General features: G+C 51.4%; 1 protein-coding gene across 2 annotated transcripts; it reads right to left on the bottom strand.

The window, feature by feature from the left end:
* Positions 1-47,809: 47,809 nt before the first annotated feature.
* On the bottom strand, positions 47,810-275,563 carry IGSF21 (immunoglobin superfamily member 21). 2 transcript variants are annotated; one of them, XM_037000178.2, is made up of 10 exons: positions 275,158-275,563; positions 173,355-173,467; positions 118,018-118,139; positions 79,440-79,558; positions 58,928-59,043; positions 55,781-56,255; positions 49,675-49,760; positions 49,199-49,391; positions 48,778-48,816; positions 47,810-48,035 (listed from the first exon to the last, which is right to left on the bottom strand). In XM_037000178.2, exons 1-10 carry the CDS (start codon positions 275,225-275,227, stop codon positions 47,962-47,964), a joined length of 1,407 nt encoding a protein of 468 aa, XP_036856073.1. In that variant the 5' UTR covers positions 275,228-275,563; the 3' UTR covers positions 47,810-47,961. The 2 variants fall into 2 exon arrangements, with proteins under 2 accessions (XP_036856073.1, XP_073089398.1); XM_073233297.1 differs by lacking the exon at positions 275,158-275,563 and adding an exon at positions 274,971-275,013.
* Positions 275,564-284,971: the final 9,408 nt, after the last annotated feature.

Genomic DNA, 284,971 nt, shown 5'->3' with positions numbered 1-284,971 from the left:
GTGCCTCATTTTTTTCTTCTCAGAATTGTACCGTAAACATTTCCTTTGCTACTTCAAGTTCCCTATAAGCATTTGGCAGCACAATCTTCATCAGTCTGAGTGAGTTTATTTAACCAATCTGCTGTACTTGGATATTTAACATATTTCCTTTTTTTTTTCAACGTCCCCTGAGAAGTAAGGTGGATGTAGCAGCTTCCTCTGAGTTTATAATGATGCACGGCAGCACATCTGCCTCATGCCAAACAGCCCTCAGATGGGGAAGGGAGAGGCAGAAGATAGAGCTGAGCAGAGGCTGGGTGCCTCCTCGCCCTCTTCCCACTGAGTCCTCTCAATGACGGTGGGAGGTAGACACTCCTCTCCCCACTTCACAGTGCGGAAAACCAAGCTTAGGGGGTTGATGGGCTACATCATAGTCTTAAAGCTGAGCAGAGCCAGAATGCTCAGGTCAGCCTGACTCCCAGGTCCATGTTCCTCTCTCTGCCCCTTGCTCTCCCTCCTGAGTGTGGCCAGAGGACCACAGCTCTACTAAATGAGATGACTGTTGTCCCTTCCCCTCAAATGGTGGCATAAAAACGCTGCTGCTCTGTAGGGGGGCATTTGACTGGAGAACTTGACTGCTAACAGCAGTGGTTCCCAGCATTTTGTCTGGGGGAGACTTGAATTCCCAAGGGAAGAATACTTCCATGGGTGTTTGCTCTTATTCTAACGCCCCTCCCATTTGCACCCTCCCAGAGGGTACCTCTAGGTTTAACCTCGAACTGACTCTAATTCATTATATATATTTTAGCAAAGCAATTAGTTTGCCTTCTGTTCATAGCCAATAGCTTGGGGAAGCCTCCTAGTGGATGTGTGGCAATACCCAGGTTGAGAACAGTTGGTTCAGAACACAGATGCGAACCGGGAAGAACATTATAAGATATCTTGGAGCTGCCACAAATAGCCCTTGAAAATCCCACATTAAAGTTCCTGCCTCTGGATCCAAGGAGAGACCCTCAGGGGACCTGGTTTTCTTCTCCTTCCTGGGCATACGGATGACTACATTTCCCAGTCACCCTTGCACTCAGGCAGGGTCATCTGACTTGAATGTGAGCAGATGTACCATATGCCACCTCTAGGCCAAGGCATTCAAAAGTAGGTGTGAATTCTCCACATTGTCTCTTGCCCTGCCATGGAAGCCACATGTGGGGACAGCAGCATCAGAAAGTGGTGGCACCTCCATCAGCTTGGGTCCATGAGTGACTCTGGAGCAGAGCTACCTGCCAATGTGCATTAGACATATAACATCAAAGAGAAATAAACCTTTGCTGTGTTTGGTCCCTTAGAATCGGGGATATTTGTTACTGCAGCATAACTTAGACCCATCCTGACTAAGGACGTCCCTAGCACAGGGCCTGGCCCTTGGCAGATGCTCATGCTTTTTCCTGGTCCTCTCCCTTAGTGGCTCAGGTAGGCATAAGCCACATGCCAGAATAGAAAGTGCAGGCATAGCGGAAAAAGATTTCACTGACCTAGAAAAATCTTTTTGCCCTATAACAGTCTTCTGCAGATCTCAAGGGCTGTCCATTCTTGAGTTCTCAGTTAAGCAAGAAGGAAGTGTTCTTGGTTAATAAGCTCTTATAGATCATTTTAAGGAAACATCCTGAGAGGGTTCTATGGAGGTGATTATCTAAATTGTCTTCTCAGAAATACTCTTTCCTAACTTCTCTTATAGAGTTAAGTCAACTCTTTGATGACTTAGTCCACTGCCAGCTGAAGGTGCTATTCCAAGAACTATATAGAATCAGAGGCTTTGGATCCTAGATAGTCAGTGCTGAGAGTTTGCTTAAAGATTATTCCTAGGGATTGGAAATAGTGTTTGGGATGGCTAAGCTTTATGTGTCAACATGACTAGGCTGTCATGCCCAGTTGTTTGGCCAAACACTAGTCTAGATGTTGCTGTGAAGGTGTCTTGTAGGTGTAATTAACATCTACAATCAGTTATCTTCAATTGCAAGAGATATTCTCCAACATGGTTTAATTGTAGATGGGCATCACCCAATTGGTTGAAAGCAAGAGCAAACACTAAAGTTTCTTGGAGAAGTAACTCTGCCTCAAGACTGTAACATATAAACCCCGCATGAGTTTCCAGCCTGCTGGCCTGCCCTATAAATTTCACATTTGCCAGCCCTCTCAACTACATGAGCCAATTCCTTAAAATAAATCTCTCTATGAATCTTTATCTATGCATCCATATGTACATGTATATCTATGCCTATATCTATATATTATTGGTTCTGTTTCTATGGAGACCGTGACTGCTACACAGTTAATCTCTCATGCCAGTTTGTAGTAATGGCTGCTTGAAGGCTGTGTGGAGAGGGATTCTGAGGCCACATCTAAGCTGATTGAGTAAGAATAAGATGAATGCTAGAGTAGAGGATGTTTTCCGTCTTGTAAATTGTTGGATCTCCAGTGTCTAGGGTACCACCCACTACAGAGGCGATACCATGTGATACATTTGTTGAATGAATGAATGATCTTTTACCAAGATCTGCTGTGAACACAGCAATGGCAGAAGCTCCAAGAGGATTTTGTGCAGCAAAGGTCATACAGCTAATGAACGGGTGGCATGTTCAAGTGTTAAACACACATTTCTGCCTTTCTCGCCCCAAACTCTCCATTATCCTGTTTGACTAGGGATTTGAAGAGGAACAGAAAGTTATCAGGAGAGCAGAATCATCTGCTGGAAAAAGAGGCTCCATCCCTTACTTGCCAGGAATGACTTTGAAGACAGACTTATAGGGCTCCGCAGAGACTGAATTTACTGCTCACGCCTCTGTGCACAAAGCCCTCTGCCCTCCTGGAAGCCTTCCCTGGCTGCCTTCTGCACCCCCTGGGTCCCAGGATCCCACCAGGACCTGGCTCTTTGCACTGGTCAATTTTAAACCTGAAGCGGTTCCTTGCAATCATTGGATGCATCCTGGGGTATCCCCCTCCCACCAAGTGTGTGCACAGGGCAGGCAAACTCATTTCAATATTAGCTGAAGTAAAAGAGGATTAAGCAGTGATATCTGTGATGGGGGAAAAATAAGTTCATTGAATGCACTAAAAAGCCAATTAGAAATGACTTCTGGATCCTCCACTGGTTTTGAATGATCTTCGCCTGGATTCCCATCTGCCTGCATGGATTATCTATATCTGCATGAATGGTGTGCATTGTTCCTGGAAGGACTGGGGTAGTGGGAATATGATGTTAGGCTTGGCTTCCCTGCCAGGGCAGGGCCTGGCTGGGTGGGGAGAGGTCAGCCTATTGGCAGCTGGAATGTATCTGACGGTTTGGACGGTGGGAGGGAAATCAGGAGCCTTTGATGGAGCTCCAGGTGCAGCAGCGGAAAGCATTGATTGGGAGGGAGAAGGCATCTGTTCTGAAAGGCAGGCTGGGGGGAAGGAAAAGTGGCAATCAGGTCATGAATGCCAAACTCCAGGCTGGTGTTCACCAGGGGGCAAGGCGGCGGGGAAGGCAGGGGAGGGACAGGCTGAATTTCTCAGAGCAGATTAACACCCTTGCCACCACTGTGGGGAGTCCACTGATGGTCTGGTGACTCAGTTGGTACTTACTTGTTTTTCTGGTGCTCACACATTCTCTTTCTTCCAAGTGTCTATTCACTTATGACACTGGGGCAGGCAGTGCATTAGGCACTGAAGATACAAGAGTAAACGAGAGATGTTGTCATCTCTGCTCTCAGGGATGACGGAGTAAATAGTTACTCAGTATTATAGATGATGGGTTCTTACCTGAAACGTGATACCTGGGGGATCCACAGGGCAAAGCATGTCAGTCTGACCTGAGAGAGATGGTCAGAAAGGATTCCTGGAATTGGTGATGTTTAAACTCAGACCTAAAGGATGCTATGGATAGTAATAATCATAACAGCAGATTTTCCATGAGCACTTACTATGTGCTGAACAGCATTCTAAGCACTCTATGTACATTTTCGCATTTCATTTCCAAAACAATTCTATTGCTACCTTTGCCTCTCAGACAAGAAAACTGACATAGAGGGAGATAACCCACCATGGTTACAGACTAAGAAGTGAGGGATGCTGAAGCGGAGGTGAAGGTTGGGAAGAGAGGGAGGAGATGCAGGGATATGGTGCTTTAAGCAGAGGAAATAGCTTCTGCAAAATCGTGGAGGTGAGAGGGAGCTGGGCTGGAGCAGAGAGTGCAAGGAGGGGCGTGGTGAGCAGGGAGACTAGGGCAGACCCTGATGGCTCCTACCTTGAAGGGGTGACAGTCTGGGAGAGGCAGGGAGAGGAGTAAGTCCAAGAGATGAATGTCCCTTGAGAAGACAGTAGCCTAGGTACACGGAGCTGGGACATCCCAAGGTCTGAGCTGATGTGAATGTCCCTAGAGCCCAGGCCCCCTGGGGAAGGGAGGACTCAGAGACCCTGGGAATATGATGGAGAATCCCACTGTCCAAGCAGGTGCATGCTGGGGGATGGCTCAGGCAGGGCTCCTGGTGGTGTTGTGTCATTAGAGGGGTCCTGCCAATTCTCTGTGTCCCAAAAAGTGAGAAGCACTAGACATGCTCCTGTGCTGGGACTAAGCAGACCCCAGGAGGGTTGCTTTAGAGCCTGCACTAAAAGCCCTGGAGTCAGAGGGGCTTGGGTTCAAAGCCAGGTTTCCCCATATGGGGCTTTGGGGATCTTGGGCATATAACCCAACCTCTCTGGGCAGATGCTCCCCCAGCTGTAACGTGGGGATGGTGACGCTGTAGTAGATCTTGTTGGCTGCCTCCTCAGCACCCATTACCCATTCTTCCTTCCACAGGGCACTCTTATCTTGTTCAAGTACTCATCTCTATAGGGGCAGGAGACCCTATCCCCAGGGTTGGGCATGGCTGATTCTCCTAAGAGCCATGAGATATGGTCATGGTTCCCAGTGACTGGTTAGAAGTCCAGGCTTAGGCCAACCAGCACATGGCATTGAATGGGTGGCCCAGGCACATCGGAGGATGCATCGCATTTGGGGAGGGAGGGTGGTGGAGTCTCTCTCTCTCTCCTACTGGGCAGGAACCAGGAGCCTCTTGCTCCCATTGCTGTGGGCAGCCACCTCACGCCTATGAAAGAAACCCATCTGAAGAGAAATCCCAAACTCAGTGAAGGTCTGTGCTGAGACAACTACAGAGAAATTGAGCCAGAGCCCTGATCCTACAGTACCTGAAGCCCATGGAACCTCTGGCCCCTGTTATGTGAAAACAAAAAAGTCCACATTGGTTAAGCCAGACCGAGTCTGGTTTCTGTCACTGTAGCCAAATGAATGTAAAAGCGTTTTCATTTGTGTTTTCACGCACTCAGTCAACAAGTATTTATTGGACATCTGTTAAGAGCTGGACAGCGCACCAAGCAGCATTCAGTGGGGAAAAGGGTTCCCGCTGGAACTGAGCTTACTCTCTGGTTGGGAGAGGCGGACGGGAAATGAACAATGAAATGGCAAAATACGAGTAACCAGGGACATGAAGGCCACAAGACAAGGTGAGTCCAAGAGACTGAGGGGCATTTTGGCAAGGGGACCATCGCCGTTCAGAGAGAATTATCAGAAAAGGGTGTCAGAGGAAGCAAGAGTCAAGCTGCAAGCTCCTGAGAAGGAGCCTGCAGGAGCCCAATCAAAGAAAGCCTTGTAGGCCATACTGAGGGGTTGGGATTTTTATTCTGGGGACGTGGGAAGCCATTGGAATTTTTGAACAGAGGAATGGCATGCTCTGAGTTGCATTTGTAGTAAGAAATCCCCAGGGCTGCCCCGGGGAGAAAAGCCTCTACCTGTAGGGAACGCTGGAGGCAGGCGGACCAGTCAGGAGGTTATTGCAGTAACTGACAGCAGCAGAGGAGACAAGAGGTGGACAGAACACCCAGGATGTATTTGGAGGCGCAAAGAACGCATTTCCGGGTGGATTGAATGGAGGAGGTAGGAGAAGAGATGAACCAAGTCCTGGGGGTTTTGGCTTGAGCAGTGGGGCGGAGGTGAGGGCAGCAGCACAAGAAACCGGTCTGCTGTGCATATATAAAGGGGACATCTCTGCGTGAACAGGCAGAAATGAGCAGGCCCTGCATGCTTTCAGTCTGTCGGAGAGCTCTGGCTGTGCCTGTTCAGGTCCTTTGAGCCCCACCTCTGAGGTGGGTTCTGCAGGAGGCAGACCGATTCGTTGGGTCTTTGTGACGAGGGATGAGAAGAAAGAGAGGAGAAGGACCAGGAATACCAGGAATCCTCCAGGGAATGAGGGTGGTAGGAGTTCAGAATTGCTGTGGTCTATGTGTGCTGTTGATAGAGAAACACGAACAAAGGACTTGAGCTATTTTGAAATTACTTTCTGGTTCCTGTGGCCATGAGGCTGGACACGGAGGCTGCTGTTTTATTGGGGTTACTTGCATAAGCCAGCAGCAAGTGCTCACTGTTATTATTAAGGATTCTTCCCAACCCTGAAATGGGGAGACGCACAGAGCCAACTCCCAGGGAGCCCACACCTCTCTCCCCTTGCAGGTGGGGGGAGGTCTGGGCTGACAGTTCTGAAGGAGACCCCATCCTGTTCTGCAAAGCCCTGACCTCCCCCACTCCCTGGGCCCTGGGGAAATGTTGGGACACCCCCCTCCCCACCACACACACAAAGCAAGCCTGACCTCACCATATATATTAAGAGATTGTCACCAGGAGACAATTTTTTTTTTCCTGTGGGTTAAGATGAGGACCCCAGACCAGCAATGGGGGTCGGAGGGACGAGGACTGCAGGCTTGTGTGTATTTAATGGGCAGCACCAGGAGTAAAGTGAGGCAAATGTAAAATGTAAATAGGCAGGCCCTCCAAAGGGCCCTAACTGGGGAGTGACTGCTTCCCTAAGTTTTGCATACCAGGTGTCTGCATGCCCCACCCTAGTCCCAGCCATGTTAATGGGGGAAGGGAGGCACAAAGAAATAGGCTTGTACCATGGCTCTACTTGTTTTTCTCCACTGGACCTGGGGATGGCCTGCATCTCTGAGAACTTTAGTTTGTTCATCTGCAGAATGGGGGGTGAGGATGGACTTCACAGGGTCCTTGCAATAGGTGCTAGCAATGTTGGCTCCTTTCTTTACTTCATGGGGGGCCCAGGCAGTGATGCAGAGAAATGTGAGATTGGAATTATTCCCCCATTAGAAATTTGGGAAACAGGCACAGAGACGTTAATGAATTGGCCTTGGTGTGCACAGCCTGGGGATGGCACAGCAGGGCTTTGCATCCACACTCGTAGCAACTATCTTGTGAAACTTCTCTTGCTGAGGCAGAGATGGGGAGAGTGGAGTCTGAGGGGTTATGCTAGGCAGAAGGAGGCTTTGGAGGTGGTGAGGGAGGGGTCCCCTAGCAAGAGATCTGTGATATGACAGGTGCCCTTCTGACCAGGCCACCACTTCCCTAAGGTAGGCTGGGACATTTTGTTTTAAATTTCATTATTTTTCAGGGATGGTGACGCCAAGGGATCAGGAGGTGGCTGCTGTTGGAAGGACAGCAGTGACTCAGAGGTCCCCAGAGGGGGGGCGCACACCCTGCAGGCCACGTGAGGAAGTGCCAGGGTCGGTCAGGGGAAAGATGGGCAACAGCCTTTGCTGTGGATTCTAGGGGAAGGAATGGGCGAGGCCAGAAGCAGGCTGAGCAGGTTTAGGACTGGCTAGTTTGGATAATTTCAGTGGGCTCTGGAGTGTAGGAACGCCCCTGGTGGCCTGGTATCTGGCCCCAGGGTGACTAGAGCAGGGGTGAAATGTGAGAACTCCACGAAGCAGGTGGCTGGCGCCTGTGGGCTCTGGACCAGCTGCTTTGCTTAGGAAAGTCACTCTTGAAAAAGGGAGTTGTTTCCTATCTCTAAGAATCCGCTGGCCCTGGGAGGACCTGTGGCTCCCCAGACAGCAAGGCCCCCAAGTGTCAAAGCATCAAGAAAATAAGAAAACTAGAGAAAGTAATAAAATACAGTTAGTGCATGTTTCTGAGCTGGGAGGCACTGGCTGTCTGGGGAGTTGGAGAAGGATGACAGTGTGCTCTAGAGACACCTGTCTAGGCCTTCAGAGTTGCCAAGCATCAGTGAGGCTGAGCGCCACACGGCACGGGGGCAGGCAGGCATTCAGCACCAGCAGAGGCAGCCAAGGAGACTGGGCACGGAGGCTCCCAGGCTGCTGGGCCCGGCCAGTCGCAGCTGGGCCACCCCCTCCCAGGGGGACCCCGGCCATCAGCTTCCTAACCCTCAAATCCAGGTCAGCGTTGCGGTCGTGGTTCTGGAGTCCAGACCAGACTGCTGGGTTCAATTTTTAACTCTGCCACTTATCGGGTGGGTGACCTTGAGTAAGTTATTAAACCTTTCTGTGCCTTATCCATAAAATGGAGATAACTTGAGTATCAGCCTCATAGGTAGCTGTAATGATCACATCAGTTAACGCATGTAAGGCATTTGATGTATACGTGGGATATAGGCTCACAGCAGCCACACACTTTGGTGATCGTCATTATTAGCCGAGCAAACGGCTCTCCCCTGAATTGAATATTCACAGTTGCACCACCTGTTGGGGGCTGGTGAGAATTAAATTTGGCAACATTCAACCAGGCACAGAGCAAGCATTCAGTATGTGGTAACTAAGTTTGTTGTTATCACACTTACACCTTACAGTGATTGTTGCCATGGCAATAATGAAAGCAGTCTTTGTTCCTCTGTCACAGAGGAAGATGAAAGGCTCAGTGGGCAGTGCACCCCGGAACAGCCCAGGGGTTGACACCTGCCTTTCCCTCCAGCAGGGCCCACTTCACGGAGAGTTCTCCTCCCCCCTCCCCCCACCTCACCCTCTGGGAGGGCGGGGAGGCCAAAGGGCAGGCGGCGAGCATGTGCTCAGGGATGGAGGCCTTAGCACATAGCCCTTCTCTTTGGTTCCCTTCTCTTCCCTTCTTCCCTTTTCATTCTCTCTTTTCAGTTGTTTTTAGTTTATCTGTTTGCAAAGCTTATATATTTTCAATTTTAAAAATCTAAATTCAAAAAGGCCTCAGAAAGAAAAAGAATTCCCTGGAGTCCCATCACCCCGAAAAAGTGACCACCATTCCAACCCTTCTCCTTTGCCTACACACACATACAGACACACACACACACACACACACACACGCAGGCACATAATTGTATAGAAATTGAACCCAATTAAACACTCTATTTTGCCATTCGCTTTGATTCAGCATCAGTGAGTGGATGCATGCATCACCCCTGTTAGTGACACTGCAGGGTTTCTTGGCTGGGCTGATTTCGTCCATCTGTGATTGATAGACATGAGGGTGTTCCACTTTTTCTACTGTCAACAATGTTCATGAAATATTTTGCACATAGGATTTTGCCCACAGTTGGTTTGGCACTGATTCTTAGGAGTAGGATTCCTGAGTCAGTTTGACCTATTCATTCATTCATTCATTCATTCATTCATTCATTCATTCATTCAGGGTGTTCTGAGCACCTGGGACATGCTAAGCACTATCTGAGGCTCTCGAGTCCCAGCAGCAAAGAAAGCAGGCCAAGGTGCTAACAGGTGACAGACAATATGCAAAGCAAATGATCTGTAACATTTGGACATACATTGTCAGATTTGTCCTCCAGAAAGTTGGTGCCAATTGATAGGTCTACCAATAGTGAGAAAGGGTGCCACTCTGCCCTGAATTCATACTAGACAGTGCTGAATTCCCCCCATAAATCTGAGAGCTAAGAAAATAAGAAACCCTTGCCAACTGTGTAAAATACTAACAGTTCCTGAGTACGTATCTGTTAACCAAAAGCCATTTTTAAAGCTATCATTTACTGATAGCTGACTACATAGTGGCACTGGTCTATGGTAGGTACTATTATTATTCCTATCTGACAGATGAAAAAACCGAGGCACAGGATTATGTGGCCAGACAGTGTTGGACAGGGATTTGAACACAGGGCTCAGAGTTTAAAGTTGAAACCACTTCATAAAGTACCTCTCACCACACTGTGTGGGACCGACAGCTTTTCATATGTTGACTGGCTATTTCTAGTGAATTTTTTAGCCAATTGCCTATTCATGCCCCTCATTTTCTTATTAACATAGAACTTTCCAGTGCCTCTGTTCTAATCAGTAAATGAGGATCAGAATGTCCACCTGGCTAGGGAATGGAGGGAATTTAGGGGAGATGGAGGAGAAAACACACAGCCCAGCTCCTGGAACAGAAGAGTCTCAACACATGTGCTTTAGAAAACAATAAAAGAAAGCAAAACACTCTGTAAACAACAGTCTCTTTGCCAACAGAAGGGATTACTATTCAGCAAGTGGAGGCAGGAGACTTAGAGTCCTTCCTGGGGAGGCGTGGAAGTCACCCACGTTTGGCCCTTGATTAGCCCAGTGAGCTGAGGCTGGGCTGGGATTGTGGGGGTCGCTCACGAAGAGTCAGGCAGGCTGGGGTGGGTGTCTGCCTCCCAAAGAGGAAATGCCTCTGCTGGGCAGCCAGAGCGGGCTCTGGGTGAAGACCTCAACCTCCAGGACCTTAGAGTCGGGGTGGCCCTAGGGCTGAGGCACTTCTGCATGCACAGGCTGGCAGTGGACAGGAAGCTGCTCCAGGGGTGGGGACCGAGACCTCCCACACACAGCTGCTGAGACAGTGGGCTCAGGGCGGGGACTGGGGCTGGGAGTGGTCGCTGCTCCATTACTTACAAGCACCAGGAAGATGACAGTGAACAGAGGCGAGGCCCCCGCCTGCAGGCCCTGACTTCCAGGGGCCTGCAGGAAGAGCCTCTGCCTGCCCGGAGGAGGATGAGTTGGACTGGGGAGTCTAGACCAGGCACAGGGAGTGAGGGTCTGGACCATGGGGGCAGCAGGAGTGGAGAGATGAGGCCGGAGTGAGAGTTCAAGGGCATAGAACCAACTGGAGTCAGAATGGAGAAGGGGCGAAGGCAAATGTTCAGGCTCTCAGCTTGGGCCCTGGGGGAAGATTGGCTGATGCTGGCGCGGATGGCAGAGGGTACGGGGGAGATGGTGAGAGTGTGTAGTTTGGAGAATCCGCAGGGCTGTTGCCTGGGTGTGGACAGTGAGCAAGAGGGAGGCCCCTGCAAGGACTCTGGGCTCTGGCCTTGCTGCCGGGTGGAGGAATGCCCTTTTACTGAGACAGGACGTGGGGAGGTGGAGCAGGGAGAAGCTGTTGGGTGGAAGGCATCTGGGACCCAGAGCTCCTGCATTTGGCTTCTCCATGCAGCTTGAGCTTCCCGGCAGAGCAGTTAGGCTCCATGCATGCAGACTGAGTGCTGGAGCCAGTGTCCCCACCCAGAGGGGGGAGCTGCTGCTCCTTTGCTGATCTGGCTTAGAAAGTCACGAGGCGTCACGTTCCACTGTACTCTGGTAGTTGAAGTAGTTACAAAACTGCCCAGACTCAAGGGCTTGGGTGGGGACATACAGACCCTGCCTCTTGATGGGATGAATGTCAAGGAATTGGCAGTCAAGTTTCATAACCCCAGGAGGACTTACCACATTGGGCTGTTGTGGAGATTACATTAATTAGCTAATACATCGAAAGCACATGGAGCACAGCCTGGCATCAAAGGAGAGCTCAGTAAATGCTGCCATTAGGACGATTGCCATTGTTATTATTAGATACCCCTAGAATCTGCTAGCCTATATAGGGGAGGAAACAGGCTTAAAGTCTGGTGCTGGGTGGGGAATCTCTCCTGCGTCCTTGAGCTTAAAGGTCTCACTGCCCAGTGATTCCCTTCCAGACCCCTCCCCAGTTTGTTTCTGCCCTTGGTCTTTTCTCCCTCTCCCCTACTCCCAGTCCTGAGGCAAAGGTGCTCGGGGCACCATCCCTGGCTGATGCGCTCAATTACAGGGGTGCCCACAGTCCTGCAGCCCTGTTGCTACTAATTTAGCGTCAATAAAACCCAGCCATTATTAGCAACTCGTCCAGCAGGTAGGTGGTGCCGCTCCAATTCCGGCAAATGAAGCTTCCTCCCCGTGGCTGTTCTTGGAGGTGGACCGTTATTTGTCGTGGGCCTCCTGGGCCTCTGAGAGGAAGGTGCGCTGGGACCCCGACCTGCACCTGGGGCTTCCATGGGGTTGGAAGGGCTCCCCCGGGGAGTGTGGGCAGCGCTGGTTTTCATGTTGGCTCCCAGCCGGAGAAGCCAGGCTCCTGGCAGTGGCTGCCAGCAGGTACCATGTGTCCCTGTTACTCAGTTATGAGGGAGCCTGGACTTTGTATCTGAGTCTCAGCTTTACAGTTCATGAGCTGGGTGACCCTGGTCAGGTTCTTATCCCCTCTCAACCTCGATTTCCCCATCTGTGAAAGGGAAAGGACAATCGCTGCCTGGGGTGCTTACTAAGAACATAGACTTCCGTTCCCCACCTTGTGCTGAATGAATCAGCCTCCTGATATCCTGAGGATGAGGCCCAGGGCCTGGTCAGTGAGGGGCTCGGCAAATTATCAGCTCCCTAACCTAAGCCTTGTCTCATCCGTGTGCCAGAGGGTGTGTCTAACAGTACCTACCATGGGTTGCGTAAAAATCATTTTAAAAATGGGAAAGTTCATAGCCCAGTGCCAGGCACCCAGTAAGTGCCCTGCACATGGTGGCTGCATCTCTTACCAGCATTAGGAGGCATCTGGGTGGGCTCCGGGAAGGAAGGGAACTTGCAAGGCATCCCAAGATATGCGGCTGGGGAAGTCCTAGAAAGCCAGAGGGCAGGTGCCCACGGAAGGAGGGGGCCCTCTTTTCCTGTAAATCTAGGTTCAGTTCATTTGGGAATTTGAATATCAGCTGTTGATTAGTTACATGGTGAGGGCAGGTCCCCTCTTCTCTTGGGACCACACCTTATTTGTGCAGCCATCGGCTGACCTCAAAGTGGTTCCATCATCTCAAATCTCAAGCAGGACTAATGCCTCCACAGGATCCCACCCTCCCCCGAGCCTGGCCCTGGGACCTGGCCTGGGCCTCTGCCTTCCACCTACCCCTTCACGCAGAGCAGATGACGATTGAGGCATGTGATGCCTTCAGTACGAACCCCAGCCCTGCGACTCCTTAAGCTGTGTGCCTCTCTGAGCCTTGGTCTTGGTCACCACCAAGCTTAAATGCCAATAATCATTCCTAGCCTCCCAGCAACTCAGGCTGTCGTGGGCCCCATCCCACAGCGGTTGCAGACCCGCTTAGCAAACGGTCAAGTCCCTTAGGGTGAAGTTCCATAGCAGGGACCCATGGAGTAGATGGGCAAGGTGAGGAATCTCATAGCAGAGGCCGCTTAGCAAACTGACAGTGAGCAGCTCCTTTGCCCTGAGGAACTCCCACCCCACGGAAGCAGGAGGCTGGCTCTCCTGGCCCTCTCCCAGGGTCTGCACACACAGCACCCCCAGGAATCACTAACCTGGCAGGTGGGGTCCAGAAGAGCTGGGAGTGACCTCCCAAGAGGCTGATCAGAGGGAAGGAGGAGAGAGAGAGAACCCTGAACAGTGGCCAGAGAGGCCGGTGGGCAGTGGGGACACAGCCGTCCCTGAGCCCCTTGCCCCCTCACAGGAGCCCATGCCAAGTCCAGTGCTCTAGCAAGTGTCCCATGCGAATGTGAACATTCCATAGGGTAACCAGCTTGTCCCAGTTGGTCTGGGGCCGTCCAGGTTTTAAAACTGAGCATCCTGTGTCCCAGGTAAGCAGGAACGGTTGTCATGCTAATATCAGAGCACTTGGGCTAAAAGCATGATTCAGAAGCCAGCCTCCTTGGGTTTGAGTCCCAGCTCTGCTGCTTGCCAACTGTGTGCTTTGGGCAAGTTATTTACATTTTCTGTGGTTCAGGTCCTTATCTGCAGGTGGGGTGACATACCCCACCTCGAGGAGATCCTGTGTGTTTGGCTAGATCATGCAAGTAGAGCACTTAGCATGGGGTCTGGCATCCAGCAGCTGCTATGAAATGTCAGCCATTGTCATCGCTCAAGTTCCCTTCTCCCAGGGGGAGGTGATGCACCTGTGAACTCACTCCCCTTGCCCAGCATGCACAGGGGGTGGGGGGTGGGGGTGGGGAGGGGCAGGCCCTGTAGCCGGGGTCCAGGGATGAGGTTGCCCTGGTCCTGCCCTCAGCAGGGAGCGGAGAACTGTGTGAGAATAATGACCACAGCTCACAATCAATACTTGCCAGGTCGGGTATAAAAACAAAGGCTTGTTCATTGAATCATTCACTGACAACAGGTGAATTTTATGGCATGTAAATTATACCTCAATAAAGCTCTGAAAATAAAACCAAACCAAAACCAATAAACAAACGCTCTGGAGGCCTTTCAGAACAGGAGGCACTACTGGCTCTGGGAAGAGGTGGCATTTGAACTGGATCTCCAGGAAGGGGGGAATTTGGACATGGGAGATGATTGGAGGCAGGGACACTGCAGAATGGGCTGGGTGTGTGGGCTGATACCCTCATTCTGCTCCTCTCAAGCTGTGTGGCCTTGGGCAAATGGTTTTACATCTCTGAGCCCCAGTTTCTCTTATCTGTCAAATAGAAAGGGTGTGTGGGGAGTGCCCAGAACAGTCCCATAGAGCACCAGACACAAAGGCAGCAGTTTTTCAGGGACAGGGTAGACAGAATGGTCTGTGTGGAAGGTCTTTTGTTCAGTCAACAAACTTTCAGGCTGTGTGCCTGCGCATGCCTCACGGAGCTTACATTCTAATGGGCACTCAGCAAAGAGGACCAAACGGAGAAGTGCAAGCATTTGGGATTGGCTGGGGCCCAGGGCTGTTTGGGGGAGTAAAGGGAATAATGTGCAGAGAAGCTGAGCCTTAGCGGAAGGCTTTGCAAACCTTGCTAAATAGCTTCGTGCCTCTGCTTGCACTGGGGAAGCAGTGAAGAGTGGAGTAGAGGAAGATTTGTAATCAGCTCAAGGCAGGCTCCCTTCCTTCCTCCCTCCTTCCTTCCCCAAGTGCTTCTGTGCTAGTCCTGGGGTACGAGATGCTGTCTGTCTCTGTGATGCTCACTCCTAATGGGGGAGGCAGACATTAATCAAATAATTCCTCAAAGAAATGTGAAATCTGTGAAATTGCGACTCTGATGAGCCCTAAGAGGAGAGAGGTCTGGTGCCTCAAGAATTCCTAAGAGTAGGGGAGGATCAGGGATCTGAAGGATGGACCTGAGTACAGAGCCAAGGAGGCCAGGGAAAGGAGACCAGGTAGCGGGCACAGCACACGCCAAGGCGCTGTGGCAGGACAGTCATGGTGAACACGAAGGCCTGGAGGGCCGGGTGCATGACAGGAGATGGGGTTGGGGGAGTCACATGATTTGGGCTCTTGGAGACCACATCTGGGGTTTTGCTTTCCTCCTGAGAGGGCCAGGGCATCTTGGAGGATCTAGCAGGTGGATGATGTGATCAGATGTGCCTTTACGAAGATCATTAATGCGGTGGGGAGAACAGAGTGGCGGAGTAGAAGCAAGACATCTTAGCTTGGGATTACACAAAAGCAGAGTGGAGATAAGAACCCGGGCAGGTAGTTTACCTGGGAGGATCTCTGGGAGGCGTGGCAGACCAGGGAGCAGGAGACAGGATTGTTAAGATGGTGCTCCAGGCAACAGGGCTGCCCTCCGCTGGGACCTCCTGAGAACTGAACCCCAGGATGAGAGGCAGGAGGCCAGAAGTATCTGTTACCTGCCAGGGAGCTCTGACATCACCCAGGTGAGAGAAGAAGGGGGTACGGGCTAGGGCAGTGGCCACGAAGGGGGAAAGTGGGTGGACCCCCACAACGCTCAGCAGTTAAGTCACCAGGTCGTGGGGATGGATTTGGTTGAAGGCAGTGCCCTTCATTGAGGAAGACAGTCCTGCGGGAGGGTGCGGAGGATGGGCATGGTCGGGAGTTCGGGAGGAGTTGGAGGTGCCTTTGAGACAGGTGCCAGAGGAAGTGCTGGGAAAGCAGTTAAAGATATGGATGGGGAGCTCCGGGGAGAGGTCCAGGCTGGAGCCTTAAGTGTGTGAGTCACTGGAGGCGAGGCGGTAATTGCAGCCATAGGTGAGCATGAGATCACCTGGGGAGAGAAGGCCCCTCTGGACGCAGAGGGGGGCTCCCGAGGGGGGAGAGAGTAAGGACGTGCCGACCACGCCCACCTGCAGTCCCCGCCCTCCCCGACCGCCCCTGCCTGCCTCTCAGAAGGGAGTGACATTTCAGCACTTGTGATTCTAATTGAATTTAATTGTCTCCCCCAAGTTGTGCTAGAACCTTTCAAAGTCCCCTGAAATTAGGGAACATTGATAACACCACTCCTAGGGGTTTTAATCTGTGTCCTCCCTGAGAACGGTGATTAATTTTTTACAAGCTAATCATATCTCTTAGGCGGGCTGTCAGCAGAGGGCCTGTCATCCCTCATCAATAATGAAGCGATCCCCGCTCCCGCTTCCCCAGCAGCCTCCTGCATAATTCACCAGGAGGACTTCAAACAAAGAAGCTGGGGCTGGGCCTTTTAATCGGCGTCCTTAGTAATTATCCACAGGTGCTGGGGTGGGTGGGCGGGGCAGGGGGAGGGGCAGACACATAAAAGCTGATTGATGAGCCCACATCTGGTCCTCTTTTCAGCGTGCTCCTATGGGCCTCCATCTTCTCCACCCAGCTTGCCCGCCTCCTCCAATGATCTCATCTGTCCCTCTCCCATTGTTCCCTGCCCGGCAACGTCCCCTCCTTTCTTGTGGTCTGTGACACAGCTTCACATCCAGGTTCTGCCCTTTGGCCACACAGCCAAAGTCCCTTGAGATGCTGTGGGTCCCATTTGATAGATGAGTAAACTGAGGCCTGAAGAGGGGCAGCAACTTGCTCAAAGTCACAGACAAGTCAGTGGCTGTCAGAGGGAGACTTACAATTTGGGGTCCCCAGACCTGTGCTCTGTCCCCCAAGCCATAGGCCAAGTGAGGGGCTGGGCCTTCCCATCCCTGCCTTTTTAGTGACTCTACACTTGGAGGCTAAAGAGGAATCTGTTATTTTCTTCACCATCTACCCAAGCTCAGACGTCTCCTCAGGGGATGTACTGCCCCATGTGCACAGCTGGCCCTGACTTCTGTCACCCTTTATGATCCTTCTCAGAGGCCAAAGGTCAAAAGTAAACAGTAGCCAGAGATAAGCGAGCTGGGAGGGTGAGGAGATGCAGAAACAGAAGCAAACAGAATCGGAAACCACTTGTCCTTTCTCCTCTTTGATGTCATCGAACAGGACTGTGCCCATTCAGATTCCTGAGACAAGGGGAGGCCTGCTGCCTGAAGATCCCCCATGGGAACATGATTTCTTGCATCTAAGCCTTGAGCAAATGCTCCCTGAGGGCCAGTAGCTAAGATGTCATCCAAAGAAGAGAAGAGACTTCCGGATCCCCACTTAGCAGGCTGGCCGGAAGTGCACGTCCAGTACACTTTCTGGGAAGTCCGCCCCCATTCTGGGAAGGAAGACCCTTCCTCAGGATGGATCCCTCTGTGGTCACAGCTCCAGCAACTGAGCAGGTCCCACAGCTCCCCAGTTCCCTTTTGGTGAGCCCCAAACCTGGGCCTCTGGCCTGACCTTGTGCCAAAGCAATGGCCAGGCCTGCTCCCTGGGGACCCAACTCAACATGTCAAAGAACTTGATCCATCACTCTTCTTGCTCGTCACCCCCTGTTCCTTTGTCCCATTTCTGAGTCATCACTACGGGGACCAGAGGTCCTGATTTGCTCAAGACAAGAGTTCATTTTAAAACTGGGACAGTCAGAAGCAAACAGGATGAGTTGGTCATCCTAGCAGGCTTTTCTTCCACGAGCCCAGATTGGGGACCAGCATTACAGAGAAGCAGTGCTGGGGTGCGGGAGGGGCAGCACCCTCCCTGGGCTTGTAGCCCAGCCGCACCTCCCCGGGCCTACTGGCCTTGGTCCCTAATGCTACTGAGCCACAGTTGACTCATCTGAAATGTAAGTGATGACAATAAAAAAAGCAAGATTGCTTGGAGGAAGGAGTGAGATTCTGTATGAAGCTGACTCAGCACAGCGCTTGGCTTGTAGCGAGAGCTCAGTAAATAGTCACTCTCTTGACAAATGTCCCTGATGCCCTCTGTTTCCCTGCCTATCACATTGTTGCCAAATCTTGCCAAATTCATCATATCCTTTGCAACTTCCCATGGCCCCCTTCTCCTATAGATGCCACCAGGGTCAGCCTCTAAGGACAACTGCCCTTGCCCTGACACTCCCTGGCACTCTCAAGCCATCCCCCCTCACGACTCCCTCCCCTACCCACCCCTCAAAGCCCATTATAAGGGCTGCCTTTTCCAAGATTTTGCCCCTAGCACAGGAATTCTGAGTCCCCTTGAGCCCCCCACAGTATGTGTGTAGTCTCTGCCTTTCTTAGGGCACCTGGCACTTTCTGAGCATAGAGTAATTAATAATAACTATTGCTGATATTTGTAAAGTTCTTGCTATCCACCAGGTGCTGTTCCTGGTTCTTTGACTTATATTCACTCCAGTATCTTGAGATGCAAGACCCTATGAAGTACAAGTGACTATTACACCCATTTAGATCCAGAAGCAGAAGCCCAGAGAGGTCAAGTCATTTGTCAAAAGTCACACAGGAGCAAGTGGCAGAGCCTGAAGAAGTGGTTAGGAGCGTGGATTTGGGAATCAGACAGACCCATGTTCAAATCTTGATGCCGGTACCTTCCTGGCCAGTGACCTCCACAGCACTTCCACGTCCCTGAATCTCAATTTCCCTCCTTAAAAATGAGGACCCTAAAACCTACCTCATAGGGTCTTGGGAGGATGCAGTGGTTTATTCTCTGCCTGACACATAGTAGGAGCCCAAGAACATGCTCCCGATTGCTATTAGCTCGACTTGAATGAAAGGTTCTTACTTGCTTTCAACTCAATGAGTATTTCCAGGCTCTTTGTTCAGAGAACCCAGGTGATGCCACTCAATACAGAGCTGGCCTTGCTAAGGCTAGGGATTGAGTCCTGGCTCCTGGACGTCCCAGCTGTGTGTGTGTGTGTGTGTGTGTGTGACCATGACAAGCTCATGCTGCCTTGGGCCAGAGGTTAACATCTGCACATCCAACCAGGCCAGGAGAGGCAATGAAGGATGAGGGAAAGTGGGGCATCAACTTGCCCTCCATCACTGTGGGCCTGTCCCCTGTCCTCCCCCAGCCCAGCTCCAGCGGGTGCCTTGCAGCCACCCTCAGATTAAACAGGGCCTGAGATGGCCCAGCCTATGGGGAGCAACTGGGGGCTGGTGACTTTAATGCTTTCAGCTCTGTGGTTCCGGGCTTGACGCTGCATTTGCATTTAAATGGAGGTTTGGAAGTCTGTAAATCTCCATTTCCCAACTGCGGAGGCCTAATGGTAGTTTAATCATGTTTAGATGAACCCCCTGGAGCACTGGGGGTTGGTGCATCTTAAATCCTTGCACAGAGACAAAGATCAAATGAGAAGTGTTCAGGCAAGGTTCTTTCCTCACTGCTTGGCCTGCTGGGCCAGTGCTGCCTGGGGAGATTTGGTGCTCATCCACCTGGGCAGGCCCCTTCCAAGAAGGCCTCTGAGATTGAGCAGAAGAAACTGTCACCCAAAACAAAGAGGAGAAGCGGTGGCTGAGACATGGCTTCAGGGAGACCTGGACTGGAAGGCTGACCTGCCCCTGCATAACTGTGGTAGTGGGCAGGTCCCTCAGCTGTTCTGGGCATCTCCATTCACACCTAGAATCTGAGGATAGTATACTCCCAAGTCATGTATGTAAAGTAGCTGGCCCACAGTAGAGGTTTTTCAAACAGTAGTCAATATAACTCCAAATTGCTCTTAAACTTGACAAAGATTGGCCTATGGGGACCCCCTTTAAGGTGAGTTAGTGAGGGAGCTTATGTAAAATGCCACCTCCCCACCCTCTGAATTCTCATTCAACCCCAGGAGTTTTGAGAAAAGGAACTTTACCTCTAGGTAAGAGTTAATGACATGAACTTGGCCCCTTCAGCATCTTCTGTGTCATGTCTTTGCCACTGGCACCAGCTGTAAAGACTTGTCCTACTATGTATACATGAACTCAGGTGGCACCTTGCAGCCAGTGCCAGGGACTGTGTCCTATGTGCTCGAAATAGTAATGGCTGATGTTCCTGTGGCCCCCGATGAGTATAGAGCCTCGTACCATTAACATGACATGGCCATGTCCACTATCTAGTGAGGTCTTATGAGAAGCCTATTATACACATATCATTATCCACTCTTTATGGATGAAGATACAGGCTCAGAGAGGGAGAGATGCTTTCTCTAGGTCACACAGCTGGGAAGTGGAGCTCAAACCCTAATGTGCTTACCCAGCCTCCAGGGCTGCTTCCTGGGTCCTGTGGCCCCTTACACAGGAGCTCCCCTTGAGGGTACTTTCTGGAATGTCTGGGTTTGAAACACACCTTGCACCTCCACCCCTTAGAGCCAATTGATTCTAATTGTGAGGAGGAAGGAGGGATTTTCATCTCCTGATTGCTTTGGTCTTTGACGGTCGTCCCCCCAGGGCCCGTATGAAAACTCCGGCACAGTAACCACTGGAGTGGGGTGACCCACTGGCCTAAGGATGCTCAACCACTGTCCACCCCTGAACCTCATCCAGAGCCTTCAGAGGCACTTGGTCAGTCCTGGGCATTTCCTGGTCTGTGCTGGTAGCTGTGACAGGAGCAGGATACACCTGACCTGGCGCTAGATCCCAGGCCTTGGGACAGGGCTGGTGACCTTTCCAAGGTGGCATTTCCAGCCTCCCTTTGTCCCCTCAAATTCCAAGCTGGGCCTGCCAGCAGCAACCAGGTCATTCTGGAGCCCGGATAGGAAAGTCTCTAATTTCAGAGGAGTTGTTCAAATGCTTGCCTTAGAAAGGACCAAGGCCTGACCTCTGGCCCTGCCCCCCGCCCTGCCCCCGCTACCCAGGAAGGGCTGGGGGATGGTGCTGGAGGTGGAGACGGGTGTGAGTGAAGGCGGTGCTTCTCTCACCCTCCTCCCACCACCCAACCCCGCAGGGATCTAGACTTTTTCCAGACTCCGCCCACAGAGTCGGCCCCAGTTACTCTTTCGGCCTGACGCGGCCCGTTCAATTTTCTAGCTCAGGTGAAGCCCAACTCTTTGAAGGAGCTTCCCCAGTGGAAATTTAATTCCTTCTGCCGGGACTTCATAGCACTTGGTCTGTACCTGTTTCTGCAGCCCCTGCCTGGAGCCCACAGGAGGGCTGAGGGCCAGGACCAGCAGGTGGGTTCCAGGGCACCCACCCCCAGTTCAAGCAAAGCAGACAGCTCTGACTCTACCCTGAATTTGAGGATTTGGTTTTAGCTTTTCTTTCTTTTTATATGACTTAATCTTTAAAAAGCAGTTTTAGGTCCAAGGAAAATTGACAGTAGGTACACAGACTTCCCATGTGCCCCTGCCCCCACTGTGCACAGGCTCCCTCTGCAGAGTGGGACGTTGGTAATAATAGCTGGTGAACGTACACTGATGCGTCATGACCACCCAAAGTCCATAGTTTCTCTTGGGGTCACTCTTAGTGGTGTATATTCTGTGGACGAACGTGTAATGACATGTCTCCATCATGCAGATTATCAGACAGATGAGTTTCACTGCCCTAAACATCCTTTGAGATCTGCCTGTTCATCCCCCACTCCCCCAAACCCTGGCAACAACTGGTCTTTTTACTGGCTCCAGAGTTTTGACTTTTCCAATATGTCATATAGTTGGAATCATACAACTTTTCAGATTGGCTTCTTTGACTTAGCAATATGCACTTAAATTTCCTTTGACTTCTCGTGGCTTGCTAACTCATTTCTTTCTAGTGCTTAATAGTATTCCATTGTCTGGATATACCACAGTATCTTTATCCATCACCTACCAAAGAACACCTTGGATGCTTCCAAGTTTTGGCAGTTAGGAGTAAAGCTGCTCTAAATGTCCTGTGCAGGTTTTTGTGCGGACATAAATTTTCAGCTCCTTTGGGTACATACTAAGGGCACGATTGCTGGATCGTAAGAGTCCTCCAAAGTGGCTGTACGACTTTGCATTCCCACCAGCAATGAATGAGACTTCCTGTTGCTCCGTGTTCTCATCAGCATTTGGTGGTGTCAGTGGTCATTCTAATAGGCATGTAGCAATATCTCATTGTTTAGTTTTTCTTTAAATCTGATTTTTAGGAACTGCATGGTTTCCAAAGTTCCTTCTGCTCAGGAAATCTGTGATCAGAGTCCCCAGGCGGGGTGGGATTCCTGACAGCCAGGGACAGACTCACCTCTTTCCAGCCCTTGGCAGTCTCTTGGGCACATCGGGGCTCTGGGAGTGTTTTCTGAATTAGACTGACCTAATTCTGTTGTTTTGGGTATGATACAGTCCTTATGAAGGGCTGAACCCACTCAAAGGAGCTGGTGCCTGGAGAATTTTTCCTAAACAAGAAGGAAAATACTCCGCTCTTACCTCTTCCCATGTAGGACTGAGGCCCTCGCCGCAGAACAGAGATACAGTGCAGCAGGACGCCCTTGAACCTCAGGGTTTGACAGGCTGGGGTTTGAATCCTGGCTCCTCCACCCACTAATCAAGAGACCATAGGCAAGTTTTTGCCTCTTGGTGCCTCAGTTTCCCCATCTGTAGAATGGGAAGATAATAGTATGAAGACTCAGTGAAATAATACACACAGAGCCCTTAGCGCAGAGACCGGCAAGTACTCAATTACTGCCAGTTGATGTTATTATTGCCATCCTCTGATTGAGGATCTCTTGGGGACTGAAGACACAGAACAGTGTGACGGGCACAGTACCTTCTCCCTGTTGCTGCCCTGGCTTCAGCACTCCCATGCTTCAGGGGGAGGGGACTGTGGCCATTTGGATAGGTATGTTTCCTGAAGGAACACTGGTCCCAGAGGGTGTTCACTGGTCAGAGGATGCCTCTGGGGTCAGACGAGTTTGCAGACAGCTGGCTCATCTTTCTTTACTGTAGGGTTTCTCAGGCACCTGTGCAGCTTCTAGAAGGGATGCAAGTGTGCAGTGCTTCCCAAACTCCCTTGGCCGTGGAACCTTCTTATACTGGGGGCATCTCATCAAACCAGATGAGACTTTTAGGGAGGCTGGTGCTGGGGATTAGGAGCAGGCTTTACCTTGGCACTTCAAACCCATCATGATGTGACTCCTGCCAGCCTTCTCTCCATAGTCTCCTCGTTCTCCGTGACAGGCCCCCCCGTGTCCTGGCCACAGCAGGCTGCTTGGCTGATTCTGAATATGCTAGCTACAGCCTCGCCTGAGGACCTTCTACTCACTGCTCTATCATCCCTTCCTCTGTTTGTCCAGCGAAACCTGACTGAAGTCAGATGTGGCCTCCTCTGCGAAGCCTGTCTTAACCTCTGTGGGTGGAGCCAGACACTGCAAGACCCCCACCTCACCCTGTTCACCTTTTCAAGCCCTTATTCCTTCAATAGTTTATGTAAGTGTTTATCTTCTTTATTAGGTCATGGGCCACTCCAGGGCAGGGACCCTCTCTCATTCCTGGCCTGGCAGGTAGGCCTGGAGGCCTGGCACAGAATAAGTGCCCAACAAACAGGAGATGTTACTTGGACGTGTGCAGTAGTATTCAGGGACACTGTCTAGCTTAGTAGTTAAAGGCACAGTCATTGGTATCAGACAGACCTGGGCTTGAATCTCAGCCTTACCCTTTATTAATTTTATAAACTTCCAATAGTTATTTAACTTCTCTAAGCCCAGTTCCATCGTCTGTGAAATAAAGGAAAGGGCTCACCTCCTACATTGGGTTGCTGTGATCTGTTGTACATGAAGCAGCTGACACAGAGCAAGGGATCAGTAACTGGGGGTGTGTCAAACAAATAGGTCCTTGGGCTCTGGGTGGAGGAATGAACACTTCCCTGTGTCTTCAGCAAATTTAATATGTGCTTCCAGGTTCTCACCTGTGAAACAGAGATGGTGGTACTACCATAGGGTTGTGAGGGTTAATTCATTAATTTATCTAGACATAGTAAGCTCTCAATAAATGTGAGATGCTATATTCTCATTGTGTCTGTTAAAGCTCCAGGTGACAAACTCGATACCCAGCTTCCCCCCTTGCCAGTGGTAGACAGTGTCCTGCCCTGCCCTGAACAGGCCTGAAGGGCAGAGTGCCCTGCCGCTGCTTCTGTCCTCTCCGGGGGTTACCTCCACATCTCCGGCGCGTCCTCTCCACCAGCTGCCTCCTCCCTCCCTCCAGTCCATAGCGAACCACTCCCAGCTCCATGGTCCCCACTATCAGCTCAGCGCAGCAGCCCTGACGCAGCTGACTGGGAATTGGTTTTATTTCTCTGCCTGGCCCCCACCTCCGAAAAAGCAATTAAACTGGTGTTTACCCGAGTGGGTGGCTGGGTCTGCCATTTGCCCGTCCTATCCTTTCCAGCTGCCCAACTTTCGGGCTGCTTAGCTTCATCTGGGATGGGAGGTTTACGTAATTAGTAAAAAATGAAACTCTGAAGTGGGGTGTTGGGTTGGTTTCAGGCCAGCAAACTGTGAGCACAGCTCTGGGACCCAGATGGACCTGGAAGGGCTGGTGGGTGGGTAGCGGTTCTTCCCTAACCTGGAGGTGCCTTTGCAGGGTCTTGTCTTGCTGTCCCTGCTGGGCATGGCAGTCCTCATCCCTGACCCAAGTTGGTCCACCCCAGAGGCCTGGCCAAGGCTCAGGGAGGCCCTAGTTGTCTGCTGGTCACCCCCGTCTCTTCATACAGCTTTCAGTGGCTCCCCTTTGCCCCGACCACCATGTTCCCACCTCATCCTGTCTGCTTCCCCTTGGGAGGCCTGTGCGGCAGAACTGAACACATGCCTAGGATTCTAACTCCTGGCTGTGCCACGCCGCCCCCCCCCCCCTGCTTAGGTATCCCCAAAGCTGATCTTGAGACAAGGACTTGGGTGCAGGTAATTTACTGGGGAGGGGATTTCAGGAAGCTCAATGAGAGAGTGGGGAAATCGAGCCAGGGAAGAGAGAACAATTTCTAAAAGATGTTTCAGTGAGTAGGTTACAACCATGGACAGCTGGACTCAGGACATCTGGGGACCCTTGAGACTGAACAGGACACACCTTAGAACTGTCCCGCTGTGGGCTGAGGAAGCTGGCGCACTTATTAACTGGGATAGATGGCTCTTTAATAGCCTCCATGAGCCTTACCTCCCTGTGTCTATGCGCTGGCAGAGGCCCCTCCCAAACTGATGCTGGGCTGGGCCATGTGGCTGCCTTTGACCACTGGGACATCAAGCACCCATGGGAGCAGTGGCTTGATAAGCACTTGACGTTAGGGCTGTTCCTCTGGGAACACTGGCCCCCCTGCGGCAGGCTGGGCTGCCCTGACTGAGGCCCTGTGGAGGAGACAGGGACACCCCTGCCCACAGGTGTACCTAACTGCCACTTTTCCTGTCCAGGGCAGCTGCCTAATGATGGCAACTGCATGAGTGACCCCAGGTGAGTTGGGCAGGAGACATTCCAGCTGAGCCCAGCCCAATTGCAGAATCATCAGCAAACAAATAATTGTTGTGTTAAGCTGCCTAGTTTGGGGTCCTTTATTACATAGCAATAGGTAACTGGTTCATCCACCAGCTGCCATCCTTCAACGTGGTGAGTTGTTCTGGGAGCACACAGTTCCAGACACTCCTCGTCGACCCCGCACAGAGGCTCCCGTGGCCAGAGAAAGCTTCAGGCAGAGAGATGTCCTGTTTGCGGCAGGATGTCACCTCTGTATGAGAACTGCCCCAGGGAGCTGCTGGCACCATCCGGGTGGGCTGCAGTGCAGGGCCAGAGCGCTGACAGCACCTGCTACACCGTGGCTGCAAAGGACCAGAGAGGCTGCCTTGTGGAAGGTGCCCCTTCAGAAATATTCAGCTCCACCAGGAAGGGGACCGTATTCCCACCACCTAGAACAACAGTGTATACAAATGCCATAAATGTCTGTTGGATGAATGAATGAATGAAGTGTAGGCTGAGTTGAAGCTGAGATGAAATTAACCTGGTGAAGAGGGGAGCAGGAGATTTCCAGGCAGGAAGAGCAGCACGTGCCAGGCCAGTGGGGCTGGAGCCAAGGAGGGTACAGTGGGTCAGATCTGGGGGAGACAAGGCAGGACTTTGGAGACCTAGATGGCTCCCCAGTGGGGGGGCTTCATCAGGTTTGCTCTAAAAGACCACTCTGAAGGCTCTGTGGAGAGAGCCCTGGAGGGGCTGGGAGGGAGGCAGAAGACCAGGGAGAAGGTCACTGCATGGACCTGGTGGAGGTGATGGTGCTTGGAAACAGGCAGAAGTAGACGGATGGAGAGACAGTTAGGGGGCAATGGGCGGGCCTCCATTAAAGGAGTAGGAGCTCGTGAGCCGCCAGCCCTGACCACCTTTGCTGCTGCCTCGGCTCGGCTCCCCGATTCATCTTCCGCCCCCGGCATTGCTTCTGGGTCCCCGGGGTGCTTTTTTCTGACTTCGATTATGACGCATCACACTATGTAGTCAGCTTTTACTAGTGCAGGGCTCGTGGTAGCTGCACAGGAAATACCTCCCTCCTAGGCACCTTGATTCCTTCCTTCCTCCCTCCCTCCCTCCCTCCCTTCCTTTCTTCCTTCCTTCTCTCTCCACATCCTATTCCCCTTCTGCGTTCCCTGAACGCCCACCCAGGTCTCCTGCAATATTAAACCACCTCCCTGCCCAAGCAAAGAGGTGGTGTGGGAAAGAGGAAAGAAAAGCAGTATTTGGGCTCAGGTGGATCTGAGTTTAGATCTAGCTCAGCCGCCTACCAGCTGCGAGGCTCTGTCTGCCCAAGCCTCAGTTTCCTCAGCTGTAAGATGGTAGATACCCCTTACAGGACTGGCCTCAGGAGGGGCAATAGTGTACATAGTACATAGTACATGCTCAGTGAAAGAAGCCTGCTTTAGACTTGACCCCAATCCCAGGCTGAGGCAGATCTCATGGGACATGGAGGAAGCAGACCACGCAGCTCTCTGTCCCCTTGTGACGTGTGCAGCCTGGTGTCTCGAGGTGGTGGAGTGTCTCCTTATTAAATGAGGAGGTAGATGACGAGGCTGCTCTCCGCCACCTGGCTTGCGTCCCATTTTCACTCTTTCGTTTGTGAAGCCAGTTAGGAAGAGGAGTCTTTTTTTTTTTTTTAAACTGGAAATATTCTACAGGACTCTTTGAAATGTTCAGAGAAGTGGCTTTTTAAAATAAAAGAGAAGATAAAGGAAGCTATCCCAGTCCTTGGGTCACATAGGAATTGTGTGGCCCCAAACACTGTTTGAAATGACAACCGTCACCATTATCCAGGGACACCCTTTGTTGTAGAGAGAATCCTAGGGTTTGTTTTAAGGGGTTTGCCCCCCAAGTCCTCTCTGGAGAGCATTTCCAAGGGTCTGTGCATTTTACATCCATTAGACTTTCACTTGTCAAATCAGGAATTCAAGAAAAGCAGCCTCCCATGCTTCACAGAGAACGTTATGTGAGGACGATTTGATAAAGATGAAAGTGTTCTGAAAATGTAAGGTATTATTAGTAGTGGCTGTGACCCCAAGAGGGGATGTGATTCTCCCAAGGTCATGAAGCAAGTCGGTGGAGGAGCTAGAAAAAGAAGCAGTGCCTCCTTTTCGTCCTGAGGCTGGGCACCGTGTCCTGCTTTACTCACATCGTACCCACAGCGTCGAGAACAAGCCCCAGCACACAGCAAGCTCACCAGGAACGTTGTTCAGTGAACAGAGGAAGGGTGAGCGGTGCTCCAACGGTCCCGGGAGCAGGAAGGAGCCGTGTGACCCGTCCCTCCAGCACGTTCCAGTTCCATAATGGGCATCCTGGATGGGCCTTCTTGTCTAGATTTTCCTCTGGCCTCCCTCCCCACAGAGCACCCCTTATCCCCTCCCCTGTGGGAGATGGTGATTGAATCCCACTTCTTCAGCCTTCCCTGTACTCAGGCCTTTGGCGTGTGACTTTGAAGTTTCTCCCATTAAAAGGCAAAAGACATTTCCTACCCTCTGGCCTTGAGGTGAGCTATCCAACTTGCATTGGCCAGTAGCATGTGGAGGAAAGGACAGTGAGCCTTATTCTGAGTTTAGACCTTGAGGGGCTCTGCACGGTTCTGTTTGCTCTCTTGGTCATCTGCCAAAATCCCAAGAAGAACATGCCCAAGCTAGCCAGCTGGCCCGAGAGGAGGATGAGAGACATGGGCGGGCAGAGCTGTCCAGGTTGAACCAACCCCGTGAAGCCCAGGCCACCATTGCAGAGCTCCCAGCCGACCTACGGATGAGGGAACTTAAGTCAGGGCTTCTTGCTGTTCATCACTGAGGTTTGCTGGCTGTTTCTTACACAGCATAATTGAGGTCATAGTTCACTGATACATCACCCAAACCTCCAAGTCTTCCCCAGCCTGGGTTGGTACTTATCTTTTCTTGGAAGCCTTCCCTGACCTCCCCAGCCTGCTTACATTCATTAATGCATCAGTTCATTCATTTACTACATGCTTACTCTCTGTCAAGACCAATGCTAGAAGCTGGGAGGAACAAAGAGATATAATCCCATCCCCTGAGGATCTCTAGTCTAGTGGGGAAGATGCATGCCAACAGATGTCATTGTTATTGCTCTAATTATTAATGTTCCTAATATGTTAGCTACCATTTCTTGAACATTTCCCGCATGGGGCACTTTGTATACACTACTTCCTGCAATCTTCACAATTCTAGGAGACTATTTTGTACTCTTTTTACAGCTAAAGGTCCCGAAGGTCAGAGAAATTAATTTATGTGCCCCAAACAATAGGTCGATAAAGGAGCAGGGAGTTCATCCAGAGTCAGTCTGATTGCTGGGCCTGTTTGGCTTCTGTGACAAATGTGGTGCCTGTGTACCCAGGGGTGGTGCTGTGGCAGAGAGAGAGACTGGCTCTGCTCAGGTTGGCTGGGAAAGACGAACAGGAGCTAGCCAGGTAGAGAAGGGAGGGCCCAGAGGTGCAGGACTGGGTACAGGCACAGGCCTGGAGTTAGGAGATCAGATGCTCCAGGCCTGGGAGCTGAGGAGGGTTGGGGTAGAGGCAGAAAGAGCCCCCTGTGTCCGTCACCTGGGGAGCTTGTTGATGGCAGGTTCCTGGGCCTCTCTCCTGGACAGCTTAGGGTGCAGACCAGGCCCCTGCCTTTCTGGTTTGGCTTCCCAGGTGAATCTGCTGCTCCTTCCAATTTATAAGCCTCTGTCTGGCCAGGAGCCTTCCTGCCTGACTGATGTCAACCCTACAGGCACACTCTCCCCTCTCCCTTTGACCTCTTGCGACTCCTTGTCATCATCTCCCAGACTGGCATGGATTGACCCCCTGATTTTGTCCCAGGAGCGGCTTATCTGTAGTCAGACTGGGTCCTTGAAGGCAACCCAGGAGGACTGTGCTTTTTTTTAATCCTGACGTATTAGTCCCCAGGACAGGTGGCCAGCAAGATTTGTCAACTGATTGCAGTAGTTAGGGAGTTAGGAAAGAAGCTTTGGAAACCCTTACAAAGGGCCTAGATTCTGTATAAATAAGCTTCATCATCATAAAATATAATTACAAACACATCCCTGCTTGTGGCTTTAAGTGCATTTCACCTGTGACTTCATTTCATCCTTGTGGCGACCCTGTAAGGTGTGTATTAGTTTCTCCATCAATGAAATGGGGATGAAGAGGCTCAGTGAAGATGGGTCACCTGCAAGGTCTCAGATGGAGCTGGTAAACCGAAGACCAGGGTCCTTATTCTCTAGAGCTTCCCTCTTTGGCGGCTCCAGAGTGGGGACTCCAAAATGAGGAATGTTCGAGAAGCCCTTGAGGTTGGCTGCAGTCAGCCCTGAAACACCACTGTCTGGGTCAATGGATAGCAGGCTGGACACCTAACAACCAGGGTCAGAGCTCTGGGTTGGAGGCCTGCCTTTGTCCATAAGCAGCTAGGGCATCTCGACAAGCCCCTCCCTGTTTCCTGCCTCAGTTCCCTAATCTGGGATAAAGAAGATGATTCTATTTTCCATGTTGACCTTGCAAAGTGTAGGAGTGATGTTCACACTCTTCAGGAGCACCTGGCAATCAGAGAAGAAGTCTGTAGTCTTTGTCCCTTTGCTGTCTGGGGTATCCCCACCCCACCACCCTGGTCCTTGTCTGGCAAGCTCAGTGATAGGGGCACCACCTGCTTGCATGCTCTGTGCCATAAGCACTGAGCCACCAACTGCCAAGGGCATCAGCCCTGACCATCTGCCTGGCTCACCACAGTCTTTCGAGAGACAAGGGCTGATGCTCATAGGAGGATGGGCAACCATCTGCCTTTATTATGTCAGTAACCTCTGGGTGGCCACACAGACACAGACCATCCTGTGCTCTTTGCACAGGGTGTGATGGGAGATGCTATCATAGGTTTGTGGCCACTGTCCCCTTTGTTTGCTGAGCCTCTTTGTAGGCATTGACTCAGTTTCTCTCTTGGCACAATCCCTTTGCATTCTCCGCTTCTACTGGGGAGCCAGGCAGCAGGTTCTCTGTCTTCCCTGAATTGAATCTCAGGCCAAGCCCAGGAGGCAAAAAAACTCAATGTCGGTTTCACAGAGGTGAGGATTTTTGTCTGTTTGGCTGACCGCTGCATCCCTTGATAGAAGAGTGTCTGGCATATAGTAGGTGCTCAATGAATATTCATCAGATGAATCAATGAATCAGTGTGGCTGTGAAATAAAAAAAGGTGTCAGTGCTGTTACCCACTAGCCTATGACAAGCTGAGAAGACAACTTAGACTCATTAGGCAGAGAATTGGGAAGAATTTTGGCATGCATAGGGGTCAAACTGCCATCCGGTGTGGATGCAAAGCCTGCTGTGCCATGGCTGTCTTGGGACAGTTGCACATTTCCATCAGCTGCCATTAGCACCTTGAGAACAGTGTTCGTTTGCCAGAGATGACCTTTGCTTGCCCCTGCCCCCCCAGCCTGGGCAGGGGGGGCACACCTCGGGCCCCCAGACATGGGTGGGCCTCCTCTTGCTTGCTGCGTCTGAGGCTTGAAGAGGCGCCATCTCAGACCCCAACTTCCCTCTCATCAGTCCTGTTTCCTTGACAGCTAATTAGATCCCTCTTCCCTGAGCCTTCCCATCTGCCAGCTTCCAGGCTGTGATTAGGGAAGGCAGTCCTGCCCTAGCCGGGATGGAGTGCAGCCAGGACACTGAGGCAGACACATTAAAACAGCTTCAGGCCCAGGCTTGGATGCTCCTTTGGAAGAGGAACAAGATGGAAGATGGTGGACACGGTGTCCCAGAGACCTCTCCAAAGTTTTCCGGTCTAATTCCCTGCTCTACGGACCTCCCCAGAAAGCCACAGGAGACATTTTCAGAGAAGGTGGCTCCCTAGGCAACCCTTTCCTCAATGAAATGTCCACCATAGAACCAGTTAGTGGGGTTTTTCAAAGTGAGGTCTGCAGACCTGTGGTCTCAGAACTACCCCAAAATCCCCAGGCCTCCTGCCCAGACCCACTGGATCAGAATTAATGAATTGGGTGGCTCAGAATCTGCATAGGAATACTTCCTAGGTTGGGGGCCCCATACCTCCTCCAGGGGTGATGGTTCATTAGGCGGACCTATAGGACTCGGCATATAGTCATACGCATGGCCTGACAGACCATGAAATCAGCAAAGGGAAAAGGCAGACGGGGGAGTCTGGAGGAAAAGATGGAGTGTCACACATAACACACTGAGGTTCTGCAGCAACAAGCTGTGACAGCACATGTAAATGCTGTCTACCAAGGAAGATTGGTAGACATCAAAACTCTGCCTGGGTTTTTACTGGGGTGGGGGGGGGTTATGCAGGTACCTTCTGCCTGGCACATTCTAAAATTCCAGACTCCCAGAAGAAAAGCAGGTGTTCAGCATAAAACACATCATTTGCACAAACAATTCAGGTACAGAGAACCTCTCTTATCAGCTAGAGTCAGAGGTGCCCTCCCCAAACCTGCCATGCCAATGCTTGTCTGCATCACCCACTTCCTCCTAAGGGCCTCACCTGTCTGGCGGGTGAAGCTGGGTCGGTCAGCTCCTTCTGTGTTTACTGTGTGACTCATAATCAATCTGAACCTGATAACCAGAGTGGCAACAGGAAGGGAAAGTTTCCTCCCAAGGATATTAAACTCACTTCTCAGGTAACCTCTTCCTCAAGTAAGCAGAAAGGAGGAGACCCTCTTTTTTAAGGGTCAAGACAAGAGACAAGAGACAAGACCCCTGCCTAGGCTGCCGGGGCAGAATTTGACCTTGGCAGGAAGGTAGTGAGGGAAAAGGAGAGAGGCAGCAGTGGGGGGCAGTGCTTCAGACACAGAGGATTTGGGTTCCAAACCGCCCGCCCCATTAGTGCCTTCCCCTGGGCAGGATCCCAGAGCCCAGGCCTCCCTCTGCACAACTGGGGCACTTGGGTGGGAGTGATGGGGCCACCTAACTGAGCAAGACCCAGGTCCTGCCTTTGAGGGCAGAGGCCAGAGTTGTAGATGGGAGAGCTGGCCAGGGTCAAGATCTTGGGACACCAGGAGGGAAGTTCCTGCTCTGTCATCGGTGGGACCTGACACCTTGGACAAATCAAGTCACGTCACTGAGGTCCAGTTGCTTCCTGTTTAAGATGGGGTTCTAATGCTTAAGATTTAACGGAAGGTTGTAAAAATTAAAAAGGACTACAGAATTTTTATTAAAAAGAAAAGGTGTAATAAATAGTTTTCATAGAGCTTTGTTTATGTTCAGCTTTGTAAATGATGTATCTCTCCTCTTTTCTCCCACAAAGCCTTGTAGACAGTGTGGAACCCCAGGAATCCCATGAGCAGATCCCACCCACCTGCCATCGGCCCTTGGGCAGAGGAAAGAACGCTTTGTTCACATTTGGGTTGGCTTTGTCACTAGTTTGCCTGCTGACCCAGCAAGTCTGTCTCCCGCCCTGGGCCTCAGTTTTCCCCATCTGAGAAATGGGCACAGTAATACTCCTACCCCCTCGTGACCACTGCAGGGACTTGTCTTTTTCATCTTGTTCCAGGACTGCCCCCGAGACACATCTGTGTCCTGAAGACCTTGGATCAACATTTCCCTAAGGAGCATGGAGAATGCTGTCTTGGGTGGGCCTTACTTGGAGACTCGTGGGGCACATTAGCATCGTAAGGCTCTGAGAAGTCCTGCAGTAAGGAATTTTGTCAAGCTGTGTTCTCAGGACCCAGCTTTGGGTAGAAGACCCAACAGCATCCTACAGAGCAGTCAGTGGCATTCTCTTGATGGCTGTCAGGCTAGGCGGACCCAGACAAGCAGAGTCCCAGTTATACTCACCCAACACAGATCTACCACCTCCCCAGGTTGGTGGCATGCTGTCTCTTCACCCCTAGCCTCAGTCTGATTTGGGAGATGACCTTGAGGCAGGAATTGCACTCATCAGCCCCAGCTCCTCCAGCTGTTCTTTTGTTCCCAGTTGTCTGAAAGTCCCTGAAAATGTTGCTTGACCCCAAAATCAAAAGACGTGATAAACCAGGTTAATCTTACGGCCCGTGGCAATGAGCAGGAGTCCATTCTAGTGGGTTGGTTGGATAAATGAATTAATTTTGTCCAAGCTCCAAGTGTCTTGAGCACTTTGGTGCTGAGGGTGTACATGTGTGTTGGGGGGGAAGTGATCGTGGCATGGAATATGTTCCAGGTCTTCAGGGACCTGAGAAATGAGAGCTACATACTCAGCACAGCAATTAATGGTGCTGATAACATCAGAGGGTCAGTCCCAGCCAGGGAGCATGGCAGGTGGTGCGGTGCTCCCTGGAAAACCCCACATCGCAGCTTTGCTGTTTGGGAGCTGGGAGAGGGGCTGGTTAAGGACCCCGGTGCCTCATCCTGTGGCAGGGCAAAGCAGTCCAGGGCAGCAGAGGTAAGGATAGGTGTCCTTCTGAGTGGCTTAAGCATGAGTAGGGACAAGGGCAGGGCTTTTGAGGGAGACAGCATTGCGTTTGAACCTCAGCTGAGTCCTGAATGAGCTGTGTGTCATTGAGCAGGTCTCTTGCTTCTCTGAGCCTCAGTTTCTTCATCTGCAAATGGAGACAACAATCTCTCTCACTCTCTGAATAATGAATGGATGACTTGAACTAAGTGCCTGGAAATATCTGGCACATAACAAGTGCTTTATGAATGCCACTTCTCTCTTCCTTTGGACAAATTCAGAGACTGGCAGAGGCTTTTTTTTTTTAACTTTTAATCGTAGTATACCATACACATGGAAAAGCACATAAATCTTTTTGTTTGTTTTTTTCATTTAAAACTTAATTCAACTCTTCTGGGTCTGGGAATATTACAAAACCTTAAAATAAGCCTAAAGTATCTTGCTTTCATTTTTTTATAGCATTAAAATATTTTGCAACAATGTACCTGTTGAGAAGTTGAAATAATGTAACTCATGAGAAGTTGCAAAAATAGTACAGCATCCCCATGTACTCTTCAGCCAGCTTTTCCCAATGGCATCTTACGGAACCACAGAACATTGTCAAAACGAGGACGTTGACATTGGTACAATATTGTTAAACTATAAAGTACATACATCTTAGGCGTGCAGTTCAACGGGTTTTCACAACTGAACGTGGCCCTGAAATCGGCACCCAGATTATGAACAAGAACATGACCAACACCACAGAAGGGACCCCTCCTGCCCACTCCTGGCTCCCCACCTCCTTCCAGAGTAACTGTGGTGGGTCCTGACTTCCACAGCACAGATTCCCTTTGCCTGTTCCTGAACTTCGAATGCATGTATGTGTTCCTTTGTATCCAGTATCTCCATGCAGCTCCATGTCCGGGGGCTTCATCCACACCGTGGCGTGTGGTTATAGTCGGCTCATTCCCACTGCTATGCAGACAGGGAGTTTTACAAAAGGCACGACCCTGTGTGACCATGAAACAGAGCCCCCAGCCCTGTCCCCAGGGAGGTCCTTTGCTGCCTTATTTCAGGGGAGCCGGGGGAGGTGGCCTTGTGGTCTCTCCGTCACAGGGGTATTCTTATAAGCTAAGTTGTGTCCTCCCCAGATTGGCTGGGAATTAGTTAAAGTCCTAACCCCCAGGACTTCAGACGTGACTGCATTTGAGAAAGTCTTTTAAGAGGCAAATTAAGTTAAAATGAGGTCATTAGGATGAGCGCTAATGCAATGGGACTTGTGTCCTTGTACGAAGAGACTAGGACATAGACAAGTGCGGAGGGAAGACAACGTGTGGATACCAGAGAAGGTGGCCACCTGTGCACCAAGGAAAGAGTCCTTAGAAGGACTCAGCCCTGCGGACACTTTGGCCTCTCCTTCCGGAGCTGTGAGGGGGTCAGGGTCTGTCGCTGAAGCCGCCTAGTCCGCGGTCCTTGGTTTGGCAGCCCCCCGACACCAGAACAGGCGTCTACACCCTGGCTGTCCTCTCCCTGTTTGGTGACCACAAGCCGCTGGGCTAGTGCCTGTGGATGACTGGTCTGGGGGCGGCCTCCTCTGAGCACGGTCTCCCCGTCTGTCCCCAGGCCTCATACAAACTGTGCCCAGGGGAGGACTAAGGGGTTCCTTTATGGAAGTCCCTGCTCAACAGAAGGCTGGAGGAGTGGGAGCCACTCCAGTGCTCCCTCAACCACATGAGGGGGGCAGGGCCACTCCGTTGAGGCCTCCGGAGGGTCCCCTGCAGGGCTCTTTCTAGCTCTCCTGTCTCCACCACGCTCCTTCCCCTGTCTTCTCTTGATACCTTCCCTGGGCTCTGATCCTCAGTGCACATGACTCTCTCTGGGCAGAAATCGGTCCAAGCACCAGAGCTCTCCAGGACGCCAGGAAGAACGTGCATCTCGGGCTTTCTGTGTGGCTCTGCTGGACCACCATGCCTCTCTGGGCTTCCCCTTCCTTCTGTGGGATTGAGGCCCCGGCAAAGCATTTGAAGATGTTGATTAGACATAAGGCTGGTGATGATAGACAGGGAGGGGGCATGTGCAGTGAGAGCAGGCTTTGTCCCCTCTCCCACACTGTACCAGGATTTTTGCTTCTGATCTTTCTCACGGATGGGTCCCCTGGTATATGAGTCAGCTATTGCTGTGGAACAAACCACCCAAAACCTCAGTGGAGTTTAGCATGAATCATTTATTTCCTATGCATGTTACCTGGGCTTTACCTGATGGAGGCCAGTCTTGGCCGGCCTTGGCTTCAAGCTGAGTGTTGGGCCCAGGTCTGCTCCATGCACATCTTACCCTCTTTGGACCTTGGTTCATGAAGGCGTGTTTTCCTGGTGAGGGTAGATGTACCAGAGAGGAAGCCTAGTGGGTAAGCATAGTTGAACCCCCTACTCATGGTTCATTAACATCCCACTGGCCAAAGCAGGTCACATGGCCATGGGCAACGTCAGAAGGGTATGGAAGGGGAAGTACATATCACCTAGGATGTAGTGGGGAGGGAAGGGCTATTTGCCATGCAACCGTCTAATCTACTACATTCTCTAAGCTTTTGCACGAAAGGAGGATTTATTTTTCCTCCTTAAAAAAACCACTGGGTGGGATGATTGCATCCAGCAAATCTCTCTGGAACATCAGGGACTTAGTCTGTATCTGGAATGTCCTTTAGCCTCCTTGCAGCTGATACCCACTGCCATAGCCCGCCTGGCCCGGGCTCTCCACTCTTCCCCTGCCTCCCCACTGGCAGAGGAGGACACTGGCCAGGCCTCACTGGGACCTGGGCAATGGCCCTCATTCTTCCCAGTTTCAGGTTGGTAGGAGAGAGAACTTAAAAAAAAAACACCCAAGTTCAGATGCTGATTGTGCCACTTAGGGGCTATGTGGCCTTTGGAAATTTCCTTAACCTGCTTAAGCCTCAGGTACCCTGTGTGCATAGTACTGGAACTTTTCTCTTGGAGTTCTTGTGAGGATTAAGTGCTAACAGGAAGGTAAAGTCCTTGGCCCGGGTGTAAGAGCTCAGTCATGTTTGCTGTTACTGTGTCAGGGGGTCTGTTAGGTGTGAGAATACAGTAGTTGTGTCCCCACATCAGGACTCACCGTGCCCTACAGATATGTGAGGCTAGTCTGGCACTCAGCCACCAAGCTAACCGGCCCGGGGGGCTGCCCAAACCACTTCCTGTCCTCCCAGCCCATGTATTGACCCTAGGGCACGGGACTGGGTCAACCACAGCCACATACGGCTTTCCAGGGATTCTGCCGCCCATCCAGGGATGAAGCCTCGAATGTCATGTCCACTTCTGGAGCTGCCCCTCTCCACAAGCATGGACCATCTGGTCCCAGCTTAGGATGAGAAAAGCTGCCCAGAGGCCACCTGGCGCGTACCTGAGTGCTGTGGGCAATGGGGCCTGCATGCCAGAGTGGGCAGCAAATCCATGTGCCGGGCCTGGCGCGGCTCAGACCTGCTGGCGCACTGCAGTAAAACCGCCTTCAACTTAATATATGCTAATTAGATTTTAATGGGATTCAGAATTCCAACAGTAGTGCAGTGTTAGCCATGGTAAGTTATAATCATATCTAATTGGTAATTCTAACATAACAAATTTCTTGGATAAATTATTCTTAGTTAATAGTCCCCCAGGAACAACCTTCCACACATGCACACGCACGCGCGCACACACACACACACACACACACTCACACACATACGTATTTTAGGGTAAATAGAGAAAAAAAGAACAAGGTAGAAGCGGGCTTACGGTGAAGCAGAGTTGTCATTTAAAACCCGAACTCCTTCAAGACCTCAGACAGAGCCTCCTACAAAAGCCCTTGGAGTTGTTAGAAGCCAGACGGAGCTCAGAGCACCCAAAGGCTGGCCATGGTGCCGTGTGCGAGGACCCAGAGCACTGTCTTTGAGGGGGGAGCGCTCCTTCTGACGGACTGCTCCCGTCCTCAGGAGGTGGCGACAGGAGGGGCCGCCAGGTGCAGGCTTCAGTCCCCATTCAGGCAGTGGACCCTACCCAGGGGGAGGCCTGCCCTGGAAGGCTCCTTCCACGGCCTGCAAGGCTGGTCTGCCCTGGGGTGCTTCCCTGGTACCCCAGAAGGAGAAAAAGGGGGGTGCCCGTGGCTGCATTAATATTTTCTATACCAGGCAGAAATCACTCAGTAACTTTAAAATACGGAATGGGGGTGAGCCACCCTGGTCTTCCCTTTGCCACTAGCCTGCTGTAACCCCCGGCCAGCTGCTCAGGGCCTGGCTGGTCCCAGCTGTGATATGAGGTCTCAACTCACATGCCTTTCAGCTTAACTGGAAGGAAGTGGCTTTTTCTCTGGCACTGGGTGAGCAGGGGCCACTGTGTGGCACACTGGTCCAGAGTGGTGTCACACAGCCTTCCCTGGGCATCCACCTAGTGTGCCCTCTCCTGTTTCTGCCGGGTCACTCTATGTCCCCTGAGGCTGCCCGTGGCCACAGGAGATGTGGCTCTCTGCCTGCATTCATCCCCCTTCTGGAAGCTGCTTAAAGCGCATGCTCCAGAGGGTGGGTGGTGCGGTGGCGGTGTCACCCCAGTTAGAGGGAGGCAGGAAGGAGGGCAAGAGGGGACTTGCCTTCACCTCCTCCCTGGACCCCCTTTGGTTTACAGCAGCCCCGCCCCTCTACCTCAAGGGCCCTCTCTCCATTCCTGCAGAATTTCAGAGTGGACCATGGGGATCCTGGGGACCACAGACTCAGTCTGGGAGATGTTCTTGCCCCACTCTTGTCATTAAAGCCCCCCTGGGGGCCCCCTGAGGTTTGCAAGGCTATGGCTTCCATGCACAGCTCCTGCGTCTCTCCACAGGGGACTTTTTCTGGCTTCAGGGGTGTGCTCAGCCCTCAGTAGCAATGGGTCACTGTCCTCCCCTAGCTGTGCAATTCTGGGCAAGTCCCTTCTCCCCTTTGAGGTCACTTCTTGTCCCACTTGTTAAGTGGGTGCAGTAGTACCTGTCTGATGCAGCTGTTGTGTGGACTGATTGAAGCACCCTTGTAAAGCATCTGAGTTAGTGGGTGTGAGTTTCTCTCCCCTTTGTCCTTCTCCTTCCCCATTCCCCTCCCTGTATGCTGGGATGATTGGGAGGCACAGGGTGACCTTGGCGGGAAGGGGAAGGAGTCCCAAGTGATCTCTTTTATCTAGTACTGAGAGGATGGAGATTAATGTTAGCATCTGGTGCCAAGTGAGTAATAATGACAGGTAGTATTTATTGAGCACATACTATATGCCAAACGTTTTTCTAAGTGCTTTATATATCCTCTCTCCCTCTTTAAGAAGTGGGTATGGTTATTATCTTCATCCCAAAGACAGACAGGCCACTAAGCACAGCGTGGTTATATAAATGGCCTGAGGTAACACAGCTAGTCAGCAGCCAAGTCAGAATTTGAATCCAGAAGACTTTGGCTGTACAGCTCACTTCCTTAAGCCCTTCGTGATATTGCCTCTTCAGCTGACCAGGCTGGGATCATTGGAATGTTTAGGAGAAACATCTACCCTGGTGATTTCAGGGTCAAGGGAGGAAAAGGAACTGAATTTACTGAGTTTTTGATCTGCCCCTGACACCATCCTTCTCACCCATGGAGGCCAAATTGCCTGGTGCATCCAACCTGGGTACAGATCTCTGCTCCAGGACTTATTTGCTGTGTGATCTTGAGAAAGTTACATAACCCCTCTGAGCCTCTGTTTCCTTATTTGTGAATGGACACAATGCATCTTCTACTGAAACACTCTTGCAAAAATCAAACAAGATGATGCCTGGGAAGACTTAGCACAGTGCCTGGCCCATAGAGGACATCTGGTACTTGGCAAATTCTTAAATACAGGAATGTTGATATTTATATAACTTCTGATGTATGGAAATGTTGATATTTAATTTGTTGCACACTTCCTTTAAGTTAACTGTAATTACCCCCATTTTATAATTGGGAAAACTCAGTTCAGAGAAGTTAAGCAACTTAAGATCCACAGTGGTGATAAGGCAAAGCTGCAGTTTGAGCGCTCAAAGCTTTCAACCCCAAAGTCTTTCAAAACCCTGGCTTTCACTGTTGATGGAGGGAGCTAGGAGCTGTCCTCTGCAGCTCAGTGGCTTCATTCTGCAGGGCTGCAGCATGCTCTGCCCACCCACCTTTCAGTCTTGATGAGTCTTAGTCCTAATGAAGCTCTTTCTGGGTCTGAGCTGGGAGCAGGCGCTCCTAATAGCCAACTGGGGCCTGGGTGCAGGCTCACCTCCAGGGTCAGGAGCCGGTACGCTAGGCCCTGGGGCACAGGGCTAATCACATATTCTCCCTCCTCACCTCCTCCCTGGACCCCCTTTGGTTTACAGCAGCCCCACCCCTCTACCTCAAGGGCCCTTTCTCCGTTCCTGCAGGATTTCAGAGTGGACCATGGGGATCCTGGGGACCACAGACTCAGTCTGGGAGATGTTCTTGCCCCACTCTTGTCATTAAAGCCCCCCTGGGGGCCCCCTGAGGTTTGCAAGGCTATGGCTTCCGTGCACAGCTCCTGCATCTCTCCACAGGGGACTTTTTCTGGCTGCAGGGGTGTGCTCAGCCCTCAGTAGGGTGGGCCAAAGTTGCTGGGGGTTTTAGTGTTCCAGCAATGGAGGATAACTATTCCAGCGTCCTTGCCTCTTAGTGGGGCCAGTCTGAGGTCTGGGGTGTGTACCTGCAGAACCTTCAGGGTGCCATCGGATAAAGCCTCAGTCACCCAAGGTGGTAAGGCACCCATGCTCACTCCGACCGGCCTCTCCTCCCTTCCCCATCCTGTCTGCCTGCTTCTCGCTGTGCCCTTGGGTCCCCTCTCAGATAAACTACTTACACCCAATCCTTGCCTCAGGGTCTGCTTTTAGGGGAACCCCAATTAAGGCCTTCAACCACTTCAGGCATCGGATTATCCATGCCTTGGTGCTGTGGAAAGATTGTGAGCTTTTTATCCAGGCAGATGTAGGCTCAGATATCAGAGCTGTGCTTGTAAGTGTGTGACCTTAAGCAAACGACCCCCATCTCTGAGCCTCTAGTGGCTCATCTACAATATAAGGAACATCTCTCTGTTCATAGAGCCAGTGAGATGGAGTGTCTGGCAAGCAGTTGGTGCTTAATGAATGCTTGTTTTTCTCAAGGCAGATGATCCCAACTGGTGTCTCTCTTGAGCCCCAGACGTGCTGGGCATAGTCACCGACACGTCCTTCCTTCCCCAAGCCCAGCCTGTCCAGCATCGAGCTTCTGCTGTCCCCGTGTTCTCATTCCTGGGTCTTTATTCTCTCTCTCCCACTGTGCAGGCCAAGGGCCTCTGGCTTGTTATCACTGCTCCCTCCCTCTGCTTCACACAACCACCATTGGAGGACTTGGGGATTCCTCTGAACCTGCCCACCTCCAGCCCTACTGCCAGGCGCTGCAATCTGCCATCAGACCTGCCTCCCAGCACAGAGCTGCCACACATCGTGCGTACTGCTAGTCCAGGGAGCACACTTTGCTTAGTGAGCGGTTAGGGCTCTCCCCTTCCGGTACTCTCCACTCTGCTTCTAAGCATTTCTGTGATTCTGATGCTCTCAGCCCAAGATCAAAGCTGTCAATGGCTCCCTATTGCATTGTTAAGGATAACAATAGCTAACACTTGTTGAGTACTTAGGAAGTGCCAGGCATTGTTCTAAAGGCTTTCCATATCTTCATTCAGTTCTCTGAGATAAACACCTTGAACACTGGCATACCTATTTTAGAGAAGAGGAAACCGAGGCATGGAGAGGTTAAGTAAAGTGCCCAAGTCACAGGGATAGTGATGGAGCCGGTCTTCAGACCCAGGCCAGGTCGGTGTGCGGGACCACCTCACTGGCTCTTCTTTCGGGAGGAGTCCCATCCCCTCAGGCTGGGATTTATGGGATTTGAGGAGGACTTCCCTGTGGCCCGAGAAGGAAGGTCCCTGAAAGACGTCACGTTTGAGAAGATGGGGTAAGGGTGCCAATTTAGGAAAGGACTTCTCCCAAATGCTTTTTGTCTGTGGCTTTGGGGACTCCAGGATAAATGGAATAAGAGGCAGGTGGGACTGGGAGGATGGAGTGGGGATGGCAGCTGCCTGGGGCAGGAGGAGGCGAAGGAGCAGGGGGAGGCAGGCAGGCAGGCAGCTGCCCGGTAGCTCAGCCCCAAGGTTGGAGCAGCTGGCAGCCTGGGGCTCTGCTGTGTGTGCTGACATTTAGGCCTGTCACTGATGATTGGGCCCATTTGAAAAAAATGCATGTATTTTGCACATCTATTTCCTTCCACCTGTCACTCAGGGCTGTCTTCAGGAGGCCGAGGGTTTAATCGCTGACTTAACAGCTTAAGTGCTTCGTGGAAAACACCCCCGACTCTGGTCCGGTCTGTGGCGCCACTGCCCAGGCTGGGCTGCAGTCTCTCTTGCTCCTTATCTGTCTCTCTTTTACTCTCCTAATTGTCTCTGTGTCTCATCCTTGTGAATATCATAAAACCTACACCCTTTCTGGGGTCAGGAGAGCAGCTCTGAAAACCCCAGGTCCCTGTCTGGGTGGGGCAACCAGAGCTTTGTGTAGGAGCCACAGTTCACTTCTGTGTATCTCCTCACAGAGAAGGGGCCACGTTCCGGACGGAGATGCCAGCTGCGATTACAGTCCCAGATGGAGTAGGGGGTCCCCAGATCCTTTCCTGCTTGGCCAATAGCCCTGCCAGGGTAGAAGTTTGAAGGGGTGAGTATCCCCCATCTGGGTAGGTGAGTGGGGGCAGAGGCACCCCGTGACTTGTCTCAGAGTCACGCCCTAAGGCTGAGGAGAACATGGTGACCCCAGACCTTGCTTCTCTGGCACGTGCACTGGCAAAGGGACCACCTGCAGCGCTGGCAGTGCCCTCCCCCAGGAAGAGGCAGCACTGGGTTGAGTGTGATGTGCCTCCCCCACTCTTTGGGACCTAAGTGATGGGGGGACCCCAGCTGTTCGCAGCTCAGGCGCCCAGGCTAGAGAAGGGTGGTCCCATCAGGTAGTGCCACACATGAGCTGGCTAAGTGGCCGCTGGGGCACCTCTTACTATGAGCCCCACTCTGAGAGCTCCTCTGACCAGGAGGGGGTGCTGCCACCCTGGCTGATATGCTGGGGGTGGAGTGGCCACTGGAGGCCCAGCAGGGGTCTCTGTGTCAGCCAGGCACAGGGGCCCAACGGAAGTTGACCAGCCCGAGGGGACTCTGCGGAGCCAGAGCACCACAGTGGGGTCTGTGCATGGTGGACATGGACTAGGGTTTGCTTACAGCTGGGAGGTGTGGGGCAAAGACAGCTTCCAAGGGGTCAGGACCCCGGATCAGCGGCCATGTGTTCAGCTGGTCTGCCTTTTTAAAGACAGGGTGTGCCTCAGGTGACAGTGCAGACTGGACCAGAAGAGGAGACCTTCTCCTCCCAGTGACCTGCACTGGCTGGGTAGGGTGGTGCACGAGAGACAGCAGAGGCAGCTGGACTGACCTGGACCCAAACTGTGAAGGTGGCAGAAAGGACTTTGATGTCCCTTCCTAACCTTCAAGGCTGGGCTGCAATGTCACCACCTCCTGGAAGCCTCCCCTGACCTCCCCAGGTAGAGCAATCTTGTACCCCTTTGTGACTCCATTGTGCTCTCTCGTACTTTTATTCCGATACTTACTATATGGGATCTCATTCTTTTTGCTCTCTAGTCCATCATTCCAGATGGATTAGGGGCTTGTCAATGATAGGCTCTGCCCATCTTGTCTTTGTGTCTCCCTGACTGGCATAAGCAGGGCCAGGGGGATGCTCCGAGTTGTCCAATGATGAGTAAGCAAGTAGACAAATAAAGGAAGAATCTGTCTCCCCTCTCAGGTGGGGCTCTGTCTTACTCATCCTTTCTTCCCTCCAAGAATCCTCAGGTTAAATAAACCACCCTTTCCAGCCTGCTCAGGGCACAAAGTCCTCAAATTCATAGCCCAAAGCAGACAGCCACCCACCCCCTGGGCATTCAGCTGGCTCCTCTGGGCGTTCCCTGCCACTTTATGCGGTTCATCCACTTGCCGCTGAGATATTAGTGCACTGCAGGGGTCAGTGGAGCCCAACGACCACACAGTTAATAGGGCAAAGCAATTCCAATTTCATGCCTACATGGGCTTTCCTCTATTAAGGCAAAGAGAGGGAACAAATCTTTTTTTATTCCTTCCAGAAAACAGGCAAAGGTATTACACAACAGAAGCTTAGGTAAGACTGCTGGCAGGCAGCAGAGGGGGCAGGTGGCTCATGTGAGACAGAACAGGGCTTTGGGGAAGAAGGAAGTAGGTTGAAGGGGAAGGTGGCACAATGTGGTTGTCACCTGCTGATCTGGCCTGGATGGTTGTACTGACGAATACCCGAGAGCCTTCAACCCTTGAAAATTATCTGCCTCAGTGTTGCTATCCACTAGAAAAATGCAAATATTTATTGAAGGCATGGATCATGTATTTGTTAGATTTTTAAAAGAGAGATTGCTGGGAGGAGTCATTTGGGCTTCCCAGTTGAAACGAGAGTATGTGACATGGTGGATGGGAAATGAAGATTCTAGAATGTCAAGTTCAGAATGTGGAGCTGTGCAGATTACAAAAATGGCCCTAATTCTGCCTCCTACCCTGTAGCCACACATGATGTCATGTGACTTTGTAGCCTTTCTTATCAAAAAAGCACAATCTGTTTCTCTACCCCTTGAATCTGGGCTGCCCTAATGACTGGCTTTGGCCACAAAATGAAGCAGCGGTGACAGAGTGCAAGTTCCCTGAGGCCAGAGGAGGCCTTCTGCGCTTGGGCTTTCTCTCTGGCTCCTCCCCTTCACTGGTCTAGCCTGCCGGAGGGTGGGACACTTTATGGGGCACAGCTGAGTCATTCAGCAAGCTACCTGACCCCAGCCAGCTCCCACCTGACCCACCAGCTGGCTGATGGCAGATGCAAGAGGGAGCCCCTCGTCAATTAACCAAACCTGGCCCAGGTCAGCAACTGACCACAGCCCAAGGAGAAGTAATAAAAGCTGTTATTTTTGTCACTATGTTTTGGGGATGTTCATTATACAGCATCAGTGCAGCAATAGATAGCTGTTCCAAGCGTCATATGATAGCAATCCTATTCAATCTGCAACATTCTTTGCACGGCTTGACCCATGGTGAATGATTAAGAAATATTTATTGAGTGAATTAGTGTGCTTTTGAAGGCACTGATAGAATTAGCCTTTTCCCTGAATATATATTATGTTGTCCTGCCCCTAAGCCTTTGCTTGTTCTGTTCTGTCTAGAATATTCTCCTCCATTCTCTGCCTGGCCAACCTCTGTTTTTCCTTTAAAGTTCTGCTCCTATGTCATCTTTTCTCTTTAGTCTCCCCTGACCCATTTCTCCTACCCCAACAGAATAAATCTCCCTCCTCAGCGCTCCACAGCACCAGCGAAGCTTCTGGACTGAACACCCTCACAGAGTGAGTTACCCGGGTTAGTTGATGTTCTCCCCTCACCGCCCTTGTGCGCTCCTTCAGGGAGGACAGCGTGTCTCTGCAGCCGGGTGCCTAGCACAGGGCTTGGCCCATAGTGGGTCCTTGCGGGAGAGGGTGTTGCTGATTCATTCATTCATTCACTCACTCAACAAATAGTTGTGAATGCCTGCCGCATGCCGGGCTCTGGGCTAAGTGCTGAGAATGTGAAGGATACAGATGTAGTCCCCACGCCCACAGGGTGACATTCCGGCCTAGAAGATGGGGAAGACTGTCCACATAAATATGCAAACTGGAAAAACATGAGAATGTGCTCTGCAGAGAATGAAGTTAAGGATAGCACTGCGGTCAGGCAGTTTCCTCCCAAGAGGTGGCAGTTAAGCTGCCACGGAAGTGGCAGAGAGGGGTCAGCCCTGCCAAGCTCCAGGGTAAGAGAATGCTGGGCAGAGGGAACAGGTGGAGCAAAAGCCCTGAGGCAGGAATGGGGTCAAAGAGTTTGAGCAATGGACAGGTGAGCGAAAGAAGCCAGATGCTTGTGAGGGAGACAGCCAACAGGCAGGGCCGCACCCATCTGACCTGCAGAGGGGTTTGGGCTTATTTCCTGGGTGACGGTACCTTAGTCTGTTTCGGCTGTTGTAACAAAACACCACAGACTGGGTGGCTTATAAACAACGGAAATTTATTTCTCACAGTCCTGGACTCTGGGAAGTCCAAGATCAGGGTGCCAACATGGCCAGGTTCTAATGAAGGCCCTCTTCCAGGCTGTAGGTTGCCAACTTCTTGGTGGGTCATCGCATGGTGGAAAGGGTCAGCGAGCTCTCTGGGGTCTCATTATGAGGGCACTGATCCCATTCATGAGGCCTCTACTCTGGACCTCAGCCCTCCCAGGGCCCCCGACCAATGCTAGCACATGGGGGGTTAGTGTTCAACAAGTGACTTTTTAGGGGGAAAACATTTAGTCTATACAGATGGTAAAGTACTGGAGGGTTCTGAGTTGGAGGACACCATGGAATGATTATATTTAAAAGGATCCCCTGGCTGCTGTGGGGGGACCACACTGTGGCAGGGACAGGCAAGAGGGACGTCTGAGGACTAGATGGGAGGCTGAGGTGGATATACTGGCAAGAGGTAGCTTTGGGTGGTGGCAGTGGAGGAAACGAGTACATTCAGGATGAATTTGGAGAGTGAAAAGCTGTTTGGATTGGATGTGGAAGGATGAATGAAGGATAAATGTTTGGTCAACTGGGTTGATGGTGGTACCATTTCCTGAGAGGGAGAAGGCCGGGGAAGGGGCATGGTGTGGAAGGGAGAATCAAAAGTCGAGTCTCAGATACATGAAGTTAGAAATGCATATTAGACATGCAATGTGGAGGGAGGTGCATTGTAAGAAGTTGGATATCTGAGTCTGGATTTCCAGGGAAAATCTAGGGAATCAGAAATTTGGGACTCAGTGTGCAAATTAGTTGAACTGGTCAGAGGCAAAGGGGCTGGAATGACAGCAAGGGACAGAGCCACTCTTAATTCCTGGCCCAGGGTGTCTAGGGCCCGTAGTTTTTTAGACATGGGTTCCACTTCCCTAGGACATATGCACAAAGGCCTCAGTGACCATCTCCTGGCTGGGAGGGGATGGGGAACCCAGGGCGCTCTAATGCAGCAGAGGTGGGTGAGGGTCATCCTGGGGCCTCCCAGCCCTCCTTCCTCTGGCTTCTTGGGCCTGGGCTTCCCCGTGGTATACACACTGTTTTGTTTTCATTGCTCCCTTTGTTCTTCCATGGTACATGGGAAGGCTGTATCTCCCAGTATCCCTTGCAGTTAGGTTGGGGCCATGTGACTACTCTGGCCAATGAGATGTGCGCAGAGGTGGTCTGTGGCACCACTATGGCTCTTAAAAACATCCTGTATGATGGTGTGAGCTTCCTATTGCTGTTGGAATAAACTGTCACAAACTCAGCAGCTTAGAACAATGCAAATATATGCCCTTAGAGTCCTGGAGGTCAGAAGTCTGAAATGAGTCCTATGGCACCAAAAGGGCTGTCAGGGTCAGTTCCTTCTTGAGGCTTTAGGGGAGAATCTCATGATGTGATTAATTTGTGGATCTTGAGGTGGGGGATTATCCTGGATTTTTCAAGTGGGCCCAGTGTAATCATAAGGGCCCCAAACCACTGCATTCTGTACATGAACATATCATGAATGTTTGTTGTCCCATGTCGCTGAGATTTGGGTTGGTTTGTTACACAGCAATGTTGTGGCAATAGCTGACTGTTATACTTGGCCCAGAGGAACCTTAGATTTCCTGAGTCCATGGCCACTTCCAATATCCACTGTCAGGATCTGGGTGAGACACTTCCCCGCTCGCCCAGGGGAGGAGCATGTCTTCCATGTCCTTTGTCACACCCGGTCCCCACACCAGCGCCTGTTCCAATGTTGGATGGCAGGGAATGCCTGGTTGCTGCTCTAGAATAAAGGAAGAATACAGAGCCACAGACCAAGGTGGGGGAAATTGTTCTGTTTTAATTAAACCGAGTGAAGAAGCCAAGACACATACAGAAAGAGACTAAGAACAGGACTGGAAATCGTTTAGAAAAGAAATGAAAACCGATCGCAGAGATGTCAGTGCTGGGTGGAGTGGTGGGCGCGGGGTCCCAGCCTTCACGTCAGCTCCAGGATCACTGTTAGGGCAAGCACCAAGGTGAGCCAGACACCAGCAGGGCCAGAAGCAGAACCTGTGCCAGGCAGCAGGGAGCAAGGTCAGGGCACGGCAGGGTGTGGGGCCTAGGAAGGGCAGAGCTACAGAGGCCCCGGCAAAGAGCCTAGGGTCAGCGTCAGGATACACTGGGCTCACATCCCAGCCCTGCCACCTGTCTCACCTAACTGTGCACGATCCCTTCCCTGTGTCAGGCCTGCCGGACCAAGAATAGCTCCCTGCTGGCCATCAGGACACTCCATTGGGGACTAGGAGTGGGGGCCTCTACTGTGAGCTGTGAGATTGGCTCAGTGTGGGGAGGGGATGCCTGGTGGGCTGGGAAGCAGTCTCTGGATCCCATGGGGTGGCGTCCCAGGGAGGGAGGTACAAAGGGCCCCAGTGGAGGCATCTCTCTGTGCTCCCAGCTGCCCTGCAGAGTGGTCCAAGGGCCCAGAACACAGCTCATGGTCAATGCTGGACAGGACGCTTTCTCTTGGGGCCAGGGAGGCTGAGCTCTCTGAGCTGAGGCAGCTGGAGTTACTATGGATGGGGTGGGCTCACTTGGTCCCTGAAACTCTCCACCAGTTCATGTGGGGTATTGAGTACCCTCTTTTGGCCTCAGTGTCCACTCCTGACCACCTTTGACCAAGACTGCCCACACTCCCTAGAGGACAATCACCTGCCTGAGGCTGGAAGGAGGGGAAGGGTCTGCAGATGGGTGGCTCGGGGGCCAGAGCTTTCTGGAGCCTGGAGAATCACTCACTCTGAGAGTGGAGACTTACCATTGGAGTCCTCTGTTCCTCTTGGAATATTTGGGTTTTCTGTCAGAAAGAATAGAAAGAGACCTAAAGAGTGGGTGGCACTGGGAACTCAGGAAAGGAGGTCCCCTTTGCCCAGCACCTGCTATGTGGTATCACACGCACTTTCTCAGGGCAGCCACACTGTGGGCTGGTTTAGTGTCAGATGGGGAAACTGAGGGAGGTAAAGTAGTTTGTCCAAGATTGCATAGCTGCTAAGTGGTAGATCTGGGATTTGAACCCAGAACTCTCTGATTTTAACCTCTGAACTACAGGGCCTCCCTGTGGGGTGCCCTCTCAGGGCAAATTCAGGGGACTCAGGCCGTTGCTGCTCCCTCCTGCTTGGGACAGCTCCGGGCAGGGCCCGCCCTGGCTATCCTCTGACCCCCAGCAGGGCAGGGCGTACCGAACACAATGAGCCGGGTGTGTGTGTCAGTGGCGCCCAGGGGGTTCTGGGCTGTGCAGCGGTACATGGAGCCATTAAGCTCGGCGGGAACCCGCTCCAACACAAGCTCCTTCCCGTCGAACTCGGTGCTGCCATCCAGGAGGCGGCTCCCGACCCGTGTCCACGTGAACATGGGCTCCGGGAAGACTTCGTTCTGTTGGCCAGAGCAGATGAGAGTCCGGTCACAGGAGGAACCTTTCGGCCAGAGCAGGAAGGGGTCAAAGTATGGCCTGGCCAGGGCTGGCAACGCACGCTCGAAGAGAAAGGCTCTAGGGCTGGAAAGAATGTCCCCCAAGCGCTATGTCCTCTCTGAGCCCTGGACGGGAGAGCCACAACGTGGGCTTCTCCAGCCAGGCCTCATCCAAACTGAACATGCTGCTATGGATGCTGGTGCCCCTCCCACCTCTCCCTGCCCAGATACTGAGAGACAGGCTGACCTGAAATCCGTGGACCAGAATCCTCACAGTGTCCCCGACCCGGGCTCTGCTGGGTGTCATCACGATTTGGGGTCCTTTGGGGGCCACTGCAGGGAGAGGAAGGTCAGGTCAGTCTGAGGGAGGGGCACTGAGCCAGGAAAGGAAGGGCAGGGGAGACCCAGTCCTTGGGATTGGCTGCCGCTGGGCTAGGAGCTACGTGGGGGCTCATTCATTCATTCACTCCTGCCTGCATTCATTCATACACGTTCCCTGAACCCCTGCAATGAGTCGCCCCTCTGGGACCTGGGGATTCAGTCATGTATAGAACATGACCCCTGCCCTGTGGGCTTCAGTCTCAGTGTGGAGTCAGGGAAACCCAAGGGAGGTGCTACCCGGCAGACGACTCAGCTGGGAATGGGGAGAGGCCCTCCTGCAGCCACGACTGCTCAAAGCACCCCAAAGGCCTTCCTGCACTAACCCTTGTGAGGTGGGGCTCTGCCGTACCTCCTCCACTGTACAGCTGAGTTAACTGAGGCCCAGAGAGGGCACGTGACTTGTCGAAGGTCACAAGGTGAGGAACGGCCAGACCGAAATTCGGGTCTCCTCCCTCTGGCTCGAGGGCTCCCTCTACCAGGCTCACCTCCCCCAGTGGGGTTTTTCTGGGATCTCTAGGTTGGAGGTGGGTGGGGGTACACAGGTGTGGGGGGACCATCTCCTTCCTTGAGGCTTTGTCTCCCTGTCCCTCTGTCTCACATCCTTGACTCGAGCCCCTTTCCATCTCTGAGCTTGGGAGACAAAATGCCCAAGGGCGTTGTTATCTTGTGAACAGAGCATCAGGATGGGAGAGCCGCCCGGGCCACTGAGTCCATCCCCGCAGGGTTCAGGCTGGGAAACTGAGGCCAGGGGAAGCAAAGGGGCTTATCCAAGGTCACCCCCAGAGCCCATTTCCTATTTTTCCTGACATTCAGGCCAAGAGTCTTTCCCCCAGATTCATTCATTCACTCAGCAAGTAATTACTGAGCCAATCACATGCCAGGCTTTGAAGCAGCCTTGGGGATGGTGGCAAGCACCGAGGGCCTGTGCCGGTAGGAGCTTGTAGCTGAGGAGGCATTCTACACACAAACAAGTGCGTATCAGAGAGTGACAGCAGCACACAGGGGATCAGGCACGGCGAGTGGTGGTCAAGGTGCCTCTTCCAAGATGGGGATGTTTCAGCTGAGACACCACCAGGAGGGTTCCAGGTGGAGGGAACAGCTCGGGCCTGGCCCTGAGGCCAAAGGTCAGGAGGGTAATGCAGGTGGAGGCCAGGGACAGGTCCTACAGTGCCTCCTGGGCTGGAGGAAGGCCTCAGGGTTCTGATCCTACGGCCATGCTCTGTGCCTTCGCTGTGAACATCTTCCAGGGGTGGCAGAAGGAGGTGAAGCTTTGTCCCCAGGCCCTGGGCCTGTTCTGGGATCTCCCACCCAGCCCTGCCCTCTCCCCAAGCCTCTTTTTCCCACTCAGAGCTCTCTCTGAACAGAAATCAGAGCAGCTGGCAGATGTAGGTGGCCTCCCAGGAACTGCCAAGTTCATTCTCTGAGAATGAAACCAAAGGACTATTAATTAAACCGCGAGCGAGACATCTGAAGTGCCACATGGGGCTGAGGGACGCGTCAGTGGGAAGAGCGGCCCTGCTTCAAGGGGAGGGAACAGCAGAGAAGGTGGGGGTGGCTTCCACTTCTGCACCTACCCCCCAGTGTGAGGAAGTGGGGCCTGGCCTGGGGAACAGAGACCAAGTTCCAGTCTAGCCTGTGTGCCCTCGGATGAGTCACTTCACCTGGCTTTCCCCAAATGCAAAATAGGAACAGTGATCACAACCCTTATGCACCCACCACACTGGCTTGCTAGGAATGTTGGGAGATGGTGGGTTTGAGGACTAGCATCTGTTGAGAATGAACTAAGTGCCAGGCCTTGTGCATGATCTTATTTTAAGTCCCAACCTTTCGCGATTGTCCCCATAAAGAAGCCAAGGCTTAAGAGGGTCAAGTAACTTTCTCGCCTTCTTCATTGACTCTCAAGTGCTGGGAAGGTCCATTTGCAGGTGGAAAGCCCTGTGTAGGGCAGTGTGTCCTCGGCTTGTCCGTCAGCTGTGTCCGGCTGCGATGGCACCATCCTGCTGCAGCCGGCAGAGGGCGCGGAAGGGCATTTGCATGCTGGAGAAGTGTGAGCCGGGGAGCAAGCAGGCAAACTTTCCCCTCTGGTCAGAGTCCTCCCCGCCCTGTTTTCTAAAGGGCCTACCTAATCTGCCCAGGCTGGGGCCTGGGCCTACTGAGCCCCTGTTGTAGGACTGTCATACCCATCCTGGTGCTTATGAGGCAGGTTACCAGGAAACCCATTTCCCAGGCCATAAAACAGTCCCCTGAGGAGGGCAGTGACTTGCCCAAGGTCACACAGCAAGGAAGCGGGAAGAGCAGGGCTTGGTGGCACATAGTTCTTCAGAGGGCAGCTGGGAGCCAGGGGAAGGAGGAGAGGGAGAGCTGCTTGCCTTCTGGACAGCCAGACCCCCTCTCCCTGCTACCTGATCTGCCCGCTCCTGGAGGCTCCTGCGTGCAGCTGCCCCTGAGGAAGACAGCAGGTCAGGTGAGGAGGGGCCTTCTCTGCCCTCACCTGTCCGAGATGGATTGTGGCAGCTGCCGACAGTCAAGCACCGTTGCAGCTGATGGGCCCTCTGATGGCCGCCCTCACTGCTGCACAGAGACGGTGCTTCCGCAAGCCCGGCCAGCTGCTGTCACCCTCTCTGCTCCCACCGCCACCCTGAAGCCCATTAGCAGCTCCTGGCAGTCAAATCCTGGCCTCCCTTGCCTGCCCCTAAAACAGACCATCGTGACTACCTGAAAGCAATGTTCTCAGCCCCTGGCCTTTCATTTCTCTCAACCCCTGGATACAGACACATAGCAGGAGCCCAGAGATGCACCCAGAGACAAGGCCGGGCCTTCTATTCTGACTGTGAGATCTTATGGAAAATCTCCTCTAGGCTTTCCCCAGGGATTCTGGATGTTCACCAAGACAGCCATTCACCCATATCCCTGCTCATCCATCCATCCATCCCTGCCTCCCTCCCTCCATCCATCCATCCTTCTACCCTTCCCATCCATCTACCCTTCCATGCATCCACCATCCATCTGTCCATCCACCTACCCATCCACTCAGCCACCTATTCATTCATCTGCCTTCTTCATCTAGTTCTTTATTGCACACCTAATCTGTGTTGGTCAGTATGCAGGGCAATATTGGAAATACAATGATGGACAATAACAGTAGCTTATTCTTGCTGAATATTTACTCTGTTATTATGCTAAACTTTTGTAGGCACTGCCTTATTTAATCTTCACAGCAGCTCAGAAAAGTATTAATTAATTAATAATTAAACAGGTATTTATTAAGTAGTATTTTAGGGATTGTTCTGAGCCCTGTACCATGTGAACAAAGAAGATATATATAGACCCTGCAGACAAACAACTTTAATTCCAGCAGGAGATCTAGGCATTAAGAAAATATCTATCTGCAGATGGAGATAAATGCAATGAGAGAGGACAAAGTAAGGTGGGGAGTTGCTGGGGCCGGGAGGAAGAGGCTATTTGAGACAGGGTGTTCAAGAAAGGGCCCTTTGACTAGAAGATTCAAGCAGAAATCTGAAGGAAGGGGGGATTGGACATATCTGGGTAAGATTATTCTAGGCAGAAAGGAAGGCTGGTGCAAAGTCAGAGCTGAGCATATTCAAGGAAGATTAAGGGGGACCTGTGGCTGGAGCAGATCAGGGAGATGGAGAAGTGATAGATGGGCACCATTAGGATGTGGTTTTAAATACGGTAGCAGTCACAGGGAGAAAGGCACTGTTCTTAAGAACACAATATGACGAATCTTAATAAATGTGAAAGCCTGTGTAACCGCCATCCCAATCAAACTCGAGAACATTCCCATCCTTCCAGAAGGTTCCCTCAGGCCGCCTACCAATCAGTTTCCACTCTCCATAGGTAAGCACTCGTCTGATTTCTGTCACCAGAGATTAGCTTTATGTTCTAGAAGTTCATATGCATAGAATCATGCAGTATGTCCTCTTTGCTGTCCGGCTTCTTTCACTCAGCATAAAGTTTTTGGGCTCTACCCATATTGTTGAGTGTACCAGTTCATTCATTCATTTGTATTGATGGGAAGTAGCCCATTGTATGAATGAACCATAAATTTGTTCATCCGTTTTCCTAATTATGGACATCTGGGCTACTTGTAGTTTTTATTGTTGTTGTTATGACTAAAGCTGCTATGAACATTCATGTCCCAATGTTTGTAGACATATATTTTCATTTCTCTTGGGTAAATCCTCGCTCCACTGCTTATGAGTTGATGGCTCAAGGAAAAGGACGCCACCCACCTGACCTCCAGAAGCCCCCTGGGCCCCCTGGTGCAGGCTGGGGTCCGAACCCTCGCCAGCCATTGCTCTCTGTCCTTGGTCATGAGGGCCTGGGTTAGGGGCCGTGGATGGTTCCGTAGTCCCTCACCACTGCAGGAGGCTCAGAGGCAAGCCCAGGCATCCTGAGCTCGGGGAGGGGCTGCTCAATGCTGCAGATCAAGGTCCAAAGGGTTGTGGGCAGAGAGAGCCAGAACTGGGTCATGGTGTCCATCTCCCTGCCCTAGTCAACCAGTCTAAGCACAAACTGGCTCAAGGGGTTTCTTGTGTTTCTGGCAGAGAAGATTCCACATGTCCCCTCTCCCTGCCTCCACTCGGGTGGGAGGAAATGCATAAGGGGGCACTGCTCTGGGGATGCCCTGGGTTGGTGCTGACAGAGGAGGAGGCAGGTCCAGAAGGGGGTTGGTTCTCAGGCTGAGCCTGGGTGTCCATTTTCCTGGCTGTGCCCACCTGCCACATACCCACAGGAGGCACGGTTTTCATTGTACTTAGAAGTGTGAGCTGGAGCAGTGTGCTCCCACATCCTGTGTGTTCCTGACCCCGATCCCACAAAGCATCCTCTACCTTCCCATATTCCTGACTCTGATCTAGCAAGCTTCACAACCTAGTAACTGTCCCCTGAGCTCATGGGTCTCTTATTTGATCCAGAAAACCTCCTTGACACTTCCTATGCTCCCAACTGTGACTAAGAAAACCCTCCCTGACCTTTCTGTGACCTGACTCAGTACCCTCCCTGAAGAGTCTCGCCTCTTGTGCGTTCTTTCACTCACCCAGCAAATCTCCCTATGACTTCCATGTTGCATTTTCAATCTTAAAAATCTCCTGTTTCTTCTTCTGCATCCGTGGATGTCTTGCTGCCCTTGTCTAGCCTGGATTAATACTTAGTCCATAGGCATACACCTGATCATCTGATCATCTACATTTGCCCTCTTACAGCACTAAACTATGTTTTCTACCTTTATCTTGCATCTACCTACCACTTTAGCATTTTATTAAAAATAAAAATAATAATAATAATAGGAGAAATGTGAGATCAACATATAAATCAAGTACAAAAATCAAACGAATATTCATATTTGACCTGATTGTTTATAGGTCATAATGCGTGATCAAAACCGAAAGTTTCTGTGATGACTGCCCTTGTACTGTTCACCATGTAAGAACTTATTCACTCTGTAAGAATTCGTTCACCATGTAAGAACTTGTTCGTTATGCTTCAGAAGATTGGAGACTGACGAGAATTAGGCTTGAGATGGATTAATGATTGTACATTGAGCATTGACCCCCCTATACTGAATTTTATTGTTGTTAACAACCATTTGATCAATAAATATGAGAGATGCCCTCTCAAAAAAAAAAAAAATCTCCTGTTTCTAACATTGATCTGCCAAAATTCTCTGATTTTTCCATATTCTTGATCCTGACTGACCAAACTCCCTGAATCTCTCGTGTTCCTGACCCTACCGAGCTAATGCCCCTGACCCCCGACTGCTCCTGTTCTCCAATCCAGCCCAGCAAACCTCCTGGAATGCCCCGACTTTGCTCCTGTACCTGACCCTGACCACTCTTTGCTCCATTTCCTTCCCATCTCCATGGTGACCAGCAGTCCAGGGATCCCATTCCAAGGCCCCCCACCATCCACCTCTTCAGGAGCCCTGCAGAATGGCACCCGCCAAGCCTTACCCAGCGTGACCTCTGCCTGCATGGGCATCGACAGTGCTGGGTGCTTGACCTCACAGCTGAAGAGGGCCTCATTGTCGATCTGTGGGTTGAGTGTCCAGGTGAGCAGGGCACGCACCTCCACGGTGCCATCGCTGCCCGGGCTGTGGCTGTGGCGCAGGAAGTAGACGGGCTCGGCACTGTGGACCCAGCGGGGGAACTCACGGCTCACCACCGTCTCTGGGATGTTCTCGGTGGTTGGCTGGAGAAGGGTGCTGGGATCTGGGGTCAGGCCTCGGGAGGGGCGCTCTGTGTAGGGACGCCCACCCTGGTTCTCTGCGTCCTGTAGGGACAGTGACCTCTGCATCTTGGTGTCATCCAGGTCACGGTGCAGGAGGCTGCGGAAGGGCCTGCTGTCCTGGAGGGGGCCATTGTTTGCAGCTGGTGGCTCCGACAGGGGCACTGCGTCAATGGGGTCCCCATCTCTTTTGAAATAAACCTGAAATTGCAAGGAGGGTGTGAGAATAGATCTTGGAGGAATGACCTCGACCTCCCAGTGGGCTCTCAGAGGAACTGGTCACAGGATTTGGGTCTTTCTGGAGCCTCCCCCTCCTAGTAGCCCTCCAGATGGGTCCCCCTTGGGTCCTTTCCCTCCAGCACCCAATCAGCCCGAGTCAGCTTGGCTCAGTGGCGACACGCAGCCCCTGGTGGCCGAGGCTGAGCCCATCTCCATGAGCTTCCAGAGGGTGAACCTCTGAGAACCTCAGTTCCTTTACTTGTAAAGGGGAATAAGAGCACCTACCTCATAGGGCTTTTGGATGCTTAAATGAAATGTGCAGAAACAGGGGTCCTCAACACAGCCGTGGCACTAAGAGGGCGGTCTGTGCCCACCTCAGGAGAGCATGTAGGCAAGACGAAGGGCACTGGACAGAAAATGCTGGCTGTCAGAGGAAGCCTGAGGAGGGGAGGCTCTCCGGGTGTGCATTTGTGAGGTCTGGGAGACCAGGGTGTATGTGTGCGAGGGAGCTAGGTGCAGGGATGAGGTGAGAGGCAAAGCCTTCTCACTTTCTCTGCTCATGGGGAATGCAAGTTTTGAAAGGCAACATTTAATTTAATTTGCTGTCTTTTTATTTTGGTACATGAGCCCAGAGGCCAGTGGGGATTGGGTGTATTTTTTAACAAATCAGATAAATAAATCAATGGGAAATGAGAGGGGAGGGCAGGAAGCAGCCCCCCCTGGGACACTGGTGCAGGTTGGGGGAGAAAGGAGGCTGGAGGGAGGAGAGGTGGGGGGTGGTAAGTGAAATGCAGGACGCGGAGGATCTGTCAAGAGTTTATAGCTCTTATGCACATAATAGCCTGCTTTGGGTTTCTTTCTTTCTTTCTTTCTTTCTTTTTGAAAAGTGCTTCAAAAGCAGGTTTGTAATTTATATCAAAGAATTCTTTCAAGTTCTGACGTCCCAGGCAAACGTAAGATGCCTGGAATGTGGGGAGATGAAGATCTTATATATATACACATATATATTTGAATATTTTATTGCTATGTCTTCATGGCAGGAGCAGGCAAGCTGGGGAAAGGGGTCTTCTCATGGCCCCAGGGCTGTGAGGAGCCTTTCTTTGTGCCCTGTGGAAAAAGTAGTTTTTCTTTGGAGAAAAGGACCAGCTTGTGTGATTTCAGCGAGGTCAGACCTCTTTATGGGCTCCAAAGAGGGAAGAACCAGGGGCCATGTCCTGCTCTCACCAATTGTTGGCTTTGAAGCTGCCTTTTCATCTGTGTCCTTGGGACTACAAGGTATGGGGGAAGGGACAGCGGCCTCAGTAAAGGCTTGTCTTTGCCCCCCGCCTACTGCCCCACCTGTGCATGTGCGCACCTGCCCTACTGCTTCACCTGTGCCTCCGTGCATCTGCTTACGGCCCACCTGTGTCCGCACACCTGCCCCCTCCCTCACTGGTGCCTGTGCACACCTGCCTACTGCCCCATCTGCACCTCTGTGCACTGCTTACTGCCCTGTACTGGGTCCCTGCACCTGTTCACTGCCCTGTCCTGGGCAGCTGGGTCTGTCTGGGCCTGGATCCTGGAGTGAGGCTGTCCTAGGTCCCCAGGCCATCCCACTTGGCCATGCCTGTGAGACAGTCGGAGTCTAGAATGCCTCGCCTCTCTGCCTTGAACCCTAACCCTCCCTATCCAGCACACCAGCTCCACCCCTCACTAATCCTAGTGATAGATGAAACTCACAGGGTCCAGCCCCAAAGCGTTGTTCAATGTCAACACTGGAAGGGTCCTTGGGAGCATGGAGCCCATAGGTTCTCAGTACAGATTCAAGAAGGGTTCCACAGAGGTGCTTTGGGGGTCACTAAGGGCAGTGTGCCCTCCCCTCCCTTTCAGACACTTTATACACGGGCTTCTGTGTGTTTCATTTAGATCAAATGGTCCTGTTATTTCTAAAACAGATGAAAAACTCTAATACTGTCCACCCCATAAACCTCCTTATAGAAACAGAAACAAGGAGAGATCTCACTCGGGTCATTCAGTGTGCATGGCAGGCCGGGGCCAGAACCCCATTCTCCAGGTCTGTGCCCTGACAGCCTACCCCGTCCCCACCCCTTGAAGTGGCCACTGTAACAGCTCATGCACTGGCCCCACAGACCTCAGAGCACTTAGGCCGGGTCTGAGGAGTTGGCCAAAACAGGGGTCCTTTCTGCCTTCCCTCTTTCCCTTCCTCCCTCCCCCCGCAATGGTCTTGGAGCCACAAGACATGAACTTGAGTCCCAGCTCTGTCAGGAACACCGCGGGTCACACTGGACATGGCCCTCCTGCTCTCCGAGCCTCACTTCTCCATCCTGCTCAATAACTGGGGTAGGGGTGTTCTCAGTGCCGGGCTCCCCTAAAGCCTCCTCCCACTGTGCTGTGCGAGGGTCACAGGGTCCAGGAGAAGTGGGTGTCCTCAGCTCCGGGAGACTGGCAGCAAGAGACACATGGACACCTGGGCAGGTCAGATGAGTGGACAGGGTCAGACCAAGGCAGCTGGGGCGGAGTTCCCTTCTGCAGACCTCTTTCCATCATTCTGTAGAGTGGGCGCCATGGTGACCCCTGCAGCTGGACCAGCCACGAGGTGGGGGCGGTGACCCAGCGGGGGCTAGGGAGGGACTGGGCACCCGAGGGGTACTCACCATTGGTGCTGGTTTCCCTCCAGACACGATGCAGACCAGTGTGAAGTTCTGGGCTTGGTAGCGGCTGAAGGGGGCTGGCATGTCAGCGGCCACCACTTCAATAGAGGTGGGAGGAGCTACCCAGAAGGGAAGTAGAAGAGAAGACAAAGGCTTAGCTGGAAGATTCAGGAAGAGTTCACTGATTATCTGAGATGAGCCAGGTCCCACGCTGGGGGCAGAGGGGGGAATGTGGTACAACTCCTGGGGACACCACAAACCTCAGCTACAGTGAGAATGATGTTCCTGCTGGACATACAGACGAGCACCCTGCTTCAAGGGCTCTGAGGCATGGCGGGGAAGCATGAATCAAGGGATCACACAGTTACGTGCGTCAGATACCAGGAGAAATAACTGAGTGTAAAGGGGGCCCTGCCCAAGCCTGTGGGAGTGACACTGTGCTGTGACCTGTAGAAATAAAAGGAGGCAGAGGACAAGTGTGGCAGGTGGAGGGAACAGCATGTGCGAAGGTCTGGCAGCATGTCAGCCTGGGCAGGGGTTTGGGAGGCAGGCTGTAGCTTTGGGGGTGCTAGGAGCCACGGATGTGCCCAGTGGGGCTGGGTGCTGTGCAGGGCACGGAACAGGGTGGCTGATGGTGGCTTACAGAACAGTGGTGTGCCGGGGCCAATCCTACCAGGCCTACCGACTGACTGGTGTTCCTACCAGTGCATGAGAGCAGATGGTGACGTTTTCAGGAGCTTTGTGAACCAACGTCCTGAAAAGGTTAAACTGAGCACAGTGGGCATCTTTACACCATGGAAACCAACCAATGCTACAAATCAGGGCTCTTTCATTTGTTTTCTTCCTTCCCCTGTCCCAGCCTCTGAGAGCAGGTTTACCAGCACACAACTGGTTATGAGTTTTTCCTGGTCCTGAGGGCCGTGGGGAGCCGTGGAAGGTTTTAAATGATCCAAGTTGCATTTTGAAGAGCCTGAACACACAGAGCATGACTTTAGGCTAGAGGGGCTAATGGCTCAGATGAGGGTGAGGGCAGAAGTGGGAGAAGTGAGTGACTCTGAGGGACATTAGAGCCGGGAGTCTTCTCTCATTGCTCTCTTTTGGGACGTTGGCTTATTTTGGTTGCTCCCCCCTCCCACCAGCTCACTTCTTTGCTGTCTTCGTGGGCCACCACTAGCTGGTATTACCAAAGCCAGCGGTCCCAGGCACACATGGAGCCAGCAGGCACTCCTGGGTGCAAATCCCGGCTAGGTCACCACCACCTCCATGTCCTTGGACAAGTTACCAAAACTGTGAGCCTTGAGTCCCCAGTCTGTGATATGGGAATGATACTCGGCAGACCTATTTGAAGGATGACCAGCTATTAGACAGGAAAGTGCGTAGCACATGGTGGGAACTCATTATTATTATTTCCTCAACCTCCTTGTAATCAGCATGACAGGAGCCAGAATCTTAGAACCTCATGTGGGAAAGGCTGTCAGTTCTGGCTTCTTCTCTGGCCCTGGGTCATGGGCAGGGGGGAAAGCAGAGGAAATGATGAGGTACGGGCCTTTCCTTCCTGCAGGGGGGTTTCACTCCACTTAGGTTTAATTAAATGCAACAAACATTTCCTGACACCTACTAGGTGCCGGGCACGATGCCAGGGGCTCGCAGTGATGGAAACAGATATGGCATTGAGAAGCTCCCAGTCTGGCGGGGGCGACAGACGCCTGGCAACTCTATTTTAAGGTCTAGTGACACAAAGCCAGGTATGAACCATTCATTCATTCAGCCAGCCCCTGCGTGCTGTTGGCAAGGGAAGCAGCACAGACAGGAAACAGTGGGGAACAATAGATGGAGAATTGTAATTAAGTGTACAATCGTTTGAAACATATGGTAAGTGGGGTAGGCATTCCAAGAGGGGAAAAATACACCAAAACACTTCGAACACCCAGAAGTTGCAGATACTGTGATTTAATTTTTCTAGAACTCGACTGAATATCTGGATTTCACAGCAAAAACCAACAGTGGCTAACACTTAACTTATTTAATCCTCACCATTAGGCTGTGAGGTGGGGTTAATTTATTCCCATTTTATAGATGGGGGAATTTAGGAGATAGAGTAATGTGCCCGGGTTCACGGCATCAGGATTTGAGCACAAGAGCCCAAGCTCTGACATGAAGCTGGACCACCTCAATCTTTGGAAAGAAAGAAGCTTTGATCTATTCTGAGCTCACTAGCACAAAGGACATGTTTTAGCCACCGGGAGCACTCATTTACCTGGCACATCTCAGCTTCCCGGAAGGCTTGTAATCCAGATCCCTTAGGAGCTGCTCCTGTGGGTGGCTTTACTTACTCAGTTGTCCCCAAGATTAAGGGACCACGCCAATTAGAGTTGAGCATAAAACTCTGGCTCTGCTCACGGTGGCATCTGTACAGATAGAAATATGCTCTCCAAGAATCCGAGAGGCTCAGAACTAAGCTGGGAGCATCTTTAAAACCCCTTGCCAATTCTTTCTTACTTTCATTGAACAAACAGGAATTGGCCACTAAACCCTTCCTTTCAGGGTTGCTTTGAGGAATAAATGAGATGAGGCTAATAAGATGCCTGGCACATAGTAAGTCTGCAGTGCAGTTCAGTAATGTAATGATTATTTGTATCACTTTTATGAGGCGGTAGTATGGGGCAGCGGTTGAGACCGTGGGCTCTAAATCAGACTACCCAGGGTTCAAAGACCAGCTGTAGCATTTCCTGGCTGTGTGACCTTGGATGAGTTCTTTAACCTCTCTGAAACTGTTTCTTTATCTGTAAAATGGAATTACAGAACACCTGTAAAGAGTCAATGAAGGGTACCTTAAAGTGCACCCAATACATGTCAGCTGCATTTATTAGGATTATTTTTTAACATTCCTTCTTTGAGGGCTCTTGCTACTGGCTGGTAGAATAAAACATGGTCTGTACCTTTGGGACATTCCTAGTATAATGAGGAGGTAAAAAAAAAAAATGCCCTGGCCTGCCACTGTCTACACAGGAAGCCACACACCCCACTTGGGTATTGAGCGTTTGAAATGTGGCTTTTTTTGAGTTCGTATGTGTTGTGTCAAATGCATACTAAATTTTGAAGACAATTTAAAAAGAATGTTAGGACAAACAAAAAAAGAACGTTAACTCTATCATTAATATTTTTTATTGGTCACATGTTGAAATAATAAACACATTATTAAAATTAATTTTGTCTTTAAAAACTTTTTTTAATGTGGCTATTAGAAAACTTAACAATTACCTATGTGCTTACATTATGTTTCCATTGAACAATGCTAACAGACCTTTGTTTTTATAGGTAAGCCTACAGCCGCACCGTAAGTCATTGACAGAGCCTGGACTGGCACCCAGGCCTTCCCAATCCTGGCCAGGGAATTTGCACAGCACGGTGCCCTCCTATCCCCCCACCCCAACACACACACACCTGTGTGTGCACACAGCCCCACTCTGGAGATCTGCACCCAAGTCACGCGCACCACCCACGCAGACCCTGATTGGGAGATGTGTTCCGTCCCTCGTTATATTTCCGAGCAGGTGTTAGCAATATGTACAGTTAATCAAGCTCATAAGACAATAACGGATTTCAGTTGTATGGACGATGACACGGCAGAGCTGCTAATATCAGCGCGGATGGCCCAGACTTCCCACACTTTCCCCACCAACATGTTCCTCAGTCGCTGTGTCCTCAGAAAATGTCACTCTGCATCTCGCCTCCTGTCTCCTGGTGGAGGGCTCTGAGTGCAGGCAGTCAGGGAGCCGTCTACACCCGGGAGTCCCTGGCTGCTTACAGATGCTTCCCTCCACACGTCACCTCACTGTCTCTTCCCTCCTCCTCTTTCCCTTATAGCAACTCCCCTGCCCCCGTGGCTTCTGCAGCCTCCCTTCACTCTTCTTCTTCCCTGCCCACCCCCCTCTCACCCCCATCCCTTGTCCCTTTCCCAGGCCTGGCCCCCTCCCCTTCCCTTCCCCATCTCTACCTATATCCCCATCTCTGTCACCATCCCCAACTCAATCCTCATGCCTGTCCCCATCCCTCCACCAACCCCAACCCCATCTCCATCCTTATCTTCTCGCCCATCCCTGTGACAATCTCTGCTCAAGGTCAAAGCAAGCCGTTCTCTTGCATGCCCGATGGCTGGGATGGACCCCATGGCTGCAGGAGCAGTGTCCTGTCAAAGACAGCCAGCCAGCTGCAGACACAGGCATAAAGTCCATGCGGCCAGCTTCCTGGACGCGAACAATCCCAAGTTCCAAGTTGGGCGCCAGAACGAACAGCACAAAGCAAGGTCGCCTGGCTGTGATCCAGGTGGCATATAGTGGCAGGGAATCATCAACAAAGACCCTCGGCTGGCCAATCTCTCTCCCACTCTTCTGTGACAGTGTCCAATGCCCCCACCATGTGTGCCTTGTCCCATGGACTTTGAGGGTGATTCATCAGATATGTCTGTGCTAGGGCAATGATCTTCTGGGGGGCGGGGCAGGGAGTTGCATCCACCTGCAGCATACACCCGGAGGACCCTCCTCAGCTGGAGAGACACCAAGCAGGCATATTTGGCTCGGGGAGGAGATAAATAATAGCAGTAGTAGTGGTTGTGGTAAGAACCTAGACACGGGCACAGCTTCTTTGCATTGTGTGCCTTGTATGACTGGCAGGGAGGAGTGTCCCATTCATTTTACAGGTCCACCACCACAGCCAAAGGCAACCACCATGAAGCTCCCCTGAATCTCCTGACCACAAGTCAAGTCAGTGGACGTCCCAGTTTATTTTTCACTTTGCCTTTAGGCAGAAAGATTTGCTGCTCGAAGTTCCTTTGACTGGTTTTGTCCAGAATCAGGAAAAGGTAAAGTGGCTTCCCACCTGACTTAGCTGCACAGGATGGCTAACCTCTATTACCCTGCTCTGCGGCCATCACGGGAAGCAGGGGTTGAAGTTATTTGAGACTCAACAGTTAACATCGACACAGTGAGGTAATGGTCGGGTGATCGGTTTTATGAAATTAACTCTGAAATATTGCCTGTCTTCATCTTGAAAGCAGAACTTTGTTTTGATCATCGTAACTCACTTTAGAGATAATGTGATGGCTCTTTGCTCTGTAAATCATCCTGTGGCCTTTGCAGTTGGGGAACACAAACCTGTTCTTTTATATAAACCCCAGCAGGCCTGTGGCAAATTGTATCTGTTAGAATTAAGTTCTCTGCCCACCATGAGGTCCACCCCAACTCCCGCCAGAGTACCGGCTGGAAGTCAGTACCAGGTTCCAGCCTGCGCTCCGCTACCAACATCCCATGGAACTTTGGGCAAATCAGTTGACCCACCAGGGCATCCATCTTCCCATCTATAAAATGGGTTCAATAAAACATCCCTGCAACCTTTCAACTCTCAGGATTTTTGAGAAGAGAAGCAAAGGAGAAAATGGGCATAAACCTTCTACAAGGATGGCAAAGTGCTGTGCAAAGAGAAAGGGATTATTTATTATGACCTCTTCCATTGCCCACACCCCTCCCTTGGTGGAGAGAGATGTATTGGGGAATTTCTTTCCCACCTAAGAGTAGTCATTGTCTGGAGGAAGGGATAATTCTCCTGTTCCTTGGGTACCACTTTAAGATGGCACTTAGCACACGCCCGCTCTGAGTGCCATTTATCATGGGGTGGTGATCAATTAGATTTTGGGGAGGGGTGAGGGAGGGAAAAGACAAGTTCAAAATTATATTATTTGCAAAAATCCATTCTTTCCCCTCAGCATGCCTGCTCTGTTTGGCTGCCTTCCTCTCAGTCAGCTCCTAGTCACTACACCATAGTTCAAGACAAAAAAAAAAAAAGAAAACCAGCCTTTTAATATAAAAGTGTCCATGTATGAATATAAATTTCCCTCCATGTTTCCTATTTTAATTTCTTTCCTTTTTCTTTTCTTTGGTCCCACATCTCTCTTTCTTTCCCACCCTTTCCACCAGTCAGTCTCTCTGCCTCTTCAAGATGCTGCTCAGAAGAGCACCTCCTCTGGGAAGGCAGCTCTGCTCCAGCCACGTGGAGCTGTCCGAGGGGTCTTCTTCACCTTGCTCACCTTCTTTGTGCCCTGCACAGACCAGTCCTGCTGGCCAGCTCCGCCTCATCCTTTAGGGCTGGCCTTAGGTGTTGCCTCCTCCAGGCAGCCTTCTAGGACTTTGCCAGACTGACTAAGGGCTTATCCTCCACTTTCCTGGAGCTTCCTACTCTCGTTGTACTCACAGGTGCTTGTCATTCTGTCCTAGGCCCATGTTTGTTTCTCCAGTACACCGTGTGCTCCCTAAAGTCGGGAGCTTTGTTTTTCTTCAACCTAACCTCGGAGCTAGAGCAGGCCTGCTACAGAGATTCAATTTCAATTCCTGTTCCCTCCTTCCCTCGCTTCTCCAAGCACAGGCAAGCACGCCATCTGTTTGTGGAAGGAATCCCACAAGACCCTGGAATGCTGTGGCCCCTGCCCCGACCTCTAGCCTCGTCTTGACCAGTGCCACCCTCCACCAGGCTCCAAACACACTGAGACTGTGGGGAGGAGTCCAGGGACACCCTAACTTGTTCCGACCCCAAGGCTTTGCATCTGTTGCGGCTTCTGCCTGAAGTCCTTCACCCAGCTTTTTGCTTGTCTGGGTCCTGCTCATCTTTGAAGTCTCAGCTCAAATGTCACCTCCTAATCTAAGCCTCCTTTTATTCTCTGTCACAGCCCTGTGTTATTTCTTCATGGAGCTCATCATACTGTATAATTATGTCACGTGTGGTTTGCATATGTCGTGTTTTTCTGACACCTCCTACTAGAATGTAAGCACCATGGTGGCAGGAAAGCTTCTTATCTATAGTCACATCCCCAGGGCCCGACACACAGGATTTGCTCAATAAATATCTGTCAAATGAAAGAATGAATGAGCTGGGGGAGGGACCCAAGGGTCCCACCCTCAAACCCTGCCCAGTTTGGAAGGACTGAAACCTCCAAGACCCCCATCTCCCAGCAGCAGCCTGAGGAGGCAGACCCCACCTGCCCACGGGAGGGGGTCTCCAGCAAGAAAAAGAGAGAGGGGAAAAAGCACAACTCTTTGGTTTATGGGAAAATTAAATATTGAACTGAGTAGTTAACAGCAGCCAAAGGAAAAAGAAACCTGACAAAAAGCCCCCAAATGGAGCCACCACCAGTGACGGGAGAGATAAACGCAGCGTCTGTGCTTATACGGGCTGCAATGGGCCCTTTTATGTGGCAGCTGCTGAGCCCAGCCCACCACCCCCTCAACTGGAAAGCTGTTAGGAACCCATGTGCTGATGCAATGGGAGGGTGGGCATTTGGGGTCTAGGTCATCGCCAGTGTGGGCGGCTGCTGCCCAGGACCCTCCCTGCCTGGAGATGGGGGCCTTTCTGAGTGGAGCGGGGTCAGGGGGAACCCAGCGCTGTGGGTGTAACTCATCCACCCGCCTTCCACTCCACAGGGAGCTGGCTGGCAGCGCCTCTCACCTGCCTCGCCCCTCCTCTGCCAGCTGCCGTGCTTTCGCGGTAGTGGAAGATAAAATTAACAACCCCAACTGGAGACTCTGGCTGACTGCTCTAGGGGAGCAGGGATTGCTGGGGGGAGGGTGGGGGCGCAGTGTGTGAGGCGGTGAAATTGGAGGCTGGGCAGAGTAGGAACCAACTGAGATTGCTGCTGCTGGAGAAATGAAATCCTGCACATGCATGTGAGCGCACGTGTACACATGCGCGCGCACACGCACACACGCACACATACTTAAAGGGGTAGTGGGGAGACCAGGCCACAGGTCGTGGTGTTGGATCTGGATTTGTATTCTAATGCTATTTTGTGAAAACCCAGTATTTCTCAAAGTGTGCTTCCCAAATCAGCAAGATTAGCCTTACCTGGGAGCTTGTTAGAAATGCAAATTCTTGAGCCCACTACAGACCTGTGAATTGGGCTGGGGTGGGGAGAGGGGGTGCAGCCACCTGGGTTTTATCAAGCTGTCCAAGAGATTCTAGTGCAAGTTTAGTGTGCAAGCCACTTTCTTGGCTTTTGTAAACTTCACTCTGCTCATCTCTAAATTAGGGATAACAAGACCCACTTGGTGGTGTTATGTGAGCTAAGGACTTTGTTCATAGTAGGTGCTCAGTAAACAGTAGGGAAAATTATCAGCGACTGGGAGGGCAAGGCTCAGGGAAATTCACTAGCAATGGGAAAGCCTCAGTCCAGCTTCTCCAGGACTCAGCAAGCAGAGCCCAGGTAGAACTCTCTGGAGACTCTCTGGCTCTCTGTGCTGACTGGGTCAAAGGACCTCAGATCCCCAAACCTCTGGCCCCCACAAATGATGCAGTTTTCTGTTCATGCCCTCACTGGCTGCTTGTCAATGTTCCCAGCTTTCTGATTGGCCACCTAGGCTGCCCCTGGGGGTTTACTGGCCGGAGGCAGCCTGTCCAGTAGCCTGTCTGCGGCCACCACGTGAGGCTGCCTCAGCCCTTCCATGCCATTGTAGTTTATGTGCCAGTAGAGCAAATGTATTCAGGCCCACGATAGGTACCATTTCTACAGAGATGAAATCTATGGGGTGTGACATGAATCTCTTTTAAATAGCAGCAAGCCTGCCTATTTGGAGGATGTTTTCAATGTATCCCAGAGGTATAAATTACACACATGGGTGATTTTGCCAGGTGCCATATACATAGCTTTACGAAAGAAGGCTCCGGAAGCATGCAGAAGTCTGGGGACACCCTAACAAGTGGGGAGGCATGTACAAGATTTAGGCTAAGGCAGTGGCACCCAGCTCGAGTTCTTACTGGTCAAGTTCAAGTTCAGGCTGCACTATATTGTCCCCACAAAAAGCAATGGGCTGGAGTCTGCAGACTGGAAGGAGCCCACCCCCTCTTCCCCACCTTGGAAAAGCTCTGTCCCTTCCAGCAGAGCTATAAGGCCTCCAAGCAGGGTGGCCTTGGTGTTCTGGGCTTAGACCAAGGCTCATGCTTCGCCTTGCCCACCCAGGGCCTGGGGCACCCAGTCCCCAGGCCAACACCCTCTGCTCACAGACAGTGTGTCCCTTAGGCAGCTGCTAGCTTCCTGGGCCTCACCGGCAGCGTGAGGGTAACCCGTTGGTGCTTGTGAGGACTGAAGTTGGAAGGGGCCACACCTGCTGACCTCCCAACAGAGCCCCCAAGTCCCTGCCCCCAGATTGGAGCCCTTCGGAGATTTCCCAGGGGGCTCTGCAGCTGGAGACTTTCCTGCCCTATCAGCATGTTAGGATTGATTTCCTGAGTCAGAGGACAAGTAATCATTTTTCTCATAAAGCAATTTCCAGGGGAGATGAGGTGGGAGGGGAGGAAGGAGCCATGAAGGAGCATTCTGTGGGAAGGGAATTGAGCTAAAGATAGTGGTTCATTCTGCCAAGCGGGGCCCCAGGGCAGGGCAGCCCAGGGCAGATCTCAGTGGGCATGCGCTGAGTTGATGTTTGCAGGGGTGCCTGGGGTAGAGGGGGTGGGGGATTTGTTCAGTGAGTTTCCTCCTTTGCACCCTGGGTCAAGTGCCCTCTAGGTGCTCAGGCACACGGCTGGTCGGGGTGATGGGGAGGGACAGCACTTGACCATCACTTCTGCTTCCTGGTGGTCCTCTGGGACAGCCTCCATGCTAAATGCTTTAGTGCATTAGAGCCTCACTTAACCCAGGAGGTAGGAATTATTCTCTATTCTACAGAGGCAGAAACACCGGTGTTCAAAGGCACTGGTCCACAGCTTCTCAGCCAGTAAGGACCAAGGCTAGGCCTTGGGCCCATGTCTGACTTAAGCCCTCAGGCCCCGCTTCTCATCTTCTGTGGGATCTTTCCCAGGGCCCCAGTTTTCTCTGTGATCTGGCAATGGGGCGATGGGGCTGGACTAGGTGATTCCTAAAATCTCTGCCACTGGAAAAGGGCCCTGTGTGGGGGAAACCTGGAGGGAAGCTACAGCGGGAGGGTCCAGGGTCAGAGAGAGGGGGCCTGGACTGACTGGTCAGCAGAGAAGGGCCCAGACTCTGATGGGGAGCCTCAGGGGTTGGTGTGCTCTTCTATAAAATGGAAATGACCACAGTCACTCTCTTACCAGCTGCTGAGAGATTTATATAACAGAATGCTCATAGAAAGACTGGTACAATGTCTGGCCATACTAAGCACTTGACTGGCGCTAGATTTTATTATTAAGCTTATTTGTATTCAGATTATCAGTCCTGTGGAGGTAGACTGAGTGAGGTATTCCTGCCTCATGTACCGATGGGGAAACTGAGTCCAGGGACACCCTGCAGGCTGGCAGCAGCGAGGACTGCTGACTCCAGGCCAAGCCAGCTCAGTGCGGTCTTGGTCTCAGTTTCCCCTTCTCTCCGTGAGGCGAGGGGATTACGTCCCTCTGCCCAGGAGTATGTCCAGGCAGCAGACCCTCTTCCAGGGGCGGGCTCCTTGCCTGCCCCTGCTGCCTGCCCTGCTTGTCCCGCTCTGGTTCAGCCGTGCTAACACCTGGAACCTCAGCCTCATGCCTGCTCCTTAAATCACTGGGCCTGAAGCGTGCAGTTCCAGCCACCACATATCACTTGTAATTAAGGGGCCTGTCCTGGGGAGGGGAAGTTTACCTTCTGCCGGAGCCACTAAATCCTGCTCCCAGGGGTGGAGAGGATAGAGCATCGCACTGTCCTACCACTTGTCAAGGTTAACGACGCACCTGCAGGCCTGCTCCGGCGAAGCCCAGGAGGCTGGGGCAGCCCTGCGACAAGGGCTGAGCCCTGGTCTCTGAGACACAGGAGGTCCAGGGAGCTGGTGGGGGCCTTGGGGGGCTGCGGCCACCTGCCTGGACAGTTCTGTGGAGAAGATGAATCTCTAAGCTCAGCTCGGGAGGACACAGTGGGCCATTCTGTGAGAGGCTGTATAGAGGCTCCTTAGCTAGGCAGTCAGATTTAAAAACCAGCTCTGCCACTCACTCCTGTGTGACTTTGGGCAAGTTACTAGCCTCTCTGGGCCTCAGTTTCTTCATTTATTAAAATGGGAAAAAGAGAAGTACCTACCTCCTAGTGTTGTGCAGATGAAGTGAATACATTTACAGTGCTCAGAACCACGTTTGGCACCCTGTAACTGCACCATCCACCACTATTACAGGATGCCCTGGCTGTCGCATATTAAAACGAACCTCTCTCAGTCCTTGCCCCATAGCAGGAACATAGTAGGTACTAATAAACCATTGGTTGAATCAAAGCCTTGTAGGTGTTGGGAGTGAATGAGCATATGGTCTGTTTCCCTCAGAGAAGGGCGGGTGACATCAGCTCTGTGGCCCTAGGGACAAGATGCACACAACAGTGTGTGCTGCTTGACAAAGCTGTCCACTCCTCCCAGCCACAGTCGTGGGTCAGAGAGGTCACCCGGCTTTCCAAAGCATGCCCAGTGTGTGGGTGTGCCTCAGAGGCCTGGTGTCCAGCCCAGATCCACGCTCGGTCCCCAAGGAGGAAGAGTGGGAGTCAGAGAACATTTGGGTTTATACTCTAGGCTTCCCTTTAGAAGCAGACTCAGTTATCTTTTCTGTGAAATGGGGATACTGATCTTGCTGACTTTCCAGATAGCTAGGAGCAGCCCACATATTCCATGCTATCTCTGTTGGGAGGGGTCCTGGTGTCTGGCCGAGGCTCCTATGGCTGCCACATTGCCCCACACTCAGAGGGGAGGGATGCCCCTCTGTATTCTGGGCAGCCTCGTGTCATGGGAAAATTGGGGGCTCTGGCTCCCAGGGGACCTGAGCTCAAATCCCAGCCCATTCACTGCTGTGGGCTGCTGGGCAAGTTCCCCGGGCTCTCTGAGTAGTTTGTGGTTTGTCCACTGTAAGGCAGCATAAGGCCTGCCTGGCAGAAGGTAGACTAGAGGGATGACTCGTGAGCTGTTGCTGAGCACACAGTGGGCTCCAGTCAAGGGCACACCTGTGCAGGGCCATGTTCAGAGAGGGAGGGATGGAGGATTCTCGAAGACAGTCCAGGAAGCGGTCAGCCGGCGTGGGCTTTGGGGCTGAATCTGGGAAGTGACTATCTTGGGAGATAACCTAGTTAGCTCCAAAGTGCTCCTCTGAGCCCTAAACCCATCTGTCTGGCCCCTCTCTGAACTGGCCCTCATCGGTGGCCTCAGCTAGCTGGGGCCTATGGGCAGGCAGTGGGTGGAGTGGGCATCCTCCCCTCCATCCCTGGCCAGGTCCAGGCACTCCAGACAGTGGTATGCAGTCTCTGAGCATGCTCTTAGATCTGTCTTGGAAGATCTTGACCCCTGTGACCTCAATCCCCTGGGCTGCAGCCTCGCCTCGGCATCCAGGCACAGTCAGTGGTCTCAAGCCCCCCACTGCCCAACTAGCTGCTCCCCTCAGAAGCTCCAGCAGGTGAGGAGGAGCTTGGCAGAGGTCCTAGGCCTGCAGCCCTGGCCTCTCCACCCTAGCGGCCTATTTCCTGTGATCACTGTCTGCTGGGGTGATCACACGGCTTCACCAGTATCTTCTCAGGTGACCATTTCCATCCAGTGCCAGGTTTTGCCATGTCCTCCACATCTGCTCCCATTTTCTACTTGGTCCCCATGTCTGTCCTGAAATACCCTACATGTCTAGGATCGCCGGCCCGGGGCCTGGGCTGGCTCCCATTGCCTCCCCTCCTCGAACTTCCTGACCTGCCCCCAGACCTGCCAGCAGACCCAGGCTGATGGTGCTTTCGACACGCACCATCTCACTGACTCCTCATGACAGTCCCAGGAAGTAGGAACCTACACTGCCCCAATTTCCAGATGAGGAAACTGAGGCTTGGAGAGATAAAGTCACAGCGAGGCAGTGGACTGGGTGGGACTGGACTTAGGGCTGCGGGCTCCATTCTTTCCTGATCTCCTTCCCCAGTGTCCAGCCTGGGAGACCAGAGCGGTCGCTGCCTGGCTTAAGGAGCTCCCAGTGAGCTGACGTCGCTTCCTGTGGCTCTCACCCTCCTTCCCTGGCCCACTGACATTTACAGGGTGAGGCCAGGGCAAAACGGCTGAGAAGTAAGAACAACTACCCTTTTCCTGAGTGCTCGTTGGGAGTTTGGGACACAGGCCTTTGTATTTCATGCCCCAGCAGGGAGGTGCTACTGTCACCCCCATCCGGCAGACAGGGGAATGGAGGTTCTAGGGCCTTAAACACCCTTCCCATGTAGCCTAGTGGCTAGGCCCTGAGTGGGGGGCCAGCCTGCCTGGGTCTGACTCCTAGGCCTATCCTTGCTAGACCTGTGGCCCTGGGCACATTTATAACCTCTCCATGTTCATGCTTGTGAAACGGGGAAGATAATAGTAGATCCTACCTTAGAGGACTGTTATGACAATTAAATAATTGAACAGGTGTAAAGCAGATATGCCTGGTGTATAGTAAATGCTCAGTAAACATTTGCTGCTTTTGCAGACCTGGGCTTCAAAATCACAATAGAATCCAAGGCCCATACTCTTAACCACTCCTCAACTCTCTATGGAAACACTGTTTCTAGTCAACCTACTTGAAGAGAGGGATGATTCTTCAGCTGGGGACAACTCAGACCTCCTATTTCCACTTGGAGGGCCTTGGGCACTTGCTGGCACTCATCCAGAGCCAGTGGGAAGGGGGCTGGGGGAGGGGAGAGGCCTCGGAGGTGGGCCTGCCCAGGTATTTGTTTGGGGCACAAGAGCAGCCAGGCCTGGTCTTCAGGACCCTCGGGACTTCTGGGGTGGGAGAGGAGCTTTGGGTTGGTACCCTGTCTCCCTTAGGGCCCTGGGATTCCTCTGCGCTCTGGCCTGGATCCCAACCAGCCCAAGCCTCCTCTGGACAGCAGCCTGTGCTCCCGGAGCCCGTGGCCACTGCAGTTGCCCGGGGGCAGCTCATGCAATTAGTTCCAGCCCAGCAGGTGTCTCATCTGCTCAGGATCCAAGACAGGGCACCGAGCTGACCATTTCCCACCCAGCAGGTATCCTGGGCGATGGAGACTCGCCTACGGTGACAGCTCTGAATCTCCTCTCCCTGCTACCCTTCCTTGGGACCCCAGGGATTCTGAGACCAGTGGCCTGCCTCCACTGACCTAATCTGCCCCCTGGACTGCCATATAGACAGGCTGTGCTCTGGTTCTGAATGGGAGACCCCCATTACCCCACAGCATCCTGCCCACAGGCAGGCTTCTTGAAAGGGGTTCTGCAAACGGAAGCCTGCTTCCCAATGTTGGCATCGCTCAAGAGGCAGATTTGTGTTTCTTCTGTTTGGCTCAGGCCTGTGGGAGATCATCAGGCCTTTAAGGGGTGCAGGGTCTTCCCTCAGCCCTCAGATCTCCCCAACCCACTGAGAGCCTAGAAATTTCTCTGTCCCAAGTCAAGAGAAGTCTTTGACACTCCAGTTATGAGAGTTGGAATATGATCCTGGGAATGTGCTCCTCTTCGTAGAATGGAGCACTGTGCTAGGAGTCCAGAAAATCCAGTTCAGGAATATGGTCTTAGAAAACAGAGCTCTAGATCTCTAGAGATCCTAGGTTCTGGCCTGGCCTCATAGACGTGGGCTCAGCCTCCAGCACCTCCCAGTATGCCCATAGTCTCCTTTCCTCTGGAGCCCACACCAGGCCCAGAGGGAGTTTCTCATGGTGGGAAAGCTCAAGGAACTGGCCACTGGAGGACTTCCTGTGGACTCTCACCCAAGCCACACAGCAGCGGAGCCACAGAGCCAGACTGGCGGTGGCCAGATGGCTTTAGAAAGCAGAAGTGCATCAGGACAGATACACAGATCAAAGGAATGGTAGAGAGAGAGTCCAGAAATAGACCCTCATGTTTATGGCCAATTGATTCTCAGCAAGGATGCCAAGGCAACTCGATGGGGGAAAGAAGAGTCTGTTAAAAAAAATAGTGCTGGGACAACTGGATATCCACATGCAAATGATGAAGGGAGACTCCTCCCCCACTGTGTACAAAAATTAACCCCAAATAGATCATGAACCTTAATGTAAGAGTTAAAACTGCTGAAACTCTTAGAAGAAAAACAGCGGAACACATCGTGACCTTGCGTCAGGCAAAACCTCCTGATATATGACACCAAAAGCACAAGCAAAAAAGAAAAAAATATATAAACTGGACTTGATCAAAGTGAAAGCCTTTTGTCCTTCAAGGGACACCATCAAGACAGTGACAAGACAACTCACCAAACGGGGGAATATATGCAAATTATATATCTGATAAGGCCCTCAAATCTGGAATAAAGAACTCTTATAGCTCAATGATAAAAAGACAAATAATTCAATTGAAAACGAGCGAAGGATCTGAAGACAGTTCTCCAAAGAAGATATCTAAATGGCCAAACCACGTGAAAAGATGCTCAACATCATTAGTCATTAGAGAAAAGGGCCAATCAAAACCACAATGAGAGGCACTTCACATTCTCTAGGATGGCTATAATCAAAAAGATAGCAAGTGTTGGTGAGGGTGTGAAGAACCTGGAGCCCTCAGCTGCTGCTGCTGGAAATGTAAAATGGTGCAGCTACTTTAGAAAACAGCTTAGTAGTTCCTCAAAAAGTTAAACATAGAGTTACCTTTGGATCCAGCAATTCTACTCCCAGGTACATGCCTTAAAGAATTGAAACTATATGTCCATACAAAACTAGCACAAGAATGTTCACAGTAGCATTATTTTCAGAGACCCAAAGCAGAAACAACCCAGATGTCGATTGATTGGTGAATGGATAAACAACATGTCATATATCATCCAATGGAATATTACGCAGCTGTGAAAGGAATGGAGTACTGAGACATGTTCCAATATGGATGAACCTCGAAAACATTATGCTAAGTGACAGAAAGTTACAAAAGACTGCATGTTGTGTAATCCCATTTATAAGAAATGTTCAGGGAAATCCACAGAGATTGAAAGTAGACTAGTGTTTGCTAACACTCAGGGGAGGGAAGCTAGGGTTGGGAATAACTGCTGACAGGCATTCTTTAGGGGGTAATGAAAATGTTCTAGAATTGGTTGCCCCTATTTAAAGTGGCATGGTGACTAGGCTAAAAACCCCTGAATTGTATACTTTAAATGAGTGAAGTATATGTTATCTGAATTACATCTCAATAAAACTGTTCTTAAAAAAAAAGCAAGGGAAAAAATCACCAGAGGCACTTAATAAAAATTCAGTAAAACAAACTGAAGAAAAGACAATCTATGCGAAGTTCCTTAACAACTGTTCTCTAGGGTGGGAGCTGTGGCCCCTGGCCCAGGCTTGGAAAGCATATTGTGTGGGGTTCCAAAATTCTACCTCCACCTGCCAACCTCACTTGGAAGCCTCTAGAATAGAGACAGGGATCCCAAGACAGAACACTTATTAATGCTTCTCGGTACTCTATGACTTCTAGTAGAGCAGCGTGGTTAAGCACACAGGATGCATTCGCTGGCTGGGTGGTCTAGGCAAGTGACGTGACCTCTCAGTTTCTTCATCCATCAAAGGGAAAATGGTAGTACTCGCTTTGCAAGAGGTTTTGTGATTGTTCAGTAAGTGAACTTATGAAAAGTTTATCAGGGTGCCTAGCATATTAGTAAATGCTCAGTGGAGGGTGATTCATGTGGATGGGAGCAGGGATTATGAGCGTCAGAGTCAGACGGTGAACTCTGCTCTGCCATCTCCTGGCTCAGGTACTGTTTGGGCTTGAATTGTGTCCCTGAGATATTTTGAAGGCCTCACCCCCAGTAACTGTGAATGTGACCTTATTTGGAAATCGTGTCTCTGCAGATGTAGCCAATTTAAAATGAGGTCACACTGGATTAGGGTGGGCCCTAATCCAATGTGCGGTGTCCTCAAAATGTGGACACAGAGACACAGACCCACAGAGGGAGATGCCATGTGAAGATGGAGGCAGAGGTGGTAGTGATGCATCTGTGAGCCAAGGACTGCTAAGGATTGCCAGCAACCACCAGAAGCTGGAAGGGGCAAGGAAGGGTTCTTCCATGGAGCTTTCAGAGAGAGCATGGCTCTGCAGGCATCTTGATTTCAAACTTCTAGCCTCCAAAACTGTGAGGGAATACATGTTTGTTGCTTCCAGTTGTTGATCATTTGTTATGGGCAGGCCTGGTGACTTAAGTTATCAAGCCCTGGTTTCTACATCTGTACCACAAGCTACCTCCCTGATGGAATGTAAGTTCCATCCTGCAAACACTTGGCCTTGTTCTCCACCATATCCTCGGCACCTAGACCTGTGCTTGGCGGGGGAAGATGCTGAATAAGTATCACTGAACCAGGTACGTGAAGGCATGAAGTCCTCATGGCTCTGACCTCACCTTCTAGGAGTGTCACCTTCTTAGAGAGGCCTTCTGACCATCTGGTTTAAAATAGCCCCTTTTCCCTCTGCTTGTCCTGGCCTCTGCTCTGCTTGACCACCCTCTGACGTGCCACAGGCTCTGGCTGTCTACCCCTACATGGCTGCCTTCCTGCACTGTAAGTTCCACGAGGACCAGGAATTTTGTTTGTCTCCCGAAGAAGAATTCCAATACATACAACAGCTCCTGAACATACTGGTCGCTTGATTAATACTTGTGACATAAATGAATGAATGAAGAACAAATGAAGAATGAGTGGATGAATGTGATTTAGAATGCCAATGTGTATGGACATCCAAGTCACCTTATAATTTATTTAAACAAAAAAGACATTCGGATACTGTTTTTACTAGAGAGTTCAATACTGGGCTGCCCATGTCACAAGTGGACGTTGACCTGGATTTGGACCCAGTCTGCTGGACTCCTAGTCAAAGGGTTTGAGTAGTGAGGGGGCCCTAGGTAGTCATAGATGGGAGAAGCACCCATGGGGTGGGGTGGGACACAGGAATGGAACAGTGGGGCGGGGATGGGCTCTCCTTCCTCTTAGACTCTAACGGGCCCTGGAAACAAAACCTGTCTTGAGTTTTTGCGTGCCAGGTGCTTGAAGCCCCACCCAACTGCCTCAAGTGTTTGAGTGCCAAGCATTCCTAGTTAGAGCTCAGTCTCACAGAGGCCCCCACTCCTCCACTCTGCACCCCAACACTGTGCTTGGTTGGTACTTGTGTTACTAATAGCCTTTGTGCCAAAGGTGGGAACATTTCCCTTGGATGTTCAGAGGTGCTGTTAGGAGCACCAGCTCCAGTCTTGGGCAGACCTGGCAGGACCCCCAACTCTGTCACTCATGTAGGTGGGCCCCTTAAATTCTCAGAGCCTCCATCAGAGCCCTTATCAGTAAAACAAGGGTGACAGCGCCTGCCTTGTAGGGCTCCCTCCCATGACAGTCACATGATTAACCGTGGGTTGAACGTTTATCACACAGTTCAGGGCACACAGCCTGTGCCTGATGGGAAATGGCCTTGATTATTAGCTATGGGCTGAAAGGGCTCCCTCCGTGTGGCACTGCTACGAGGGTGGCAGAGTAACTGGGTCTTTGGTCTTCTGGAGGAACCAGAAATGCAGCATTTTTTGGCTTTGGCTGGGTTGGGGGTGTCTGAGCTTCACATTTAATTGATTGTAACATCACCCCCTTAACATGCTCCCCCGCATAACCTGCACCCACAAGAAGAGCCTTCGCAATCTGTCCGTGACTGTGTATAATGCGTTCCTGGGGCCCAGCATGCAACTTTCAAATTGGCTTACAATTTATCTGCAGCTCAGATAAAAGCATTTTAATGACTGTGTGCAGCATGAACCCTCGGGGTCACCCATGGGGCTCCCAAATGTCCTTCCCCACCACAGAGCGGGGATGTTATAGGCGTGAAATTACAGCGACTCTTGCATTTTGATCTCTGCCCGGAGGCCCCTGGAAGCAGCGTGTTAGAATACGCTGGATGCAGCCATGGTGATGGCAGACGGGGTGCCCTGCTCTCCGGCAGAACTGCTCTGTGCTTCTGGTGCCCATGGGGCCCTGGGATGTGGCCAGCTTCTCGGCTCCCCCTTCCCCAGTGTCCTGGGAAGCTTCCCTTTGACCCCCAAATTGGGGAGGGGGCTTCTTTGCTCCACTGTTGGCTGCCATGATCCTTAGGGTCTCTGCGGCACAAAGGAGACCCCTGCTTTCCATGACCTCCACTCTCTTGGAGGGAGGGTCTTTGCGTGTGCATGGGCGACAAGAAAGTGTCCAAACAATGTCACAGACAGGCCAAAACAATAAGTAGATTGTGATTTTTGAAAACTGCCTTGAAATATATTTAAAGGAGAGGGTCATGGAGTTTGGGGGTGAAGGTAATGTGATTTTAAGCCTTCCTAATTGGGTTTACATTGTGCTCATGTTTAGCTGATACAATTAGTGTAAGAGACACTGTTTATTGAACATACAGAATGCGCCAGAGCCTGGGCTCAGAACATTCTGTTCTGTGGATTCTCTCATTGAACCCTCCCAAGCTGGGCCAAGTCACTTCAGGAGCTCTCTGAGCCTGGATCTGTGCAATGGGCACAACATAGTTCCTGCCCCCCAGGCTGATGTGGGCAACTGCAGTTAGGGAGATTTTCCTGGCAGCACCACCTCCCTGCCCTGGCCTGTTCCCCAGGCAGCTGAATCACACCACGTGCGACCACTGGGAATCAACGTCCCACTGGAGGTCTGGCCTTTGGAAGATTTCAATTTCTCCCAAAGCAGCAGCTTTCAACAGGGCCCTTGCGTTTACACTAGTTGCCTGAGTAGGCAAGCTTCGTTTCCCAGGTAAACATCATCTGATAAGAACACCGGAGAGCACTGGAGCCTGGAGCAGAGGCCATGTCCCTGGAATTCAGGTGGCCAAATCTGAGACTGTGCCTGACAAGAAGAACAGAGCCGGCAGGGCTTCTGAGGCCACTTGGAACAAGGCCCTTGTTTTTAGAAATGCAGCAACCGAGACTGGGGCTGGGGACACAGCCAGCCAGAGATAGGCACTAGCTTTATTATCCCCATTTTGCAGATACAGAAACGGAAGCAGGCATAGGGCATAGGGTCAGAACCCAGACACCCTAGCATCCAGTCTAGCGGACTTCCTGACTTATCATTTGGGGCTTCAGTGCCTCGGGAACAATCTCTGGGAGGCACAGGGAGGGAACACGTGGCCGGGTCAGAGTCATTCTCTCTGCAGCAGGCGTGCATTGCCGCTGACATCATCCCAGAATCCCCATGCAGCTCCTGAATTGTCCTCCCGGGGGGGCACCCACACCTACTGTACTTTCCCTGCGGGTGTTTCTGTGAATGTGGCTCTTGGCTTCAGCCTGGGAAAGGTGCCCACATAGCTGCTCCACACTGGATCACAGAGCCTGGAGCTAGGGGGTGCCATTGAATGATTCACTAAACCTGCATTCCACCCTCATCTCACAAAGTGGAAATTGAGGCCCAAAGACTGTGGCAGCATGGCCAGCCTCCTTGCCCCCTTGAGGGCAATGGTGGGGAAGAAGAGGGTCCACTGGCAGCACAACAGGCATTTTGGCAGGTGGTTCCCAGGAGAGCCCCTCTGTGCACATATGCATGAACACACACACACACACACACAGCTTCTCATTGTGAAGTCAGGCCCAGGGGCCCTGCACTTACCCATGACGTTGAGGAAGATGTTGCCTGATGCCAGCACCACCTTCTCTCTGGTAGCTCGGTCGTAGATGCCCACATGGCACTCGTAGGGACCATTGTCTGAGATGCGGACCTCGGGCAGCCTGCAGGGGGGCAGAGGGGCAGGATGAGGGCCCGTGGTCTGGAGCTGGAAGGCGTGGCACTCCAGGAAACTACTGCCAGTGCCCCACTGTTCAGCCTGTGCTCAACAGACACTCCTGGATTGACCACATGCTTGTGTGCTGTGCTGGGAGGGGGCACAGCATTTATGGATCGCCAACAGTATGCCAGGCCCTGCGCTTGACGCTTCAGACAGTGAAGGTGTGGGCTGTGTGTCCAGCTGGAGTCAAATCTGGACTCCTTCCGGCATCCATGAACTCAGGATGGTAATGGTGCCCATTCCCTGGGGGTACTGAGGATGCCATGGGTTAGGAGGTGCCTGACATGTGGTACAGGCATGTTGCTCAAACTGTTACTAACGCATTGCCTCACTCCTTCCTCACAGCTGCCGTCCACATGGCCCCATGTCATACACATGGAAACTGAGGCTGCAGAAGGGGCATAATTGCTCACTGACCCAATATGGCTAAAAACAGCCAGGATGTGAATTTGGATTCCTCTTTCTGCCCTGTGTCACTTTATGCCCAGTCTTGGGGACTTGAGAAGAAACATAGTAAAATTTCCATCTCCAAAGAACCCCCATCCCAATGGACAAAGAGCTGGGGAATCGGATCAGAACTCCAACTCATGTGGAAAATGGTGTGCATATCCCAGCACAGAGCAGGGAGTGGCTGGTTCTGCCTGCAGTAGTCAGGAGGGCCTCTTGGAGGAAGTGAGGGCAAGAGAGACCCCCTCAAACCTTCTGGTCATTTCCTCTGAAAGGCCAGAGAGTAAATACATCGGGTTGTGTTGCTCTTCTGGCCTCTCACAGCTACTGAACCCTGTAGAGCAAAAGCAGCTGCAGACAGTGCATAAGCGCATAAGCAAATAGGTGTGGCTGTGTTCCAATAAAACTTTATTTACAACCATTGAAATAAATGTCATATATTTTCATGTGCTATGAAATATTCTTCTTCTGTTTTTATTTTTTCCCCAACCACTTAAAAATGTGAAAAAATAAAAAACAATCTTAGTTTATAGGCTGGTAAAAAAAAAAAAAAAAAAAAACAAACTGGATTTCACCCACAGGCTGTAGTTAGACCATTCCTGTTCTAGAGCCTTCTACAGGCTCTACAGGGTCAGACCAGGCTGAAACTGGGTTAGTAGGAGGTTTTCTCTACCCATGGAAAATGCCAACATGGCAGCTCTTTCCTTGCTATTGCACTAAAGGAGGCCTGACTTGGTGTTAGAGGGAGCCGAGTTCAAATCCTACCCCAACTGTTGGTCCACGGTGTGACCTTGTACAAGCCCTGCTGTGTCTCTCTGAGCCTCTGTTTCCTTATCTGAAATACGGGGCTGATACTTCACAGGACTGCAGTGAGGATGAAACCCGACCCATCACGTGAAATGGATGAGGGATCATCGCTGACTGTCCCGTCATCCTGTGATGCCCAGTGGGAGGAGGAACGCCTGGCCGGTGGCATCTGGGCACTTGGAGTGGGAAGAACCTTGACCTGGAGTTACAGAGGCTTCGGTGCTGCTGTGCCAGGGAAATCTGTGTCCTCCAGCAAGGTCGGAGCTTCTCTGGGCCTAATCATGCTACGAGAGGGGAGCCTATTCTGGCCACAGCTTAGAGGGTGTGGGGTTTCTGTGTTTGGGTCTCAGGTCCTCACGCTGCAGCAGAAAGCTGGGAAGAAGGGAAGAAACTCATGTTCATTGAAACCCTAGCAATGCCAAGCACGGTGCCCTAGCCCCCAGCCGGCCGCACAGTCCTATGGGAGAGAACCCCCACCCCCGTGGCGGGCAGTGAGGGTGTGGTTAAGGGCACAGTCCGAGGGGGTGCATCCCAGCCTTGCAATCCAGGAAAGGGAGGTTCCTTCAGTCGGCTCTCCATTCCCATCCCTTCGTGGGCGCATTTCCCACTCTACTCGGCGAAGCCTCTTTTTCCCATCTGTTCCTGCTGAGCAATCTAACCTTAGATTCCTTCCTTTCTTCTGTGTTTCAGCTGTTCCCCCCCGCCCCACACCCCCACCATCTTTCACTTCCAGATCTTCTTCCTCATGACTCACTGTCTCCCTTCTCCTTCCTTCCCCCACCACACACCTGGGCTTTCCGCCTCTCTTCCCCCACCCTTGTCTCACTGAGCACCCAGCCCACCTCGTGCCCCCCTCCCCCGTCCTCCCACCACCGGCCATCATTAGCATAAACAAACGCCTCATTTACACAGACTGCACAGAGGTTGACATCTGGTCTACCCACTGTCATGAAAGGACTTAAAGAACATCGAGCTTTTCATCAGGGAAACTTCGTGGGGAAGATGCACCTCCCTCTCCTCATGCTCTCAGAAGAAGGAGCACGGTGACAGTGGAAACAGCAGGGAACCCTCTCCCTTCCGGGAATAATTTTCTTTGTTTATAACTCAGCTACACTAAAAAAATAGCCTCTACTGGGCACTGTTGCTGAGACAGTCACCTAGAGTGACATGTTTAGATGACACTCGTAGGTGTCAGTGATCGTGGCGACCTGCTTAAGTGACTTGTAGGTGACAGGTATGCAGGTGACATGCTCAGGTGACAGCTCCGTAAAGGAACAGGCTCAGGGGACACATGTAGCTGGCAGCTTCCCAGGTGATGTAATAAGATAATGATGATATGGTTGATACAGAGTTGGAAATATGCAGGTAACTGCCACATATGTGATATATGCAGATGCGTTTATGTGACAGCAACACAGGTGACATGTTTAGGCAACGACACTGATGACATGCTCAGGTGACAGTAACATAAATAGTGCAGGTGACACGTGTAGGTGACACACTACAGGTGGTACAGAGACAGCTCAGGGGACACCTGGACTGGTGCTTTCTGAAGAAGGTAACTTCCCATTTCTGCTGCGTTCCCTTGCTCCGCAAAAGATCTTGCCTTCCCCCATTGGCCCAAGTCACAGTTCTTGGGCCCCACCTTTGATAATCTGCCCAGTATAGTCAGCGACCAAGTCCTGGTGTTCCAGTTCCTAAATATATCCGCAACTATTCACTTTCCTCTCTCTCAGCTGCCGCTTTTCCTCACCTGGAATACACAGGTGGGTAGTTAACTACTTCTTGGGCCCCTGCTAATTCTCTGCTCATCCCTTTCTCCAGGAACCAGGATCTTTTCAAATGCAAATGAGATCAACAGTACTGCCCTACCAAGATCCCTTTCAAGTCTTCTCTGCTCTTAAAATAAAGACCAGAAACCCTGTCTTGGCCAATAAGGCCAGAGTACTTGGCTCCTGCCGCATCTCCAGCCACAGCCTTCCCCTTCCTCCAGCGGCAATGGAATCTTTCCATTCCCTTCATGAGCCAAGCGTCCCTCCGTGCTGGAAACCAGGCGCAGCCCCCACCCCACCACAGCCGACTCCAGTTCCCATCTGCAGATCCAACAGCTTCCAGGTCACAGCTTTGATTTGGACCAATCGCTTCATCCCAGCACGTGCCGTCAGCATTATCCTTCTAAAGTGCATCAAGCAGCCCAGAGACTCCCTTTCCCCAGCTGTGAGTGGCATTGATCTGCACGCTGGATAGAAGGCCTTGCGCAGATAGCAGGGCCCCAAGGGGGCCGGCGGGGGAGGAGACCAACTCTCAACAGCAATGGGCTGTGATCAATCAACTATTAATAACTGCAAAGGTTTCTGGGGAGATCAGTGTAATGCAGTTTAGCGGCTGGAGTTTACCAACACTGACAGCAGCTCTGAAAGGCAAGTAATTATGGTTTTGAAAAGCTGGGCGCAGAGATAGTGGAAGTCCCGTTGGCTGTCCCTGTGGCCCCTGTGGCTCAGGTGAGGCCATGCAAGGGCCGGTCACTAGGGTTTCTGCCAGGCCTGAGGTCAGGTCTATAGGCTGTCCACATTTAGCACAAGTATGTAGGCCTACTGGGTGCTAAGCCCCACGCTGAGCCTTGGTGGATGGGGTGGATCCAGGAAGGCGAAGGATTTGGATCCTGCCTCCGTGCCTTTGCCCACACTGTTACCTCCAGTTGGACCACTCTGCCCATCATGTCCACATGGCAGGCCTCTACACCCACCTTGCAAAGTTGGGCAGTTGAGTCTCACTTTCCCCATCTGTGATCACACCCCTCAGACAGTTGAGAAAATGACGTGGGATAATTCAAAGGCTTAGCACTGGGCTGGTATGCCGTGAGAGTCCAGTGGACCAGAATCACTAGAAACAGCGCAATCTGTAGGCTCTACATTCAGATGCCACCAAGACCAAGCAGGATGTCCTGACTGCCCACCCCCTGTGCAGACGGAGTTCCTCTCCACCTCCCCAGGGCTGCTGCTGTCTCAGGGCACCTACTTGTCCACATCATGATACACTGTTACTAATTTGTCTTCCCTCCCAGGGAAGTATTATGAGCTCCTTGAAGGTGAGCCTGGCCACATGGTAGGTGCTTAGGGAACATCCATTGCATGAATGAGGGTTGTGGAATCAGCCCAGGCCAGGAGTCAGGTGCCCTGGGCTCTGCACCTGACTAGCTGTGTGAGGTTGGATAAGGGCACTGGCTTCTCTGAGCTTTGTTTTCTCTATCTGATAAATGGGTATTATAAAACCTGCCTCGTGGGATTACAGCCTTTGGGGGAAGAACTGATATTTATAGAAATGTATAATGAGGCATTATGCTAAGCATTTTACCCTATCTCACTGAATCCTTGACATTATCCTGTTATAATGCAGCCTGTACAACATGCTCTAATATGTGCTGCATAGCAATAAGAATATTATAGCCCCCACTGTATAGATGTGGGAACTAAGGCACCCCAAGAAAAAGTAACATGACCGAGGAGGCCACAGAGGGAGCAGGTGGGTGCCCTGGTTCAAACACAAGCCCTGTGGACGTTAGAGCCTAAGAATTCTCTTTGGACCCGATCCCCACACCGCTCCTCAGATGTTCCTTTACCAGCAAATTAATTTGAGCTCACTGGTACTGGAATTTACCTCCCCTGCCCTTGAGTGCATTTCTGTTCTGAGCCTGGCCACCTCTCCAGGTAATGAGAGCCATCTGCTTCCTCTCTGCTGCTAGAAACAGAATGGACTTTTTTTTCCTCCTGAATGCCCTTCTTCCAGTTGCTGGTGAGCCCCTTAATTCTGGTGACTGGAGTGTGCTGAGGAAGTCATGTTCACATTCTCCACACCTGACACAGCTTTATAGCCTCTGATCAGTTTCCCCTTTCTGGCTTTGTCTTTCCACTGGGAAGAGTCCTAGATTCTCCCAGAATGGTGACTGTGGACTTGGGAGCAGAGGGCAGGGCTGGGAGAAAACAGAGATGGTTTTTGAGTTACTTTTCCAGCGCTGTTAGGGGATCAGTTGACCCAGCAGGTGACTTTTGCTGAGAACTGAAGCCTAATTCACGACCGTAGGCAAACGCACTTAGAAGAGAGCCTGGAGTACTATAGGGGCTTGTCAGATTCTTCCCCCCAATACTGTTAATTGATTACATTTTTAGAACAAATTATGACACGCCATTAGGCACAGGGAACAAGACAGAGTGGTGCTTTTAAAAAGAAATCCTATACAGGTGCTTTTTCTATCGAGACTGCATATATGCCTCTCTCCTTCGGAGAAGAAGTTGGCTGGACATTAATTAGGTTGCCCCAGGATCAAGGTCATCACAACACACATCAGTCTCATCCTGCCATGTCTTAGGGATGGTGCAAAGCATTATTTTGCTCCTACACTGTATATCTCCTGGGATCCTTGCCTTTAAAATAAAATGAGTTTATAGCCTTATCGAGGTATAATTGACAAAACAATCAACTGTGCATAAAGTTGGCACATTGGCTGAGGTTTGACATATGCATCACCATTGAAACCACTGCCATGATCTCGATGATGAACGTACCTACTGCCCCCAAATGTTTCCTTGTGCCCTGTTGTGATCCCCTGCCCCCACCTCCAGGTGACCACTGAAGTGCTTTTGGTCACTGTGGACCTCGTTTCCTAGGGTTTCACGTACACTGATTTCTCTATGAGAAAAATGTGCATGGCATTTGTGTGGGTGCTTCTGACCCTCTTCTAATCTCTCCGTTGAGGGGGGCTGCAGGACAGGCGACAGCTGGGCATTTCCTTTCTTCTGCTCTACTCAGCCCACTCCACCCGCAACCTTTCCACCTTTGTCTTTATTCTTGCCCCTTCTCCCTGCCTGAGGCCCCTGTCCTGTCTCTACCTTGTTGCCAGAGTGACCTGACCGCAGTGAAGATCTGGCCTGTCCTTTCCCAATTTAGAACCTTCCCGTGGCTTCCATCCACTAGAGGATCAATCCAGATCCAGAAAGGTGGAAGGGAAGGAGGCAGCGGGGAAAGAGGTGTGAGGCCTCACATCTCTTGCCAAAATTCAATAATTGAATCAGAAGACTTGGCGGGACCAAACTTTGATAATTTACCCTATTTAAAAAGCATTTTGTAATTCAAACATCTTCATTTATACACACAGAATCTCATTCTGGGCTAATGGAGACGATTCGGGTAGCGATTGGTCCTTTGAGGCCCTGCTTTAATGAAGAGATGAGAGAACCTTTTCATTTGTATTACCATTGTTTGCATGGAAACGGAGCTTCTAAGGGGCTGGGAAATAGTTCCTTCTTGCAAGTAGGTTAAACACCCCCCTGCAATCTTATTAGTTTAGCTCCTGCCTCAGCTCTGCTCCCTGTCATCCCTACTGGAAAGAGCTCAAGTGGGGAGTAATGAAGTTTTACTGTTCGTGCATCTGCCATGCTTGCCTGATTGGCTGCTCATTCCCTGGGGCTCGGACCTTGTCTCTCCCTCCCTCAAACACCTGCCTCCTCTCCAAGTTCAGGGCCATGCCCCTGTGATGCTGGGACAACGATTGCAGAATGCCCACTCTTCCTCTGCAGAGCCTTGCAGCAGAGCTAATAAAAATGGCCATAAAGTCTCTGGCAGCCATGGGTACTATTGGGATGTTTGCTATTAAGACATTTGGAAAAGGTTTTGCTGTTCTCTGAAAAAGGAGCAAGGGTGAGGTACCTGCCCTTCCCCCTTCCTCCCACCTGTGCAATTTGCAGAGCCGGGCTGGGAGCCTGTGGGCATCTAGGTCTGTTTCTCTGGCCTCGTGACCAGGTGTGCACCCACTCAGCCAGTCCCAGCTGCTGGTTCTCCCCAGCTGTCTTCACTGTGTCTTGCTTTTTCTTCACAGGCCCTGGGGGTCTGCAAGAACCCCCAGTACTAGGAAATGGGCTGATTACTTGTGGTAGCACTTGTGGCAACTGGCAGGCCTGGGAAAGCAGCGGGGGACAGGCAAGGAAGGGCTGGTCTAGACCTAGACCTCCTCTTGGGATGGGATCCTCTATAGGAGAGCCTGGAGGACCTTTGACTACACTCAAGAATCCCCTTGGGGATCTGGTTCAAATGCAGATTCTGGGAGGTCTCCCGCAGGCCCTGGGTTTCTAACAAGCTCTGAGGTGATGCTATTGCTGAGGTCAGCAAACCCCGAGCCTCAGGTCCTCCGCCCTTCTCCGCAATGCCTGCCCCAGGGGTCCATCCATTTGTTTAACCTTTCCCTCCCCCACCAGGCACACTGGCTGGTCCCCTTCCATTGGTTTCACCAAACTCCAAACATCAGAACTTAGAGCTTGGCAGGCCTTGACACATGGTATGTCCCTACTGAGTATTGTTAAAGAGAAATTATTTGAGGACAGAATTAGCAGCTCCGAAAGCGTCCTTTAAACCGTCAGGGGCTGCCACAACGCTGGCCACCCACAAACCGTGGCCTCCCTCACTCTTACTCTGCACTGATTCAATGTTGAATCCCACTCTGCCTTCCTGGACCACACCCAGAATCTGCTCCCTGCCCTCCGGCTTCTGAAACAGATGACGGGTTCTCAATCCTCCCGGGCCCCTGGAAACTTGCCGCTCAAGTTCACCCTAGAAAGTGGGAGCCAGGCCCTAGACTGAGATCAAAGACACATGATCTCATTCTGCTTGGATGAACTTGGCTCAAGTCGCCTGAGGTACCATGTTCATACATTCCTGGGGCTGGTGCTTGCGAAGAGAGAAGTTTCAACCCCACCGGGACAGGGACAGAGCACCCTGACACCCCGAAGTCCCCTTGCCTCCTTGGCCAGTCCCTGGATTTTCTTCCCCAGCAGGCCCTTCCCGGGAACGGTGCGGAGATGTCTCCCCTGGGCGTGTGTGGAGCCCCGGGGACTGCACCAACCAGAGATGCCGGCGGAGGAAGGAGGGTCTCCTCTGAGCTAAGGGACTTGCTCTATGGACACAGGTTGTATTACATGGAGGAGGCTAGGAGTTTTTCTCTTTTAATATCAGATCTCCCCAGCCAGCCTGGTCTTAACTAGGATCACCCAGCAAAGGCCCCCTGCAGGATGGCTTGGGGCTTGGTGGTATCCCTCATATGGGATGGGGTGGGGGACACACAGTAGGTGCTCTGAACTCCAGCTGTGGCTGCCACGTGCCAGAAGTCTCAGTAAGTTGAGGTGTCAACAAGCCAGAAACATGTGGTGCTTTTTATAGCAGAGTGCTGGGGAGTTTGGGCCCAGCTTCTCCTCTGGGCCAAGCAGGAGAGGAGAGGTCAGAATCCTTCCTTGGGGCTGGGAACCCACAGGTGGGCCCCGCACATGGCCAGCCATTCCTCTTGGCTGGGGAACCAGTCAAGGGTCTAACCAATGTAAATGTGGTAGGCTTGCTTGAGCAGCACCAATGAGAGGTGAGCAGGCTGTCTCAAATTGGGGAGTGGGGCATGGGGGGCCAGGGAGGGGAAGGATCTCTGGGCAGGGGCCTGTGGCCACTGGAAGAGCCCCCTTACCTAAGAGCTGAACACCTTTCCAGGCCTGAGAGTTTCGTTACCCTCCTCCCTGTGCGGTTTCCCCCTGCTTTCCAGAAACTGCCTGGACTCTTTTTCTCCCAGGGTCTTTAAAAAGCCATTAGCATGATTTTCATTCCCCTTTTAACCTGAAAATGGTTTCCATCATAAAACTGCTTGGTGGGTGCAAAAAATTTGTGGCTTCCAATCAAATGCAGGGCTGATAGGGAGGGATCTTGGAGAAGGGTGTGTGTGTGTGTGTGTGTGTGTATGTGTGTGCAAAAAATTTGTGGCTTCCAATCAAATGCAGGGCTGGTAGGGAGGGATCTTGGAGAAGGGTGTGTGTGTGTGTGTGTGTGTGTGTGTGTGTGTGTGCGCGTGCAAAAAATTTGTGGCTTCCAATCAAATGCAGGGCTGGTAGGGAGGGATCTTGGAGAAGGGTGTGTGTGTGTGTGTGTGTGTGTGTGTGCGTGCAAAAAATTTGTGGCTTCCAATCAAATGCAGGGCTGGTAGGGAGGGATCTTGGAGAAGGGTGTGTGTGTGTGTGTGTGTGTGTGTGTGTGTGTGTGTGTGTGTGTCCAGAACACACCATCCACCCTTTCTGCCCCACCACCCCCAGCTTCCCTCCTTTGGTCTTCCTGTGAGCATTAAAGCCTTAGAATTAGGACCCAGCTGCAGCTCTCTGGCCAGCCCCAGCCCCAGCCCCAGAGAAGGCCCCAGTCTGCCCCTCCGTTGCTTTTCCATGGGAAGGGGCTTACCTCCCACTTGCCTGCCCCTGAGCTGTGTCCTCCTGGGTTCAAGCATCTCACCCTGGAAAGGGACCCTTCCTGCTAGACTCATCCAAATCGAGCTCAGCCTGCCAGGACTGGGTGACCTCAGGCAGGTCACCTGACTCTCTGGACCTCTGCTTCTGCATCTGGGCTGTAGGGAGCCCTTTGTTCTGAGGCTCCAGTGTGGTCACTGTGAAAGGCCCCCTCACACCTTCCCAGAAGGGTGCTGCAGAGACGGCAGCCGTGATTTCCTAGTGGGGAAACGGGGTGGCCTATTTCCAGTGTCGGACTGCATCTTCCGATGATAAATTCCCATAGAAAAAACCCACAGAGGCCAGCCTGGCATCAGCCTTGATCACCTGAGCCCAGGAAGTTAGTAACCAGGGCCCTGGTTGATGACAGATTTGCGGTCACTGGCCCCTGCTGCTCCGGCCTCCTTGATGCCTGGTTGGTGGAAGATGGGGTCACTGTGCCATGCTGAGCCATCCATCCTGGCCCTTCCCTCCTTGTTCAGCTGCTTTCCTGAGCCTCAGGCCCTCACCCCCTCCCATCCTCCCTGCCCCTCTGTTGTCCCCATTCCCCTGCCTCTCTGGCCCTTCTGTGCTGACTGTGCCCTCCCCTCCCCCCTCCCCCTCCTCTCTGGGACTCCTTTCTGCAGTCTCTTGCTGCTGCCATGGAAACTACTTCCTCCTCCACATCCTGATTGATCCATTTAGCCCCTCATGGTCAGCCTGCACAACTCAGGGTCTGGGATAGGAGGCAGCCCAGGGTTCAGGATGTTCCTTCCACCTGTCTTTACCACCTGCCACCCCAGGCCCACCAGGCACAAGGTGTTGGCCATGTTTTCCCTGGAAAAAGACATTGGGTAGCGGGCAAAGGGAACCCAGATGAAGGAAGCTGGGAGGTGAGCCAAGTAGAAGCAAGGCCAAAAGGCTGAGGCATATGGCTGTGCTGTGTCCGTGTGGGTACCGTGTCTCCTAAAAGGAAGTCCTGCCTCTCTACCTGACAGTTGGAGAAGTTGGCATCATGAAGTTCTGTGCCTCTTGGAGTTGGCAGGGGAGGAAGGTATGGAAGGTGACTTTCCCAGGCTCCCTACACTTCTGGCACCAATGATCACTCTGATCTTGTTCAGTGAGCATAGCCGCACCCCTACTGTGTGCAAGGCCAGAAAGAGACTACTGGACCAAAAGATTCTAGAGGACCATGCATGCAGTGTTCATCTCTGCATGTCAGTGGTTCATTGAGCACCTGTGTGTGCAAGAGCCATGCTGGGCACACTGAACAGCGATCTCTTCCAACCTTCACATAAGTCCCTGAAATAAGAATAATAATAGTAATGAGTAATAGTAATAATAGAAGCTTCCTGTGTGCCTGATACTCAAGATTTAATATGCAGGAGTTGAGTGACCCGGGACAAGTTTAGTATCATGCCTTAGTTTCACCATCTGTAAAGCTAAATCTTTACAACCACCCCATGAGGTAAGTATTAGGTTCATCACCCTGATTTCACAGATGAGGAAACAGGCACGGGGACGTTGCCTAGAACTCAGCCAGAGCAGTTGGGGTTGGAGGCTGGCAGCTGGACCCCAGAGTTGATGAAACCGTGCTCAATGCCTTCCAAGGTGGGAGTGGCCCAGGCTTCCGCAAGGTTGCCCATCAGTGGCAAGATGGAAACAAACTCCTGAAGACTAGCAAGAGTTGTAAAGGGGAGGCAGAAATGAGTGGGTGCTCTGAAGCTAGGAAGGTGGCAGATTGTGGCTCTAGAGCAATGATTTTGGTCCTGGGCTTCCTGCCAGCTAAGGCAGCATGGAACCCAGGTGCATGGCCTGGCTGTGCCTTCTGGTGACCAAGAGCTGACCCTTTGTCTGCAGAGACTATGTTTTTCCTGGAAGCAAATTCCAGCAAGAATCTACCACATGGGTCCCTCTAACATGGGACCAGAGCAGCCCAGAGGCCAATTTCTTCAACCACTGTTTGACAAAAGGATCAGAAAAGAGGCTAAAGAGATGGTTCTTGACCCTTAGAAAAGCAGGTGGTATGCCAAAGCATTGCAATTGGGAAAAGCCTTATCTGCTGGGGCCTGTGCCAGCCTGGCCCTCTGGTGTGGCTGTCAATCAGCCAGCTTCCTGCAGGAGAGTGGGGAAATATCCTCAAAGTCTGAGACGGACACAGCAGCCAGCTGACATTCTATCATTTAGTGCCTACAGCTGCCCAGTGAGATCAAAATGATGAACATCTCCACACATTAGGAAACCAATGCCCAGAGAAGCCCAGCAATTTGTCTAAGGTCACGCAGCTGATGCCTGGAAGGGCTGGGGCATGAACTCAGGTCTGTCTGGCTCCAAGAGTCCATCAAGAGGACAGAACATCTGAGAGTAGCCTAGAGCTCACTCCCTCCTTTGCAATAGTCCTGGGGCCACTTCAGAGCAGCATCAATTACCCGGTGGAGTAAAGCAAACCTTTCCTTTTCTGCAAACCTGCAGCTGGGCCTGGGGCCCCGCAGGAGGCCTTTCCCAACCAGGTCAGCTGATGGGTGACCCAGGGCCGAACCTGATTCCCGCTGTTTCATCAAAGCTGAGCTAAAAACAGCCTTGCTTTGGCGATGGAAAATTGAAACTCCCAGCTTCCTCTTAAGGCTTTTAAACAGGTCAGCCCACCAAAAAATCCAATCCTTCAATCTGGAGTCTCTTAAAAAGTAGGGCAGGCCAATTATGTTTTACTGTCCTGAGCTACGTGGGGCTGAGAGTGGGTAAGGTCAGGCCAGGGCGCCTGGGGCTGCCAGCAGATGGGAGACAGAGGAGCCAGCCAGCCAGCCTTTCCCATCAGCCTCTTTGTCAAAACAAAATTAAAATGCTTGGACTCTTGCTGGCACTGAGATCCCATCCAAGGTAATAGGTATTTATCTTAGTGTATTCGGCTTTGGGCTCGATGCCACGAGGATGGGAAAGCTGGAAGGTTCTTTCCTGCTCTGTCTCACACACCTAGCACGGTGCCTTGCACATAGAAGACATTCAAGAAACAGCCGTTCGTTCATACATTCATTCACTACATTTTTACTGAGTACCTACTATGTGTCAGGGCCTGTCCTAGGACTTGGGATACAGCTGGGAACAATGCAGACAAAAATCCTTATGCAGCTGATGTTCTAGTTAAGGGAGACTAAACAAAGCAGGCTTTAAAAAAATATCATATTGGTGGCTAGATGTATATTTAGAAAAATAAAGACAGGACAGGGATGGAGTGAGCTGGGAGTGGAGGTGGGGGGTTAAATTTTAAATTTAAAGTTGCAAAGTGGTCAGGGGAGGAGACATCTAAGCAGAGTGAAGGAGACAAGTGAGTGAGCCACGTGGACATCTGGGGGAAGAATGGTTGTGACTGACAATCACTGAACTGACATTGTCACAAATCTTGCTAGGCACATTTACATCCATCATCTCCTTGTGATTCATTGGAACAACTTTATGAAATGTACAACAGTATGTAAATTACCAGTGCAGTAACAGAAGCTGAGACAAAGTCAAAGACAAGGTCTCCTCTTCACTGGCATATGTTCTGTGTAAGGAAGTTGAACAATTCAACAGCTGTTCTCTTTTCAGAGTAATAGAACCCCTGAGAGCTGGACGTACAACTAACTGCCTGAAATAAAGACTACATTTCCCAGCCACCCTTGCAGCAGGGCGTGGCCATGTGACTATATTCTGGCCAATAGGATATAAGTAGAGATGCTAAGTACAACTTCCTGAAGGATCCTTCAGGGAGGAAGTGTGTCCTTCTCTTTCCTTTTCCCTTTCTGCCTGGAATGTAGTCCCAAGGGCTGGAGCTGGGGCAACTTTTTTAGACTTCGAGGTCACCTTGAGAATGGAAGCTATGCACAGTGTAGCACCAAGAGTGAAGGAGTGTGAGTCCCTAACATCATGAACCCGCCCCCTCCCCCCTACCTCTGGACAGGCTATATGAATAATTGGGAAGAAGAAGAATAAACTTTTACCTAGTTTAAGATATATTTATATTGGCACTTTTGTTGTAGCCCAAACTAATTCTAACTGATATACTTTCAGACAATAGAGAGTGGCGTGGCCTGTGGGGAATGGAGATGTCATTCCCTGGTTTAAATCCAGTCAATATTTATGGTAATCAGTTGCTATAATTTGGGAATAACCTGTAAAGAGTTCACATCTTCAACTTTTCAAAGAAAAGCTAAAAATAGGGATTTGTATGTGAAATCTGATTTCCAAAATTTTGCCACTGATGTAATTTAAAAACTCTTTAAAAATGTTCCAAAAAATTCCATGTTGGTCAAACAGAACTTGCTTACTGTCTGGCTTTGGCCTGTGAGTTCCTAGTCTGTGAGTGAGGCCCCATGAGATGAAGGATTTACAAAAGAGGCTTAATGCGCAAGTGAGTGGCAGAGTGAGGACCATCAGGTGTCAGAGTTGATGCTGCCATGCACAAGCTGAGGTGGCAGCCACCTGCACAAGCAAGTCTCTGTGACTCACTGGGTTCAGGCTCTTGGAGCGAGCATTTTGGATTTTCACCAAGGTCAAAACAGAAACAGTTCTGTTTAACCAACGCCCCTCCCCCCCCATACCCACATCTCCCTTATCAATGGAGACAAAGACCTCAGAAGCGAGCAGTGGCTTGGCAGCTGGTGCATTTTAATGGATGCATCATTTTCAACCAAAGCTTCCACCATCTGTTCTTTCTGCTCATTGCCAATGTAAGGAGGAGATGTTTTCTTGGTTGTGGTGCCAGGAAGGTAAGAACGAGGAAGGGAGCAATGGTCTGGCCACCTGTGAGTCTGGGAGGGTGAGCCAGGGGCTTTCCCCTCATGCCCACAGAAATGTGACTCAGAAGTTGCATTGGCCCAGGCAAATGCCAGCAGCCAGGGGTGGTGTGGCCCACAGTCCTGGTTTGGGAAGATCCATCTAGAGACAACACCCTGGCTCTGAGCAAGCTCTTCCATCTACAGATGATTGTTCTTGCATCCTTCAGACCCACCTCTAGTGTCTGCGTGATATTGTGTGTGCGGACAGCAGTACTAAGAGTGTGGACTCCAGAGCCTGGCTTTGAATCCTGACTCCTCCACTAATTGTATGACCTTGAGCAAGCTACCCTACAGCCGGTGACTCCATTTCCCCACCTTAAGATTTGGGATAGTAATAATAGCTTTCCTATGGGCTCTAGGGAGGGTTAACTGAGATAATACATGGCATGCATTTAGAACAGTGCCTGCTCTGAAATTGCATTTCCATTTTTACTGCCATCATTAGGACTGGTCTTTACACCACCTTCCAATCCCCTGGCTCTCCCCTGCAGCTTTTTGAGAGGCCTGGTTGGGATATGGATTCATGCCCAGGGACTAGGTAGGGGAAGGAAAGGGACCAGGAGGTCCCAGGAACCTGGGACCAGAAGGGCGCCCACAGGAAGAATGTGGGTGGGTGCTGCTCTTGACAGCACTCAAGGCCAAACATTGAGAATTCACTTTGTCAAATGAGCGTGGGGTGTTTGAAGCTTTGTCCTGGCTTGAAGTCCCTTGGGTCTGGATGGCCCTGATTCTCAGGGCTAAGCAGTGGCTTAGTGGCCAAGAGCACAGGTGATGGCGCCTGACAGATTTGGAGTCAAATCTCAGCTCTGCCCCGTGGAAGCTCTGGGATCCTGGGTAGGTTGCTTAACTTCTCTGTACTTCTCTCTGAATCTGTAAAATCAAGAACTATAATGCCCACCTCCCAGAATATGGGAAAGGATGTGATGTTCTTCCCTTGCTCATAGACCCTGGAGTGGAGGGGTGAGTGCTGGTCTTGGAAAACTGGCATGAGCAATTCTAACCACCGTTTATTGAGGATGTACTGGTTCTGAGCAGTCTACCCACTCCACCTCTAATCTCACCAAAACCCAGAGGGGCAGGCACTGCATACCTGGGGAACCTGAGCTCAGTGAGGTTATGTGACCTACCTGAGGTCATGCAGAGAGGGAGCGGTTGAGAGAGGTCATCAGTTCTGCCAACGGAACAAAAAGCAGCAAGCTCTGCCCTTAAAGTTGTCTCCATGAGACAGTCTGTCCACCTGTACCCCCAGCACCTGGAACTTTGCTAGGCACATACTGGCGTTTAGCGTCTATTTGCTGAATGATAACAGCACACTTCCAGGCGCTGTCCTAAGCACTTTGCACCTATTAGCTCATTTAATGCTCTAACAACCATAGTTGTTATTTATGTTAATAACAACAGTGCTTGTTAATTATGCACAGTTACTATTTTATGTCCTACTATCATCTCCATTTTACAGCTGAGGAAGATGAGGTGCAGAGAAGTTAAGTCGCATACCCAAGGTCACACTGAAAGAGTGATGTTCCATTGTCAACATAACAGTCAAGCTCAAATCAAGGTCTCATCTGGGAGGAGTCAGCATCCTGGGGAAGGACTGTGGCTGGGACTAAGGGATAGGGCTTAAATCAGAGCCCGGCTTGTGGAATTGAGAGTCAGGAGCTTGCATACGAGACAGCAGGGGAACTGCTCACCCCAGAGTTCAAGGTCAGAGAGGAGGACTGAGAAAAAGGAGGCTCCATATAGCGCCCTGAGTAGAAGTAGGACCATCTGAGTTCCTGAGCGAGGGGTAGGAGGGCTGGGTAGCTGTGGTTTCTGGAAGCCACAGGGGGGACCATCCCCATTAAAAGCAGGAGGAACCCCATTCCTCAATGTTCAGCTTTGGAATTACTCTCTGTGGCCCTGACAGTGGCCATGCCCAGGCTGGGAAGGAAGGGGCAGATGACCGTCCTGCTCTGACAGGGCCCGAGGTCCCCAGGGTGTCCTGTCTGCACTGCTCTGCATCATTGCCTGGCAAAGCCCAGGTGTCCTGACTGGCACAGGCCAGTGACCCCGACTGGCCTCTGTCACACCTCTGTCTCAGGCTGGCTGTGGGTCTCGGTTTCCCATCAGGGGCTCTGCCTTCCAGAAACTGGGCCTGAGAAGCAAGCAGGAATCCTGTGCTGGAGCATGCGTGACAGGGCTTTATGTGTTTCCAAACACTGAATGACTTTTCTACACCAGGTACTATGCTGGGGATTTCTACATAGAATCTCCTTAAATCTCCACTGCATCCATCCATCCATCCTGCATCCATCCATTCATCTATCCATCCACTCAGCTATCCATCCCTTATCCACCCATCTACCCACTCATCCATCCATTCAACCATCATCCATCCACCCAACAATTTGTACACTGACTGTCTGCAATGTGCCTCTCAATGGCACGTAAAGGAATGACTAGAGGGACAACAGTGAACAAGACAGGAATGATCCCCCACCATCATGGAGCTGATTTTCTATGGCTCCAGACGGGCATGCAAATAACCACCTAAACATGTGTTTAGTCAATGGAGTCATGAGTTCTGTGAGACATCCACGTTACGAATGATGAGCTGGCCTCAGAGAATTACATAACGTGCCAGGGTGCTGGGTCTGTCTGAGCTCATCTCTGGGAGAGTAACATCAGCAAACTCTGGATGGCGCTGTGAGCAGGATTCCTGCCAGAGCCAGACTTTCCCTCTGTTCTTGGTTCCAGGTGGTTCCAGGGAGGCCAGCTTACCTCAGCTAACACACAGTGGGTTCTCCTCTTTGGGGCTGAGTAGGATTAGGCCCGGAGAGTGTGGATGACCCAGGGCAAACGCTCCCTCCTGCTGAGAGCCCTCTCACAGGGCTCTCCCGTGCCCCCCTCCCCTCCCTCCAGCAGCAGATCCCTGGGTGCTCCACCCAGCTTTTATCCCGGCTGTATCCTCCCCCTGGAATGCCTTCCTCCTGTTTCTCCGGCCATTTCCCACACCCCAACCAGCTGTGGTCTCTGATAAGATGCCCAAGCCCCCCACCCACTTCTGTCAGCCAGGCCAGGTAGATTCCCGCGGACTCCTGGGGCCCCGCCAGACTGTGAGTGCCCACCGCAGCTCCAGAAATGTGTCCCTCTGCAGCTGGAATGCCTAGCTTCCCTAGCTGCTCTCCTGGGCCTGATGTATCGTAGACATCCCTGTGAATTTGCTAACAGGTAGGATCATACCGTGGTGAGGACCCCCCTGGTCGGGTCCCGGCTCTGCGACAAGTTATTTCCTGTGCAGCCTCAGGTAAGGCACTTCTGTTCTCTGACCCCCTGTCTCCTCATCTGCAAAATGGGGCTCACGAAGGAAGGCGCTTGCAGGCTTTTCATGAGGCCTGAACAAGTTCATGTGTACAGAGGCATTAGCAAAGGGTCCAGCCCACAGTGCCAGTCATACACGCTCAGTGAATGTTCGTACCATTATTATTAATTAGGCATGAATCATCTTTATACATAAAGGATGCCCTCTGCCAGCCTCCAGGGAATGAGTCAAATCTCTAACGTTGGAATTGTGGCAAGAGAGAGACAGCAGCCAGGCAGGGCTGGAAGAGGACGGCTGAAACAGACTAGACATTTTCTTTGTTAAAAAAAAAAATCATCAGGCTATGTGCGTGAGGAGGCGGATGCAGGAGAATAGGTTTATCAAGGTGGTTTTCAGTTTCACTGTAGTTTAAAATAAATAAGTCAATTTAATGTTTATAGAGTGAGTTATGCCTTATTAGGGACACGGCAAGCTGAAGAAACTTGGCCAAGGCACAATTTGAGAAATTGGCCCCAGCCGTGAGAATGATTACAGCTCGCCTTTAGCGTGCAGTCCTGCCCAATGATATTTTCATTCTGTCTCATTTATTAGTTTATTAGCTTTATGGTGAATACAGAAAGTTAGACCACAACATGGGCCTAATTTGATCACAGCCAAATTTTCATGTCTTCCCGAGATGGCTGTCATAAGGGAGGAGACTCCTGTTCCGAAAATGTTTCCAAGTTTTCTGGAAAGGTTCAGGGCAGAGTTCCAGGGCTCTGATTACTGGGACTGTGGGTTAGACAGGCAGGAGACGACAGTGGCGCATAGTGTGGCCTGTTGGGTTTTAAATACCAGTTCCTCTGCTTTGGAGTTACATGGCCTCAAGTCCTTATCCTGTTTAGGTCTCAGTTTCCTCACCTGTAAAATGGGAGCAGTAATAATTCCTCCCAGGTGGGAATCGAGAAGCCTATGTAGCCAGGGCCTGGGTGGAGTTGTTCACCACTGTCTCCCTGGAGCCCAGCACCTTGCCTGGCCTGCCATAGGCTTCCAGTAAATGTTGGGGGAGTGTGGCAAAGGCCAACATCAGTGTAAGGTGCTTAGCACATAACCTTCACTCCTCCTCCGAGCTGGGGGTATTGTGCCAGTTGAAAAGTTTTACCAACTCATTTAGGCCCCAGAAGCACTCTACGAGGTAGGTACGATTATAATCATCATCACCCCCATTTTAGAGAAGGGGAAACTGAAGCACAGAGAGGCAGTGACTTACCCAGAGTCCCATGGTCTGTAAGTGGAAGAACTGGGTTCAGGAGCCAGGAGCCTAAGTCAAGGGTGACTCTATCATGTCACCTCCTGTCTTAAGCATTCCTTATGATTTAGCTTTATTATTTATAACAAAGTTCTGGTTCCATGTCACTCTGAGGGTGTCAAATCTGAATCCTTTCACCTGGAGCCCAAGCCGTCTGCGTGCTGGCCCCTTCCTCTCCCTCACCACAGGCCCCCACCAGGCCCTCACTGGGCAGGCCAGCCCAGATGGGGGGAACAAGGGATGGGGATGACAGGGGGTCTTGCCCTCAAGAAGCCCATGCCAATTTCCTGGGCACCTACTGTGGGCCAGAGCCTGAAGAGGGACCTGGAGATGCAGAAGGAAGGGGGGTGGGGATGGTTCCTGTATCTAACACATGGCAGAAGGGACTTTGCAGATATGATTAAGACTCTTGAGATGGGAGATTATCTGGGACTACCTGGGTGGGCCCAGTGAAATCACAAAGGTCCGTGCAAGAGGGAGGCAGGAGGGTCTGACTCAGAGAAGGAGATTCAGCAGCAGAAACAGGTTTGGAGTGAGGGGGCTACAAGCCAAGGCATGTGTGCACCTCGGAGGCTTCAAAAGGCAAAGAAACAGATCTGCCCTAGAGCTGCCAGAGGGAACTCGGCCTGCTGGCGCTTGATTTTAGCCCACGAGACCCATTTCAGACTCCTGACCTCCAGAACTGCAAGACTCTGAATCTGTGTCATTTTAAGCCAGTAGGTTTATGACAGAAGCAGTAAGAATCTGATAAAGCGCCGACTCATGGAGTTCAAGCCTGCTGTGCAAAAACCGAACTGAGCATGATCTCAATTAGTCTCCCAAGAACAGCCCAGCCTGGTGAGCAGATGTGCCCATCCCCATTCTACAGATTCAGCTGATTCATTCATGTAACAAGTTATTAACTGATGGTCCCAGGCAAGCTTCCAGGTGCTGGGGATGGAGTAGTGGGCAAAAGACAAGAGGAAACTTGATTTCTAGAGAGAGGGAGGCAATAAACAAGCCACCATAAGAGTATATATCCCACAACTCCAGGAAGGTACAGAGATACAGTCTATGGGAAAAGAAAAAGGTGATGGGGATGCTGTTTTACACAAAGCAGTCAGGGAAGGCCTCTCTGCACAGTTGGCACCTGAGCAGAAACCTGGATGGTCTGGAAGAGGGAGCCATATAGACATCTGGAACATTCCAGGCAAAGAAACTGATTGCAGAGTGGTAAGGCACTTGTTCACCTGGGTTTGAAGACCAGCTCTGACACTCCTGAGCCTGTGGCCTTAACCCCCACATCATTACAATGAATGGCGATCTGTCTAAAGTGAGCAATGTGCAGGGGAAGCAGAGGAAGGGCCTGTGAATTCAGCCTGGGCAGAGGCCTCAGCACAGGTTCCTGGAGGCAGAGATGTATGAGTTTGGTCTGGAAGGATAGGGAGGGTTTTGACAGGCAGAGGTGGTTGGTACCACTTCTGCAAAGGCAGGGGGAGAAAAAGCACGCGGGCACTTTAAGAGATGGAGAATCGCCCCCACGGCTGGGCCAGAAGCAGGAACCCGTGGGATGTGGAGCATCTGGGACTCTCACATCCTGCTGGTGGTGGTGGTGGGGGTGGTGTGTGAAAGGGGAAAAGCACGTGTAAAACAGGCAGGGTTGTGGGTTGAACTGTGTACCCCAAAAAAGACATGTTGAGGTCCTAACCCCTGGTACTCATGAACGTGACCATATTTGGAAATGGTCTTTGCAGATTTAAGAAAGCTAAGAGGAGGTCAGACTGGGTTCGGGTGGGCCCCAGTCTCATGTCTGGCATCCTTATAAGAAGAGGGAAATTTGGACACAGAGCCAGTACCACAGAGGGAGGATGGCATGTGAGGATGGAGACACGGATGGGAGGGATTCAAGCCAGGACTGCCAAGGGACTGCCTGGAACAACAGAGGCACGGGAGGATTCTTCCCTAGAGCTTTCATAGGGAGCACGGCTCTGCTGACACCTTGATTCCAGACTGAGCTGTGAGCGACTACATTTCTGCTGTTTTAAGATGCCCGGGTTGGGGTATTTTGTCATGGCAGCCCAAGCAAATGAATGCAGGCAGCCTGGACCAAAGCTGCACATTTGCCTTCCCTACGCTCCTGCAGTTCCTCTCCCCAGGATACAGCCAAAAGAAATGAATGATCAGGTTCAACGCAACTTTACTTGTCATTGTTCAAAACTGGAAGTGATACCACCGATGGCATGCCACAGGGGAATGAATGAACTGTGACAGAGGCACACAGTGGAGTACTACACAGCAGTGAAAAAGGATGGCTCCCTGACACAGGCAACCACATGGGCAGATCTCGCAGATGTTATGCTGAGTGAAGGAAGCCAGGCGCAGAAAGCATAAGTCTATGCGCAGAACAGAGACTAGTCTAAACTGACTTAAAAGGCAGAATCATGTTTCCTTCTTGGTGGAAGGGAACCTCGTGAAATGCTGGGAATGTTTTATATCTTGTTGTGTGTAGTGAGTAGGCACCAGGGTATATGTGTGCAATTCCCTGAGCTGGAACCTTAGATGAAACAATTTATTGTGTGTATATTGTACCTTAAGGTAAAAGGAAAATAAATACATGGGAACCTCCTGGTTGGAGAGCCTCAAAAGTTGGCCTCTAAGAGGCTGGGGATGGAGGATTGTTAAGCAGAGGATGAAGCACACGCAGCCATGAGCAGGACTGGGAGCATTTAGTGGCATCTAAAGAGGATTTATGATGAGTCCAGAGGCCCCCTGGGCCCTTCAGAATCTAGAGCAGCTGGCAGGACCTCCATGGGCCTGCTTCCCCTACCTCACCACCACATCTCATGGGGGCACATCACAGCCTGGGCAGAAACAGAGCAGGGAGAGCTAATGGTGCAGAGATGCAGCCTGGGCCCTCTCCCTCCCCTGCAGCCCTCCTCATCAGCTCGCCCTGCTGGGCCCCACTCCGTCCTCATTGGCTCCAGCAGCTCCCTCCCTCCCAGGCACCCTGGTGTCTACTCAGTCAGACCCCAGCACCTCCATGCTGCCTGCTCTGGGGCCCAGCTCTCATCAGCTGCCCCCTCCACTGGCGTACAGCAGAGACAAAAAGGACACAGGCCTGCAACAGCTAATGAGAAGCAGTGGATGGAACAGCATCCAGGTGGCTGCGCCCTTGCCATGAGAAGTGTGACGCTGGGGCTCAGAGGCCAAGTGACCTGCCCAAGATCCGTTGGCCCCCAAGGCCCTGCTCCATTCTGGCCTGCTCAGCCCCAGAGCCTGGCCCCTTCCTCCTTCCTCCCCAGACTCTGCACTCCTGTGACATACAGACAAAGGAACGGGCTTCCAGGCTGATGGTGGAAGGAAGTGAGGTTGTCTAGTGCAGAAGGACCGAAGTCCTGGCTCTGCCCCTTGCCTCGTGCTCAACCTGGTGTGAGACATTTGACCTCTGAGCCCCTTGGTTTTCCCATTTGTAAAATAGAACTAACCGTGGTACCTTCTCCACGGTTGAGTTTTTATGTGTAAAGTACTGGTGCTTAGCACCTAGTAAGCCCCAAATACTTGCTTGTAATTAGTATTATAATTGTGTTGGTATTTTAAATCCCATTTATGCTGTGAGCCCTTTGAGAAAATCAGACCCACAGACAGACCCTCTGGGCACCTTCTCCTCTGTCTCTGTGACTCTGCCCAGGGGCCACAGCAGACAGAGGGCCCCTCTCACCTGGCCAGGGCTCTGAGGCAGAGCCTGGACCCAGCTTAGCCAACCCTCGGCCTTCAGTGTGGCCATGTGAGCGTGGGGAACTGGGCCCCGGGTGGGATCCTGCAAATACTGCTGCGGGCGTGTTCCTGAGCACATTGACCTGAGCGCTGGCCACTCCCAGCTGCCCTGCGTCCTGCTTGATACCCACTTGAAATTCTGTGTCTGCCCTGCAGGCTGTGTGGGTCCTGGGTATGGATTTGGGCCCTGCTGGGTCCACAGAACACACAGGGTCATCTGGGCTATCCCCCCACCTTCCCACCACACTCATGTCAAGACAGAAAACGGGGCTCTTGCGCCTCATCTGGATCTCTGGATGAGGGCCCCTAGGGGAGGCGGGAAGAGGGAGTGGGGCTGTGAATGGGGCACCAAGTTGTCAGCTGGAGAGGCAGCAGGGACAAGCTCCCACAAGACAGAGGGCAAGCACCCAGAGGGCGCTCCAGGTACTGGGACTCTGACCCCAGGGAAAAGCTCACACAGCTGGTTACGAGCCCCCCACGACTGCCCCCAGACTCAGCTTTGCATGCACGCCCACTCTGCAACTCTGGCATGCACGTGGGCAGCCTGGACATGGAGAGGTCCTGCCTGCATGTCCCAGGCCCCACAGCCCAACCCAGGGCTCCGCACGCTGTACTGTAACTGGCTCTTTGCATGGCCTTCTGGGCCTCAGTTTTCTCATCTGTAAAATGGGACGTGGGACATGGCCTACCTCATGGGATGTCGTGAGGCTCAGTGGGATAATCCAAGTGGAATGTTGAATGTTGAAACCATGTGAGTGCTCAGTAAATAGGAGCCCTCCCTTCGGGGGAGGGGTCTGGCTTTTTTCTGTGTTCATGTATTACCCGCTCTGCTTACCCTGGCGTCAGGCTCATCAGGGGCGCGCAGAAGTGTTTGCTGAATGAACAAATGAACACATTTTAGCGATGCCTTTCCCCACTTACTCCTGGAAAATCTCCAGGCCAGATGGGGGTAGGAGCTGTACTGGGAAGGGTCACCCAAGGGGAGGAGCCAGGAAAGGGTCCCCCAGAAAGCAGAAGGAAAAGCCAGCTCCTTTATTCTTTGATTCCCCCCTGCACTCCCTGCATGCTGGGCTCTGCTGGGCCTGGGGTAGGTGAGCAAGTACTAAGGTGCTCCTTCCTCCAGGAATGACCCTCCGGCAAGGGGAGGGGGACCCTCCATCAAGCCATGGAGGGATGATAAGAAAGGCTCCCCAGGCTGCAGGATCCGGGTGTCCCTGCTGGGGCAAGGAGAGTGGGCCTCCAGTGAGCCCACAACCTTTCCACTCCATTATTTTCATTGTCTTTGTTCTTGTTTCACATTATGGTAAGACATTCATCTCATACAGGATCTATATCACATATACATATGTTGTGAGACATAAACAAGCACCTTGACTCAGCTATCTTCAACTTCACACCACCATGTGCTAGATGCTCAGGCATTTTGAAGATAAGAATTCCTAGAACCTTCACTGCAGCTTGGGGGGCTGAACTCTTCTTGGAGCCAAGGCTCCTAGTCCTGCCCTGCGTCACCATGGATTGTGTGGGCAGAGGTGAACCACAGCCGCCCATCTGACTGCACCAGAGTGAAGGGTGAGGGGCTCCCATATACCTGCACCCCAGGCCTGCTGGAGCAGAGAGCCTGGGTCTGTCCTCTGACCTTTCCCATGGCTGGTGGGTTTGAATGCCAGCTCAGCCACTTACTGCTGTGTGACCAGGGCTAAGTCACTTAGCCTCTCTGAGCTTCATCCTTTCACTGCTACAAATGGGGACAGTAATAGTACTATACTGTGAGGGTCTACAAGTCAATGTGTGTAAAGCGCTTACTGCAGGCGCCACTCACGGTCAGAGCCTGGTAAAAACACGGGGTTAGCATTCTTGTTAGTCCTCAGATCCCAGGACTCTGGCTCTATCACCACTCTCGTGGGGGAAGCAAAGGGCCAGGGAAGTTAAATTAAAGTGCTCGAAAGCCCTTGCAGCAGGGCTGGTGAGCAGGGGGAGAGTTATGACTGGCTTTAGTCCCATGGTCCCCACAAAATATCTAACATGCCCAGGAACATTAACCTAGAAGGGGAAAGAAAAACAAAGACACAACTAAACAAATGCCCTGTCAAGGAAGGAAATATGTAATCAATTAACTGAGCCTCCCCAACCTCTCCAAATAGTAATTAGGAGTGTCAGCCCAGCTCAGGAGGAAATTGCCAGAGCCAGGGCTAGCGGCTCCCCCGAGATTCCAGAAGCGAACACACAGAACCGAGCGGGCACGGAGGCTGGTCCTGGGCATGTCTCAAAACTCCACACACCTGTCTCCGGGCCTCGGGCAGGGCTGTGCCTAGAGCCCAGACATCCTGGGGGTGGGCGCACCGCCTGCTCCCTGTGATGGTGCAGCAAGGAAGGAGCAGAAAGGAAGAGAGCTGGGAGGGCTGCCCACCACCCGGCGCTCCCTCCCATTTGTGCACTGGGAGCAAAGGAAAGGGGAGCTCAGAGAAGTTGCTGACGACCCATGTTACTGCAGTGGACTCGGCCCCAGGGCTCGCGGCCAGCTCTGGTCTAACGACCTGACCCTCTGACCTGGACTCCCCTTATCCCTGTAAGAAATACATATTGGCCGCTGCCTCTGGGGGTGCCTGGTATCATCTGGTCACTGGGGGAACAGAAGGGAGGGACCGAGTACTCATTCTTGGGATTCACCAGGCTGGGGCCAAAGGGAGAGGGTCTGCAGCTGCACAGGTGAGAGTCACACCGGCTGGAGATCAATGTCCTGCAGCACAAACAGCAAACAGGAGCAAAGAGACAGGAGTGACTGGGTGCAGGGAAGGAACCCTCCCGATGAGGGGCCGCGGGGCATCTGTGCAGAGGTGACCTCTGATCTAAGACCTGGGATGACAGAAAAGTGTACCGAGCAGAGGAAAAACATGAATGAATGTCCTGAGAACACTGTGGGAATAAGCTTGGCGACAGGGCCAGGGTGACCAGGGGACAGCAAGGGAGAGGGAGCAATGAGGCCGGCCAGGTGGTTGGGATCATATGGGATCTTACAGCCCAGACAGGAAACTGGGATTCTCTACCAAGTGAGTCGGGAAGCCATTGGAGGTCTTGAAGCAGCAGAAGCCACGATCTGATTTCACTTCAGAAAGCTCACTCTGGCAGCTGTGTGTGGAAGGGACCCAGTGGTGAGGGACCCAGATGTGCAGAGAAAGATGTAAGCAGTTGGGAGCTGGAAAGAAAAGCCCTTGGCAGGACATCAGGAAGCCTGGGCCCTGGCTTCTCTGTCCCTATGGGGCTGTGTGACCTTGAGCAAGTCACTCAACTTCTCTGGTCTCTGCTTTTTGTAAAAATGAGAAAGACCTCCCTGCCCTGCAGCCTTGTGTGGTGTGGCCTAGTCACCTGGGTTGCCGTCTGTCTTATTTGCAAATAGAGGTGACAGGTGCCTGTTTCCTACCAAAAGCCCATGGCCCAGGGACATTTTCTCCATTATCTCTATCAATGACAAGTTTTAGGTGAATCCTTTTCCTTGACTAATGTTTAGCTCCGTGACAACCTGGTGGTCCAGCTGGGAGCTCCTCCTGCATTCACTCACTCATCCATCCATCCATGCACCTACCCAGCCATCCATCTCTCCCATCGCCCCTCTGTTACTGAGAGCGTGCTGCGTGCCCAGCAGTGCACTCACGGCTGCTTACTCTGCCAGGACCCTTAGGCTCACCGGACCTGCCCTTTCACCATCAATCCCATCCAAGCCTCATGTCCTAAAACACAATTACCTCCCGAGGCAAAGAAGATTCTCCCAGAATCTGGGAACTTTATTAGACTGCAATAATATATTAAAGAGGAGATTTGCATCACCTGGAGCAAATTCTAATGTGAAGAAATACCATGGCGACAAATACTTTGTTCTGAACCGTTTACTAAATTAAGTCTTTCCCGGACATTTTTAACCTTCAATTTTTTTTAATACCAGCAATAAAGTAGTTGCATAATTAGTAATAAAGCTGACAGCCCAGTTACTGATTTTTTACTTAGAAGGAAAAGGATACTATGTATGTAAGTGTGTGTGTGTGTATGTGTGTAGGTAATTCCTAAAAGCTCTGATTATCTGACTGCAGATATATAAATTATTTGCCATCTCAGCAACTCTACTCCCCGGGTGGTGGGTTGGAGATGCTGCGCTGAGCTCTGTGGCGTGGAAACGGTTCCCTCCAAGAATCCTTTGCCCCTTAGGAGGTGAGCTTTGGTTCCATAGCTGTCTGGCTGTGTGACCTTAAGGAAGTCATCCACAGTCTCTGGGCCTTGGTTTTCTCTGGAGAATGAGGGGGTTGGCCTGGGTGATGCCTGAAGGCTACTGGCAGATCTGTCCCAGAGTCCAGGAGGGGACAGTGACCTCAAATGGCATGTGTGTCGGTGGTTCCCACATTCATATCTGTTGAACAAAACCACCCCTTGCCCTGTGTTTCCACGGATCTTTGCTCAGGTGTCTAACATATATTAAACTACCCTCAGCCCAAGCTGGTCCCCCTCAGCTTCTCCCTCTCAGGAGGGAGCCCCCTCCACCTAAATTCTGTGATACCATGGCTAATGCTAGAGGTTACTGTTAACTCCTCTCTTTCTGACGTTCCCCTGCCAGCCCACCAGTAAATCCCACCAGTTCTGCTTCCAAATTTTGCTCCCACCACTTCTGTCCACTGCCACCGTGGTCAGCCTTTCACCCTCTCCTCCCAGGCCTCCCTGCTTCCATGTTCACATGCTCTCCAGTATCTGTGGATCTTTTAACCACAAAATAGAAGCAAGATCGACCCCGACGATGCCTTCTCATTCCTCGAATACAATCTGAACTCTAATGCCCCAGAATATTCTCCAGCCGTGGTTCTCAAACTTGTCTGCATATTGGGACTGCGTGGTGGGCTTTGAATAACTGATATCAAGCAAGTGCCCCAATTCCCTTGCCCAGTAAATTCGGATTTAACCAGCTGGGCCTCGGTCTGGACATCAGGAGTGTGTAAAGCTGCCCTGGGTGTTTTGAGTGTGGACCGTAGACCCCAGCACCGGCCTCACCCGGGTGATGACTGGAAACAGGATCTCAGCTCTCCCCGCCCACCCGCCCGCTGACTGAGAGTCTGCATTTTAACGAGGTGATTGCTGGGCATGGTCAAGTTCAGCAGGCCTGCTCCAGGCGCTCTGCTGACCTCTCACCTCACCTCCCACACTCTGCAGGGCTCATCAGCTCCCCCGCCACTCTGGGCCTCTTTCTGCTCTTCATCTCAGGTGTTTGCTTTCTCCTTGGCCAGATGCTCACTGCAGGGCCTCTGTGCGGCTGCTTCACCCCTCCATCCAGACCAGAGAGGCTCCTGCCCAGGTCTCCCCCACCGTGTTGCTGGCACAGCTCTGGGAATGTTAGCTCCATGGGCACAAGGCCTGACCTTACTTGTTCACCCCCATCTCCTCATGTCTACAAGAAACATTTTTTAAATGGAAAATGAATAATTAGGGCAAGTTCTTACCTGAGGGGGCTGAAACATGTAGTGTTGCCTGGGACACGGGGCAGAACTTCCTTCCCCCTACTCTGCCCAGGGCACTGCCTGACACTGGCCTTGAAGTTCCCTGTGGTTGATTCCGGGTGAAGGATCTGTTTCTGGAAGGCCTCTGGGAAAAGGCAAACTGCTACTCAGCGGAGGAAACAGGGTACCCCTGAAGCCCCCCATCCCATCCTCACAGTGGTTCAGCCCCCTTCACTGCAGGGAAGTTCTGTGTGATGGGGAAGCTCTCCCGGCTCTTGGACGAGTCATTTCCCTTCTCGGGACTGAGCTGGATCCCCATAAATAGACTCTGAGATCTGCACTTCATGGCATTGTTGTCAGGGTTTAAGCAAATGATGGATGGGAAAGAGTTTTGCTGACTGTTTGAAATAATAATTCCACATTTGGATGACTTGTCAGCTCATTAATTTAGCAAATCTTTACTGACAACTTGCACTGGGTACTGAGGCCCTAGAGATGAAGAAAGGAGGGTCCCAACTCTTGAGGGACAAGACTCAGCCTTGGTGACGGGGGCCAGAAGCAGAGGACCCACTAGTTGCAGTACCTCAGTACATCACCAGAGGGCAGCAGACAGCTTTGCAGCACCTCCCTCCCCAGGGGAGAAAGCCGGGAAGGGTGCCTCCTGGGAGTCCCGCAGGCCTCCTTGTGGGCCTGGGGTAAATAGAGAATGAGTGCAGGTGGGTGGAGGTGGCTGCTGAGCGGCAGCTGTGGACTCAACTGAGCACATCTAAGTGCCCTGCACCAAAGGCCTCCACTAACCCAAGATCCAACCATGGAGAAGTGCACGGACCCCCAATGTGGAATGTGGGCCCATTTGAAGCTCCTGGGGCCTCTGGATCCAGGATCCATGCTGCCGAGGAGACTCTGGGACCAGAGAGGGGCTCCAAGCCAAGAGATGCAAGAGAGAAGGGAAAGCATGGTGTGTGCCTGTGCACGCACGTGTGTGGAGGCCCAGGATGGGTACTCCCGGAACACAGTGGGCGGGTTGATTCTGCCCAAGCGGGAGGGTCACAGAGGGCTGTGCCGAGTGGGGCATTGGGGCTAGGCCTGGAAGCACTGGTGGGCTTCAAAAGGGCCTGGAAGGACAAGCAACCACCGGACAAGGAGGAAGTGGGACACGGAGCTGTCCACACCAAGAGAAGGGCCAGGGAGAGGGAGAAGGCAGCAGGGACAGGCAGAGAGTGGGGGACTAGGGGAGGGTGTCCTCAGTGGGGACTCAGGCCATGCAGTGGAAGCACAGTAGGTTGAATGGATTTCTCAGCAAGTCAATGGAATTGATGCCACCAGCTGAGATGGCTGAGGAGGCCCTGAGTGGCTTCTAGAGTTCCGTTTCCAAAGCCAGGACTGAGAATCACTGGGTCCCCTTTGCCAGGGCATCCAGGGGCCTGGAACTGCGAGGTGGTGGCTATTTTTAAGGTGGTGACTGACCCTGACAACTTGCTACCTGGAGGTACCAACATATCGGGGCCACAGATACACTCCGTGTGTGTGTGTGTGCAGTGTGCACACAAACACATGCATGTGCATGTTGGATGGGGATACAATGTCATTTGCCTTCACTAAATCACCTGAGTCTCCTATGCCTGGCACTTGTCCTGGCATTCACTGTGGACATTCAACGGCTGTTGAATGAGCCTGCCCCCAGTGGCCCAGAGACCCAATCTGGCTGCGATGGCCCATGGAGTACCACAGCAGGGGTGGGAACCTAGGCTTCACCATGAGCAAGCTGTGTGACATTGGACAAGTAATGCACTTCTCTGTTCTTCCATGTCATTATCTACACAACAGTATTCGATGAGCCCGAGATCTGTGCTCCACAGGATGGCTGTTAGTATTAAACCAGATGATGGATGGGAAAGAGTTTTGCTGACTATTTGAAATGATAATTCCACATTTGGATAACCTGTCAGCCTATTGATTCAACAAACCTGTCCTGAGGCCCTGGGGTTCCCTCCTAGGCCCTGTGCCAGGTGCTGAGGACCTAGAGCTGAGGAAGGGAGGGTCCCTGCCCTGAAGACAGGGCCCAGGGAGGAAGGCTGAGAGTGGAATCCTGCAGTCTCTGCACAGTGTTGCCCGCAGGCCGGAAACAGAAGGCGGGTCCAGAATTCATCCATCTCTAATGGGTGCTCTGGGGGTGAGGGCCTGGGGTGGGGTCCAAGGGACTTCAGGCTCAGAAGGCACAGCACACTCCACTTTTGGGGAAAATGCCAGGGAGCTGGAGAAAGGACATCTTGCTCCTAGGCTCCCTGTCTCCAGTCAAGGCCTTGCTTCCTGAGAAGCTTAGTGCAGCGCCTGGCACAAGTCAGCTGTTATCACTCTGCTGATAACCGGTGGTATCTGGGCCTGCAGTTGGCCCAGGCTCTGGAATTAATTGATGCCTATAAGGTCAGTCTGGACTGGGAGGTCACTGGCTGGTCCAGCTACTTTGTCTTGCCTTGGGGCCTTAGGACAATCATCTTGGCCACTGGCTGCCAGCAGCAACTAGAATTATCTGTGCCTTGTAGCTTCCCATTGAATTTTTTGGCCCCAGTCTGCACATTGGAGCAGATGGAAGGTGTTGTGTGGAGCAGGGCTTTCCAAATCTCACTGCCAATATCTTCATCTGGAAGACTTTTTAAAAGACATTCCCCAGGCTATGTTCCAGACTGCGTGAGTCAAAATCTGTCAAATTCCTGGGTGGGGCCCAGGAATTGGTATTTTTAGCCAACTTCCAAGGTGATCCTAATGCAGGTGTTCCTGGGACTGGCTTGCAGTGTAGACACCACAGGGGGTGTCCCACTCAGCCTACACATGCAGCAGGCCAAAAGTGCCAGGGAATTGGGGTACTCAGAGCAGTTTCAGCTGATGACCGATGGGATGTGTGGATGAATTCCCCAACCCTCTTGTCCCTTGGGTGTGACAACTTCCCATGGTCCCCTTGAGGTCCCCAATGGGTTCAAGGTTCAGAGGCCCCCACAACAGCCTCTAGGATGCCCCTGCATTGGCTTCTTCCCTTCCCACTATTCACCATTCTCCTCCCAGATTCCTGGGACACCCTCCCCAACAAGCCACCGGCTCTGGAATCCTTGTCTCAGGGCCTGCCCCCACTAAGTGGGGATCTACAGTCCCACCTGCGGGCTTCCTGCACATGCTGCTCTCCTCCACACCTGCCCACTCACAGCCTGCCTTGGCCCCATTCACCTGTTTGGCCAGACCCGGCACAGGCCCAGCAGACTGTTGCTCAGGTGTAACTTGCAGCCTCTCCTTTAAGTGGAGTGGAACCTGAGAGGGGCTCAGGCGACTGAAGATTCCCCTAGTGGCCGGGGGGAGAACTGCAGTCCTCGCTCCTACAGCAATTCCTGGTTTTGAGATGGGGACCTGGGTCCCAGCTGGAGTTGAAGGCCTGGGGTGTTCATTTCTGATGCAACTGAGAAGCATAGTCTGCTATGAATTAAGTACTGAGAAGGGCTCAAGGTTACCTTTACAATGCCTCTCTGGCTCATTCAAATTCCTGGATGATTTCTGGGTGGGAGAGAGGAATGGGTTTCAGTGGGTCAATGACTGGGTATAACCTTTGATCAGCCAGTTCCATAGGGCAGGGCCTGTGTTTGTCTTGATGTCCAGTGGCTGCCACAAGCCTGGCGCATAGTAGGTATTCAACATGTGCTTGCTGAGTGGTCAGATGTATGAACAAGTGAATGGCCATTCCGTGTGCAGGGAGTCTGTGCTATGTATGTTTTGGGGAAAAAAGATTTATGATTCAGGATAACATGGAGAAGGAGAAGGGAGCTATGGGATTCAGACTTTCAGACCAACAAGGGTTGGAGGCACTTTTCTTTGCAGCACCAGCAAAGAAAGCCTTTACCCTTCTAGGCATAGAAGAGACTGCAGAAGAACACTTAACTTGTCAAATGAACCCCTCTGTTCTTTGGCCTAAACAGTTAATGTGTCTATTAAAAACCAAGTACATTTTTCCACTTGAACAGATTCCAGAGGGCCTCTGCTTTGAAACCTCTGTCTGCTACTTAGAGGGGCCTCATCGCGACTTTGCACTTCCCTACCTCCACGTCTTTGCACACACTGTGCCCTTCGCCTGGAGTATCTGTTCCGGGATTCTCATTGTCTAAAACCTACTGAGGCTTCGAGGGCCACTTCAAATGCCACCTTCTCCATGATTTCCCCGGTCTCTCCAGCTCTGATTCATCACTGCATTATATCTGAATTTTTCCTATGATGGCTATCACTTTATTACTTGCATCGTTAGCTATTTGTCTCCATGTTTTATCTCGCCTTTTACTCCTTTCATTCCACAAATATTTATTGTTTCTCTCTAAATGCCAAGTAGGTTCTGGGGTTGCTGAAATGGAGAAGATATAGCAGAGCCTTGGAGTTGCTTATAGGCTAATGCGGTGGGAAGAGGGGAAGGCTTTAAGCTCCAAGGAGGCAGGGGCTGCATCTTGCCCACCGCTGGCTGCTGTGCCCCCAGCTCTGTGCCTGTCATGCAGCAAACACTCACAATGTGCTGCCGAGTGACTATGTGATGGGATGCATCTCAAAGCAATAAAGAAGGTGGCATTTCTTCCCTCATCCTCTATCCTCCAGGCTCTTTCTCCATTTACTTGATTTCTCCCGTATCTCCCTCCCCTGATAAATATGAATTAGGAAGGTGTAACTGTGCATTCACATTCTCCACGAAGCCCCCAGGCTCTTCCCCACCCACCCAGCTGTTCTCAACCTCCTAATGCAGCTTTTGGGGATGGCGCATGGTCACATGTTCACCAGGCATGGAAATCAGGCCTGGGTGAGAGCACTGGCTTTCCAGCCCCACCTCTGCCTCCTGGCCCCCCCCCAGGCCTCAGGAGTGGCTGGGTTCCTTCTCCCAGCTTCACTCTGATTTAGAAACGAAATCCCAAGGCCTATGCAGAAACCCCTCTCACCCAGACTCCTCTTCGGAGGGCTTTTATCTAGCCTCCTTGGCACCTCCAACCCATTCTCCACTTGGCAACCATGTGAGCTTCACATGACGCAGCTCACATCAGACCGTAACCTTCAGTGGCTTCCAGGACAGTGAGAATAAGCTAAGCGTCAACTTGCTTCCTCACTCCCTAGCTCTGGCCACACTGGCCCTTGGGCAGCTCCTAGATCCCGTCAAGCTCTTTCCCACCTCAGGACCTTTGCACTTACTGTGCCTTCTACCAGGAATACCCTCCCTACCCTCAGCCTTGCCTGTGTGGCCTCTTTTTATGCTGTAGATCTCTGCTTAGATGTCATCTCCTTTGAGAAACCATGCAGCACTCCCCCCTGCACCACACACACACATCATTCTCCATCACATTGCCTTATTTACTTCACACACACAAAACAAATTGTGAATGTCTCTCCTTGTTCTTCTAAACATATTTTCATAGTCTCTCTCTTCTCACCCTCTACATGGTAAACCTCACAAGAGCATGTCTGCTTATGTCTCATTCACCATTTTATGCCCAGCACTGTCCCTGACATACAGCAATTGCTCAGTTCCTCTGTGATGAATGGAATGATGCAAATCTTCCAAACTTTAACCAGCAGCAGTGGGGGCTGCCTGAAAGCACAGCTTCCAATACTGACTCATCCCCAATACTGACTCATCCGCCTCACAAATACCTACAGATGATCCACAACATGCAGGCTGTGGGCAGATGGTGAACTGGGGGGCAGGGAGTCAGTGGGGAAGACATCAGACTGTCCATGTCCTCAAGTGGCTTCCAGACTAGCAGGGGAGGCAGACTTTGAATATCCAGTGTCAGGGCAGGGAGTGTATGGAGGGGAAGTACACTGGGGTATCTGATCCAGTCTGCGCAGTCAGGACTGGCTTCCTGGAGGAGGGGGCTATGTTGAAACTGAACCTGGAATGATGGGTAGGGCTTTGGCAAGAGGAGGTGGGCAAGGTATAAGAGGGCAGGGAGCACACCTAACCCTCATGTCTAGACTTCCCTCACAGTTAGGGCCAGTGGAGGCTGCTGGTGCTCCTCAGGCCATCCCGAACAGACAGAACAAGGGATTACACAGGACTTCTGGAAACGGAAGGCACATCCTGTGGTGGGGGTGGGGGCAGGGGTGGTTAGAGTCTCACTGGATTCACTGTGGCCTCCTTGGAAGGTCACAGTTGCTGTCTGGGAATGGCCACGTTCTGCTGAGATGAGTAAGTCTTGCCCGTACAACCTTGCCCTTCATTGTGGGGCATACCATCAATCTACTCAACCTGTGCCCGGCCTGGTAGAACAGGGGAATAGGGGCCAAGAAAAGGTGTGAGCAAGCAGGTGTGGAGCACAGCAGATGTGCAGGAAGCCCGCAGGTGGGACTGTATATCCCCACTTAGTGGGGGGCCTGGAGGAAGACCCTGAGACAAGGATTCTGGAGCCAATGGTTTGTTAGGGAGGGTGTCCCAGGAAGCTGGGAAGAGAATGGTGAATAGTGGTAAGGGAAGATGCTAATACAGGGGCATCCTAGAGGCTGTTCTGGGGGCCTCTGAGCCTTCATCCCACTGGGGAGCTTGGGGGGACTGTGGATAACACACACCTGAGTTGTCACACCCAAGGGACAAGGGGGTTGGGGAATTCATCCAGCACCTCCCATCATTCATCGGCCGAGGCTGCTCTGGGGACCCCAATTCCCTGGGACATTCTCACCTGCCCTGTGTGGGCTGAGTGGGACTTCAGTGGCCTGAAAAGCCCTGGGGAAGAGCCACAGGTGCTGTGGGTGGGTGTGGATGTCCACCACATCTCCCTCATCCCTGCCATGGATGGCTCCTTCCTGTGCCTCAGGCCTCAGCTCACCCTCTTAATGGCATCTGAAGCACCTCTGTCCTTCCCTGGCACTGAGCCCCTCTGTCCCCTCATTACACGATGGCTCTCTGAATTCACAACTTTGGAGACTGTGTACTGATTCATTTATGACTTACTGTCCTTATTTACTGTCTGTCTCCCCCATGAGAGTGTAACTCCCTGTCTTTCCTATTTCCTGCTGGGTCGCCTGGCCCTTGTATCATGCCAGGCTCCTAGTAGGTGCTCAATTAAATACCCTTTGACAGAAGAAATTATTGTTGATTCCAAGCTGGGAGTTCTGAGTTCCGAGGCTCAGAACTAGAAAGGCATTGGATAGATGGGGCCTCTGGGAGCGAGGTGGGGCTGTGACCTGTCCAGGGTCATGAACTGGGGTGCCCCACTAGCACCCCACCCCAGAAGCAGAAGCCCTGTCACTCCGCTGGAAGCCTATCCCTCTGGAAACCCCACCAGCAGGAGGAAATTCTCTGGGAGTCCCGGGAGCTCCTCTCAGCTGCTGGGAACTGCTCCCTGCCCATTCTTGGTAATCTCAGCCTCATTGTCCCCCTCTTTCCCAGCTGAACAGGAAGTGGCTCAGACAGCTGGGAAGCCAGGCTGCTCTCTAGTTGAGATTCATTAATTTGTAAATATCTTCATTTATATGTAAATGTGCGGTCCAGTGCCCCGCCACCAGCCCTAATGGGACCCTGCAGCCTCCTTGTGCAGGCTGCTCAGGCTGCCAGCAGCTCTCCATGAGTGGATTAGACCTAGAGATGGTCTGCTTCTCCCTTGCCCTCTGCTATGCCCTTCTCACCGCAGCGCCTCATCCCCAGGGCTCTCTGCCTGGGAGACCGCCTCTGGGACCGAGGCTCTGGAGAAGGCTGGGGAGGAAAGGAGCACAAGCCACCAGTCAGTGTCCTGTGTGACCTTGCACAAGTCTCTTCCCCTCTCTGGGTCTTGGTCTCCTCAGCTGTAAAATGAGGAGGGCAGCATGGTGTTAGGGGTAGGATGGGGTGTCTTAGGGTCTGACACACTTTTTGTCATTCCAGCAGGGGGCCTTTGGGCATGTCCCTTGACCTTGCTGAACTTTGATCCTGTCTGTAAAATGGGGCTAGAAAAATGATAACTACTGCCTTTGTTCACAGATTTGTTTGTGACGATCGGGAAAGAGTGTGCATAAGGTGACTCCAAGATTTTGGATAAAGGTGAGGGTGTTGTTTTTTGTTTTATGGTGGAGGAAAGAAGGGTTTTTCTAGGTAATAACAGAGACCGTGCACCATTCAGCAACAGTGGAGGCACTTTATGTTGGAGGTTCTCATGAGGCTGCAGCGAGCTTCTTGCTGTTGGATTCCGTCTTAGATGTGGGAAACTCAGGCACAGCCACCCCCACAAGATGACGCTAAAGCAAGTGGCTGGGGGAGTCTTGATGTGAATTGGGCCATCAGAAACACCTCTCACTTAAATCCCACAAGTGTGGGAAGCCGGTCATACAAAGCCCACTTTGCAGAAGAGAAGGTGATGCAGAAAGACAGTACAGCCCTCATCCAAGGTCGCTCAGTAGCAAGTGCCTGAGCTGGAAAACTCAGACCCAGGACTTTAGGCACCAGAGCTGTGCCCTCCATGCTCCGGGAGCATGAGAAGGTGGGTGGCAGGGATATACTAATGGTCTTCCAGTTCCTTCCTGGCCTAGGGATCAGAGCCAAGGAGTCTTCCCCTAGAGACCAGGGACGGGGGGTGGGGGTGGAGAGTTGGTGGGGGGAAGGACCAGGAAGGCTTGCGGGGAGCATCTCAGAGACCATGGCAACCGCACCCGGGTGGGCCAGCTTGGGGTTTCTAGGAAGCTGAGAGGTAATCTGAGGCTCACTTGCTGCAGAATCATCTGTGGTTCCAGAATAGTTATTTTCTTCTCCAAAATGAGATTTTGCCTCTTTTTTCATTTCGATTGTAACTGGCTTGTCTTAAGCGTGGCTTAATATTTTAAGGCACCCCAAATCCTTTTTGGAAGTGGTGTAGGAGAAATCATAAATAGAGGAATGAAAGCCTTTGAGCAGTACACCTCTTCAGAGTCCCTTCGTGTCCACATTCTTACCAGATCCCTCCAACAAGCAGCTGGGTCTGAGCTACCAGTGCAACACCCAGAAAGCAGGGGGACCTAGGAAGGTCCTCCAGGGTAGCGCACCCACCTTCCATTCTTACTGAAGTGGGTGGGGGGCATCACTGCCTGATGCCCTATGCAGGAGGGCTGGGTGCACCTTTTGCAATCTTCTTGTTTCATTTTCTAATTTTGCCCATGGGGAAAAAACTGAGACCCAAAGGGCCAAGGGTGTACCCAGGGTCACTCAATTAATTTGCAAACTTCATTGTGCACCTACTATGTGCCAGACCTTGTCTTCCAGCTTTGGAACAGACTGCCTGGGCACCAGACAAAGCATTTGCCTGTGTGCTGTTAAAAAGCATGCATGCATGCACGTGTATATGTTTGTGCGTGTGTGTGCATGTGTGCGTGCATGCACGCAGAACTGCATGTTCAGTGTCTCACTGAAGTTATTCTTCATGAACACAGAAAAATCCCCCTCTTGAAGAGGGGTGTGCACTGGAGGACTGGCACCCATCAGCCTGTGGGAAGATCCACTCTGCTGGGTTGAGGGGTGGTGTAAAGAAAATGTCCCACAGGGAGACGTGCTTGAGTTGGGTTCTGAAGGCTGATGAGTACCAAGTGACCGAAGGGAGACAGGTACCCTGGGAAGTGGGCCCAGTAAGTGAGCGTAAAGGGTCAGAGGAATGAGATACAACTGAGGCCTTCTAGAGAATGCATGGGAGGGGCGAGGAGGTATGGGGACCCATACCCCTACAACAGGACAGGCAAGGAATGGGATGCACTACTTCCTAGTCTTCTAGAAGGGGGAAGGTATAGGAATATTAAGTCTCTCCATCCCCAATCATTCTTTCCTCCCCATCTGCTGCTGCTTCTGACCAAGGGTCTGCTTGTTTAGGGTCTGTTTTCCGTGCCAGGCTTCGGGCCATTGTAGCTTTGCAGCCTGCAGGCAACAGCAGAACCAGGCAAGCTGTTGCACATCCCATCCCTGTGATTCTGGGCTGTGTGAGTTCAGGCATGTTGCTCACCTTCTCTAAACCTGTGTGCAAACCTGGAAACTGGACGGGGAAAACCCTCCTTACAGGACTGCTGGAGGAGCTGGCTGAGGGGGCCGACATCAGGGGTCTGCTCCATGCGGCAGAGCTGTGCCCGGCCCCTCCCGCTTCCTCCCTGCAGATGTCCCCCTAGGGAATGGGCTCTACCTCTGCAGCAGAGCCCTGGCTCTGCCTTCCAAGCCCACAGAGGGTGATCCTGAGAGCCCCCAGGAGCACTGGGGGATGGACACGAAGGGCTGGTGACGTGGCCTCCTGGTCCCCGGCCCTCGCCTCACCTCACAGTGGACTGGTACACCAGGTCCTCCCTCTTGCGGTAATTCTCCATGTGCGAGTAGTTGGTGGAGAACATGGCGTCGAAGGTGAAGATCTTCTGCTTGATGGTGCCGCCATCTGTCACCTGCAGCAGAGCACAGAGGTAGGCACAGGTAAGCACTCACCAGTGCTGGCCACACCCCTTTCCTCCGGCAGTAGTGGGCTCCCAGGACCCTGGAGATGCAGAGGCCAGGTAACCCACTGGCCCGCTGCCCCAGGAGAGGCTGCTAATGGGGGATGTCACAGCCATCCCATCTCGGGGACCTCCCAGGCCATCCCCACTTTGTTGATGTGTGAACCAAGCCTCTGAAGTGCAGTAACTTCCCGAGGTCCTACAGCCAGGAAGAAACAGAGCCAGTCCTTCTCCAGCCCTTGCCAACATACCAGGCAGTCTCATTTCTGTGACCCCACTGGTTGGTCTTGCAGAAATGACAAATGAAGCTTGGAGAGCCTTGGATGGAGCCAGGAAGTATGAATGTGTTTTGCAGAATGGAGTCACAGAGCCGTAGCCTGACCCTAAAGGGGTCCCTGTGGAGGAGGGAAGGAATGGGGAAACAGGCTAGACAGACAGAGAAGGGGACATCTGGGGGCTGGGGCAGTCACCAAAGCAAAGATCTCATGGGGAGACAGGTAAGCTGACAGCAATAATTTCGGATAAATCCTGCAGTGAGTAGATCCAGAATTGCAGGGAAGCCCAAGGAGGAGCAGCTGCCATCCTGGGGACAGGGCAGTCGCAGAGGGCTTCCTGGAGGAAGTGATGTCTAAGTAGCCTTCTGAAGGAAGAATAGGAGCGGAGCAAGCCTGGCAAAAAAGTGGACATGCTTTCCAGTGAGAGGGGACAGCAGGAGCAAAGGACCTGGGGACAGGAAGGAGCAGTGCACATGCTCAATGAGAGTAGACTGTGTTCAGAGCACCCGGGATGCAAAGGAAGTGGGTAAGAAGCCTCTGGGCAGAGAAGCTGGATGGTAGTTGAGGCAAGCAAAGGAGTTCAACTGCCCCTTAAGGCAACATGGTGGAGGGCCAGACTGCCATTCTGTATACAAGCTCCTGCTGGCCTTAGGGTGAGACCGATGGAAGGGGCATAAGGCAGAGGACGGGAGAACCCAGTCTCCTGACACAGGGATGCAGAGAAGGCCACAGCATGGGGACTTGCCCCCCTCCGGCTGCCCTTGGGACAGGCCAGGAGGGAAGTCATGAGTTTTCATTTCACTTAGGAACGTGGAGCCCCGGGGAAGGCAGGGGACCTCAGGAGTGGAGCCTCAGCTGGAAGACAAAGGCTGCTTGGTGCCCAGCTGGTCACAGCTGATTAAAAGTTAGACCCAAGTGTTCCGCGCTCCCAGCTGCCTCCTGCCGGCTGCATCCCCGTGTCTGTAGCGCCTCGGGCTAATGAACGTGTTACTCCACAAAGCAGCAAGGTATGTGTTGTCACTGTTTCAATTATTTATCTGTTTACTCGGCTGCCGTTTTCCCTGCAGTTTTCCGCTTGTCTCAGCAACTCTATTATAGACTGGGAGCCTGCAGCCTCTGGCTGCTCAGCTGGGCTCCTCGCTAACTGCCAGAGACCCGGAGGCCTCACGCCTGGGCCGGGAGAAGGGAATCAACTCCCTGCAGCTCGTCTTGGTGCAGCGGGGGGAGGTGCTGGGGGAGGTGCTAGGAGGGCGGTGGCCAGGGATGGGGTTTTCCAGGGGCCGGGGAGGGATGCCAAACGCTGCTGCTTCTGCAGCACTCAAGCTGGGCCTTGGGGCTTGGATCTATGCGTGCAGCTGGCCTCCTCAGGGCACATCTGTCCCCAATCCGACCTGGACCACATTTTTGGCCTAGGCAGCATTGCTACTGGTTTAGGCGACACAGATTCAATGAAATCCAGGCAGCTGTGCGCGAGGCACCGGCCACATCAGTATGGGTCACTCTCCCCAGACTGCAAGCTCATAAAGAGTAAGGAGGTCTCTGTCAGTACCGGGTCCCCAGGGAGCCCTGGCTGGCAGGGTTAGAACGAGGGTAACACTGTTCACAAGCTCCAGGGCCCTGAGGGGGATCGGTGGTAGGACTTCCCACTGCACCCTTTCCCCTAACCCCTGGCTAAGCTCAAACCCTGATGTCTCTCCTCTGGGCTTATCTACAGTTCATACCCTTCGCTTGTCTCCCCTCCGGGGCTTTGCGCTGGGTATGCGTGCAGTGGGGAGGTAGGGCAGCACACCCTCTCACCTCGCCTCTTTTGCAACACCAGCTGGCTTCCCAAACCAGGAGAGTGGAGGAAGAGGAGCAAAGGACCTTTACACCAGGGCCCTCACCTGGGGGAGGATCCTTCAGCTCCCCAGGGGACACTGGACAATGTCTAGAGCTTTCCTTGTCACAAGGGGGGATGGAGGTGCCTCGCTATGACATCTAGCAGAAGGGCCAGTGATGTAACCATCCCAACATGCACAGCATGACACCCCAGAGAACTGTCTGGTCCAAAATGTCAACAGTGCCGAGGTGAGAAATCCACTATGAGGCATCACTCTGCAGACCCACAATGTCCCTGGGAAGTCAGTAGAATGGACAGTGATTTTCCCATTCTCAGATGAAGACACTGAGGCTTAGAGTGGCAGTGATTCATCTGAGGTCCACACTGGGCTCAGGCCGAGTTCTGGCTCCCAGACCAGGGCTCTCAGCCCACCCACCAGGCTGAGAGGCTGTGGATGGGGGCACCAGCTCTCAGCCCCTCCCTCTGCCCCCAGCGTGGGCTCATTTGAGGGAGGATGCCAGAAGCCCAGCATGGGTTTGAGGAATTTCTCCCTGAAGCCATGGAAGTGGGAGGCCTTCCTCGCATTTGACTTTCAGTCTCGCCTCCCTTCAGGAATGGGTTTTTTATCTCCTCCTAAAATGCAGCAGCTCTTATCATTCCAATCTCAAATTTCAGTCCATTTTTTTTATTTTACAAAGGAGAAAAAAAATCTGTCAGTAAAACTGTCTCCTCAAATTTATTCTCCGGGACTGAGGGTTTTATTACTAGGGAAATACACCCGCACCCCACACGTACACACCCACACCCACACACCCTAGATCAAGCACTGAAGAATTATCTGAGTCATAAATCGCTGTTTCAGGCCTAGGGACAGGGGAGTTTCAAGGACGCACCTAGTTTTCCTTTGGTTTTATTTACATCTTTTCCCCTGGGGCTGTGTCTCAGGCCTGTCAGACTGCGGGGTAAATAACTGCTTCCCGTTAAACCGGCCTCAGGCTGCCAAAGACCAGGGCTCTGTGTGTGCCAGCCTGACACCCGCCAACCCAGTTCCCTGCTGCTGCCTCTCTGACTTCCTCAGCCTCAGCAAAGGTACAGGAAAGGGATAGACTCGGAATTCACTCTCAGGTCCCAGGCGGGTGGGCGAGTGCCTATTTGCAAGGAGGTTACCCAGGCTGCCAGAGCTCCCAAGAGAGAGGATGGGTGGAGGGTGGTTATCACAGAGCTGTGGGCACAGGCATGGTGCTGTTAGGTTGCGAGTATATTGGAAGACACCACCCCTTTAATTCTGGAAAATTTCACGTGCAGGCACAGTTTTAGGCCTCATGGGAGAGAAAGGAATGAATGTCAGAGGCACAGCCCGCAATCAGCTGAGAGGCCACAGTCAGGAAGGCCATGGTTGCTGCAACAGGGATCTGCCAAGTGTTTTATCTGATGCCCAGAGAGGAGTCAAGAATTCCTTTGGACGGAGGGGTGACCCAGAAAGCTTCCAGGTGGAGGTGGGCCCTCTTCAAGAGCTGCTTAGTCCCAGGCTGGCTGTCCCTGCCTATGGCAGGCTTTTGAACAAGAAGCAAGACTGATTTCTTCCACCTCCAGTAGAATTCTTGATTTCTGTGACTAGCTTTGTGCTCTTGAGCACGTGATTTCACCTCTCCAAGTCTCAGTTTCCTCATCTGTAAAGTGGGGATAATGTGACCCACCTTCTTGCCAGGACTAAATGAACCAGTGTTGTAAAGAGCACCTGGTGTGTGAGAAGTGCTTAATAGAGACAGCTACTTTTATGCATACTAACACTTCCCTAAACCACCTCTTTTTGTGTGTGTCTTCCCACCCTACAGGCCTGAGGCTGGAGGGAAGAATATCTTTTAATGAAAAGTCAGAGGATGCAGAATGTCAGTAAATGAAAGAAAGGGACCCATACTTGCGGATGGAGGCAGGTAGGACAAGCCAGAAGCCAGCGTGGCAGCCAAGGACTGGAGGACTGGGTGGGGGGTGGTGTGCAGGGAAGGGGGCAGCAGAGGCCCTGGGATTGGCCAGCGGTCATTGTATCAGCCCAGAGAAGAGCTGAGGGATGCTCTATGAAGGTACCTGGAGGCAGGCTGGTCTCAGGGGCTCTAAGAATTCCCCTGGCACTATAGTGGGGTAGGACCATGAGGCCAGGGCAGAGAGAGGATGGCAAAGCTGGCAGGGACAGACAAGGTGCTGTCCTGGAAAGCCAAAGCCCATGGATGTGTGAGTTTCCCCTTCCCGTTGAGGGAGTTGTGCCTGAGCATTCATTCATTCAGGCAACAGATTTTTACTGACTCCATAAATAAGTCTTTGAATGTGAGCTACTTCCAGAACATACACTCTGTGGAGGCATGGTCTTTATCTGTCCTGTCCATTGCTCTGCCCTGGGTCCAACACATGCCACTCACTCAATAAGTATGTTGAATGATTTGCATCCTTACCATGTGCCGGGCACTGGGGTACCATGAAGAACAGGGAAAACACTCCAGCTGTTCTTCAATACACACTGGCCTTAGGATAGACTGCTAGGCCCACACTGGGATGGGACTGGGGCTTCCTGGGAGCAGCAGCCTGGCCCAGCCAGATGGTCTCAGACCATCCACATAGCAGAGCTCCAAGAGGAGCCAGCAGGAGCCTGAGGCGCTGTTTCTGAGGTCCTGGCATTAATGTCACCGGCTATAGGAGAACATCCTAACCATGCAAAGGGCACCCCTGGACCAGAGAGGCTGTGCATGTGGTTAAACAGGAATCCAAGACCTATCCAGCATTCGCACAGGCCGGACAGTGCCCACGAGCCCTCCTTGCATCGTGCATTTGGATTCTCAGGGCTCCAGGCAGATAGAGAAACTGAGGCTGGGAGAGGGGCAAGTGTGCTGCCTCAAGTCATGTGGGTGGTTAAGTGGGGAACTGATCCCTCAGCAAGGATTGGTTGAAAAGAGAGAAGTGGGGACTCGTTTTGAGGATGGAGATGTGGGGATCCCTGGTATGGTAGAAAACATGGTTTTGGGTGTCACACAGGCCTAGATTCAAATGTCAGGTCTGCCACTTTTAGTTTATTGCTGTGTGACCTTGGAGAGGTCTCTATGCCTCCATCTCCTCATCTGCAAAATGGGGATAATAACACCTACCTGTAAGGCACTAATGTGGGAATTTAGCACATAAAAGTGCACAGAGGGCCTCGTGGATTGCTGGGCACATGATAATGACTGCGATGGAAGTAATGGTAGCTAGCATACATGGAGTGCATACTATGGGCCAGGTATTGTTTGCAAACATTAACTCATAATTGTAAGGGGTAATATCAATGCATTTTAGTTAGTACTAATTTTTACTTAGGTCCAAAGCAGGGAGTTTGGTCAGCATGGGCACACTCTGATGCAGGCAGCAGGTGCACAGGGGAATGGATGGCTTCTCTCCCCCGACACACCTCACCAGCATCTTAGCTACACTGCACGAAAAAAACCAAGAAGGCAGAGACCTGGGTTCTAAGTCCTCCAGGCTGGTCTCTGCACTGCTTCCTTCTCTAGGCCTCAGTTTCCCAAAGTGCTCAATAAGGAGATTTGGGGCAGGGTGACCTCTGAGGAACATTTCTACTCCAAATGCCCAAATGCTCTGATTCTCAGTCGGCCCTGGAGACCACAGCTACTTTCATGCTGGCTTTGCCCACCAGGGCTCAACAGCTGCCCACAGGCCTTGAGGCTTCCAGGGCCCCAGCTAAACCCCCAGCAGCAAAGCTGGCCTCTGCCAGGCTGGGTTGATTTTCAAGCAGAGCCACCAAAGCGTGGCAAACGGACTTTGTCCAGCCAGCAGCGTGAGGCTGTGGTTTTCATTTGAAAAACAAATAAGTCTCCAACTCCACCTCCTTACCACATCCCTGGGTGCCATCCTCTGGAAGAGGAGGAAAAAAAAGGAAGGGGAAAATCACCCCGCCCCCACCACAACCCACCTCCTTCTCTTTGTGTTCCACAAAACCAATTACAGGTTGGAAATAGCTGATATCCCACTTACGGGCCAATCCCGCCGCGGCTGGAAAGTGTAATAGTGCCAGAGAGTGAAAACTGCTGGTGTATTTTGCCGGAGCTGTTTAAATTGCCTCCCTTCATTATCCCAACTCCTTTCCAGCCGGGAAGGAATTTGCTCTCCTGGAAATGGAGCAGCTGAGGTCTTTGGGGTTGGGCAGCGAGAGGAAGGGTTTGCAAGGAGGGTTTTAATGAGCTGATTAGACACGGAAGGAAGGGTGGTGGCGCCTGGGCTGGAGTCAGGCCGGCCCCAGGTTTGATTCCCAGCAGAGGCGGGTTACAGGCAGCTCCTGGCTGTAAAATGGGCAATGCCTGCCCTGAGGGGTTGTGGTTGGTGGGGACAGGGACGTTTAATTAGATGATGCAAGTGATGCATCTTAGCTGGGACACTGCACCAAGCACGGGAGCCTCAGTTCTGCTGGGGGCACTGTCAATTCCTCTGGGTTCTCAGGCAGCTCACTCATTGTCTCTGAGCCCCAGTCTCTTCACCTGTAAAATGAGGGATGCTAATCGAACCTATGCTCCAGACTTGAAAATACTACAAGGAACCAGTATATGTGGGAGCATCTTGTAAAATGTGAATTTACTGCTCCATTCCTAGTACTGTGGTCAGTGATGAACATCTCTGAAACTTCTGCCATCAACCATGCCCTAAAAATCCCTCCCCATTTCACTCAACTCCATGTGCCTCGCAAGGGGACTGGCACAGAATATGTCCTTAACGTATGTTTGTGGAGTGAATAAGCAAGTCAGCGAATGAGAGAATATTCTGAAGGCCACTTAAGCAGATGTGTCTCCGTCTCACCACTCAGAAATCATGCTGAGATGAAGGAACCATCAACAAACAAAAAGGCAACCTACTGGATGGGAGAAGATATGTGAAAATCATATATCCAATAAGGGTTTATATCCAAAATATATAAAGAACTCATATTAGCAATCTGATTAAAAAATGAGCAGAGGACCTGAATAGACATTCGTCTGAAGAAGACACACAGATGGGCAACAGAGACATGAAATCACTAATTATCAGGAAAATGCAAATCAAAACCACAATGAGATATCACCTCACACCGGTCAGAATGGCTAGTTAAAAAAAAAACCCATAAGAAATAATTAGTGCTGGTGAGGATGTGGAGACAAGGGAACCGTTCTGCACTGTTGGTGGAAATGTAAATTGGGGCAGCCATCATGGAAAACAGTATGGAGGTTCCTAAAAAAATTAAAAATAGAATTACTATATGATCTAGCAATTCCACTTCTGGATATTGACCAAAGAAAATGAAAACCCGAATTCAAAAAGATAGACACACACCTATGTTCATTGCATCATTGTTTACAATAGCCAGGATCTGGAAGCAACCTAAGTGTCCATAGATGGATGAATGGATAAAAGATGTGATACTATATATAAAGGAATATTACTTAGCCATAAAAAAGAATGAAATCTTTTGCCATTTGCAACAACATGGAGGGACCTTGAGGGCATTATGCTAAGAAAAATAAGTCAGAGAAAGGCAGATACACTATGATCTCACTTATATGTGGAATCTCAAAAACAGTACAAATGAACAAATTAAACAAAAAGAAACAAACTCATAAATACAGAGAACAAGCTTGTGGTTGCCAGATGGGAGGGGGCTTGGGGGGATGGACAAAATAGGTGACAGGGAAGTAAAGGGGAATAAGAGGTACAAACTTCCAGTTATAAAATAAATAAGTCATGGGGATGAAAAGTAGAGCCCCGGGAACATAGTCACTGATACTGTCATAACTTTGTACGGTGACAGACGGTAACTACATTTAACAGTGATGGGAATTTCATAATGTATACAACTGTCGAGTCACTAGGTCTGTACACCTGGAATCAGTATGATAGTATATGTCAACTATACTTCAACTTAAAAAAAATAAGTAAAAACAAGGAAAGGAAAAGAAAAAAGAAATTATGCTGAGAAAGGTCCCTTCAGGCTTGGTAAAAAGATGGCGCCAAATGAACTAGCATTCATAAAGGGCTTGCTTAGATCAAGTCAGACCCAGTGCCACGTGGGGCTCAAGTCCTCGTGCCCTTGAGTATCCCTTTACTGACTGATCTCCTTGTACGAGCTGTACTTGACGCTGCGAGTATAGCCATGGACACAGCTAAAGAAACGTGTCAGCAAAGAAATGTAAGCATCTCACTTAAATTCTGCAATAGGTGTTTTCCAACTCCTCCAGCAGAACCTGAAGCCAAGGAGGGCTGCACTCTGGTTTTGTTCAAAGTTGTATTCCCAACCCCCAGAGGCTAGTGGATAGGGGCCTCTTGGTCAGTATTTTAATAGAAATGATTATCTTTTTGACAGGGGCAAAAATTGGGGCCAAAGAAGGGCTGCTTCTCACCTAGGATGCCCACCTGGTAAGCGGAGGAGTGGAGATTTGAACCTGGGTCTGATTCTAGGTGGAAGTGGCCCAGGCAGTAGAGTTGGATTAAGTGTTAGGTAGGGGGCAAGGAAGAGCCAGGTACTCTAGGCAGGGGGAAACCTGAGCAGGGGCGAAGGGCATGAGACTACCTGTTCAGGGAGGAGAGAAAAGAAGGAAGGTGAAAAGGAAGCGGGATGTCATGACCCCCGTAGCCTGCAGGGGAGGGGAAGGGAAGGGGCTCCTGTCTGCCCTGTTGCCCACCTGTTCTCCACCCAAGTCTGTTCTTGCAGCTTCTGGGCCTGGGAGCTGGGCCAGAGGAGGGGCCACAGAGGAGGGCAGGCTCCCTGGGGCCTGGGGAGGAGGGTGCTGGACTCTGAAGGACAGAAGGAGGGAGAAATCCTTGAGGCAGGGGCCACCTACTCTCTGGGTGGCCAGATTCCATCCCTTCTCTCTCTCTCTCTCTCTTGTGAGTCCAGGCTCCTGGTAGGGGGCTGGGCTCGGGGTAATTGGCTTCCCCCAGTGTGTGTGTGGGAGATCTGGTTTTGACAGAGACAGCTGGTGTCATAAATTGCCTTGTCTCATCTGGTTACTGTGCTATGGCAGACAGCAGCTCAGGGACAGGGCATGGGGTGGGCTGGGGGCCCGGGGAGGCCAGTGAGAAGGGTAGGCTGGAGTGTGGCAGCTGGCTTTGTGGGGCCCACACATGTGGACAGGCGCTTATGCAAGTTGGGGGAGGTGTATGTGCAACTGGTATGAGCACTGGGGCGCATGGGGCCCTGGCAGCTGCTGGCGTTCAGCTCGTGGGATGGGCACACGTGCGAATGAGAAAGCCTGTGTTCAGGGGGTATGAGTGCATGCATGTGTCAGCAGGGGTGAGTATGCGAACCTGCATGATTCTGGGTTGCATGTGTGTGTGTGTGTGTGTGTGTGTGTGTGTGTATAAAGTGAAGTAATGGTGAGAATGTCTGGTGCAGTTATAGATGTTTGGGAAAGAACATGAAGGTTCTTTCTGGCAGGTGTGAAGAGATTGTCTATACGCATGTTCAGGGTTGTGCGTCATTTCGTGGCTTCATGGTGTGTGTACATTTGAGTGTGCATGAATAAGGATTGCACCCACATGGTAAGCCCAGTTCACACACCCTGTTCCATGCTCTGGGCCAGGGTGCCAGGGGATGTCAGTTATGGTTCATGTGTTGGCATTTTTGAGAAATGCCAGGGTGGGAGACATCATGCCCCCTCCTGCCCCTTACCTGCCACCAACCCCTGATAGGCTCCCACCAGTCAAATGCAAAGCCCCAGTCAGAACCGAACCACCTGAGCTCCCCAAACTCTGTGAGACACAGGATGCTCTGAAACCTCCCTCTGCATCTCCTGTGTACCCCCCAGACCCATGCTGCAGGGGAGACAGGAGGCACCGGATACATGCCAGACACCCAAACTGCTGTGCATGGAGGTATCACACGGCCAGGTGGAGGTAAGGTTTGAAAGGCCAGTTTCCCTGGAAGCCTGCTTCTGAGGTTCAAATTCAGTGAGTCCTCGGTGGAGTCCAGATTCTGCATTTCAACAAGCCTCACTGGGTCAGTTGGATGCAGGTGTCAGGAACCACAGTTGGGAGACCCTGCCCTAACCCCCTGGGGTCCTCCCCCAACCATGACCTCTTTGCAGCCTTCTCAGCTGGCTGCTAGAAACTTGGGAGCCCTGGGATGTCCTGCCTCTCAGAGCAGGAAGGCCCCTTGATGGACTCTTGTAGACCCCCTCATGTGACAGAAGGTCAAACTGAAGCCCAGAGAGGGAAGGGACATGCCAGGGTCACAGAGGAAAGGGATGGCAGGGCCGGGAGCCAGGTCCTTGGCTCCAAAGCACCTCTCTTCTGCTCTACACCCCTTTGATGCTTGGAATCTGGCCTGCAGAAATCAAGGCTCGCCACGGAGGGTAGTGCAGCTGTGGCACCGGGGCATTCTCAGCCGTCTTCCGCCTTCAGCCAGGGCGGTCGTGTCCTGCTCCCTGATCCCTCTTCCCCTGCCTCCCGAGTGATCCCCAGCATTGGAGATGGGCTCCAGGCTCACGCAGATCACCCCCAAAGAGAGGGCTCTTTCCCAGCAGAGCTAAAGCTAATATTCCCCATGGTAGAAAATTAGATGGTAGAATAGTATTATTGTCATGTTCTGGAAGGCGTGGGGCTGGGAGGGAGGACAAAAGAGACACTTTTTCACCCATCTTAACTCTCCCTGCAGGCCACTCCTTGTCACCTGCCCTCAGCCTCTTTCCTTTAACCCAGGGGACCTCAGCCTCTCATTCATTCAGTTGCTCATTCATTCATTCACTTGCTTGTTCACTTCGTATCTCCTGGGGTCAGGCCTGTAGACCAAGAGTGGTTTCAGATACGGTCCTGGCCTTCAAGGAGCTCACAGAAAGGGCTCGGTGGGGGGACTATAGAGAGAAACAGTGTTGGCTTATGCGTGCCTGACTCAGGCTGCCCAGTGTGGAATGCAAATGGCACAGGGCCGGGGGAGCAGTGAACTCCTCAGGGAGGGCTCTGGGCAGCCCCACACAACGGGCCACGGTGGGCCGTACCTCAGAGGATGGGGGGTTGTCCGTGGGGCAGACAAAAGGAGGCAGGAGGGCACCCCACATGGAGAAGCAGGGCAAGGCCCCGAGAGGGCAAGGGGAGCAACAAGGGTGACGGGGCGCTCAGGATGGGTTCTGTGCGATGCCTCGTGGGAGGTAGGGTCTCTGAGCCTGGTGGTGCGAGCAGAGCCTGGTGTGAAGGTCATGCCTCACACATACGGGGTTCAGGTTTGGTAGTGGTGGTGAAACCCCTAGGTTCAAATATAATCCACAATCTCAGGCAAGTCACTTCATAGCTCCCGACCTCAGTTTCCTCATCTACAGAATGGGGATAAACAGCGGTACCACATCCCAGGTAACTGGAGGGTGAATTGAATTCTTCCGTGTAAGGTGCTTACAAAGCTGGCATACAGTCAAGCTCTGAATTGTGTACTATCTTATTAGTCGTGAAATGCTTAGCATGGTGGATGGTACATGGTAGGACATTATTATCGCTATTATTTCATGGGAGGGTGATGAGGAGCCACTGAAGGCTTCAGGCAGGGGAGTGACAGGTCCCACCAAGATCAGAAAGACCCCACTCCCTGCCCTGCCCCAGCTGCAGTGTGGACAATGGATCCAGGGGCCAGCAGGTCTGAACTTGGGAAGAGGCCTGTGAAACCAAGAGAAGAGAGATGTTTCCAGACCCCTTTTCAGGGTGGCAACTTGATTTTTGGATCCACAAGCCAGTGGGCAGGTGTATGCTTGGAGGGCATGACTGAGTCCTGTCTGACCCTAGTATCTGTGAGGCTCTTGACCCCATCCCCTGCCCGCGACACCCCCCCCCACCTCCCACCACCCGGCCACAATGTCCCGCAGTGGCCACGTTCAGCACTCAGTATCTCCACCACCCCTTGGGCTTCCGGTCAGTGAGCACACCTGTGTGGACAGGTGTATCTGGCAAGGGCTCGCATGGGGACAGATGCCAGCTTGTGCTAGTCTGGCTGACCAGTGCAGTCAGGAGGGGCTGGCGGTCTGTGGGGAGGGCCCTCACTGTGCCAGTCTTCCCAGTTCCCACTCAGCAGGCGCTACAGACAAATGGGCCTGTGTCAGCATGATGGGCTGCCAGCAGACCCGTGCACATGGCTGAGCAGCCACCTGCACCAGCCCGCCCACCTGCTAAACAGGGGGCGGGACACACCCACCCATTGCTGGGCTGGCGTATCCTGCCCCCTGTCATTAGCACATGGCAACGTGGGTAGCCCCGCCCGGTGGAGTCTGTGGCCACGCCTGTCAGCCCCAGCAGTCTACTGGAGAGGAGTACTAAAGTGGGAACCAGGAGGCAGGAGCCCCGTTTCTGCTCAGCCACTAACTGGCAGTGGAAAATTTGCATTCTCTCTCCGAGCCTCAGTTTCCTCATCTGTTAAATGGGGTGGAGATGGCTGATCTCTAAATTTGCTCCCTGCTATTCCAAGCAGGAGGTGTAGCAATAGGCAAATTCTGGGTGGCAGAATTCTGCACTTGAGGGGTGCACTGGAGGTTGTCCTGTACTATTCATTTATTCCTTCCTTCAGCAACAACTCATTGTGTCCATACTATGCGCCAGTGTTTTAGGTGTGGGGATAACGCCATGAACAAAAGTCCTTCTTCTCCTGGAGTCCACATTTTAGTGGGAGGAGACAGATAACAAATCAAATTAAGGAAGACAGAAGAAATGTACCAGGTGGGCAGAAGTGTCATGCAGACAATTAAAATAGAGTGATGGACTTGGGGGAGGGAGGCCCGTTTCAGGAGGCGGCGTCAGGCTTGTTTGGAAAGAATGGAGCTGCTTCCTGCCAGCCCCCTGTGAAGTCCCTTTGCTCAGTACTTCTGGCTTCCCATCTAATTCTGTGATTCCCGTCTAACCCTGTGGTGCCCCTCTGGACAGTGCTGTCTGCATTTTGTAGACGGGGATACGGAGTCTCAGGGAGGTGGATGGGTTTCTGGATGTGCCCACAGTTCCAATCCACCTTGGCAAATACAATCCGTTTTCTTCTGCATCTTCACAACTGACTTCACTTCCCTGAATGTTTGTGAAAGATTGTGTGGCCTTGTAAAAGTCCGTGGTGCCCTACACCCCCGGGTGGGTCCTACGGCATCATGTTTTATCCCCCCAACATTTTATTATGAACATTTTCCAACATACAGAGAAGTATGAAGAATTTTAAAGCGAGTGTCCATATACCTACGACCCAGTTCCTACAATGAATACTTGACCCTGTTTGCTTTATCATAAACCTCTCCACCTCTCCTTCTCTCCATCCTCTACCCATCCACCTGCCTGTATCTCTTTGATGCATTCCATGGTAAGTTGCAGACGTTAGTGTACTTTTCTCCTAAATGCTTCAGCATTCATATCATTAATTAGAGTTTAATATTTATTTACAATCCTCTTTTTTGAGGTAAAGTTTGCATATAATGAAATGCACAAACCTCAAAGTGTACGACTGAATTTTGACAGATGCGTACACCTGTGCAACCCAGACCCCTCTCACCATACAGAACATCACCATCATTCCAGAAAGTTCCTTCTGCCCTTGCCCCTAGGGGTAACCATTATTCTGACTTTTCTCACCCCATTTTTTCCTGTTCTAGAATTTCATGTAAGTGGGATCATATGGTATGTAGTTTTTAGTGAAGGCTCTTTCTTCCCTGCATGTTTGGGATCCACCTGTGTTGTTGTGTGCACCCATCATTCATTCCTTTGTATTGCCAAGTAATATTCCACTGGAAAAAGACACCACAATTTATCTCGTCTCTTGTTAATGGACACCTGGACAGCATCCCACTACTAAGAACATTCTTGTACATGGGAATTTAATGGATGTGTGTTTTTATTTCTCTTGCTACTGCTTTGTTTGCCAAAGAGTCAGCTCAGTTTCACACGTTTCCTGTGTCTACGTGTCAGGACCTGTGATAGACACGGAGGTGAGTGCCCTCAGCTTGGGCTGGGGTCTGAGAGCTCCTAGTAGGCCCAGACATCAGCATGCATGTTGCTGTGTTTCATCCTCACAATAGCACTGTGGGGGGCTCGTTGGGAACCCAGTAGCAATGTGAATGGCCCAAGACATTGTGAAGCAGGGCTCAGCTTCACACTCGGGGTCACTCCAAACCAGGCTGCTTTCTTTGTCCTGCATGGTGCGGAAGCAGCAGCCCAGGGAGGCCAGGTGATGTGCTCAAGGACACACAGGCAGGGCAGGGACAAGAACGCAGGCTCCTGGGTCTCCCCGTCCAGGCCTGTTGCCCAACCCCACCCTGCCTTCGTCTTGGGGAACTTGAGATGAGGTCTCGGCATTGCCTGGCCCAGCATTTCCTCCCAGGAACACGTTCTGGGGGGCTGAGGTCTCTAGAAGCCGTGGCCATTTGGGTGTGCCTGGGTCCCAGTGCATGAGCCCATCAGGCTAGCCTTGTCTCCCATGCCGGCTAACCCAGGACCACAGTCACAGGTCCCCGGAGCCAGCAGAAGCCTGAGCATGAGCCTCTGGCAGATGGTGCAAGTGGGGACCACTGCTGAGATGGGGAGCAGGCCCAAAGTCATTGGATTAGAAAACGAACCCCCCAGGGTACATCAAATTAACACAATCTGCAGGGTGAATTTGGCCCCAGACAATGGTTTTGTGAGCCCAGCTCTAAGCAAATGAAGAAGGTAACAGTTATTAGAGGTGGATTAAAGATGACAACACCTTCTTTGATACTCCCACATTGAGAGACAGGATCTGTGCTCCCTCCCTTGGAAACCGGGCACATTCTGTGACTACTTTGACCAGTGGACTACAGAACAGCAGCACAAGTGCACCAGTTTCCACGTGCAGCCTTAGAAGCCTGGCAGTTTCCACTTGCTGCGTCTAGTCTTGGTGCTGGGGAACCGTGTGGAGAGGGAGGGGGAGTTCCCTGAACCCAGCCTTCTGTCGTGCCTGCACACGGATGGAGCTTTCTTGACCCCTGCAGACTAGACCAGCCACCAACTGAATACTACCCAGTGGCCCCAGCTCACGCCATTTGAAGCATTAGAACTGCCTAGCTGTGCCCTGCTTGAAATCCTGACCCACGTAATCACATGATAGAATGAAATAGTTGTTGATTTCAGCCTCTGCATTTTGGCATCGTTTGCACACAGCAATAACCAGAGGGGCATGTTCAACCTCCCATCAAGGAGGAGCTACCTGCACACACAGGCGTGCTGTGAAAGCCTCTATTTGACTGGAAACCCCCACTTGTTTGGTAGGGGGGATGTGTCAGGCAGGGTCCCACAAGAAACAGGTGGCCCATGCAAAGAGAGTAAATGAGGAGATGTCAACACCAGGATCACTGACAAAGATGTACAGGGCTAAGGGACACCAACAAGGCATGGGTGGTACCTGGGGCAGGGACCCGTGGAGCCATTGCTTTTCTAAGAAGAGAGAAAGGGCCAAAGCGGTAGGTGTTGTCTTGCACCCAAGAGAGTGGCAGCTGAAGGAGAATGCCACACAACAGGAGTGCGGGTAGGGGGACACAGAGATCTACCCAGGAAGCTGGAGAATGATGACCCTGACCTTGTTTCCACCTGCCCACCCATCTCCTATAGCTGCCTCCCATCAGCCAGATACACTGGAAGCCAGCAGGGAAGGAAGCCCATTGATGCCACCTGTCCAGGTCCACCTTGGGCACAAAAAAGGGTAGAGAAGGGTGGGAAGGAGTCCATATAGAGACAGATGGCATGGACTTTAGCCCAGAAATGCAGCAGGCTGAGCTGGCATGGCCACCTACTTTGGGAGGTTTCCATCAGATGCTGTTCCTTGTCCATCTCATCCCAAAGGTGGGTAAGGTGGGTATCTTCCCACACTGCTCCCCTCATCAGACACTTCCTGATGAGCAGGTGGAAAACAGCATCATCAGAGAGATTTCCCATTAAGCTGGCATGCTTCATGTCTGGCCACCAAGACATGCCTACTGGGGGCGAGAGAACGGGGCCCATCTCTGCTTCTTCATCACAGTCAGGCCTTGTGAAGTGGGGGTACAGGGATGCTGAGAAAGGAAGGCCAGTTCCACCCTCTTGGCTGACCCTTGGTCGACGCCCCAAGGCTGGTCCTCTTGGGAAGTTTGGTTTGTGACCTGGAGACTCTGAGCCCCAACATAGAGGCCAAGGTCATGATTTCTCCCCATAACTCTGCTCCCAGGGCAGTTTTCCAGGAAAGAGTGTGAAAAAGGCTCCTAAGTGCCCCCAGGCCAGCTCCGCAGTGTCTCTCCATGCAGTTGCATGGGGCCTTGTGCTTAGAAGGCCTTGCACTTATTTAATGCTCTGATGTTGCCATCTTGTAATTTGAAATTTGTAATCATTTTTGAAGAAAGAACCCCACATTTTCATTTTGCACTGGGCCATGCAAATTAGGTAGCTGATCCTCTTTCCAACCAGGCAAGAGGTCTGTGGCCTTCCTTTGGACTGATTCCTTTGTCTAGATCAGGATTCAGCAAATTTTCTCTGATAGTAAATATTCTAGAATTTGTAGGCTTTATAGTCTGTCACAACTAATTAGCTCTGCTGTTACAGCATGAAAGCAGCCGTAGGTAATCTGCAAACAAGTGAATGGACATGGCTATGTTCCAATAACACTTTATTTGTAAAAACAGATGGAGGGCCAGATTTGGCCCAAGGACCCTAGGTAGCCAACGCCTAGTCTAGTTTGTAAGCCTCTCCTCTCCTAAGATATTCTGCCTGTTTGACGGCTCATTCTTTATGACTCAGCTCAAAACATCTCCATGGAGAACTCAGCTATTCCTCTTCTGCCCCCACCTATACCACCACTTATTGAGCCCAAGCTAAGAGGCAAGCTTTGTACTAAGCACAGGGGCTCTGGTGGTGAGCAAGAAGGCATGGTTGCAGGCTTCACGGAGCTTTGCAGTAAATACCTTGGCAGTCCCAGGCTACGAACTGCAGAGGGCAAGGCTGGGACCATTTTGTTCGATTCTCTACATCCCCCATCTCAGCATAATACTATGGTGACAAATTGAGTGAACCAATACCCAAATGCATGGCCATATGCTTACAGTTGGACCACTTGAGCCCCTGCAGCATTTCTGAAGTGGACCTGGTATATGTCTTTACCAGAGAGGTTGAGCAACTTGCCCCAAGACACACAGCAGCAGACTAGTGACAGAGCTGGGGTTCAGACTCCTAGGCCAGGCCATTTCAGCCACACCCAGGAGTCAGACTTAGATACTGGTTTCCTAACAGCCAGGAGGGTGACATGGGTAGCTGGTGTCCTGGGTCCCAGTGAGGAGTGTGCAGATGCTCCCACTCCCCACTGTGTCAGCAGGAGGGATGGATTATTCCCTCTGGGGAAGAGAAAATTGAAGAGTCTGGTGTTGGGCCCTATTACAAGGAAACTGTGCAGCAAAAATCACCCAGTATATTTAAAAAAATCTTTACCTGGCTTTGCATGAACACTGGTGTTATTACAGCCAAAAAAATAAATAAATAAATCCCATTTGCTTTTCATTATAGATCTGGTTCTGTTTTGTTCTCTTGTCCCCAGAGCACCAGGAGTGCACCGGCAGGGTGATTAAAAAGAGTAAAAAAGAAGGAGTGGACTTTGTAGTCAGACAATCTTGGGTCCAAGTCCCAGCTCGACCAGAGACTCACTAGAGACCTGGACGATTCATTAACTTTTGCGAACCTCAGTCTTCCCGCCTGTAAAATGGGGGTGACCCCTGCCTCCTTCCTGGGGCCGTGGCAAGGATGAGAAGATGTAGCCAGCCGTTACCACTCTGTGCCAAGCACCTTCAAAGAGATGTGGCCCCTGCCCTCAGGGGGCGTGCATTGTACTAAGAGAGAACAATCATACACGCATGCGCACAAATCAGAAAATCAAAAGAGCCAGATGATTTCGAGTGGGCATCAATGCTACAAAGCAAACACACCAGGGTTTGAGGGGCTAGAAGTGACCTGGGGATTCTGCAAAGGACCAGAAGAGGCTTCTCCAAAACCTGAATGATGAGAAGGAACCAGCCTCGGAGAGGCCAGAAGGGAGAGAATGCCGTGCAGAGGGCAGAGCACCTGCAAAGGCCTGAGATGGGATCGAGCTTGTGCTATGATGGAAGAGAAAGGCAGTTGGAACAGTGGAAGTGATGTAAGCAAGGGGGAGAGTAGTGGGCCTTTGGACCTTTGGATGGGAGAGCTACCTGGGGCCAGATCACATAAGGCTTTAAAAGATGGCTCGAGGAGGCTGAATTGTATTCTTGCTGCCATGGGAAGACATGAGAGGGTGTTATGCAGGGGAGTAATCTGACCTGATTAAAAGATTTGTTTAAAAGATCCCTCTGGATGTTGGTGTAGACGGGATTGCAGGGCACGGTGGGGACAGGGGGACCTGACCAGAGGTTCCTCAGTCATAGGGGAAGATAGTGGTTCCTGTCTGAGCACGAAGTAGATGGAGGCTAGGCCCCTGAGCCATTGCTTCCATGGTTTTATTGCTTCCTCCGGCATATTCCTGTCTTCTGAGGAGGTTTAACATACGTCTAAAGGTCAAATGGAGAAGATTCTGGAGTATCTTCAGATCTGAGGTACCTCTGAGTGAAAATGGCACTTTTGTCCTGTAGGAAAGATTGTGAGAGGTTTGGGAAGCCCCTGCCCCTGGGCAGCCAGGGCCCTGGCAAGAGCCAAGGGAACATGCTTCACCCACTGGAGATCTAATTTCTTCCAAACCACTCATTCCAAAGCCAGAAAATGCAAGAAGGGGCTGCCCTGGTCACACCCGCGGTGGATTGGCAGCATCAACCTGATGATGAAGCAACAGCAATAATGACAACACTGGCGACGTGACTATCCCGAGAGCTTACTCGGTGCCCGGCGTTGTGCTAAGTACCTTGCACGGATTTCCTCCCCAAATGCTCCCAATTACCTTGCAAAGCAGGGTTCTTATTATTATCCCCTTACGGATGAGGAAGCCAAGGCCTTGAAAGGTAAAGTGGCTCAAAGTCACACAGCCAGAAAGTGGCAGAACTGGGCTTGGAACCCAGGTTGCCACCACAGCCACATGCCCGACCTGTCACAACGTCCCTTTTGGTATGTTCACAGCCGCTACCCTCACAGCCTCATTCCACCAGCCTTTCAAGAAGCCGTCCTTGGCTGCGGTGACTCAGTGAAGCGAGGACCTGCCACGGGCTTGGGGTTTCTCATTCACGATCTCCTTCAAAGCGGGGACAGAGCGATCTTCATGGAACTCAGAGACATTGTGGGCTTGGGCTGACACCACACAGCTGAGAAGTGGCACAGGGGGGTTCGTGTCCAAGACACGCCTGGTCCCCTCACCATACTGCTCCTTCTAGAGCCTGGACCAGCCCTTGCTGCTACTGGTTGATCATTCCCTGCCCCTTGGGTTGCCTGTGAGTCTCAAAAAGGTTGTCAGGTAAAAGAGGGAAGTGGATGCAGGCTTTCTCTATGTAGGGTGACCACCTGCCCAGGTTTGCCTGGGACTAGAGGGGGTTTCTGAGACGTAGGACTTTGGCTTTTAGCACCTGGACAACCACAGGCAAACCACGAAATGGTCTCCTTGACCAGAGGCTTTGGACGTGAGACTTCTAGGATCCAAGCTGGGAAAGGCCTGGGCAGATGGGGATGAGCTGGTCACCCTAATTCTATGTCACCCATGAAGCAGATAGAGAGTTAATAGGTTGAAGTTTTGGGGTGACAGATTTCATCAATTTCAAGACAGTACTTTCTAACTCTCAAAGGCACTTAGAGATGTGTGTCTACAGTGGGGGGTGAGTCCCCAGCATCAGAGGCATGTAAGTGACAGTTGACAACACTTGGTAGAGAGCCCCTGCACACCCATCCTCTGTCCCTAACTGGGTGGAGCAGAGGAGGGCCTCTCGGTGCTCGGCTTGGCTGTTAGGACCTCCTCTCACCACATTTCGGCTTCTCTTGGGCCTGCTGTCCAGAGTTGACCCATCCCTGCCTTCCTCCACACCTCACCAGTCCACTAAGAGAGGCCAGAAAATGACTTGCACGGTCAGGTAAACATTACAGCAGTCAAAGGTGTGGCTTTGGTGGGGAGGATGATGTATACTTTGCAAAAATACTACCAGCGCATCAAATTACACATGCGGCCCAAGAGTGGGGAGCAGTGACTGACAGCTCCAATAGTGCCAGTTCAGGGAGTTTTTTTGTCCTTTTGCAACCTCTGATAGACACTGACAGGAAGTAGTCTGAAGACGACCCTCTTTGGCGGTGGGGTCTGCTAGGAAGGCAGGGAACCTATTGCCCCTCAGCCTGGCCTGTTTCTAGGGCAGCTGCAATTGCAATCTCCGCAGACATAGTCATAAGCCCGGTCTCTAGTTTGTGGTGGGCACTGAGCAGCCTCAGGGGGTGCCTGGTTCAGGCCCTCTCCAAGGGAAAGGGGGCCTGCCTCTGGGGAACTTAAAATACGGAGGTTCCCCTCTTGCACCCAGCTGCCCAGGAGAGGAAGGAAGCAGATGCCAAGTGTTGGCAGAACCTCAGGGGACATGAGTCATCCAGGGTGTTCCCGAAGTCCTCTGCCTATTCTTCTTAGAATTTCTGGGGCTGGGGAAGAAAAAATTATGAGACACCAAACCAGTGAGATATCTCAGAATTGTTTTCTCTCTTGTTTAAATTGAGGTCTTCAAAGGAGCCACTTCCCTGGGCTTTATGGGGTGAGCAGACAGAGCGGGGTTTGGAGACTCTTAATTTCGGTTCCCTGCGGGGCTGGTAATTCAGCCACCAGGAATGCTTCAAGCACAAAGAGATGGGAAATCAAGCTGCAGCCAGCCAGCACAAGCGCAAAGATGCGCCTGCCCAGCCTGGGGCCAGAATCCTTACGGGCAGATAGATGCAGGCAGGTGGAGGATGGGGGGACCATGCTACAAGCAGGCTCCCGCCCGAAGGCACGTGGCAGGAGGTCAGAGAGCCAGAAGTGTGCTTCGGTAAAGTTGGAAAGCCCTTAGGTCACAGATGGGGAAACTGATCTCCAGAGACAGGTGGGGCCGTGCCTAAGGCTGCACAGCAAATTATAATTGCTGACACAGTGGCTGTCCTTGCCTCCTCGGAAGCCTCTGCTCTTTCTCCCTGGTCTCTGCAGCCCTCAGGAAGGTCAAGACCTGGGATCATCAGTGGAGAACAAGGAGTGGAGGCGTCTCCTTGCTACTAGAGAGATGGGGGGGACATATCCTCAGCCTGGGGACACTCAATACCTGCCCTCTGGGAGCCACTGCCTGACAGCCTATTTGTACTCCCTAGTCCTGGGGACTCATCAGACTGATGGTAGAGACCCAGCTCTGAGTCCAGTGAGGCCCCCGGTCTGATGTGGGAGACAGAGCTCTGGACGAGGAAGGGCAGACTCTGGACTTTGGGAAGATTCCAGGCTGACAGCACTTCTTTGGCTGAGGGCAGCCCCCAGTGAGCTCCTCCCTGTGAACATGCCGACTCCTTCTCCTCCTCTAAGACTGGCATCCCATCCCACTCCACAGGACCAAGGCCTTCTGGGCCCTTCCTCATCCACTAGGAAGAGCTGACAGTCACAGGAAAGTCTTGGGCAAATGCCAAGTGGTCTCTCGGGGTGTCCCACCTGCCCCAGGCAGGCCCCAGGCCTGACATCCAGAGTCCTGTCAGCAGCACGCAGACTCATTGACCCACAACAAGCCCATCAGAGGCTGCGGTCACTCCGATTCCATCTGACCCTCCCTCTGTAGAGCTGCTCAGCCTCACTTGTGCCTTAAAGAGCAGCTCCTCTCACACCCTGACATGTTTGTTTACAGCCCATTTGCTCCTGGACTGAAAGGAAAGGTGGAGGAGCTGGGGATCGAGAACAATCAACCTGCTCAGGAGAGAGATGGGGCTGAGCTGACATACACGGGAAGGCTGTACAGAAGGCCCTGGAGCTATTGCCCGGAGAGGGAAACCCCTGTGTGCTTCCACCTGCAAAATCTGCCATCAACAGGGCTGAGGGGATTTCTGCCTTGGGTGGCACATGTGTGACAAATGAGTGTCTTCCACCCAGAGAAGCCTAGGGGACCATTGTCCGGCTGCTTCCCTTGCCTCCTCCCCTCCATCCCCCAGGACAGAGGCCAGCTACAAGTTTGATGCCTCCTGGAGTTTCTGTCTGTTATAGCTCTGGGAAGAACTAATAGGCTTTTGTTTTGCAAATTGGTGACAAGTCATTTCCTCCATTCCCAAGGAGTGTGGATGACCTGCCTAAGCAGGGCTGGAGAAAAGACAGGCAAACCACAGCCACAGCCCTGGGCCTCCCACCTCGTGCAGGCGCTGTCCTCACCACAGAACAGGTAAGCGGAGGCAGCCTGCCTGCGGGCCCACCTCTGCTTCCGCTTCGCTCCCAGCAGACCTAGGAGTCCCTAGGATCCCCACCTACAGCCCCAAAGTACTTAGCACCTGCAGGGCACCTCCTACCAAACACCAGAGAAGGGAACCTCAGAGCTGATCACTCAGGTGGCCGCAGGGAAGGGAAGCTTTGGAGGTGGATTTGAGCACTTTAGAAAGAGGCCTGAGCTTAGGTCAGGAGACTGGGACCTCTGTGCCAGCTAGAAGACTGAGGCTGTTGCCTTTGACCTCTCCAAGCTCTGTTTTCTCAGATGCAAAATGATCAGCTGAGGTGGAATAAAGCAAAGGGCAGAGCGATGTGGCTCCATGTGGAGGGGAAAGAGGTCCTTCCCTTTACCCTGGGGCAGCCCATGTTTCGCATCATCAGCAAGTGGAAGATGGGGGAGGGGCCAGAGGTTATTCTGCATTGAGCATGCATCAGCTAGGCACCTACCATGTGCCAGACACAGTTCTGGGCACTGGGGATGGAGCAGTGAATGAAACAGACAAAGCCCTCTGCCTGTGGAGCTATATCTAGAGCAGGCTTACAGACAGTTTTTGGAAAGAGCCTGACAGTAACTATTTTAAGCTTTGTGGGCCACGTGGTCTCTGTTGCGATTACGCACCTCTGCTGTTAATCAGCATAGACAATAAGTAAGTGAATGAGCATGGCTATGTTCAAATAAAATCTCTTACAAAAACAGGTGGTGGATTGGATTTGGCTTGTGGGCTGTAGTTCCATCTATTCTAGAAGCGTGTTCTAGAAGCCCCGGACTGAGAACTGGCTCTTTCATCTCTAATATTAGACAGAGCAAGGTGTGGCCCAAAGAACAGAGCCTCTACCTTCTGAGAGCTCATGTCTTGGAAGATCAGTTTGTTAGAGGGGCAGTGCCAGTGCCAGCCATCCCCTCCCTGCCCAACCCCCACAGACTTCACCCTCTCCTCCTTTCTCCAAGCCTCCCAATAGGGCCCAGAGCCTCTTTCTCTAAACCCCTCCACACTCACCTCTTGAGCCCAGGAATGTCCCTCCCCACAGTGGCTCCTGTGGAGAGAGGAAGGCAGAGGGAGTGAAGGAGGCTCTTAAAGCGTGGGTCCTGAGCAGGATAGAAAGGAAGCTCACAAAACGCCAAAGAGCTGGGAAATCAGGTCCCATATCCTCTTCCCCTGTGCTCCCTGACCCCACCTTCTAATCCTGGTCCAGCTGGGAGCTTCCTCTGTCTTCCTAACAGTGGCCAAGCCTCCCCTCCTCCAGGCTACCCATTCACACTGACTCTCTTGGATCAGGTCATTCCTGTATCTCTTCAAATCAGCTGATGCTCAGTGTACAGTGGCAACTGTTTTCTGATTCTATGGGTGCCCCACCACACCCACTGGACAGCTCATTCCCATTACAGTGAGGGCAATGTCTAGTTCAGCCAACTCCCAGACATGGGAGTGAGCACAGCCAAGAAAACAGAGCTGTCTAGGTCATCACTCCAGGCATGCACGCAAAAAGTGCTTATTGTTGTAACCACTGAGACTCTGTGGTCATTGGTTATGCAGCATTACCACGGCAACAAGTAACTGACACAGGTATGGCTAAGAATTTGGGCTCTCGAGTCCAGCTGCCTGGGATCAGCTCCTGGCTCCACCACATACTAGCTGTGTGAGCTGGAGCAGGCTATTTGGCTTCTCTGACTCTCAGTCTCTTCATCTATAGAATAAGGATAACAATAGAAGTCACCTCATGAGGATTAAATGAGATACAAACAGAGCCTGGCACACAGCAAGTGGTCAGTATTAACTCAGTATTGCTGTTCCAGAGCCAGCAAGGATAAATTTCTGGGTCATTCCTACCTTCCCACAGTCTGACAGAAAGGAACTCCCACACGCTGCCGCTCCTGGCTCCACCATGGGTACATTAAACTACTGAAAACCCTTTCCTCAGTGGCCACCTCCCAGCTCTTAATCTCTGAGACTCAGAGGAAAAACCTGCTTAAGAAAAAAAGGCCCGCGAAAGATCCAGGACCTTGGACAGAGTCGACTGGCTGGGCCTCCGCTTGCTCCTCTGTCTGGGAGCTTTAGGAGGTAGCAGCAGGCTTGCTTGGAAACGCATACTTCTGTTCTGAGATCCCTGACTGTGTGGACCTGGTGCCAAAAACCTGTGTGAAGAGTGGAAAATTCAGCCAGAACCTCAGTGTGGAGGAAGGCAGACATGTGGATGTCAGGCAGCTGCCTGGTGAGCCCAGACATAAGCCTGGAAATGGGTGCTGAGGCAGCATGTTAAAATGGAGACTCAGCACCCCAAAGTAGGTGAGCAATGCTGCAGAGATGCTGGGTGTGTGTGTGTGGTGTGGCAAGCAGGTGTGCCCACGTGGGTGGACTGGACCTGGATTTAAGTGCAGGTATGAATGAGCAGACAGCGGTATAAACAATGATTTTCCGAGTGGAAGCTTGCAGGAGGCACACAGAAGACACATGTGGTGAAAATCTTTGCGTGACAGTGACACAGGCCACACAGGTCATATCCAGAACCTTGGAGTCAGATCTGTTTCAGAACTCAGGCTTCATTCTCCTCCGGGAAGGTGGGATGGTGCCTGTTCAGTATATTACATAATGTGCCCAGAGGGGCTGAGGAATCACTCCATAATCACCCACATCAATATTTCTGCAGTGAAACGTCTGGATAGTAACACTAAGTGAGATAAATAAAGACCATAAATAACCTCCCATCGGCTCAGGCTGGGTTTTTGCCACCAAATCAGTTCAAGTCAGGTCCAATTTGGACACCAAATGCATTATCAAAAACACCTTTCAATTTTCAGATCTCTTTGGATTTCCAGGTTGCAGGTGGGGGGTTGTGGGCTTGTAAAAATAGAGTAAGAATTATGACATCATGCTCAATGCCCGCTACAATGCCATGTATGAGGTGTCCACTACGTGGCTGGCTCAGCTCATAGGTCAGCTGGAATATTCTCCATGACTCTAGAAGATGGGCATGGCCTTTTTCATTTGGGACAGAAGGGAAAAGGTAGGGTCACCAAAGTTACAGGAGTATCTAAGTCATCACAACTGGTAAGGGGAGGCGGGAGCACAAAAGCAGCAAATTGCACTCAAGATTCATCTGGCATGAAGTGCCTAGGAAGAGAAGTTCAGTTTAAATGGTCCCTCAGCTGAATTTGCACCTGCTGGTCTGTATGTCTGTTTGTATAGAGGATAAGGGAATGATGGGGCCTTAAAAGCCTCTGACCTTTTGCCCCAGGGGCTTCCTATCATGATGTCCTCCTAGAAGTTGATGCCAACCCACTGATCCCTGCTCCAGGTTCACTCAGTCCACACCCTCTCTCCCCATTTGGCAGCTAGAGAAACTGCGGCTCAGTGTGCGGGACTTGCCTGAGGACATGTGTTACAAGGGCACGTGACAAGCATCATGGTATTCAAATGCCCCACAGACAACATCATTAATAATGACGCTATACATTAGCCAGGCACTTACTTCATGCCAGGCCTCGGTCTGTGTGCCTTACGTGTATCATCTCATTTGATTTCAGTGGTGGGGGTCAGACTGGAAGCAAGCTTGCTGAAGTGGTTCATAAATGCTTGGCTTCTTGCTGGTGGACTTCAGCAGAATGCCAATGAAGTGGGAGGCAAATCAGAGCTTCGGAAGCCCCCTGGGAGACAGTAGGTGAGGGGAGAAAAGGACCATCCCTGTACTCAGAGGGAGGGAACACAGTGCTTACTGGGAATGCAAGATAATGAACAAGGAAAACAATCCCTTTATTTAAATGAATTGAGGAATATTTGGCTTCACTCTGTACGAGGAAGCAGTTACAGGGTTTTATTTTATTTTTGGCCCTAATAATATTACAATCTCCAGGCTGGTTATTATCTGTCACTTTCTGGGGAAGATTGAAAAGAAAACAGTTTTATCCCAGGCAATTGTAAACTGTTCCATTTGATGAGTTGTTGTTCCCACTTAGAAATTACATGTGCCAGCATCGGGCAACCTGGCCCAGCTGGGTGAGTTTGTTTAACGGGTTACCAAAGAGAGGGAAGAAGAGAAAATTCTCCCATCTTTTTGATAGGTGTTCTCAAAATCAAGCGTGTGTGAATCACGGGGGATGGGCAGCCAGCAAAAGACAAATTCCCAGGCTGCTCAGCAGGCCCCTGGCGGCCAGGCATCTACACTTTCATACGTTCTCTGGGTGGTGCGGCTGCATCTTTGGAGAAGGCTCCTGTAGGTTCTTCCTGAGCTGGGAAGTGTATGGTTCTGAGAGACTCCTACAAAATGAAGATTCAGAAGCTGTCAGAGCAGGAGAGGGTCTCAGAGATAATCTGAAAATTCACAGCGCAACTAGAAACCAGAGCGCCAACGTCCTGTGGCAAGTAAGAATTGGGCCCAGAATGCAGATACGCAGTCCAGAACTGGTCCATCACGCCATGGTGCTGTGCACAGAGGGGAAGGGGGCTGGGAGATCCCCAATGTCTCTCTTTTCTTTCCTCAGGCTCACCTTGCCGGAATAGTCACAAGTAATAAGAGAAGAAAGTTGACAAGATACTATCTCTCCCAAGGAGTAGGGGTTGCTCCCGAAATTGGCTCTGAGCAGCAACCTGCAGATGCTGGAATCCCCGGGCACATCGCAAACCAGAGAAACGTCAGTGCGGTCTGCCTGATGCTTCCTACTTGCCCAGCCTTTATCTTCTCCAGTGCCCCTCCATACTGCGCATCATTGGTCAATACTGGGTTCTCTGCTCCCCTCCCCATCCACACCTGGATTTTGTTCCCCCGGTGCTGATGCCCCCATCATGCAGCGGTCCAGAACTCTCCCCTTTATGCCAGCACAGCAGATCCAGAAGGGCAGTGAGGGAGGAGGGAGGGCTGTGGGTGGCCTGGGATGGGAGGGGGAGGTGGCTGACCGGTCCCACTGGCACATCAATCATTGCATAGTTGCAGCTGCCAACCCCCACTCAGGATGAAGACTTGCCTCAGGGGCTCTTTTGGAAAGCACGCTGGGTCACTAGGCCAGGTTTGCAGTAAAACTTCCCTAAGATGGAATGGACTTGATTCTTAGCAAAAAAGAACCTCCTTCAACCCATGATTTATTCCTCAAGGCGATGAAGAGCCAAGCAACGACTAAGGCAGGACCTGAGCCGGTCTTCAGCTTCCAACTCCTTCTAGGATCTAAACCTCTCTCATTCCAGTTCTGGAACAGAGCTGCTACACATTCAATGAACGTGTTTGTGCACCTACCAAGTACCAGGCACGCCTACTGGATTAATCTCATTAAATCTCCATAATGACATGAATGTTGAAATTACCACCCCATTTTATGAAGGAGGACCCTGGGGCTCAGAGAGGTTACAGACCTGACCTGGGTCCTGCAAATCAGGGGTGACAGAGCAGGATTCCACCCCAGACCCACTGACTTCGTAGCAGATGCCATAGGTGCCCACCCACTCTGCTCCTACATCTACACACTCACTTCCTGCCCCCACTCTTTCCTTGGCTGCCCACATTGCAGAATATTCGAACCACAGAAGCCATCTTCACCAGTGGCAGGCAGGGATTGGTGGAGATGTCCCAGCATCCTTACCCCTTGGCGGGGAAAGGTAACTCTGAGTGTGGCCCCTGCAGCAGCGATGTGAGCAGCACCTGGGAGTTTGTTAGGAAGGTGAAATTTTGGGTCCCTCCCCAGACCTACAGAATGAGAATCTCTGGAAGTGGGGCTCTGGAATCTCCCTTAGGAGATTCTGATGCACACTCAAGTTTCAGCAGGTCCACCCTGAAGCCCCCTAGGGAGGCGGAGCCTCACCTCCCACCTGTTCAACAGCACTCTATCTGGGCTGGCCTCCTTTCCCTGCCTCACTTGCCCACTCCCATGCAATGCTTCCTGGGCTCACCTAAAATAAATTACTTGTGGTCAAATCTTTGTCTGCGGGCAGGGGCTGGGCTTCAGGGAAACTCACTTAAGACAGACCCAAGCCCCAGCTCTTTACACAGCACCTTCGAGGTTAAGGTGGGAAGACGTTTGGGGTGCCAATGAGTTCTGAGAGGTACCAGGTCCTTCCACTGTGGCCCTGAATGCCAGGGTCTAAGTCCCTCAACTGATGTTTCTCTTTCTCCTCCTCTGTCTTCATGCCTGACATTTACTGGGCACTTTTCCTGGCCAGCACCGTGTTGAATACTTCACATGTACCATCTTATTTAATTGTTACAATGATGCCCCTGAGTGGGTACAGTGATCAGCTGCCTCATATGGAGAAGGCACGGAGGGCACTGACGTTAGCTTGCCGGGGTCTTCCAGCTCAGTGCTCCAAGCAGTCTGACCCTCTGTTTGAATCAGCTCTAGAGAGATGTGACTCAACAGGAGGATGCCACCAGCTCTTCTGGCCTGAAAGCAAAGAGAGCACCCCAATCTTCCCGCCGTGGCTCAGTCTGCTGATCCCCAACCCTCAGCACCTTCCCTCATACAGTTCCCGGTCACCAACATGCGGACAAGGCCACGCTAGCCAAGACCGGCAGATTTCTGCGGCAACTGTATGCAAGTTCCAAGGATGTGGCCGAGTGCCCTGCCAGCATCTCCAGGCCTCGTGGGTCTTTACTGGCCTTGCGCCCCAGGAATAGCCACCTGGCCCTTCCCTTGACATGGCCAGAGAGTCACTTGGGAAGGACATTTGACTTTAGGTCTCTTTGGCCCACCCTCAACGCCCCTCCTTTCTGGCCCTTCCTGTGTGTTCCCCCACCTGGTCTGCATCCCTCCAGCCCTGAGAGGAAAGGGAGCCAGCGTGCATTTGCAGCATTCCAGATGCGAAGCCCCGTGCCAGAAGCCCCTCCACCCGAACAGATACGGTGGAAGCTTTTATAGCTGTTTGAGAAGGAAGGAAACTGAGGCTCAGAGATGAAGGCCACTGACCAAGGCCGTGCATCTGGCAAGTGGCAGAGCTGGGGTTTGGGCCCAGGTCTGCCGTCACCAGAGTCTGTGGGTTCCGAGCGCCACCCTGCCCTACCACACGGGCATGCGTATTCCGTCCCGCGGTGAGTCCCTCCACCTGTGTGCTTGAGCCTCCCTCCCCATGTGCCTGGGCCTTGCCTCCCACCTTCACCTCCAGGCTCTGGCTGCTTCTCCCCAGACTGTACATATGGGTACGGTTGCCCATCCTAAACACACACACACACACACACACACACACACACACACACACACACACACACTCTTGCCCCTTCCCTCCTCTAATACGAAATGTCAAGAGAGAAGGCCTCATCCAGTGGCATGGGTGAAGGCTAGCAGGTTCTGGGGGATAGCCATGGAATGGGGGCAGCTCACTGGTGGACCTCCACCAGGAGCTTCATGGGCACCACACCCGCTGGCCTTTTTCAGATCTCCTCTTTGTCCTTAACATGGATGAACACTTGATATGTGAAAAATCTGCTTTGTTCCATGATCCTGGGGGCTTCTGGGGGAAGGTGGAACACTGGCTTGTACTGGGCACCTACTCTATGCCACGAACGTTGCCAGATACTTCCCTTCTAACCCTGACCACTGTGAGGTGGGTATGGGGCTCCTTATTTCAAGATGAAGAAACTGAAGCTCAAAGTGGTCCCACTCAGCATCCCAGAGATGCCCAAAAGGAGAATCAAGGTGCAAACTCAAGTTTGGCCTGTCCCCAGAGTGCTTGGTCTTGGCAGTAAACCATGCCTTCTCTCTTATACTAGCCTGAGCAGGGCACCCCAGCCTCAAGGGGATCTGGCTGATGTCCAGCTCAGGGGCAAATTTTTCAATTTTTCTGCTTTATTTATTCACCCAAAGACTCCACAGCCAGACTCATTTCCCTTCTTAAATATTTATTAGCAGTTTACCTGCTTTCAAAAGGGCCCCAGCAGAGGCTGAGGGGAGAGGGAGGGAGGAAGGGGCTGAGCCCTGCTGTTTGCCTGCCTCTGTCCACCATGGCATTCAGATGAGCATTCAGGCCTGGCATCCTTGGGATTTGGCTGCAGAAAGCTTCTCTGGAAACCAGGCTCATGGGAAGGGGAAAGGTGAGAACTATGGAACACTTGCTAGGGGTCAGGCTCTGTACCAGAGACTGGGCATCGGTGCGCATTCAATCCTCACAAAATTACACAGGAAGAAGTACCTCCCCATTTTATGGATGGGGAAACTGAGTCTCAATGGGGTGAAGCAAACTGCCTAAGGTGGCACACTGGGCAATGCAACGGGCAGGACTTGAATGTAGGTCTGAGGTCTTTGCTGGATAACATCTCTCCTTAAAAGGGTTCTCTCCTTAAATATTCTTACACTGGAGGCTTCATTTTACACATGGGGAAACTGAGACTCAGATATGCCCAAGCTCAAACAGTACACTTAGGACAAAAATCAAGACTAGGCCCCAGGCTTCCCAGCTCCCAGTCCAATGCCTCTTCCACGTTTGCCAAAGGCACCAATTGCCAAAGTCAGGGTTACTGGAATCCCAAAGGCTACAGGGTCTACCTGGCCCTAAGAGGTCATTGAGTCCCTTCTGCCTCTGGGACACTATACTTATTAATCATCCTGGAAGAAAAGGAGTGGGGAGTGTGATGGGGAGAAGCCCTTTTAATTCCCAAATAGTCCCTACAAAAGATTTTAGAAAGAGCAAAGCCCAGTGTAAGGAAGGAAGCCCCTTCGCCCTCCCATCCTTTCTGTCTCTGCCTGTGTATCTTCAGTGTGCTGCGGGTCACCTTAGGAAGCCAGCGGGCTTGAGGGGTGTCGAGGGGCGTGACTGTCTGGAGGACTGAGAAAGACCAACTGAGGCTGCTGTCTTCTTGCTCAGGAAGTTCCTGAGTTTCTCAGGAGGGCCTGCCAGGGTGATTTACAAACCGTGTAAACAGAACTCGGCAGTCCTGAAGCCTCTGCTCAATGAAGAGCATCATTCGCTTCTAAGCGAGCGGGAGATTGCGGCAGGGGCCTCAGAAGACATTCAGGGGAAGGGCTTCTGGGGAGGGGAGGGAAGGCTCCCGCGTCCTGGTTCTGGGCAGAGGGGAGAGGCCTGCAAGGAAGGAGATGCCATCCTCTTGACGGTTCTTCCATCCCCCTTTCTGTGTAGGATCCCCTAAGGTTATAATCTGTGGATTGACAAACAGTAGGCACTCAATAAAAAGTTCACTGGCCTGTAGGCTCAGTGCCTCTGCCACGTAGTGGGTTGTTGGAGTTTGCAGATCGGAATTGCACTTAGAGACTGAGCATCATAGAAACTGGAATCAAGAGCTTTAGTACCAATTACACCCATGCCACAACATATGATCTCTCTGAGCTTTAGTAGTCTCTAGTGTCACGTGGGAAGGATGCCCATCCTGGGTGCCTATTGTGTTTTCGGGGGAGGGGAATGAGATGAGAGATGGAAATGCACTCTAGTGTATGAAGTGTAACCTATTTGCCATTACAAGAGGCTTTTATATGCATTCTCTCCACTAATAATGTTAGGAAGTCCTTCCTTAGGTCTAACTTCCATGCTGTCTGCTGTGATTTGCATAAGATTTATGTATTCCAGGAAACACAGGCTATGCACCCAAAACCGGGATGGCACCACTGGTCCAAAGAAATGTGGATTAAAATAAAGTGTGTGTCTTCTTTAAAAAATAACTTCTTCCACATTCAATGGCTATTCAGAATAAAGAGCATAATTTGCTTGACCGACCCAGCCCATTGGCTTATCACTGAGGGCCTAGCAACTCTGAGAGGGGAGGATTATGCAAATAGAAATCAGCTTTTAAGAAAGTGGGCTAATCCAATATTACCAAGAGTGCTGCGATTGAGAGGAAAGGGGGATGCAAACGAAAGGGCTGAATTATGAAGACAGCAAGCCAGTTCCCGGCATGATATGGAGCAAAGAAGCTGCTCTGAGAGGGCACCGTGTGGGCACCTGAGACAGGATTGTAGGAAAGGGGGCCTGGCCTGTTTTCCTGATACTCAGAGAGGGAGGGAGAGGGGGTTAGGTTAGTAGACAAAGGAACTCTTTCTTAAATTATTTGTTCCTGGGGTGGTCCTTTCTCCCTCTCAGAAATCTGGCCAGCAGCCAAGAGGTAGGTGTATGGGAGGCGAGATGCCTGCCCACTGAGCTTCCCACGTGAAGGCAGATTCAGATCCACCAGGGGGAGCAGATTTTGGGTTCAGAAGACCAAACCAAGGCATTTCCACCTGCCTGGAAAATATCCAGGAGCATAGGGCACCTCTGAGATGCTGTCTTAGCAAGGCCGCTCCTCAGTGAAACCTGGGAGCACCATGGACAGCACCCAGAACTGGTGGCCCTAGGAACCTGGCTCCCACGGTGACCGGGAACCCTGGCTGAGGTATCCAGCCTTAGGTTTTCTTTTGGGAAACTGAGAGCCTACTGTACCCTAAAACCTGTGGCCCCAGCAGTGAAGGCAGGCAGTCAACCCGGTGATTTGGGTTTGCTTTCATGTCATTTGGGGGAAGTGGAGGGGACCAAGCAGACTCAGAATAGAAGCATCTAACCCAGATTTGGGAGCAGAGAAAAGATCTCTAAACTGAAGGATAGGTCAAAGCAACCCAAGTAAGAGAGGGGAGTGAATATGTTCTAGAGAAAAGAACACCATGGGCAAAGGTGCTGAAATAAGGGAGGATGTGGCTTATCTGAAAAATGGGTTGTGAGAGTGGGGTTTGCCTCCTGGACACCGTGCACCCCAGGCAGCCTCAGCCCCCTCCTCCAAGCCTCAGTTTCTCACTCTGCAGTATGGGGCCTAGGCCACTTCTCTGTCTACTTCCTGACTGTGGAAGGGGCCAGAGACCCTAAGAACAGGTCTGGGCAGGGCCGGGCCTGCCCCCTGTCCTGGGTCAGTGTATTCCACTTTGTGGATTCAGAGTATCTATCACTTGACAAAGCCTACAGGGAAAGGGGATGGGTGCACAAAGATATCCATTTTCCCCAAAACTCCCATCCCACAGTGCTGAGGGCCCAATATAAGAACAAGGCCACTAGCTCAAAGTAAGTGCTAGGAGAGTGGGTAGGTAAATGGGCAAATACCCGAGTGATCACCAGGCTCTGATGGGCTCTAGGCATGGACAGAGCCTCTTTGGAATATTCCAGAAGTGAGGCAGAGCCTCCAGCCTTGAGCGGCCTTTGTCTAGGAGGAATGTAGGCAACACAATAATAGAGCTGTGTCATAGAGTTGTTTGAAGATTAGCGATCATTGATAAAGTGCTTGGCACAGTTCCTGGGACACAGAACGTGCCCCTTGAAAATTGTTAATCCACTCCCACTAAGCCTGCCTTTCTCTGGCAGGGCCTCTCACTTTCTCCCCCTTCTCCCTAACTGTATCTACTGTCCAAAGTCCCTCTCACAGCCTCGCCCTTTCAGGAAGCTCCTTTGACCCACCTCACCCCAGTGTCTCCTTTCTCTCTATTGCTTTGCAAGCTCCTAAGAGTAGGGTCAAAGCCGAGGAGTCCTTTGGCCTCTCCCTGGAGCCTTCGAGGCCGGTGGCGCCCAGCTGCTGTAGATGACGCTGTCTGGGGCAGCTGAGATGGCAGTCCCAGAGCCATCACTGCCCGAACCTCCCCCCTGTGCCTCTTCTTTTGGATAAAATGCTAGTAATAAAGTCACGGGGAACTGGCCTGTCCCTTTAATTGGTGCTTTGGCAAAGAACAGATTCCCTGCTATGCATTAAAAAGCTTTAAAATTCTTTTTATTGAACTACCTCTGAGAGCCCATGCTAGATCCCAGGGCCTGGTGGGACCCAGCCTGGAGGTTCCCTGGGCAGGGCCGTGGAGAGATGAAGGGGACCCGAGCCTTCTAAGAGGCTGAGGGGCTGTAGCCTGATGCCTGGGACCCGGCCGCATCCTCAAGGGAGTGGGTACTCTCTCTCCTGTTCCCTCGGAATGTGGTCCAGGGCAAACAACAGAAGCCCATGTAAGGACACTTGGGCTCCAGGACATAGCGCAGCCCCTCAGATGGCTTAGAAAGGTTTGGGCTTGCTGTGGCCCCTGACCCAGTGGCTGAAGATACCAGGAGAGTCCAGAACTGCTTCCTGGGGACAGGGAAGGCATTCATTATGGCAGAATTCCTAAACTTGTCCTAATTCTGGGGGAGCTTTGACAAGATACAGAGTCAGCACTCAGGGTCATGGTATGAGGGGGTAGGGTGGAAGGAGACTAGGCCAGTTTTCCCAGGAATTATTCAGATTGACTGAGTTATCTCCTACATGCCAAGTCTGAGCTTAGGGTTTTCTGCCTATACTGTCTCATTCAGTCCTAATAACGATCCCATGAGGCTGGCATCATAAGCCCCCTTTTCTAAAAAGGAAGTCTAAAGTTCAGAGAAGTTGAGTAACTAAACACCAGATATAATGTTGAGGAACTGGCAGAGGTGGGATTAGAACTCATGATCTTTCTCACACCCCATGCATTGTTTCTCAGCACGGAGATAGAAAGAGCAGCAGCAGGTTTAGGTGAGCAAGCCCTCGTCCACCCTCCTTCCTTACTCCCCTTCCACTCAGATCTCACCAGATATGACCAAGAGAGGAACTTTACCCCTGGCACTTCCCCAGTTGTTTGTACACTTGGGCTTGCTGGGAAAGGAGAAATCCAGTTGCCACTTGACTGCATAGCGAGGCACAGTGCAGACCTGGGTCCCCTGGCTCTAGCCCCTGACTTCTGCTTAGCTAGTGACTGACTACCTTAACAGCTGGAGCAAGTCTGCAGCCTCCTATGGGTCACTTTTTCCACCTGATAAATCAGAGGGTGGACTTGGACATCTCTAAAAGCCATCCCAAGGCTAAAGAGCCAACGTCTTGGGACCATGCCTTTTAAAAGCATTGGTCAGATAGTACCTCAGCCTATTGACCTTATGGAATCAGAGAAAAAGCCATTTGGGGAATTTTATTTCACCCTACGAAGGAAAATTTAAATATTTTCATTGTAGGGAATTTTAATAAGAATGATCATTTAGTGGAGCTTACTGGTCAAGCCATGTATATCAACATTACAATATCTGTCAACTTCTCTGCATCCCCATCCCCATCCCCTGTCTAGAGGTCAGCATCGTCTCTCCTCTGGAAGGTTTCAAGAGCCTCTGAGCCCTTCTGTATTCCACTCCTGTCCTTAGCAGAGACAGTGCTGGGTGATCACCAGATCTCATAGTGTTATCTTCCTCCTCGGCAGCCAGAAAAACTACATTTCCCAGCCTCCTTGCATGTGGCTGGGTTCTGCCAACAGAATAGGAGCAGAAATGACCGAAGCCACTCCCAGACCAGCCCATAAGAGCACTCACAGGACTCTGTCGCCTTTGGTGATTACCATGCTTGATGAAAGGGTAGAACCCCAGGAAGAAATGAGCTTGGATCCCTGGGTCACCTCATGGAGGATGCTGCCCTGGAGAGGCACAACCCACATCTAACCTTTTGTGAATAAGAAATAAACCTGTGTTTCATCAAGCCACTGAGGTCTGGGAGTTCTTTTGCTAATGCAGCACAATCTAAGCTGTGCTGACTCATATTTGTACTCAAACTGTAGTCCAGTTTCTGTACAATACCCAGAGAATTCTTTTCAAAACATGTATGTCACTCCCCACTTAAAACTCTCCAGTATGCCCCACATCACACTATGAAAAAATCTACAAAGTCTACTGTGAGCTGCCCCTGTGTCTTCTCTGACTAAGTTCTCTCTTCCTCCTGCCCTCCCTGTTCCAGGCACACATCTGATCTCTGGACAGTGCGACCAAGCTCATCCCTTCCATAGATACTCCTGCCTGGAAAGCTCCTCCCTCAGATCTTTCCATGACTCCTTCTTGTCACACAGAGCTCAGCCTCAATGTCATTCCTAAAAGACACCTTTTCAGACTAGCCCATCTAAGAAGTCCATTTACTCTCTGTCACATCATCCTAAATTATCTACACCACACCTATCACAGTCTGATATTTTCTAGCTAATTAATTAAGTAATGGTCTGGCTCCCCATCCCACTGCCATCCCCACCCCACCCCCAAGAGCAAGGGACATTGCCTGTCTTATTCACTGTTATATCCCAGTGCCTAGAATAGTTCCTGGCATGAGGTAGACCTTTCATGAGTGCTTGCAGACTGGGAACATTAACTTTTATAGCTCTGAGATGTGGGAGTTGCTCTCCCCACTTAGCACAAAAGGAAACTGAGGCCCAGAGAGGTGAACACTAGTAAATGGCAGAGCTCAGAATGTAACCTGGCTCTAATTCCATGGAGCCCTGTTTCTGCTCTATAATTTTTGCCTCTTCCATAGGTATTTTAATTACACGGGGTTTATGATCCAAAACAAAGGAGGAAAACCGCTCTGTCTTTAGTAATTTCTCTTAATTAAGCCCCTGCCCTCAGGGGTTCCCAGACTGATGGGGGAGACCTGGTCCTTTTCTCCAGAAGGAACACACAGTCTGAGGCTGAAGACAGAGTCCCAGCATCTGAGAGAATCACAGGAGCATTTACAAAGCAACATTTAGGTGCGTGCCAGTTCCCCAGGGCCTCCAAACAGGTTGCTCTGGACAAACTGAACAGGGAGAGCAGGAGAGGGAGAGAGGGAGGGAAAAGAGAGAGAAAAGGACAGAGACAGAATGACAGCGTGACAGAGAGCGCTGTGAGCACTGGGGCGTCTGGCTCTCCCCCGCCAGTGAGAGGAGGCGAGCAGACTGTCTCAGGGCCGAGCAGGCAGAGCCCTCAAATGCTGCCCAGGCTTCCCCTGGCAACAGGAAATGAGGCTGAGGAACCACAAAGGGAACATGGTCAGGAGCCAGGGCCTGGGGTGCGCATTCTGACTGTTGCCAAATCCTGTGCCAGTGGGTTTCTGTCGTGGTGCCAACTGCCCCAACCCCTCCTCTGTGTGCCAGGTGGGGAAAGGGGAGGCAAAATCTAGAATGAGGGCAAACATCGGCAGATCTCAAACAGAGAGATTTAGGAGTACAGGGTGAGGAGAGATGCTGTTGGCGCAAAACTGGGCTCGTGTTTGGAGTGGCCATCGAACTGTCGGCCAAGCTCAAGCTCAGAAAGGCTGCCCCAGATACCCGTGCTGCTTTGGCACATACGGCTGCCCCTGCCTGGACCACCTTTCTCTCCCCTCACCACTTCCATCTGTCAAAATGGCAAAGGCACCTACGTCTTCAGCTCAACATGATGTCCCGTCTTCTCTGAAACCTCTTCATATCCATCACCTCCCCAACCCCCCACTCTCCCCAGCAGTTTACTCCCTGTGCTGGGCATCTAGCAGGCCCCTGGCCATTAAACCATCCCTTGCACTCCACCCTGACTGCCAATTCCCTTCTTCAGCCCACTGTCATTGCTCACCCAGATTGCTGCAGCAGGCTCCAACCTGGGGTCCCTAACCTGTCCCTGGGCTCCCCACCCTCCCCCAAATCCTAGTTCAGTGACCTCCCAGCAGCCAGCAATCAAATAGGATTGTGCTGATCCTCTGCGTACAAAGGGGATCCCCCTTTGCCCTCGGGGTTAAGTGCAACATCTTAACTAGACGAATACCTCATCTCCACCCTCCTCAGCCCTCCAGCTGTTTTCTGCTTCTTCGACTCTCCTTGTCTAAGCTCCAACTAAATGGCCCACTTTCATTTTGGGGAGTTGCCACACTTTCTTTCATCTTCAGAGGCTTGTACAGATTCTTGGCTTACATTTGCCTTATTCTTCAAACCTTACCTTATACTTTCCTTTTGGGCAGCCAACCCTGACCCTTGATTTTGGGTGGGGGATCTGCTCCATCCTAGGCGCCCCCGGTCTATGCCCTCTGGATCCCTGAAAAGGATGTAAGCGCCTGCGGAGCAGAGAGATCTGTCTGTCTTGCTCAATGCTGTATTCTCAGCAACTAGCAGAGGGCCTGGGCCCCTGTAGGTTCCCAGGAAATATTTAAGTCAATGAATGAGTCGGGTATGTTAGATAAAGGAATGATTTTTGCCAAGTACCTTGTGTGGGAGAACTCACAGTCTGGCATCATTGGACCTCATCTTACCAGTATCTGTGTCGTAAGGACTAAGATAGGCAAAAGCAAACAGACTGAATGAATTTCTCAGGGCCCCAAGAAAGAGACTATCCGTCTGCTTCAAGAGCATTTTTCCAGCCCCCTACCCTCTGACCTTCTATAATGCCACAACAGCAAGCACCCTGTTCTAATGGAAAATCCCAGCATTGCATTTCTACAAAGGCAATCTATAAATCACACAGCAGAACTTCACCAGCACCACAGAAATCAGCCTCCAACTGGCTGCCTAAAGTCCCCACCTCCTGTACAAAGTTCTGAGATGTATAGAGGGGTAGTTTGAAATGACTTGCAGTGTCTCCTTCAAAGTCAAGTCAGCCAGCCTTGGCTGGGCTCCCACTGTGTGCGCAGCCCCAAGGGGGAGGCACTGAAGGGATGGAAGTGAGGGAGAAAGCACAGACCAGCTTGCGGGCAATCTATAATCCCAGCGAGCTGGTTGCGGCTCCGTCGCGGGTGTTCCGTGGGTCTCTCTCTCTCCAGGGATCGGAAACAGTCCTCCAGGTCATGTACACACTTCTCTTCCTAGGCGTCCGCGTTTGAGTGTTCACTCTTTAGCCTCATGACTCTTATTTGTTTGGGGGCGCCTGTGGGGGTATGGGGGAGGTATGGGGGGGAGCCTTACTTGTGGAGTACTTACTAAACAGGAGTGTGGGTGGACACTGAAGCCCAACTGCCAGGGTTCGAACCCCACTTCCTTAACAGCTGTATGATCTTGAGCAAGTGATTGCCTCTCTGTGCTTCAGACTCCTCATCTATAAAATGGGGACAAGGACAGGCCGTAGGTACCCATAGGGTTGTTATGAGGATTAAATGAGTCAAAGTATTTGAAGAAGCACTTAGTGTCTGGCCTATAGTCTATGCTCAATAATTAGCTTCTATTATTACTGCTTTAATATTATTTGCCAGGTACTATAGTAAGTACTTGCTGGATTGAGCTCATTTTATCTCCCACAATACCCCACGGGGCTATTATTTCCCTCACTTCCCAGGTGAGGCTTTGGGAGGCCAGTGACTTGCCACAGCCCACAGCCGGCCTCTTCCTGGCAGACAGCTCGCTGGCTGGAGCCCCGGGGCAGCTGCAAGCAACTCACCTCTGGCTCTCATCTCCCCATGCCCATCTCTGCCAAGCATGCTGGAAGCTCATACCCAAAAGACGATGTGCTCATTCCCTGCCACCACCCTGGATGGCAAGGACAGGCAGAGGGTGGGGTTGTGGCGGTGGGCCCCCGGTAGGGTTTTGATGGCCCAGAGGAGGAAGGGGACATACCTCCCGCTCCAACCCTAGCTCAGGCAGGAGTACCAGTCTTGTCTCTGGAAGCCTGACAGGGCCAGCCTCCATCCTTGGGTCTCAAGGGAGCAAGAACACAGCTGGAGTGGGGCTCTGGAGTCAGAAGGGCCTGGGTTCAAATCCCAGCCCTACAACTTTTGAGAAATCATGTTATATATCTGAGCCTCAGTTTCCCCATCTATACAGCAAAGATGCCCATGACTGCTGCTTCAGCCCATGGCTCTTGGCTTAGCACCTGATGCATATTGAATAATCAAAGAGGAGTCCTTCTCTCCTCCTTGAGTCCCAAGTGGCTTCCAAACTCAGCCACCACTGCTAACTTCCCTATAGCCTTCTGAGAGCCTGGGGTCGGTGGTCCAGGCCTAGGGCTGCCTGGGGCCCCTGGAGGCTCTGAAGCTTGTGGCTTCTATGGGCAGGACAGCAATTTGGTGCCACCAGGGACATGCTAGACAGGCTGCCACAAACCCACACAGTGGTTTCATGTGAATAAATAAAAGGTGTCCCAAGCACAGGGCTCGGTGATTGGAGCACATGCTGGTCGGTACCCTTTAGCTTCTCAGCTGGGCACCTGGAAAGAGCGTGACTCTAGGGACTCCATAGCAAGACACCAAGCTGCCCTCTTTGCAGGAGGCCAGTGGAAGCCTGAGGGATGAGACTGCACAGCGGGATTGCCAAGAATGAGCCTGGAGGGTGGAGGCCTGAGCTCCACAAGGATAACTAAGTTGACTAGTGCTGGGTGAAGGGGGATTACAGGGTATCGGCTCGTAGGGGTGTGAGATGCTGGGAAGGAGGGGGGGCTGTCTGCACAGTGATGAGATGGAGTAATTAGCTCAAAACAACAAAAACAAGACCTCGGACAGGAAAGCATGCGCCCTGAGGCAGCACGAGGCAGGGAGGGAGGAGACTGTTGGGGACAGAGACGACAACAGTTTCTCTGGGACACTTCTTCAGACAGCAGGAGAGCATCACCCACTGGCTCAGGAGGAAAGCCTAGGACCACCGCACGCTGTAGCTCCAGCTCAAGTCCCTCCGAGCTGAGATGCTGCTGGAAAGAAAGCTCGAACGGAGATAATCTGCTCCTTTTCAGTCCAAGCCAAGTTCCAGATTCAAGGGCAAAAAAGAGGGACAGGGAGCTGGACAGGCTCGAGGCCAGGCTTCAGTTTTAGGACATCGATCTTCACTTCCACGGCAAGAAATGGCCAGTGGATTTCACAGTGTTGGCTTCCCCCTGGGGTCAAGGTTAATTACTCCTGCCCTGGAAAGAGAGGAGTCATCAGTCTGGAGGCCACCAGGCCTGAGGGTTAATGGTGTTTAAATCCGATCAGAATCTAAGTGGCTTTGGGACCTGGAGGGATTCCTTCCCTTCCTCAGGCCTCTGTTCTCAATATATCAGCAGGAAGATGCAGGAGTAATAGAGAAACAGAGCCCAGAGCAGTGCCTGGCACATAGTAGGGACTCAACACATACTCGTGCACTGATAAATGCACTCTCTGGAAAGTAGAGGAAAGAAAGAAATAAAAATGTCAGTGGGGGAGACTGAATGCCCAGACAATACAAGGAAAGCCACCACATGCTTATTAAAGAAAATAAATGAATTCATCTAATTTGTAGGATGCAAGATACAGCCACAAAAAAATCAATTGCGTTGCATTCTTACATCCCAGAAACCCACAGGAAATCCAATGAAAAAGATTCCATTTATAATAATAAAAAATAAATACTTGAGAGTTCTTTTAATTTGGGACACAAGGTATTTGTTTGAAGAAATTATAAAAACCCAATGGAGGCTCGATATTAGGAATACCATCAACATAATTCATTACATTAGTAAATTAAAGGAGAAAAACCATGTGATTACTTCAATAGATTCTTAAGAAGCATTTAATTAATTTTTCTTTATAAAAACTCTAGGTGAAATTGGAATAGAAGTAAACTTCTTTTACATGACAAAAATAGCATTTATCAGAAACCAGCAGCAAGTATTATATGCAATGTTAAAATAAATGCAATCCTATGAAAAACAGAAATACGATAAGGAAACATTTTATAATCATCCTGGAGGTTTTAGACACTGGAATAAGGCAAGAAATTGTAAGTTCAGTAAGTAATAACAACACTAAGATTTATATAATGCCTGGCACTATCCTTTCGCATGAGAGGAGAGAACTGGGCACAGAGAGGTTAAGTAACTTGCTCCAAGTCACACAGGCTCTAAGTGGCAAAGCTAGGATTTGAACCCAAGTGGTCAGGTCCCAGGGTATGTGCTTTTGTACATTATGAGATACTGTCTGTCAAGCATTAGAAAAGTTATCATTATTTGCAGATAATATAATTGCATAACCAAAAAATAATTTTAAAAAATTGACATTTTTTAAAAGGCCTATTAAAAATGGTAAGTGTCAGTAAGACGTCTGCATAAAAGACAACCGTGGAAACCTCGCCTGTTTCCTTTATTCCACTAGAGGAGAACCTCTCTCGCAGCATCTAGCACCCTGCCTGGGACATAGTGGGTTCCTAATAACTATTTGTTGAAAGGTAAATCAATAGGGAGTACAGCATGGTTTGGAAAGGCCAGAATTGCTCAGTAATGTGGCTGGATTTCTTTGAGGGATCTGCTGAAGGACTTGCCTCCAGCTGTCCCTTTCCGGCACGCGCTCTCAGGTGCAAAGAAAGGCCCCCAGCCGCCCTGTTACAACCTGGTCAAACCAGTGATCCCTCCTCCCCTATCCCGTCTCAGCCTGGGAGCTGGCGGACCATGCTGGGAAGGGAGGGGCGGGTAAAGCCCCAGTCGGCCTTCTCCCAGTGCAGTGGTCCGGGGGCCTTCGGTCCTTCCTTCCGACCATTACTCAGTTTTATAGGACGGGTCGAGATGGATGGGGCGCTGCCCTTGAGTCTGACCCGTAGCCCGCGTTCACAGAGAACTAGAGCACCATCGTGAGAGTCAGAGAAGTACTTCCTGCATGCCCACTGGCAGCCATGTGATTTATCACCCGAACCAGGGCACTGGGGAGACTAAAAGAGGGGCGCTTTTAGCAATTACCCTCAGGTAGAGCAAGCAGTCTGCACTTTTCCAAGCAAACTGGTGGCGTGGCTCTCTCCCCGCCCTCCGTGGGGGCAGAGGTGTCGCCACCAGCCCATTTTACGGTCGCCGACCGTGGAGGCTGAGCGGTGACAGAAGGGGAGGTAGAGACTGGATTAGGCTTCGGGCCTCCCTGCCTCTGGCGTCCCTTTTGCTCAGTGGCCTCTTTGCCTTTCGTCCACAGCTCCTGGGGGCACGGGCTGCTCTTTTTGGAAACATCACCCGACACAGGGTCCTGCACACCAGGAATCAAGCTGGATCAACTAGGACTCTGAGGAACGGTGGATGTGGGGGTGCTGTGGGGACAGTCACGGGGGGGGGGGGGGGGGGGGGGGTGGAAGGCAGCGGAGGGGCAGAGGTCAGGGAGGGGTGGGGCCAAAGAAGAGCCTTGGCGCTTTTATTCACGAGTATTACGCAAAGCCAAGGAATGATTTGACCTGGTTCTGCTGCTAAAACACCACTCTGGATGCTGTGTGGACACTGGATTGGGGTCAGCGGTGCCACGAGTGGAAGCGGGCGTGTAGCTTGGGGGCTGCTGACTCGAGGTGGAGAGAGAGAGTGGTGGCCAGGGGCCGGGAAGGAGCGGGTGGATTCAGCACCGACCAGATGGAAGAGCTGAGGGTGGGGGCGGGGCAGGGGCTGACGGAAAAGCACCCTGTGTTTTTGGCTTAAGTTACTGAGTGGACGACCGTGTTATTTACCAAAATGGGCAAGAACGGGGAGGAACAGGTTTGGGGGAGGGATACAGAATTTTGCTTTGACCACGCTGACTCTGAGATGCTTATCAGGCACCTCCGGGGAGGCGTCCAGAGACTTGTAAAATTGGATGCTGCTGCTCTTTTGCCTAAAATTCTCTGATACTCCCTATGGATATAACCCAGGCCCCATGGCATGGAACCCCAGATATGACACTTGCTGCTTGAGACCCTGGTCACCCTCAGCCTCCTCCTCCTCCCGTCATCCCTCACCAGCACCTGATGAGGTTTCGACGGACCGCCCTCTGGGACTCTGGCCCTGTTCCTGCCTCTGCTGGCCATCCCTCTGTCCCCTCCTCATCCAGGAACAGCTCCAGACGAGGGTGGGGGCTCCCTCGTGCCTCTGTGGCATCCTGTCTCTCCGACAGAGCGTCGTGAGCCAGGGACGGAATTACCTCCTTGCCGTGCCCCAGAGCCCTGGACGGGTGTCTACAGGTGTCATTTCTATACATGAAGGAAGGGACAGGAGACTTCACAGCACCAGAACCCACAGTGTCAGACAGGCTTCATTTCTCTCTGTCTCCAAAGAACAGGCTTTGCGTGATTTGATATTCATGGAGTAAACAGGGTTAAAGGGGAATGTTTAAACCACTTAAGGAAATAAGCAGCTTTCCAACACCCTCAATTATTTTGGAAGCACCTGCTCACATCTAATTAATGTGCCAATTAAAATGATTATTATAACCATTAAAGCAGGTCCCCCAAGAACCACTACTTGACAACACTTATTTAGACTCATTTGAGTAACTCTACCGCCTTGCAAAACAACGATAATAATAATAAAAGTTCATTTGTTGAGGAATAGTCTCCAATTCAGACTTTCCACTAATACAGGCCACTCGTCTCCCTCATTAGCAGGATTCCTGGGGACTGAGAGCTGTGATTCAAAGAAGACACGGCTCTGGATGGTATCACCAAACATTTGCCCAGCTCACCAAAGGAATGGGGGCAGCCACCTGTGCAAGGAGCCTGCAGGTAGGGGTACAGGAGCGGAGGGTCCTGTCCCTCCCACCTTCTGCTCTGTGTGCTGGTCTGGGGGCAGGCAAACCATGCTGCCCATGTCATCTCTGCAGGGGCACACTGTGCTTTCCCGGGGGGTCCTCCTGTCACGTTGACAGCCTCTGCATGGCTCTGCAAAGCCACTTCTGCAGACAGGTGTCCCCAGTGGTGTGATGACTGAGGACAGCCCCAAGCAGTCAGCCCCAGACTGCTCCCCGCCCCACCCCGCCCCGCCCCACCGGCCTTCTCCACCTCTCCCCTGTGGTGGGGGCTGTGGAGCTCCCCAAAGGGGGATCCAGAATGGCCCTGTCAGTTCTGTGGGCCAGCCTGGATGCTGAGAGGGTTGGGCTGTAAGGGGAAGTCAAAAGGCTGTTGTCCAAATCCTGTTTCACCTCCCTGGCTGTGAGGCTTGGGGCCAGTTGCTTAACCTCTCTGAGCCTCAGCATCCCCAATTCTAGAATGGACAACAGTCCCAGCATCAAATGGTTTCTGTGAGGATTCAATGCGGTGATGCTGTAATGTTCCTGACATGGCACATGACCTTTACTGCAGTGATGACCTTAATGATGATCGTGGGGAAGAGACAGGACGTGGATGCGTTTCATGCTGGGTGACACGGACAGTGGTGTTTTTCACAAGGTCTCCGGCTGTGGATCTGGTCTTACCACCTTCCTTCACCTCCCCTCCTCCTCCTCTCAGCTCCCAAGTATCTGTAACCTCATCTCCTTTGAGTGTTTCCTCAAAGGTGGGGCACCCACATAAGTGATTCCTAGAGCACTCACCATCACCCCACTTCTGGGGAATCCAGAACTTTCTAGAGACTGGTGTCCCACACATCTAGCCAAGTTGGCTGGACGCTCCATCCCTACCTTGTCATGATGTCATTGCTGGGCAGCCGAACTTGATGTAGCAGAGAAGTCCAGAGCTGAAATGGACAGCGGCATCCCGCTCTGTGCTCACTTGGGCCAGGCAGCCAGAAATACTTTCTGTTGCATTTTTGACAGGCAGCCACTCTAACATTTGCTTAGGCACTCCGAGGGGTGGGGAACTCACCAGTCCTCAGCACATTCCATCCATTGTTGGAAAGCTCTAGTTGTGAGAAAACTCTTTACTCATCAACTAAGCTTACTTCTGTTTCCTCCAGAACCACGTAAGATATTTGTTCATTGATTCTCTAAGCTATGTGCTCAGATGCAAAGACAAACAGGACACTGGTCCTTACCAACAAGGGACTTGCATTCTGGGAGAAAGACATTCAACTATCACAATCAATTCCCCTGCAGTGAGCTCTCAGCTAGCAGACACCTATCCTTTTGGGGGGACAGTTATCACCGTTTCAAAGTATTTATCTGACAATCTTTCATGCAATACTTCTTGCCCTGCTTAACGGTAAGCTCCATAAAAACAAGGCCTTGTTGTTATCACTCACTGCTCTATTCCCAATGCTGGGCACATAGTAGGTGCTCGAGAATTCTCTGCTGCATAATGAAATTCTCTGCTGCATAAATGAACACATAAGGCCATGTTATGTCTAGGGTAGAGTTCTGAGTATTTTGGCAGTGTTATGAGAATCTAACTCAGCCGGAGTCATGGCGGTTGAGTGGGGAAGAGGATAGAAGGGGAAAAAGGATGGGGAAGATTTCTAGGGCTGACACTGCAGGTGACCTAGGAGGGCAAGGAGGCGAATCCCAACTGGAGCCAGAAGGGGCATCACAGGCACAGGAAGCAGCGGGTGCACCAGCCTGGAGGTGGGCAAGAGCACTGGCACATTCAGAGAGCTGCACACAGGCTGCAGGATTCACGGGCCAGGCCCCTTTGGGAATGTGGTAGGCTGCAAGTCTGCAGAAATCAGCCAATGGAGTTTGAATTAAGAAGGACCAGGTATGCTGGGCCAATGACCTTGAACTTTGTGTTTAAGGTGATAGAGAACTCGTGTGAGGTATGTGGTGGGAGTGGTAGTCATGGTAAGACACTTAGATGATCAGATGTGTGTTTTACAAAAGTGTCTGGCTGCGCCTTGCGGTGCGGAGACTGAGCACCTGTGGGCATCTCTGAGTGCCCTGGTAAGAGGACACAGTCACCTTCAAATGAGGATGATATACCCAAAAAAAAGAGAGTGTGGGGAGAGGAGGAGACGGAAGGACTTAGGAGGGAGGAGGATCCTGAGCTGGTTTTCTGGGAAACATCCCTCATTTTGGCCCTGTTCCTTTATTTCACGGGGGTGCTAGAGCGGAAGTTCACCTCTAACCCTTCTCCGACAGGTTAAGTCAGCCTCCTTGTCCTGTAAACCCAGCCGGGCTAAGTCACGCCGAGTCTGCTGGAAATCACCCTCTGGGCTTAAGATAGCTGTGGGATCCTCTAGCTCAGAGCCCCGGGTCAGTGGGAGTCAGCAGTCCAGGCCCGGGCCTCCACCCCTGAGGAACACTGCCCAAGCCCCACCCCGGGAAGTGCCTCGGCCAGGTAGCACCAGACCCTCCCCCAGCCTAGGGTCCCCCTGGGGAAAGGACTGAGGGAGACGGGCCTCAAGATGGGAAAGACACAGAAGGCAGCATATTCTGTCCTGACCATCTTTTTCACCCGTTTACTTTACCCATAAAGATCCAAAGGCCCAGAGAAGGCAAGTGTCTTGCTCAAGGTCAAACAGCAAGACATTTCACCCCAGGCCCCTGCTCCTTCCTCTCCTGTGAACTTAGTGGGGACAAATGCCCCAGAGAGAGCCATGCCATCAGCGTGTTTGCCTTGGATCTGCCGGTCTTCGTGACCGTCCAGTGGGAGAGCTTATTCCTGGTGGAGCCCAAGGGTGGCCCAACAGACTAGCTTGTTATTTGGGAGTCCAGTCCAACAGTCTGCACCCCCTCTCAACAGTTTGGGAGCCAAGAGCTCTTATCAGTCCCATATGAAATCCTCAGGGCAGAGTCTCATTGACAATATCAGAAACCGGATCTTAATCCCCCAAAGAGGATGGATTTGTCTGGTCAGAACACCTCCCCTCACGCTAGGGAGGGAGGATGTGCTGCCAAAGCAACCTTTCCTTCCTCCCCTTCTTATCTCTTTCTCCCGTCCAAGGGCGTCAGTGCACACTTCAGGCTGATTGGCCTGTGCGTCTGGGCTGAGCCCAACCCCACCGCTCTCCCACCTAAGGCTGACTGAAGTCTCCCTCCTCCGCACGGTCCTCGGGAAACTCAGGGACCACGGGCTTTCTGACACTGCCTGGAAGCCCCTTGGAACCTGAGATCCACCCTGAGTATGATGACCCAAGGGGAAAGGTAACAACACCCAGCACATTTCACACTCACAAGCACCTGGACACCTGCTGTCACCATTCTTGAACTTTGTGGGGAGGGTCTCCGACATGTCTCTACCCCTTTCTCCCCCAAAATGCACACAACATGAGGCATTCTTTTTGAGGTTTCCAGCACCCCCAGAAGCCTATCCACCTACTCCCTAGGATTCCAGAGACCACACATATGACCCTGGGCCAGGGCCTGCTGGCACCGTAACACACATTAGAGAAGCAGATAAATAAAACTCAGCAACACATACAAAAACAAGATGGATAACTAATTTCCAGGTGATATCTCTCTAATGGAAGTATGTACAAAATGCTGAGGGATCCTAGCAGGAGGATTTTAATTCCATCTCGGTGAGCAAGGTCAGAAGGCTTCGCAGAGGAAAGAATGTGTAAGATTTGGCCAGATGGAAAGAAAGGTTGAAGTAACAAAAGTGAAGCCCATTTCTCCTGCTCGGTGGGTGAAAGAAATAGCCAGCTGTCTGCTGGACATTGCTGTTTTCACACAAACCTCTGTGAGATGCTTGGGGGTGGGGGGAGGTTGATCAAGCCCACCAAACTGTCCAAAAACCCCTCCAAGCTGTCCTGCTTCTCTTCATGTAACTCCCGACCCTGTTCCCTGGCAGGCAAGGCCTGGCATGAATGGTCCTACCCACCTGTCTCATCTCATCTCCTAACTCCCTGCAACAGGCTGCATTCCAGCCCTGTGTGGGGCTCTCTTTCTGATCTTAGAACATGGAAAGTTGTTTCCAGCACAGGGCCTTTGCATCTGCTCTGCTCTCTGCCCAGAATGCTCCTCTCCTCCCCTTGGCATGGCAGGTTCCTTGCTGCCTTTGAGATCTCAGCATCAATGAGAATTTTTTTCACCACCGAATCCCTTTCTATCCCATCAGCCTATTTTTATTATATGTGCTGCCCTTATCATTATGTGGTATTTTTCTTGCTTATCTTTTCAGCTCTTCCCTCAAGGTCAGCTAGATGAGTTCAAGATTTTGTTCTGTTCGTTGATGCACCTCCAGTGCCTAGAACCGTACAACTCGTTAACTATGTGCTGAATTAATGCTGAATGAGTGAATGGAGCAGTTTCCTTTACCGGTTTCCCAAACACCAGAACATGATTCCTGGTTTGGTCAAGTGCATTACAATCACCTGGCTGGTTAAATGTACAAATACCTTGAGGTTCTAATATTAGAGATTTGGAATGAGTAACTGTCAAGTAAGGCTCAGCCATCAGTATAGTTTCACAGGCCCCTCTGAAAATTCTAAGGAGCAGTCAAAGTGGGCATCTCCTGCCCCTTTACAGCCAAACTTCCATTAAACACCAAGGACTGGGCTGCAATAATTGCAACTCACACTCTGACCTCTAGGGGGAGCGTAAGGTTTCTCCTTTCCTTCCAGCCCCAGAAGGCGCTCCCTCCTCCAAATCTGGGAGCCGTGAGATCTGTGAGTTTAAGATCAATACGCGGGTCCAGGCGAGTAATAGGGAGCAGCCAGACTGAGTGACTTTCAGGTGGGACTCCAAGCCAGGGGGAGCAGAGGGGTGGTCCAGCCCAGTTCTTGGGGACTTTGGCCCTGGTCTCTACTCATCCCCACACGTGTATTTGCCTTCTTGCCTTTTTGATGTCACTGGACTGTAAGGTTCCCTATTATCATCATTTTCCATTTTGTTTTCAGACAAGAAAACATCCTCAAGGACTTAGACTAAGAGAGAGCCAGTGCCAGTAAAGCTACTTTGAAATAACTCCTTGCTTCAGGGAGAGCTAAGATCCATTGAAATGGCATAGCTGTGTGATATGTCCAACAATTGAAATCCAGTGAGTTCACCAGCATAACCACTGAGGAACAAAGACTATACCAGCTTAAACTGTCGTCTCTGCCCTTCTGCCTTGGGAATGTAGGTGGCTGGATGGAACTCAAGGAATCTGATCTTGGTGATCTTTCGAAAATACCTTCTACTCTTGCTTTAGGATTTCTGTCTCTGGATCCCTTATGTTACCAAGAGAGAGGGCAGGACAGCAGGTACCATTTACTGAACAAGTGCCATCATGTACTGGCTTGTTTGGTTGCTGACATGATCTCATTTAAGCCTACAACGTAGGTGTTTTTTATGCCCAATTTCAGACGAGATTTCTAAAATGCAGAAAGGTTGGGTCACTGTCCAAAATCACATGCCCTGAGCTCATATGCAGGTATTCTGATACCCAAGTCCCCTCTCTACCTACTTCACCCTCCCCAGCCTCCAGTCTCAGTCCTTTGTCTAATGGCCCAGAGCAGCCATAAACCCTCACTGCCCAGGAATCCAGCAGAGCCCCGGAGTGGGAGCTCACCCTGGCCAGGTAGCATCATGGAAGAGGCATTTACACCACAAAACAAACACCCAGGCACACGTCTCCCCACAAGGTGAAAGAAATAAGATAAGGGGCTCCTGAAAGCAGGGGCATTATCGCTGTTTGTCGATCTCTTCTCTATCTTGCTCTGTGGCTCTCTTTTCTGTGGCCTTGTAACCTGGGCCCAGCCTAGCTCGTGGGAACAAATCATGAAGGAAAGAGACAAAACAAAGGAGAGATGATAAAAACTGCAGTGAAAGGTTAAATTCCCATGATTCTCTGTGGCTGTTTAATGGAGTTCTATGATATAAACAGATCTTTGCTTCGCCTGGTGGGCAGGTGACCTCCAACTAAATGAGTTTAGACAACGTTCCCTAATAAGAAATGTACCTTTTCCCCTCATACTCCACAAAGCCCCCTGAGTATGCAAAGACCCACGCTTTCCCCCAAATAGACAGACACTATCAGCTGTACACAAGCTCACCTGAAACAGAAGTGGGCTAAATGGCACAGTCTGTCAAAATGCACACATGCATTTGTATTTACAGCTCCACCATTTGTTCACTTAACAAACGTTTTCTGAGGTGACTCTGCACTAGGCATTGTGGATACAGCCAGGAAAAGACCTGGCCTTTCACCTTGAGATGCTTGCAGTTCAGTGGACAGACAGGTGTTTGACATGATGCGGTAAGAGGTGGAATGTAGACCCACAAGGGGGAATCATGGAGGAGAGATTGTATAGAACTTTCTGCAGAAGTCGAGGAAGGCAACATGAGCTGAGACACAGTCTGGATGGCCTCAGTTTCTTCATATGAAAAATAGGCTTAACAATAGTATCTGCTTCACAACGCCAATATGAAAATGAAATGTATTCATGTACATAAAGCACTCGATCCAGTGCCTGACACGTAGTTACGGCTTCATAATGTTAGCCTTTCAGATCAGTATCAGCAACATTACTAAATGAGTCCCCAGTTGTACTCATTGGGGTGTCAATGGATAGAAATGATTAGGTAAAGGATATTATTTCTCTCTCATTTTCTAGAACCAAGTCCTGACTTTAATGCTGGGGTAGCTCGTTGTTAGGGGACAGCCTCCTACTGGCCAAGTGTGGAATTGCACCTCTATTAGCCACTATGTTTTCAGGGGAAAAGGAGAACTATGCGCATGAGCCGTGAACTTGGAGGCTGGGAAACTCAAGTCTGAAGAGGAACCAATGCAACCATAGGGAAAGCATGGGGAGCTGGTGACAAGGTCTGTGAAGCATCCCAAGGCTGAACAGAGCTTGATACCTGGCATTACAGGGGCTGACAACTCTCTTGACATCTATGTTTTCAAAGAAGTCTTTGAGAATGATGATCTCTCTTGCCAAGCCCTGGCCCCTACGATCTGGTTACACAGCCAATAAAATTCACTTTTCTGAAATTTATGAGTTTGCCCAGAAACTGGCTTGAAGAGCAGCCACTATTATTTGCTTGTCAGGAAAGCATAGTGTATTCTAGAAGCCACAAGGGAAAAAAAATTCAAATATCTACAGCAGGCTGTCCTATAAAATTTTCTGTGATGATGGAAATGTTCCATACCTGCCCTATCCAATATGGCAGCCACTAACTACATGTAGCTAAAAAGCTCTTGAAATATGGCTAGTGTGACTGAGTAGATAAATTTTTTATTTAATTTGATTTAATTTAGCTAAAACTTGAATATCCACATGTGACCGATGGCTACCATATACCATAATGACATCACAGACCCAGGGGCTCTGATCACATATACTTTCTTGAGTCTGTCTCATAATTTTGGCATCTTCTTCTACAAAACTGGCCAGACCATGGGGCACAGTGTCCGAGGTGCAGACCCAACCGCCTCCGTCCATATCCCTAAGGAGAAACTTTCCCAAATACGCAGCCAGCAGTCTTGTTAACCCAAATGGGTGATTCCTTTTGCTTCAGACAATTTCATCAGCTTCCCCAATCCACCCAAAGAATCCAGTCCATTCTCTATGTTTCTGCAAGCTCAGGACCATCCCGTAGCTAAGATGATGTCTTTAGGACCAGAGACGGGGCTGCTGGACTTTACACATGTTTGGGGCCATTTTGTGCCCACTAGGCTGAGCAGGCTGAGGCGGCCTCACCACAATGCCCTGCTTTTCTCTTCTAAAGGGATTGGAGACACAGCCCTGGCTGGACCTGTGTGATCTATTCATTTCCTTCCAAGCTGGGCTCTGTAAGCTCATTCACAGAGGATGGGCAAAGGAAGCTAGGGAAGCTGGGGAAGCAAACACACGCACAGAAAATGAACAATGCTCCCCAGCTCCCTGGAGATGAGACGGAGGGATGAAGCTGTGGGGGCTTGTCTGGTGGGGAAGGAGCCTGGGGCCCCCCACTGCTGCTTCTCCTACTCCTTCCAGAAGCCCCGCCCTAGCCTTGGCTCCCAGAGGCCCCACCTTAGTAAGCTCTTATCTCTCTGTACTCAGCTGATTCCTCGGGAAAAGAGGCCATTGGTGAGGGAGGGCCAGAGTGACAGCAGGCAAAGAGAGCTGGCAGCATGGAGCCACTTCCCTGGAATTTCTTCCCATCCTCCGCCCCCCCTCTCACCATCTCAGACAGGGCACATGGGCTCCCCAGTCCCAAGGAGAGTACCAGGTCAGCTAAGCCTGCTGGTCCAGCTACAGAATCAAAAGGGCCCAAGCATTTGGCTCCAGTGGGTGATTTGCATATGATTTGCATACATCTGCACACACACCCCTGCCACCCCTGCTCCAGAGGCCCTCAGTCAAAGGATGTGAAATGAAATAAAATAAATTAATTAGTGCAGCCTACCATATCCTGATACGCAGGGCCTGACACCCGTAAGAGATGTAACTCATTCTTAAAGCAGTAAATGGGATCACAGGCTAGAGTGGACGGAGATGGCAGGGCATGGGGGTGAACGGGGTTCTCAGGAGTGGGAGCAGAGAATGGGAGGGAAAGTCTCTGTCTGAACTGGAAACTGGGCCTTTGCTTCCTGCCCCAACCTTTACCTCCATCTTCAGAGGGCTTGGGGCGGAACCATGTGGAAGTCTGTCCTGGTTTCCGAGGTGCTGGTATTGCCCCCACCCAGGCAGGGAGATTTTCACCACTGATGGGGTAACATTTAATGCACACAGAAGGAGGATAGTTGCTTCAAGGACAGGAATGCAATGAGGTGCCCACTGGTATCTTCCTGTCTCCAAGCTCCTTCCCACCTTCATCCCTATTAGCTGCCCCATTGGGTCTCCATATTCCTGTGCCAGATGGGCAGGTCTTTCACAGCCCCTCACTCTGCCCCCATCTATGGATGGTTGAGGAAGAGATGGTCCCATTGTCAGCAGTGAGCTGGAGTTAATTTATCTCGGTCCTTCTGCCAGGTGCTAATGAGATGCTTGCAGTGTGTGTCAGCCAAGCGGTTCCCATACCATGTAAATATGCCTCTCAGTGATCCAGTTCATGGCACTACTTAACATATGCCTTGACTTTCTCTAGGCCCCCTTGAGCTATGCAGGATGGAAACCTCATGTAAAGCTGGGGCCCTGCGCGGTGCCAAATGTCAGGTTCACACCTGTGGGGCCCAGGCTACCCAAGCGCTTGGTTGGAGGGCCCCAGAGGTGATTCTAAGTGGAAGGGCCATGTGCTAAGATGCAAAACAATGATTTTGGTCAAAAGGAGCCCAGGTCACAGTCCGTGGGTGTGGAAACCAGGAACCAGTTCAGACGCACTATCACCAAACTGTGCCCTCCTCACTTCCCACCCCCTCTCCACATCCCCAGTCCACACTCCACACTCTGTCTGCTCCATCTAGAGCAGTTCCATTCCTCTGTACCACCCACAGGTTTCATTTGAAGAAAGGGTGGCTGACACCGCTGATAAAGGTTAAAGAAGGGTTGTTTTAGATGAGGGGTTGGTGACCAATGGCTGGTGGACCAAATCAGCCTATGGCTTGTTTTTGTACTGCTCATGAGACAAGAACATATTTTTTTAAAACTCTTTTCAATGGTTGAAAATAATAAAAAAGACGAATATGTTGTGACACATGAAAAGTATATGAGATTCAGGTTTCAGTGTCCACGAATAACATCTTACTGGAACCCAGCCATGCCCTTCCATCGACACAGTGTCTGTGGCTGCTTTTGTGCTACAACAGCAGAGCCCAGTAGTTGCAACAGAGACCATGGAGTTCGAAGATAGGGAAATATTTACTCTCTGGGCCTCACCAAAAACTTTTGCCACCCTCTGTTTTAGCTCATGGAAGAGGAGTTCCCCTCCTAACCCATTCCCAAGATGGCAGTGCCCTGCTCTCTGCAAACCTGAGCATGGCACTGAAAGACATCAGTGCCAAGTGGACCTCCTCCAGCCAGCCCTGACCTTGTGGCAAAGGGGGTCCAGGCTGGAATGCCCAGTCCAGACGCACAAAGGTTTCTCTCAGTGGCTGAAAAGGCCAACACTTGTGCCCAAGACCCTGAGCTGGTCCCCCTGTTGCCAACACCTGGGCGCTGGGCAGGTGGACACTTGCTCATCTCTAACAGCATCCCTTCTCAGACCTAAACTTAGGGTGCCAGATACCAGGACACGTCCTACATGGAGTCAGATTAGGAGACTGACTATCTCTGTAATTTGGTTTTAAGACAGTAGGAAGCCACCCTGTTCTCTCCCCTTCCGAAAACATCACCCAGAGCCCCAGGCCTGAAAGTCCACCCTTCAAAACTCCGTAGCTGTTACCCTGCGACCAGAGTCCACAGTGTTCTTAGTGGCTCATTCTTGGCATTAACGGGGTTTCCTTAGCAGAGGGCCATGTTAGAGATGCAAAGGAGACTTGAGCAGGACAGACACTGAGGGCAGAAGAGAAGGCTGAGCAAGGTGGTCTTTGAGGGGCTGTCGGCAGAGGATGGGGACCTGGAAGACAACATGGAACAACCCGGGGCTGGCTTAGGGCTGAAGACACAGCCAAGCCAGTGCAGGTGTCCAGAGGGGCTCTGGGGGCTCTGCCCTGGGCCCTGGCTGTGGGCACAGAGGGGACAGCGGCAGCAACTTACCCGATACCACACAATCTCGCGCATGCGACCATCCGTCTTGAAGTTACACTTCAAGGTCACAGCATCACCAGCCACCACTGGGGGGAGAGGCTCAATGTTGACAGTCAGGTAGCCTGTTGGGACAAGGAGAAAGGGACAGTGAGTGTAAGCAGATGAGGAGGGTGGGGTTAGCACCCAGGGGTGCTGTCTGCAGGGCAGTCTGTGGGGTTGGCGACCTTGGGCCCGAGACACGCTCACCACCCTCTTCTTCCTCCCAGTTCTGGGATCTCCCTGGCCCCCCTGCCCCACTCCCACTCTGAAGACATTTCCTTTAGGCATGGATTTTCCCCTTTCCCAAGTGTGACCTGCAGGCTCCTGGAGGAAGTGCCTCAATGTATTTCTTTAAGATATCCCAGAGGAACAGTCTTGTGGGCAAAACTACACCTCCACCCCCTCTTCAGAGAGTGGCTATACGCTTAGCCTATTATGCCCTGCAGGAAATACACATGCCGAAATGCCTTCAACCTAGCATTTCCAAACCTGTGCCATCATGGGTCCCTCTGCCACCCGGTAAGACCCAGCAGCACCCTCTGCAGCCAGGGACCCATGGAATCCACATCAGGATATGGTGTTCCAGGTGCCCAGACCCCTCTAACCCCAGCCTCATAACCAAAGTACTCCTGGTGAAAGAGGAAGAAAGGGGATGAGTCTGGGGAACTGCTGTTTGCTTCCTGAACCCCATGTCTCCCATCACACACGCCCTGCTGTCCAACGGGAGAGGCAGTTCCAACATTAGGTCATGGTGGGGAGGGGTGGCTACGGACTGACTGCCTGGGAAGGGGTTTCAAACCTCTGCAAGCGCTGGAGGATTCTTCTTGCCCACCAGCTGCCCCAGGGAGCCCTTGCCCAGCCCCCAGGAGCTGGGACTCTTACCCTGACACACCCCGGGACACTGCTGCCTCCACACCAAAATCCAGCCTGCTGAGGCCTCTGACCAACTCCGCCTGCCGGAGCCCATCCCAGAGGTCTGGGCACCCACTCCAGCTCAGCAGGCGACCTCATTCTTGGGCTCATCGTCCAGGTTCACTATTGGCTTCCCGCAGGCTGATGTCCAGCCATCGATCTAATGGGTCAATCCACTCCGATTGCCTTAATGAGAAAACTAGCCAGGATGGGTTCAGGGATTTCAATTGTGCAGGCAACCTGAGCGGATGGAACCCAGGGGCCTGACCCCTGCCGGGAACTTAATGGTTACAACGCTCCATAAAAACAAGAAAGAAAAAATACAAGAATCGACTCGGGAGGATCAGTTTGGAAGCTGGAGTCAGAATTAACCTGCGTGGTCTGAGGCTGCAGGTCCCAGTGCCCAAGGCACAGGGCTTACCCCGGGGCAGCCTCTACCTTAGGTCAGAGGTCAGGCTCCTGGGAGCGCCAGAGCCTGCAGCCTGCGTGGCCCTTGAACCCAGCGAGCAGAGCCAGGTGGAAGGATGGAGCTGCCAGCCCCCAAGTTTGCTCCCACCTGCTCTGAGCAGGCCCTGGGCCAGCATCCAGGATGCAGGATGGCGCTAGCCTTGCCCTGCCCTCCAGGAACACAGAGTGGAGGGACAAATCATAACACAGTCATACTCAGTGGGCAGAGGAAGGTGCAGGTTGTGGAAGGGGCTAGGGGAACCTGCTCAGACCAGAGGACCAGGGAAATTCCCAAGCCCAGCAGGGCCCTGAGCCATAACAGACAAGGAGGCTGCCCTCAGGGGGAAGGACCCCAGTGAGAGAGAGGACTCTGGGACAAGGTGAGCCAGGCGTGTAATAGTAATAATTGCACACATTTGCATGGCACCTACTCTGAGCCAGGCATTGGGCTTCATACACACTCATTCACTGAATTGTCATGATAATCCTAGGAGAGAGGAACTAGTATTATTCCCACTTTCCACGAGGAAACAGAGAGGCAAAGTAACCACCAAGATCACACAGCTGTAAGTGACAGGCCTGGGGTTCCATATGACCACCATGCTATATGCAGCCTCTCAAATGATGGGGGTGGGGAAGGGTGAGGGGGGGCTGGCAACACCTCACGTCCAGCCCTGGGGAGGAGGGGTGTGCTGCTGGGGGGCCATGACAGTAACCCAGGACCTGATCCTCTTTGCTGTCACTCCCAGTCTTGGGCTGACGCCTTAGCTCACCTTTCCAGTGGGGCTGCTCCCCGCTCACGTTTGAAGGTAAAGCTTAGAGTTGAGCATCATCAGTCCAAAGATGGACCCCCTCCCACTGGAAGGAGGCAGGAAGGACATGTTCTCGGATCTGTAAATCTTCCAGCCAGCCCGCGGAGGGTGCAGATGGCGTGTGCGTGTGAGGCAGGCCAGGGAGGGCCTGAAGTGCCAGCTTGCAGGGGCCCCGTGTGTGGGCAAGCTGTGAGGGGATTACAAGGTGTGAGGCCGGTGGGATCTGGGGGGAACGGCAGAAGCTTTGGTAATCGGTGGGCGTGTTAGGAGCACCCCAGTGCGTAGCAGATGTCCGGGGCAAGAGGACTCACAGGGGCACGGCGGCGTGAGCGCAGGGGACAGCCCGCTGCACGGCAGAGAGGGGGGCCCTGGGAGATGGGAAGAGGAAACTGAGAGGCGGTGCGGGACCGGGTGGTGCTGACGCCCTAGGACAGTGTCTCCCTGAGCGTATAGAGAATAGGGAACGTCTAGTACAGGTGTCAGGCAACAAGATGTTTATTATCAACTAAGTGTGAGAGATATTGGGTTAAATAAAATTAAGCATATTCCTTCCCTTCAAGACTTCTCACAAGCTTTCTCTTCTTCCTTCTTCCTATCTTGCCTTCATTCACGAAAAAAATGTATTGGGAATCTTTTCAATACCAGGCACTGTTCTAAGTACTGAGAATACAACAGTGACAGCAGGCAAGTGCTGCCCTCATGGAGCTGACGTCCCAGAAGAGAAAATAATCAAATGAATCAACGCTGAGAAATATGGCAGGTAGAGAAATAGGGCAAGTGTAATGAAGAAAAATAAATCAGGAAAAAGCAATAGAGAGCAATGGGGGAGGGCTGCTCTAGACAGGGTGGCCCAGAGACCTCTGAGGAGCTCTGAATAAAGGAAAGTGTGAGCCACAGTGGTATCTAGGGGGAGAGTGTTACAGACAGGGGATTCCACACATGCAAAGGCCCTGCAGCCACAGTGCGCTCAGAGTGCTCCATAACTCTCCCAACTTGGGCCATGGCAGGAAATATTCTCATAACATCATACACTCTGGAGCCCATTCTTGGCTGAGTATCTTGTAGGACTAGAACGAGGGCTGGGATGAGGGTGGGGCAGGTTAGATACGTATCATGCAAAATTAAAAGAAGCACTCACTCCCACTGCAGGACCCTGAGTCCTGCTTGCCTCCCTAGTCCCAGCCCTGCTAGAGTCCTTTGGGGCAAATCTTAAGAAACTTCTAAGCTGAGGCAGAAGTGACCATGTCTCCCATTCCCAAGGTCCCCCTGGTAGGGGTGGGGGTGAACTGCTCCTGGCCAAGGAGCCCCACTGGGAGCTGATGCTGCAGCGCCGGTAGGAGGCTCAGCTCTAAGGATTAAACCCCCTTCCCCAGGAGCAGGGCACTTTCTAGTTTCCCCAGAGTTTTCACTCCCGTTTTGCCCCTGGCTCTCCAACGACCTGTGCGCACCCTGTAAGATGCTGGTGTGGCTGCATATGTCCCACTGGAGTAGAACTGTCTGTTTGCACATCTGCCTTCCTTCTGGGATGCACATCCCATTAATATCAGCAGAGTATTAAAATACGAATACAAGGGCTGTTTTGTGAGTTTTCTTTTGTGTGGGCAGTTTCGACCCCCACACTACACTCTGACAATTTCTCTGTCTGGAGGAGGAATTGGGGTTCAGAGCGGTAAAGCACCTTGCTTAATATGGCTTTGATATGAGCAGCAAAGTCAGAATTTGAACCCAGATCTGTCTGGCTCTGTGGACCACCTCTTTTTGTCACCACCCAGAGAGTTATGCAATTTGCCAAGGTCATGTGGGATCCTGGGGGTAGCCCCCAATTCACCCCTCCATCAACTACACCTTCATCAGAGGATGGGGGCTGCCCACAGAGAGGTCTGTGGGTGGGATCAGGCCCGAGGGAGGGGTAGTGGGCAGAGGGGAGCCCCAACTGCCTCAGGGCTTGAGATCAGAGCTTCACAATGTGCTGTGGGGTCCCCGGACCTTTCCTATCCAAGGCCAGGACAAGCTTCAGATGATGTGTGGTTCCTAAGCCTCGGGTCTGGACATAGGCTCACTGGCCAGGGTAGGGAGGGAGAAGGCAGGAGACAAGATGACTTTCGGACAGATGTACCGGGCGAGGACTGTGTCAGCACCAATCAACACCTGGATCACAGGTGGGAAATCACCTTCTGAGACACAGACACACACAGGGCTGGGGAAAGCATTCTTGGACAAACCGTTTCTGCAACAAAGCATGGGATGGGAAGCATTCTCCTCTAGGTCCGACTAACATTCCTCCAGCTCCTACTTCATAAAATTCCCATCATCTTCTGCAGACTCTGTATTGGTTCTTTCTCTGAAAATTCACGCCCTCTTTCCTTGCTTCTCCCACCCACATGCTTCCAGTGAATTTGAAGTAGTTGCGTGGTTTGAGTTTCTCACTCTGCTGCTGGGTAGTGACCTAGGCGAGTTATGTGGCCTCCGTGGGGCTCCAGTTTCCCATGTCATGTGGGTGTGGGAGCAATCACAGTATCCAACGGGGTGAAGCCCGGCCTAGGGTTTTGTGCACCATCAGCCCTGCCCATGTAGGTGGGTGCCCCTGAGCAGGTGAGGGTGTGGGGTGAGGTGGCACCATGCTTCCTGAACCCCCAGATCTCTATTCCTGCCCATTTCCCACTGTGCAGTTGGAGAAGGATGGTCCCAGGAGAGAGGTGGAAGGAGTGGGGTCTGACATTTGGAAGCTGGTCTGGGAGCAGAAGAGGATTCGGATATGACCAGCTCAGCCAGACCTCCCTTCAGTGCTGGGATCAGAGTCAAAAGATCCACGTGGAACCCTCTTCCTAAGGCAGGGGACAGAAAGCCAAAGAGGAGGTCCCAGGAGGTCCCCTGCTGCCAGGACCCCTAGATCAATCCTCAGGGCTGGTGGGAAGGGGCAACTGAACAGGTAGGGGCCGGGGGGAGATGGGCTCACCCACAAGCCAGGAGGCAGTGGGTACAGTTGAAAAAGCATAAGAGACATGAGTTCTGGTCTCAGCTATGCTGCCAACCAGCTCGGGGACCTCAGGCAGGTTGTTTCTCTCTCTGGGCCTTGGTTTTCTCATCTGTAAAATGAGGGGTGAACTGGAATTTTAGGGCCTTCCACCTCCAATCAACCCCATGTGAGATGTTAGCTGAGCCTGAATCATGCCATCTTTGTTCCCAGTACAACTCAACGCCATTCTCCAAGAAATGAACCCACGAATTGATCAGCCACCAGCTAAAGACGGAGCTCTGTCTTTCTCGGCATTAAATTTGCCACCAATCAGCCTTGATGCGCGAAAGCCCCCAAGCGCAATATCTAGTAGCAGGATCAAGAATGGAGACGGATTCATCTTAACTAGGCAGTTCATTATCCCGAATGGCACCATCGGTCTCCCCTCTATCTCTGACAGCATTTACACCACTCCCGTTAAGATACATTTAGCAAAATTGCAGGCAATGTTTAGGAAGCCGGTGCCCTCCCAATGAGGTGATGACAAATAGCTCCTCTATCCAGAAACTCGCGTTGCAATATCCCAGAACTGCTCCTCTCCTCTTCCAGCTCAGGGGAGATGTATCTAGAAAGTCAGATCATGTCTGGCCCCACGGAGGACAGAGGAGTCAGCAAAGGTTTCCATGGGAGGGGGACAGGCCTGCCTTGATGTAGTGGAGAGACATAAATTACATTAGGGTGACCAGATGTCTCAGTCTGCTCAGGACAGAGGGGTTTACTGGTACACGGGCTTTCTGTGCTAAAACTGGAAAGTCCCTGGTAAAGCAAAACAAGTTGGTCACTCCAGACACAAATGCACGATGGCACATGGAGAGCCCTGGGTAAATAACTTAAACCTCTTTACTTATTTTAATAGTAAGGGTAACCATACCCCCCTTGACCAACCGCACATACTAGTGAGAGTCAATGTTAACCTCTTCCAAGGCACTTGACTCCCAGTGCGTATTCAGTAGATGACGGTGGTGGTTAAGGAAGTAACTTGTGAGATCAGCATTTGTCTTGGCCTTTCTGCATCCATTCATATTCAGAGTGGTTTCTCTAAAACGCACAACCTTGGCCTTCTTAAGAGACTGCTGAACTTCCCATTGCATCACAGAAAAAGTTGCAGATTCCCTCCAGAAGTGATCTGGCCTCGTGCCTAACTCTTGAGCCCCACCTCCTCTCACGTGCAGCGCTCTCTCTCCCCTCTGGGCCCTAGCCTGGGCTGTCCCTATGTCCCTAGCCCTCACTCTCTGCTTGGGTAACTCCTGCTCAGCCTCCAAGGGTTACTAGAAGTCTCATTTCCTCAAGAAAACTCTCCCTGATTCCCCAAGCTGTCCCCAAAATACCCCTCCTCCCCAACCACTTACGATTCTGAAAATTACTCGTAATGATGCATTCAGTGTACATTCGCCACTCCACAAGGCCAAGAACTGTCTCTATTTGCTGTTACCCATGTGCCTATAACAGTACCTGGGTCAGCGTGAGTGTTGAATGGAGGGACAGATTAATTCTTCCCATCCTCCAGACTGTCCCATAATTAGACTGGGTCATGCTCCCATGAGAGCCCACTCAGAAGCATCTCTTCCCTGCCGGCCTCATCTTAGGCAGCGCAAGCCGATCCCAGGTGCCTCCTGAACCTGCCTTTCTGGCCGCATCTGCTTGGGATGATGTTGGTGCCTCCTGGTGGTCCCTGGTGGAGGTCAGACAGGAGTCCCCCAGTGGAAATCAGCACTGGGGGGTGAGTGGCCGCCCCATCAGGGGGTCTGGGATATAAGACCTGATGAGTGAGTGAGCAGACAGCCCAGTGGGAAGAGTGAAGCCCAGAGGCAGCAGAAGCCATGGGTGGAACCACTATATGGCGGGGCGGGAAGCTGGGTGTCCACCTGTGCAGGATGACTGCCAGTCATTATCTTTTATTGCTGGTCTGCCATAACACCTCCTAACTGGTGACCCTGCACTCACCTTTGCCTCTTCCCACCTCTCTGACTTCATCTCCCCTCACTCTCTCTCCCCGAGTCATTCCACCCACACATGATGAGCCCTGCTGAGCATTACTACTCCAAGTATATCCCTACCTCAGGGCCTTTGCACTTGCCGCATCCACTGCCCAGAACAATCTTTCCCCAGATACTCACATGGCTCAACCCCTCAATTCTTTCTGTTCAAATAGCATCCCTGCTGTTCTCTCTTTGCCTCATTTTATTCTTTTTTAAAACATTTATTGATGCTTGAGACATACTTTTTTATTATCTATTGATGTATCCCACCCCCATAGCCAAGTAGGCTGTAAGCTCCATGAGAGAAAAGACTGTGTGTGTGCATGTATGTATCTATTTCAGTCTTTTTGTTTCTATTATTCAGATTGGATAATTTCTATTGACCTGTTTCAAGTTCACTGAATCTTTCCTCTGTCACCTCTATCTTGCTACTGAGTCTACCCCATGAGTTTTTCATTTTGGTCATTGTAGCTATTGGTTCTAAAATTTCCATTTGGTTCTTCCTTATATCTCCTATTTCTTTGCAGAGCCTTTCTATTTTTTTTATATTATTAATGTACAATTACTTGAACAACTTTATGGTTACTAGACTCCCCTATTATCAAGTCCCCCCCCATATACCCCATTACAGTCACTGTCCATCAGCATAGTAAGATGCTATAGAATCACTGCTTGTCTTAAGAGCCTTTCTATTTTAATATTTGTTTCAAGACTATTTGTGATTGCTTCTCCAAACATTTTTATAATAGCTACTGTAAAGTCCTTGTCAGATAATTTCAACATAGGTATCATCTCATCATTAGAGTCTGTTGATTGTCATTCCCCATGTGAGTTGAGAGTTTCATGGTTCTTTGTATGTCAAGGGATTTTATTTCATATCTTGGACATTTTAAGTATTATCTTACATTATGTCTTCTTTACATTCATTCTTTCAGTGGTGCTTGGAATTCTAACATTCTTCTTCAACCACCTGCTAGTATTTATGATTCAGATTTTTCAAATAGGTGTCTATACATTCTGTCCAAGTCTCATAGTTGAGTTAGTGGGAGATAAAAGGAGGCTGGTCTTTACTCCATCTCATCATTACCAGAAGTCCTTGACTCTTGTTTTTTAATCATGACTTTATCCATAGAAACTAGAACAATTGTTGGAACTTAAGAGGACTTCAACAAATATGTGTTGAATGAACAAAAAAGTGAGCAAATGGACATGTAATCTGTGCTTGGCAATTCTCAAAGGATATTTGTTACTATTCTCTCATTGATCACCCTTGCAGCTCTGTGAGATAGTGTCCCCATTTTACAGGTGAGGAGACTGAGGCTCTAAGATATAGGATGGCTCCCTTATGATCACACAGAACCAGCCGTGGCAGGCTTTGATTCGGAATCCAGAACTCTTCTGCCATCCCACAGAAGTCTTTGGCCCTTGCTTCCAGATGGCAATCAAGCTGAAAACAGGGATGAGTAGGGAGGTTAGGTGACCGAAGAACCCAAGAAAACTTGCTTGGGGTGGAGAGAGATCAGAGACCAGGTTAGACCAGCAGGACACAATACCTCCACAAGGGGGAGGCAGGATGACTCATGGCTGAGGCCATCTTCAAGTTGAAAGTCAGCAGAGGATGCCGGAAAAGCTCGAAAGATGTGTCTGAGAACTTTCCCAGGACCATGAGAAACCTGAGGTTGCATACGGAATTTGTTGTGCTGCATCCCTGACACACAGTCCTCCAAACCCAGCTCTGGACAGTTCCCTTGGCCCGGAAGTGCCTGTCTCGTGTCATTCAAGCCACCACTTTTTGATGCAGAGGAACCAGAGAAGAATCAAAAGCGATGGACTTCCGCCTTTCTATCAGAGGGCAGGGGCTGTGTCTCCCATCAGACAAGGAGGTCCCCAAGGTCAGGGGCAGTGTCCCACCTCTAGCATCTGGGAGTGCCGCAGTGATGTAGAGAACTCAGGGACCCTTCTCTCCTGGAGATCACCTTGGACTACAGCAAGACTTGACCTGCGGCAGCCAGTTAGGTGGTGGCAGCAACTCCACCAGCTGGATTTAAGACCCTGCCTGGGTGGAGTGTGGGATCCAGGGTCACATAAATTCCTCATGCCTCCCCCTGACCCTTTCTGCTGGTCTGGGATTTATCTCCATGTGAACAGGAGCTCCATGCACCACTACTCATGAAGAAAAGAGGTCACCTCATCTCATGTAGATAGATTCCATAATGTGGCACTGATGACAGCCTCCCTCGGCTCCCCATGCTGCATAATTACTACCATAATAAATATTATTACAACAAACCAATTACTGCAACCATATCTTTCAAGCAGGCACAGAGGGTCTGTGAAATACACCCTTCCATGCTGGGCTGACAGGTGCTTCCAGCCATGGCCTCCTTACTAACAGAGGCTGGAGTGAGAGGTGGGGCAGAGGGTGGAGGGGGGGCCTTTTAAGAAAAGAAAATTTCTGAGTTGTTAGCAATGAGGGAAAGCTAACAGCTCATCTGTCTCCAAGATGGATCAATTCATCCCTTCAAATAGTTCTCAAAGCTGTCTCTGCTCTGCACCAATCCCGCCTTAGTTTGGACCCTTAAAGTTCCTCCCCGAAACCCTGAACATCTGGCTTGCTGGCCTCCAGCCTTCATTCAGACTTGTTCCTCCAATGCACCCACCACACTGGAGTCTCAGTGATATTTCTAGAATGCAAATATGGTGGTGTTGTCTCGCTGGTTAATGCCATTCAATTTCCCCACCCCACTGCTTTCCGATTCAGGATCATGTTCAGACTCTGTCATGGATAACTGGATCCCTAATGATCTTGCCTCTCTCAGCCTTTCAACTCAATCAGCCTTTCACGGTGTTTGGGCCACCTTGTAACCCTTCCAGATTCCCTCAAGTTCTTTTTGACTGTGCCATTTCTTCTTCCTGGAATACCCGTCTCTTCTGGGCAAAACCTAGGGAAATTTATAGATGCCCTTCAAGGTTCAATGCAACGGTCACCTCTCCTTTATTTACATGAGTCTGATAATCCCTCTTCTGAGCTCATAGCCCCTTGTAAACATCTCAATCATAGCCCCTCCACATCATATTGTAACACAACCTGTGGTTCTTTGTGTATGTCTCTACTCTCAGACTGGGAGCTTCTTAATGTGGGGACCTGGTGTGCATCTTTGGTTCCCTGGACGGAGTTTGGCACATGGTGGGTTCTCAGCCAGTATGCTGCACAAATGAAGTAATGCATGAGCCATCACATGAACAGTGCCTGTTACAGGGCTGGGTGAGCCATGTAGCCCTAGACAAATGTGGATTCCACTGTAGCCTAGCTCACTGATGTCACACGCTGGATCCAAATCCTTCTTTGTCTCCCCGCTGCCTTTGGGATGGAGTTCAAACTCTCCCCCTCGGGCTCATGGCCTGCCTCCACCTCAGCTCATCTCTTGTCCCTCTGCCTTTTGCATACTCAGCCTTAGCCATCATGAATTCCTTAGAGTTCTTCAACTACGCCAGCCTTTATCTGGCTGCTGGGTCTATGCACCTGCTGTCCTTCTGCCTGGAACACCTCCATCACCCTACCCCATTACTTTGATATACCCGTCAGGTCTTGGCCTAGACATCACTTACCTAGAGGCCTGAACACAAATCAATATTAAATAAACAAACGAATGATAAATAATACATATGTCATGACACACACCCCAACTTCACCTACCCCACACTCAGCGCCCCAAAACCTGGGTTAAGTGTCCCTCTCACAGCATCCACCACAGCCCTAACACGTCGCATGGTGACACTCTTTTTTGCCAGTCTGTCTCCCACCACCATGGCCTGTGAGCCCCTGGAGGACCGGAAACCTGCTGCTGGCCACACTCAGCATGCTGTTGGCATTGAGGTTACGTTTCTTGGATGAATGAATGAATGGATGAATGAATACATTCCACAGGTATCTTCAGCTGGCCCAGCCTCAGTCATAACACCCAATTCTGCTAGGGATGGAAGGTTTTTGCCTTGTTGGAGTGTGGATTTCCTACCCTAAATTTGGGTCATAAAAGAACATTCACCATCAATAGAACAAAAAGGTATCCTACAGTATGGGAGAATATATTTGAAAATGACAGATCCGATAAAGGGTTGGCATCCAAAATATATAAAGAGCTCACACACCTCAACAAACAAAAAGCAAATAATCCAATTAAAAAATGGACAGAGGAGCTGAATAGACAGTTCTCTAAGGAAGAAATTCAGATGGCCAACAGACACATGAAAAGATGCTCCACATCGCTTGTCATCAGAGAAATGCAAATTAAAACCACAATGAGATACCATCTCACACCAGTAAGGATGGCTGCCATCCAAAAGACAAACAACAACAAATGTTGGCGAGGCTGTGGAGAAAGGGGAACCCTCTTACACTGCTGGTGGGAATGTAAATTAGTTCAACCATTATGGAAAGCAGTATGGAGGTTCCTCAAAATGCTCAAAATAGAAATACCATTTGACCCAGGAATTCCACTTCTAGGAATTTACCCTAAGAATGCAGCACTTCAGATTGAAAAAGACAGATGCACCCCTATGTTTATCGCTGCACTATTTACAATAGCCAAGAAATGGAAGCAACCTAAGTGTCCGTCAGTAGATGAATGGATAAAGAAGATGTGGTACATATACACAATGGAATATTACTCAGCCATAAGAAGAAAACAGATCCTACCAATTTGCAACAACACGGATGGAGCTAGAGGGTATTATGCTCAGTGAAATAAGCCAGGCAGAGAAAGACAAGTACCAAATGATCTCACTCATATGTGGAGTATAAGAACAAAAGAAAACTGAAGGAACAAAACAGCAGCAGAAGTACAGAACCCAAGAATGGACTAATAGTTACCAAAGGGAAAGGGACTGGAGAGGACGGGTGGGAAGGGAGGGATAAGGGCGGGAAGAAAAGAAAGGGGGCATTACGATTAGCATGTATAGTGTTGGGGGGGCACGGGGAGGCTGTGCAACACAGAGAAGACAAGTAGTGATTCTACAGCATCTTACTATGTTGAAGGACAATGACTGTGAACTTGGTGACAAGTAGTGATTTTACAGCATCTTACTATGTTGATGGACAGTGACTGTGAATGGGGATCTGGGGGGGGACTTGGTGAAGGGGGGAGCCTAGTAAACATAATGTCCTTCATGTAATTGTAGATTAATGATACCAAAACAAATAAATAAAAAAAAAGAACATTCAGAGGGGGGTGACCCACCCTCAGACTCCTCCCAGCTCAGCTCTGGGCCACCAGGGACTTCGAGTGTTTTGTAGTCTTTGCAAGGAGACGTGCCTGATACTTTAAGGTGAACATCCCCTGCCCCCATATCCCAAACTCTTGTGAAATATTCTCCCTTGGTGATCTCCAGGCAGCTAATCAAATTTCTCTGTCAGAGGCAATATATGCTCCAAAGCTTGTAGTATTAATGTATTATTCATGACATATATATTATTTATCATTAGTTTGTTTATTTATTATTAATTTGTGTTTCATTATTGATAATGATGTGGTGATACTATTAATAAGAAGTCTTGGGAAGGTTGTTCTGGGACCCTTTGCAGACCCCTGATTCTCCTCCAGTTTCCTGGAGAGCCAGCTGTGGGTCATTTTTCTTCCCATTTTATGGATTGGAGACACTGAGGACAGAGGAGGGCAGGCTTTGTTCAATCTGTCCTCTTGCCTCTGAGATGTAAGCCACAGAAGCTGATGGGACTGGTTAGAAACCTCATTAGGCAGCATGTCCTGGGTTGACAAAAGGGCCAAGGGCACAGATTCCTGAAAGGTGCTGATGCTGGACCTGCTGATCGTCTCCATCTGAACCTCTGATCTTCTGCTTGTCTCAGGCTCCTTTGCCCAAGTTCACACTGGGTTCTGAAGCTGTCTTTGCTTTCTATTATACACAATGGCAGCTCTGTGCTATGTGTGTGCCCCCAAACTCACACAGACTTTTGTTTGCAGCCCAAACCCCATTTCCTTTTCCTCCGGGCACTCAGCCAAACTACATTTCCCAGCTTCCCTTGCAGTTTGGGGGGACCATGTGACTAAATCTTGGCAGGGGAGTAATGCTTCCACAACTGGCCCAGAGAAACCTCCCAGGTCATTCTCTCTCTGCTTCAGCTGCCTGGGTGGAGAGGGCACAGAGGACCTAGAGGCGGGCAAGCCACACGACTGGAAGGACCTGGGTACTTGAATGATATCCTCCCACAGTCCCTGATGGACAGTGACAGGAAGGAGAAATAAATTGTTACTGTGTTAAGCTGCTGAGATTTTGCAGTGCTTTGTTATATAGTTAGTTATATAGCTACTATAGTATATATAAAATAGTATATAGTTACTATAGTATATATAAAATACTATACAGCTACATAGTAAATACTTATTCTACTAATACATTCCACTAATATATTGCACGTAGTAGGTACTCAGTAAGTTCTTGGCAGAAAAAAGTGAACGGACAGATACATGAATAAGCAACAAAATTAATCAATAGTTCCGGCTACACTGTCACTGAGTTGTCCCAAACCAAGGTCCCCCATCACAGAGTATCAAAGGGGAACGGCTTCACGGTCTCAAATAGAAACCCTTTTGTTGTATAGATGGGTAAACTGAGGCCTGGAGAAGGGAAGGGCTTTGTCCAAGTCACAGAGACAATTAACAAATAATTAAGACCAGGACCCAAGTCTCCTGAAGCATAGTCCTGCAACTCTTCTGCCACACCATTGTCTTCTCTTTGTCCCTCATCTGAGAGCTTACCATCACCTTCTGGAACTTTCTCTTGTGGGTGGGTTAGGGGAACCACCATTTCTTTATCCCTGGGCCAGTCCAGCATCCAAACAAAAGCTGGAACTGCTGGGAGGGAGGAATGACGAGAGACTGAAGTGTTGGGGATGCCCATGAGATGCCCTGACAAGCCCCAGCTGTCTCTGTAGTGACCCCTCCAGGCCCAGTGCCCACCAGGTCAGGGCTGTGCAGCCAACAGTCGGGAGCCACAAGCCATGGTGGGGAGGGAAGAAAGACAGAGACCCAGGCAATGGAGGCAGTAAGATGAGGAAATACAGGGAAGAGTGATCTGAAAACTCCATTGGAAGTTGGCCTCCTTCTTCGTGTGGGGATATTGTCAGGGGCCCTGCTGCCGAGAGGTTAGGACCTGGGGCTTGGGGACCAGACGGACTTGAGGCAGCTTTTGGCTCTGCAACCAAGAGTAACTCATTTCACAGCTCTGGGCCTCAGTTTCCACCTCTGCCAGATGGGGGTAATATTCCCCACCTCTTAGGGCTGGGAGGGGTGGGGGAAAGGCAGACGCAGGGAGGCAGCCCAGGCAGGGAGCCTAGCACAGTGTCTGGCAAGTGGGGACAGTGCTGGCACAGAGAGCCTGGGTATCACTCCCTGCCTCAGCCACCCCTTTTCCATGTGCTCCATTCTCTTCTACCAGCAAGACTGCTTTGAGGAGTTCACTAGAAAGCTTTGGGGCAGATGGCCCCTGTTTGAGATAAGCTTCAGGAGCACAGAAGCTGAGAAATTACTAGTGGAAGCTGTTTTGTTTCCTCTATGGAGATTTTTGAAGCAAAGCAGAGGGCCTGGCATCCTCTGACATCACTCAGAAAATCATGAGGACAGATTTGAGAGCCACAGGAGGCTTCTCTGACTTAGGATAGAACTTAAAATATGGATGATAGGTTATTAAGGAATATTTTAAAAGAAAAATAGTTATTACTCAAGGAACACAGTCTAAGCTAGGTTATAAACTGGCCTTAATCAGTAAAATGAGGCATCTTAATGAAAAAAATTACAATTTAAAATAGACTTACATTAAATAATAATGCCTCATAAACACAGAAGTCCTTTAGCATGTAAGAATTAATTGCTGGACTCAGAAGTTAAAGGCACATAAAGGAATCCTTAATTTTTTGGTATTTTATTTTTCTCTCCCAAAAAGGCAATCTGAATTAGACTAGATTTCCTCACTTTGGCACCAAAAGGTCTGGTCATTTGCAAAGGGAATTGGCTAACGATTCTGTTTCCTTCAGCCCATTATTTTAAGACATGCTCTGAATGAAGCGTGGCTTTGCTTGCTGGATGCGTGTCAGTTTTAAATAAACTCAGGTGGCGGAGTTCTCCCACTGATGAATTAAGGAATGGGGTCCTTTTGCAGAATTGAATCCCTGAGTTCAGATTCTGCAAACTGGAAAGCTTGGTTGTCTGGACACCAGCCTTCCTAGTCCAGTGAGATTTCACAACTTCATTCTAGTAGCCACTACAAATAGTACTATAAAGCAGAATGGTCTCAACCAGGGATGATTTTTGCCATCCCACATTTGGTGATGTCTGGAGACATTTTGAGTTGTCACAACTCGGTGGGGGAGGGTTGCTACTGGCATCTATTGGGTACAGGCCACGGATGGTACCAAATGCACTACCATGCACAAGATGCCCCCCCTACACCAAGAATTGTCCAGCACCAGATTCAATCGCGCCAAGGTTGATAAATCCTGAAGTGAAGGAGGAGAAACCCTGCAGTGAAAGCAAACTTCTGGTAGGTATGAATATGTGCATCAGGAATTCACGGGCACAGAGATGGAGAGAGTCTCCAAACATCAGGACCAGCCACCTGAAGCCAGGAATGTGGGTTGCTGAAAAATTCTCCCTCAATGTGATCCCAGGGAGCAGCTGGGCCTATCAGCTGACTTCCACCCAGCCTTCTTTACCACTGAAATGGATCGATTCACTCCATCAGAGTATCTTTCCTGCCCTCCGGAACCTATTTTGATTCTGTGATATGCGAATCCTAGAAGAAAGTTTTTTTTTTTTTACGGTCACCCTTGACAAAATGCATTTATTCTGCAGAGCAAAAGACGCCTAGCTCACAAAGGAGAGCGCCTGCGGGGCTCCCTCCTCCCCAGGGAGTGCTCAGCACCTCCCTTCTTGCTAATCTTGCTCTGCCTGCTTGGCAGGAGAAGCAATCTGGCCTTCATATTAATACTTTATTAAATGCACACGTCCTGCAAGATAAACATCAGCCTATTACAGTTGTTCGGTTATAGAGTGCCTGCTTGTCACCCGAAGGCTATTTGGGCCCGATTTGCTCACCATCTAACTTCTTCCTGCTGGAGGCCAAAGAACAGATTGCAGACATCTTATTGAGTGGAGGGGGTAGTGGGGAGCAAGTGGGTTGGGGTGGGGTGAGAAGGAGACATTTTATTCTCACCCTCCAGGGCTCTAGGCTTCCTGCTTCCTAGTGAAGACGGAAAGGCCTGGGGCCTTTAGGCAAGAGATGCATGGACCATGTCTGGGCCCAGTTTGTCAGTGGGGGCAAAGAATTCAGGAACAGGACAGGGCACGTTCCAACAACTGCACAGTTCAAGTTTGACTTATGAAAGAACAGTGAGCCTACTGTGTGCAAGTATTGAGTAAGCCCTGCCCCAGACCAGCCAACCTTTCTGATTAATAAAGAGTTTGAGGCCGACCATGAAAAGAGGGTGGAATCTTGCTCTGCCACTTCCTAAGTTTGAACTTTTGGAGTATGAAGCTTCAGTCTTTTTGTCTATTAAGTAGGAATCCTGATGCCTACGTCCCAGAACTAGAGAGAATAGATGTATAGTGCTAATGTGACACTCAGTGCATGGTTGATGCTACACTTTAGAATGACCATATTCCTTTTTAAAGGTATAATTTATAGTAAAATGCACAAATCTTAAGTGTACAACTCAATGAATTTTTACATATTACTCACCCATGTAACCACTACCCAGATCAAAATGTAGAACATTCCAAGCACTCCAGAAAGTTCCCTCGTTCTCCTCACCAGTCGCTGCCCCCAACCCCACGGATAACTTCTGTTCTGGCTGCTCCATCATAGATTAGTTTTGTTTCTTCTTGACCCTCATATAAATAGAATCATGCAAAATGTGCCCTTCTGTGTCTGGCTACTTTTTCTTGGCTTAGTGTTTTTAACATCCTTCTATATGTTGCATTTGTATAAGAAAAAAAGTAGTATTCTATTATATGAAATACCGTAATTCACTTATGCATTCTATAATTGAGAGGCATTTAAGTGGTTTTGAGTTTGGGAATATTATGAATAAAGCCTATTATTATAGTTAAAATATGAATCCTAGACCCAAGAGACAACTGGTCAACCTCTTTCTTACCAGGGGAACTGATTTCTGCCAGGCAAGGAGGCAGGGCATAACCCTCTGCTGGGTAATGAAGAAAATGCTCAGCTGAAGCATACTCACTCAATCCTCTAAGACCCTTGTCCTTCCTCCCAGGGGCACTCGGGGCATGTCTTAAGGATGTTGGCCACCTACTTGCCTTTAACACGAAGCTCTTCTACTGTCTCTCTCCTAAGGGCATGCCAAAGCCAACTTCTGACACTCCTAAAAGTAAATGGCATGACATTTGAACCTGCTTTACTTTTTGCAAGTATACTTGTCTTTCTGTATCTGATCTTCCCACAAACTTGTGGAGAGGCCAATATTCCTATTTTTCAGGTAGAAAAATTGAATGACCCACTAGTTCACTTACTGGATAGATATTTGTGAAACACCCATAGCTGCTGGCCAGGCACCTCAAAAGAGTCATGAACTGGTCTGGTATTAGATGCATAAACACAGAATCACACCCCATACCAGAGTCTTCCTGCTTCTACATCCTGTAGCACAGAGCGCCCTTGTATTTTACCAAATCCATTGCTTGCTTTCTGCATCATTAGTCTCAGCTCCCCATAAGATGAAATTTTCTGTTGTTGTTCTTGGTTTTTCTTTCTTTTTCTCTTTCTAATCTTTCCATAATACACAACAACTCTTAGGAATACAGAATGCTTAATAAATGCTCTGAAAAAGCGTGATGGAGACTGGTATTATTGACGTGACTTTGTAACTTTGGACTTTCAAGTTCCAACCTAGAGAGACTTGCATATACCCAGTTAGATTTCCCACAAGTAGAGCTAAACAATCTACCACATGTGTGTAGGTCAAAGAGATTCAAGGTCCAAGGACTGAACATAACCTTGTGGGCTTTGAAGAAGGAATGTGACAGCCTACAGCAGTGAAGAGTGACCCTCATCAACAGCCAGCAAAAGCAAACACAGACCTCAGTCCTACAACCCACAAGGAACTGAATTATGCAACAACCTGAATGAGTTTGGAGGTAGGTTCTCCCCAAGAATCTCCAGGTCAGAGCCCAATTGGCCAACACCGTGGTTTTGACCTTGGTAGACCCAGGGCAGAGAACTGAGCTTAGCCCACAGGGACCTCTGACTTACAGAAATTATATAAAAGATGACTGTTGTTTTAAGAGGTGGGTTTGTGGTAATTTGGTACACAGCAATAAAGGACTAATACAAAATGTTTATCTGAGATTGTAGCAGTCAGGGATCCTTTTGAAGCATCAATCAAATCATGCCATTCCCCTACTCCAAGCACTCAGTAGCTCCCATTATGCTGGACAGTAAAAGCCAAAGCCTTTAGTCTGGCCCGTGGCTCCCACTCCCTTGCTTCTTACCACTCCCCCTGGCTCACTCCATTCCAGCCACAAAGGTCTCTCTGCTTTTCCATAAGTGCCCCCTAGCTCATTCCTACCTCTGGGCCTTTGCACTTACAGTTCTTCTTCCTGGAACATTTCCATCCCAGCTATGCTTATGATTTACCTACTCGTTTAATTTTGACCTCTGGTCACTGTCTTGTCCCCACAGAGGACTTCCTTGATCACCCAGTCTAAAATTCTCTAAAATTCCCACCTAACTTCTCTCTCTATGCCTAAAATTGTTTTATTTTGTATAACACTATTTCTCTGCCTGACACTGATCTTAATTTATCTGTTTATTACCAAGAATATATACCCTCCTTACCCCACTGACTGGAATATCAGCCCACAACAGGATGGATTTCATCTATTTTGTTCACTGCACTGTCTCTAGCATCGGGAACTGTATCTGGGAATTGTGAACATTTTACCGTGCTTACAATGAGCCAGGCATGGCATAGGTGCCGTTTACTGCTTCAATGAAACGACAAGTCAATGCAGCCATTCTTCAATGCTAAAACACATCACCTTACAGAACAAGCTTTTAAAAGGCCCCCCACGGGTAGGATTCTGTACCTTCTTCGCTATTCCTTGACTGTATTCGTGGTTTTCCCTAACTCTGATGCTAGATTTCATTTTGATTAGGACCTTGTGAGCGGGTCACCTTGAGTCAGTTGCCCCCAGGTTCACATGGGACTCAGGGCTTCAGCAGAGCATGGAATCAAACTGCTTGGCGGCCATCTCCTGGCTCCAAGACCTGGTGGTATATTTTATTTCCAAATTCGATTCTTATGGTTACCTCCCTTCACAGTGGGCTGCTTGAGCCACGCCCCTGTAGACTTGGCCTGCTCAGAGCCCCTTCTCCATACTGCTTGTCAGCAAGGTTAGAGGAAGCTGGGTTAAGGCCTGGATGACAACCATCCCCTGTACAAGCAGGATGGCTTTTCCACTAAGAAGGTAACTTCCCACTGGGTTCTGGAAGAACAGACACAGCCCCGCTCTTACCAATATTTTTATCATTAATGACTTCTTCCTTTGGGGATTTCAAGAATATTTGTTTATTGTAGAAGCTAAATAACACTAGTAATTGTACAGAAAAAGAAAAAACCCCTCCTGTAAACCACCACCCAGAGAAAGCCACTGTTAATATGGAATTAACATATTAATTAACATAGAAAATATGGAATTCTCTCCCCCCTGCCTCTTCACCCCTCAAGCTTTTAGCAGGATCCTGTGATATGAGCATCCTTGACATGTAAATGCAAATCCTCTCATCCCAAATTGTGAGGGTCAATTTCATGTGTCAACTTGAATGGGTCGTGGGGTGCCCAGATTAAACATTATTTCTGGGTATGTATGTGAGGGTATTTTTGGATGAGATTAGCATCTGAGCTGGTGAACTATGTAAAGCAGGGAGGCCTCCCTGGTGTGGACGGGCATCATCCCATTGTGAGAGGTCTGCAGAGACCAAAAGGCCGAGGGAGGAGGAACTTGCCCCTTTCTTCTTACCTAGGTGCTTGAGGTGAGACCCCTCTTCTCATCTCCTCCTGCCCTGGGAACGGGCTTTACGCGGTCAGCTCCCCTGGTGCTCAGGCCTTTGGACTTGGACTAAATTGTGCCACTGGCTTTCATGGGTCTCTAGCTTGCAGACAATAAATCATGGGACTTTTCACCCTGTAGAATATTGAAATCACTCACACACACACACACACACACACACACACACACAAACCCATTCTGTTTTTCTGGGGAACCTTGACTAATACAGATTTTGGTGACAAGACTGGTTCTAGGAAAAGAGAATTTTAAGGATCAGTTTTCTGAATTGGTTCTGGAGTTTCTGGAATTGGCTCTTTAAATCTGATTAGATTTAAGGATGCTAATGACTCTATTTCTGTCTTAGCCTGTTTGGGCTGCTATAACAGAACACCACAGACTGAGTGGTTTATAAACAACAAAAATCTATTTCTCACAGCTCTGGAGATTGGAAATTCCAAGGTCAAGTTTCCAGCAGATTTGGGGTCCAGTGAGGGTCTGTTTCCTGGCTCATAAGCTGTCTTTTCTTTGTGATCTCACATGGCAGAGGGGATAAGGGAGCTCTCTGGGGTCTCTTTTATAAGGGTACCAATCCCATTCATGAGGCCTCCACCCTCATGACCTTAGCACCTCCTAATACCTTCACATTGGGGTTAAGATTTCAACAATCAATCTGGGGGGTGTGACCCAAAGGTGCTGTATATAGCACCAAGGTCATAATGATTGGAAACTTTTCCAGACCAGCCCAGAGAATGGGAGCTTTTTAAAATCATCTCAGATCCTGTATCTCCAACCTTAGTCCATTTTAAACAAAATTTCAAAGGGGATTTTGGATACCCAAACTATAAGGTAACGTTTGCACCTCTGAAGCGATTTCCTCTGTACGCCATACGCTCCTGAGCTCAACATGGAGGCAGGATGCAGCCCTGAGAGGTCAACTTGTCCACCAGGTCATTAATTGGATGTGAATTTCCTTCTTTTCTCTAGTTCCTGGGCTTGCCCACCAGAGTCTTTTTTTTTTCAGGATTGAGAGAAACACCCTCATGCTCCACGGAGAATCAGACATGGCCTGCTCTGTCTGTATGCTGGATGACTTTCTACTCAACTCAACCATCTCTGGATCTTCTCCTCTTCGTTGCCATTCCACCCCAAGCCTGGGCTCAGAGATATTGAACCAGCAGACCCAAACAACTGTAACTCCAGAGGTAAATTAGTGGCCAAATAAAATTAACAAAATACACACTACACCTAAATAGGGGGCTTGTGTATCATCTGTTGTTTGGAGACAATCTGTGTCCTGCCTCACTTCAGATGCCTTTTGGATGATTGAGAATGAGAATTAGCAAAAGCAACAAGAACTACTAGAGCAGCTGACTGTAGTGGTTAAGTGCATGCATTCTGGAACCCCACTATATGGGTTCAAATCCTAGCTCTGCCTTGAGCAAGTGACTGCACCACTCAGAGTCTCAGTTTCCTCATCTGTATGCTGGAGAGCATAATAGTACCTACTTTAGAGGACCAGAGGAGCCCACGAATGAATGCATATTCTCAGGGTAGTGCCTGGGACCTAGTAAGCCCCACACCATAGGACTTTTAGGATAGTGTTGTTATCATATGCTAAATGCTGCCAGACACCTTATACCTGGTGTGTGACCCCTCCACTACAACAGACAAGACAACCACTGCTCACAACTTAGAGATAAAGGAAACAAGCCTTAGAGCAGCGCTTGCCGAACTGACTCCTGGGCCAGATCCTGCCCACAACCTGCTTCTGTATGGCTCACAGCTAAGAAGGGTTTTCATACTTTTAAATGGTTCTATAAGTACCCGCATGATATCTTCAATCTCATCTCTTGTTCTTAAAAGCCATCTGGCCCTTCACAGAGAAGTTTGCAACTCCAGGCTTTGAAAGGGTTAAAGGCTGGGGGTGGGATTCTGACCTCCAAACCTGTCCCCTTCACATACACAGATACACTCTGATGCTCTAGTTCTAGTGAACCTCCTTCAGCCCAGACTCAAGGGTATTCAAACTCCATTCATTCACTCAGCAACTATGTATGGAGGGCCAGCAGCAGAGCGGTCAGCGTCTCTGCACTTGTGGGGTTTAAGGTTGAGGCGATCCAGGCCAGCTCATTGCTAGACACCTGGGGCCTCCCCCATTAGCCTGGCCACAACAGGGCTCTGGAGGAAGGAGCCCAAGGTCTCCAGTAGAACTCGACTGATCAGAGCACTCCTCTGCATGACTGACATACGACGTCCTCCAGAGAAAGCCCACCCACCTACCCAGAAGCCCAGGGACTTGAAATCCCACTGTCATGCGCGTAGACCTGATGATACATCCTCTTCCTCCCCAAGGTCCCCAGAAGCCTACAGAGCATCAGACGGGGGCCTTCCTCGCCCAGAGCCAAACGCAGTGTGGGTCTGGTGCACCAGGCCCAAGGTGCCTCTCCCTGGGATGATGAGGGCAGGGGGATGCCTGCTCTATGCCCTCCCTGGGGACATTTTCGGTGTTTGTCCATTCCCTTGACTTAGTCATCTAGCAGGTTTTGATGGTGCCAATCAGTAACTGACCCAGTGATTAAGACACGGAAGAAAGACCACCAAAGTGTAGTGGGAATGGTCGCCCCATGAGCAATAAAGGTGACACCTCTGGGTTTTGGCCCCCAGTGTTTGCCTTGGGCCAACATCCCGTGCGTGCCAGTCCCCGCCAGCCCTGGGCGTGTGAGATGGCATCACTCAGCCACTTTGACGACACGGAGAACGATAATAGGCTTATGAAAATATGGGTGTTTACAGCCTTTTTCTCATCATGGGAAAATTGACGTTAGGAAAGTACATGATAGAAATCTTATGTACTCTCCAGAATGTAAATAGAGTTAAAAGTGAAACTGTCGGGAGGCAGCAGGGCGCTCAGCGGTAGGAAAGGCGCGGGGCAGGCCCAGCAGGGAATTTTTCCAATCGTTTGGTGCTCTCTTAGACTAAATTGGCCACTCTTGGAGTGGGAGGAGGGAGAGGAAGGTCAGGGAGGGAGGGAGGACTGAGGTCATGGATTTAATATCTGGCTCATTTGCAGGTGGGTTTAATCAAGATTAGAGGACAGAAATAAATGAGTCCACTTACTCACAGAACACAGAAATGGATGCCCGAGCCTCCTGGCGCCCTCTCACTGCCGATTCCTGGGAGGTCCCACCAGCAAAGCTTAGATTTGGATGTAAAAGTTGAAATCGTGGGTGTGGGACAGTGAGGGATGCCAAGAAGAAGGGCAGATCCTCATGCCCTGACCAGGAGCACAGGGGGCCTGGTGCACCCCCTGGCTACTTGCCTGAGACCAACCGGGTCCCAGGCCTTGGACATCCTGGGCCAAATCTGGCATCCATCACGATGTGAAGGAATCAAAACCAGCAGGCTGACTCGATGTGGCTTGTATCCATCCAGCTGGCCTGAAGGATCTCGCTGGAAATTTGTTGGACAGAATTTTCTAGCTCTTTAAAATTCCAGTGATAATCATGTCCCTAGGTGGGAAAGCCTCCCCTTCAGGAAAAGCCTTAAAATATTCTTGCTTCTGGGTTACCCTCTGAGCCACAGTTCTGACCCTACCGTATTCCCTGCTCCACAACCTTCCGTGGCTCACTGTGCCCACAGGATTGGGTCTGCCCTCTTTGGCCTGGCCTTTCCAGGTGTCAGGGCCAGCTGCCCCTTGGAGCCTTATCTCCAAGGAGCTCCATCCTCCCCAGCGCACACTGAGCTCCTGACCCAGCTTCAGAGGCTGCCCCACCCCCCGGTGCTCAAGCTGCTCCCTCTGCCCAGAAGGCCCTTCTCATCCTTCTGTATCCTGCTGGGCTTGCCTCAGTTGGTCACTTGAGGGCTCTCCTGACTTCACTTCCCCTTAGTGTGGAGGGCACACTGTATCTTTGCCTCCATAAACGCTCATCTCTCTGCTATGGCTCCTGTCTCATGTAGAGGTCAGTGTTGGTTTACACACCCAACCTGGCTTAGAAGTGGATGAGGCAGCAGAGGAGAGGGTGGGACCCCATAACTGAGGGCCCTTCCTGGGTAAGACAGATGAGAGGAGGCATGTGACACTCTGAGCAGTGACAGATGCTCCTTCCAAGGGCAAGAATGATCCCGAGTTAGGAAGCTTGAATCCAGATTCAGAACCAATGCAAACTTCCCCCCTGCCTCCCTGCTCAGCAGAGCCACGAGCGGGCCGGGTCTGGGTCCCCGGAGCCTGCAGCACGGCCTTCCCCCTCCCTGCCCGCGGTTGCATTGCAGAATGTAAGTGGGGTCCCACAGGAGCTGCTTCCAAGTCTGAGCCAGGAAGCGTGGGCATCTTATCTAACGAAGCAGGGAGGGGAGTCTGGCTCCCGATAAAACTTTACCCGTTTGTTAACATGTGTTCCACACCAAGATTACCCGACGTGGAGCAAACAATGGAGGAGATTAAATAAAGTGGGAGCATTGGCTGTGAGCGGTGGTGAGATAGTACAGGAGGGAGCCCCAGGAGGCAGGGGCTCTGGTACCCCTGCAACAGGAAGGTGGCACAGGGCAGGTCCCTATCACACAATGGCCGCATTGCCAAATCACAGACCAATGGAGTCACTGGGCTCAGGATGCTGAGAACTTCAAGCTCAGAGGATGACTGAAGTGACATCCTTGGGAGATGTTCCTAGGGGTGGTGTCCCTGCAGACCTGAGGGACCCAAGCGAGGCGTGAATGAGCCCAGTGATACTCATTATTGTAACTGGAATATTCATGGGTGGGGTTTACTCTGGGTCAGGCACATCTTTAGTCTTATTTAATCTTCACGAGAAAAGATAAGTTCTAGTATCATTCCCATTTTACAGATGACAAACTAGGCTTGAAGAGGTCATATAATTTAAACATATTACCAGGAATAAGTAGAGGGACAGCATTTGAACTTGGGATACCTTATAGATGGGGCACAGGTCCCCAAACCAGCCATTAACCAGAGCAGCTCCCATTTTATCTGTCTGACATACTGGAGTGCCTCACAAAGTTGCATATAAAAAATGTTTGCTCTAGAAGGACATCCATCTAGTTCATGCACCTGGTAGACATGGAGGCGTGGGGCATCCGCACTGGACCTAGGCCTCCTTCCTCCCACAGCTGGCATGACAGGCACCTCAAGAAAGCTGCAGCTGGGCCCCTCTCCTCGATGTCACGACCACCCATATTCTGCTTCACGCCATGGCTGTCGGCTTCTCCGCCCTGCTTGTGGCTGCCTTGGCTTGGCGCTCCCTCTCTGCTCAGTACCTTGGGATGCTCCACCTGCATCATGCATCCTCCTCTGAGATGCCCTCCTCCACGTGTCCTCCTTGGCTCCCCCTGCCCAGGCCACCAGCCCTGCATCTGGCTCCGCAGTTGGGGTGCAGCATCCCAGCCGCAGTCCAGGACCCACTGGGGGAGGGATCAGACAGGTGGAAGGGGAGAATGGACAGACCAGAAGTCCCACCCAGCCACCCTCACCTGTCCCATGGAGCCTGCACCACCATGCTCCCGCTTCTGGCGGCATCTGTGCAGGGTAGGTGGGGAAGGATTTTATGTTAATTCTTTGCAAACAGCAAAGCCTTTTCCCCCCTGATCTCATTAGAGCCTCATAACACCCTGGGACTTAACCAGAAGTTAAGTGGGGCCAGGAGGAAGGTGATGGGCCTGGGGTCACCCAGCTATCAAGTGCGCCCCCTGGCACCGAATCTGGGGTCCTTTCTTCAGCACTTGCTTTCTCCATGGATCCCATGCATGTTTACTGCTGGAAAAAAAATTTAGATTTTCTTTTCCTGGCTGGGAAGGGCTGTTCATTTAGCATAGCATGAGGAAAGGCCCTGGCAGGCCTTGTCTGACATCACAAAATCATCTGGAGACTGTATTTTAAAAGCCCTGGCAATGTGGTTTCTCTGCATTTCATGGCTGCAAAAATAAAAATGGGGTGACCAGTGATGAATGTCCCCCCGGAAGCGGGGAGCCTGGCTCCAGCCCCGCAGTTCTGGCTCTTGGCGGCCTCTCCCCTCTCTGTGCGGGTGGCCCCTCTCCCCGCCCACCAGCCTCCCAGCCGGAAGGGCAGGCAGCAGGACTCCGGCCCCAGGGCACTGGGGCTGTGCTGCCTCCTGGAGCCTGCACTGAGCCCGTGGTCCCGGGGCTCTTACTCTGCTAAAGAGGCCACCCCACGGGCCCCCATCATGGCCACTCGGAAAACAGGACATTCTAGTCAATGTTGATATTGAGATACCTTCCATTGGACACTTTATGAAAAACTTTCAAAGGATTGTAAAACAACAGCTACACTTAAAAACTGTCATTTTATTAAGACTTATCTCTCTGCAGAGCCAGAATAATGTCTATGAGTGATTGAGAGCCTACTATATGCCAGGCATTTTAAGTACTTTGAATTTTTAAATCCTCTTCCCCTTTTTACAGATGAAGAAATCAAGGCTTGGAGAGCTTAGTAGAGCTGTCCAGGAAGCACAGCTAAGAAGCAGTCACCATGACAATACCGACATTTCTTGAGGCCAGAGGCACATGCCAGGCATTGCTCTAGGCCCTTTGCTTTGACCACAGACCCCTGTGAGGTAGTCTTGTTTATCTCCCCAGTCGGTATATGAGGAAACAGGCTCAGAGTGGGCATGCCACAAACCCAAGGTCACACAGCTTGAACAGCAAACCAGAATTTCAACCCAAGCAGGCTGCCCAACCTAGATCCTGGATTCAAGTCCCTCTCTGGTGTACTCCACAGGCCACCCTTTTCCCTTATACCCATGGCCTCTCAGTACATTCCACTGCCCAGGACTCTGAGTGTCAGTTAGCAACAGGCAAACCCAGTTATTAGAACATCCGGCTGGATGAACGGCATAGCTGAAGACATATAGGCAGGGGTGCCAAGGTCCTGGAGGGTTAAGTGACTCATCCAAGGTCATACAGCTTACTGGGTTGACGGAGACCTGGAATCCTAGGCCAGCCTTCCTCTTGGGCTCTTTACCTTCTGCATCCAAGGGACCCCTCCTGGGCCCAGAGCCCACAAGCGTGCTGTCCAGGGCCACATCTCCAGGCCTCACTGCCCTCCAGGTGCTGCCCGTGACCTTGGGAAGGGACAGGAGTAGTTTCAGCAATCTAAACACACTCCTTCCTTGCATCGAGATGCCCGAGTGCTGAGTGATTTGTATGCTCTGAGCACGTCACCTCCTTTCAGGAGACAGAGAGGCTGCCTGAAAAGTCATTTTTCAGCATTTGACACAAAGTCTCTTTCGCTCTCTCACGAAGCCAGATAACCATCAGCAGCCGGGCCGATTAGAAAAAATATATACTTGGTACCGGGAAGCCAGGCAAAGAAAGGAAGCCAGCCCGTCAGTCTTCCTTCACTCATTTGGACAGGGATGTGGGGTGGCTTTCCCACTCAGTTCTGCAGCTCAAGGTAGAAGGTTATCTTCCAGAGCAATCAGTTTCCTGGTAGAACAGCATCTTCCCAGGGTGGTGGCACAGCCCAGGCTTGGGAGTCATGAGAACAAGAGGTCAAGCTGCAGCTCCTTTGCTTCTTAGGAGTGTGACCTTGGGCAAGTCAGCCCCCCCATCAGAGCCTCCGTCCCTTCATCTGATAAATGGGTAAAACAAGAGTACCCACCTCCCAGGGCTGTTGCATGGCTCAGCTAACGCATAGAGCGCTTGCTACAGGATCTGCTGGACAGTGAGCTGGAATAAATGTCAGCCCGGACCTGGGTTGTTTCTGGTAGCGCCTGCAGGACCGGATGGAGCCCCTGCTAAGCTTTGGCTGGCAAGTCAGGTCCCCGGCTCCCTGCTGACACCTAAAGTGTTCTGGCTTTTCAGTTCTGGGCCACGCAGTGTATGCCTAGATTAAGGGAGAGAACGTGACTGCAGAGGGAATGGTGAGCCGGCTCCATCACTAAGGTATGGCAAAAAGAGACTGTTTCTCTGCCTTGTCTGTGCACACCATCCCCCCTCCCCAAGCAGGAAAGGCGCCCCTACACTCAGCAAGGAACTCAAAAGATGTCTAAGACATGGCCCTTCCTCCTGCACTGAAGTCAAATCGAGTCCTGCAAGTCACTACAGAATTCAGTTCAATGAGGACTGAGTGATACCCAGGTCTCTCCCTTCTTCCCCCTGCCACCACCGAATCCATTCAGCCCACTGGCATCTTTCTCCAGGATCACAGGATGGCCTCCTTCCTGCCTCCCTGCCTTCAGCCTCACTCCCCCTGTCACCAAGAAGAGCTTTCTGCCATGTTCAGTCCCCCACTTAAAACTCTTCAATGCCTCTTCCCACTCCACTGTCTGTCTCAAGGAAAAGGAGGCCCCAGGAGAAAGCCCCAGTTTCCTCATCTGGACTCTCCATCACACTCCATACTTGCAGTCACCTCCTCTGGGAAGCCTTCTCTGCCCCTCCCATGCCCGGCCTGGACTGGGCTCCCCACCGGGTTCCCGGGACCCCTGTACTCCCTCATGGACAGCGTCTGTTTGTGCATCTGTGCCCCACCAGATGCTCTCTCATTCCAGGCTGTGTCTTCTGTTTCTAGCACATAATGGTGCTTAGTAATTATTTGGGGAATGAATGAACTTCCAGAGCATCTACCCTGTGCTGCTGCCTAAGCGGGGCACTGGGAACACAGAAGAATAAAGCACAGCACCTTGCCTGGAGGAGGTCAAGACTAAGCCTAAGGGGAATGAGACTCTTGAGAATGTAAGGTACAAAGAAAAGGGAATTTGTCCTAGAGAAACACAAGCAGTGGGGCTGGGGCAGCTCAGAGCAACGGCTGACACATCCTAACAGGGACAGGAAAGCCCAGAGGCTTTAGAAGGAAAGTGGTCTCTGGTAGGTTCAGAAGGATCCTGAAGGTGGAGAAGGAAGAGAAAGGAGAACATTCTCTGCCCCACACCCCTCAAGCCTGTTTGGATCCTCAGTCTAACTCCGTTTCGACTCCATCCCACCCTGGCACACCCCAGCCACTCCCATCTACTCACGGAGCCCCAGCACATTCCACTGGCTGACATACCAGTCTCTCCCGAGGAGGCAGACAGGCAGGGTGGGAACAGAGGGAACCCTCACTGATGACACTTTTGGGTTTGAATCCAGCTTTCATGCTTGGCAGCTGGGTGACCTTGAATAGGTTATATAACCTTCTCGAGGCCTCATGAAATTGGGTTAACATTATTAGCCCCTTCAAAGGAGTATGTATAGTGGGCTTGATGAGTGTTTTCCCAACACTCATGTCCACCTGGCCCATCAGGATGTGATGTTACCTGGAAATCACGTCTTTGCAAATATACTCAGTTAACATGAGGGAATAGCAGATTCGGGTTGACTCCTAGTCCAATGTGATTGCTATCCTCACAAAAGGAGAGACAGAGACACACACACAGGAGAGCAGAGACAGAGGCTGGGGGGACGTGTGGACAAGCCAAGGACTGCCAAGGATTCCGGATAACCACAGAAACTGTAAGAGCTTCCCTGGAGTCTTTGGGGAGAGCCGGGTCCTGCAGACACCTCAATTTCAGACTTTTTGCCTTCAAAGCTGGGAGAGAATGAATTTGTTTTTAGCCACCCAGGTTGTGGTAATTTGTTAGGACAGCCCTAGAAAACAAATACAGGGGGTGTGGGGGCCAAAAGGTGGAGTATATATTAAGAGGTTAGCATGGAGCCTGTATATCATAAATGCTCAACACATGCAGGCCCTCATTGCTTTTTATTAATTCAATAAATGTGTCTCCTTTCCCTTCCCTGCACCAGGGGCTGAGGCCTCCTGTTCTGCAAAAACGGAATTCCTGTGGCTTCCCCTGCTGTTTGCTACAGCATCTTTCACATCCAGCTTCACCCTAACTTCCTCCTATTATCTTAAATTCACTCACGGTCTGGGGACTTGGAAAACAAGCCACATGACCGCTTCTTCATAAAATCACAGAGTCTCTGGGTCAGTGGGAATCTCAGAGGCTGACCCGTCCAATCCTTTTCTGCTTTCTGAACGTCCTCTACACCATAGCACCATCCCGCACATGCACAAATATCTGTGTGCATGCACACACACGGAAACATGTTTCCCTTCCGCTTGTCCCATTGCAGGTTGATATCTGCATATTACATGAGCGGAATAGACAAATTCCCACCAGATGATGTCTCTCCCCTGCCAAAACCCCCACGGCTCCCATCTCCCTTTGAATAGATTCCAGACTCTGAGCTCAGCCCACAGGACCCTGCAGTGGTTGGTTCCTGACCTCGGTGCCCTACACACCCTCTCCCCCTTCAGCCTGCTCCCCCCACTTTATGTTGCTCTTCCTTCTGACCATTATTCTCTTGCCCCCATATGTCCACATTCATTCAGCTGTCACGACAAATGTCACCTCCTCATGCTGCCCTCCCTGATGACCCCTGACAGCACCCAGCCCCTTCTGTGCTGAGCACTTGTGTCAGCACCATGAACTTGAAGAATTCACTCCTCTGTTTGGGGTGTGCTGCCTGCCACTCCCTCTGGGAGAGGACCGGGATTGGTCTGTCCTGCTCACCCCTGGGTACCCAGTGCCAAGGAAGTGCTTCCCACTCAGTAGATGCTCAATCAATAGGTATTGAATGAATGAACTGTATCAGTCCCTGATACAGTTTTTCAAAATATGTTCTTTGCTTTTCAAAATATGTTCACATATATCCTCTTGTTTCATTTTCTCTAACACTTCACGAGGGAGGTTATCTCAATTTTCTGGCATGAAGAAACAAAAATTGAACTCCGAGTGCAGAAGTAACCACTGGAATCTACCCAGACAATTATTAGCAAGGGGCGAGATCTGACCCAGGTCTTCCGATTCTACCAAACCCCTTCTTCCCCCCAACACAGATTCAAATCCTAACTGGGAGGTATGATTTTGGCCCAGAAGCTGAACCTCATTGGTCCTCAGTGTGCTCTCCTGTTGACCAGGCCCTGGCCTCTTTCCTCTCTGCAGCCCCAGGGCAATGCTCCTGGGCACCAATGCTGGTGGAGGTGGTAATGCTAGCTCCAAGCTGGGCACGTGCTGCCTGCATCAGGCTCACTCTAGGCACTTAACAGATACATCAACTCACTGACCACCCCAGTCCCTCTCTGAGGCAGGTTTTGTTCCCATCCTGTGGACGAGAAACCAGAGGGGCAGGAAGAGGTTACCTAATGTGCCCTGGCAGAACCAGGATGCAGCTTCCAGCTTTCAGTTTCCTGGCCCAGAGCCATGCTTGCCCCCTTGTGTGCTGAACACAGGCAGGGATGCCCAGCAGGAGCCTGGCAAGGGCCCCAGGCAGGTGGCACTGTCCCCATTTCACAGAGGTAGGCAACGGGGTCCCAGAGACTGAGCTAAGGATTCTCAGCTGGTGCCACTCTGAGCACCTGCTTTGGAGCCCAGTGAGCCAGGGTCTGTCCTTGGCTGGGGCTCCTCAGCTGCCTGCAGCCTGGCAGAGGAGAGATGGGTGGGAATATGGAGAAAGGGAAGCCCTTGGGTGAAGATGAGGGAGGGAAGAGGCTCACTCCCTCTCAGAGGGGTAGAGGCCACATGCCCTGGGTCAGGCAGGGCCAGCGCCTGCCACACAGGCCCGTTCCCACCCCAGCCATCCCCAGTTCCATCTCCAAGACCTGCTGATGGAGCCGGAACCATGTGCTGCCCTAAAGACCAGATGCCCAGGTTGCAAACAGATCTAAGCCTCAGAACACAGGAGGTGGGAACTGGACGGAGCCCCTAACAGATGCCACGTTCAAAAGAGAATCACAGGAAAACAGTGATAAATGAGAATTCAGCACAAAAGCATTCAAATGTTAGGAGAAAAACAGAGCCAGATGGCTAGGCCCCCTGACCAGCGAGGCTACCATAGGCCGGCACAGCTCAGGCTGCCTGCCCCCACACTACTGGTGGGCCGGCCCCGAGTGCCCCCGGCTCAGCCAGCCTTTGCAGGCATCATTCTCTTTGCCTGGAACGCCCTCTCTCTATTCAAACTTCCTCTTTCCCCCAGTGTCTTCAGCAAACCCCAGCACAATTTGCTACCACTCACAGGTTGCCGCCCGGGTTCCTGGGACCTCCCTCATCCCTCTCTTAGCCATTCCTCTGGGTGTGTAATCCACGTGTAAGCTTATCCTGTGATCACATCTTTCCTGCAGGCACCAGACTTCACAGTTTGTAAGGCAGCTCTTTCACATACACTGGCTCAGGGCCCCTGAAATAACCTGATGAGAGGGGTACTATTGTTCCCATTGAGGCACAGAGAGGACAAGTACCTGGCCCAAGGTCACACAGCTAGAAACAATGAGAGGTAGAACTAGAAGCCTGAGACCTCACTCTAAGCCTGGTGTGAAGTGCCTGGCACACAGTAGATGTTTACATGGAATGGATGAATGAAGTGGGCAGCTGGGGTTGATGTAGTCCTCCAATTCCACTCCCACCCCTGAATTTTCTCCTTCTGGGTTCTTTGAGCCTCTCAGGGTCACCCACAGTCTGAAATACCCCTACAGGAAGAGAAGAGGGAAGGGGGAGCTTGCACACTCTTCTTTGTCCACTGTGGTGTCATGTGAGCCCCTGGCAGGCCAGCCCTCATACCCCCCCAGCTTCCCCAGCAGACTTGGCTGCCACCTACCCAGGATAACCCAGCTCTCCCCTCAATCAAAGGCAGGATCACCCAATGATAAGGCCCAGCTGAGAGTGCCCTCACCCCAGGGAGATGGTGTGATAGCTGGCCATGTTTTACAAGCTCACAAATCCCTGATAAGTGCTGGCCAGTCGGCTGGCTCCAGCGAGATAAGGAGATGCCCACCTCTCCCTCCCTTGGCTATCTCTGAGCACACCCATGCCAGGGAAGAAAGACAGGGCCAGAATTAGCATCTGATGAGTACCAGCCACTGCCCCCGGACATTACAACAACCCCGGAGGACAGGCTGTCAGCCCCATTTTGCAGATGAAAGGAGGTGAAGCCAATTGCTTCCGGTAACTTCCTCAGCTGGAGATCACCTATCAGGAATTTTGGTGAATGTTGAGCGAACTCTGTGTGTCAAGGAACTGGCTAAGCACATCACACACACCATTGCACACTTGCCTGCAACACACTGTGGGGTAGGCATGTTCATATCCCCATTTTATAGATGAGACTGTAAGGTACAGAGAGGTACACAAGTGCCTGCCGTAGGCTGTGCTCCTGGAAACAGACCTTGAGACCGAGAGTCTGTGCAGGGGTCTTTTGGGGGTGTCTTGGGATGGCACCTGTAGGGGAGGACAGAAAATATGGGAAGTGGAACAGACAGAGGGGAGTTGGGCTGTGGCGCCTCTGCCGGTCCCACTGGGGGCTCTAAGCTGAGCTGACCCTCTAGAGCTGTGCTGAATGGAGGCGAGGGGACTGGGCTCTTGTACCCCATCAAGCAGCCATTGCATGGGGGAGGCCTCTGGGGAGGTGTGATTTTGGTTAGGCGGTGACCTTCAGGGGCAATTCCCAAGCTGAGGCTCAGCTCCAAGCACACCTGGGGAATGGGTGCCTCAGTCCCCACCGTGCGAGCTCACACAATTACCAAGTGTGAGCGGCAGTCGAACCCAAGCCTGACCAGCCATCCCCGCCCAGTCCTCTGGATTGTCACACTAAAACATCTCACTGAGTAAGCGCGCCATCCAAATTTGCTTTTCTGCTCCTTTCAGAGAGAGAGATACACAGAGCAAGGAGGAGGCCTTTGCCTCCACGGTAGGCAGCCTTGGCTTCCAGGCTGGCTCTGCTCTCTGAGCCTGGCTCTGCAGCTGCCCAGCCCTGGGCCTGGCCTTCGCTTAAATGCCAGGAGGAGCCTTGCTGGACCTGTGTCTCTCTGAGCTCTGACCTGGGGTTCTCTGTTCTGATCCTCACCTGGGTGACCCAGGGGAAGTGCCAGCCAGTTTCTGACTCTGGCAGGGATCCCCAGCCCCTCACCCTGCAGGAATAGAAAGCTGGGGGTGAGAGTGCAAATATCCCCAGCACCACAGGCTAGGCTGGGGATGGTATCAGCTTAGCCAACCAAAGGGCAGTGGTTAAGGGTAAAGTCTTGAAGAGCAGATGACTCAGGTTCAAATCCCAGCTCTGACGTATTCTAGCTGTGTGTCCTTGGGCAAGTGACTCCACTTCTCTGTGCCTCAGTTTCCATCTGTAACTGGGAACCATAATGACACCCCTCTCCTCTCAGGAGCTCAAGGAATTCATACTCACAAAGCACTCAGTGTGGTGCCCCACAGGCAGGAAACTCCTGCCCATCAGCTGTCACCACCACCACTGCCTCCCAGCTGAGGATGTTGCCAGTGTGGTGGGGCGTCTCCAGGGCTCGGTCCGTCCCCATCGCCTCCCCCTTCACTGACAACCCACAAGAAAGCTCAAGTTCCAAAATGTCCCTGTTATTAATTTACCTTCTCAGCTTTCTCTTCCTCTTCATATATTTATATTTTACTTTGCGAGGATGTGGTAAAAGTCCCCACTCCCAGCTAGTGACTCAGACCACCTGCAGTGATCTAATCAAAGGCCATATTTTACCAGCATGTGCTAACCCAAACACCGTATTTCACGTATTTCACGGGCGATCTAATCAGCAAACTGCATTTCCAAGGTGGGGATCTAAATTCATGGTTATTTTTCATGGCTTGAGATCTAATCATGGGCCATATTTTACAGCAGGGATCTAATCCCGGGGGTGTATTTCATTGTTGGGAGATCAGAGCAGTTTGTGACTTTTTCTTCTTCTTTTTTTAAAATTTATGTGTATGTTTCAGGAAAAGTTGAAGTACCCTAGCAAGTCAGAACTTGGCCAACAGATCACTGCTAATAAAAAGTAGAGCCCTTGCCAGATGGTGATTCATCCAGCCCCGTGGTGTCACAAAAATCTCTTGGGACATAAGTGGGTTTGCAGAGTTCCTCTCAAATCTAGGAGGGACCTCCAGATTTGGGCAGTGTTTAAGGGTAAAAGGGATTATAATTCCTCATTCATTCATCTATCCATCCATCAATCCATTCATTTATTCATTCAACAAGTGTTCACAGTTCCATGAACTGTGTGTGGGATCAGTGACCCAGAAGGGAAGAAGGCAGAACCCACCTGTTCTGGACTGACTGTGTGTGAAGCCCCCAAAACTCATGTTAAAACTCTAACCTCCATGTGACAATATTTTGAGGTGGGGTCTTTGGAAGGTAATTAGGTTTAGATAAGGTCATAAAGGTGGGGGCCCCACGGAGGGATTAGTGCCCTTATAAGAAGAGGAAACAGACCAGATCTCTCTCTCTCTCTCTCTCCTTTATGAGGACACAGTGGAAAGTGGCCGAATGCAAGGCAGGAAGAGGGTTCTTGCCAGGAACCCAGTCAGCTGGCACCTCAGTGTTAGACATCAAGCCTCCAGAACTGTGAGAAAGAAATTCCTGTGGTATTTTGCAGATTTTGTGGCAGCCAGAGCTGACCGACACTACCCTCACCATCCTGATACTGCTTCACGAGGAGAGGAAAATAGTCACAAGAGGGATGATGGTTATGTTAGGATACGTGCCCTGAGGAAAAGCAGAGGGGCTTTGGGCATGTAGCCCCCAGACCCTGCCAGGAGACCTCCTGAGGGAGGTGCAGGGCCACCCAGATGATCCATGTGGGGCTAGGGAGGGAAGAGAATTCTCAGTGGTGGGAAAGGAATCCGCGAAGCCTCTGAGACTAGATGGGTCCTCTAGGGTCAGAGGGACGGAGGAGACCAAGGGCTGGAGAGGAGGCTGCGGAGCTGGACAGACCCAGGCTGCCGCGGTGGGAGATGACCCCAATCCTGACATTTCTCAGCACTGTGGTACCACAGCTACTTAGCTGGCTTGGGGTACAGTTTCCTCATCTATTAAATGGTATCACAACAGTACCTACTTTGGAGGATTTTGAACTTTCTTCTATAAACAAAGGGAAGCCTCCGGAGGATTCTGGGAAGGATCAGATTAGTGTTTTAGAGATCTTGCTAGCAGCTACTGGGGGAAAGGATTCTAGGAGGGCAAAAAGGAAGCAAGGGGTCCAGCTAGGATGCTGCTAAAATGACCAGGGGAGAGATGCTGGACTTTGGCCAAGGAGGCGGACAGAAAGGACAGCTCTGAGTGATATTTTGGAGGCATCTCTATAGGCGTTAGAGTGTGAAGGGGAGGGAGATATGGGGACTGACCTCCAGGTACCTGGCTTTGAAACAGATCACAGCCATCCTATTCCTCAATAGTTCTAGGGGAGGGAGGGATGCAGAAAGAGAGAGAGATGGAGATTCTACAATCCATTTCCCAGTCATCCAACAGCTCACTGCTGGGGCAAGATTTACAAGCCCCCTCCCTTCCCCAAGCCAATTTCGAGCAAATCAGTCTCCCAGGTAGAGAACAAAAAGCTACAAGACGTTCCAACACAGTAAGTGTTTGGGGACAGGGAATAAAGGCTTCTGGGGAGCTGAGAAATTCTCATTTCAATATCACAGCTCATCACTCACCTCATTGCCAGTACATTTACGCTGCCATCTCTCTAATAATCTTTTGAGACGCATACGGCTTCGCTGTTTTGCAAAGCACCTTCACCCACTTCATTTCACCTGGTTCTCACAGCAGCTCCTGGGAGACAACTAGCAGCACGCCTGTTTTATAGATGGAGAAACTGAGGCTCAGAGGCTGGATATGACTTGCCCAGCTATGGAGACGCAGCAAAGTCGTGACAACTCTTGAAGCAGCAAACAGATACAGAGCCCTTGTTCTGCGTCTGGTCCTAAAGACACTTAGACATTTTGAATTTTTTGCCTTTACAGCAACTCTACAAGAGAGGTATTGTTATTATTCCCATTTTTCAGAGAGAGAAATTGAGACAGAGGGGGAGAGTTGTGTGCCCAGGTCAGGCAACCAGTAAGTGGCAGAGCTGGGACCCTGACTCAGGTCGTCTCACTCCAAAATCCATCTTTAGCCACCAGGTTCTAGGTCCTCACAATTAGGAGGAGGAATTCAGCCTGGACCTGCCCCGTGTTCATGTAGCGATACGGCAACCTGGGGTCAAAAGCCTGAGAAATGCTGTTAGGAATTACAAACCCACGTGGATCCTGCTGCCTTGGAGAAACTCAGGCTGGGAACATGCTTTTTTTCAGTGTTTCTCTTCAATCATTGACTTTTATGTACCATTTCAAAGCTTGATCAGGGGAATATTTCTCAGAAGGTCATAGAAATAAGAAGCCAGCTTCTAAACCTGCATCCCAGAGAATGACAGAAGGACAGTCTGGGCATATGCCCAATATCCTGCTAGTCCCAGATCATGGGTGCAGCCCCCAGATGGGCTGGTGGGTCCCACACATTGTCCACTCTGTGGGGACACCTTTCTCCCTCTCTGCCATGGGAGAGTAAGCAAGGTGGGACCACCCCAGGCTTTGGAGCTATACAAACAGATGGATTCTAATCTCTTAGAATGAAGATGGAAGATTAGACACATGGCTCATATTCCGTATAAGGGATGAGTGGTGGACATCTGCCGCGGGGGGGCAGGCTGAGGGAGCATGCATGTGTCCAGGCACCCATCCCCCTGCAGAAACACACACGGACAGAATACACAGGTCGGTGTCCACCCGTGGGTAAGACACCAACAGAAACTTGGGCTGGCTTCTGGTGTAGGGTAAGGCTCCTCCTGAAGCCCGACTCTTCTTATCTTTGGGGCAGCCTGGTATGCCCTCCCTGCAGGACAAGAAACCTGTCAGCATGACAGACTGTGTATGGTGGGAACCCAGAGATGTGTCTCATTTGAATCTTGTTCAAGGAAAATGATTAAAGGTTCAGAGGGATTAATTTACGAGAGAAGATTAAAGGAACTAAATCTGTGTAGCTTGGCTTAACCATGACCAAGATTGGGGACTTCAGGAACGTTTCCAAATATTTGAAGAGAGTGGAGAGGGGGAGAGAGGGGGAGAGATGGGGAGAGAGACGACTTGGCCCAAAAGAAGGAAATGAATGGGAGGGCGGCCAGGAATGATGATAAAGATGAAACTGGAATCTCTCCTGTCATCTTCGCAACCCTGGCTAACATAGGCGCTCACTCTATGTGGAGCCTGAGGCTAGGGAACTTGATGCCCAGTAGCTTGATTAAATTAAGCAATTTAATGGGCTATGCTTGATGATATCTGGTTTTCAGATGGGGAAACCAAGGCCCAGAGCGGGAAAGTGGCTTCCCGAAGTCACAGGGCTGATGAATATCAGAAGGTGGATCCAAGTTGGCCTGACTTTAACTATGAAGAGGAATTCACTCATGATCGTTTGGGCTTCAGTTCAGCAAACACCCATGCCCTTCCCCCTTTCTCTGTGGGCAGAACATATGTGCCCACCCCGTTAGTCTAGGGCTGTTAGATGTCAGCAAAGGCTTGAAATGGGCTTACACACTGAGGCTTACCCTCCTGCACACCTGCCTTCTCCATGAGAACAGCTTTCCTCAGCTAGGACCCCAGAGTAAGCACACCTGGGGCAGAGTCGCGCTCAGCCAGCAACCTGCAGGCAAGTCCAGCCGGATGCATGGCTTAAACACAACTGCCCAGCTGAGCCAGCCTAGATCAGCCAAGCCTCATCCAACCATGGAGTCATGCGTACGAGAATAAATGATCTCTTTAAGTCACCAACTTTGGGGGTGGTTATTACGCAGTGATAGCCATTACATATCTTATGATTTTAGAATGCTGCTCAAGGCCTTCCACAACCAGGGCTTACGCCAGCTTTCCAGGCTCACCTTTGACCTCATGCCCTTGATACCATATGCCCAAGATTCTCATTGTCCCTAGAATATTTTTTTGACTGTCATATATCTTGCTTACACTCATTTTTTTGCCAGCTATATTTAAGTACAATTTTCATAAAATAAAATTCACCAATTCACATATAAGGCCCGCTGTCATGAAGTTTACAGCTGCTTAATGGGGAAGGGAGAGGTCCCAGGCCTCAGGGATGGATGGAGCCTCAGAGTTCGTGGAATGGAGCCCCTTTATTATATTAGCAGTGGGGAAACTGCGCCTCAGAGGGGGGTGTGTAGCAGAGCTGGGCAGCCCGACTTCTGGCTTAGTGCTCCGTCCCCCTACCCCAGCAGCAACCTCAGACCCCTGGGGAAGGACACCTCTTGAACAGCCAGCAGGTTCTGACACAAAGAGCAAGGTAAGATCATGCCTCAGCCAAGGGAATTACCTGCCGCCTCGCTAAAGGGCTTCCAAGGCTACTTTTAGAATAGCATGCAGGGTTCATGTGACTCTATTAGAAAATGGATATTATGAGGCCAGGGTAGCTCTGCTGGGGAGGGGATGGGGGTGGCTTCCTGCAATGCTTGAATTTCCGTTTGCAGTGGGTGAAGTAGGGCGATGCCGTGTCTGCTGAATTAGGACATGGACAGCAGCTAGAACACTGGAACTCATGTGGTTCATCACGGGACCAAGACAGGAGGACATGGGGCCTGGAGTACAGATAGGGTAATGGACACAGGTGACATCCGTAGGGAATCCCACCAGGTAGAAAGGCCTCCCACCCCATTTGGCACAAATTGGCCCCATTCCCACTTATTTGTACTGATGACCCCTCCCAGGCAGTACCCAAGCGGACAGTTAGCAGGGATGAGAGGACAGAATTCAGTAACGAGTCTCATGTTTCATTCATTCCTTAATCCGTGCATTCATTCATTCCATAGTGATGACTGGCATACACACAGAGATTCAGGAGTTTCCTCATGAGATTCTGGAGCTACTTAATTACAGCTCTGGCCGCTGCTCTGAGGATAAAGGCTGGGCCCCGGCGACAGCCTGCACCGGGCAGACGGGACTCAGGCCACGGGTCCAGAAAAGTCAGAACAAGTTACCCTGAGAGACACTTTCTGGAAATGACTGAGCCTTTTCATTTTCTGGTGGGAAGGAAGTGTGGCCTGCCTGACACACAGGGCTTAGTCCCCATAAATAAAGGGGTCCAGACCTAATTTAAAGGCTGAATTGGGGGTGTCTGGCCCAGGGCAAATCAGGAGGAGAAATAACAAGGGTACATTCCCGGCCCTGGTGAGAAGCCTGCACTCCAGCAGCCAGAGCGCTGAGCTCCCGGCAAGTGCGGGAATCACAGATGGGAGACTGAGGCCCAGAGGGCAGGATTCCTGCCCAGGTCCTGAGGGCCAGGTACCTCAAGCAGCGTTCATCGTGGCTTCCCCAGCTTCCAAAACAGGGCCTAGAAGGCTCTAGAGCATTCAGGAACTAAAATGCTGCTGCCGGAGGAGGAGGGGAAACTAAGTCAGCCCCCATGGCCTCCCCTGCCCCACCTGCACCTTCCAGACCGCTTCCTGGCCCACACCTTGGACCTTTCCATACTGTTTTATCAAAGGATGTTACTTTGGGGCAGGCCCGTTCGTCTTTCTAGGCTGCAGTATTCCTAATGGTGGAAAGAGGTCATAACTCCTTGTGTGGAGTGGGGAAGACTCAAAAACCCGGCGAGCCAGGCACCATGACTGTTGTGCCTACCATGTGCCAGAAATGCCCCATTCACTCACTTATTCATTCATTCATTCATTCATTCATTCACCCAGCAATGAATGCGCACCATGTGCCAGGCATTGTTGCAGATGCTAAAGACAAAGGATGAATGAGACAGACACTGCCCTTGTGGAATTTATAGTCCAGAGGATCACAACTGAGTAAAAGACTACAACATATATTCTATATGGTATCTATTGGGTCATGTTTATATTTGTCGCATAATGTGATGTGAGGAATTGATGAATGTTATGGAGAAAATTCATCAGGGTAAGGAGACAGAGCTTGGAAGTGGTGAAATGGGCTATTTAGAGAGAAAGGTCAAGGAGGTCCCCACTGAGGTAGTGACCTTCGAGAAGAGACCCCAAGGAAGTGAGGGGGGCAGGGAGGCATGCAGATACCAGGGGAGGAGGGTCCCTGAGCCCCCAGAGAGCTTGAGTATTGGGAAGTCAGGGCTGTAAGTGCAGAGTAAGTTACTTGTAATTATGATTGGTTATTAATAGTAATTTTTTATTATTCCTAATGTAATGTGTACTCTGGGCCTGAAAGATGGGTCTCAGCTTCCAGATCCTCACAATCCGTGAGTGGCTCTGCCTTCCCAGAAGAGCCGCGCCCGCAGGGCCACCCCTCCTCAGCAGTCCCCGCTGCCCTGAGCGAGTAGCTGCCCCACCCCAGCCGGGGCCCGATTTCTCCAACGGGAACCGCAGGCCCAGCGCCCAGGGCCCGTGAAAATGTCCTAATTTTTATTTCTTTTACAATCAGAGGCATAAAAGAATATAATGATAATGAATAGATAATCATTAATCTAGCCTGGATTATATCTGTCCTCATACCAGAGTGGTCATGAAATATACATTTAAAAATTTCTGTATGCTGAAGGTGTCCGTAGAGGCAGCACTGCTGGGCCCATGGAAGGCCCCTCTCCGAGGTGGGGTGGGGGGCATCTGCTTCTCGCTTCGGCAGCTCCCCAGGCTGCCCCTCTGAGGTCCCACTGGGACCTCAGTCCAGGAAGGCTGCAGCTCAGACAAGCTACCTGTTGAGCTGCCATGAGGCTCTGTCACCTGCCCGGCCCCGCCTGACAGGTGGAGCTCCCATTGGGCTGGGACAGGAACAGGGGACCCATGGCCTGCTGCTCCTGATTCCCGCTGCCCTGTTTCACTTCTGCAAGCAGCGCAGCACTGTCTCCGGGAGACCTGCTGCCTCCATTTCTCGGTGAGTCCCCCTTCCTTCCCCTTAAATCTAGGGAAGTGGTGATTTAATATTAATATTTATTCATGTACTCAATTCTTTCCCTGTTAAATAATTTCTCAGCTGTCGGAGGCTTCTGAAGGCTAATTTAAAACAGGTGTCATGGTTATCTAACTTATGCCCTCTGAGTCTGAGAGAGAAGGGGTGGGGGACCCACATCCCTGAACCCCCCCACCCTCACTGCTCCACCTGCTCCAAGGGGTCCTCCATGTGGCCAGACCCCCGGGGTGGGCCATGGGGAGGTGCCCACATCACTGGCTGGAGCAGCCAGCCCCAGGGCTCCACTCCACAGGGGAGGGGAAGCTGGCAGGAAAGGGGGTGGGGGAGAGAGGAAAAGGACTTTCCAGGTGGCGCTGAACAAAACTACACTACGCACATGGAATAGCAATACCAGAATACTAGCTAACACTTGCACAAAATTTAATGCGTGCTTGGCACTTTACCATGCATTCCACATACATTAACTTCATTTAATGCTTACACAACCCCAGTGGCTTCTGCAGTATCATCCCCATTTCACAGGTGAGGAGACTGAGGCAGGCACCACGCAGTTAACTTGTCTGATACCACATTCTAGTGTGAAGCTGATAAGGGATTTGAACCCAGGAAGACAGACGTATGGCTGGAACCTGAGCCTCTTCTTAGTGGCGGAGAGACCTCTGTAACGTGCATGTCCTCACTATAAAATGAGGAGATACAGCTTAACCTCCGAGGGTTGTTAAGAGGGCAAGAAGACAAGGGTAAGACCGACAGCAGGGCATCAAGGGCCAGCTGACACACTGTAGTTATTTAGGGGAGTCCTCCCCTCCTCTCTCTCCCCTGCCCCAGTTCTCTCTCTCTCTCTTCTCCCCACCCGCCTCCCTCTCCTTCTCCCTGACTTACTTCTCTTTCCCGACTTCACACTTCAAGGTTATGTCTGTTACAGCTGATTGAAATCCCAGTGATCGCTTAAGCACGGGCCAATGAGAGCTTGCAAAACAGAGGAGACGTGTCCCATTGTGGCTGCCTTTACATGCCGCAGACCTGCAACCCCTGGCACACCGACACCCCGGGAGGCTTCTCAATCACAGCCCCCAACCCTTCAGATAAACTCACCAGCCTCAGGGCTACCTGCCATTCCACGTTCAAATTCAGATTTTCATCTGTCTTCTTTACCCACCAAGAAACTTAATTTGCTATAGGATATATTTTGAAAACAATGGGCATGCCGCATATTGCTTCTCCAAATACACGTGTCACCTCCCCCAGTCCAGTCTCTAAGACACAAGTGTCCTCCCTTGCACCGGGTCATTGCTCTACACGGGAATCCCCAGCTTGAGTGACAGGAGCAGAGAAAGGCATTCAATCATTCCTCAGGCACTATGCAAACCCATGCAAATTACCGAAGCAGACCACATCAACAAGTGTGTTTGTAAATGAGAGATGAAGAGGCAGGGCAAGGCAGTAATCAGCTGGGAAAAAAATTCATCCAAGACAACTTGCAAGTGGGCAATGACCTGTGTTTATGTTCTCTGCAAGCATGAGGTGAGTGCAGACAGTCATGTGTCTGCTTCAATGTGTGTACCACACGTACCCAAACGCACAATACATACATATACACACGTGCTCCCACAGTTCCTACCAGCCATATCCGGGTACCTGCTCAGAGCTCTGTTGGACTTTTCTAGACACAGGCAAAAACTCAAGCCCTGGGTCTCCTGCTCTGTGGCCTGGGCCCTTCGGAAAGTACCCACTGATTAGATTGCTGCTGGCTCTTGAGACTCTAGGCCACCAGAGCCTATGCAATCCTTAGTTTATGGAAGGGTTTGTCCCCGAAATACACTTACAAATCAGCTTCTTGGATCAAGCAATACATCTTCCCAGAGAAACACTGTCAAAAAAGCAGGATGCAATCAAGGAAGTCATGGTGAAAAGCACAGGCTTCAGGGATGGCACACTTTAGCAAGTAATTGAACCACTTTGCTTCCTCATCTGTAAGAGGGTAGAGAGGTTATAACTGCCAACCTCAAATGGGTTGAAAAATTAAAGGACGTAACACATACCAAGTGCCTAGCATCTAATAAGCACACAGTAAACCATGGGTGTGCCTATCGGTGTCGGTGCTCATGTCGTAGTGGCATGACTGTCATATTGATGGTTGTTAAAATCCCAGCAGAGCTCTCCAAAGCCCCCTCAGTGCCATGGTAGTGGACAGTTTTATTTGTATTTACCAATGTACCCACCAATTTATTTGTAGATACAGTCTACCAGAAAATACTGTTTTTTTGGGGAATTACACTGTCTTCTAAATTCTCTATAGGGACTCAGGCACTCACCCCACCTCACCCAGGACATGCAGGCAAGCTCTCTGGACCCTTGCGTGGCAGTGAGGAGGTGGGAGGGAAGGAAGATAGTGATGGGTGGAAACTCCTGAACACCAGTCTTGACAACAGGTCTGCGGGGGTGGGCATCATTGCCCCATTCCTCAGATGGGGCCTCCGAGGCTCAGAGAAATAGAGTCAATTACTTTCAAGTTCACACATTAGAGTCTGCTGGAGACCAGGCTGGAATTCAGTTCTGTTTGGCTCCAGAGTTTATGTCCTTTCCTTAACTTCTCCATCATGCTCTCAAGATATCTAAAAAATGGAGCCCCAGGTGTCTGGCTGTTAATAGCTCAGGTATTTGTATGCTAAGGATGACCCCCAACCCACATTCTTGCAGTTATCTGGCCAAATTAAGAATTCTCTCTTTTCCAAAGTATCTCATCCATATTATGTCGCCTTGAAAATCTGCCTTGTTCTTACCCTCTAGACTCAGGCCATGGCCTAGGAGGGATTGGGAAGCCTGGTTCCTAACCAGACTTTTTGCTATGCCCATAGTTAGGGCTTTGACAACTCTGGGCCTCATTCTGCAGGTTCATAATCCAGATCCTGCTTCCTCCACGGGGCAGGGGCACAGGCACAGAAAGGAGAGGGGGAGGAGCCCACACCCAGGACGTGCTCCGGGATTGGCGGAGAGCCCCCATCCTACAAATGCACCGGTCTGTTGAGCATGATCTAGCATTGGGAGCAGGGACCGGGCACCCGCCTCCACCAGGCACTGCGCCTGTCCTCCGAGAGGGCTGGGAGAATTAATATTAGCACAGTCATTTCAATCAGGGCATGATTAACAGGAGCCTGCATAATTCTCCTGGCTCTTCCCTCCACCTTGCTCTTTGCTTTTAGAGGTGGAGGGAACATGGCACTGGATCATTAGCTCTCCCTCCAGCTCGTCCACCCCTCCTTTGTGCGGGGGGAGGCACCCACCCAGTGAGTAAGCCTCCTGGGAAGGAGGATTTGGAGCAGCCTCTGCTCCAGGGACCCCATATAAGGGACCAAAGAGAGAAGGCCTTTCCCTTGTTCTCCCAGGACACTTCCAGCCAAGAGAGAAGCATGTGGAGGAGAGGTTCTAGGCTGACCCTCCTGGGTTAGCCTTGGACATCTACATGCTCCCTTGGGCCCCCCTGTCCCTCTGCTCTTTCTACTCCGTGGCTAACTTCCACTGAATCCTTCAAAAACTTCCTCTTTTCCTGCCCTACCATCTACTGGGGCTAACTCTATACATTTACTATTTGTCCTAAAATCGCCTTCTTCAAACTCAGATCTTACCAAATGTCAGAGCTAGTAGGGCCATTTACATCAGGCAATCCAGCCTCTCCAGACTGTAATGGAGAAACAGAGCCCAGAAAGGGCAAGTGACTTCCCTGAGGCCACACAGTCCATCTGTGGCAGAGCCAGGGACAGAATTCTGATCTTTGGACTCCCAAGACAGAGTGCTTAACTCAAATTCTAGATGAAGGTCACAGATATATTTGAGTGTGTTTTAGGGCTGGGGGAAGTGCTGGGAGGTTGAAACCCGACTTGGGGTCTTACTGTGTGACTTTGGACAAGTTATTCCCCCTTTCTGGGCCTGGTCACATTACCTGTAAAACGGCAGCAGTGGGATGGGTCCCACCTCAGGGACCAAGCTGATGAGGGTAATGTGAAGGCATCTAGCCCAGAGCCTCAGGGCCTGCAAGTGTTCCATAAAGGACAGGGTGCCCTATGGCTTGGGATGGGGCCCCTGGGAGCAGCCCCAAGACCCAGATTCAAGTACATGTAGTTTATCTGGGGGGAGATTCCAGGAAACACTGTCAGGGCCCTGGAGAAACCAGACAGAAGGTGCTGTCAGGCAGCTTACAGCTGTGGGCGGCTGGGGCCCGATCACAAGCCTCAGAGTCAGGCCGCCAGGGGAAGACGGCCATGGGGCACTGGGTGGGCAAAATGGGCTCTGCCAGGCAAAGCAGGCCCACAGGCAAGAGATGCCAGGCTGGTAGTTGGAAGGTGGGCACTGTGCTCTGAAGTGAGGAGAGTGAGGGGACATGAGTGGGTACCCACAGCATCTGCCACGCCATTCAACAGCTTTTTGTTTAACTAGAGACACTAGGAGGGACTCCTGAGTCTTCTGAGCAGGACTGGTCCTTGTGCCTCGGACCCGTGCATTTCCCTCACTTCAGAGCTTCCATTCTGTCGGCAGCAGGGAGGACGGTAATGAAGCATGAAGATTTGGGACTAGATAAAAGAAGAACCGGCCATCTGTGAAGATGCTTAAACATTGGCTGCGAGGGTTTGGGGAACACGTGGAATTCCTTCCCTGGAGTGCCTAGGGGCTGTCTGGTGACACAGGGAACCCGAGCTGCTTCGATCCAGGACCTCAGCGGCAGGAGCCCACAGCCCTGGCGCTGTCTGCCTGTGGCGTGCACTCAGGCCGTGGACAGGGGACCACACGAAACCACAGAACAAATGAGACTGAGCTTCCTGGAGCAGCCATGTGGGTGAGGCATGGTCTTATTCAAATCCCAAAGTGATACGTCCTTATCACAGAATACTACTCAGCAATAAAAAGTAATGACTACCCATGTGAGCAACCGTGTGGGTAAGCATTACGCTGAAAAGAAGCCAGATCCAGAAGTCACGGTGGTATAATTCCATCTATATGAAATTCTAGAAAAGATAAACTGCAATGTCTGGAAGCAGATTAATGGCTGCCTGGGCCTAGAGGTGGGGACAAAGGGATTTGGGGGAGTGATGGATTTATTCTGTGTCTTGATTGTGCTGTGTTTATATGGCTGCACACATTTGCCAAAATTCCTCTGCTTGGACCATTAAAATTAGTGGTTTTTCATAGGTAAATTATAGTTCAACTGAAGCTGACTTAAAAAATAAGAAAAATAAACCTGGCATGACTTGGAGATCAAGCCCCCCACCCCGACTCACACACCCCAGAGGCACTTGACTAGTACAGAGCTTACACCTTGGAATTCAGATTTATGAATCAACTCCCAGCTCTGTCCCCTTGCAAGCGGTGTGACTTTGGGCGATCATTTCCCCTCTGTATGCCTGACTGTTCCTGTGTGCGCAGTAGTGTGGTGGGCTGACTTTTGTTCCCCCTCAAATTCTTATGTTGAAGTGTTGACCTCCAGTGTGACTGCATATTTGGAGATAAGGCTCTTACAAGGCAATGAAAGAATTTTGGCTAAATAAAGTGGTGGTGTAGGGTCCTAATCCAATAGGACTGGTGGCCTTATAAAAAGAGATCTCTCTTTCCACAGGCATGCACCGAGGAAAGGGCACGTGAGTACAGACTGAAAAGGTGTCCGTCTACCAGCCAGGAAGAGAGCCTTCAGCAGAAACTGAGCCCGCTGGCCTGCTGATCTTCCAGCCTTCAGATTGTGAGAAAAGAAATGTCTGTTGTTTAAGCCACCCAGTCTCGTATTTTGTCATGGCAGCCTGAGCTGACTAAGGCAAATGGGGACACTAACGCTGCTGTATTACTGTGAGGATAATGTAAGATAATATGTACATAAGTGTCTTGCTCCAGGACACTCGGTGCTTAATAAATTTCAATTATTTAATACAGGGTGTTAGACAGGTACCTCAGCTCAGGTAACAGGAAACCTCAGCTCAACTCAGCTGAAATAATATTGCAAGTGTATAATCTCACAAGAAGTCCTGAGCTAGGGGAATTCTGGGACTGATGACCTCAGTAGCCCAGGCCCTCATCAAGGTCCCAAGTCTTACCTATCTTTCTTTCTTGCCCTTTTCAGCTTCTTAGCATTGTTTCCCTCATGGTTGCAAGATGGCTGCAGCCATTCCAGCCGTCAACTGCAGACACAACTTTGTCCTGGGAAGAAGAGGGACCATTTCTTCCCACATGCCTCTTTCCATTAGTTGACATAAACTTTTCCCAGGCACCCCCTTGTAGACTTCCTCTCACTTGCCAGAACTGTGTCAGGTGCCTGTAACTCCACCAATCACTGGCTGAGAGCACAGGAGAGCTGAGACTGGCTTAGCCTTAGACCAATCATGATTCAGTTCTTGGGGCTGGAGGTGGTGCTGCCTTCCTGAAGTCCCTGTCCACATGGGTAACAGTGAATTCCTGAACAAAATTTAAGTCTTGTTGGGTGGAGAAAAGAGTGAGTAGTTGCTAGGTAGGTGACCAAGAGACTTTGTGACCAGAAATAAAAATAATGGCTTTTGTTTATTGAATGCTTTTGATGAGCATTATGCATCATCTCACTCTAGGTGATAGGAGTTCCCATTTTACAGCAGAGGAAACTGAGGCTCAAAGGGGAAAAGTCACTGAAACATGTCACATAGCTAGAGAGTGGCAGAGCCAGAGCTAGAACTTTCCATCCTTTGAGGACTGGGCTCTTAACTGCTCTGCTAGTCATTTCCTTTGCATGGCTATTACATATTTTATCTATTTGTACCCTTGCCAGGATTTATGGGCCATCAGGTGCTTCCTGGTCCAGAGCACAGCGGAGAGCGACTTACCCTCCAGGATGCTGTGGAAGCCCTGGCTCCACTCTGTCCCACAGCCTCTGACTCCACAGCCCATGGGTCTCCACTGCTGAGTCACTAGTGGGGAGAATTTTTTCTGAGTGAAGTGATGGGTCCCCCCTTTCTGGGTTGATCTTTGAACCATGCAGAGGTTCTCACTCAGCCTGGGGAGGTTCTAGAAAAGAAGGGGTCTTGAGAGCCTATGACCCACTGACTCCTCCTTATGCTGCACATGGACAGAAAGCTCCCCAGAGCCTTCAGCGTCCCCTTGGCACCCAGCCCCACCTCCCAGGTGCTCCCATGCGCAGCTTCTCCCACTGGCCTGTCTGTCTCCTCTCTCCTGGCTTTTGTTCATGCTATGCCTCTCACCCAGAATGCCCTCCTCCCTGATTCCCTCATCCACCTGACCCCTGACACCCTTCAGTCCACCTCTTCCAGGAAGACCTTCCTCATGGTGCTACCTACTCTGACCTCTCCCCTCTCTGAAAGTAAAGGCACGTGCACATAATGCCAGTGGGTCCCAAATCTGCAGCCTGTTAGAATCATGGAGGGGGAGGTGGGTGTCCAGCAAAGTCAAGAGAGGTTTCCTCAGCCTGCATGAGGGCCAGGACGGCAGTGTGGTTAAAAGCATGGACTCTGGAGTCAGGTAGCCTGGCTTCAAATCCTTGTTCTGACAATTGGTGCAACCTCAAGCAAGTTACTTAACCCCACTGTGCTTCAGCTGCCCCACCTGTACAATGGGGTGATCACAGTACCTGTTCCCATAAGGATGACTGAATGGATTATATGAGGTTAAAAAAAAAAAAGTAAAGCACACAGAATAAAATGAAGCAACTAGAAGACATTTGATTGACTACCTATTGAATTAGACTCTCTGGATGTAAAACCCTCAACTCTGTATTTTTATGTATTATCCCAAGGGGGTCTTTTAAAGCCAACCAGAAAGGATTCAAGGTTGGCCATTTGGGAGCCACTGATCTGTCTTATTCTAGAATCCCTACTCAGAAAGGGTCGTGGGTTCCCTTTTGCCCATAAGATCCCATTTCTCACCCTACCTCCCTCCCTTGCCCCCTTTCACGTGGAATAGGATCCCCACATGCAGCAGCTAGGTTCAATTATTCTTCTGCCCGTGCTGTTCCCTCTAACTGCAATGCCCTTCCCTGCCTTCCCATCACGCCAGCACCAGCATTACCACGTACTGTGTACCTACTGTGTGTTGGTGGCTGTGTGACTACAGGCCTATGAGACCCCAAGGCCGGCGCCCCTAACCATTAGCTGTAACACCTTATTGGCACATCTGTGCTGTTGAACCTCTCTCGGTCCCATCTGCAATGTAGGGGATCCCCCCACCCTGCCACACACACACTCATAAAGACCCAGCCCCACCCACTTGAGCCCATACTTTTATAGGCTTGTCAGCCACCGCCACCTGACAGGCAATTGTCTCTAAGCACCAAGCACCCATACTGTGGACCCCAAACTCCCTCCCTCCCCAGGACTCTGTGATTTGAAAAGCTCTATCCCCACCAAAACAGCACACATTCCCTGGCAATAAGTCCACCTTCCATTTTTGTCAATCAGCTGTGACTAACTGCCCACAACAACTCCCTAAGCTGCGCGGGCGGCAGGGGGGTGCTCCATCCAAAGCAAAGACACTCGCCAACGTGGCCACCTGGGCCACTGTCCTCAGGTTGGTGGAGGTAGCAGAGGAGGCGGATGATGTCCCAGGGGTCTCATGATGAACTGGAATCAGCGCTTGAACCCTTGGCCTGCCTTTGTGAATTGGAAAAAGCCAGGGGCCCCAGCAGAATGGCTGGTATCTCAGTCAGTGTAGAAAAGAGGGGTGGGGGAGGATTAGGGGGAAGGAAAAAGGAAGAAATATTGTCTGAGCTTTATCTTCAGCTGCTCCTGGGCACAGATGGAATTCCCCAAGCCCTGCAATCCTACTATACAGTTCCCCGTGCCCCTCCCCGCCCCAGCCCAAGGATGGAACACTGAGGCAGGCTCCGGAAGTTTCTGGCCGTCTTATTCACTGTGAGTCCTGCCGGCAGGACCTGAACGGGGCCCTGAGCAGGGCTCTCCGCCTGAGTCCTGAGCTCTCTGCTGAGGGACGATGGAGAGAACGGCTGAGTAAACAGCAATTCCCCCACAGCCATCACTGATCATCAAATATTAACGCTGTCCATTTGCTTGCGCGTGAGTGCACCCACCCGGGCACCACATCCTTGTCTGCAAACCCAGAGTACAGCTGGCCCGCTCTCCCTCCCCTGCCCTCCCGCCGCTCAAAGCCCCCGTGGGGCTCCTCAGCCCCTTGCAGCTGCCCAGCGGCTCCAGGACCTGCCCCCACCCCAGCCCCAGCCCTAGAGCCTCATGTTTCTTTTTTTTTTCTCTATTTATTTATTAATTTTTTTATTAAGCTATCATTGATATACAATCTTATGCTCAGGTTTCACATGAGCAACATTGTGGTTACTACATTCCGCCTACTATCAAGTCCCCCCGACACACCCCATTACAGTCACTGCCCATCAGCACAGTAAGATGCTACAGAGTCACTACTTGTCTTCTCTGTGCTCTACTGCCTTCCCCGTGCCCCCCTACATTATCTGTGCTAATCATAATGCCCCACTTAATCCCCTTCTCCCTCCCTTCCCACCCATCCTCCCCAGTCCCTTTCCCTTTGGTAACTGTTAGTCCATTCTTGGGTTCTGTGGTTCTTCTGCTGTTTTGTTCCTTCAGTTTTTGCTTTGTTGTTACACTCCACAGATGAGTGAAATCATTCAGTACCTGTCTTTCTCCGCCTGAGCCTCACGTTTCTTACAGATGACCTCCAAGCAAGGCACAGAGGCGGGGTCCCAGTTTTGTCACTTACGAGCTGGGTGACCTTGGGCATACTACTGGATTTTCTCAGCTGTAAAATGGGCAAAACAGCTTTATGACTGTGTAAAAGCAAGGGTCTGATGTGATGACATGCGTAGAGTGCCTGGCATGTAGTAGGTTAGTTCCCATACATGTGATGCCTTTCCTCTTCCACTTGCCCGTCCCTCACGGAAAGGTGACTGAGGAAAGGCAGGGGAGCTCAAGGAGCGGGGTCTCCGGATGCCCTCAGCTGTGGCCACATCACAGATGTCCCATGGCCCAGCTCTGGGCCAGTCCTCTGCCCTCGGCGCTGCCCTTCCAAGAGGCAATGACTTGGGGTGCAGGGTGTGGGGTCTGTGCTGCTAAGAAGCTGAGTGATGCTTTGATACCATAGCGATTCTTATTTATGCAACAATGTGTGTGTTCAACCTGCTGCTAAGTCCTTAAGCTGCCCAGTACCAGCCATAAAAGCCTCCATATATCACCCTGAATTCCCTTCCTGGGTAGTTTAAAAGAACGAGAGGTGACTTAATGGCATTGTTTAAGGGTTATTACATATAAGTTAACGGCCAGGTGCTCTTCCACGGCAGGCAGAGGGGCACGGGGGGACCCTGGCAGCAGCAGAGACCTTTGTTGGAAGTTCAGAGGGTTCCCCACCCCCACCCCCAGCCAGCCGGGTGGGGCCACTGAACTCTCAAGGTCCCCTCCAGTCCCTGCCGACATTTGGGACCATCATGCTCAGCAGGTTGGTTTCCTCCCACAAATTCGATCTTTAAAGCGCGAGCAGATATTCCTCCAAGAGATGTGATGACAGTGTTTGGCCGACTTGGAGCAGGGAAAAGAACAAGGTGCCTACAGGAGAAGACCTGGCCCTGGGATCCATAGCCAGACCAAATAGTTCAGAGTGGCACCTAGGGTCCCAGGGAAAGCGAGAGTACCCTGGCCACCCGGTCTCTCTTGCTACGGGGAATGGAGAGAGTGTTCGCTGAGAGAAGGTATTAGCAGGGGTGGGGTGCAACAGGAAGCACATGCCCCCACCCCCACCATAAGAGCACAAGGGTGAAGGTACAAAGTGAACTTCCAGATGGAAAGGAAGGTGCTCTTTTCTCCTAAGAAAAGAGCCAGAGAGGGCACACCTTAGCTGCACGCTTACTTAGCCAGGTCCACTCTCTGCGGGAAAGGTGGGGATTTGGTGTGGCTGATGGCTGGGGGACACTGAAACCTGACAATGGGCTGCTTTCACTAGAGTCGCCCCTGTCTTGAGACCCTTTCTCCAACCAGCAGGTGCACTGAGACAGCACAGGCATTCTGGTTCTAAGCCCGCTTTTCCATCCATTCCCTGATTTGACTTTGGGCAACGCGTTTCACCTTGTTAGAGTTTCCTCCTCGGCCCAGCAGGGCCAATAACATCCACTTGCGGGTTTGGAGTCAGAATTAGATGAGATTAAGTGCCAAGCACTGAAGTTCTTTCCCCTCATGGTCCTGCTGAGCCTCCTCTATCCAGTACAGTCCCTTGGACCACTCCCACCATCTCGCTGATGTCTTCGGTCATATTTTGCTCCTGCTCAGGAAACCCTCTCCTCAGGTCCTCAGCCATCTGTGCTGGGCTGTGCCCTCTCTTCTGAAAGCAGGATGCCTGTGGTTGACCCTCTGAGCACTGGTGTGGAACTCCAGCTACATCTGCTTGCTCATGTGGCCATTCACTGAGCAAGCACTCAGTCTCGTGGTCAAACCCCATCAAACGCTCATGTGGTTGGCTTATTTCAGGCCAAGGGGCTTCTCTCTTCCAGAGTGGAAGGAGATACCATCCTGTGACGGTGTCTCTACCCTCCTCTCCCTGCTCTGGTGCACACTGAGCCCTCCTGCTAGCGATGCTCTCCCCCTCAGCCCTCCTTTCCACCTACGAAATCATCTTCCACTTTTGAAACATAGATATGTGTCAGCCCATCTGTGAAATCCTCCCTTCCTTCCCCATGTGGGCTTTGGAGGACAGCAGGGCCTGGCACATGTATTCCAGCTCCCCTCCAGAGCATGAGGCCCTAAGAGCAGATATCCTGACACATTCACCCCTGCATCCCCCTCCCCTCATGCCCGGCATGTCCTGGATGCTTGGTATAAACACGGGCTCTTATTCATCAAGAAAATCATAACAGCTATAGCATATTGAGCCCTGTTATGGGCCAGACACGGAGCTGCACGTTTTATAGACATCATCTCATTTTATCCTCTGAGCGACCCTGCCAGCCAGCTATTATTAGCAGCATTTACAGAAGTGAGACTAAGATAGAGAGACTTGCCCAAGGTCACCCTGCTGCCTGTAAAGCACCAGGACTGCAGGCCGGTCAAAGTGACTCCCAAGATTGCCACACCCTTCCCTCTGGCCCACGCTCTTTCCGGTGACAGATTATGGGAATGGAGCAAATACTGGGTTTTCTAGATCAGACCTGATTTCAGCTATTCAGATTCAGAAATTTGAGAGGCTTTACCACACAGTGAGAAAAATACATAAGTAAGGTATTTTTTTTAAAGAAAGGCAAATTGAGAATAAAAACATGTGGGACTCTGTTATTGGCTGAATTATGTCCCCCCAAATGCATATGCTGAAACTCTAACCTCCAGTATCCCAGAATGGGATTGTATTTAGAGATGGGGACTTTAAAGCGGTGATGAAGCTAACATGAGGCCATTAGGCTGGATCCTCATGCAATCCAACTGGTACCCTTATAAGAAGAGACAGTTTGGACACAGGAAGACACCAGGGATGTTCCTGTGCACAGGAAGGGTCATGTGGGGACACAAAGAGAAGGCAGCTGTCTGTAAGTCAGGGAGCAAGCCTCAGAAGAAATCAAACACGCCAACACCTCGATCTTGGCCTTCCAGCCTCCAGATCATGAGAAAATAAATTTCTGTTGTGGAGGCCACCTGGTCTGTGATATTTTGTTTTGGGAGCCCAAGCAAACTAATATAGGTTGCAAAGAATATCTTACAGCAAATATTACCTGCAATATCCCTAAGATATAAAACGTTCCTAGGCACTGATAAGGAAAAGACCAACAAATTAATATTAAAAATAGGCAAAGAATATGGCAAGTATTCACCAAAAAAGGAAATACAAATGGCTCATAAACCTATGAAAAGATGCTTGACCTTATTCATGATAAATTAAAACACCGAGATACCACCTTTCACAAACAAGATGGACCACATTTCCAAAAGCTTGCTAACACCACATTTGGCAAGACTGGACATCCCAGGGTGGCTGGTAGCAGTGACAAGTGACAGTCCTAGGTGGCAATTGGCAACATCCAACTGAAAGAATGAAGGAAAAGGGAGGGAGGGAGGGAGGAAGGAAACACATGTCCCTGGAGTCAACCAAGTCTGGGTTCAAATCCCAGCTCTGCTGCTGTTTAGCTGTATAGCCTTGGGCTGTTACCCTGTCTGTGCCTCAGTTTCCTCCTCTGTAAAGGGAACAGTACTAGTACATTCCACTGAGAGTGCCACACCGATGGAGCTTGTCCTGCTCGAGTGCTGTTATTATCATCTTGAATGCGCCAGCCACTGGCTAGTCTCATATTGTGGGTTCTGTACTTCAGTTTCCCGTTCTTCGCTTCTCTCAGCAAAGTGATTCACCAAATGAATAACTAAACTGGATGTAGATAATGGCTATCCTTGTATTTCCCTTTTCATGTAACTAAATTTTCAGGAACCAGAAAGCCTCCATTGTTAGCACAGATTTGAGGTTTGCAAGTTATCTCCAGACTTAACCCCACAAGGGACCCAGGCTATCATCATTGTGAATTCAAACCTGACCTTGATGGGCACCTCCCTTTCTTCCCTTCTCCCACCCCAAGGGGGCAAAAAGGGGGTTGTGTTGCCCCACCCATCAAAGCTGGCTGCAGCAAGGGGTGGGAGGTGTAGGCCTGTCTCAGGAGTCTTGTCTGCTGCTGGGGAAACTGAGCCAATGTGCGTGAAGCACATCTGCACAGGCTTGTCCAGGCCGGAGCCCTACAGAGCTGCTCCAGCCCTGGTAGAAGTGGCATTGTTTGCATTTAAAAATCTCCTCCCCAGTGCCAAGGAAATGAAGGTCTAGACGCGATCCATCTCTCTTCTCTCTGGCTTCTGACCTTATGCATCCCTTTTGCACCTCATCTGTAGGATTTCCCTCTCTGACGCCAACACAAACAACACAATAATCACTATTTGCTGAGTGCTTGCCACCTGCCTGGCACTTTACTTTTTTTTTTTTTTAGAAAACAGCCCAAGGTAAGTATTATGATCCTCCTTCTACAGTTTAGGGAACAGCCTCAGAAAGCGAAGCAGCCTTGTGCAAGATCAGCAGTTAGTAACTAGCGGAACTAAGCCTGGAGTCCCTCCCAACCCCAGAGTGGGATGCCCAGCCTCGGCTGCAGTGCCTCCAGTCCCCGCAGAGACAGACCTCTTCGGTCCAGAGGAGTCACCCCAGCGTGACTGGGGTTCTAATTTAACCCTCGATGTTCACGTTCTGCAACGACCACCTTCAGCTTGCCCTCCAGTTACCACCCTGACAGGCCCGTCCTCCAGGGCCACCATCACGGGTCTCCCCAAGCCGCCACATTCCCTGCCTGGGTGCCCCCAAGTCCAAAGACTCCTCTGGGATGTCCTACCTTCAGGACCTCGTTTTCTGTCATGGTTCCTGGAGTGCCCCCTCCCAGCAGCCTGGTCAGTAGGGCAAACACTAGTAAGTTTCATACCCTTAGATTGCTAAAGCCTCTGTAATAAGGGGAGGGAAAAGAACATTTATCAGTACCTACTGTACGCCAGGACCGAGGCTCTGTCCCTAATATATATTAATAAGCACTACAAGATGGGTATGAGGAGTCTACGAAAACAGAGGCTCAGAGAGGTTAAGTGACATGCCCAAGGTCACAGAGCGCTCTGGAAGCTGGGATTCAAACCCAGGCCTGCTTCATCTGCTTGATTCCAGAACTGCTGTGCCTTTGGTCCCCTCACTTTGCCCCTGGCAATAATGCTTCATCAGTATTTGGCCACTGAACATGGGAGAGAGCCTCCTCCCACGACTACATTAGACAGTTGCAGTATGAGTTGGGAGCACATCTGTCGGGCATCTGCTTTCCTCTCAAACAAATGTTTTTTTTAATGCCTGTTGCATAGCTTCTCTATCCTTTAAAAACTCTGGCAGGCCTCTCAGCCAGGGGACTCCTGAGGGCGCTGCCTCGTTCGTTCTTTGTCACCGGTGGAGCCTTTGGAACAAGCACTTGCCATGTGAGCAGCTGCCTTGGCCTCTGCCTGATTAGCCCCAGAAAAGGGGGCTGGGAGGACGGTACATAAGGCTCCTGGTGGCTTGGGTACACTTTTGGGACTCGAGCAGGTATCCACAGGCCCCGAGGAGAGCACAGCTGTGGAGGCAGACACCCCAAATGGCGATCCAGCTCCGATATTCACTCCCTGTACCTTCTCTGACAAGCCACCTCAGTTTCCTCATCTGTGGCAGGGGGATGATAATAGTGCCCAGAGGAGCGCTCGCTGTGTACAGCAGGTGTTCAGGAAATGCAGGTCATCCCAGGGGGTTTGGGAGAGCTCCACAGGGACTCTGGGTGGACCGAGCACAGCAGCAGGGAGAGGGGAGGACAGAGTCACAGGCTTCTGCTTATCTCAGTCCTGAGCCCGAGGAGTTGCTGATCTTGGAGGCAAGCCCAGAAGACTCTCCCACCAGACCCTGGTAGAGCCGAGACCCCAGGCTTTGCAGCTGGGCTCAGCACCCACGATTGCTTCCTGGTGTCCACCTAGGTGCAAGGAATGCATGAGGTCACAGCCACTTCCCACCTAACCCAGCGTCAGTTGCTCTATCCCATAAACCCCGCCCACTGCACCTTCTGCGACCCCAACCCTCAGAGTTCACATTTGCCCGGCACTTTACAGATGAGGAAGCTTGTGCACAGACCTCTCCTCCTGGCTTTGATTCCCAGAGGGCATCTGGGCAGGGTCTGGGATCTCAGAGCAAGGAAGCTGAAATTCTGAATGGGAGAACAGCGTGCTTCATTCCCTTGCAAGTGGGTTATAGCCACTACACAGGACAGCCATCGACACTCCTGAGTGCCAGGCACTTCCCCTGTTATTTTCTCATCTAAAAACTCCCCAGACCCTGTGATTAGGTACTACACGATTCTCATCTTATAAATAGAGAAATTACTACTCGGAGAGGGAAACAGCAAGGTCACCCAGCTAGAATGGTGCGGGGCCAGGTGTGCCTTAGGTCAAACATCTGCGCTTCTCACCAGGAGGCTGCACCCAGGAGAGCAGGCCCAAGCCCCTGGGCATTAAGCGTCTCCCTCCTCCCTCGTGTCTCTCTCATTGTAGGAGATCACATAACAATAATGCCTACCATTTGTTGAACACCTATTATGTGCTGAGCACCGTACTGAGTGTTCGGAATACTTCATGTCATTTATCCTAACACACCGTGTAAGGTAGGGTTAGCCCACACTACAGATCGGTCTACCGAAGCTCAGCAAGACTACGAAGCTGGTTAACTCTCCAAGCTACGTTCAAACTCCAGTATGTTCTTCCAAGGAGATTGCACTTGGTATCCAAGTGCACAAGGGGCTCAGGCTGCAGCTTTTCTATCTGATTACAACACTCAAGCCAGCCTGGTGAAATTCCTGGTGAGAAATGATTTCTTCTCTCCTGCTTAAGCCCTGCCCTTCCCAATTCCCACTCATACTCTGCCCACTCTAGAAAATCCATACAGGCTCAATAAATGCTTCTGAATTTGTTATCTGGAGAGATGAGATCACACCAAGATTAGAAAGTTCAATGGGGAGGGGAGGGAAAAGAGGCAGAGGGGCCCACAAAGATGCCATTCATCATAGAAATTCATCAGCTGCCTGTCTAGAGTCCTCCATGGCTCCCTATTGTCTACTTTCTCCCAGAATCCAAACTGTACTCTGGCTTGGAGCATCTTCAGATAGATCAGCCTGAACCTGGCTCTATTCACTGATCATTCTTTCACTGGGCAAATTTGTCGTGCGTGAATAGAGGGTTCCAGAGCTTGCTGCACACCATGATACAGGGTGAACAAACAGACGAACCCTCTACTCCGTGGAGCTCATCACAATCTGATGGGAGGGACTCATGCTAAATGTGCGGTGACAGCACTGTGTAACAGACTCTATGAGGCGTGTGGGGGTAGATGAACAGAGAGGTTGTCAAACCCAAGAGTCCTCCATTGAACCCAGAACAGGGACCCTCAACCAGGCCCCAGGGGCAGGGGCTGTTCTGGAAGAGCCACCCGTGTAGAGCCCTGAAGGATCAGCAGCAGATGGTCCTCAGCACCCCCTAATCTGGGCAGTGACCATTGTACAACTCTGTGAACTGAACTGCCCACCTTCCTATCGCTTCCACATTCTCCGTCTGAACTACATCTCTTCCTCCCTGATGCTGCCTGCTTTTCTCTTCTCTGCAAAATCTTTTCTAACTGCACAACTCTGCTGATTTCCCAGTGCCCCTCATCCATGTTCTTCAGCACTTAGCTCAAAACACAAGAGGCTCAGAGAAGGGAGGTGACTTGCCCATGGCCACACAGTATGTTAGTACCACAGTGGGGATCTGAACATGAGTTCTAGAGCCCAGCAAAAAGCAGAGAGCAAAAGATTACAAACTGCCACGGGAATGGAATTCCACAGGCATAGGCAGAGGGATGCCCAGCCTGACCCCTGAGTAAGGGCAGGCAGGAAGGCTCCTGGAGGCATTGTTAGCCTATACTGCCTAGCGTGGAGGCGGGGGGCAGACACCTGGGCTGGGTGGGTGGCAGCACCAGCTCGGACAGCATCCTAGACAGGAGGATATTAACAAGCCGTCCATCCAATTAGGAGCCAGTGATTAAAATTCATCTTCCTTCCTACTGCACAGTATTAAACCACAAACACTTCATTATATGCCTCTTACCTCGCTGATTTGCATAAGTGGGTAGAAACATTTAACAGCGGCAACACTAATTAATGCCCAGGGTGCACTGTGGCTTAGCGGCCTGTTGGCAGCTTCTGCTCAGGTTGAGGGCAAGTCCCATACAGAGCATGGGACAGGGTCCAGAGTGCCACAGGCAGGGAGGCCTAAACTTGGGGATGGGGCAGATGGGAGGGCACATGCAGGGCCCTGGAGAGACTTCATACTTAGTCCTGCCATCACGGAGCTCTCCATCTGAAGGGGAGTGGCCCTGAGTGTGCCCTTAGGGAGATGCTAGTCTGGTGAGAAACAAACAGCCCTACACTAGCATATTCCCAGTCTGATGGGGGAGACACAGCTCCTACCTTTGGCGAGTCCCGGACTTGGGAGATGCCCAGCCTCTGCCCTCAGGAAGCTACCGTCCAGTGGGAGAGAGGAAATCCCTGCTCTGAGCAAATGCCTACACTGATGGAGGAGACCCAGCCCTTTCCCTAGGGGAGCCCTGCATCTGATGGAGGGAACAGCTCTTACCCTGGAAGAGCCATCTATCAAAGAGGCAATCTAATAAAGTAGTAAAATCATGGTGTTTGGAGTTAGGCAAACCAAATACGTGACCCCAGAAAAGTTCTTAACCTCTCTTAATTGCAATTTCCTCATCTGCAAAAGAGGCGCTGCGGCATCCCTCGCAGACTGCTGAAGGAGCAGAAAGTCAGGCACCCAGGCTGGAAGGTAGATGATGATGGACACCATGGAGGCGAATGAATCCCCTACCCGGGTGGGAAGGGTGGGCTGCAGGGTGAGGTCCCGGGGTACCAGAAGGACGTCAGGAGCCAGGACTTGCCTTAACTCACCATGCAGGTGAGTCACCGTGACCGGGGTCCTGCTCAGCCCAAGCCAGGGGACAGATAATGAGGCAGCACTGGGGCTCCTAGGATGGAGCTGGAACCCTTCCTCACGCCCAGAACATCCCTGAGGGTCAGAGAAAGGCAGGACTGGGAAGCTCCAGACTGGGAAGGTACAGCCGGTAGCCTGGGCTGTTGAAAGTCATTTTGAATCTGAATGTCCTCTTGAAGGGGCTGCTGACTCCAGGTCTTGGTCCCAACTGGCCCTGCTCTCAGCCTCACACCCACTGCCCCTGCACTCCCATTACCTCCAGGCCACGCTGTGCTTCCTGGCCACATAAGCACAGAGCCGGGTGGCTGACTCTCAGGGGGACCTGGAGTTGCTTGGGGTCTTCCCCAAAATCTTTTTATGAAACATGGTTTCTAAACATTTAAGTTACATTAGGGAGACAGACCCAGGATGCTGCAGACCTCCCTCAGCACCCTCATTATAGGGGATCAGAGTGGGGCTGGTAGCCTTGGTCTTGACTTCCCTAAGAAATAGTACTCAGGCTTGAGTCAGGTGAGCCTGGATTTGAATCCCAGGTCTGCCACCCATTTGCTGTGCATCCTTAAGCAAGTTACTTACCCTCTCTGAATTTGTTTCCTCATCGGCAAAGAGAAGAGCATGAGATGCAAAAAGGAGCATGAAGTGGGATGATATGTGCACAGCGCTTTGCCAGTAGTGAGTACTCAGCTCACCCTGGTTTTCCTCCCTGACTGCCACCTCTTAAAGGTCCATGATTCCTAGAAGCAACCCCCTCCCACCCAGGCAGAAAGGTCTCCTGGTGGTGGGCAAGGCCAGACAGAGCCCAGCCCCTCGCGGCAAGGTGGCAGCTGGCCTGCTGTGTCTGAGAGGGGCCTGCAAGCCACCCAGGCTCACTTACTGGGATTAGTTCCCAGCTGGGTAACTATTTACACAGGCTGCCAGGCCGGTGGTACATCATAATTATATATTATATGTATTAATACTTCACCTTTCGCCAGCACTGCATCTGGGCCCGTCAAAACATGAACCAACATTAATCAATTAAGCTCCCAGCCTCCCCAACCCACTGCAGTTATTAGCTCCCCTTTCTTCATTCTGGAAGGGCTGGGAGCAAGGCTCACCCAACGTTCCTGCCCGGGCCTCGGGGAAGGCTTAGCCGTGAGTCTGGGCCTTGGTGCTGACACAAGAACACTGGCTGCCCACCTCCGGCCCGTCCTTGCCCTCCTCAAAGCTGCACCATGGGCCGTCATCAGCCCCCAGGGCCCAGGGAGAGTCTTTTTCAATTTCAGGGTTGCCAAGATCATCTGTATCCCTATAACATTTTTGCAGGGTGAGCAGGGGGAGCTGGGTCCCTTTGTTAAGCACTCCAGCTCTTTAGAAACCCTGGACCCCACATGCCCTGTGCCCTTCCCCCTGGAGGCTCAGCAGAGTTGCCCTTGAGCAGGTGGGCAAGCTGGCCTGGGTCGGCCCCCATTCTCTATCTGTACCCCAGCTGCTACTGGATGAATCCTAAAGACGTGCCAAGGGCAGTGTACACAGATTCTTATTCCCACAGCAACCCTGCAAAGCAGGTACCATCTCCATTTTACAGATGAAAGAGCAGAGGCCCTCAAAGGCTAACAGGCCATCTGAGGTCACAGGGCCCCAAAGCGGCAGCTCACTCCTCTGGCACCTTTCACGCACAAGCAAGGGCCTCTCTGCTGTACCGGAGCTGGGTACCGGGGCAATGGGCCAGCCCTGTCCTCTAGGGGCCACAGTGTGGGGGGCAGTGCAGATGACCAAGGTAAGGGATGAAATCCAGGTGTGTGCAAAGTGCCAGGGGATTCAGGGAGCAGAGGGAAAGCAGGGAGGCCAAGCAGAGTGGCTTCTCCGCTAGGACGTGAGGGACGTAAGTGGTTGGGGTGGGCACATCCCAGGCAGGGACTAGAGCTGAGCCATTTAGGCTCAAAGAAGACAGAGTTGCCTTGTGTGGCCACAGATCATCCTCTCCCTCCCTTGCCCTCACTTTTCTCCTCCCCTCATATCCCTTCCTTTCATCTTTTCTTACCTCTCCCTTCCCTAGAGGAGGGACTCCCTGAAGATCCTTGAGACTGCCTAGAAACTGAAAAAACTGCCTAGAAAAACCCCTGGAGGGCTGCCTGGAGGAAGTGAATCTAGTAGCTCTGTCACTTGACTCTATCATCCTCTGCCGGGACCTGCAGGAGGCATGAGTGAGACCTCCACTGGCCGGCCCCTGCCCCCTCCCCAGACCCCCACAGCTGACCCTCCCTGGGGATAAAGCACCTTTCTCACCCCTGATACAGGCCCCCCCGCCCCGCATCCCTGCATTCTCAGCACCAGATGCAACATGGCCAGAAGCACACGTGCATTCTCTCAGGGAAGGACCCAGCACAGTCAGGGAGGTGACAGTGGACCCCGGCCTCCTGCAGTCAGGCAGTAAGGTCAGAAAAGAGAAGGCTGAGTGGCCAGTTGCTTCTCTCCTAGGCTTTCCTTTGCCACAGAACCATCTGGGATGCTGGGGGAGTAAGTGGGACTTTGGGCATTTGAAAGCATCAGGTCAGAGTCTATCAAAGACGCTGTGAGGAGAGCTCAGGTGGGAGGCAAATGCAAACAGTATCAGGCAGGAGATGAACAAAAGAGGCCAGCCAGGTGAAGGCAACAGGGAGAGGTAGGGACTGGGGTGAAATGGGGAGAGTGTGCCCTGCCTAATGGTAGGAAAATTAATTAACACACAGGCGGTAAGAACATGGACCTGGAGGGCATCAGACCTAGGACTGAGGGGCACTTACAATGAATTCAGTCTGTGACAGTGGGAGGCCCTTCTTTACCCTGGGCCTCGGTGTCTCCACCTTTTACGTGACTGTGTGGGCTTGGTGCTGCCCCAGGGCTGCCCATCAGCTGCCAATGAAACGAGAGGAGCGCTGACATGGGAGGCTGGTGGTGATGGACTACAGATGCCGTGTGGGGTAGTGGGCATAGCACGCGTCTGGGCCTGGGACCAGCTGGAGCCCCAGACCTGCTCTCTCCCCTTCCACCAGCCACCACTCCCTCGTCATCCGCCATGGTAGCTGTGTGCCCTTAGAAGATCGCTCCACCTCCCTGACCCTGGCCACCTCATCTGAAAAGAGAGGATCATAATGCTTAATCCACAAGCAATGAGGATTAAGGGAAGGGGTGCCCAGTGGGCCCCCAACTCAGAGCAAACCCTTTGTCCCCTCCCCCTGCGCCAAGGCTGCTGTTCTATTGGTAACTGTCCATTGCTCTTTCCTCTCTGTCAGCGAGCCACGTCCCGGGGGCTTGGCTGAGCAGAGCCGGTGTGTACCGCCCAGGCTGGGGCCCTTAGCTCTGCCTGGGACTGACCCTGGATGCCTGAGGGGCTCTGAGCCCACCCCATCCCTCTGGCCAGGCCTCCCCACTGAGGGAAGACAAGGACGTTGGCGGAAGGCCTCCGAAGCCCATTTGTGCACGGTAGTGGGATAGGCAGCTCAAGAGAACAAAACCATCCGTAACGTACATGGTTTATGCTAAAGCTGAAGCAACACCCGGAAATGTCTCCATCACTCTCCCGGCCTCCTCACCGGGGGCTGCCCACCCACCCTAAGCCGCAGAGAACCGTAGGAACAAACCTAAGACACCCTTCTCCCTTGGATGCCACGGAGCCTTGGGGCTGCTGCTGCTGGCCAGGGCCCGAGTGCCCATGGGGGCACATACATGGGGCTCCCTGGACCTGGGGGTGTCAGCAATGGTGGCTGGCACCCTGAGAGCAACCAATAAATATCAGCCCCCATGGCTGTTACAACATAGCTACGGGGCAGGGCCTGTGCTAGGCTCTTTAATGGAATCATCGCTTTTAATCCTCACCTTGGTCCGGTAAGATAGCTTTTCTTATCTCTCTTCCAAAGAAAACTGAGGTTCAGAGAGGCTGAAGGAGATATAATGGTTACATGGCTACTAACTGGCCGGGCCGGCACCGAAGCATGGGACCCTGCCTCAGGAAGCAGTATCCGTTGGGAAGGGCTCCCACACCAAGGGCTTGGGAGCTATCCTTGGTGGGGTTTAGGGGATGCACAATGATCAGGGCAGGACCTTCATGTCCCCTACATGGCCAGAGGCCAAAATACATGGTGATAGAAGCTCAAGTCTAAAATGTTCGTAAGAGAAATAATGATGAAGACAGCCAGCACTGTTTGCTGGGTCCCTACCAACCTGCTGGGCTCACACTACTAAGATGGCATTCAAGCATCACTTCTCCCTGCAGAGGTGCAGACACTTGGCCTCACTTTCCAGATGTGGAAACTCAGGTTCAGAGAGGTCATGCAATTCACACAAGTTCACACAGCATCTAAAAGGCCAAACCGGACTGTGAGCTCAAGATTGTTTAGAATCAAGTCTGTGGTCTCTGCTTTCTAAACATCCTCAGGCTCAAACATCACCTCTGTGGGTGATCTGCTCTGACCTCACCAGAGCCCCTAAATTCTATCCTTCCTAGTTGGGAGTCTGTTTTTCCACCAGAGTTTAGCTCCAGGAGAGCAGGATTACTGTTTGGTCCTCAAACAGTCTATGAGATGATTGAGCAAATCCATTCTTTCATCCAACAAGCATATAATGAGCACCTACTATGTGCCAGACCCAGTTCTAGGCACCGAGGAAATAGCGGTGTACATAGGGAAGTCCGTATCTTCCCAGCCCCCACATCTTATTGGGGGGCCACACATCCTGGAGTGCCTAGGGCAGTCATGGGTTAAACCTGTTGTCCAAGGGATAATCATTAGTGACTCTTTTCACCTTAAAATGATCCCATTTGGATGGTAAATTCTGTGGTCACCCTTGTGATGAGAAACACTATTAGGCTCTCTTTGATTAGGTGGTGGGGCAGAAACTCGCTTTTCACCAATATCCAGATAGAAGTATTCCCCAACCGCCCTACAGTTAAGGTGGGTATATGACTGAGTTATGGTCCATGGAAGGTCGTAAGTGTCATATGCCACTTCCAGGCCACAGGTCACAGACATCCTGCAAAAGTCTCTGCCATAGTGTGAATTACTGGTCAGGCAATATTCACTGTCCTCTCTGGCTATTTTTGCAGAGCGCATTTCTCCTCCCCACGGAAGCTGGGCTTGGCCATATGACCTGCTCTGGCCACTGGAGTGTGGGCATAGCTGAGGTATGCCACTCTGGACCTGGCTCCTGAACCACCAGCTGGGACCCTCCTTGCCCTTTTTCTCTTTGCTCTTCAGCAGGCTGAATACCAAGCATCCATTGGGGAACCTCGGGTCCCCCGGGGATGATAGAGACACAAAAGGAAGAGGCTGGGCTCCCAGAACCACTATTTGCAGGTGGTTCTGAATAAATCCTCTTGATTTTGCCTAAGCAAAAAAATACAATTCTATTGTGTTAAATCTCTGGGAGCCTGGAGTTGTTTGTTACAGCAGTTAGCGTTAATCACCTTGATGACTACAAGCAGTCGATGAAGGCCTCTCCAGAGAGAGAATATCTGAGCTGAGATCTAACGGAAGTGAGGGAAGGTCTTACACACTGAAGACATGTCACGTGCAAAGGCCCCGGGCAGCCTGGAGTCCCAGCAACTCACAGAGGCTGAGTCTCATCCTTCACCACCTGGCCACATTGTTCAGAACACATCATCTGCCTGAAACTGTGTTTTCTCTGGTATAAACTGGGACAGGCATGGAACTGCTTTTCCCTGAAGGCCTCAAGGTGGGGAGACTGATGCAGTAATAGACATGGGAGATTCTTCGGGGCAGGGCTGCCCTGTCCGCTCAGAAGCTACTCTGGTCTCAGTGAGCAGCTCAACACTCTTCATTTTGAACGCACTGGCACAGACCATGGTGAAGTGGCATTTGCGCCAGTGAATGGGCCCCAGGCACATGTGGGTGACTCAGCCCTGATGGGTGACTAGGTTGCAGAGGTGCTTGGCACACACAACTTTGAATTCAGGCACTTTAGCCTCCTGGGAAGTGCTGAGAAATCAACTTAGATCCCTCTGGAATCCAGGGAGGAGGGAAGGGCTGAACATTTGTGGACGCCTGGTCCTGAACTCAGTATTTACATACCTGTCCTTACCCAGGCCCATGAGCACCATTTCAAGGAGGCCAGTGTTTCCATCCTTGGCCACACTGCCTCAAACACCTGGGACTGGTATCCAGGGCTGGGCACAATGACTGGTACAGAGGAGGAAGCCAACTTCAAGCCACATTAAGTCTCCTGAGATCCCTACCCAGTGCCAGGTGTTACACATGCACGATCTCTAATGTCCCCAACTTCCCATAATGTAGCTATTATCCTCACTTTCCAGATGAAGAAACTGAGGGTCAGAGAGGCCTTGGTTTGGAGTGAGTGGCAGTGGGGAAATTCCACCCCAGATCCATCTGACTCCATAGCCTATGTTCTTGCTACTGAGTCAATGGACATATGAATTACCATAAATGTAAAATGGTTATGGCCATTACAGTACCCACTTTACAGATGGGGAATGGAGTGGGAAATGACTCACCCAACATTACACAGCTGAAAAATGATGGAGGCAGATGGAGAGATGGATAAATGAAGCCAGAGTGCCACCCTGGAGGAACCCTTAGAAAGACACCCAAGATTTCCATGATCTGTCCATGTTACAGAGACGATCAGGGCAAGTTGAGGGGCTGGCCTGCCCATGGGCAACGGGACTGGCCGTTTAGCTGAGCAGTACTGGGGAGGCAGGTCTGGATGGCCAGGCACCCAGCCAGGATGGGGCACTCAGGATCTATCACCCCTTATTATGAGCAACACTAGCTCCATGATTTTCAAGTATTCACAATATTGATGCTTATGATAAGCACAGCAATGAGTCTAAGGCTCTCACGTGCCAGTATGCCCACTCTCCCTCTGTGCATGTCATCGTTGCCTTGTTAGTCCTGTTCAAATCTGTCCCTTGCTCTGACGCCTGGGGGTCTGTCCCAGCCTGTGGCCTCATTTGAGCACTGAGCGCTCCCCACCATGGCCACACACCTCTGCCACACACTCACTGGTCCTCAGCCAAGCTGCTGCCCTGTCTCTAATCCTAACCGGCAGGGCCTATGACACAGGGCAGGAACATGGGTGCAGGCACATGTGGGTGACACACAGCTGGCCCAGCCGTTGGCCTGGGTGAGGTGGAATGCAGGAGTACTTTATAGAACACAGACCCCAGAACCCTCTCGGTGTGCCCAGTCTGTCACGAGTCCCGGGGATAAAGCCAGATGCTCACTGGCAAACATGTCTTGCTGATGCTGTAAGAGCTCATGGACACTTGGTTCAAGCACTGGGTTGATGCTCTGGCTTTTTTAATGGGTATAAAACATTAACTTATTTGCGTGGGGGTGGAAGGGTGCCTCTGTACTTGAATAGAAACAACCTCACTCATTCAAGGGTAAAATGTTTATTCTATAAATTATATAGGCTTGCTTTTTCTACTTCTTATTTTTATTTCCCCATTTCTTCTGAGAAATGAAATAAATGAATATGAGTCCTCTTGCTCACGTGGCCCACACTCCTTCAGAAGCATCTATTGAGCAATTTCTCTATGCTAGAATTTGTACTAAGCACCAGGAACACAGCATGGAGCAAGAAGCTCCTGGCCCCTGCCCCAGGGCAGCTTATAGCTTGGATTATGGAGCTAGATGGACTGGGTTCAAATCCCAGTTTTACCACTAAGCAGCTGTGTAGTCTTGGGCAAGTTACTTAACCTCTCTGGGCTTCGGTGTCGCCATCTGTAAAATGGATATAATAATTGTACCTCTCTCACAGGGTTGTTGTGAATTTAGATGAGTCATGTGTATAAATACCTAAAAATAATAGGAGTAAGAAAATTTTTGATAGTAATATATCCTAGTAGGGAATCCGATGATGCACAAGCAGATAAATAACCAAACAAAAGTATTAATGATGTGGCAAGAAGTGCCCCAAAGCACGGCTCAGGTGTGTTAATGGAGAAAGTGGAGACAGGAAACAGCATTTTGATGGGGTGGCCAGGGAAGGCATCTCCTAGTCCTTTTTACTTAAACTGAGCCCTGTGGGAAAGGAAGGCAGCAACCATGGGCAGGTGCTGCTAAGGGTGATCCAAGCAGAAAAACCTCCACATTCCAAGGCCCATACGTTGGACAGCGACTAGCAGGCGGCGAAGCAAGCAAGAAGCCAGCGTGGCTGGTGCGTTTAAGCATGGAAGAGAGCCGGACAAGGGGAGGCCGGAGAGGGCGGCCACTGCCAGAGGACGCAGGCTAAGGAGTGGGATTTGACTTCAAGTACAATGGCAAACCTTGGAGGGTTTTAAGCCTGGAAGCAATCTGATCTGATTTACATTTTAATAACATCTCTCTGGACACTGTGTCCAGAGCGGAGCGCGGGAGGGGGAGGGTACAGCCACAGAGACCAGCTGGGGGGCTGTGGAAGACCAGGCCAAAGATGGCCTGGATGGGGGATGGGAGAGTAGCAGTAGCCATGGAGAGAAGCTGCCAGACTTGGTATGTGTTTGGCCAAGAGCTGCCAGGACTTGTGAGACCAGACTCTGAGAGTGAAAGAGAGGAAGTGAGGGTGACTTCTTTTCTTTGGCACCTATTGAGAGACATATGTTTTACTTCTGCCCCTGTCATTAACTAGCTGTGTGACCTTGAGTACATCACCTAACCTCTCTGAGCTTTATTTTCCTCATTTATTAATTAGGGATAAAGTTATCAAGCCCCAACAGGGTTTGCTGTGCAAGTCAATTAAGGTAAGACACAGAGATGTGGAAACCCTGTGAACAGAGAAACAGGAGACGGGGTCGGGGGCTGGACCACCTGGGATCCCCGGTGGCTCTGACCTTGGCCAGAAAGCTGTTCCGTTCCCTCATCCATTAAATGAGGCTGAACAGAACCATCCTCTAGCTTAGGGGATCCACCCCACCCGGACCAAAAGCAGGTAGTTTTACCCAGACAGAGCAGGGCTGTGGCAAGGGTGTGCCTGGGCTGGTGAGAGGGGCACCTGATCCTTCTACATTGCGCTGTGCTCCTTGGAGGGCTCAGGAGAAGGGCATGCACACAGGTCCAGCCCCTCCTGGGAGGTATAGGACTCAGCCAAGGTCACCTGCTGAGCCAATTAAGGGCCCCAAATCGATCTGAGTTGTCCCCTCTCCATGTTGCTACTGCTCACACAGCCTCTTTTCTGAAAAAGAGGGAAGAACAGTCCCCAAACTGACTGAAGTTTGCAGCCCCAGGGTTTCCAAATCAGGGGTTCTGAGATGAATGTAGCAGTTTGCAAGAAATTGGGAAGCTAGTGGAGGGTAGGGAGAAACTGCCATTTGTCACACACTCCCCCTCTGTCTGGTTCCTTATAGTGTGGCACTCAATCCTCACAAGCCATTGCTTTCTCCATGAGATGCATGTCTAACCAGGATCAGAGAGGGTGTTTTTGCACAAGGTCACACAGCAGAGCCAGGATCAGTGCCAAGTCCTACTTTATTCCCTGCCCTCACAGAAGCCACTTATATCTCCCCTAAAAGACCAGCCCAGGCTTCTGTCCCTTTCTGCCTGCGAAGGCTTGGGCAAGAAATGGAACAGAGCCTGAATATATTGAAGGGAATAATAAATAAAAGAGTGGCTGAAGTCTTTCCCAGTTCTGGGTTCTAGCCCCCTATGGAGCCTTGACCTTGATAGGGGAGCCCAAGGGCAGCAGTTGGATTTATCTAACCTCCGTCCTCAGGCCAGCCAGTGCCCCTGCGCATTATGAACCTGCTACGCTCCTTGCCCTGAGAAGCCAACATGAGGGATGTCAGTCATTTCATTAGTCCCTCCCACCCCTCTGTTCGGACTCCAAAACATCTACATGAATTACAGTCCCAAAATTTATTGCTTCTGTCTTGTGCCAGCAAGGGCATGTGTGCCGGGGGAGGGAAGGTCACACCCACTCTCTCCCTGCCCCCAGCCCCTGTCCCAGGGCCCAGAGCTGGCTGGGGCAGCAGGGGACAGCTGCCCCGCAGGACCTGGGAGAGGCAGGGACACTCGAGCACTGGGGAGGCGGATTTTACGGTGGAGTTTTCACATGGTTGGTTTTGCCATTAACTTTGAATGCCTTTGTGGGTCCATAAAGTTCCCCATGGTGGTTTATAGGGAGTATGAACGGAGGAAATTGGTGGAAAAACAGGGTAATGGGCAGCTTTCAGATACCCACACAAAGGTCAGGGAACAAAGACAAGGAGGTGCTATCTCGTCACACAACTACTCCTAAGATCACTTGAAGAAGATGATTTCACATAAATCCCTTTCTGTTTCCCCCCACATTTCTGTGTCCCCACTCCCAGAATGGCCGGCAGGATGACTGCCCGGGAGCTCACAGTGGTCACCTCTGGAAAGTGGCATTCTCTTTTTTGTGCCTTTCTAAATGCTCCAAATCATCTCCAGCTTTGCGGTGGTATTACTTTCATAATCGAAAAAAAAAAAGTGATTTTTAAAAGTCAGATAATTCAGACCAGTAGGAAGGAATGTTTTCCAAGGCACTTACATCCACACACAGCAATAACCCATCACTGGGGCTCCTATTCCGGCATCTCGTTTTGTTCTCACCACCATTCTCCAGTGTGAAAGGGGGGAAACGGAGTCACGGGGCATTTAACTGAACTACTCAAGGTCATGCAGCAAAAGGGCCCCAACAGGAACAAGCACCCTTCTTCTCCCCCTGCCTGGCCTGCACCCCTCTTGTCCAGGTTCACTGCTGGCCCAGGGCTGGGTGGTTATGGTTGACAATCCTCAGATGAGAGGAGAGGTTGTCACTTTGCAGGGTCCTGGGCATTCTTTTTTGGTGAGGGCTGTGTGTTCTAGAGGCTTCTCTGGTCAGACTTGGCCACCTAGAATGAACTGGTGGTTTCTTCAAGGGGCTGAGGAACTAGATCTAGATACTTCCAGAAGGTTCTGGGCCCAGGCTAGGCTATGTCAGAGCAGAGGTTTGACGGGAGGCAGAAACTGGGGGAAGAAGGAAATGCGGCCAGGTGCCCTCAGGAATGGGGGAGGATAGCCAAACCACCTGCTCTAGTCACAGACCACTAGGGCAGGGAGGTTTGGGGGAGCAGCCCAGCTCTAGGCAGGACCTGGCTGGACAGGGGTACAGGGGATGTGGGCCCCCTGTATCGAGCAGAGGAGACAACATGTGTGAATTACTTGCGGACACCAGTCCCTCCCACTCAGTTCAGATTCCCTGAATGGCTGCCCTGTCCCAGGGAGGGGCTGTGGCACAGGGCCAGCGATGGGGACAGAGAGCTGTCCCAGCCAAGCCCTCCTCCCTCTGCACACATCTTTCAAGACACCCATGTAAAAGCATCACAGAACATAAACAGAACGGATGCTCACATACCCCTTAGACTGCAATGTGGTAAGGCCAAGGAGCATCAACTCTACCCTCGGGGCAGGTGTGAGGTGACAGTCCCTACCGTCAAGGAGACTTACTCTGATGAGGAGACAAAGACCCTCCCTGGGAGGTCCCAAGTGTGAGGGAAACATGCCCCTTTACTGTCTGAGAACTCCCAATCTAACAGAGTAGGCAAGACCTCCCAACCCAGAAAAGGGACCTTAGAAACCTTAAACAGACACAATGAAGCGAAAGCATAGGCCCACCAGGTTATCTGCTTTAGATGAGCTCCTAAGAGACTCCAAATCCAGAAAGAGGGGGTCACACAGAGAACATCTAGGAAGGCTTCCTGGAGAAGGTGATTTCCCTGGTCTCTGAAAGTCCAGCCAAGTTCTGCCAGACTCTGAGGATCCATCAGCCAACAAGACTGGGTCCAGCCCTCAAGAAATTCACAGTGTGTGGTGGGGTGGGGGGCTGGGCGCTGAGAAGGAAGCAGGGATGGGGAAGCCATGTAACGGGTACAGGCCAGGTGAGGAGTCTGTACTCTGTGCCTGGGTGCTGGGAAGCCATGCCAAGTTTTAAGCATGGGGGAGAATGACCAGATTTGTGATCGGAAAAGATCAGCTGGGCTACCGGAAGGAGGAGGGCGTGGGCAGGGAGTGGAGGCAGGAGCCCAGAGGCAAGACTGCTGTGGTCTTCTGGGCAGGGGAAGAGAGGCCCGGCCTGAGGGCCCGGTAGTGGATGTTGGACATGCGTCTTGAAGCTCCGTACCCGAGTCCAGCCTGACCAAAGGGCTGATAAGGTTCACTGACGTCTGCACTCTGAGCAGCTGCCTGGCTGAGCTCAAGGACGCAGGCCCAGGTCCTCCTCTGCAGATGTCCAGCGGCCTGCAGGAGCCCTGGCAGCTGGACAGCGGACATCTGCTGTTCCTCGGCACGTGTAGGGCCAAGGTCAGATTCATGAGTCCTATGCCTGGGGGGAGCAAGCCCAGGACCAGCTCTGGGACACACAGGGGTGCACCAGATTGAGAGGGCCAGAGGAACATCAGACCACAGCCTCCAGTTTCCCCATCAAAACACCCAGGCCCTGATTGGAGCCTTCAGCTGCCAAGGCCAGGGGCCACCCCTGCCTGCTGAGCCCTCCATCTGGATGGGCATTTGTCCCAGTGGCTAGTGAAGCCTTCAAATCAGGCAGTGCAGGGGTCAGGCTAAGGCCTGAACGGATCCATCTGGGAGGAGAGCTAATAACCCCCAATTTGCATATATGCAAACAAGGTGCCACGTCCACAGAACAATTAGCATAGCCTACTGCCTGGCCAGGCCAGCAGAATTGGCTGTGTTGCCTGGGACCTTATCTGCTGGGCTCAGAGCCTGGCTTCTTTGCAGCAGAGGCGTGGATGGATGGATGACGATGTCCCAGCTTGGGCCTAATGCCCCCTTCCACAGGCAGGGGAGCCAGTGCAGGACTGTCCAGGGAGGGGCAGGAAGGGCCTAAGGGTTTGGGAAATTTCCTGGGTCTTGAGCTCTTATCTTTTATTTGAGGCAGAGGAAGAAGGGTGATCAGGTCATCAGATGACCCTAGAACATCTGACCATCCCAGCTCTGAGAAGATTGCAAAGGGGAACAAGCCAGGGCTTTGACTCAGAGAAGGCTGAGTTCTAATTCTCACTGTACCAATTGCTGCTGTGTGAGTCTAGATAAGTTAATTGACCTCTCTGGGCCTGTGTATTCTCATTTGTAAAATTGAGCCAATGGGGGTTGAAAGAGTCCTTCTAGGCGAAGCACTAGGCATAGAGTAGCTGCTCATTACATGGCATCCCTTGTCACCAGACATGGTTTGCAGCAGAATGAGAAGCATGTACTTGGTTCTCCTCTGCTTCTCTCCTCCTCACCATGTTGATTGTTTTGTTCAATTTTCATCAGAACTGTGCTTTAAATTGTGCAAAGCATATCCCACCCAATAACTTAGGAAACAGCTGGCGAAGCTGGCCAAGGCTGTATCCCCATTTTACAGGTAAAGAAACTGAGGCCCAGAGAGGTGAAGTGACTTGCCTAAAGTCATCCAGCCAGTTGGTAGCAGAGCAGGGAATTGTGCCTCCCTCTCATGTGCTCTGTCTGGCCACAGCAGCTGCTGGAGATCCCAGCTCCCCCTTCCTCTGGGCACCGGCTTCTCCCCTTCTCCTCTCACTTCTCAGGTCTTCACTCTCTCCCCACAGCTCTGTGCTCCATGCGCTCTTTTCCCTGAGTCTGTCATTATGCTGCCTGCTTGCTGAGAACGTGAGGATGGCCAACTCTGCTCAACCGGAGAACGGGAAGTTCCTTCTTGTGTCTGACTGCAATGTTTCTTGCTTTAAAACCAACCTGTATCCTCTCTTTTCATCATTGACAGATGGGGAAAACTGTCTCACCATCCTTCTCATTAAAACAATCATCATCATAGAACAATGAATAGAAACAAAACCAAGCAGGCCTCAAAACTTTCAACTTCTTTCTCTCTCTCTGGCTTCCTCCTCACCAGATGAGACCTTAACCTTAAGGCCCTTTAACCCTTCCTCCCCAAAGCCAGTTTCCATCATCCAGGAGACTCATCCTTCTTCCAGGCCCACTAACTCTAGCATCCTGTCCCACCGGGTAACCCCAGGGGGTGGTGAGGAGAGGAGAGGACCTGCGGGTCCAGAGTTTCGCTTTCTAGTCCTGCTCCCCCGTGGGCTCTAGACCATCATCCCTCCCCATCTGCTGGGTGCGTAGTGTGTGCAGGTATGTGTCAGGGGCTGTGGGGAGCAGAGGGATGTGCAAGACACACACACATTCCCCCTCCTTCCCCAAAGAACCAGAAGACTAGGCAACATGGTCTCTGACCTCCAGGCATGAGCGGGGAGAAGGGACAGCCAGCAGAGGATTATAATCCTGGGTGAAGTGCCATGAAGGGGGGGAGCCTGTGGGAGCACAAAGGAGGGACCCCCAAGCCAGCCCAGTGCAGGGGGTGGTCAGGCAGGAAGAGGTGGATTCTGAACTGCATCCAGAAGGGCGTCTTGGCATGAGAGGTGGGAGGAGGAGGAAGGCAGAGCAGTCAGAGGGAGCAGAGGGAACAAGGGCACAAAGACTGTGTGCAGTGTGGCATGGTGGACAAACCGTAGTGCCGATGCTGGCGTGTCTGCTCTGCTGGTGCTCGCACGTGCAGGCACTGCCCTAGGCTTTACAAATAATTACTTAATCACAAAATCCCACAGCTGCCCCAAAAGACAGGTACAATGATGGCTTGGTCTGGGCTCCCCTGGATGTAAACTCTGGGAAGAATTCAAGTGCAGGTAGCTTTCTTGGGAGGTGCCTGAGGAGACTCCAATGAGGAGTGGGGAAGGGAAGGCACCACTACCACTGTGGGCGACTGGAGCTCAGCCCCACGGAGCATCTCTGGGAGCCAGTGTAGATGATGCACCGGGAAAATCACAGAGCCTCCATCCTCCAACTCCCTGTCCCTCCTGGGTTGAGGGCTGTTTCTGGGGACACCCACTCTCTGGACTTGTGGCCTGTCCCATGCCCAGGCCAGGGAGCTGTCTCTAGGCAGAAGGTCCCTGCATTCACTGAGAGCAGACATGTGCTCTCTGGGAAGTGGGTATGGCTGGGCACTGATGTGTCTGCTACCATATTTACCCCATCTCACAGATAAGGAAACTGAGGCCTAGAGCACCCAGGTAACTTGGCCCAGGCCACACAGCCAGCTGAAGGGCTCCAACCCAGGGCCTACAGTGGTGCCACACCATGGAGCCACACTGGGCCACTCCTGACAGGAGGGTACGGAGAGCAGTGAAAGGCGATGACAGAAAGGAGTCCAAGAAGCACCGGAGAACAAGACTGGCTGGGAGGAGAGTGGGCGAGGCACGTCACCCAGGGAGCCCCAAGATGTTGTGGGCACGGGGGCTCGGGCAGGCCTCCCTGGAGCTCTGAGGCTGGATCGGTTCCCCTCTTTCTGGTTCAGTGACTACATCTTCCACCCAAACTAGAATTTCTTGTTAGATATGACTTTCCCAGAAGGAAAGGAAGAGTGAATTTATTCATGCAAAAAGTCTTGCAAAGATTGGAACATTAGCGTGCATTTGGGTATATGTATCACAAATTGTCTTTATTGAAAGGGATAAAAAAATACTTGCAACTGGGACCATCCTGCAGAATCTAGAAAATATTATTTCTGTGCCCAAGAGAGACCAAAGCTTGTACAAGAGGAGACACCGAGGTCAGTGTGTAGGAATGTGGGCTTTAGGGTCCTAGCCAGGACGGAGCACATAGTGGTTACTTATCAAGTGTTTAATGATTAAGTAGTGGGTCTGACTAGTATCCCACAGATCCTGTGAGGGGCCCTCACTGTGCCTTAGTTTATGCATCTCCAGAAAGAGGACAGTAATGTCTGTGGGAAGGGGATGTAGGTGAAATAATTCAGGGAAGTAACTGCTCAGTTAACAGTGGCGGAAGCAGCAGCCAGGGGAGTGAGGGAGGGTGGTGGGCTAGCATCCTGTTCTTCTCCACCTGAGAGACCCTGCCATGGGCATGCTTGGCCCACATGTGGCAGGCTAGAATGGTAATGCCCCAAGGAGACGCTCCATCAGTGAGAGATGGGGATTGGTGGATAAGTCCCCAATTCTGCACCCTGTGGAGGACAAGGCTGAGTTACGTCCACATTGCCTCTCAGGAATCCCAGCTGCACCTGGTTTTATTTTCCTTCCTTTCTCAGTCTCACTCCCCCCCACTCTCTTCTGGTGTTTCCTGGGGTTGCTCCCAACTAAACTACCTGCACCCAAATCCTTGTCTCAGGCTCTGCTTTGACAGGAGCCCGCAAAGCACATAGTAACAGTAGTAGTCATCATATGGTCCCCAGCACCAAATACCTGAGAAGTAAGTGGCCGAGTAATGCCACCCTGGGTCCTGCTCACTTCTCAGGCTTGTGGTAAGGATCGACTGAGACCAGCCACAGGACAACGCTGAGGAAAAGAAGAAAGTGAGGCCACATGTCCTGAGAGGGATTACTATATTTCTGCAGTGAGATAAGGGTCTTAATGCCCGCTGATTCTGTAGCCCACATGTGGGGCTCAGGCAGTCTTCAGCTCGATTAATCCAGGCTCAGCCCTGCCTGTCACTTTAGGCCCCGTTCTCTTCAGCACCAACCCTAGGGCAGATAACCACTTCCCTGAAACAGATCCAATCTCCTCCACCGTGGCTGTGAGACAAAGAGCACCCTCCATGCTGGTGAGCTGAGGGCAGGGGGACGAGGGGTGTCTCTCAGCTTCTGGCCCCAAGTCCGGCCCTGCTCAAGGCTCAGCCCTGCCACTTATCCAATGCCCATCCTGGGGCAGGTCACTCCCTGCTCTGAGCCTGACCTTTCCTCCCCTAAAATGTAGCAGAGCAAGGGCTAAGAGCCAGAAGCCAGACCGCTGCACCTGGAACCCCAGCTCCGTCGCTCATTAGCTCTGTGGCCCTGAGTCACCTACTTAACCTCTCTGTGCCTCTGTAGCCTCATTTATAAAATGGGGAACATAATACAGTCTAACTCATGGAGTTTTTAATGCAGGTTGAGCACATTAATATTTATAAAGAGTTTAGAAGAGTGCCCAGTGAACAGTAAGTACTACATAAATATTTGTTAAATAAATGCCTATATTGTTTACTTCAAAGGATTGTGGAGGAATCACCAGATGATAAATATGTGAAAATCCCTTGTACATGGTAGAAATCCATGCAAATATATTATAGTTATGAATTCTCTTTATATCTCCATTTCCCCCAAAGTGGCTTCCCTCTACCGGCTTTGCAGTGCTACACAGAGAAAGGACTGAAGTTTCCCAGAGTCACATGAACTATGGCACTGCCACCAACCTGCTGTGGGACCTCGTGAGTGACTGCACGCCTCAAAGCCTCAGTGTCCCCTTTAGGGATAATAATGGCACCCACATTTTAGGGTGAGGTGAGCATTATGGGAAGACAGGTAAGGGAGGCCTAAGTCAGAGTCTGCACCCTGAGACACCCAGACAATATGAGTTTCTCTCCCCAGTTCACTGAAGGCAGCCACTTTTGGGGCCCAGGTTCTCACCTGTAAGGGGAGCCCAGCACACCAGTTCCCAGGGCGGGGAGGAGATGGGGGTGCATGGGCTGATGCACAGGAGAGTTGGAAGCCCAGGCCACAGAGAAGCAGGTGCACAGTGACAGCCCCACTTTCCTGCAGAAAAATCTGTTGATCAACCTAAATCACAGTGAATCCTCTAATCCCCCAGGCATGGCTGTGGAACTCTATGTAGGATTTCTCGGCCTCACAGTGATTGACTGAGGCCCTGTCAGAGTGCATCTGTCTTGCTGCGCAGGCTGGGGGAGGCAACCAACCCAGAGCCCAGTGTTGCTGCACAAAGTCCCTGGAACAGAGGACTGGACTTGGGTACCTGGAATTTTCAGGACCTGAGGGTTGGTCCTAGGGCTGTGGGCTGGCCAGGCCTTTGGGGTCAGGGGGAATTGAGGAGCAAAGGCCAATGTCTGTGCACATCCTCTATGCATGGGAGAAACCCAGAAATGTTTGTCAAAAGGCTCTGGTTCCCAAGTGCCTGGATTGCTTTGGCCTAATGTGTTTGCCTAAATGCTTATGTCCCAGATAAGAGGCCTGGGAGATGAGCAGATAGCACCTGTGAGTAATTAACCCTCCCCGGGGGGCTGAGCTGGCATAAGAGCCAGACCTAGAAAAGACCTGACAAGGAGGAAAGGGGTGGTGGCAGGAGCTCTACCCTGGAAGCTTCTGAGGCTCTGTCCATCTACAACGAACCAGAACTTGACTCTCAGCTCAAAGGGAGTTTGAGATGACAGCCTCACTGTCAGCGTCAAAGTCACCTGCCCCAGATAAAGCAGAGCCGAAGTGCCACAGGTGAGAGTGAGTGGGAGTCAGAGATGGGAGATGATTTTCCTTCCATTCATCCATTCATTCATTTGCTCACTTCCTCATTTCATCCATCATTCAAGTTAAGGGAAACTGGCAGGGCACTCTCCTAGGTGCTGAAATCTACATTGTCTCCCACTCCTTGTTGCTCTTTGAAAGCGTGAACCACACCCATGCCGCTCATGGCTCTATCCCCAAAGTCTGGCATGTAAGAGATTGATAAAGATCCCCAAATACAGGATTTACTGCACTTAATTCTCACCTGCAAAGAAAAAGATTCTTATTCTTATTTTACAGGTAAGGAGGCTGTAAAAGATAAGGTGGCACACTGGGAATTCATCCAGTCAATAAATAAATACTGGTGGCACACTCACAATGTATGAAGTAGAAAAGGCCTGATGGAGGAGTCAGTTGTGGTCACATAGCAAGTACGCTGATGATGTGCAATTATAAACTTAGGTGGGGTCGTGGAGGGAAGGGCCATTATTGCATATTCTGAAATGTGGGTCCAAAACCTGTGTCATAGATTGTTGGTGATAGATGGAAGGTCTGAAGGTGAGAGAGTGTCATTTGTCTGATGCAGAAATTGGGAAATCAGAGAGGTGAAGTGACTTGCCCAGAGCTACCCAGCAGGTGCACAGTGAAATTGGTGTTCAAGCCCAGTCACTCTGTAAACCCCCTCTCTTCCCACCATATCAGGGAATTGGGAATGAGTTGAGAGACGGGTTGGACCAGAAAAGGTGTGCTGGTTAGCAGAAGCCAGCTGGGGCTGGGAGCCCTGGCTACCCGGGATCTAGGTGCTGCAGGGCAGAGGCCTGGCATTACCTCCAGCCTCAGGGAATGGATATCTTGAAGCCAAATCTAGCTTTCTCTTTCCCCTGCTCCTTCTTTATGGAGCCGCTAATTTTAGCTAGCCACAAAGTCAGCCTGAGCTTTTAAAAATGAACTGATTTATGCTTTTCTTTAATTGCTCCAAAAGAGTGCTTTGCATCTAGTGGGAGAGAGAATGAATATAACTCTGTTTAGGTTCAAAATTTAAAGCCAAATTCCCACTGGTTTGGCAAGAAGAGCAGAATGCACTTAACCCTGTCTTGGTGATCTCCTCTCAACCCTTCTTCTGTCTGCTCAGAGCCTCCGGGTCTGCCCACAGGTCCAGATCCACCAGGGAGAAAGCAAGGAAACACCAGGGGTCTGACCAGCCACTCAAGGGTGGGCAGGGCAAATTTAAGGATACCCTGGAGACATCTGTGAAAGCTCCTTCCCTGACAGCCCCAAGAGGCAGCCAGGGCCCAGAATCCACTGACGGGACAAGAGCCTGCTGTTAGTTCTCAGCGAGGAGATGGCACATACCCAGGTCATCTCAGCCATTCCTCTGCCTGCAGACTGGGGCCACCAAGACTCAGCCCAGGTTCAAATAATGACCTTAACAAAGGATTTCTTAGAATTCCATTCAAAAAACACCAGAAACCTGTGATTTGCCACGTACCATAGTCAGTGATAGGAATCTGATAGCAAGGCAGGAATGCACACAGGTTCCTCTAGTCATAGGAGAGTGTGGTTTGGTTCACCATCATTATATCCACCAATCTATCCATCCAGCCATCCTCTACCCACCCCCCATTCATCCTCCATCCCTCCCTCCACCCCTCCCTCCCTCCCTCCATCCATCCATCTTCCATCTACCCATACATGCATCCATCTTCCATCTTCCTTCCATTCACCCATGAATCCAAATATTTAATAAATACAAATTCTGTGCTTACAGAATTTTGTGTTATAGAAATTACTAAGACAGGGTAAATAAGACAAATAATTGGTTTCATGAAAGAAGGTGAGGAAGAGAAGTAAATGGAGCATTTACTGAAGCAGAGACAGCAGCTGGTTACCCAAAATGCACACACACACACACACACACACACCCTGGCACTGCTGCATAACATGGAGTTGTCTCTGGAAGGCAAATGCCACCCCACCATGGATGACATTTCCCAGATGTTTCTCTACTTTCTCTTTCCTATTCCACTGGCTGGAAAGGGGGACTGTGAAGCCCTGAAAGATAGAAGAGTCATAAGATGGAAGGAGGAAAGGCACCTGCCTACAAAGATACCTGCAATGTACGCTAAAAACAAACTTCCATTGAGCTTGTGCCAGTGAAATTGGTTGTTGGGGGAGGGGGAGTGTTTGTTACAGGCACAGTGCTGAAACACTATCTAATATAGCTACAGTTTACAAAGCACTTTTCTGTAAGTGAATGAAGACTTAAATCTCATAATTTGATTCTTACAACAACCACATGTGGTAGATAATTGTTGGCCCCCATTTACAGATGAAAAAATGGAGGCTCAGAGAGATGATGAAATAACCTTCCCAGAGTCACGCAACTGGTAGGAGGTGGGCCGGGATGCAGACCTGACTCTCACATCCACTTACGTTGGATGACAATATGCTCCTAGGTGGGGTGCAGATAGGGGACCACAGTGCAGATAGGGGCCAACATCTTCCTCTCCCTCTGGGTGCAGAAGCTGGGGCTGCACATTTATCCCTCGGCCCCCAGTATGGTTTCTGTTACCAGGACACATGGAGAAGAAAAGCAAAACAAAATCTGTCCCCACTCCCCAAATAGGAACAAGAGGTCCCCAGGCTGGGCCCTCTTCCTCTGACAGTCACAGTCTCTCTGGAGGGGCTTTTCTCAATCCAAAAAGGGGCCCCTTTTTTTCCTCCCAGGACAAGTTGGAAAAGCAAGGATGTCAGGACCCTGGGGTTCCCCCCCTGGGAGGCAAGCGGTTTCCTTCAAAAGCCTGGACCACGCAAGCCAGACAAATGTCCAAGACATCTCCACTGGCCAACCGAGGTTGCCAGAGCCGAGGGGCGCTCAGGGTCCAGCCAGCCATATTCAGGGCTGGCCCTGTCATCAGAGTGGGTTCACTGGCAAGAGGCAGCCAGACATGGGCAGGTCCTGGAGGCAGATGGGTGGTGGGAGGCCTCATTGCACGCCTACAGAAGGCTGCTGCCCTCCATTGAAAGGACACGGGCTTTTGCAGTTCAGAGATACAGTCAAATCCTAGCTTTCTGATGTCTGAGCAGGGCCCCTTTACCTGTGCCTGTTCCTGTGCATGTGTGGGGACAAAATGACTCCTGGGATGGCTTTTGGAAGGACTAAACACCATGCACTCAGTGCTGCCAGGTGGGGGGCAGCACCCCTGATCATCATCCCACTCTAGTCTCTTCTATGCATCCACCCAGGTGCCAGCTCTTACCTTGCACCCACTGCCCTCTACCTCCTACCCTCCATTCTCAGAGCTGAGCCTTCCCCATGGTGGAAGCATGGCTAGGCCGACTACCTGGAGTGGCCAGTGCCCATCAGGGTACCATCAAGTCCCAGCAGTTGCCCAATGTCCAACCCAGACCCTCTGCTCATGGGGAGAGAGTGCACGGGGCACACAGTAGGACTGAGTCTATAGCAGAGACCCTTGGGAAGACTGCAGGGGTCCCCCCTGTTGACCCAATACTCCTTCCCCACCTCTCATACCCTCTCCCACCTCCTATTTCCCCAAATTTTCCCAGCTGTGGTCAAAGTCCATCTTGGTGCCCTCCCAGGTGGTCCAAGCCTCTGTCACTTCACTTCCCACTTCCTGACCCAGGCCCCGCAAGGGAGAAATTCTCCTGCCTTGCTAATAAGATTAAAACATATCTCCCTCTTACAGTATCGACTCGTAGCACTGATTTATTGTTGCTTCTCGGCTGCTACAAAACGGATGCGCTGGCCGCCACCTTAATCTCTATCCATCTCCTCAGTGCCAGGGAATAACTGCTAATTAATACCTTTCTGCCTCCTGACACCTGCCAGCTTCCAGGGCCATCAACACTGTGGGCTCCGTGCTCCCGGCCTGCTCACCCTCACTTGCTCAAGGCTCAGGCCCAGCCCAGAGCACTGTGGGGTCCGAGGTGGAACAGGAGAAGGTAAGAGTGGGCTTTTCCTCCCTAGTCCTCCTGCTAGACACCCGGACACAGAGGGCCAGCCAGCAAGAGGCAGTGCCTAACTCAGAAGGGTGGGGTCAGCCAGACCTCAGCTCAAGCCAACTCCTCTTCCAACCAGCTATGAGATCTTCATCTGAGGGTCAGGCTCCTTACAAAACAGGGGTCCTGAGTTACAGGACCCCCATTCCTAGAGATCAGCAAGAATTAAATGAGAACAGGTCAAGAATGTGCCCAGCATAGCCCCTGGCCTCCTGCTTCCTTGGGCCTTTGCCCCAAGACAGAAGTGGGTGCTGTCATGGGCCAGGTGGGTCTGCCGCCCTGCTGTCAGGGAACCACAGGTGGCCGACACCCAATGGTGACAGCAGGGTGCAGACTCCACCAGAAGTAGTCAGCTCCAACCACACAGCTTGGCCAGGAGACACATGCTGGAGCCAAACCAGACTTCTACTATTCTTTTCTCCTCTGTCCCTTTCAGCTCAAAAGCCACCTCCTCCAAGAAGCCTCCCTTGACCACCCAATCTAGAGAAGCTGTCCTGCCCCCAAGGTCCTCACTAGCCCATGTCTGTGCTGCATTCTCAGTATGGCACCACCCAGAGTTGGATTATTTATCTGTTGATTTCTGTCTCATCCACCCGAATGTCAGCCCCATGAGGCCAAAGATCTTGACTGTCTTGTTTAGTGCCATTTCCTCTCCATCACGTAGTAGGAGATCAATAAGTATTTGATAAATGATGAACAAGTTCTATATTAATATTAGCTCATAATAATGATGATAATAAGCAAGATTATCACTTCCCTCTTCCTTCACATGAAGATCTGATTAAATGTCTTCTCTCCTTTAGTGCGGGATCCCATTAAAACCACTGCTCCCCTGTATTAAATGCCTACTAGGTGTCAGATGCCTTACGTGATCCCCCCCAATAGGATAGACATCATCACTCCCATTTTACAGGTGAGAAACTGAGGCTCAGAGCGGTTACACGCCTTGCCCCAGGTGATACATCTAGCGGGTGACTCAGCGGCCATTCAGACCCAGGTGGGCCACATCGAAGCACTCCACCTGGCCCCTGATATGGCACAGCACCTCCCGCCAGGAGGGAAGAGGAGGGCTGGTTCTCCCCAGAAATGTGCGGATGCCAGGGCTTCCCTCCTGGCTTCCATATTGAAACTGACAGCCTGCTGACAGCAAGGCATTCCCCGTGGTCACTGGTGGGTATACCACCACCCGCCTGGGGAGGGATGTCAGCCTGATCTTGGATGTGCACAGAGCACCTGCGAGGGCCAAGAACGCAGGACTAGTGCATCTCATGTGCTGTGCTCTTTGGACTTGCCCCTCTGTCTCTCTGAACCCATCCCTTCTGGAGTAGCTGCAGGACCAGATGGGGTTAGGGATGTGGACACACAGGATTATCATTCTAAATCCCCAGATCTGTCCTCACCTGCAGGCTTCCCCTTTATCTCCTCGACACCTGACAGCCCTGCTGGGGCCCTGCTCTGTGAGGGATGGGGTTGGAGGGTGGGATGGCGGCTGTCTGCCTCCGCTGGTAGGGAGAGGTGGGGGTAGAGAGGGAGAGGAGGCCCCAGGACTGGGCCAGGCAGATGTGCCAGCAGAAGCCAGTACGGGCGCTTTTAATAAAACATAACGAAGCGTGGGATCATAAAATATTTCATCTAATTCCAGGCTCCCATGAGAGTGTGGCAGACCAGTTGGGCTGGCAAAGGAGAAAGCTTATACAAAGGTGCTCTGAGGCTGGGCTGTGGGACGGGATGGGTACAAGTTGGGGGTAAGATCCCCCAAGCTTCCTGTCCAGGGTCAGGGTGGCCTTCCTCCCTTACAGCTTGGAAAGAAGCAGAAATTGAGATTTTTGTCCCAGATACGGCCCCCTCCTGCTGGTGACCTGAGACAAGTCCCAGACTCCTGTGTGGGCCTCAGTTTCCCTACATATCAAGTGAAAGTAAGGTTGAACCTAAACAGAAAGCTCCAGAACCTCCCCCAGCCCTGATGACAGACTTCCTCCCCATCACCCAAATCACTCATTTGCAAATTCCTTCATTCAAAGTGAAGCTTAAGTAGAAACCCAGCCTATAAAGCAGACATAGCAGGTCTCCTGGCTTGACCTGGGGACACGGGCCCCCTCAACTATCACTTTGACCTGCATTCTGGCTTCCCAAAGTGGTGTCCAGGGGTACCTCCACGGGAAACTAGGGTTCCAAGGAGCACAGTTTGAAAACTGTGAGTCTGTCAAATCCTGCCTGAACCCGCCCATTCTCCAAAGCCCAGCTCATCCCTCAGAACTTCCCTGGGGACCTCCTTGATTGTGCGCCTCTCCTGGTCTCGCCATCCTAACACTGGTTGCAGCTGGTGATCTTGCTTCTGTACTTTGTGCAGCCCCAGAGCCTGGGACACAGTAGATGTTCAATAAAAGGGCCCCTTTCTGACCCTGCACCTCTGCACTTTGCCACCACTCCTACCAGACCTTACTCTTTACTGCAGTGACCACTTCCCGCCCTTCCGTGATAACTGATACTCACCCGTCTAGTCATGTAATCTAGAAGGTGAGCTCCAGGAAGGCAGGTTTTATCTTTATCTATACGCCACTGCCTGGAACAATGCCTAGCACATTACCTAGAAAATAGTGTCAGGTGTATGGATGGATGAATGAGGGAAGGAATGAATTCTCCCTTTCTTCCCTGAATGGATTTACATAGCTCTGCTGGCCTAATCAGCTCTTTCAAAGTTCACAGTGTCTTTGGTATGAATTCCAATGAGGTTATAATCTCCTGGAGGGCAACCGTATCCTTTCTCCAGACCCCACGGCATCTGCACAGGCTTTTATTAGTTCCATAAAGACTTCCTGCTCTGCTCTGCACCAGGACCTGTGCCAGATGCAGGGGACATGAAGATGATTCAAAAATGGCTTTTGTGGCACATAGTGCTGTGAACATGGTTGGCACACAGAAAATACTTGTGGAATGAATGAACAAATGTCTAAGGTGAAGCACAAGTGATGAATAGGAGTTTGTCCAAAAGAAGGAGGTGTGTTCCAGCAGGGGGAATGGCATGTGCAAAAGTCCTGAGGCAGGTAGGTCCACCATGTCTTTGGTGTGGAGGTCCTGTGTGGCAGGAGAATGGGGCTTTTTGTCCAGTTGTACATCTCCCTGGAGGTTCCCCAGGGAGGGGCATCCATCCTCCTCTTCCCAGAACACTGCACAATAAGGTTCCTCTGAGGCCACACTTTCTGAGGGATGGGAGGGAGGGGAGACCAGCTGGAGACCCTCTCATCACCACAGATCTATCTCCCTGGTCACCTCCACACCCACCAAGCCCCGCATTCATCCACTGAGACCCACATGCTGCACTTATCATAACCATCATATATGCCTCTTCTGTCTCCTTTCCCAGGGAAATAACATTGTTTAAGTAAAGCCTTTAAAATTTAAAGAGCAGGGTTGTGTGCTCTCTGTGGGAGACTTTTAGCAGCATGCTGGAAAGGAATAATAATAGTAATGAGACTAGAGACAACAGAGCAGAACCAAGCTGCCACCCAGTGATGCCAGGGCAGGGAGAGGCCGGGCCTGTGGCCTTCACAGTGGCTTGGTTGTGGGCCCAGGGCCAGCTTTGGCTACTAGAGCCCCTGAGAACTGGAGAGACATGTGGGATCAATATGGGAGGTCCGCAGAGCCCAGAATCATTAAAGGTCAAGTTGACAGGGCTCTCTGACAGAAAAGGAAGAAGGCAGAGAACAGAGAATGCATTTAAAATGTGAGACATCCTGGGTTCAAAACTCAGCCCAGCCACTTAATAGCTGTGTGATCCTGAGCAAGTGCTTAACCTCTCTGTGCTTCAGTTCCTTTTGCTATCAAATGGGGATACTCCTGGGGAGTTGTGAAGATGGTGAAATGAGTAGTTTGCACAAACAGGAGCTTGTCACAGTGCCTGTGCACACACAGCAAGTGTTCAATAAACGTTTGCTATTGTTACCACTTTGCAGGTGAAGCCCAGGTGGCTCAGGCAGTCGGCCTGGACCTGGCTACAGACCTCTTTTAACTTCAAGTCCAGGAATCTTTCACTGGAACCACATAGCCAAGAGAGGCCCCTTTGTAACGAGCTGGCTGTTCCAGCCACAGAGCCCAGGTTAATAGGATGGAACATCTTTTAAAGAGACCAACCTGGATAAAACTCATCTCTGCTTCCAGCCAGGAAGTCCCGCCCCACTCCTCCCCCAACAGCAGGTTCCCCTGTCCACACCAGGCCTCTTCAGTGGATGAGGGGGGCCTCTTGTTTCCCAGGGTGGGGCCAGCAGGGTCCAGGCTGCTGTGAGTACCAGTGAGCCTGGGGATCCAGACCTGGGAAATCGAATTGCAAGACTAACCCACCTCCAGCAAACGCATTTGATCTGCCCCCTGTGTCACCTCCAGCTTCCCTTCTTCCCTGCAACACACACCCTTCACCCCTGGCTCCCAGACTCCCCCAGATGCCCCGACCCTTTCTGGCTTGAGTCTTTGTCCTCACTGTTGCCTCCTCCGAAAATCCCATGATTCTCATCTTAGCCTGACCAACTCTTATGCATCATTCAAGACCCAGCCATGTGTCACCACTTCTAGTGATGGATAACTTCCTCCGACACCCAGGGCAGATGAGTTTTTTCCTCTTCTGCATTACCCCAAGGACTATGTAGCTATTTCAATTTTAGAATTTCCAATATTATACCATAATTTATTTGTTTGCCTGCCTATCTGCCCCAGGAGACCGAACTCCCTGAGGACAGGCACTGGGGTCTTAGTTACCCCTGCAGCTCAGCGGCAGCACAGGGCCCAACCCAGAGCAGGTACTCAGGAAACTACCGAATGACAGTGAAATGAGGCCAAGTAAAATGAGCGGCCATTGGAGGGTCCCTCATCACTGACACCACTGCCCTTAGCACAGTTGGCTGGAGGCCATATGCTTCACCCCAAAGGTGGGAATTAGGGGGCATCAAATATGTCTTCAAGGAAATATTTTGGACATAGATGGGACTTTCCTTCCCAAACTTATTATCCATGAAGGTATCTTAGAACTGGATCCCTCAGACTCGCCCCCTTTGTTTCATGGACCTAAGGCTTGGGGGACGGGGGTAAGCTGGTCATATAGCAAGTTAATGGAGGAGTTGGAATCAGAACCTGGGGCTCATAACTCCAAGGCCCTCTCTACCAAGAGGGTATTTTCCACTGTGGCTCACAGGATGATGCTGGGTGGTACGGGCAAGCTTGCCTAAAACTTCAATAGTCACATGTTTACTTTAATAGGAATTAAGAACAAAATATATATTCAGGATAACAAACCTATACAATACACCTTTGCGCAAAACACATTTAAAAAGAGGGAATCCATTTAAATTTGATCTTAAGAAAATGTATGTAAATAACAGCATGGATGGGATATAGATAAAACAAAAGTCGTGAAGGGGGTGACTGATGTTTGGCCATCTCTGCAGTGCGCCCAGATGGGACAGGGAGTGGTTCAGAACCGGGCAACTGGAAGGCAGCACTCCTACCACCTGGGGATCTGAGACTTGCAGGTGATAAAAACTACCCCTGAGGCCCAGGCGCCTGCCCAAGGTTCCAGAGGGGCAGCCCATGCTCTGACAGGAGCCCACAACGGAGGGAGAACAAACCTGCAGGACACGGCCCTGAATGCAGCTGGAAAGTGAGTCCTCATCATAGCCACTCTGAGCCCTCAGGGACACAGCAAGGGGACCGAAGAAAGGAATGTCACCCAGGCCAACTTGGAAACCGAGGTCCAAGGAGGTTGTTGATGGAGTTTTCCTAAGGAATATTTATCCCCATGAACAACCCATCCCCCCAAAGGGTCACACTGCCACTGAGCCAGTAGACAGCGCTGAGATCGACCTGCATGGGGTGGGGCAGGGCGGATAGCAGGGCTGGCAGAAGGTGGCGGTGTCGAAAGACGTTGGTGGCATATTGGCAAGGAGCAGGGGCGCTCTGTCTTGCCCGGAGTACTTTCGAGAATGAGCCAGGGAAGAAATTGCCACTGGTATTTGTCACGGCAATTTCAGCAAAGCGCTGAATGTGTAAGCGTCCTATGCATTTCAACTGGAAAATGAGTCCTCATCAAAGTCAATTTGAACTGCCAAGGTGGACGGAAAAAAGGGCCGCACGGAGGAAAACAGAGGGCATAAGGAAAGTCACCTCAGCCAACTGAGAAGCTGGGGGCTGAGGGGGCACTGCCGGTAGAAATTTTTCCAAGAAATAGTATGTCCATTTAGAAGCCAGCTACTCCCTGACCTCCAGCTATCCCCACTGAGAACGTTCCTCTAAACGTGGCAATGGCACTTTCAGCTTTCAATTGGAGGCTAAAGATCCGGTGGGCCTCAGGGCTAACTTACTGTGTCCGCCCTTCTCCCCGACCTGCAAGGGTAGATGCGGCCTCCGGCAGGAGAAGCAGACCCTTGAACACCTACCTGCCTTACCACTTAGAAGGACGGAGCTTTGAGACCATCCGTGACTGATGTGGACCGGGCTGCACAGGTAAGAGCCACTGGGGATGCCCCGAAAGGTGACCTAAATGGACCTAAAGAGAAAGAACCTCTCTGTGGGAAATAGGGTGGAAAACAGACTGGGAAAGGACGTACTGGTGTGCCCTGGTGGGGAGTAATCAACCAGGGAGAGGGACCAGGGTATAGGGGAGGTGTAGGCACACTCAAGAATCTAGAGCAGAGATGGCACATCACAAAGGTCAGTACCAGCAGCAGAGGGAGCAGGCGTTTCCTCTCTGCAAGCTGCAGTGTTCTCCCAGTTACCTGCCCCTTTAAATTCAGGAGCTCCAGAAAAGCCAGTTCCGCCTCCCTAAAGCCCCACACTCATACGTTGCTTTCTGGCTCAGGAAAATCTAGCATCCAGCACAGGACTGGGCACAAGGCTGGCATTTTATTACCACTATTATTAATGTAAATAGTGGCCAATTATTAGCCCTGCACATTGCCTCATTTCCTCATTACAGCAACTCTGCTGGGTGGGTAGCATGATTCCCATTTTATAAACTGGGAAAACTGAGGTTTAGCAGAATGGTGCTAGATCTCTGCTGTTGCTCCCCAGCTCACTCGCCTCCTCTCTCCAGCTGCTCCATGCCCAGGAGGCCAACCTGTACAGGCTTTCACGTGGGTTCAGTCAATGGGCAGCACCAGCGAGAGACTCAAAGGCAGGAGGAGGTTGTAGCTAGGGCATTTCTTCCTCCAGCTTCCTGCCAGCTCCCCAAAAGTTGGCTGCATCCCTCTACCCAGGCTGTCCTTGTCAGGCAGCCCCATCTGCACAGTCCTCTGTCTAGGTCCTCTTTCCCGTCTTTGGATGCTAATGGTTCCCCACTGGTCCTAGCCCCAGGGGTCTGTCCCATCCCCTGCTGCCTTCCCTAAACTCCGCCCCTCAGTAGGCCCTCGGGCTCCCTGGTTGAGCTAGGTGTTTCCTGGGGAAACCTGATTGATGTGGAGTAAAGGAACCCATCACAGTCACAGTTTCATAGTGCTGAACCTCAAAGCCTGCTGTCGGCCTCTGAAAGACTGTGTTGTTCCCTCTGAACTGGGGTTTCTCAACGGCAGGCATTCACGCCAGCCACCTTCACAGATTGGCCATATCTCTGTGCCACCTGCTCTACTATGTGCTTAACATTTTTCTTTAACTCAACTCATTCTTTACTTAAATAAGCCATTTTAAAAAAAGAGAGAGAATTTAAATCACAGCCCCAAATGGCAAACCACTCTCACTTGCCTTAAACAGAGGTGACTGGAAAAGAATTACAATGAAAACAAGACACCGTTATTAAAAGTCCTGCTCCCTCCGGCTCGCTGAAGGCTTATTGCCCAGACCTATGTTTTTGTTGGCAAGAGAGGTTAGCAAGCAACAGAGGGCCTTAAAGTCGTGATTTCATCAGCCTGAGGCTTTCTCCTTGGCACAACTAGGACAGGTGGGAAGGGACAGGGAACGGTCCAACCTCTCCGTGACCCCTTGCTATTTATTGCCAGTGGGCAGGTCCCCCCAGAGTATCCTTGCCCTAGAGCCACACTGTCCAACAGAACCTTCTGCAATGATGGAAATGACCCATGTCCATCAGTGCTAGTTGATACAGGAGCCACTAGCCACATGTGTCTATTGAGCGCTTGAAAGGGCTGGTGTGAATGGAAAATTGAATTATGTTTAATTCAGTTAAATAAAATCTAAGACACCTTGTTTGGTTTCAGTGTAAGTATCAGGCATCATCCATGGCCACATATTGGACAGCACAGCCCTCGAAGGTAAGCTCCGTGAGGGTGAGAACTTGCCTACTCATTCTCCTTCAGATTTCTGGAGCAGCACAGTGTCTGCTCCCCAAGATGCACCCAGTTAATATTTCCTGACAAGCAAGCAAGTCAGTGAATGAACAGATGAACGAACTATAGTGCTTCCTGCAACAAGAAATTGCTCTCTCTGCAACTCAGACTATGCCAGGAACCACTGACTCTTCCCCACCAGGCAGCCCACATCCTTCCCAACTGGGGCTTGCCTTTTTCCTCCTACCAGGCTCCTAAGCCAGGCGATGGGCCTTAGGAATTCGCCTTCCAATGCCTCTTCCCCTCCAAACTGAAATGCAGCCCACTTCTCTGCTGCCGGAGTGAACAAAGAAGTCTCTGTGATGTGTCCGCCTTTGCCACCTCACTCCCTCAGCCCCTGCCTGGGACATGAGGTGCCCGGTGACAATTAACAACTTATCAGCTGCTTCTGTAGAACCAGGCACCTGGCCTTGGGCTATTGCACGGCCTGAATACCCACTTGACAAAAGAGTCTGCACGCACGCACTCGGACAGCGAGCACTGGCTCTGCGTGTGGCTGCCATCCACCCTCTGGCCACACCAGCCTGTCTTTGCTCTGCCAGGGCATCTGAGCCCCTTGCCAACCCTCCCCCACCCAGGCCAGCACTGTGCCAGGGCAGCCGTGATGGACGCCTTCCTCTAGGGCAGCGGCAGGGAGAGAGAAGGAAGAGATGGTGCTGGGGAGATAATGGAGGCGCCAGCAATTGGTGACAAACAGCCCCATTGGAGGAGCACAAGGGCCACTGCAGAAAGAGAAACAAAAGAGCAAAGGGAACACTTGGCAGAGGGACAAAAACCCCAATGGTTCAGCTGCTACTCTCCCTGGCGACTCCCAAGCTGCTCCCGTGATTGATGAGGCTCGGGGTCACTCCCCACTGGAGTGATGCCGAGACCCCCACCCGAGTTTGGGGACCCTGATGCTCCGCCATGCAAGGCTCTCAGGGTGATGGCTCCCAGGACTCTGAGGGGGAGGCCCGTCCCCAGCATCATGCACAGTGTGTGTGCTGGCAGGAGAGTCTCCCTCTCTCCGGCCTCAGTTTCCTGAGCTTTGACATGGGGGAAGGCGATAGTGTGGATCATGTCTCAGCTCCTTTCTGGCTCTGAGGCTCCGCAATCCCAGCCTAAGGACTCATTTGGATCTTGATGCGGGAAACCAACAGCGTCCCCCTTGTCTGGGTTTTGGGCTTGGAAATACTTCTTCCCCTTCACACCTGGGGGTGTTCCACCACATGGTGGGAGTCAACATCACTGCAGCAGCAGCAGCCACTTTCATATGCCCGTGTGCTGTCACCGTGTATGTGGACCCTCCCCACCCGGGAGGCCACCCTGATGAGACACATGTTCAGCTGGAGAAATCAAGGCTTGCAGCCACCAAGAGATTATATGAGTTCACACGCTGGTAAGTGCTGGGGATGTGATGTGAGCCCTGGTCAGGACCCAGACCTCAGGCCCCCTGGGGATCTGGGTTCATGGCTCTGGTTCAGTCCCATTCCAGGCCTTGTGATCTGGGCAGGGCCTGGTTTCCCCTCCTTGCTAGGTCTGGATCCCCTGGGAGAGGTGGGCAGTCTCCAGAAGGCAGCATTTCTGCCTTTAGACCATTGTCTCTTCAGGCACCCCAGAGCAATCACTGAGAATCCCATGGTGGCTCTAAGAGTTTCCACCTTCAGGTGGCCCAGAAAAGCCAAATTAATCTTCCTGGAGCACTGCTCAGGGAAGGTGGCCGCTCTCTCTGTACCGGCTCCTCACTGTCCCTGGGCTCTAGACCCCTCGCTCTGGCACGCAGGCCTCGCCCAACACCGCCAACCTCATTCCCAGTTCTCCACAAGCCCGTTATATACTCAGGTGAGGCTGGCAGTCTGACCACCTCCCAGTCCCTACCCACCCAGACGGCATTGTGATTCCCTCCCCAGGCCTCTGCACGCCATTCCCCTCCAGGACACCCTGCTCACATGGCAAGGTTGTCTCGATGCCTCAGAGCCTTCCTTGGCCAACTCCCTTAACCCAAAAGGATTTATTCTCTGTATCCCTGTGGGCGATTTATTATATATGATCTTTTATTGTTCTCAAATGAGTTCGTGCTGCGTGGGGTTGCCAACAGCCTCAAACTCAGGGTCTCTGCCAGACCGGAATGAGCAGCTGACGGTTAATGTGACCGAAACCCCTGACTTGGCTCCACAGGGGATGGAGAAGAGGGTGGGAGCCCACTTGGCCGCTCAGAGACCCCATGGCCAGCTGACCCCATCCTGGGGGGCAGGAGAAGGGAGGAGCTGACGGCTGAGGGCCCATTACAAGCCAAGTGCTTTCACAGAGGATCCCATTTACCCTCACAACATCCTCTACCCTTAAAAGATGACAAACCATGACTCAAAGATGTAGTGACTTGCCCTATACACTGCTAGAAAGTGGCTGTGCTGGGGTGTGGACCCAGTTCAGAAGGACCCAAAGCAAGTTAACACTAGGCAGCTGTTCCATGGGGATGGTGATTGAGGAAGGATGGGCACCCCAGTGGGAAGCTGGTCAATGGTCAACAACCAGCTCTGGACTGGGGGGAACCCTGATCTGCAGTGCTTGCTGCTTTCCATGGCGTGAATACTCCCACCAAAGTCAATGTCAAGCTGACAAGAGGACCGACTCAGAGCTGAGAAGAGATGCGCAAATCAGTGCCTGGGTGTGACTCCAGCTCTGTTGGGCAAATCATAGTCTCTTTAAGCCTCGCTTCCCAGCTGTAAAACGGGGAGAATATTATCTCCCAAGATTTCTGGGAAGATTCAGTATGACACAGTGTGAACAAGACTGGCGTGGGCCTTGGCACATAGCAGCTGCTCGGTGTGCTTCCTCCCTCCCCGTCTTCCTTTCTTCCCCAGACGGCTCTCCCTCCCATTACCAGTCAAGGGCGGCCCCCACCACAGGAAGAGCCCAGAGGCACAGAAAGCCCTTTGGTCCTCCCACCACCATGCCTCTACTTTTGGCTCATCCCCCAGAGGCCAGCCATGAAGCCAGTGTGAGTGATGGTGAGCAGAGCCGGGCAGTGGGCACACTGTCGCACCAGGAAGGCCTTGCAGAGGTGACCGACCAGGCCAGGGAACAGACCTGGGCCTAGTGTCTAGACCACACTCAGGCTCACTCATTCTCATTCATTCAACGTTCACACCTTGAGGATGTGCTCAGAGCCAGGCCCTGTGCCAGGCCAGGGGTGCAGGGATGTCCCCCATCAAGAGTTATCGGTTCATTAGGGAGACTAACCCATGGCCACCTCCAGCCCCAGCAGGGTCATTGTAACTGAGCGGGCCACTCTGCAGCTGCCAGCACTCTTAGGGACACCTGAGTCAGTGGGGACGGGGGAGTTGTGGAGGGTGGGCAGTGGGTGAGCAGACTTGTAGGGCATTTATGGGGAGCCGGGGCCTCCTGGCTGAGGGCAGATGTCTGGTCTCTGAGACAAGAAAAGGCGGAAATGGGGAGAGGAGGTGAAGCTAAGGCCAGAAACCTCTGAGCAGGCCAAGTCTGCAGGGAAGAGAGATGGTGGGCTCCGGTCTCCACTCTGTGCAACTCTGTGCAACTCTAGGCACAGCATCCTTGCCTGTGGGCTGGAGATGTGACACCCATCTGGACGGCAGTGAAGGAGGGAGGGGGTCACATCAGCAAAGGGGCTAAAACAGCACCCCGTTCACCACAAGAGCTTTTGGTCAAAGTTTGCTGGCCTGTGAGCTCATGGGGTGCTGGCCTGTCTCCTTCCAGACCCCTGTGGGCTTAAGGAGGCAGCACGACTGGTGGAGGAGGCAAAGAGAGCTGGGCTTGCAGCCACCAAACCCGGACTCCAGTCCACCCACTTCCTACCACCATCTTTTCACCTCCCTGACCTCAGTTTCACTGGTCTGCTCAGTGGGTACCAGAGTGGCTGCCTTCACGTCTGATGTGAGGACTAAATGGAACAATGGGTGTGGGAGCATTTTGTCGACTCTCAAGTCCTACCAGCAGATACAGAGTCAGGATGCCTGGAGTCAGAGTCTCCACCACTTTGATTATCTGAGTCTTCAATGTAGTTCTAGAAGCAGAACTTTGCCAACTGGATGTTCGCCTGTGCATCCAGCTTAAATTCCTTTTCATACTTTTTTTGGTAGAAATCTATATACTCAACCCTCTTCTAAACCAGGATGCACATGTCTAAAGGTCAAAGATGGTTTATTCTCCAAACAATCAAACTTTATAGAGCATCTGCCATGGTGTTTTGTGGGTAATATGCAATAGTGAGCAGAACCAGATGGGGTCCCTGCAACCATGGAGCTTCCAGTCTACTAGGATACAGCTGGGAGGTTCACAGTGACACCCTGCATTTCACTGGGAGAAACAGCTTGGGTCTTGGACCGCACTCAGCGTGGGGGAAGGGGAGGGCAGCAATGTCTTGGGCTTCCAGGGATAGTCAGGGAGCTGTTGGTGGGACTGGTCCTCCATGAACTATCCTCCAGGTGTTACCAAGAGTGGCTAATGGCAACTCTAAGGCTCATCAAGCATAGGAAGGGTACCAAGTGAGGTCCTTTTCTTACATGCAGCAGAAATCATCTCAGGACAGCTGAAGCCAACAAAAGTAATTGGTGGAGCATCACGGGGAAGTTCATGGAATACAAGGACAAGCTGGAGAATCAGGTATCGGGAGGACCCACGTTACTGGAGCTAGAGCAGCGCTGGCAAAACCATGGTTAATACTGGTAACGATCATCAGAGCCCACAGGACTGAGCTAAGAGCTTTGCTTGTAATGACTCATTCCATCCTGTCAACACCATAGGCAGTAGGTCCAGTCATTATTAGCCTTGGGATGCTAGAGAAGAACAGTCTCTTGGGGACTCCCAGTAAAAAAGGAGACTAATCAGTGGTTCTCAATATTCCTGTGCTCAATATTCAGATTCCAGGGGAAGTGGGTCTGATGGGCTCATCTTCGGGGTGCCATTTACCAAGATGGCATGCAAGTGCGGGAGGGGGCTGCATAATTCCCCAAAGCAAATCTGGTGTGTTGCAAGGAGATGTAGGAATGGCAGATGGATAAGCCAAACACCAGATTCCTTTTCTGTATGTCACGATGTTGTTTCCTGCTCCTTTGGGCTGCTGCTCTGCACACCTCCAGCTCCAGACACGCTGCATGTATTCGCTCCATCCTTTGAATCTTGGGTAGTTGGTCTTGGTGACCATGGACCCCCTCTGCCACTGAACCCACAAAAAGTGTAAAGGTGGGGTCCAGGATCTCATCCCTTGGTGTCTTTCCAGGAACTTCACCCTAAAGACAGAAACCTCTTAGGAAGGGATGTCATGCGTTTCACCACCACTGACATTTACCATTTAATATGAAAGGCTTTGCATCCTCTCATCAGTGGTAGAGGCTGCCACATTCCTCCTTCCAGTGATGAAAAGCAGTTTTTCCTCTTCTCTGAGGGCAGCAGTGTCTCTGGGTTGCTTCAGACCTGGGTTTGAAACTCCCAGTTCTTCCAATTCAAAAAGATCCTGAGCCTTGTTCATTATTTAAGAAAGAAAAGAAAGGAGAGAGAAATATCCTGGGCTTCTTGTGCGTATTTGCAAAACATGGCTAATGATACAGCCTCAGAGACTGTTGAGAGCATTTAATGCATGAAGAACATCTAATAGGTTTGCAATAAATGGCATTTATTGGTAATATGACTCTTCTTTGTCCCAGTCCTCAACTAGACTCTGGGGAGACAGCCTTGAGTTGAGCTGGTCATACCATGCACAGGCCTGCCTCCAGCTCTTTGCTCTCACAGGTCTCCTTCCTGGCCCATTTCCCTCCTTATTGAAGCCCATCCTTGAAGGTCTAGCTCAAGTTCTCTCTCTTCTCTGAAGCATCCCTTTATACCCTAAGGAATCACCCTTTCCCAGAGAACTTCCTGTTGGGGACATCAGTTCACTTGGGGGCTAGCAGGTGTCAACACATTCCCACCTGGATTGACATTCATCTTTTCAGGAACATGCCCAACCCCTCACCCCACTGGGATGAGGGGCACAGTTATAGGTCTTTCTCTTTTCAGATTTGCATTGCCCACACAGATGCCCTTTGGGCCTCTTGATATTGATGAAGGCTTTCAGGAAAGCTGCCTCTCCCATTTGTGCAGACAAACACACTGGATAATTCTAACTCAATGAGGGTTTGGAAAGGAGTAAAATACCGAGAGGGAACTGGATACACTGCAACTGTCCACATGGCTGGAGCCTGAGAGACTGAAATCCATTCTCACTAGGAGACAGCAGAGCACAGAGTCAGACAGTGCTGTGTCTAAATCTCTGCCGGCCACTTACTGACTGGGTGGGTGGTCTTGGACAAGTCACCTGGCCTGAGCTTCAGTTTCCTCATATGCAAATGAGGGCTAATTTGACCTCTCAGGGCTGTAAGGATTGAATGAGACAGGAAGAGCAAAGCACATGGCATAGTGTTGGCACATGGTGAGAGTTCAATTAGGGTCTGCCACAGAGCCTCTCCCTTCTGCCAAGTGAAGTATTAATTTTCCACTAAGCTGTAAACACAGGTAAAAAAAAGGGATTCCCCTGCCATGTTCATGACCATTCTCCCAATGCTTAGAACTTGGGGCATGGTCAGCATACAGTAAACATCTGTTGGGTGCATGAATTAATGAATTTCAGTGGGATGTAGCAGAGGTGGCACGGTGGTAAGCCAGCTTAGAAACCTACATGGATCCCAGGAAACCCAGCTAACAGAACTAAGCAGTCTCTTCTTTGTTCAGTGTCTGCCTTTGAAGTCATGATTCCTATAACCCAGAAACCTGAGCAAGTCATTCAAACTGCTCCTCCTTCTTCTCCCACCATTCCTCTCTGCAACTGGAGCAAGGTTCACGTGTGAGAGACAGATGTTCTGAAAAGTCTGGGTAGCCAGATCAATCTAAGGCATCACTGGTACCTTGCCTGCTCCTGCCCACATGCCCTGCCCAAGGGATTCTCTGCAGCCTGAGAGGTGGAACATTGGAAAAAAGAGGGAGATGGGGCTGGGCTAGGCAGAAGCTAGAAGGAGCCAGTACTCCAGTCATTAACAAACCTTACAATTCTGAGCCTCAGTTTCCTAATCTGTAAGAAGAGAAGCTTAAACCCATCTTGCAGCATGCATGAGGACTATGAAGCAGCTAGCAGCTGATCCATACAGTCCGGGCTATTGAAAAAAAACAAAAAGCCCAGCTATGATTTTAGCGAAGGAGCAATCTTAGATTATTTAAAGAGAACTTGTGTGGAAGGATTGTTCGATGAAGGGTCTCATCACCCACACTGAACAGGGCAGCTCTCCTGTGCCCATCATCTTGTCCAAGGCATTAGGATTTTAGGGAGGTGCTCATCGGTTCCTACTCTAAAAGGGTTTTCCTGCTAAACAAACAGAAGTTTCAGAAGCACTTCAGTCAGTGATCTTGCAGGTTGCTTCCAGCTCTAACGTTCTCTGCATTTAAAAAGCAAACACTAGCACAATCTCTGAAGAAAAACTCCAGTTTGCACCTGGAGAGGGGAGGGGATGGAATTTATGGCTGGGGGTGAGGTGGCTGGGGAGAAGGGGCTGGGCAGCCTGCACAGGGCAGAGCCCTTAACTGCACTGCCTGGGTCTGAGAAGGAGCCCTACAGTGCCCCAGCCCCCACCCTGAGCCCAGGACCTAGGGAGGGAAGGTAAGTAAATAGAGTAGTCACACCAACACGCGCGGGTACATGCCCCGCAGTCAGGGCTGCAGAAGCCTGAACCAGAGAGCCAGCCCCCCTATTCCACCCACCTGCTGACTAGCTGCTGCAAAAGCAGAACCCGCAGGGCCTGGGTTTGGGCCCTTGGGCTAGCGCTAACTGGGCCTGCCCACCCATTACTCTTCGCGGAGAATTTTCCAAGACTGAATGAGGCAGGTCCAAGAAACACTCTTCCCAAACCTCCACCCCAAATCTTGGTGACCCCTCTCTCCCGAGCCACTGCACAGGCACAGTGCAGGACTTCCTTCCCAGAAGTGTCCAGGCCGTGTAAACTGGAGCCCGGCAAGCTGAAATCGCCTCAGGACGCTCCTGGGTGATCTGGGGCAGAGAAATGTGGGTTTCCCCTACGGGATTCAGATACCGGGGAGGAGGAGCCGGGGTAAGCACTTTCGCCCAGCCGGTCCAGTGTGCAGCGAACTCCTTTCTCTTCCCAATACACAGAACCACCTCTCCCCAGTTGAGCCCCTTTGTTCTGCGACCCGCAGGGGCAGAGCAGGTGAGGGCGCACAGGCGCTGCGCCTACCTACTAGTGGCCGTCATCGCCCCCGCCTGGGCAGGAGTGTCTCGGAACGCCAGCTCCGGATTCCACACTCCCCTCCCTCCGAAGCAGCCCTGGCAGCGGCCGGGCGAAGCCAATTGCCGGGTTCGCCACTCCTGGTCACCTCCGGGAAGGGCGCCCTCCTCCGGCCAGCTGGTCTCTTGCATCTCGCTTGGGCCCTTCTCGTACACCCGCCCCTCTGGGGCACTGGGTGGGAGGGGGAAGGGGAGGGGAGGGGAGGGGAGGGGCCGGGCCCAGGAGGGGCCCAGCCTCGTGCATTCGTCTCCTCCGCGGAGAAGACAGTGCTCCCCGGCGGCCCGGGAGCCGCCGCGCCCCGGGCTCGGGAAGTTTCCCTTCCGCGATCCGGGTCGGCGCTCCTCCTTAACCCTGAGCAACAGAGCTTAGAGACCACGCCGGCTCCCTGGGCCCAGAGGCGGTCAGCACCGGCGCCCAAGCCCCCCGCCTCCTGCAGCCTGCAGAGGCGGGCGAGGGAAGCCGAGGCGCCAGGAAGCCGGGTCAGATCTCCGAGGCCTGCAGCCGGACGAATGCTGTTCGCAGATTCCGGGGAGAGCTTGCAGGGTGGGGTCCCGACAAAGCAGGGTTTCCCACCAAAGCCTTTTCCATCACTCTCCATCCCTGCCGCGTCTCTCCGTTCTGCGCATTCCGGGGGGAAAGAGTGCTCCCCTCCTGACCCTAACTCCCAACCCCCGCTCCCCGCAGTGTCCAGGTGAGGGCTCCAGTGCCTTTCAACAAAGCCCTGTGCCCTCTCCGTGGCGCTGGAGCAGGGACCCTCCCACCCCACCCCACCCCCGCCAACCTCAATATAACCTTTCCCTCTAGAGGCATCCAAGGGAGGGAGCCTTCACCCCAAGTTGGGTGGGGGGAGATTTTGATCCACTTTGGAAAGTCTCTTGCTCTAAGGGTAGGGGGACAAAGTACAGGCCTGTATTCCTTCTGGATTACACCAACCCCTCCCTCTTCTCTGACAGCAAGACCACCATTCAGGTCAAAATTCTGCAGCTTCTTCTATCCGCAAACCCAGCGCTCTCCAAGGGCCTCGGGGCTGAAGGAGGTCGGGTTGTTTTAGGGGGACACCCCTGCCTGGTGGGCACTCTGTGAGTGTGGCTAGACACCTGCCCATAGGGCAAAGCACACGGCAGAGGACAGAGTTGACTCCCATCTCCCTCACCCAGTTGGGCTAGGGGCTGAGACCCTGCTGGCCGCAATGGCTACATTTTGGGGACCCCGTGTCTCCCTCCTCCGCGGCGGAGCCAGGCTGTGACTGCAGGCGGGCTGGTCCTGGGCGCCCAGGTTTGGCACTAGTCTTCCAGGGAATCAGGGAACGGGTCCTCTAGTCTTCGCTCCCGCGGCTCTTCGCTGGCCCGGCACCCCTCCGGCCCCGCTCGGAGCCTAAATGCCGGCTCACTGCCGGAAAGGCGCGGGGGTCCCAGGTTCGACTTCCACACCATTTAAGACCCACCAGGCGGCGGCGCCGGGAGGGAAGCACCGAGACCGCAGCGAACCCGGAACCCTGGCTCCGCGAAGCCACGAATAGCTCTCTCTAGGGACCCCGCTCAGCCTCAACCTCCCAGCCGGAATGAAGTCCGTGCGGGACACAAACACAGCGCTGCTCACACCTCCTCAGACCCCGGACACGTCCATACCTCCATCCCCACTAAAACCACACGCTCCACTGCACGCAACACCCCCGGCCGACGAAGCACCACGGCCCCCACGCGCCTGTACCTCCACACTTCCCAAATACGCACACTCCTCCCCAAGTGCCACATTCTCACTTCCTATGCACACACGCTCCCGCCCACCCCACCCCACCCCCCGCCCAGAAATGTAGTCACCCGCTGTCCCACACCCCTAAAGAGACCCGCACACTTGGGACACCCGTTAAATACCTCACCTCACACGCTCAGCCTTTAACACGCTCACACACATAACGACGCAAAGCTCACACACTTCACACCCTCATCGAGAAGCTGGCACCCACTCACACCCCCAAACACTCTCGCTCACACTCTTTCTTACACACCTTTTCCATGTAACTGACACAAACACTCAACACCCCTCCAGACACTGGATCGCTCACACACCATCACACACACTCACATCTCTAAATACAGTCTCGCACCCTTTCCGCACACAGCTCCTTCACACACACACACACACACACACACACACACACACACACACACACACACACACACACACACACACACACACACACACACACACACACCCCACACACATCCTGGCACAGACCCAAGAGCGCTCTCTCCAGAGAAGACATCCTTCCTCCCTCGCCAAGCCCACCAGCTCACAGACCAACCGGCCAGGACCAGGGATCGGAGCCCGAGCCTCTCCTCAGCGACCGCGGCCCGTGTCCGCCCCGCCGGCCCGCCCCCACGCGCACCCCCGCCGGGCTCCGGCCGGGTGCCCGCGCACTCACCCCGCGCCAGGTCCAGGATCGCGGCGAGCAGCAGGCAGGCGCAGCCGCCAAGGCTCGGGGCGGCTCGCATGGTGCCCGGGGGCTGGCGGCGGTGGCGGCGGCGGCGGCGGGTCCCCTCGCCATGGGCTCAGGCGCGCTCCTGCCTCCAGCCGCCGGCCAAGACGGCCGAGGGCAGCGCGGGGCGCCGCGGGGGCGCCCTCATGCCGCCGCCGCCGGGTCGCCTGGCTCGACTCTGCTGGAGCTCCGCCGGGCGCCGCGACCCTGCGCTCCGGACGTCCTCCGGGCGCGCCGCGGCTCCCGGCTTCCCGGCTGCGCGCAGCGCCCACCGCGGCCCGGAGTCGGCGCGGCTGCCGCCCGGGAGTTTGCAGCCGACCCGCGCTCTCCGCCTCGCGCTCGCCTCTCCCGGCGGCGCGGGCGCCCCTCCCCGCGCCTCCCCCGGCCCCTCCCCTCCTCCCGCCCCCCGCCCGCCCCGCCTCCCCGCCCTCCGCACCCTCCGCACCCTCCCCTCTCCGCGCTCTCGGCTGTATTATACAGACTTTTCTTTAATCCTTTCTGGGCTGTTTGGCTCTCGTCCGCTAAGCCGATTTATTGCGGGGAGAAGGAGAACTCACCTCCTCCCGGTCCCCCGCCCCCTCCTCCCGGCCTCCCACACTCTCCCCTCCCAGGGGCCGCCTGCTCACCCACACCTCCGTGGCCGGTTCCTCACCCTTCCCTAGCCGACTGAGCACCCCTGCCCTCCAGAATCTAAACTCCATCCGACGGGCCTCCACCTAATCCCATCCTGGGGCTCACCCTCCCCCGCGACGAAGGAGGGCAGGCGGGATGTGGCCCCGGACGACTGGCTTTGCCACCTAGGAATGCCCTTAGTGGGAAGGACAGGGGCATCAGTCTTCTGAAACTTCCCAAATTATGGATGTCCCGCCCCCCACCCCCAGAAACCCACGAAAATGGATTTTTTTTCCCTTTCTTCCAAGAAAAGCCACATTCTTGGATCCAGCCAGGAAGGGGTAAAGAAATGGTTGTTTCCTCCTGGCTGAGACCACGTTTTCACCTATTCAGCAGGCCTGACACCTTTTCTCCCCAGCCCTGAGGACTGGGGGCTGGGACTCCTACCTTGCCTTTATCCTCCCAACACCCTGCCATTGAGCCTCAGGCCCATCTGCAGGCCTTGGGGCCTCCTGGGAGGGGAGGTACTCCAGCCCTTGGGGTGGGCGGGAGTGAGTTTAGATGGGAAAATTCAGAGCTTAGCATTTCACCCCTGGCAGGGACTCTGGAGACTGGCAAGCTGAGGCCCAGCAAGGCCAGCAGTGCCAGGGCAGAACTGGGTTCAGAATCTAGGTCTCTGGGCTCTTGACCCAATGTTCTTTCTTCGGCATTCTATGGAGAATTCCCAGCTTCTCTAACTCTGTCAGGTTGCTACTTAAGGCTTTTGCTCTGTTTACCTAGACAGGCAATGGGTACATAATTCCATCTCCAGCAGCCCTTTGAGGGGGTGTAGGGAGTGGGTTGGGCAGTGAGTGGTTGCTAAGCTGTCTCCTGGCGACCCTGTGCAAAGATGCTCCAGGGGTGGAGAGCTGCTCCCACCATCTGCCCTCTCCCAGCCTCACTACAGAGCTTCCTAAAGCAGTCTTGCCGCAGCTCACGCCCGCCCACACACCCTAGGGAAGAAGCTATTTGCATTTATGAAGATCTGAAAGCATACGTTCACCTGACAGGCTTTAGAATGATCCTCTCAGTAAAATAATAATAATGATCGTAATAAACCCTTATAAATAGGTGTTTGATTACAGTTTGTCCCTACGTGGATATTTTTTTTTTTTTTTTGAATCAGACTAATTGGCTGCCAGGCTGATTGGGCTGGATACGGCTTGAACACTAGAGACTTAGACCCTTACTTCTCCCTTTGGCTGGCTGCTCTTTGCTCCCTCTCACCCCCGTCCATGCAGGTCTCCCCTTCTCCAAGTTGCAGAAGGTCAGCTTCAGGTCACCTCTGCCCCACACCCTCTTTTTGGACTGACCCAGCCATACTATGTACCTCCCTCTGCACCTCCCTCTCCCCAGCTCTGGCCTAGGAAAAAGCCAGCAGAACCCAAATCCATCGCAGGGGCTAAGCCCTTTGAGAACGAGTCTTCCTGGCTGGGGAAGAGCATCAAGCCAGGAGGAACCTCATGTTGGCATTACTGCAGATAAATGCCAGGCATCACACTGTGGGCCTTACCCGCTCTGTGGGCCCAGCTGTGAATCAGAGTGCAGCCAGGCTGGTGGACAGGTGACAGTTTGCTAGGTGAAACCCTGAGTAGGGAGGTTTCACAGCAGCCCAGCCACCAGAAAGGAGATCCAGGTATCAGGTGGATCCCAGCCACTCCTCCCCACCCTGATGATACTTCCTCTCAGCCCTGGGCCATACCAGCTGGGAAAGAAATCCCTAGGGAGTGGTAGGAAAGGGGTAGGAATGTTGCCTCCGTTATACCAGCTGTGAATGACACCTGGTGAGAGGCTAGCAAGGAGGAAAGGAGGCCTGATAGTCAGGGAGGGTTGCCTCCTAGGGCCAAGGGTTGGGCTGGAATTGAAGTCCTCAGTGAACCCTCTTTCAGCTGTGGGACTTCTGAATCATCCCCGCTCTCTTTTAACATCACCCTGAATTATAATTTTTGGTCTTCCTAGCCAGTGCCTGGTACATAGTAGGTCCTCAATAAATATTTGTTGGATAGATGGATCATGAAAGAATGAATAAGGGCAAGGTACTTTGTCATACCTACTTGATTCCTCAGCTCGTAGCAAAGGCTGGCACTTGGAAGGTTCTAGCAGGCATCCTGCGGCAGTGAACCTTTTCAGAGGACAAGCAGCCCCCTGGATCTTGTGTTTAAAGAAAGGACATGCTGCCCAGGTGCACAGCTGGTTCCCCCAAAGCGGCTGGGCTCATGTGTGTTTATTACCATATGGTAATTGTTCACAGTAATACTGCTCTCTCTTCACACCCTCTCTGCCTCCTCCTCCTGCTCCTGTTTCATAAAACACAGCTTCGGAGCCTTTTCTTTTGCACCGGAGAATGGCGTCTCCAGAGCACGGAGAGGCACGGTTAGCAGATGACATGGGGTAACTTAGCCAAAGGAAAAGTCACCCAGGGCGGCCACAGACTTTTAACTAGGGTCCTGTCTCCTAATGGATCAGCTGCCAGCAGCAGGGCCCCTACCTTGCGGTCCTGGCACTCAGACTCCCGAGTCACGTGGGACAAGCCTCCTTCTTGGGCACCTGGCTTAGCAGGAGCCTGACCTGAGTTGGGGTGTCTGCCCCCCCACCAACCTCTGTCCATGGTTCTGAGCTAGGCTCTCCCAACAGAGGGCGCTACAGCACAAAGCAAATTCTCTTCTCCTGACCCTAGGGAACACCCCCTAAGGTCAAAGGGGCCCTCTGTGACCCCTAATATGTTTATTTGCAGAAGAGGGGAGGAGTTGGTATATTATTACCTCCCCAAGGCTGGCTTCCAAGGTGGTGGGCTCTGCTGGTTTGGGGAAGGACAGCCTGTGGCATTTGATAGTAAGAGTAGTAAACACTTAAGAAAGTGCTTCTCTCATGCCAGGCACAGTTAAAATAGTCAATGTGTGTAAACTCATTGACTCACCACAATTACATATGAGGTGGGTACTATCATTATTCCTATTTTAGAGGTGAGAAAACTGAGGTGCAGACAGGATAAGCAATTGGCCCAGTACACAGTAACAGAACCAGATTTGAACCCAGGAAAAGGCCAGAGCTCTTAAATGCCCTTTTAGGCCAAGATACACATGTGCACATGTGATGTGTGTGTGTGCGTGTACACACACATGCACACACACACACACACACACACACACCCTGGAAGCCAGTATTTGGATAGGAAATGAGACGTATAAAAAAAACAAAACCTTCATTAGCCCAGGGTGTTCTACCTCTTTCATCTCATTTAATCTTTGTAAAAGCCCTCTGAGGAGCTTTATTTATGCCAAATTTACAGAAAGGTAAACTGAGTCTGGGAAAAGTGAGAAAAATTACCCAAAATGGTCAAGTAGAGGAATGCCGAGTCCTGGGGACAGGGCCCTAGTGTGGGCCTTCCCCAGGCTCTCCCCAGAGATCCGCAAGTTCTTTCTCTCCCTCCCCCTCTGTCCCTTGCCCGCACACACATCCACAGCACACTCAGTCATGAAGTCCTCTGGCTCCTTACTGCCTTGCCCTCTGCATCTCTGTGCTAGGAATTAAATACCCACCAAGCTGCATCCCAGACAGGACTGAGTGTTTTTATTGTTTGCTTAAATTAAACACAACTGAAAGTGACACCTGAACACCAGTGACCCAAATCGATTCGGAATCGACCACTTGAAATTAAGTCTAACACTGCGTCCTTAATGGACCTCAACCCCACCTGGCCTCTCAGGCTCCAGCTGAAGCACATCTTCGCACAGGAGGGCCAGCAGGTGTTCCCTGGGGAATCTGAGGCTGGGGGTTGCTGAATGGGCCTCAGCATTACAGACCCAGAGAACAGAGCTGGGCTGTATGAAGGAGTCGGACAGGACGTTAAGCCCGGAGACCAACGGGGCAGAGAGAAGCAGGACAACACTGGAGACCAACGTCCTCCAGACTGGGTCCCTCCAACCATTTGTCTTGCAGGTTTATAATAAACATTCCTTGAAAGAAGATTCATGGTTAAATATATCTGAGAAAGGCTGCATATTAGGCCATTCCCCACCTCTTGGAGATTTACAATTCACATGAGCATATTAAAGTCTAGGAGAAATTCTGTAGTGTTTTTCAGTAGTATTTACTTGAAACCCAAACTTGTTTGTCCTCAGAACCCTCTTTGCATAAATACCTATTAACATCTTTTGTAAGAGTTCAGTATATGATGCGATCGATGGGAGATGCTGCTCGGACCCTTAGACAAGCCTCTTGATGTCCTCCTGGATTAAGTAGCAGTAGCAATAATAGTAATATAAGAAGAAAAATAAGAGCAACAGTAAAGCCACTGCCATTGATGATGCTCATTAAGTGCTTACTATGTGCCAGGGACTGTTCTAAGTGTTTTGCTTGTACCAATTCATCGACTCCTCTCCATCACCCTATGAGACAGAATAAACAAAGAAACTGAGGCACCGAGAGGGGAAGCCCCTTGCCTAAGGTCACAGTGCTTTTATGTATTTCTGAGACTGTAAGCAACATGAGGATACAGACAACAGCTGATTCATCTCTGTATTACTTGTGTCTAGCAGGTGATAAGTACTCAAGAAAGGGATGGATGGATGGATGGATGGATGGATGGATGGATGGATGGATGGATGGATGGATGGATGGAAAGATGGATGGGGGAGAGAATGATTGGAAAGATAGATGAACGGATGTGAGAATTATTGAATGGATGGATGGGTGGGTGGATGGATGGATGGATGGATGGTGGGTGGATGGTGGGTGGGTATGTAGACAAATGGATTAGAGAAAGCACCGGTGGATGGAAGAGCCCATGGATGGAGGAGTGGGTATATGAATCAAGATTAGAAAGCATCAGTAAGATTTGTTACTTTTCCTGTGTAATTGAATTTGCTAAGTACCTGGATTTAACAGGTATCAGTCATAGTTAGAAGGTGCCAAAAAAGGCAGTCAAGCACAGAGGCTAAAAGCATGCACTGTACAGTTGGCTTGTAGACCCGAATCTCAGCTTTGAAAGTCAAGAAAATGACTTTTGGATGGGTGGAAGGAAGGAAAGAAGGAGGGAGGGAGGTAAAGAAGGCAGGGAGGGGAGGAGGGAAGACTTGCTGTAAGCAAATTATTTGACCTCCCTGTGCTTTGTTCCTCATCTGTAAAATGAGGATAAGTGCCAACCTCATGAGTTGTGCTGATTGAATCAGACTACACCTCAAATGAGGCTGGCACTCAATAAATATTAGCTACAACAACTATTACCCATGGACACAGCCATATGATGCTAGTATTACCCTCACTCTGTGGTTCCTTCTTTCTATTCTAGCTTCCTGCATTCTGCAGTGGAGAGAGATGAAGACCACAGGGTCAAGGTCTCAAGGGATTCAGCAGATGGTTGCCATGACCATGAACCAAAGAAAAAGGTCAATGTGATGGTATCTGCAATCACTTCTCTTCTACAGCATTCAGCGGCACTAGCCGGTCCCCAAGAGACTGGACTCTTCTCTCCACCATTGTCAAGTTGCCCAGGGCTTGGAGCAGCAGCTTCCCTTCCCTTACCTAGCTGCAATACCACACGTAGACAACAGGTGGCGCCATCTAATATGTGATTTGTTCCATTTTCTCAACCTTTCAAATTTGAAGGCCTATATTCTGTAAAACCTATCAGCTTCCTATTTCACGAATTCATTAAGCTTCAGTATATTCACAGTGAGAAATGCTGTCACAAAATATGTATAATTAAGTCCGTAGTTAGTCACAATTGTGTGATGGGTCCATAATACTATGGATGAGGAAATCGCGACCCAAAGCAACATTGTCAGCTCCCTGTATACTTGCTGTTTGAGGTGAGTATTGTCTGCACTGTACAGAGAAGTAATGCTCTCTTCAGCTGATTCACTTGTGTGTCTTTAAGGTCCCCCCAGGTCTTTAAGTAAACCCTGGAAAGTCTGGGCCCATTTCTCTTTGCTCCTTGGCACCTCCAATGCCACCCTGCTCAGGCCTGGGTCGCATGGTGCTAGAGGGGCCAAGAAGCAAAGAAGGACAGCTCAGCTAGCCAGACTAGTCATTTAGCAGTTGGGATATAATGGTATTTGTAACTAGAGTGCTCTGGTTAATGACAAAAGCCATCCGATGAAACCTGATAGGTTCCTCCCCACCCGATCAGCTCGCTTTCTGTCTTAGCTTTCTAGGTCCTGCAACATTTCAGAAAATCCCAATTCGATTTATAGTACAGTTGCTAATTTTGTTTCTCTGGGCTTCAGAGTTCCTGTTTATAAGAGGCAAAAGGCCAGGCTAGCTCGCGGCTGCCCTGACCGATGCTGTCTTACCTGGCCACCTCTCCCTTCCTTCTGTTCATCTCTCCCTTCCTGTGACACTGAAAACGCAGATGCCCTGTATTTGGTACTGAGCAAGGACTTGGGAGACTGGTTTTCTGGAGGAGGTGAGACCTGATGCTTTGAAGGATGCCTAAGAGCTAGATCAAAGCAGCTTCTGGGGCAGAGCCACATGTGCAAACCCTCATGAGCATGCATCAGAGATTGCCATTCAGGGAGCAACAGGTGGTCCGGGAAGGCTGAGGCCAGGGGTGTGTAGGGAGGCAGAGCTGTGAGGGAAGGCAGTCAATGCAAGGGACAGTAAAGGAACAAAATGACCTGGACATATCTGCCCACCTTGAGAGTCTGTGACTCTTGACACGAGGTCTCTCCATACTGAGCAGTCCCTTCCCTGCCTACAGAGGGAATTTTATCTTTGTTGGAGCCTTTACATCTCTGAGGAGGTCTTCTCCTTCCTCTCCCCAACTCTGATCTGTAGACACAATCCCTCTGCCCCCTTTACCTCCTCGCCAGTCACTGACCCTGCTCCCCTCCCTGTCTTCCTATGTTGCCTCTGTTCTGTCCACACCCAGCGCCCTGTCTTTCTTTCCATTTATCCTGTCAAGAGGGTGACCCTGCAAAGAGGCAGCTGGCGATTCAGGCTGGGATATTTCCATGGAATTGGAGAATATCAAGCAGCACAACGGAAGGGTTCCCCAGTCCTCAAAGTTACCCATATTTTAAGAGGGGCTCTAATGGACTGCGGAAAACATGCAGGTGTTGTTAAAGCTTTGTATGACTCCAAGGAGGGTGCCCAGGCATTGGGAGCATGACAGCCCTATGGGGCACAGGTACAGTAATGCCAAACCCTAATGCTGTTACTCTGGTGTCCCAAGTGAACGGTTCTGATGGGTCTCCATCCTCACCATGGACATAAGGCCACGCATGTGCATTGGTCTTCTCCTCTGGACCAGATGCTGGGCTGGGTGTCAGGGACCTGGAAACAAGAGGACAGAGTGTGTGCCCTTGAGGAACTCACAGTCAGCAAAGATGGGTGCCCATCAAGGTGCCAAAGCCCCAAGACTGGGGCTGCCCACCCTGAATCCGCTCACCTGGCCTCTTTGCCAGTGCAGGCCTGCACCCACCTGCTTGCTCCACTTGGTTCCTCTTTCCCAGATGCCTCTTCAGGCTCCCATCTCCTGCTGCACCCCAAGGCTTCATCCACACAAGCTTCACTAAAGGAATTGCACCCCTGTGTAATTCCCTGGACCTTATTCTGCACATAAAGTGCGACGCTCACCTACCCACACCCCTGGTCACCTGGGCATACCAAAGGCTACAGGCTGGTTGGAACATCCCCCTTAAAACCCCTCATTGACTCTCCATGGCCTGCAGACCACAGCCAACACCCTAGGAACAGCTTACAGGGGTCTTCACCTCCCCGCAGGCCCAGCTCTGCAATTGTTAGTGCTCATCAAGCTCGCTCAGTTCTAGGCCTTCATAAGTGCCCTTCTCTCTCCCTGAAACGTGATTGCCCCTCCACGCTCCCCATCTGCCTCACTCCATCTCCCTTACAGTTTACATACCCATCAGACTGGCTGGCTCCTACTCGTGCCCCAGAGCTTAGTTTTAGCTGTCACTGGTTGGGAAAGCCTGACTTAGGAAGTGCCTTCTCTGTGCCTGCCCCAGGGAATCAAAAGCGTGGTGGTAAGGTGGGCAGAGCAAAGGGAAAGAGAGGGAGGGAAGGAGCCGGAAGTCCCAACCTAGAGCAAGGCTCAGAATCAGCATCAGGACAGAGTCAAGGTAGCACTGCAAGACTGGGGACCAGAAAAGATGCTAACTTCTCCAGAGCGAAACCTTTTGAGGGCTGCCTTAACTGGACCACCAGCAGAGGTGTTCTTCCTTCCTCCAGGACTGGTTAGATCACTAAAGGCTCCCAACACATTCCTTTAAAGGAAGAAGGGGTACCTGGTGGAACGTGGGGTTCGGGAGACTAGAAGGCTGGAGTCCCGGATGACTGCAGGCTGGCTCTCAGGGAGGGAGGTTCAGGGGTGCATGCTGAGGGGCCCCCTCTCCCATCTGGATGGTCTCCTCTGGCAGGACCAGCTGTTTGGCCCAGGGCTGCTTGAGGGCCATCCTGGGTGCCTGGGACCATCACCGTCCTGGCTTCTGCCTCCAAGACCAACACTTACTTATCCAGATAATTAAATTCCACCTCCTTCCTGCTGCCCCCTCGCAATGTCAGGAGGAAGGGAGCCTCTCCCTGAGAGCCATTCCTTGCGGCTGTTCGATAAGCCCCATATTTCACACCCCGAAGTGGCTGCCTTTCAGTGGTGGGTGAAGTGGTTTTATTTTTATCGTGCAAGCAGGCATATAAATATGTACGAGCAGCTCAGAAGCACTTTAGGGTCTCTGTGGAAGCCGGCTCAGTGCAAGTGTGAGGGAGCACTAGTCCCCGGCTCTGAAGGTGCCGCTCCTTCCAGCCCTGGCCCCATTCGCCTTGGGAGGGTGCCTGCCCCCCAGAGATGCCTGAGAACAGGGCCGTGCCTTGGCAAACTTTCCAGAGCGAAATTTTAAATGTAAAAGAAGAAAAAAGGACCTATCTGGATTCCCACCTTAGCTCTGCTACTCACCAGCTGTGTGACTTCAGATAAAGCCCTTCCCTTCTCTGGGTCTCCGCATTTACACCTATAAAATGGGGTTAATTGTGCCTTCCCTGTTAGACTCCCAGGTCCTTTTTAAAGAACTGATATACTGAAGAAGTTGCGATGGGCTCGGAGAACTGTAACGTACAACCTAAGAGGCTGATCATTATTCGTCCCCAGCCATTC

The sequence above is a fragment of the Manis javanica genome, chromosome 4 (genome assembly GCF_040802235.1).
Source record: "Manis javanica isolate MJ-LG chromosome 4, MJ_LKY, whole genome shotgun sequence".
Taxonomy (NCBI): domain Eukaryota; kingdom Metazoa; phylum Chordata; class Mammalia; order Pholidota; family Manidae; genus Manis; species Manis javanica.
This window is presented reverse-complemented; position numbering and strand designations above follow the sequence as displayed.

Bases quoted from the DNA above. Each gene is read 5' to 3' on its own strand.
- IGSF21 (XM_037000178.2), bottom strand. From the start codon at position 275,227: ATGCGAGCCGCCCCGAGCCTTGGCGGCTGCGCCTGCCTGCTGCTCGCC. The intron at 118,140-173,354 runs GTAAGTTGCTGC...GCTCTGCTGCAG, and splicing joins GCGAGATTGTGTGGTATCGG to GTGACAGATGGCGGCACCAT. The intron at 49,761-55,780 runs GTAAGGCTTGGC...CTCTCCCTGCAG, and splicing joins GCAGGCAGAGGTCACGCTGG to TGGCCCCCAAAGGACCCCAA.